Source organism: Lycorma delicatula, chromosome 5, assembly GCF_047948215.1.
Source record: "Lycorma delicatula isolate Av1 chromosome 5, ASM4794821v1, whole genome shotgun sequence".
NCBI classification, from domain to species: Eukaryota; Metazoa; Arthropoda; class Insecta; order Hemiptera; family Fulgoridae; genus Lycorma; species Lycorma delicatula.
In genome coordinates, this window is record NC_134459.1 from 53,761,322 (window position 1) to 54,034,995 (window position 273,674).

Sequence of the window (273,674 nt, forward strand, 5' to 3'; positions counted from 1 at the left end):
GTCCATGTATAATTGGATTGTAAATAGAGTTTTTCTGAACCAGTCTCAGTACTTTATTTACAGATCTTGTAAATTTAATGTACGTGTTTAAATATTACTAAAATTAGCGCATGCACACTTAGCCAGACCTTAGAGGAGACTCGAGATGACCTTAGGGGGCTTACTTCGGGGTGCTCTTATAATATCTCCGCCAGAAATCGTCTGATTTTCATTATTTAAATTGTGAACGTAATAGTTTGTTGAAGGTTAACTGTTACAAACAAATATAATTAATTATTTTGTCTGCAATAGCGACTCGTAAAAATTATTCCGAAATACGTTATTAATCCCAAAATACGTTGCATATTATTAAATACGTAATAAAAAAAAAGAAAAATAAATATATACTCCAAAATACACTGTGTATGCAGTGACATACACAATGAAACAAATTTAGTACTTTAGAATCAGATTCAAATTTTCAGATAAAATCACAAATATCTCTAAAACAGTTGATACCAGAGCGCTCTGAAAGAACTTTTAGAATTCTTAGCGAAAGGGTATCAGATCTCATCACATACCATCAACTGGTAATATCAAATTACCCCTAAGGAACTTATTTGTGGAGGGGGTTCAGCGGTATGCTGTTGTGATATATCTGCAACAAGATATTTGTTACTAGGTTGAGGGAGGGTTAACGTTTACATGCAACAGGTACACTCCATCAACCCACCGGGTTGGTCTACTGTTGAACGTGTCTTCGCAAATCAGCTGATCTGGAAGTCAAGAGTTCCAGTGTTCAAGTCCTAATAAAGGCAGTTACTTTTATACGGAGTTGAATACTAGATCGTGGATACCAGTGTCCTATGGTGGTTGGGATTCAATTAACTATACATCTCAGGAATGGTCGACCTGAGACTGTAAAAGACTAAACTTTATTTACACTCACGCATATCATACTCATTCATCCTCTAAAGTAATACCTGAACAGTAATTCCCGGAGGATAAACAAGGAAAAAGGAAGAAAGATGGTCACCGTATCCTGGCAGCTTAACAACTTTCATAAGTGACAGCTGTCATGCCTTAAATTTGGTAGTAGGTAGCAGAAGCACAGACACAAGAACTGGGTTATAAAACCTCAAAGAAAAAATTACATTGGTTTATATTGAATGATAATCTTAACAGGGCAAACAAGCTCTATTGTTGGTTTCATGTCGACCAATCCAATATTTAGGGAAAAGTCATTCAATCAATCCTAAACAGAGTTATGCCGATGCACTATTTTATTCGAAAATAAAATTCTCTGATCCATCTTGCCATTGAGGAAAGAGCCATGTATGATGTATCAAATCCTTATAAACAATTCCTTTTGCGCTTGCTTAAACAAAAAAGTACAGCCTGTAAACATGTTGTTGGAATATTGTACAGAAACTTTAATTTTGGGAAATCCTTTTCTAATTTTAAGTGTTTATTGGGATTTTCTGAGCCCTAGATACAGATATTAAACGTGTTAATTTTTTCACTAAGATAAAATGTTGACTTATCAGTAAACAACACATTATGATCAAGAAAGATGTATGCTACAACATTTCGATTGTGAAAGTGTAGTCAGCAGGCTTCAAAGCAACTATAATTGGTATGGACATACACGGTGATTCAGGAGGATAGGGCAATACTTTGACAACTCATTAAATTCTCTACAATTTATGTTTAAAAAATGTATGATTTATTGCCAATTTAACAACATTATTGTACATCAAACGTAAAAAAATGTGTTTTTGATCCTATTTTTGGCGTTTTACATGGGATATCTTAGAAACTAAGAGAGATACATTTCTGGGACATATTTTTTTCGATTTCCCAGCTCAAAAACCATAAGAAACAATTGAATTTGCCCCTTAATTGACCTTCCCAGAATTTCAGAAAGCCTTAATTTACCCGGAGGAATTGAAACCCGGGCGAAATCTTTCACTCTGTATAACTCTCTAACAAAGCGTTTCCGGATCTATGTTTATATGAACTTTTTTCTTATTTTTAGCCTCTAGAATGAGTTGTCAAAGTTTTGCCCTATCCTTCTGAATCACGTGTATACGTAAGCATTTCAATAAACATTTCACACTGTCATCACCATCATTACAAGATCACGGCCGATTTTCCTAAAGAAGTTTTAGGACTAGTCAGGAGAGACTCCATGACATTCAAAATTTTCTTTAGACACCTTCCATCATCACATACAAACATCCAATCATTTCAAACTGGTTATGCCATCGACAAATGTAATTGTCGACTAAGAGGATCTCCATTAAACTTAGTGAACACACATACACTGTAACTACTGATTCAAATTTAGTTAAAATGCTAAACAAAGAATGCTTTCTATTAAGGAGTCACAATCTTTGCTAATGGCACTCTCAAGTGGAAAGGTAGGAAATAAATCTGTGGTCAAGCACCCCAACTAAAACTGTCCTTTTTGCTCTTTAATTTTATCCTTAAATTCACATTATACACCTCATCCATGAAATATTATAACAAATAAAAACCTCTTCTTTTTACCCCCATTACTTTGATACACAACTGTTTCCTTTCCATTCGACTTCTGTACAATTAATATAACAATTTTTTTCATCGTGCTTATTTGTTGTGTAAAAACATATAAAATATGTACTTTTTGTGTTATTACACAGTACTTGATAAGATTTAGATTGCAGCTGTCATAATGTATGTACCTGTTGAAAGGATAAATTAATATCCTTTTTTGTATAGATTTAAAGATATTCTGCCAAAAAAGTGAATACTATATTTCACTGATCGTAAAATAGCCAAAATGAAGTTTAATTAAAGGTAAAGTATTGAAATTCTGATATATATTTTTATAAAATGAATGGTTCTTTTAATCATGAGATATTATTAAACTGTACAAGTTGAACACAGTTCAGCTGTGTGTCCAATCTGGCGGTATATGCAACAACGTTGAACATCTACAAATTCATTTACCTTACACAAAGAGAAGTCAGTAAACTACCTGCCCTAACATTGGACACCTTAAAATAGAACACAACAACCTGGCTGACAGTGATCTCCTGGTGGTCGACGGAGGCTCGTGGGCGGAATTTGAATTCCAAGCCACTGAAGTCATGATGCAGGATACACGAGCTAAAGGGTCATGCGGAGAGTGGGCGTAAGTCCTCATAGGGACAATTGTAAGGGGGATCACTTTTTCTAATTTTTCTGACTTCCTGTTCGTCCCTGACCAAAACCACCCCGGAACTCCACCGACCCGGACCTCTGCTATCTCCTAACCCTGATACCAAAAAACCTCAAAAATTACTCCCCCCCAAACAATCTTCACCAGGCCAAATCTTTCCGTTTCTAGGCGTTTCACTTTTTATTTTGGATAGGGTATTTCGGGTCAGGTGTTGGATTGATCAGAAAAAGCGTGAAACGTTTACAAACGGAAGGATATCACGTAGCGAAATTTTTTTGGGGGAGGGGTATTTTTGGGGATTTTAGAATTTTAAACGGACTGTTGAACAAAGAACCTTGGGAGATGGTCAAAGTGGCCAGCTACGGTATAGAGAGCAGGGAATTCCCAGGGTGCTGGAAGGAGGCTTGAGTGGTATTCCTACACTAAGGTAACAACCCAAGAGGAAAGTATTGAGTACAAGCCATTACGCCTTATAAATAACATGGGAAGACTAGTTGAGAAGATCTTAGCAGCACATATTATTGAGGAATTAAACAACAGCACTGGCATTATTTGCAAGTGCAGATACGTTACAGATAAGTGCAGTTACTTAGCTTCACTTGTCTATACTGTGTGTTGTATTTGACTCTGTGTATAGTAGTGTTCTCCTGCATTTTCATCAAATCTTTTTAATACAAAGATTTTTTTCTCGTATTTTTTGCTACAACATGGCTGAGGCAAACATTTGTTGCTGTTATACCTTCACCGGTCCAAACGGATGATGAAAAGTTTTTATACTTACATGCACATAATATCTTAGTTAAGAAGTATGAAGTAGTGCTTAATTGAAACAATATTCAGTATTCTGAGGAGAAAGGTTATTAGGAGTATAACTAATAAGAAATGATTATTAAAAACAAAATTTATTTAAAATTCATATTATAGTATATGTACATAAACACAGCAAAATTAAATATTATACAACTATAATTCTATAACATTACAACTATAGGTGTTTCATAAATCAATAAAAATAACCCTATCTCTTTTTCTAAGCAGCTCTAAATTCTAATTTTTCCACTAATGTATCATACTTATAAAATTTATTTTACACTTACATTATTTTGAATGAACTAAAGATGTGCGAATAACATCTAGTATACAATGGCTATCAATAAATAAAATTCTATTACAATAAAACCATAGTAGTAATTTTTTTTTAATATTATAATAAATAAGTGTACCACCAACTTTTATAAGATTGCTGATAAGATGAATAGATCAATTATGTTTGAGTGGATATTTAAAAAAACAATATAGATGAATGATGAATTTATAGTACAGCCAGGTTTCACTTATATTATTTCCATACAAAAATGTTATGTAAATTTTATATAACTGTTTTTAGATTTAAATCCTGTCACTTGTTAGTAAATGAACAAACCACATGTTTTAATTTCAAAATTTGTATTAGGCACAACCATTATTTATACATATTTATTGGAGGCCAGGCTGAACTATAAATTCATCAATTAAATGCCACAAATTTCCATGAATGGTCCAGGTTTTCCTTTAGGTACCTTGAACGTGTGTACACAGGTAACTACTTAATTCCATTTTAGAAACTACCTAATAATCTCTTTATCTTCATAAAGGAATTATTGTTACGGCATTTATTTAAACTGGACTGTTTAAAATTTTTGACGAGTTACGTGCTGTTCTAATTTACATAAAAGTGTTCTGATCTCATGAAGACTGAGGGAAGCTTAAGCTTTTCTCTGGGTAGGATTGATTATCTTATATTACAATTCCCTTATGGATAGATCGGGCTTTCTCACTACATACATATTTTCCTAATTCGTAATTCCTTCTACCTCTGATCTGGTTCTATAAGTGTAAATTAAACTATAACTATAACTATAGTTAAAATATAACTTAGAAATATGATTGAACAAGTTCTTTCTGGTTTGTATTGGTTACGGGAAGTGTCTGTGAAACAATCCAGGACTCTTTATACCCCCACAATAAGGCTAATGGTTGAAGTGCATATAATATAGATGAAGTTTTTTAAATCCACTCGAGTTGACAACATCATCGTGAGTTAACATGCTGGTTTTTGAACCGTGATTTTCATTAGTATGTGTGGTTTCTTGGTTTAATTTTCTAGTTACTACTTTGAGACATGTTGGGGAACATTCAAGTATATTAAGATAAAATTTTATGATTTTCGGTTGCGGACTTATAACATTTTTTTCATTTACAACTGAATTTCAAGCTGGAGTGAACATTATAATTAAAGTAAAACAAGTTCAGTGAAGGTTTTTTGAGGTTCTGACTATTGTCAGAGCTTCTGCAACAAATAAGAAGTCTCTTCAGACGGTTCTACTGACATAAGACAGAGGTACATGTTATATATTAACATTTTTTAGTCAGGTTATACTTATAAAAATATCCTAAGTAAAACTCACAGTCAAATACTGGCCAGGGACATATTAGTTAAAAGTAGTAAACAAGGACTTTGAAATTCATTCATAGTCGAGCAGAAATTTTTTTTGTCTTCAGTCATTTGACTGGTTTCATGCAGGTCTCCAAGATTCCCTATCTAGTGGCAGTCGTTTCATTTCAGTATACTCCCTACATCCAACATCCCTAAAAATTTGTTTTACATATTCCAAACATTGCCTGCCTGTACAATTTTCCCCTTCTTCCTGTCACTCCAATATGAAAGCGACTATTCCAGGATGCCTTAATATGTGGCTTATAAGTCTGTCTCTTCTTTTAACGATATTTCTCGAAATGCTTCTTTCTTCATCAATTTGCCACAACACCCTTATTTATCACTTTATCCACCCATCTGATTTTTAACATCCTCCTATAGCATCGCATTTCAAAAGCTATTATCTTTTCATCTCGAGTAATCCAATCATACAACTTTCACTTACATGTAAAGCTACACTCCAAACATATATAAATTGATAAGAGTTACTCTCTGACCTTATGATTGGTTAAAAAACAAAGAATACGATTGGTTGGAATTTTTTTCATGATGATCATAAAAATTATTCTCCCCTTGGGATTGGGTAAAAAAAAACAATACGATTGGGTGGAATTATGTGCGTGAAAATGATAAGAATTACTCTCACCTTATGATCGGTTAAAAACAAAGAATACGATTGGTTGGAATTTTGTGCCCGATATGGTATGAATTATTCTCACCTTATGATTGGTTAAAAACAAAGTATACGATTGGGTAGAATTTTGTGGTGATAATGATAAGAATTACTCTCACATTATGATTGGGTAAAAACAAAGAATACGATTGGTTGGAATTATGTGCCCGATATGATAAGAATTATTCTCCTCTTAGGATTGGGTAAAAAACAAAGCGATTTGTTGAAATTTTGTGCCCGAAAATGATAACCATCCACCTTATTATTGGATGACCCTTTAGCTCGTGTATCCTGCATGCTTGAGCGGCTTGGAATTCAAACTCTCTCCACTATCCTCCCTCGTCCAGCAGTAGAGCATCGTCAGCGTAAGCCACGATGTGACACCTGCTGAGCAACCTCAGCCTCAGACGTGAATCAAACATTACCAATCATAATTGTGTAGGCAATGTTGACGGTTATAATACGTTGTATAAGGAAGGTGTTGCAGTTAAGTCCAAATGTAGGTTTTTTATTACCTGGAGGACCAATAAGGAAAACAATCAAGAAGGCGTTGCATTATATTTTGTGAAATAAAATAGAGCCTCCAGAGGTGATGATTCAGCAATTAGAGAATCAAACAAGACAAGTTAGATCAGGCCAGATACCCATACAAAATGCAACACCACATGTTGAAGAAAGTAGGACTCTGATACTTAAAGAAGCAGTCTTATGCCCATTTGGGGAATATAATAAAATCGGCATATATATTCCTCATCACTTGATGAGGAACACTGATGCTTCAGGTTAGGGCAAGGACACAAGAGGTTTTAGCCCAGGGGACTAGACTGTTCGGATTTATATTACAACTGTAGTGGCAAAGGCCACAAGATCGAAACGTGTCAAGAACGAAAACATTATCTAAATTTTAGTAACAAGGATCACCACCACACAAGGGGCCAGATGTGTGGACAAACAGACAATGCTTAAAGTAGTACTTGCTAACGTTAATCAAAGTACTCTATCACATTACCTGGTGGAGGAGGTTCTCATGGAAAAAGGGCCTGATATGCTTAGTGCCACAAGGCCCATCATATATGTAACGGCCAGATCTGGGTGGTGTATTGACACAGAAGGTGACATTGCGATCTTGGATGTGACTGGTAAGATTGCCTGGCAAGTCAAGAGCAGAAGTAAGGGTTTTAGAGCAATAGGGATGGACACAGCCTTGCATAAATGACAGCATTCCAAAATATGTTGCAAAGGGACATGTTTTCAGTCTTCGACTTAACCATACTGGATAACAGTGGAAATGGTATGATCTTTCAGATGACATAATGAGTGACCTTATGATTGCAAACTTAGAGATTAATGAACCAATTTTTAGAGCTGTATCAAGAAGTCAACCATTGCAACCAACGATTCATCAGGTAGATGTAGTTGTTGATTGAGGGGTAGGTAGAATTATTAATGGGCAGAACCTTACATCTGAAGCACTTCAAAGTGATTCAACAAGAAATGGAGAAGGAGATCAACAGAAATGAATGTAAACATAAGGTCTACTGATGGACCGCAAACAACGCAACGTTGAGAAGACAGCTTCAAGCTAATCAGTGGAAAAAATAAAGATCGAGAAGAGTAGAAGGAGAAACATAAAAGGAAATAGTTAATAATTACATGCACAGGAGGAGAATGTTGAACAATGAAATAAATAATTCCAAAAAGAACACTGGAAATTTCTATGTGAAGATTTCAACAACAACCCATAGGGTAAAACATATAAAATAAATACAAAGCGATTTGGAAGACGTTTGACTCTTCTAACAAAAGAGCAAGTACAGAACCAAGCAATGATTCTCTGACCTTGTAACGAAGAGGAACAAAAGGACATTGATAAATGTGAGATCAGGATGTTCACACTTAACGAAGTGCAGACAGTAGTCAGCTAATTGGGCAAAGCGAAGTCCTGACCCAGACACTATACCAGCTGCGATTTTAAAGGAACTGTTGAACAAATCACCTTCTGAGATGGTCAAAGTGGCCAGCTACGGTATAGAGAGCAGGGAATGATCAAGGTGCCGCAAGGAGGCCTGACTGGTATTCCTATACTAAGGTAACAATCCAACAGGAAAGTATTGAGTACCAGCCATTACGCCTTATAAATAACATGGGAAGACTAGTTGAGAAGATCTTAGCAGCACATATTATTGAGGAATTAAACAACAGCACTGGCATTATCTGCAAGTGCAGATACGTTACAGATAAGTGCAGTTACTTAGCTTCACTTGTCTATACTGTGTGTTGTATTTGGCTCTGTGTATAGTAGTGTTTTCCTGCATTTTCATCAAATCTTTTTAATACAAAAATGATTTTTCTCGTATTTTTTGCTACAACATGGCTTAGGCAAACATTTGTGGCTGTTATACCTTCACCGGTCCAAACAAATGATGAAAAGTTTTTATACTTACATGCACATAATATTTTAGTTAAGAAGTATGAAGTAGTGCTTATTTGAAACAATATTCAGTATTCTGAGGAGAAAGGTTATTAGGAGTATAACTAATAAGAAATGATTATTAAAAACAAAATTTATTTAAAATTCATATTATATTATATGTACATAAACACAGCAAAATTAAATATTATACAAGTATAATTCTATAACAATACAAATACAGGTGTTCCATAAATTAATTAAAATAATCCTACCTCTTTTTCTAAGCAGCTCTAAATTCTAATTTTTCTACTAAAGTATCATAGTTCTAAAATATATTTTACAATACATAATGAAGAGTAGAAGGAGAAACATATATTTCCATATATGTTTCTAATTACAGTTGCAGTTGATAATTACATGCACAAGAGGAGAATGTTGAACAATGAAATTAATAAGTCCAAAAAAATATTTGAAGCTTGTATGTAAAATTTTAAACAATGACCCATGGGGTAAGGCTTATAAAATAATTAAAAAAAGATTTGGAAGACGTTTGCCTGTTCTATCAAAATAGCAAGTACAGAAATAAGCAATGATTCTCTTTCCTTATCACGAATAGGGGCAATTGTTGTGGCTGATAGATTACAACAGGGTTCTGAGGCTACAACAACCTGAAGAAGTTGAGTTAACAGCTTACGCTGATGATCATGGCATCATGGTGAGGTCGTGATGAAGAAGAGGTGGAACAAAGAGGAAGCCAATCCTTAATGATGGTTAGTGATTAGAGGTTAGAAGAGTTAGTTAGTTAGTGGATGAGAGGACATGGCCGTTGTCTTGCACAACAAAAGCGAAATTATATAGGAATTACATAATGGAGAGACATATGCCCCATAAACTTGACTGTGGATGGACAAAGGGTTCAAAAGTTGAACATATTGAAATACTGGGAGGGCTGGCATGCTCCAGTGTGTCAGTTTTGATGATCAGCTGGGGACTCCAAGGTAGCAGTTAGGGTTTAAATGAATATTGAAAAAACCTGATGCCGTATCTGGCGCAATTGTGTCTGTGTATGGCATCAAATTGGCAAAATGATAACGGATCTGATCGATAAGCTGACTTGCCATGCCAGATGTACAGCTGGCAAGTGGAGAGGCTCATCAAAAAAATAAATAGAAAGTTTAAGTTATACCTGCAAGTCGGACTGAACCAGAGGGACCTAGTGAAAAAAGTAAAAAAACATTTAAATCCAGCCTCCAATTCACCAGCCTCCATGGTAGACGTCTCGACCTTTCATCCAGAGGTCCCAGGTTCTAATCCTGGTTCCTAAAACCAGGAAAAAAATCCTGGGTAAAAGAAAAAAAATCTCCTTCTAATCCACCAGGTTAGTCTAATGATGAACTCATCATCCCAAATCAACTGATTTCGAAGTCGAGTTCTACAGTTCAAATCTTAGTAAAGGCAGTTTACTTTTATAGGGATTTAAATACTAGTTGGTGGATACTGGTGTTCCTTAGTGGTTGGATTTCAATTAACCACGCATCTCAGGAATGGTCGAACTGAGACTGTACAAGACTACATTTCATTTACATTCATATATATCATCCTCATTCATCCTCTGAAGTAATACCTTACGGTGGTTCCAGAAGCTAAACAGAAAAGAAAGGTCCTATAAATCCAAATATAATACATAAGAACACATAATACTGTAACAACCAAACAAAAAATTTTTTAATGTGCGAATTTAAAAAAAGGATGGTTTTAGTTACTAAAATCTGTATATAATATTCATCTGTATCAGTATATGCATCAGTCAAAGGCATATTTATTTAGATTAACCGATTTTTTTTAACCAAAAATTGTATTACCAATAATAGTTCATGGCAAGTAAATATCTAAAGCTTTAAATATATTATTTTTCATTAATTTTCTGAAAATTTCTTACAGGTGCAAATAACGAATAAAAAATATCTCCATAAACATTAATTCATTAAAATTTTATAAACCATTATTGAGAAGTTCCATTTACAAATTATGTTATTTAATCCTATGAGTGATAATTAAAATTTCTAGAACAGTACCTTGCTTTTTTGGTTTTTTGTAGACAAAGTCTAAAGGAAAGCTTTATAAACTTGTAATCTCTAAAAATTAACCACTGATTTTCTGAAAGTATATACGAGTCTTGTTTATTTTTCACAAATCCAAAAAACAAATTGTTTATAATATAGTTGACTCTTGATAATTCAAATCTCAAGGGAACAAGAAATTACTTAGTTACAGAGGTTAATTTTTTTAGTTACAAAAGAAGTTATACATTATTTCAAGATTCAGAGATTTAAATAACCAACCTGAGAGACAGAGGTAAAACTTTTGTGCTGTACTGTATTTTCTTATAGCAACAACAAATCTCCAAGTACTGTATTGTAATTAAATGATTATAAAAAACTAAGTACTTAACAAATATTACTTGCGAAAATTAATATATCTAAAAGTATGGTTAGGTAAATTAAAATGTAGACAAGTATTAGATGCAATATTAAACTCAGCAACAATTTTCTTTATTACCATTCCACTACATTCACTACGTTTTTTTTTTTTTACCCTCTGGGACTAGCATTAGGTATTGCTTCGCGTTAACCACTAGACCAACCTGATGGGTTTTGTTGGGAAGACTGTACTTTCCTATCATTCAGACCTTTTTCTAATTAGTTATCTCTTCTTCCTATTATCAGTTCTGTGAACTGATAATCCTTTCTGAACCTATATCAGTTCGGAAGGAAAAAAATACAGACATCAAAAACTATATAAAAACTGGACATTATATGATGATGTTCAACACAACTTTTCTAATTGCCTACTATAATAATAAATAAAAAACCCTATTGCATACCTGATCCCCAGTGTTCTAATCAAAAACAATATCTGCCAGTTGTAGTCGTCTGTGCGATCCACCAAAGAGAAATAAAAATCACCTGATCTATGTGGCATAACACATGAACTGATCAGGAATGTACCTAATTTAAAATACGTAAAGAAATCGTCATACTCTAGAGAAAAAAACAAACATGTACACTTATGGATAGTAATAGTATACAAGGGGCACTAGGAGTTTTGAAATGACAGAAAGGATAATCACAGGCTACACGTAAGCACTTGTTAAGAGAAGTCCTAACCTATACTATAACTGCCCTAGTCATTGTCTCAGTACCATTTGCTTTTTAGCTGTGTTAATTAAATGAAGTAGTGATATTATCATGATCAAAAACTGAATACCAGGCAATTTTGCATGTGGTTTAATTGTTGATCAGTGTTTAGAGGAAATGTCTTGTGAGCTTGAAGAGGATTGTCCTTCTTGTATAACAATATTTAGATAGTATCGCAACTTTGAAAGAAGAAATATTGGCAGTGAGGATGCACTCTAAGTCAGGTTGCCCATCTTGATTTCTGACTAATAGAAACATTGCTGTAGAATGAAAATTGTTTAAAATAAACAGATGTGTGACCTACCACTAAATAGAGGTCCTTGGGCATCAATGCATCAGCAGTTCATACTATTTTGCAAGATCACATTCAAGATTGAAAGTTTTGTACTTTTTGGGTGATGCAAAACACCAACCATTAGATGGCATATTATTTTTCATAGTGCCATGAAATGCTGAAAATGGGAACTGTCTCTATGTGAACAGTATTCTAGTGAAAAAACTTAGTTTTACTATTATGATGTTCCAACCAAGGCTCAGAACAAAGTATGGATGTTTGAAAATGAGAAGACCTCATGGCTGTTTGAAAATTCAAACCAGTGAAGAAGAGAATGAAAACCATAATTAAAGGAAAGGGAATTTTAGACTGAGCTGTGTTGAAAACTCAAAAGACAGTTCCAAGGAAGTGGTTTACTGAGGAATGCCTTTGTAAAGTTATCAAATCCCTCCAAGAAGCTGTGCCCAAATCAAGAATGAGCATATGGTTTCTTCACCATGATAACCTCCCAGCACACCAGTCCAGTTTGCTCCAAGAATTTGGCCACCACTGCAAAAAAAAACTGTTAAAGCACCCACCCTACAGTCCTGACCTTGTTCTATGTGCCTTCACACTGTTCCCCTGTGGAAAACAGATTGAAAGGGAGGCATTTACAAGTGATTATGATCTCTGAGAGGCTTGTGACGATTAATGTGCCCAGATCTATCACAAAACATGACAGTTTTTTTGAGGACTGGTTTTGAAGTATGGAGAAACCCATGTGTGGTGAAAATTTTGAAAAATTATAATAATAAACTAGTCTTGCGAAATTTTCCTACTGCCCTTTATATCCATGTAAACTTATGGATAGCCAGTAAAACTTTCTTAATTAGGCAGCTGCATGTTGTTCATATAAGCAAAATGTTCTTGACAACCTTTTACACCTATGCTAACTCAGGACATTATATTTATTAACCTCAAAAACAGAACAGGGACCTGATAAAGTACGTAAGAGCTGTTAACGTAATAATACAACTGTTTCAGCCAGACCTCAAACTATCAAATTCTTCCTACAAGGGAAATCTAATGCTAACTATTTGTTTAACGTAATAAAAAAATTACATTTCATTTTAATGTGAAATGCCTTGACTGATAATTACAAACCAATAACCAATTGGGTAAAACAATTTAAAATAAAAGAAAATTTATTCAAAGAAAAGTATGAAAGTAGCCAGCAAATATTAAAAAGAAAATTCAGTTAAAATTTTAATGATTTTTTTTTTACAAATATTTAGCTTTGAATTCTTATACACTGGCAGTCACAGCTATTACACAAAAATAGGTAGCTTTTGGTATATTTTGTTTTGACAATGGTTGTAAAATATTTTATTGGGTAACAATGTAAATAAGTAAAATATATATAGTACAATATACCAATTACATTGCTAATTATTATCCTTGTTTATGTTATAATTATTTACATATTTGTACTTCTGCTTCTTGTAACAGCACCCTTTGAAACCTAAAGAAAAAAAGAAAAACAAACAAAAGAAAATTAATGATATGTGATAAAATTATAAATCTATCTTTAAATTTTAAAAATTAGTAAAAAAGGGATATAGGAAATAAACCATAATCATCACAAGGAAATATTTAATTATTAACCAAATATAAATTGAAAACTAGTTTGTGATAATTGTGGAATTAGATATTACAAAGCACTGTGCTAGTTTATAACATTTTAGCTCTGATTTTAAAAAGAAATTATTGAATATAAGCAGTGTTGTAAATAATAATTTAGCAGAAAATTGTGACAAAGAAAGTAGATATGGGCACCACATGACTTCCTTGACCACCTGTTAAATTACATATACACATTTTTTATTTAAATGAAAAGTACATAAAATTTTATTTCATTAATAACTTCTGATATTTTTTCATATATTTTATTTTATTATTATTGAATTATTTATTGGAAATTTTTTTTTACAATCAAAGGTTAACAATTATTAATAAATTAATATATTTAAATTGAAAAAAAAAAACGTAAAAACAAAAGGAGATGAAGTCTGATTCAAACTGATGTGCCTTCCTCTTCTAAGATCCAGATATTTTTTTTATTTAGAATTTTTGTACCTATGTATTAACAACACCGCATTTTTTAAAAACAAAGTAGTCAATCGGATTTTAGTGGAAAATGGGCCGATATAGAGTTTAACATAGATTCAAAACAGTCTCTATTAATTTTAGTAAATGGTTATTTATATTTATTTATTTTATAAATATAATTTAACCAAACTTAACCTACGCTCGCTAACCTTGACTAATTAACAGGAGTGTTTTGATTATTTAAATAATAAATAATTGCAATAATTACTGAATTTATTAAAAGAATACTCAACAAATTACGGTGTTAATTTGTCAAGGTTAGCAAGCGAAGCGAGCGTAGGTTAAATTATATTTATAAAATAAATAAAAATAAATAACCATTTATTAAAATTAATAAAGAAACTGTTCATTTTCCACCGAAATCCGATTGACTACTTTGTTTTTAAATAAATCTGTAGCTGTGGTGGCGTTAATACGTAAGTACCGAAATTTTATTTGGCTATAACTCTGGAACCAATGAAAATAAGTACCACTAATGAATGATATATATTTGAAAAGATCATAATGAGGGCTTATTACTGCTGTTAAGAAAAAGTCCAAAATCCAATTTTTGTTTGGATTTTGGGCTTTTTTGGACACTTTGTTCAGTCGATTGCAATTAAAAAGGGAGGTGCACAACTAGATGTTACAATAGTCCTAACACCAAAATTTCAATATCCTATGGCTAATTGTTTCTGAGTTATGTGAGATACATATGTACATACATACATACAGATGTCACATCAAAACTAGTCAAAATGTATATTTCTGTTGAAATCTGAAAACCAAAATTTTTGGCGATCACAATACTTCCTTTACTTTGTACAAGAAAGTAAAATATAACTGTTTCTCCACATTTTTTCCACCTTCACTTGGAATAGCAACAGGTTTTGTTACCCCTCATTGAAGAACATAACTAACCAATGTAGAGTACCAAGCCAGTTAGCAATATCATTTATCAGATCCTTAATGATTCCAAAGTGTGGGAAAGCCAATCAAATCTTCATCCTGGTTGATGATTTACTCCAAGTGCTTACTGTAAGGAAAATCATAAAAAATTTCCTTCCAACTTTAACTGCTTACATAATGCACAAGAAAATACTTCTTCACAAACATTTTTTTTTTCAACTGACTTCTAAAACATATTTAATGAATTCATTGGTCACAAATGAGTAAAACCCTTTCCCAAAACTGCGAAGCGCAGCTGGGCTCCTTCTCAAATCTGTCATAGTAACTGTCATTCTTAACAATATTAATACAAACATTGATTGACCTTGGTAAATTATGATTTACTTTTTAAAATACTGTGTTGTCATGGCAGTTTATTTACAACCAATTAGAAGTATATTTTAGATTACCTCTAACATTTATATGAGATTATCAAAATTTAATTAAGTATTCTCGCACTTTAGTGAGTAATATAAATATTTTTTTGGTAGACTACAGATATAGTCTACCAAATATTTACATATATAGTCTTAAATATTTACATTTACATTTAATAATAACTGAAGGAATTTAATTTAGAAAAATTTGAAAATGAAAAAATATATAATTATTATGTTTTGAAGATTAAACTGTAAAATTATTAATTTAATTTTTTTTCTAGAAAAAAATATTTTCCTTACTTTGTTCCTTAATGATGTAGGGGATAGAAGCAATGAAAATATAAAATCTTTATTACTCCTGTTTTGCTGCATTAGTATCTAAAATCCAATGAACTACTCATTGGTGACAGATTTTTATTCTATTGCGATACAATATTTCATCAGCATAAAAATAATCTCAAGACACTGCAGAAATTTCAGAGCACTGACAAGTCATAACATTTATTCATTTTGGTTAATTAGAAGCCTAACTAATTAATTACAAAGTCGCTTAATTAAATTACTTATTAAATAATTTCATAAAAGATAAATTTTCAATCTGGGAACACTGTATGCTTTATGTTAAGCACATAAAAAAAATGATCAGTATGTTGTGTAGATAGTATCACAATAGAACTAGGTAATTAAGATCATATATTAAATTCACTCCCGTATCCCAAATTCCATAAATCATGTTCCAAGTCTTTGGATAGCTTTTTATTTATTTAAATGTGATTCCGCTGAGTCTTTTCGAAATTTTTAACGTGTATGAAACATACGAGTAAGTTCACCATTATATGCCGAAGACCAAACAGTGGGTAGGAACAGGTGAAAGTATACCAAACAGCGAAAACAGTATCACAGCAGGAAAAAATCATGGGTACGTTTTTATGGAATTCTTATAGTACAGTGCTCGCTCGTACACTATCTGGAAAAAGGTAGAACCATCATCGCTTCACTACTGAATTGACTGAAGAGTGCTATTCAGACTCAAGACTCAACATCCAGATCTGGGCAAAAATAAAATTCTCTTTCACCATGATAATGCATTTGCACACATGTTGTTTCTGCAAAACTCTATGACCTACATTTTGAAGTGCTTGCATATGTAATGCATTCCTTTGACTTGACTCCCAACGATTACTGCCTTTTCCAAAACCTGAAAATATAGCTCCCAGGACGAATACTCATTTCAAATGAGTTTAAAGCTAATTTTGCAGAGCTGGACAAATTGGATTAAACAGAAGATATTACAAAGTTGGAAAATCACTGAGATTCAATATATCAAAAATTACTATATTAAAAAAAATACTTGTTTCCTTAGTCAAGCCAAGGTAATCATTGGGAATGCAGGGAATAATCATTCAGAAATTCCTGAATGTAGGAAAGAATAAATTACATCAACAATACTTCATTTTTGTTGCGGAAAAAAAAACAATCACCACTAATAGCACAAATTGAAAAATGTGACAACTAATTTTCAGTATCTTGGGCAAACGCTTATTTATCTTCATTAAGATTATGTGAAATATTATTGCCAAGCTTAATTCTTTCTTAAATCTTAAAAAGAATGAATTTTTTTATGCACAACTTGTTTTTCAGAAACAGATATATTTAAATCAGAAACATAAATTATATTTTACTTAGATGTAATTGTACTAATTTTTGAATTTTGAAATTTATATCAGTTGTGCATAATATATATGTATGAATAAAAAATATTTAAGATTACCTATACTCCAAATTATATAAATTGAATGAAAATGTACAGAATTTATTTTCATTTGTAACAAAAAAATAAAAAGCATAAATTACATAAAATATGATTTGGCCATGATAATTGTTTCTAATCGTCATAAAAAGAAACATATAGACATTAACTAATGTCAATTCACACATTCTTTTCTAGCATATCACTGAAGTTAGACAACTACCCCTCTCGGACATACAACTCTTTCAGATAGTGCAATTCTGATTCGTCCAGTAAAATGAGATTATACGGTTCTCAAAAAGTCAAAATACCACATCTTCACACCAGTTACTATTATGAATATATTTGACCAATTGTAAAACAGCATGTTTACACCAGTCAACAGCAAGAAAGAATTTTTGGTACGTACGTATTAACGCCACCGCAGCTACAGCTTTATTTAAAAACAAAGTAGTCAATCGGATTTCGGTGGATTAACATTAAGCACCGATTTCGGTGCTATAACGTTAAGGTTATACTATTAATAAGTTGTATATATTATGCATATTTAATGTTAATTATAAGAGGTTAGCGAGCGTAGGTTATATTTATTTGGGTTATTTTGATATACGTACGATTTGTCAGTACACGAAGTCAACATAACCTAAACAGCAGCTGTAGCTGCGGTGGCGTTAATACCTAAGTACCAAATTTTTTTACCTATTTTGGTTGACAAACATTAAAAAGTGGTTGGATAAGTTCTCACAGGAGCTAGATTCTCACAGGATTCACTTTACCATAGAGTAACTATAAACAGCAACATGATTTGTATGTAAAATTGAAATGCTGATGCAATAATTGCTGTGTATTCACAACCAAATAACTATTTTTAAATATGTCTCCACTATTAATCATTAATGTACAATGTACAACACTTTACTACTACATTGTAACTGAAATGGCATTTGCAATGTAAGGTCATAGTCATTTTGACTCCTGTCAACACATCAGGGTTGCCAACTTATTTTGGTTTAAAAATTGTCAGATTCTTGTGACTCATCCTAGAGTGCCTCTCAGCTACAAATCTGGTGGATTTTAATTTATAAAAAATTATGGTATGGTGATCCAAAAATGAAAAAAGCTATATGTGTATTTACTTCATGAACCAAGGATGATAAAAACCGCTGACCAGTTCAAATTCAACAATGATTTCTGAAGACTTGACAGAATATCATAAAAGCTGGTAAAGTATTACATGACTTTCCCTGATGTACCTGTCATTTTTAACTAGATACTTTATAAAATAAAGTATAACTTTTAAATAGTCTGGTTTGTTTATTGATGAAAAAAAATATCAGTTAGTTACAACTTATTGTACAAAAAAAACCCAAAATGGTGGCCTAGAAATCTTGAAATGTAAATGACTTGAAATCTTGATTTGATAGTTTTAAATGCATATCAATTAACTGGTAATAATTTAAAATTACACACAAACTTAATCATATTACTGTCAAAATTTATCTTTTCACAATCTTGTAATAAGATTTCTCTTTGAAAGAACACATACATGCAATTACGATCACAGGTAATTTTAAATAAATATAAAACAAGTGTAAACATTCAATATAAATGATAAATTGTAAAAAACAGAAAAAATGTAATTTCTTTTTTATTTGACAACATACATATTACAACAAACACATTAAATATAATGCCAACTGATTTCATAAATCTGTTATATCAACATTCTTAAATATAACAATAATAATAATCTAAACAAATAGGTGTCCTGTATTAAAAAAAAAATTTCAACACATAAAATTACCTTTTGTTTTTATTCACCAACTATTTCTACAATTCTACTATTTATTAGTATATAAAATAGATTTCATTATGTATATTTTTAATCATAGTTAAACGAGTTATATAAAAATATTAATCATTATATTCATTAAGAAAAATAAAGTTTTGGAAGAGTGACATTGTATTTATTTTTTTCAACAACCATCACAGAAATATTTCTTACAAATTTATTTGAAATACATAAAAATATGTCTCGTACATATAATGTATAAAATATTACCTATAATATAAACATTTTTAATTATCAAATTTCAATTTTGGGATAAAATTTAAACCTACCGGTAAAAAATTTAGAAATATACTTTTATATAATTTTTTAATAGTTCAAAAATTACTCAGGTGAACTGTTATTAAAACCTGAAAAACAGTCAATGATTATCATTGTCCATTGCATAATACTATAGGATGTGGCTCAAAGTTTGTTTATAAATCATTATAACTGGATAATAAAACCTAAAAATCAATAAAAATACAAAATAAAAAGAAAGAGTGTAATCAGGAAGCCCAAATTGGTTTGTATATTCTATTTTCAGGAATCGATTAACTCATGTACATCTACGTACCTGTAGTAAAACCGTTTTTAATAAAGTTATAAAATTTTGTCTAAATTAGTCTGAAATTACTATATTCTCTGACCAATTTAGATAAAAACATTATCTTTATTTTATGATTAAATCAAAAACAAAGTCGAAAAATTATCTTTGACTTATTTTTTTAAACTGTAAAATAAAACTATCTTTGATAATGTCTTAAATTAATTTAAATTTAGTCTATTCCGCTACTATAAGACAAAATTTACAGCCAAAAACTTTTTATTTGTTCGATAATTTTCACATATTTCATCCTACACTAAGCATTGGGAAAATAAATTTGACTACACCTATTAGCACACATTTCCCAGAATATTACGATTTGCTTAGCATAGGTATGTTTCATATTTTAATAAAAAAAAATAAAAAACCAATTTATAGAAAAAAAATTTATATTAATAAAGTATCTTTTATTTATATAAATATAGTAAAACCCTGTTCATCCAGACTAAATGGAACGAGACACGGTCTGGATGAAAGTAATTCTGGATATTTCTGAAATATAACTTAACGTGTAATGATTACAAGTAAAACAGAATAATTTATTTGAAATGTTTTTTAATATATGTATTAATAATAATTTATAACTTATGTTAAAATTTAAACTTGTTTTTTCCCTCTAAAATTAATACAGTAAATTCAATCTGATACTTGAAATAAGACAGACCAAAATAAAAAAAAAGAAGAGATTCGGAAGTTTCATAAAAAAAATAAATAATGAATTTATTTAAAATAATGCGATTGATTCATATAAAATGGATTTTACAGTAATTATTTTAATGTCAATAAAAAATTTGTATAATTTTCTATGCACGATTATGGAAAATTTTTATATTTATTTGACTTTATTTGTTACTTCTATGAGATAGTAATGTTTAAATTCTTACTAAGTAAAGAAAACAAGGACCAGTAATTTGTAAAATTAGTAAAAAATATTAAAAAAATAGTGTTCGGTTATTTTCTGAACAGACCTGTTATGTTTTTTTTATCCCCCCTGAAGCCAGACCCAAAACCAAGCATGAACACAGCTCCAGGGGTGCCATCGCCTCAAACTCCCTAGCCGAGAACTGACGTTCCCCCCAGGCAGCCGGGACTTTGTCTTTAATTAATCGCTATGCCTCTAATGAGGGGACCTCATAGAGATCCCCCCACCGGGAATCCGGTCTTGACACCACACCTAAAATGAGAAACCCCAAAGGGATCCCTCACCAAGATAACAATCTTAATTTGACCCCTCATCAAATTTCCATCGGAACTAAGGTAGTTCCTACCCGATCACCGGCAGCGGGACACCTAAGCGGCCCACCCCTCCTGGAAGACCTTGTAATGTTAAAAGTTCTATACTTAACCATAACGATTGTATGCAATCTGAAATGAGTCACAACCAAAAGCATAACTATTCTCATAAAACAACAAGCATATTATGCCAGGTTCACAAGGAAAATGAGGGATTAAGAGATATCATATTATCTTCTTTACTAAGTCAAATGTATCTGGTTATATAATAAAACAACATTATTGTTAGAAAAAGCAACTCTATACCTTAGGTGCTTTATTTGTTACCGCCATATGAGTGAAGTCATACAGAAGTATTAAACATACTTGGTTGTAACAAACTTATATAGTAAGGGGTTTTACTGTATATGAAAATAAATACTTTTTTTAATTACAGAAAAAAAATATATAATATATACATCTAACATTTGTATATTATGTACATACAAATAAACAAATAAATAAGAAAAAAAAATTAGCCTTATTTTTATAAATACAAAAGTTGACGTAAAACAATATACATTTATTGCATGCATCACACAATACATAAATCTGAATTTATTCACGTTTTAAACTACATAATTAAGTTGTCACTTTTCCAAAACTTAAAAACTCTTTTTTTCAAATTATTGTAACTAAACACAAAATAAAAGTAAAGATAAATTATACTTTATTGTTATTACTTTTTTAATTTTTTCATGAGATACAAAATGTGAAAATACATATCAAATGAAATTTTGCCATAAAACATTCAATATATTTTTTTCTAGTACGATCGATATAAAACTTTATATTTAAAAACAAACCAAAGTAAATTTAATTAACAATTTTTTTTTATTTTCATATTAATTTTGTCATTAAAAATTAATAATTTTGTTAAAATTTTCAATGAACTTTTAAAATGTTTTCTCTCTCTCAATAAAAATAACTTATAACTGCTTCACTATAACAGTATTGTTATTCTTATTTTTATAAGCACATTTATAATATAAGAAAGCAATGTTTTTTTATTTTTCTTTAATTTAAGATAATTAAAAAATTAAATATAAATTTAATATAATCCGTTGTAATTTTAATGGTAATTGAACTATCAAAGTGTTTTATAATGGTTACATGAAAAAATCTGCAAAAAGATACCAGAGTTGTGGTGAGACAACCATGGTTCTTTCACCACGACAATGCACCCGCACATTCAGCTTTGCCAATTCATCAGTTTTGTGCCAAAAATCAGATAATTGTTCTCCCTCAGTCGCTCTACTCACCAGACCTAGATCCTTGTGATTTTTTTCTTATTTCCAAAATTAAAATCAGTGATGAAAGCTGATTTGAGACTATTGATGACACTAAAGCAAATTCGTCACAGACCTTAAAGGCCATTTCAAATGAAACTATCCTGGACTGCTTCACAAAATGGAAATACTGCTGGGAAAAATGTGTGAATAGTGGAGGGGAATACTTTGAAGGGGGACCAATAATCTGTAAAATTAATAAAGGGTAAAAAAAGTTCAATTATTCTCTGAACAGACCTCATACACAGTTTAATTGGCAGGGTTATTGGGATTTGAAGACTATATTAGTGGGCCTTAAAGTTGGGTAAACAGATATTGCTGTTCTTTTTATGTTTATGGTACAGCAGAGCAACACACAGCATTCTGTTTAAATAAAAAACAAAATAAATAAAAGCTAAGAGGGGATAAACGCTTCAAACATTTAAAAGACCTTTTTCACAATTAAGTAAAGCCAAACTTAAAGAGGGTGTATTTACTGGATCTGACATAAATAACCGATTCAAGACCTAGCTTTTGAAGGAACACTAAACTACAAGGAGTTAACAACATGGAAATTGTTTGTGAAAATGGTAAAAGAATTTTTAGGTAATAAAAAAGAAAAAAAAACACAGAAACAATTGTTATGTTGTAATAAGTCACAGGATATCAGTTTTACTAAAAAATGCATTTTCTACATTTGTATACAGATTTCTTTTCAAGAAATTTTGGTACAGTTAGCAGTGAACATGGAGAGACATTTCATAAGAACATTATGAACTAAATACTGGGCAGAAGGGATTCAGTATTATAGCTGACTACTGCTGGTTTGTAAAACAAAGATTTGATTCCACATTAAAGGAAAACATAAGAAAATGTTAACACATTTAATTATGACTGTTATTTTTTATGATTATTATGCTGTTATTTATTATGCATTTAATTATGATTTAAAACTGTTATTTTCTTTTTATAAAGCCCAATACAGGCTTACGTTGTTGTTTAAAATGATATTTCATGAAAAAAACATTCTTAATAACACCAAAGTTCATTTATTGGTTTTATTCATTCTTCATAACATATAATATTGTTCAAAATGAAAATGAACTACACAGTTTTTTACAATTATTTTTTTAAATTTTCAGCTGTAAAATCAATTACAACTTCATTGTTGCAAAAAAAATATTTTTTTTAATACATCAGTAGTTATTTGCGCAAATTCCTATTATACAAACTAGTGTTATTTGTTGTAATTCCTAAATTATTTCTTTAAATAAATTTCAACTCTCAAGGTTAATACATAAAAGACAAAGTTTAATATAATATATGAGGAAAAAGGTGGGCCTAAGACCTGCCATGGAAATGATTTATTACAATTGATTTTGTTAAATATTTTTTCCAATTGCAACTAAATAACATTCATTAATTTAGCGTACTAACAACAACAAAAACTTTTGTAACAAAAAGCTTTAAAATCCTGAACATTTTTAGCCGTTTCTTGACTTGTGATTTTTTAACATAGCTCTAACACAAGTGTTTTTGTTTTTTATCCCCAAAACACAAATATAATTTTAGATAAATCGTTTGAATGAATGAATCGTTCGAGCCACCTGGTGCACTACCATTGGTCCACTCTGCACAAATAGAAGCTAAAATAAAAATGTAAGCATATACAACAAACAAACCCACGCAAAATCCTTTTTTACAGGGACTGAAAATTGAATTTTTAACTCTTCAAAGAAAAGATTTTTCTTTTGCGATGAGTTAATGAATTATTTACAAAACCATTATCGTATTACTTAAATTATGGTAGCGAATCGTGTATTTTGTTGTTTAGAGATGGGGATAGAATTTGAAATCTAAGAATTAAATCCATATAACTTAAATTCAAAAATTACAGATTAAAAATGAATTATAAACAACATATGGCTAAAAAAAATAATAATTTGTTTAGTTGGGAAACAGAATAATATCAACCAAAATGACAGAGGAGTGCGAGAAAACTTAAGATGCTGAAACGAGCTAAAATCACAAATTTTATAGTATTCTGATATTTTTCATCCATAAAGCAAATTAAACAATATCTAATTACTCTTTTTAATTACATACATTAATTAGTAATGATTACTATACAATACATGTACAAAAATAACACACATACCTATCATTGTAAACAAACACAAAAAATGCGTATTATATAAAAAATTAAAAAAAAAAAAAAATGTAACATAGATTTTACAAACTAGTTTACAGAAAGCAACACATACATAATATTACATATAAGAACACAAATATGAATACAACAACACAAGGACAAACACATCAACAGAGAAATTCAGTCAATTTCCCTTGGCAGCATTCAAAACATTATCTATCGATCTACAGATCATTACAAACATATTAATTACAATAAACTTTGATAAAAAAAAAGTCTGTACTTTTATAAAGAAGTTAATGAACTGAGATATTCTTTTACAATTAAAAAATAAAAACTTTAAAATTAAAACATCAAATTATATCTGTCGATCTACGTGGCAGATTGGTAGCACCTCGACCTTCCATCAAGAGGTCCTGAGTTAAAATCCTGGTCAGGAATGGCATTTTTTATACACTACAAAAAACTCCAGTTCCCACGCACAATCTTCAAACTTATATGGTGAAATCATACAAAAAAAAACTATATATATAAAAAATAGTATAAGCATAATTAAATACATCCCCCTCCCTGAATAAAATGTAATGTAAAATCAAAAGTTTGTTTAAACAAACATAATGCATTTATGGTTACATGGTAATTTTTAGAGGTGTTTTTATAAAAAATATTAAAATTATGAAAAAAAAAACACTTGACAACAGTAAAAAATCACATATTTCGGGTGATTTTTATTAAATTATATCAACAAATCCATGAAAATAATAAATTCACTATGAAATAAGAGAAGAAAATAATATAATTTCGAACAATATCTATACCGATTATGAAAAAAATATTTAATTTCTTAAAACTGGTTCATATAAGGTCCCCCTTTTATTTCTTATTTATATTAACGACGTAAAAAAAAGAAACACAGGAGTGTTGTTAACATATATATATACACGACATTAAGATGAAAGTAAACATTCCCTTACTAAATACTGTAAAAGATTTATAATCGCTTCATGAATATCTAAATCAAAGAAAATTAATACTTTAATGAATTTCAGGTAATTATATTCAAGAATTAGATAAACATAACCTTCAAATAGTGAGATTAAATAATCGTATAAAGTTAAACAAATTATCAGTTACACTGTGTGTTTCAAAATGAATTTTGAAAGGTTTTAAGGTTTTTTTTTTTTGTCTTCAGTCATTTGACTGGTTTGATGCAGCTCTCCAAGATTCCCTATCTAGTGCTAGTAGTTTCATTTCAGTATACCCTCTACATCCTACATCCCCAACAATTTGTTTTACATACTCCAAACGTGGCCTGCCTACACAATTTTTCCCTTCCAATATTAAAGCGACTATTCCAGGATGCCTTAGTATGTGGCCTATAAGTCTGTCTCTTCTTTTAACTATATTTTCCAAATGCTTCTTTCTTCATCTATTTGCCGCAATACCTCTTCATTTGTCACTTTATCCACCCATCTGATTTTTAACATTCTCCTATAGCACCACATTTCAAAAGCTTCTAATCTTTTCTTCTCAGATACTCCGATCGTCCAAGTTTCACTTCCATATAAAGCGACACTCCAAACATACACTTTCAAAAATCTTTTCCTGACATTTAAATTAATTTTTGATGTAAACAACTTATATTTCTTACTGAAGGCTCGTTTAGCTTGTGCTATTCGGCATTTTATATCGCTCCTGCTTCGTCCATCTTTAGTAATTCTACTTCCCAAATAACAAAATTCTTCTACCTCCATAATCTTTTCTCCTCCTATTTTCACATTCAGTGGTCCATCTTTGTTATTTCTACTACATTTCATTACTTTTGTTTTGTTCTTGTTTATTTTCATGCGATAGTTCTTGCGTAGGACTTCATCTATGCCGTTCATTGTTTCCTCTAAATCCTTTTTATTCTCGGCTAGAATTACTATATCATCAGCAAATCGTAGCATCTTTATCTTTTCACCTTGTACTGTTACTCCGAATCTAAATTGTTCTTTAACATCATTAACTGCTAGTTCCATGTAAAGATTAAAAAGTAACGGAGATAGGGAACATCCTTGTCGGACTCCCTTTCTTATTAGGGCTTCTTTCTTATGTTCTTCAATTGTTATTGTTGCTGTTTGGTTCCTGTACATGTTAGCAATTGTTCTTCTATCTCTGTATTTGAACCCTAATTTTTTTAAAATGTTAAACATTTTATTCCAGTCTACGTTATCGAAAGCCTTTTCTAGGTCTATAAACGCCAAGTATGTTGGTTTGTTTTTCTGTTTTAAAGTTATGTATTATTAATTAAGTTTTACTTACTTTGATAAATTATACATGAAATGAAAGAGCACTCAAAGGTTTTTCCTATAAATTTTCAATGTAAGCACAATTCATCAGATAGCACACATCCAGACAACAGAATTCATCCCATACTTTAATCAGCAAGTCTGAAGTAATTGATGTGAGACAGCTGCTTCAATTCTGTGTCTCAAGTCAGGTAGGTCAGCTAGTAACACGGTGACATGGCACATAAAGTTGATCCTTTATAAAAACCCAAGAATAAAATTGCACAGAGTCGGATTGGGCAAACGTGAAGGCCACGGCAAACAATGCCATCTGGTCCCTTGTGACCACTCCAGCAGTCAGGGAAAATTTCATTCAACCAATCACGTAAGTTATGCTAGCGAGATTTGTACCATCTTGACAAATAAAATTCTGCAGTTCTGCAGTTCATACTGCAGTTGTAGAAAGAGAAAAGTTTGTGAAAAATTAAGATAGATTCCAGACAACTTGCTTCCTCAAAAAACAATGGCCCATAAACTTCCTGTCGGGATACAGCATTAAAAACATTCAATTTTGTTTACAAATACAGGATTGTAGCCACACTCAGGAGAATCACAACGGAACTTCACATGGAAACATGTTGAACAGTAATTATAGATTCACACTTTACAAACTGCAAAACACAGAACACTATCTGTTGGGGTTGCAATCTTTGCTACTAGCACTTTCAAGCAGAAGGTACAAGAAAACGTTTATGGGTTGCTTTTTCATTTCAAGTATAATTAATCAACATATGTGAAACTTAACAGATTATTACATTGCTTTAAAATACCGATATTCATTTGAAACACACAGTATTTTAAATTTAATTTAAATAGTTACTTAAGAAACTAATTAACATAAAATGTTTAGTATTGAAATTGATAACTTAAACAGTATGATATTAAAACCAACAAATGTCCGTCTAGTTTGTTAACAGACATTTGTTGAAAATTCTTTTCAAATCACTTTTGCACTTGCAAACAATCTCCTGTTTTAAAGTTACTTTTTTCTGCTTGACTATAATGCAAACAGTTTAATTTATGCCGATCAGATAGTTTAGATAAAAAATGGAAATAAACATTTTTCTAACAATATTGTTACGTTTTCACCCCCTCTTACCGTTGGGTGCTGAAAACTAGTGGTGGCTAGGGTGCCAATGGCAAACTACGGTCACCAGACTATCACACCACAAGCTGCTCTCTCGAGCACTGTACATAGCGTCTTCTATCAGTCTGCACTCATACCTGACCCAAGGCGGTCACATCTGGATGGACTCTCTCAATTCTTGTTCATTACTTTAAGTTTTATTTAATTTATGTTTGCTATCTTTAACGTTAAGTTATAAATTACAAGTGTTATGTTACAAAATTATTTTAAACCGCCAAGACGGTGTACAGTTAAACAATCCTTCAGAAATCAACAAGGTGTTGTCTTCATTCATCACCTACAAACACATACAGTCCACTCTCACTCAAATCTACCATAACAAAGTTGTCCCAAAGGTCAACGTCACAACACATTTTTTGGTCCTTCTATTATGTTAAATAATCATAATATATATATGTTACATTATTGGAACATTCTTTAACTGTAGCCGTGGGCACCCATAATATATATGTTACATTATTGGAAAATTCTTTAACTATTGCCGTGGGCACCCTAGCCACCGCTACGTTTCAGCAAACCTTGACTGATGTCAAGAGGGGGTGAAAACATAACAATTATATTACATAAATAACATGAATCAAAACGCAATATACTTACATTCCACATATATATTCTATGATTTAATAAAAGATCTTATGTTCAAATAAATAATAAAATTTTAATTTTTTTAATATACTGCAAAAAGTACAAACAATTTTTTTTTCTTAGTAAAAGAAGTCGATTTAATGTAACAATAACATAATGCAACACCAAATAATTACAGTTTTATTTTTAATACACATGTAGGTAACTATGTACACATAAATTATATACAAATGGCAACTCTATATCGTGTCATATTTATGCATATACATATATATATATATATATATATATATATAACTTAACTATATTATAAATGGTGTTTAAATTCCCATCAATGGTAAATGGTAATAACATATACATGTTATTACAATTTACCATTACCATATTACCATTTTTGTAATAGTATAACTACTATACAGTAGTTATTTTATAAAAAAATTTCAGTAAAATTACTAAATCAAAGTTCCTTAATTAAAATAACAATAAAAAATACATTTTTGAATACTAATCACGATTAAACAAAAAATAAAACAATACAAAATAACATTAACTACTAAATATTTTGTTTGGAAAAAAATATACTTAGCTAATGTTAAATAATCATAACAAAATTGGTGGCTAATAAAATGAAATAAATATATATATATATATATATATATATATATATATATATATATGGGACGAAATGATTCCGGAACCGATTTAAACTTTCTCCATACTTAAAATCTCAATTAAGAAAATCGGTTTGCGCCTCCACGTTGGTTCGTCTGGATAACCAGTTAGAAACGTGGAGATTTCTACTGGTGAACTAAATCGGAATCACCTCTCTGGATCACATCCAGAGTTGTAACTCGGGAATTTATTCCCACCCAAGGCTGACTTGCCTTTGAAAGTCAAACATGGTAGGTCTTTTAAGAAAAAATCCACCGTCTGGTAAATACCAGAGAAGGCTGCACTCGGATCCGGTGGGCAGCTGCTTAAAAGATAACAATGAATCGGAGCATTTGGAAACACCCAAAAACAACACAACTTCAAAATTGAGGATAAGACACAAGCAAATAAACTACATTGCCACTCACAACATTAATTCTCTAACTCAACCCGGCAAACTAAAAACTCTAACAGACATAATGGACAAACAAAATATCCTAATCGCAGGACTTCAAGAAATGAGAAACACCGACCGAGAGCCGTTTGAATCTCAGGGTTACAGAATTTACAAAGGAATCCCCGGGAAACATGTGATGAAGAATTGCACACAGTTCGGAACAGGATTTGCAATCAATCTAAAATAATTGACTCAGTCGTAGAATTTAAGTCTTACTCCCCCAGGATTTCAACCTTAACCCTAAAATCAGCCAATAAATTCTACACCATAATAAATGTCCATGCTCCCACCAATGACAAAAACAATCTTAAAAAAGATAGAGAAGAGATGGACAAATTCTGGGAACTTCTTGACCAAACTGCAAACAACATAAATAAGACCCACACCAAGATTTTAATAGGGGACTTTAATGCCCAACTTGGTAAAGAATGAAGATATCGTGATATTATCGGAAAATGACCTGCCCAAAAGAAAACTAACAAGAACGGCCAAAGACTTGTAGAATTTTGCAGAAACCATAATATGATCTCAAAATCCACCTATTTTATGAGAAAACCAAACAAATTGAAGACTTGGAAACACCCAGATTGGAAAAAAGGGGAATGGCAACTCGATCATGTTTGCATGGACCGGAATTATCACAAGGAGATTTATAATGTAAAAGTCTTGAGAGGAACAGATACTGGATCGGACCATTACTTAATTAAAATTAAAATAAAATTCACCCCGCATAAAAAGAAAAAATCCCAACCTAAAAACAAAAGAGCTTATGATCCACATAAATTAATAAACAATGCCATCTTTGAAGAAACAAAAAAAAAAATCAAATTAACTAATAATTTAAAAGAACTGACATCCCAACTGAAAGAAATAGCTGAAGAACTAGCCCTTATAAACCCAAGAAAAAAACACCAATGGTGGAATGAAGAATGTGACAAAGCAGTCAAAGACCGACACCGGGCTTGGATCAACCACCAAACCCAGAAAACTGAAGAATCTAAACATGAATTCACCAAACAAAGGAAAATAACTCAGAAAATTATAAGAGGAACCAAACGACAAGCCCAAAAAAACTTGATTCAGCAAATAGAAGAAAGTTCCAAGAAAACTAACTTCCGAGACTATTATAAAATTTTTGGTCAGGCTCTTCAAAGATATGAACCACCCACCCTTATGTTGAGAGGAAAAAAAGGAAATATGGCCCACACCAATAAAGAAAATGCTGAAATTTTGGCAGAAACCTTCAATAGACTCCTCAACTGTGACGACCCCCCAGAGCTTTTTGAGATTGACACTGAAACTCCAGTTAAAACTTCACCGGTAAATATCAACCCGCCAACAATTCAAGAAGTTCTCGCAGCCTTAAATGAAATAAAAAACTACAAAGCAAGCGGAGAAGACCAGCTTTTCGCAGAACTCTGGAAACACTCATCAGTTTATTCAGTCAAAACTTCCCTACATCTATGCCTCGTGAAAATATGGAACGAAGAAAAACTTCCAGAACACTGGACCACAGCCCTCATCCATCCATTACATAAAAAAGGGGATAAAACTAATCCGGAAAACTACAGAGGCATATCTCTCCTGGATTGCACATACAAAATCCTGTCGAGAATCATATACAACCGATGCAAAGACCAACTTGAACTGGAACTTGGGGAATACCAAGGGGGATTTAGGCCATGGAGAGGTTGCCCGGAACAAATAATATCCCTAAAATTTATGATGGACTTATATAAAAGACGGAAAAAACAACTAATAATCACCTTCGTCGACTTTAAAAGGGCCTATGATTGTATACACCGACCATCCATGCTGAATATTCTGAGAAACCTGGGCCTTCACCCTAAACTCGTAAACATGATAAAATTAACTTTAACCAATACCCAGTCCAGAGTGAAATTCAGAGGTGAACTCTCTCAACCCTTCTACATAAAAACTGGATTGAGGCAAGGAGACGGCCTCTCACCACTCCTTTTTAACTGCGCCCTCGAATTTGTCATGAGAAAATGGTATGAAATAAATCCCAAAAATATAAAAATGGGTACTAAGAAAAACTCCATCACACTAAATTGCCTAGGATTTTCAGATGACCTCGCTCTTTTAGCAAATAATATTCAAGAAGCCAAAACACAAATCATGAGCCTTCAAAACCTAGCACAAAAGATAGGGCTTCATATCTATTTCGAAAAAACTGAACTAATGGCCATAGATCCTCTGGTAATAGAGCACATTACGGTAAACAATCAGAAAATTAAAATAGTAAAACAATTTAAATATCTAGGGGAAATAATAACTTATAATTTAAATGAAAAAGTGACATGGCAAAACAGGACAAATAAAATGATTAAATCCCAAAAATTAACTTGGTCAACATATAACAAAAAATGCCTTTCTGCTAAAACAAAACTTAAACATTATACAACTGTAGTACAGCCAGAAGTCACCTACGGAAGCGAGACCCTTTTCAAAATCACTCAGAAAAACCGAATTGAAAAAATTCTGAAAATAGAGAGGAGAATTGTCAGAACGTGTATCAATAAAAAACACCAAAAAGAAGGCCAATGGTGGATTGTGCCAAATGAGGTGGTATATCGAGAAATAGAGCCTGTTACTGATACTATGTGGAAAAAAAGAATCTCTTTCTTTGGTCATCTCATAAGGACACCGGAAACAAGACTGTCAAGAAATATCATTGAAAAGCTCTGGTTCCAAAAGCTAGAAGTAGGATGGATCAAAGAAATTAGAGAAGATATGAAAGAATTGGGAATTTCCCTGACTGACCTACAGAATAAAACTGGAAAAATTACAAAGCTAAAAGATAAAAGCATTAGATTTAAACAAAAGACAGACAAACGACAAAATACAACGAAGAGGGTGTTTACGGATGAAGAAAAGAAAGCAAGATCTGAACGGATGAAGAAATACTGGGCAGCTCGGAAGAGTAAAATAACACGCTTTTCTCAGAAAAGATCCAACTAAAATTGACTTAAGTGGTTCCATGTTGGCCGTAAAAGCATAATAATAATAATAATATATATATATGGAACATTCTTTAACTGTAGAAATTAACTGACACTTCCAAGTAGTCAGATGAACTATCATGGGTCATTGCAGAAAGATTTTGAGATAAATAAGCTAATCAAGCACTGTACACGAAATTTTTATTATATAATTTTGTAACAAATGTTAGATTATTTATCTATAATCTGGACGTAACATTGGAGCACAGTTCCTGTTGTATCCAAGAAACCTACTGTATGTAATCTATAATAAAAATCATATTCCTATCTAGGAATTTGTCCTAGTTAAGTTACATTAAGTACAGAAAACTTGGCTCATTACCAGATACACACCTTGTAGTCATAGGAAAGAAAGAATAGATATAGTTCGAGATCAGCAAAACCATTAATAAGAATTCCAATTAGGACGAAACTAGCCCTAAATATCGGTTAAAAAAAAATAATCCATTCTTTTACACAGTACTACAGAGTGATTATGTATATACTATTACAGCAGATGAAGTTGAAAAAATTACAACTTGAAAAAGAAAAGAGCCTGTTGGATGATTCAATGGGTGATCAACCAAGGTAAAATTCCAAAGCCCAGATCTCCCAGCAAACAAACCGTCATGTAATTCAGTGAAAACCTCTCTTAATGTGTTTCGTCTCTAAATTGTGACATCATGAATGCTCCTGAGCCACTCAGCAATGATGCTGGTGAATTTGAATTTTTCATTAGCACTGTACATAGCATACATATTTACACTAGCCTTTCTGTTAATGTACTTATCAGCAAACTCAACATGTTTCTTTACCTCAATATGAGTACAGTCTAATGCCACTACTACAATTAGTATCTGAAAACGGTTATGCCATAAAACCTTAACCTGATTTAAATATGTCCCTTATTGTGCTAGAGAAGTAGATCCACTTGTTTAATTTTTCAAATGAATTCTGACTGATGATTTTTCATATGATCAACTACACAACACACAGTGAAGCAATGAACTCCAATGTCTTCAAATATACAGCAATGGAACCATGGATCACCAACAAAATGTAGAAACAACACCATTTTTTCTTACTGACAAGCCCTATCTCTTGTATATAATTTTCTGGCTAACAACCCCCTCCCCCCTACTCAAAAATTGATATTTCCAATCTCTCTCTCAAAAAAACAAAAACAAAACAATTCTTTATACTTTTTTTTTTACATGACAGGCATAGACTACTTTGGTCATTTTGCCCTATGAGAATGGAAATTTATACCATATGATGAATGCCATGCCTGACCAGAATTTGAACCCTATTTAAAGTTCTTTTTATAACTTTCTTTCACAAACATGAACCATGATTATAAATGATATAACCATGATTATAAATAAGCACAATGCAAGCACGTTACCATAAAGATTTTTAAAAAAATTGTACTTAGCTTTTCAAAATTACTCATCTCTATTCAAACAAAACCTAAGTATTTATTTGTGATTCTGGATAACACATTTACATATTAAGGAAAATAACTACTTGCTATTTTATTCACTCTGATTTCCTCTAATCAAATCATCCATTTCCAATACAAAAATTTAAAAAAATATAAAAATAATTAAATACTGGTAAATTTTTTCTAAGATATTGTAAGGCTAAAATATTAAAAGAATAAATATAAATACATTTCTTTTACCTGCATAGCTGGAGATATTTCTTCCTCTTTCAGAACCTCAGATTGTGTTTTCTTGGGAGCAAATCCTAATGAATCATCATCACTTTCTTCAAGAGGTATATGTCTCAATCTTGCTAAATAATTTTCAAATATCATTTCTGTTGATAAAACATCTTCACTGAACCAAACCATACCACAACGAGAAACTGTTGCCAAAGTTGCATACTTCAGATCTTGTACCTACAACAATCATTCAAATGAATTCTTTCAAAACTAGGAAAACAATAATGTTGGAGGCATATTTAGGAAGAGATCAATGAGATTAACAACTCTTTATCAGCAGCATTTTTTTTCTTCATATTATTTAATCATCATAATATATATATAAATTTAACACAAAGAAAACAATGTCACATCATGGCAATGTCACTAATAATATCAATGTAAACATTACTACAATTTACAATAAAGAAATATTTAAACCAGCACACAAACCTAACAACCACAACAAAATATTTAAAATAACAAAAATAATAATAGAATAAACAATCTGTGTGGAATTTAAAAAATTTAATGTAAAGATTGTGATAGTATTTATATAGAAAAAATAAATAGATCATTTAAAACTAGATTTCTTGAACATTACAGAAAAATTCAGAAATAATAAATCTGATATAGCAGACATAAACAAAAACAATCTATTTCTGATCTTAACAAATTTAGAAACATTAGAAATTTATAAAGATGACATAAAATTAAATATATTCAAAAAATAACAATAATCTATACTAGGTGGTTTATATTAACAGAATTTAAAATATAATTAAACAGTACAGAGGAATAATATGCATCTTAAAAGGATTAAGTACAGTAAAATAAATAAATAAACAAACAAATATATATATGACTTAAGTCAATAAGTACAATAGATTTGCCTACTGTTAATTTTTATAGTTTGAAATTAATTTTGAAAAACCTTGTAAAATAACCTTTTTATCCATTATCAAAAGTTAAGTTTATTATTGCTTGTTTTCTACTAAACAGTTTAGTATAACAGTATTTTAGAGTTCATATTTACTTTATTAAAAAAATTCACCTTGTTACACTAATTACATTATTTCATTAACAGCATTAGATTCTGTGACCTCTATGGTCAATCACAATATTGCATGATTGCAGAAAGAAGAAATGTTTAATCATGCAAAAAAACTGTAGCAACCTGGAGAACAATATTCATCCTAGTAATAATGATACAATATTAATTATCAACTAAAGCAATTTTAATGAAATTTAGTATTAAACAGTGATAAAATTGTATTTTATGCAAGTTTCAGCATGAACTGCATACGTTAATACAGATCTGATCCTGTCACCTTCTGCAAAAAATAACTACTGGAGGTGGCTCAGAAGCCATATGTGCAAAACTTAATTTTTTTTATTTATTACTTTTTTAAATGGAATTGAGTATCTATAATAATAACAGAAAATAATTTCATGTTACATCTTTTTTTTACTTCACTGCTATAGTCAGTATTAAATGACATCAGCTAGAGAAGATAAACAGGAAGTATGTTAAATCATGGTGGGGCAAGGATGAGAAAAAAATTTAACAATCATAATTAAATGCCTAAAATAAAAATCATAAGGAAATATCATAAAAGTAAAATAGAAGATAGATAAACACAAAAATACAATATAATCTTAAAAGAAAATTCAATTTACCTCAAACATAAGCCTGACATTTGGTGGTAGAGAAAGACGTTCACCGTTTGGCAATCTTAACAGTTTGTTATCATCCAGTACCGAATTAAGATTTTCAACCCATTCTGGATCGACATCTCCATCAAAAATAATCCACTGGCATTTATTGATTTCACCTCTGACATTGTCTATTATTTTCCTGCAATCATAAGAAAAGTACTTACATTTTGTTACAAAAAAAAATTACAAATATTGATAATAATATAATAAAAAAAACTTTAAGAGAAAACACTTTTATTCTGTTTATCATGAGACTGAATATATAGTGAGTGTCTTTACATTCTGACAAATTAAAATAAGCATACATCAATGAATGTAAGTACGACCGAGAAAGACAGTTTATAGTAATAAATTAATGTGTTAGAATAGCGCAGATGAGCAATCCGATCCAGGAGGTCAGTAACTCCCCAGTCAAAAAACCAATTATATTTTAATTTTAATGGTTTCTTAGAAATGTTCTCAGCTACCACTTTGTATAAGATTCTAATTAATAACATCCCTGGCTCAAACTGGTGATAGATATATGTAAAAAGTAACAAATTTAATGTACACAATGAATGAAACTGCCTCAATGGGTACTGCATGTAGAGAATCTGTACTAGACAGAGAGAAATCTATCAAAGAAATCAATTCCTTTTCTGTGAGTAACAATGAATTATAAAAAGGAATTTATCAAGGAAAATTGCTTTCATAATAATTTATAATCGTTGACTGGTTCTCCGAATACATTTATCAGCGGTGAAGTAATATTAAATGTATGAAACTATACAGTATAAAACAGATGAATGGCATTATATTAAATAGTTACATTATAGTACTATTATTTACAATAAGATTTTTTGACAAATAAATTTAATATGAACCCAACATTAAAACATTACTGTAATATTTTCTTCAACAGAATAGCAACTTTCAACAATCCTCTATAATTCCCCAAAATTATATGACAATGAAGTGAGTAATCAAGTCAAGCTGGTTTTGTATAAACTGTGTAATGCTTTTCTGCTAAAATTTGGTATTAAAATCAAAATGCAACCAACTTGTCGTACATATAAAATCAAAGGAATCATTACTCAAATAATAATGCATACAATCATGAAGAAACAAACATTAAATTATAATGCAACAATTTAAGATAGTAATACACAGCATTTAAACTTAGCCTAGTTATTTTGTTCCCGATACTCAAGACTTCAATAAATTAACAATTAATGTAATCCACCTTACCACCACATTGATATGTACTCTAGATGTTTCAGCTTACTTGGACTCCATCATCTGGAGTAAAGATCAATACATTTTTAAAAAATTCAAAATTTAAAAAAAATCATAAATTGTCCTGGTCCTACTAGTATACTCAGTATACTAGTAGTATACTCAGTTTAGTTCAGAATGAGTAGGCCAGTAAAACGATAAAAAAGTATCATGTTGAAAATGATCATTTCAATACACTTTTTAATGTGGCATTTTATTTTTAATTAGTCACTGTCAATGTCTGTAGAAGAGTTACGGGTAGTCTTCACGTCGCTCTGCCAAAGGTGACATCTTCATTACCATCAAGTTCATTAGAAATTCCGCATTTTTTAAAACTTACCTATACTAATTCCGTGGAAATACCTTCACAAGCATCTTTTATCCAAACACAAATCTGGTTAAAATCTGGGAGTTCGATTCTTCCTGTAGGTGTGAGAAAAAAATTTTCATCAGTCATCCATATACTGTACAGTTGTTATAATGCAGATTTGAACAGTTTATTAATGTAGAAATCTAGTGGTTGTAATAGAGATGTCAATTCGCCTGGAATTATTACTTGCTTTGTCATACCCTTTTTTAAAATTTCTTTCACTTTCTCAGTCGTATGCCCCCGATAACTGTCCATTACTAGCATACCGGTATTTTTTTTACTAAGTAAATTTCCTGATCAATTTTACCATATACACCTGATCCAATCTAAAACTAAGAATCCAACCTGATTCCTGTGCTCTGATAATACCTCCATTTACCTATACGGTAGGAGGAGTTTTTCTTTTAAAAACAATGTAAAGAGGTAATTTTGATCCATCAGAAGTAATGCAAAGCATTACACTACACCTTTGTTTTTCATTATCACCAGTGTGAATCGTGACACTTTTTTCACCTTTTTTGTCAAATGGCATTTCAAAATATACGGGGGTTTGGTCACCGTTTCCTATTTGAGAAGGTAAATACCCTTTATCTTTTCTAAGATTTATTATGTATTTGTGAAAATGTAATATTTTTTGTTCATAAGCGCCTGGAAGTCGTTGAGAAATGGTCGTTTTTCTTCTTACTGACAAATCATTTCGTGCAAAAAAACATGTTATCCATCCACGGCTTGCTTTAAAATCAACTTTATTCAATGATTTAGCGATTTCACGAGCATATGATTGAAACATTTCTGTCGTGAAAGCATACACGCATTTCCTTTTTTCCATAAGTCATACAATTTTTTTTTGTATGTCTGTGTATTTTGGTTTTAAACCACAAAAAGCCCTTTTATTACCAGTGCCAAATTTTCTTCCTGCCCCGCGATTTCCAAGTTTATCAGCCTCTTCTATAACGCGCAGTTTTTCATTTACTGTAAAAGATCGTTGACACAGACCTTATGTACTCTTTTTAATGCTAAATCACTGTATTAAACTTTATAAGATAAACTAAACAGATAAAATGCACTTAACCGTGCACATATACAAACAGTACAATGACTATGGCGAATAGACTGTTGCTGTAACTGTAGTGTCATTAGAACCTAATGCAGCCTATACTGAATCAATCAGTTTTTAAAAAATACTGTAACTTCGTTCATATCGAAAATATGAACAGGATGTTAATAATTAAGGATGTATTCTATATAAGCAGCATCCAGTATTGATAAACGAAAGCCTTATGTGATAAGCCTATGTGAAAGCCTAATACTTATGTGATTGCATTTAGGTACATCTAAGAAAACGTTTTCTTTACACATATAATCCTGGCTAAAGGCTATGTTTCAAGTAAGCCCTGCACCCTTATTTTTTCTCTCCAATTCCAAGAAAAAAAGTGTGGGGGTACTCGAATAAATATGGTAATTCAAGATTTCATTTAAAATCTTTATCTAATAAAGCTAAAATCAAAAATTAGAAATAAATAATAATAATTACTATGTATAATTCTGTAATTACTTAAATACTGAATTCAAATAATTTTTAAATTTTTTAACTTATATTTTTGTAAAAATGCGGGTGTGTGAATCACTTTGTAAGTCCCAAGCTCACAAACTGTGTAAAAATTAAGTCTAAATTGCATTTTAATTTTAAAAAGTATATCAGTTTAAATTTTCCCTTCAAAAATACCAGAAAAAGATGTTTGATAACATGACTACAATACAGATAATTATAGTTGGACTTTTTAAATTACTCTAATTTTTATTAGGTATGATGAAAATTTACTTTACTTCTTTGTTTTTAAATTTCTTGTCTAGACAAGTTTCTTGACTAATCCAAGATAGGTATAGATATAAAATTATAGATGGGTCCTATGCAAAGTAGTAAATTATAAACTATCCTGATCAGCATCAGTTGATCTGATTTCTTCTTCTTCTATCCTTATCATTTACTCCTTCTTCCTTAGATAAGGGGAATTGAATCAGTCATCATCCCGGTTCCATCTGTGACATCTCCTAGTAGCTGTTATAGCAGTCGTTTCTTTATTTTATCTCAGCGGGGTAGCAATTCAGTGTTTGGAGAGCTGTCTCAGGTACCTCCTACCCAGGATTGCACAACAAGCCAAACAGGATTCCTATTTTTTTTTTTATAAAATCTAATCTAAATCTATTGCATTCTAAACTTAAAAGAGTATTACAATCTGTAACAGAATATAAAGAGAATTATATTAATATAATTACCTTAAAACATGTGTAAAAAGTCCATCGGTCCATTCACGTGTATTAGGATCAAGTACACCGTAAAGTGCTTCTTTAGATATAGCTTTTGGATCAATTACGTGAGCAACACCTTCAACACCTTCAAAACGTTCAAGTGCTTTTAACAGAACATGCCATGCAGTTGATTTACCAGAACCGCTGGGTCCAACCATCATTAAACCATGATTTAAATTACAAATCTGAGATCAATAAAATATGTAAAAAATTAATACAAAATGTATAGCAAAGCTATACACATACAGATCATCTACTATGTATGTGTATACTATAAGTGTAATAAAACGCAGTTAAAAAAAATGTCTATTTCCATTTAGTATGTAACTATCCATAAATCTATTTGATACTAAAGAGTATATTTTTTACAAACTAATTATTCTTATTTTAATAAAAATAATAGTTGCACTACATTATTTAATATCTCTCTAATACTTCTAGACTGTACCTTCAATAACCAAATGAAAAATAAACAAACTTTTTAAAAAAAAACAAAATAAAAAATTTATATAACAGAACCTAAAAGGTAAAAAAAGATCAAGCAATACATGCACATTGTTCCAAAATACTAGCAATGAAATAAATAGAAATTGTTTTACTATAAATAAACAATTAATAATAGTTACAATAAAATATTTTACCCTTTAGTAAAATATTGGTCCAGGCATGAACCACATAATTTATTATACAGATTAGTTGTCAGTCACTACTTGACATTGTGCTTAATCATAGTTAATTTTCAGACAAGTTCTTTCAAAATGGAAATTACGGAAAAAATATATCAATTCTATGAGTGTAATAATTGGAAGTTTAAGAATATGAAAAGAATCAGAAAGAGATGATGAACTATACAAACAAGATGGGCAGAAAATCAGCGGATTATGAAGAGATTAGAGCATTCCTCCACAAACACAATAATCAAAAATATGACAAAATTAGGCATTTTTTGTGGTTTGAGAACTGTGAATTCACCAAAAAAATTTCTGATATCATCAATGAGTAATTTGGACATTTTTCTTAAGACTTAAGACTATGGAACTAGTGCAACTGCTACTTCATGTCAATTCACCCAACTTCACAAGTTTTTCATCAGAACAAAATGATTGTTGATTCATACATTTATAATTGGTGAATCTAGCAATATTTTCCTTCTCCTCAAGATAAAGTTCACACTGAAAGATTGCTGTTTCGAGATGAGTGAGTAAAGGAGTATGAGATGTAGAAGCTAGATATACTTAAAAGCAGAAGTCTTTCTCAGGGCATATCTACAGTGGGAAAAGCCCTGAGAACATTGAATCATTGTACAAAGGGACCACTTTGAAGTTTTTTCTGTACATCTAAAATTAGAATTTTTTGATTGTATCTCATACATAACTCCTAGAACCAGAGACTTGAATTAATTATATGTGAAGATTTTACAAAAAAAAATTAAATACTCTTCTGTTAAATTAAAAAGAAAAACTGGTATAAAACTTTCAAAATGATGAAATAAATTAGGACAAGAAAATCATTCAATATGACTGAAAACAGTTATGTATTCTTCAACCTTCAGCAGTTCTCTGATCATGTTTACCAACTGTAATATAGAAGTACATCACTTCATGTAGTAAGTTATTAAACTGTAATGTAAACCTTGTTAGATACATTCAATATTGAAAAATGATAGGTGACTATACCAAAAGTAGTGAATGCACCCTTTACTAATAGCAGGCATGCAATACTGATGGTACTTGATCATTTTAAAATGTCACTGAGCACCCACGCCATGCACCCATGGTGAATGTGTTTGCAAACATGTTAATTAAATATTAATAATTTCTCAAATAATAAAAGACCAGCACATCTATCCTTGGGTCTAATATGACTGGAAAGACTAAAAACATAATTTACCAATTATAATACCATAAAATTTGTAAATAAAAAATAATCTAATTCAGTCCAATAGGCAATCTTGTCCAATCATTTCTGAGACAAGATCACCAATCACCGAAGTACACCAGCAACAGTGTGTTCAAATCAAACTGAAAGTTATTACTCCGATCTCTGTGAAGGGAGTGGTAGCATCTTGGCCTTTCACCCAGAGGATTTTTTCATACTTTTTTCATACACTACAAATTTTCACTGGGCTAAATTACATAGCAGATGATGCCCTCAAAATGAAGTAATAAATAACATGATTTTAAAAAAATTTAGTGATACTACAATTATTAACTAAAAACAGATCATTAAAATAAGAACAACAATATGGCGAGTTCCAGTTCTACTACATGTATCCCTTCCACATCCTTCAATGTATTCCTCTAAGGTCCTGTAAAATGTTAAAAACCATATGTACTGTTATTATGTATTAGATAACTAAATATTATGTATTCAAGTTATTTATTTATTATATTTGGATATTTATTCTCAATTTTATTTTTTATGTTAATGAATAGTATTATTAAATTAAAAGCATATTAATAAGCAAACAAATTTAAATGTGTTAATAGAAGATAATTGTTTTTATTTTTATTTTAAATTCTATTTATTATTTCTATCAAACAGTACTTCAGTTTTACTACAGAAAAATGAAAAAAATATTGTTCAATTAAAATAAAAAATAGTATATGCTTAAAATAAATCTAGTTTATCCTGTCTGTTTAAATGTAGGCAAAGTGATAAAACACTTCCTACATGCACAGCATTATGTTTTTCACATAATTTTTAAGACATTTAACCTAAGTAACCTAATTTCAAGACATCTTTAACAGTTACAGTGAGTAAAATTATTTATCACTTTTCAAACTCATACTCATTCAATATGGCTGTATTGTTGTTTCTACATAAATTTATCAAAAATTGTTGTACAATTTTATCTTGCAAATCTTCTCTTATAAATTTTTGTAGTTTTTCTTTTGTAATTTTTCAGAATGTTTGATACATTTCTTCCATCCTCTATTATCACTCATTTTAAAGCACCTTCAAAAAATTCCAGTTTTATTACAAAAAGTATTACTTTTTTATGCTACCTCTCCCTATGATAGAGAAGTAACCTTACTACTTTGTGTCCCATTTATGCTGCGATTTCTTCCAGCTCATGTACTCAGTAATTCTTCCACTGCTAATCAATGATTCTTATCTGCTGTGGAATTGTACGACAAGAAAAATACTGTATTTTATGTTTATTTAACCATACTATGATGTCTTTTTTATTCCATATAAGAACCTTCTCCAGAAGTACAGAGAAGCGTGTAATCAGCATTATCCATAACTATTGCCAGTTAAAACTGCACAACTAATTTATAAACGAAAAAAATACAAAAAAATAAACTCTCTAAATACTTTACTGGTGACCTCTTGTTGGTAATTTCCTTTATGCTGAAAGATTAACTCATAACTTTATATAAACTCATGCTTGATCTGGCACAGCTGAGAATTAATTAATCACAATCCTTTTCCAATCTGGAACACTACTGCTGCTTGTCCTATTTTGCCATATATAATTTCTGGAATGATTTCGAATCACCCAACTTCAAATAAACTATGGGTCAATGATATATTTCTCTTCTTATTGAATGTACTTTTCTTAAAAATTTAATTTGTACAGCAATGTCAGTCATTTCTTTCTAACAGAAATTTCTTATTATCTAAATCTTCAGTCTTTAAACCCAAGATTCTTTAAAGATTGCAAACATGGTCTTTGAGCAACCTAAGTCTATTTTACAGTAAAACCTCTTTTATTTTTGTTATGCCAAACAATATATTTATCAAAATTATCTAAATAGGGAATTTTTTTTCCAAGGAGAATCAAATAATACACCAGTCAAGTTAACATTAGTGACAACATTATGATTTTCTTTGTGCAATGACAAAGAACATGTGAACACAGCAACTTCTTAGGTAGATCTAAAAGCTTATTTTGATTGTTGCACCTCATTTAGAGAAAATAACATTTTTAAGAAAGCATTGTGCATTAAAAAGTTTTTTAAGAAGCTAATTGTGACTGAACTGGTTTGCAAAATCAAACTCAATTTATGGAAAACTATGAATAAATATTGAATGAAATAATGCACAGGCACAATTAACTTTTACATAAATTAAGTGGTGCTACTTTAATACACAATTTACAATCTTCATGAGATCTAACATGGCATTGCCCCATCTACTTGGTTAGTGACCCACCTAATTTATTTTAAACAGTAAACTAGTATTTTAAATTATATACAAATTGTATATTATTTGTATATTTAATATTAACTAGACAAGGTTAGCGAGCGAAGCAAGCGTTAGGTTAAGTATGGTACAGTAACATCGTTTTCATATAACTTGATACAATATCAATATACCTAACCAAACTTAACCGAATGCTTGCTTTACTTGCTCATCAAATTATCATTAAATACACAAATTGCATGCACAATGGTATGGTAGATCTCATATTAAAGTAGCACCAATTATTAATGGTGTTAAATAAATTAGATAATCAGAATAATAATACTCTCAAGAATTAAAAAAAAAATTAAAAACTGTTCAACAATCATCATTAGTAGTTATAATAGAATAAAAAATAATTATAAATACAGAATAACATACATTTGGAGTGATTCTCAAATGTTTAACAGTCTTTCATATATATAATCATCATTATGGCCAATTCAAATAATTAAAAGTTTACAGTAGAGCTTAAATACTATATCCAACTTAAGATAATATTTTATATCAAGGACGACAATAGATTAAAAAATTCTTATAAAAACAATTGTTTAATCTGTGCAACATAAGATGGCAGCTTTCAGTATGAATGTTTTCAGGGAAAACTGGAATGTTCTTGATTTGGAATCTTATTACTAATTGTAAATAATCAAAGATATAGATGAGTTGATATCGCATGAAAATAAACAAGAACAAAACAAAAGTAATGAAATGTAGTAGAAATAACAAAGATGGACCACTGAATGTGAAAATAGGAGGAGAAAAGATTATGGAGGTAGAAGAATTTTGTTATTTGGGAAGTAGAATTACTAAAGATGGACGAAGCAGGAGCGATATAAAATGCCGAATAGCACAAGCTAAACGAGCCTTCAGTAAGAAATATAAGTTGTTTACATCAAAAATTAATTTAAATGTCAGGAAAAGATTTTTGAAAGTGTATGTTTGGAGTGTCGCTTTATATGGAAGTGAAACTTGGACAATTGGAGTATCTGAGAAGAAAAGGTTAGAAGCTTTCGAAATGTGGTGCTATAGGAGAATGTTAAAAATCAGATGGGTGGATAAAGTGACAAATGAGGAGGTATTGCGGCAAATAGATGAAGAAAGAAGCATTTGGAAAAATACAGTTAAAAGAAGAGACAGACTTATAGGCCACATACTAAGGCATCCTGGAATAGTCGCTTTAATTTTGGAAGGACAGGTAGAAGGGAAAAATTGTGTAGGCAGGCCACGTTTGGAATATGTAAAACAAATTGTTAGGGATGTAGGATGTAGAGGGTATACTGAAATGAAACGACTAGCACTAGATAGGGAATCTTGGAGAGCTGCATCAAACCAGTCAAATGACTGAAGACAAAAAAAAAAAAAAAAAAAAAGATGAGTTGAATGGTTTTACTAAAGAAATGACTGACAGTGCACAAAAACTCGACAAAGAACTTTCTTTTATTTTAAAAAACAATTTTAATTCCAATAAACAGAGCAAATAAAATATAAAAAAAAGATTTCACATTGTCTTCCAGATTACCACAGGGTAAAAAATTAAATTCAAATGCATAACTTTACTATAGCTGTATCTAAGAGACTTCTGTTCTTAGAAACAAAACCAAACTATTAAGAGAGCACATGTATCCAAAAATGTATCAGTTATGAAAATAATTCTAATTTACTATACATAAAGAAACTAAAAAAAATTGAAATTAGAAAAAAAAGGGAAATCTGGCTCATTTTAAATACCTTACACCCAAGAAATCAGCCATCAGATCAATTATATGACAACTAATTCATGTTGATTGTTAACCGGTCATAAAAAAAATATATATATTAGAAACAAAGAGTTTAAAAATGTCCCTAATTATCAGAAATTACTTAACTAAGAGACTTCCTTTCTTAAAAATGATAAGAAGTATATTATTTTACCATAACCTATTATGGTAAAATAAATTATTAAAATTTTGTACCCTAGTATAAAATTTTAATAACATAAAAGGATTACAAAAATACTGCAAAAATTAATGTGACTCATATGAACTTTGAGCATTTATTTTAATTTTTACAAAAAAAAATATTTGTTTCTCATAAAAATAAAACAAAATTGGTATTGGCCATACCAGTCTTCCTTGAAATAATACTTAATTAATAAAAATAATGACTTAATTAATAAAAAGGGAGTAATACAGGAAGTTTGTGTTCACTCTAGAATGAGTGTTCAATGTTTTAAGCAACACTATAGCTTTCTGTTTCTGACTGCTGAAAGTGAAGTTATATCATTACTTAAATGTTCATACTTCTTTTTTATATCATTTATAAATATAGCAAGAATTTTTGTACAGTTTTATTATTAGCATTTTTCTTTTCATTACTTCATTAAAGCTAACGATTACATTTATTTAAATATAAAATAATTAAATGTATTATCAAAACCTCCAAATTCAGTCAAAAAATAGTAAGATTAATAATTACAATATACAGGTGAGTAAAATTTAAATATGAAATATTTAAACCAGACACACACAAAAAATACTTCTCTAACAGGAGCACTTTCAAAGATAAATTACTTCATCTTCAACAGTTAAAATAACAAGATTATACAAAAAAATATAAACTAAACATGTTTTGTAATTAAAGTTAAATAAATCCTCTTTCATATATGACGATATAAAGAATAATTTATTTACTTAATTACATTAATTAATTTATTTATTTATTTATTTAACTTCGAAAGCGCTGCTGTTAGGTAAGTGTTCTTAAATTTTTTTAACTGTATTTGGTGGTTTTGATATTATATTTAATTATTTTATATTACTCAATGTAGTGGACATTTGTTGAAAAATTATTTAAGTGGAATGTGTATTGTTTAATTTTCTACTTTATTTAAATTGTCCTTGAATATACAATTTCTAATATTAATTAATCACAGGCCATTTTGTATAGCTGTGACAGGATTTAGAAAAAACATTTAAATTTTCTAAAAACCATCTCAACTTTTTATATTAATTTTAAATAATTATCATCCAATGGATTTTTAAACACTTTTTTCATGCCTTAAACCAATTTCTTCCATTTTTCACGTTTTTATTTCCACAATGGATGGAAATCCAGACATAAACCTAATGAAATACGATAGAAAAAAATGATAAAAATATTCATGGTTACAAATTTTAACTGATGATCATGCAAAATGCTTCTTAAATTTAATGATACCACCGGGACCAATGTACTGCTAGCGGCTGGAATTACTAGCTAAAACAATTTTCAAAATTATTTTATTTAATTAAACCAAGCATGAAAAGCAACGAACTTGAATTACAAAGGCTCAATCGTAAACAATTTAGAGCTTAACTGATGGTTTGTTTATATTTCAGAAGAATCATTTACACCAAACAGCAAAAAATTAAAAATGGGGGAAAAATAAGTGAAATGTACAAACAATAATAGGAGAAACAAAGAAAAATATGACAAAATAAGAAAGAAAAAACCAGAACAACTTCTAGTTAATCACTCGTACCTTTTCTATCCAAGTTTCTCCCATGAAACACTGTTATGATGATGTGCCAGGCGTGCATTAACACAAGATAAAATAATGTGTCATTATCTAATAATACACTAATTAATTACCATCTACCACACTTACTTTTATTAAATTTACAATCAAACAAAAAAAAAAAAAAAAAAAATGAAAATAACAACAAACATTGCAACACGATCACAATTAATAAAGCACTGCAAAACTTATTAAAAAATAAGTAAATTCAAATAGCACATAATACATTACAAAGCATGCTTCTTCATCATTTATAATACTGAATTTTAATCCATAAGACATTGTAGCACTGTGAAATAACTTAAAGATGATTATTATATGAAGTGAGTGAAGGATGCTCTATGATTTTATTTTCATACAAATTTCACGGTAATCATACAATCATAACATATTTGACAAACGATTACAACATCCTGATTAATGTAATATTATGTAAGTAGGAACTAATTTCAGAAACTGAATGAAGTATATCATGTTTTATTATTACATTCAAAATGTAATGTGCCATAACATTTTAATTTTATCTAAAATCAATTTTTTATTTTAAAAATCAACTCTTTTTATGTTAATCTTGTTGAGTTCAAAAATCAAATACTAAAGTTTACTCCAGATATTCCAAATCAAGCTGACAACAAATCAACATTACGTAAAATGTTGACCACATCATCCATATTCACAAATGATTGGAAAAAGTTGATTTGTATTTTTATAAAATATCACTTTAAATGAGATTCCGTAAGTAATTTAATCTCTAAACACTTCTAATGATGCATGTTTATTTTTTTAAATTCTTCATATATGTCTTAATCTGTTTAGAGAAATTTAAATTTTAATCCTTCTTAATCTGTTCCTTATGTTAGGCCACTCGTTCACAAAGTGGGTGATAATGTCCCCTTGTGGGCGCTGGTGACTTAGGAAGGGGTGCGGTAGAAGGCCCACACAAAATTGGAGAAAAGGCACATTGAAATCATCCTTCAGGCACATCGATATCATACTTCACATTAATGTAAGTGTAATTTTTCAAGTGAAAGCTTTGTTTTAGTTATTGTATTGTTATATTGAATATGCTATCACTATTGTTATATAACTATATAAATACAATTGTAATTTTTTTTAAAATCAATTTTAATAAAAATACATCCAATATTATTAAATATGCGTTTTAATTGCTCTCATTTAAAATGAAAGTTTCAACTCAGAAACAGGGCACCACGATTAAAAACAATTGCAATTGCTGTTTTTAAGATTGCATCATAAAAATAGCAATTGCAATTATTATTTTTAACAGATAGTAAATTTAAAAATTTTGGGGCGCTAGAAAATTTTTGATTCTCAATGTGGGCGGTGGGTGAAAAAGTTTGAGAATCAATGGTTTAGTCCATTATTTTTTAAACTTTAGCTCTAAACAAAAATACAACCAATATTTTGCAGCTGTATTCAGCACAAAAAAAATCTGTGTATGAAGGAAACATTCATAATCTTGTAGCCTCATGACTATAACCTATCTTGTGGTTTCTGTAAAATAAGAAGCCAAATAGTTTTGAAGAAAATGAAAATTTTGTTTGTTTTTTTTTTGAGAAGTGACTGAAGGACTTTCTTCAAATTTTTGAATATTCTAATAAAATAATGGTTAAGCTATATTAAATGTATATTTTTAAATCTCTAACAATCAATAAATTTAAATAAGAATAAATGTAGAGTTTATGGCAATAAAAATGGACATTAAAAAAAAATGTACCAGTTTACATCAGGAAAAATTCAAGGAAACTGATAATAATTATAGGCGCATCTCGATCTCAGAGTTTTTTAAAAAAAATATATATTAGTTTTATAGAAACAGCAGTAAAAAAATAATATATATATTCACATTATATATTATATGATGCAGGATCGTGCGAAAATAGATTCTTGGAATTAATATGGTTAGTTTAACTTATCTTATCTGTTTACTGAGTTTTGGTCGGTTTGTATTTCATTTAAAATTAAATAAACAGAGCAGAACAATTTGATATTTTAAGAACTTACAATAAAAAAAAATTTACTTAAGTAAAAAACTTTACTAGAATTGTTTCAATTAAAGGAAACTTTCTGAAATCAAAAGAAAAAAGAAAATTCACCATGTATCATTATATTGCAATAAATCCAAACAATAAGATTAACAATTAATATCATTCAAAAACATAGCACTTTTATTAAATAAAACCCAGCTCATTTTAATGTGTTACAATACTCCACATCCAGTTCCATCTGGTCATTTACAAGCCATCTCAGTATACAACAAAACAAACAGAAGATTTTCACATGAACTTGGGTTATCAGTAGCTTATTAATATTATTTTTTTTTATAAATTGTACATATTATTGTAGTAATCCATGATATATGAATTTATCAATTATATAAAAATATAATAAATACTTGAGAAATATACTAGTAACAAATCAATTAATTTAAAATACCTAGTGTAGAAACATTAATAAGACTGCCTTCCGACTACTTGCTAATTCATTAAATATTCCTCTTTTACATATGATTGAACTTACATTCAAGTTTAAATTTATTATTCTTGCAGTCTCATTAAGCTGATTACAGAGTATAAGCTTTAAATTAACTAATAAGTTATCATATTAATTGGTAAAATGATATACAATAACTAAATTATACATAAATAATTAAGAAAATAAGCTACTGTTGATGCAGCATCACATGAAAATATTCCAACAATAACGGGAAAAAAAAGATTTTTTAATTCTGTTCTCAGATAGTTGTAAATGATTTACTACAAACAAATATTTCTATGTACAAAGGATTTTCATATGTATAAAAAAAAAAAATTATAAATTCATTACACAGAAATAGACAAAACAGATTGTTTTAAAAATTCATCATAAAACTTGTACACTGCCGTTATGTTGCATATAAGTACTTTTTCTTTTTTTTTTTTTACCTGTGTACAAATTGAATTAGACATTAATCACACTAATACACTAATCAGTGCTTTTACAATTGAAATTACTTTCTAAAATTCACTTTATATAAAAATTAAAAAAATTTCCTTTCATTTCTTCTCTTGACAAAAAAATTAACAGAAATCAGAAATAAACATTTCCCTCAAATGAAACAAAATCAAAAATTCATTATATAAATAAACTAACTAATCTCTTTATAAATAAAAAACACACAAAAAAAATCAAATAATGTAATACACAAACAAAAAAGTATCAAATAATATATTACAAATACCTTCTCCATCCAAGGGCCACCTTGTTCATCCCCCTCTCCACAAACTAAATACTCTTCCTGACATACTTTTCTAATCTGCTCCTTCAGCCCTTTAATTAATTAAAAAAGGTTTAGATTATTCATAAAAATACACAAAATTTAGAATAAAAAGTTTTTTTTAAATCAACTGCAATTACAATGAAACTTTCTTAACTCAAACTTGGAATAATTTCAATTTTTCTTAACTACTACTGAATACTGTTGCACTGGTAATATAAATCTGGCGGAAGGGGATTAACTGGAAGCACATCTTGTTAATTCTATGTTTCTTATACATTCAAAAAATATTCGCTTAATAAAAAATTAAAGCAATTCAATGCTTTTTTGTTATACTATACACAGTTTTTGTACTATAACATACTTCTAGGTTGGAAAATACTGTCACCTATAATTAGTGCAGCATTATTGAAATAACCTCTCCTGCTCAATATCATTGTCTTTCTGTCTTTTTATCACTAATTTAATACTGATGTACATCAGTCTTAATTATTATTATTATTTTTTTTTTTGTTTACTCAGCCAAAAGATCATTTGTCGACCCATCTATCAATTCTATTGAATTTTAATTCTTGGAGTATTATCTACTGAAATACATCTAACTTTGCTGTCATGAGATATCACTGTTTATTACAACAAACCATCGGTTTTTCTCATTTATGCTAGTCACTTATAATATTGGTTTTTGTTTTCATCATTGTCAAGTAACTAATTTCAATGTTATTCATAAAGAATGCAGAATTAAATTTTTTTTTAATGAGAAAAAATTTTTAGTTTCTGATAGAATGGGCTACCAATTTTGGTTTTGTTAACAGTTTTCCAGTTAGTTAATATTTTAGTTTTTAGAGCAATTTTTTTTAATTTTTAGTTTTATTGAGATGTTGGTATCCAAACAAAGAACCTAAATTTAAGCAAAAAAGGATGCAAATACTCTCTGCCATACAAAAGAATAAAAACAAAATATATATATATAAAAGAATTAGTCATTTACACCTGTAAACTACCTACTTATATGAAAAACAATTTTTTTAAAAATTGAATAAGCAGCAAAAGATGAGAGAAAAGATGTAACAAGGGTTGTAAGATCATCAAAAAGCATCTGAACTTGTTTACACAAGCTCCTAACAAAAACAAGTTAATTAAAATTACAGCCAACTTTGACAAATTTACTGCTTGACCAGGAAGAACTAGTTTCAATTGAACTATGAATGGTTAATGTTTTTAATCCTTAGCATTAACTGTTGCATAACTGCCCCAAAGTCTGTTTTTTTTCTTTCATTACTGTGAAGGTGTCGCACATCACCACCTTTAACTCTTGTAGTTAGCCGCAGTGAGAGACCCTATATCTGTTCTGTATATATACACAAATTCATTTATTTTTAAGATTTATATTATTCCTCTGTACTGTTTATTATATTTAAATTCTATTAAATAAACCACCTAATAAAGAATATTGAGATAAGACATATCTTACTTTAATTTTTCATGAAAGAACTTTTGCGGGATCACACATCCTCGATTATGTTTGAAATTTTTCTGTTATTGCATAATGAATATCCAATATGTGGTTATAAGTTTGCAAGCTAGTTTAAATATTTCTTTATTATAAGTTGTAAGAAATGTTTTTAATGATATTATTAGTGTATATTTTTTCACTCACTTATTTATTGTGTATTGTTTGTACGGTAGTTATTTTGTTATTGTTTTACAAATATTATTAAAGTAATATCATATCCATTTTCAATCGCTACATGTTTTATGATGTTTATTTCATCATTAAACTTTTTGTTGATATTATGTATGTGTTTGATTGCTCTATTAATCACATTTAAGAGTTAATTTTATGAGACCAAAGGTGATTTAATTTTTTAAGGACTGTTATATTATTAGATGTAAACTTCAATTTCCTAAACCATCAGGCAGTATTTGAGGGAGATGTTCTTATAAAAACTGCAACAGATAGCAGCACTCAAGTAAATTAATACACAATTATCATCATTTCAATATTTTTATTTTTATATTTTTATTATCTAATAATGGAATTATTTCAATCGTGACTGAAGATGCGGGATCCCACAAAAGTACTTTCATGAAAAATTAATATTATGTTTTATCTCAATATTCTAGAACTAAGTGGTTTATTTAATATATATATATATATATATATATATATATATATATATATATATACTTATTAAGCTACATTTGCCTTATAACATCTCATTTATAAGTAGTTATAGATCATATTCCTATTTCTCATAAATGAAATAAAGGTAAAATTACAAAATATTTTTATGTTGCTATAATCCAAAACACTGGGTGATTCAAAAAGGACTTCACAACTTTAAAAGCATATACAAATTAGTGAGATAACTTACAAATTCAGTTGAGGTTTCATTTCATAGAAAAACAAAATCAAATTTGTCACCCAACATTTACTTTGATTCGATATGGATTCCATTAATAATCCAACATACATACCACCTGAAGTCAATTTCAATTACACAAGCATTTCTCAACCTTTCAGTATTTGCGACCCAATTTTCGATCATAATTTTCATCGTGCCCCCCTCTCTCACATAATAACAATGTATACAATAATAATGTATTTTGAAGCTAAAGCTACACTATGACCTTAATTACAAACCTTAAAAATTGCCAAGAATAAGTAAATTTATTAATATTTGGCAACACCAACCTGCTGCAAAGAACCCGCTGTAGAGAGAATCGCTGTCTCTCTATTGCTCTCTGTCTTGTGTCTACCATATTGGACATTCTCATGGTTTCGCGAGAAGTTACGATTTGTCTCAAACATTCTGGACCATCTGTACAAATGTGTATAAATCCTGCACTTCATTCAATTCCAGCCAGTCTCAGTCAAGTCGATCCTTCTATTGTGTATGTTGTAATTTGCGTGTTAGTTGCATGTTAATTACAATTCACAAAATTAAATATTACGGCAGTAGGTTTATACAGAATCATGGATAAATATTTAAGTGGGTGTAAGCGAGCATTAGACAATAGTGAAACATCAACAAGTGCACAGACAAGCATGGTTCCAAAAATAAAATCAAGAAAATATTCTCAACAATACTTAAATTTTGGGTTTACCAGAACTGAAGAAGAAAGGTCTCTGTGGGTCATTTGCTCAAAAATTTTGGCAGCAGACAGCATGAAACCTAATAAACTTAAACGACATTTGGAAACGCTTTATAATGAGTACGTTAACAAACCCTAACAACTCTTCGAATTAAAATTAAAATTATATGAAAAGCAAACACCATTTTTAAAAAACCTTTGCCTGCAAATGAAACAGCTTTACTTGCCTGCTATAAAGTTTCATATAAAATAACCAGATGTAGAAGCTTCACACCATTGGTGAAGAGCTTATTTTGCCAGTTACAATTGAGATTGTAGAAACTATGTTTGCAGATAATTTTGTCAAACAATTGCATTCCATACCTCTATCAAATGATAATGTTGCCTGTCAAATTGGTGATATGGCTGAAGATGTACAGCATCAGCTTTTACGGAAGTTGCGTGACAAATTGTTTTCAATTCAACTTAATGAGGCGACAGGTAACAATAAAGATGCTCATTTCATTTCCTATGTTCAATTTTGTGATGGTATGTCAGCAATAGAAGAACTACTTTTCTGCAAACCAACAGAACTCAAAGCAACAGCACTCACATTATTTGCTATCTTAAATGATTTTATAAACCTCTATAATCAAGAATCTTTTCTGTACTTTGTAAAGACATGGATGCATCATATTTGGCGTTATTACTTTATTGCGAGGCAAGATGGTTATCACATGGGAAATTTTTGCAATATGTTTATGAATTAAGAGATGAAATTGCCATTTTTCTAGAAGAGGAAAAACAACCGGAAGCACAGAAGTTTTGAGATGGTTTATTTGTGATGGAAATGAGCTACTTGGTCAATATATTATTAAAATTAAGTACCTTGAATCTTCAACTCCAAGAAGCAAATACACATTTGTTGGATATGAGGGAAATTAAACATTAAGCTTTTTTCTACAAAATGTTTAATGCTTTTTGTAGAAAACTAGAATTGTGGAGCAGAAATTTAAAGCAAAAAAAACCTACAAATGTGTTAAAACTTACAAGGCTGAAGAACAACATGTGAAAGTTGTTTTTATAACCATTGAATATCATTTAGCCTTATTGGCAAACAATTTTAAAAAGTATTTTCTTGCTGATGACAACTTGGTAGAATTGAATAGGGGTGGATGATGAATTTTCTGCACAGAAAAAAGAGAATATGAAATACTATACCATTTATTAGCATATTACCATTTCTATTATACCATTACCTTTGCGAAACTGGATTTTCTGTGGTGGCTGCTTTGAAGACAAAATATAGATTTCAGCTAAAAATAGAAAAAAGAACTCAAGAGTGTCTATTTCTAATATCAAACCTTTCTTTGAAGAACTTTGCTCTGCAAGACAGGCCCAAGGGAGTCACTAATAATAATTAAACTTGCTTTTAATTTAGTATTGATAAATTAATTATTAATAAATACATTGTGCAGAACTGACACAAACCTCTTTAGAAGTGTATTATATTAGTATAAATGTGTATTTTATTATTTATTATGTCAGAATGTATTCTGTTTTGCTTTCCTTTAAGTAAATAAATTATTTTAATAATACTTTCTTTTCAATATGCTCACACCCCTCATTTAGTGTTATCATAGCCCCTAGGAGGGGGCACCGCACAGGTTGAAAAACACTGATTTTGACTATATTTAGCAAGTCAGGAGTTACCTCTGCAGCTGTGGTGTTAATTTGAAGTCAGCTCAACAAGATGAGTAAGCAAAGGTGGTACACATAAACCTGATCTTTAATGAAACCCCACAATAAAAAATTTGGCAGAGTCAAATCTGGGAACAAGGTGGCCACGCATTGGATCATCATGAATACTCCACAGATCTGGGAATCGAGTATCTAGAAAATCTTGGAATTCTAGGCAGTAGCGTGGTGGTGCCTCATCTTGTTAATAGTAATGGCTTTCATCTTGGTCATCATCTAACTGAAGCATGTCCAGAAAAACATTACCATTTACGGTTGCCTCTGGGAAGAATGGGCCTTACAATCTTTGTTTACAAAAAAACCACTGACCTTAGGATACAAATATGCTGCAAAGTTTCATGAGGGTTTTTGCTACCTCATAATTGGCTGTTATACCTTGCCACTAATGTGAAACACTGACTCATCACTAAAAATTACATTGTCTAAAGATGTATTGTTGTCTGCAATTCTATCCATCATTTCCACACAAAACTGTAGCCAGGTAACTTTGTCATCATCTGTAATGTGTTGAAACATGGTTAGTTTGTTTGGCTTCAAGTGCTATCATTTGTATGATATGTACCAAACATTTGTTTCTGGAATGCCAGTCTCATGTGATGCATGTCAAGGTGATTTTTTTGGATAATGTGCAAAGCTTTCTCTGAGTTATATAGCAGCTTCAGGGACATATGAGCATCCTGATGATTTTGTATGTTTAACAGAACAACCAAGAAAGGTTTAGTGCCAAGAGTAAACTATATGCCTACTAGGAGGCTCCCTATCATACTTTCTATGAAAATTATGCTGAACTGTAGTTGCCGAGTGCAAATCGTGAAACAAAAACACACAGCAACAACCACATTCTGCACCAGTAAATGTAGCCATTTTTAACAACACTAGTGACAGTGCTGGTGGCCAGATTCAGTACTAATGAACTACATGAATCAAAACTTGTTAAATTTTGCTATGAAATGAGACCTCACCCGAATCTGTAAGTTTATCTAAATAAATTTTTATATGCTTTTAAATTTGTTAAGTCCTTCCTGAATCACTGATATTATGATTAAAATACTAAAAATTGTAAAATACATAAGATCTAAAACTGAGGAAAACTTTATAAAATAGTAAATGAGAAAAACATAACAAACATCTCATAAGTATTATAAGACATATAAACTTAAGCAGTACAGAAAGAAAGAATTATATACCTAATCAACATGTTGATATAACGATGGATGTAAAAGAAATTCAACTATAACAATGATGGGAGAAAAACTTGAGGCTGTGTTAAAAAAATTTGGATGTCTTACAAACCTATTTTTAGACAGAAGTACCATTTTCTTCACTGAAAATTAAAATGATGTATAACAATTTCATTAAAACCTCACCTTAAATTTTTGTTGATGTCTATCATAACTCAGGTGATTTTAGGGGTACAGAATTTTTCTTGGATGAAATCAAGGAATAAATCAAAGGAAAATTAAATTTCAGTACATTTTTTATTGTAAGTCACTAACTTACAATTTGACAAATTTTTTGATGATCTGATGTTCTTATGTGGTCCTTACCAAGTTCTAATTATCCAAGTTTCACAGTAATTAATTTCTGGATTAATACATCGACTTAATTGTTCAAGATTTTTTCTAAATGTATTCATCAATGTATACATGATGTTAGCTGACACCTCGGTGTAAATATATAACTATAAAAACTGAAATAAATAATTTTATTGTTATTTTATGTTGTTGTATAGGAAACATATATCTCTTGATCTAGACGATTAACCCAAATATGAAGATTTGAATATTGTCTCAATGACAAATCATCAACAGCATGCTGTATTTTACTAAGTATATCAGCTAACGTGTTAGCTGAATATGGACAAGTTTCTAGTGAACGAACATCAACATCCAACTGTTCCTCTACAACAACAAGATCTTCAACCTTCTCTTGAAAACTAAAAACTTGTTCTGCTAATCTCTGGACATACTGATCTAACTTGTAACTCTCTCAAACAAGCTGAATTCCCTGTTTTACAAAAATCAAAATTACGATTACATATAATAAACATTTCAATAGAATCTCATAATTATACAATAATAACAAAAAAATTCTTTCTATTACTTTATGTTATACAAGGTGTAATTCAGCATCTTCAGATTTTTAACATTTAGTGTGAAATGACATAATCAATTCTAAAATAAACAACAATAATGAATAAATATCAACAATGATTTTTCATATTACAAATTATGAATGCAAACCACTCAAGTGACAACTCTCACAAATAATTACAATGTTTGGTAGATGAAATAATGAAAAATAATTTAATTCTACCTAGTTAGCCTAATGTTCTCGGAGCGGAAATTTTCACATTTTGTCTGAGACTTTATTTCCTACATATGCATCATACAAAAACCATTGCAAACCAATCAATGTTTCTTAATTTCAAAGGATAATAGTAATCTTAATTTTAAACAGATAAACTGATGAAAAGAAAATTAACTATTAAATAACATTTTTCTTTAAACATAAACATTAAATTAAAAAAAAATATTAATCAAACAGTAAAATAGAGACATAAAAAAAAAGTTGTATTAAATAGTAAAAAATATATTATTTCTGTAACAGAACTCACAAACTATTTATTTATGTATACCAGGTTACAGAGTAATAGCACAGTGACATGATTTAACAGTAATTTCCAGAGATGTCAAGGCATCTGTGTGCAATCTGGCATGCAAGTGTAAATGTACCAGTAAATGTATAGTCTTGAACAGATTCAGGCTGAATACTCCTGACATGTGTGGTAAATTGAAACCCAACCATCAAAGAATACTAGTATCTACGATCTAGTATTCAAATCAAAATAAAAGTAACTAGTTTTATTAGGGTAGAAAGACCTTTCTTAGAACTCTCAACTTTGAAAATCAGCTGATTTTCCAATGATGAGTTTAACACTACACTAACCCGGCAGGTTATTATTACGGAGTAATGATAATTATTTTAAAGGTTCAAATAACACTTACTTTTTGTGAATAGATTACAATTTTTTATTAAGATTTCATAATACACACTGTGAATTTATAAACACCATGATATCTCCCACTACATGAAAGTCAGTGAATTCTGATATTAAGTCATGCATAACTTGAAAGCTTCCATATTTTGAACATATACTTATTGGCAATGTTTTAAAATAGTTACAAAAACATATAAATAATGTGAATGTTTCTTTCCTCAATTTTATAATTTTAATAATTTAAATTCATTAATATTTTTTTAATTAATTTGACAAACTTACTGAACATGTTCAATAAAAAAATAAAATTCAGTAAAATATTTCTTACCTCGGCAATTAATCCTTGAACTTCTCTTCTTATTCCAGCAACAAGTGGTATAATGCTAGCTTTATCTTCCATCTATTAACAAATTTTTAATAAAATATAAGTAAAAATATTAGAATGCAATTTTATAATTATTTTTATTTTAATTTAAACTCAGATATTACTCAAGTTTATTTTATAATATATATTTAACATAAAGCATAAAAGTTATGGTTCTGACCAGTACAAAATAAAAAGATAAAAATAATTAAAATTTTGTATGTTATAAATTACTTTCAATTCATCATTTAACAATATATTAACTGAATTTAACACATTTAAAAATAAAATTAAACATACCACATCACTTTTTTAAGTATCAGTTAAGCATTTAAAAAAATTAATATTAGAGAATCCATACCTATACAAAAAAAAATGCTTACATATCTCCCTTATGCAAATTATTTAAACAAACCTGTTCTCCAATTATTTCCCTGTGTCCAACTGATTAATACTAGAAAAATTAAAAGTACAAAGATTTTTAAAGTAAATAGACTAAATCATGTCAACACCACTAATCAGTTGCTCTTTTTAAATGATTTAATACTTATTAATCTTTAACGTGATATAACAATGGTTATCATTAATATGATACATTCATAACCAAAATTGTGGTGCACACATTAGTTATTCCAAAACTGTACTAAAAAGTAAATACTATCAAAGAAATAATTTTTTTTAAATATTATAAGGTAACTTCTCAATAAATTTTAAATAAGTTTTCATGAACTAATAACAGAATTTTTTTTTAAGCACTATACTACCAAAAATTTACAAAATATCCAAACATAATTTTTCAGTATAAAATTAAAAGTTCTTTCCTTTCTTTCATTCTGTTATTGCTATAAGTAATTCCATCAATCTTTACAATGAGTAACAGGATCTTTTGTCTTTCATCTCTGAACAACATATGCATTTTTCAATCACCAAAAAATTCATCTCTTAAATATTTATAATTTGGTATTAGCCTGCAGTTGTTTAAAAGAAAATTAATTAATAAATAGCTGTAATGAGTATGGCTAACCTAATGAAGACAAAACACAATAAATTTATCAACAGTCAAATATAAATACTATTGCACCTCACAGTCAAGAACATTGAAATACTAGAAAAATTCAGCTGCACAAGTGATATATTTCAACACATAGATTGTTTTACCATGAACATCAATCATTAATCTTAGAAAAAAGTCTTTAACTGATACTACACATAAAATCAAACTACAGATAATCATTAAAATATTGGATCAATAATACAGTGCAATAAGTTACTATCAGTTTAGGGTAGTATAATTTATTACTATCTAATCAATAAAAGGTTATCTGATCAGAACTGCCAGTACTTCATTTTAATGGTTTTATTTAAAAGAAAAAAAAATTAAACTTACCTCTTACTTTTATTTATTTTTTAATATGATACATCATCAGCAAACAACAATCATAAAGCTGAAGAGAAGAGAACAGGACGACTTTAAATTAAAAATATTTATCAGACAACTTTTAATAACATGCCACATGAAAAGCACATTTCTGATCGTGAAATATATGAACAATATCAGTGCAGTTATATTTTTTAAAATACGGCCTGATCGTGGGGTTAAAATCCTAAACTGCATAACTAGATAAACAAACAAAATTTCAAGACAGATCGATGAAGCAAGGTAAGTCTACATTTTTTTTATTTTACATGCCAATAGTTATTTTAATAGATGAGCACCACTGCCAAAACAAGAAACTTCATATTTTTATGCACTATAAAAACTATAGTACATACTGATAAATATAGGAAAAAAATGTGTTCTGGATTAACAGAAACTGTACTCATAATTTATTATTTCACAATACCTAAAACAACTCGGGAAGTAGTAATCTGAAAATTGAAAGATGTAAAGGGTAAGATAAAATAATCACCAGAGACCGGTTTAATGAACTAGTTGCAGTAGTTCACTAACATTAAGAATGCTGGATGCAGTTCACTACATGCTGTAAAAAGTTAAATGAAAATTTCAATAACAGGAACTGTTTTTTTGTCAAAAATGAATCACAAATATGACATCATAAAAATTTTAAGTGAATAGATTACAGTAAATTGATAAAAAATTTAATTTTTTATCAATTAAGAGAATTGGGAGAATTATCAGATCCTTTTGCCATCAAAAATGGCATAAGACAGGGAGATAGATTTTCTCCACTACTTTTTTACTGTGCTAATGAAAAGGTAGGTAGAGAATGGAACAAAAATTTAGATCAAAAATAATGAAATAAGAGTGGGAACTAAAGAACTAAAGATTAGCTTTCGCTGATGATATGACATTATTAGCTAAAAACTGAAATGAAGCTAAACAACATACTAAAAAAATAGAAAAACAAGCTGCTAAAATAGAACTAAAAATCACATTTGGGAAAACAAAAATTTTGACTAATGATAAAAACTGCCCAAATTTCCTTAGTATAAATAATTAAAAAAATAAAGAAAGTATACAATTTCAAATATCTCGGAGCATGGATCAGTCAGAATTATTTAGATAAAAAAGCGTTAACTATTAACGCTAATAAAATGGAATTAGCTTTCTAGCAAACGAAAACCACATATAAGTCTTTATGGAACTCAAAATTTCAACACTATAAAAATGTGATAAAGCTGGAAGCACTCTATGCAGCAGAAACCCTAAGACTGTACAACTAAGGTCTACTAGAAAATCTACAAGAAAAAAGAAACGAAAATAATAACAAAAAATTTAGTCTTAAATTCAAAATAATCAGGTAAAATTAATTCAAATAAAAAATGTTATACTAAAATTGAAAAAATGTCAGATTATTAGGAAAAGACAGATTCCATTTTACTCCTATTTATTTTGAATGAATAATAGTATATCGACTAAACAAATTTTTGATTTCTTCCAAAGTAAAAAAACTACGGACAAATGGTTCACACAATTCCAAGAAGACCTAAAAGAATTGAAGACAACTGCAGAAATTATAAGAGAAAAATAAATTTTAAAGAGAATAATAAAAGATGAAAATAAAAGGTTCCAAGAAGCGCCAAAACCCATGAACAGCAATGAACTTTCTGAAGAACAAAGTAAAGAGATATCAGAGAGAATGAAGAGGTACTGGGCAGATAGAAAAACAGAAAAAAAGAAACAACTGCAAATAAATAAATGATCTGTGTTCCAAGGTGAACTATTCAGGGGAAAAAATAGTTTAAGAAAAATGGAATATGGTTACAAAAAAAAATTATAACATAAATGCCCCAAATTAAATAACAGTTTTACTAAAAATACACAAAAACAATATTCATATTTATAAAATGATAATGAAATTTTTTTAAGAACAAAAATGATTATCAAATTAGAAAAAAATAATTTATCTAAAAAATACTGAAAATATATGTTTGGTTAAGAATTAAGATGAACTTTTACTATTTCATTAAATAAAATTAATAAATTAAAATACAAACGATAATTAACAGCAATAAAGAAGAAACATAAAACAACAATTTAACCTTTAAAAAATAACTTAATTTTTCTTTTTTTAAATAAATTATGAGACATTCAACATATAAACAAATGCATAAAACTCTTATTATTAAATTTATTAAAATATTATCACAATTATTACACAATTACATGCAAATAGTAAAATGTGATAACATTTATATGTCATTTTTAAAGAAAAGGTGTAGATTAAAAAAGAAAAGTTTAATTAATTAACATAACAGTAACATATTACACACACAAAAAAGGTTTAGTTAAATTTCATTAAATCTTTATACCTTTTAAGAATAATATAACCTGAACTCAAGCCAACATACACACAAAATAATCAGTAACAAAGAATTATTTCATTAATAAAATATATATTAAAGTTAACATAACAACATAAATGAAATACAACACAAATTTATGCAATATAAAACATAATAATCTTACATACACGTATAAAATTAGAAACAAAACAAAACACCTAAACCCTGAAAATAATAAAATATACTTACAACAATAAAATAACTAATCAACAATTAGAGCTACAAAATGTAATTCACTACAACATTAGTATTTACAACAAATCTTTAAATTAAAAAAATTTAATTTATCGCATTTAAACAATTTTTTAATTTAAATTAATTCTTTTACTCTTGTGATTTACTTTGAAATATTACATGCAAACCATTTCTATACAAATGGGGTACAGAAATTTATTGTAAATGCAAATTCTGAGATTAATTCATGCATTTATTTCAAAGCGTATAAGATGCACTTTTTATTAACAGTTAATTATATATATATATATATATATATATATATTTTTTAAATGAACTCTTAAGCCATTAACTAAATGTATCCCAAATAGAAGTGGAATGAACTATGTTTAGGTAAAAAAATGAGTGGGAGGGGATTAAATATCCTTCAAAAATTTATAGGATCTGTAAGGAAATTGAAATGGAAGTGGGCTAGTCATTTAACAAGATTTAATGACAAGCAATTATCAGAATGAACACTTTTACCAAGAAAAAGGAATACAGGAAAGCAAATGAGTTGATGTATGGATGAGTTGAAGGCAAAAACCATTTAATTTTGATGGACCAACGCAAGATAGAATGTAATAGGACAAATTCTTCCTTTTGTATATACTGTATTACACATAAATATATTGTACTTAATATACACTAAAAGTTATAGATTTAAACAAGTATTTAATAATTTTTTTTTATAACAATTTATATTACTATTTCCCACATTATTTCCCAATTAAAATACTGCTGATTTTACCACATTTTTAGATATAATGATAGTTTAACTAGCAAAGAATCTCAACTAATCACAGTTTTTATAAGACATAAATGAAAGTTGTGAGCTTAAATGTAGCATGAAAGTTACACAGTATTAAATTTTGGATGGTTATTCATTATATTAACATGACTTCAAATATATTTTCTATTTGAAAGTAAAATTATTTGACAGTTTTTGCTGTCAATGTAGAGAAATATGGAATTTCTTTTTATGAATAAAACAAATATTAATGGCTTTCTAAACTTACCAGAAATAACAACATAATGAAGTAAACAAAAATCATCAATGGATGAATGTTTCTTTACAAATATTTTAACTGTTTAGTACTGACATGTTTTCAGAAAGTCCATTCATCGTGTGGTAAGTTTCAATAAAATTAAATGAATTTGCTTAAATATATGTGCCTTTCCTGCAGTTTTTATCAAACATATTTGAAAAAATTCGTAATTTGACAGTATTTATAGAAGTCTGAAAAAGGAATATTCTAAAACTGAAATTGGTTAATTACTGCTCTTGGCTCAAGCAAATAAACTAAAATATCACAACTAATTTATTAATAGAAGATTACATACTTTGTACATATTTTAAAATGAAAACATTTCCCAAAAGTTTACTTTTAAATTTCATGTTATATATGTACAAGAAAGCACTTCAGTGAGTAACTTAGTATGACTGAAATAAAATTCAGATAAATATTAGCCGATTTATGAGAAATTTAAGTAAATAAAAAATGTATAGTCAATTTTTGGTTATGTAGCATGTATATTTAGAATTACAGTTTAAGGGATAACATTATTTTTGGAAACAAATAAATGACATACAGAGGAATTCAAATTAATTTTATGTGCAAGATACAACAATTTAACTTCTGAAATGCACCTGTAAAAAACAACCTGAGACTAATATTTACAGCAGTCACCTTCAAAGTACTCCCACTGTGTAGTTCTTCACTGGTTATGACGGTATTTCTATTTCTTGAAAGAGACCTGGAATGAATTTTTTTTCCAAAATAATAAGTTCCTTGATGACATGCAATGGGTAACTCAGAAAATCTTTGTCCTGTGAAAAGAATTCATTGAATCTGGGAAAAGCCAGAAATCACAGAAAACTAAGTCATATGACTAAGAAGAATACTTAGTATTCAATTTTATTAACAGAAATTCACACAATGAATCCACCACATAGTGGACCATGGTTGTAATGTATGATCCATTAATCAATCCACAACACAGGTCTTTTCCTCTAAGAAAATCTTGTAATCTTTCTAGCAGAGTATTTTTAAATAGCATTGTCGGCTGACTATTTGTCCCTGTTCAATAATACTGGTGGTCCTCTTGAATTGAATAATACTGAATCCACTTCTGATTGGAGAAACACATCGACTACTTGAAATAAAAAAGATATACTTTTTTTTGGGCATAGTGAACTCACTCAAGAATTTCCACTATGTTCTACCATTAATTTTTCAAAGCATGCGAACTAAATGCTACTTCCAACATTTTAATAACAGTTTCACAAATTTTCATACAAAATTTTATTTATGTCTGCTGCTCTAAATTTTGATCACTCATTTTTAAGAAACATCTTTATTTTTTTCAATCGCTAGCAAACAACCGGCTTTATCAAATTAAGGTTTATCCATACCTTCAGTAAAACACGTAATAACACAATTACTAACACTATTATGAAATAATCACCTGAGTGACAGGAAGCAGCCATTCCAGGAATTAAATTGTTACATCTTGTGATTACCAAATTGTTTTACAAAATAAAAACATGTACAAAATTAATTCAATTCTATTTTATTTTGTTTAGATTAACATTAATTATGATAAGAAAAGCATACTTAAAGCTACAGATATTTCTAATTAACGAAAATAGATTGGTTTATTTTTTACGAGAAATTCATGATAACAAAAAACAAACTTACTCTGAACAATGCAATATACAGTACTATAATATATATTATACAGTAATGCTTTTGATAGATGTATAAATACAATTACAGTGGTTGCCACAAAAGATGGAGCTCGTTTTTAAACTAATGTATCTCGGTTAAAAAAAAATCCCACAATAAAAATGAAGGTATCATTGGAAACTACAATTATTTTTATGCTAACTGGATTGGGCCAATATTAATTTCCATCCTTTGCTTAAAATTAGAGACATGAAAAGCGGAAAAATCACGATTTTTTTCACTTTTTTTGACATCAACTTTGAATTACTATAAAATCAAAACCGATCAACATAAAAATGTTCTACTTTTGGAGGTAGACTAAACAATTGTTTTTCAATAATGATAATTAAAATTTAGCCCAAAACTACAATTATTTAAGCGTGCAGAGCGTTTTTTACAAGACAACCTTATCTTTAGTTTCAATCAATATTTTACAGGAAAAAACACATCGTTGTAATCATTGAAGCAATTTGAATAAGATGACTGTACTTTGAAAACAAAGTATTTAATATCAAGCTTTTAATTGAGGTGGGAAAGGTATGAAATAATCATTAAAAAAGCAGTTGCAACTAGTAGTTCAGCATGCACCCTATTTGTTCCTATACAGACCAGTGACATGCAGGCATGGTTTAATATTAAATTCACACAGTTTCATCAGTTTACTTTATACTTCGTTAATATTATAAATTATAATATTTGTAAATACTATTACAAATGTAAATTCTATTTTATTATTATTATTATTATTACTGTTGGTGTTATTTCCATATATTTTTATTTTTACTACTCAAAATATTTCTATCAAAGACTCATTTGTATAAAAAGAATAACAGAATACAAAACGCCATTAAAATCATATCAGTAAACATTACACAATTTATTATAACAATATCCTACTATAACATTACCTGGTATTGCACAACAAGCTCTTATCTGTGAATAGGGGCATACATTTAATTCTATTAGGACTTCAACAGTATTTGAATAATAATAATTAAATATGAAAACAACGGTTAAAAACAACTGTATTTTTAACAATTTCATTATTTTTATTAGTTATTTATCATTTTATTACTTGTTCCATAAACCTAAAGTAAGGTCCTTTTTATTTCATGCATGACTTGAAATGAACACAATTGTAATAATATAATTAAAATAAATACCGATTAACACATGTAGTGATGTAAAGGATTCATGAATAAAACACAAACAGAATATATTACACAGTTGTTGAAACTGTACCGCTCACTCGGATGGCTTCTTCAGTTCATCATATATTGCCATATTTTTAAATAGATTTTTATGATCCTGTAAATAATCCTCACCGTAAAACGCGAATGTTTATGAATTCAGATACTACAAATATGAATTCTACAAAATTATGCCTGATTATGCAGAAATTTATTTTTTCTACACCAATGTTACCCAAAACGTGATGAATTTACTTGAAACCTGTACAATAAATAATAATAGTTTTGGGCTAAATCTTAATGATAATTATCGAGAAACAATCATGTGTTGCTACAAATGTTGTACATCCCTAATTCTCAAATGAATGATGGTAACTAAAATCAGCCGGGCAGTTAACACAAAAATAATTGCAATTTCCAATGATACCTTAATTTTTATTGTGTAATTTTGTTTTAACCAACATAGAATAGTTTAAACACAAACTTCATCTTTCATGGCGACCACTATAAACAATTGTATTTACACAAGCACTGCAAAAGAACAAATATTTAATTCTTTCCTAAGTTATAAATAAACAAACATTAAATTAAATAAAATAGTTTGGAAAAAAAGGAAAACATTTGAAGGACTTAAGAAAAATAAACTTTATTTATAAAAAACACATCTCTGTCAAAACAACAATGCGTTTATAAGGCAAGAAACTTATGTTGCATATATAAGAATCAGGGTGAGACAGACACATTATTAAAAGAGATAAAAATTATACGCCTGTATATGTATATAAATCAAAATTTATTGCAGTATGGTTATAATGACACCCATCTGAAGATATTTAAAATATAAAGATAATATTATTATGATTGAAATATGTATTCTTCATTTCACAAAGAAAAATAATAAATTTGTCAAGAATTAGTCTATAACTTTCCCATACAAAAATTTTAAATTTTAATGAAAAAACAGCTTATTTATAAATTGTTTATTTGCAGCTTTTAATAATTAAAAATAAAATAATAATATTTTGGACCTAATATAATCAATCATTGATGTTAAGAGTCTACAAATATTATAATAAAAACAGAAAACTACTAACTTTTTTTTACCATTATTTACACCATTACTATTATCATAACATAGATTTGCTTACAACTAAAATATTATCATGACACATTGCATTTTTTTATGGAAAAATTCTGAGCAACTTGCATATTAGATAAAAAATGTCAACATGCAGTGCACTAATCAAATGATTAATTACAAAGTGTTTAATAATAATACAAAACACATTAATAACTAAACTTAAAGAACATAAAATTAGATCTTTTCTATCAATATATATTAGGCAAAAAGCCTGTTACATCTTTGTAAATCTACCAACCCAAACTTCAATTATAAAATATCCTAACTGGGTTTGCTTTGTGTAGGCATTTCTTACAGCTAGAAAGCTTTAAGATGACTAAGTAAGGATCAATCAGAAATAATGCTGTTAAAAATGCATTAACTACCAACATCTTAAAGTTTTATAATATTGATAACATAACCATTCACTTTTTCACATAAAAATAGCAAACCCACACAAATTTCACATCACCACCAAAATCTTTACATATAGATAAACATATGACTATACTTATACACACATGCAAATACAACGTATAAACTATCACAGAAAATATTACAATTAGTATACATAAAAATTATTAGAAAATTTACAAAACAAATAAAAGGTACACAATTCAAAATATATATAACGGGTTGTTATAACATGGTTTAAACTAAAAGGTAATATTTTGCACACAAGAAAAACATCCTTTTATTCATCAAAGTTTAGAAAGCTAAGTTGACGCGCTGGCTGGAGATGGATTGTTGGATCAGTGGATAGATACAAGGAATGCCAACAAAAATGCACATTACATGCACATGAGACCACTGTAAGGTTTTTTTATTTTAATTTAGCCTCTCACTCCTATCTATGTCAATATCATTGTCACTGACAACTGACTGACTGGTGCTACCATCATTGTTTTCACTATCATAAATCTTTTAGTTTTGTATGTCAACAACTCTGTCAATCTCGTAATAATTCTGTTCTATTTCTAAGTTATGTTGTCACAGGACTGCTTCCAATAACCAGTTAACAATTCACAAAAAAATTTCTCAGTCATTTCTTTTATTATATTTTGCCAATGTGACACATTTTCTTCCATGATAATTTGGTTGAATCAGCTCAATTTGGTTGAGTTCTGGATGGTGCAATAGGAATCTTAACAAATAGTGACCAAGATCCTTCAATATTTTGTCTGTATACTATTTACAGCAAAGCTTATTCAACTACACTATTTCATTAAATATCTGCTGAGCACAAAATATTTTTTCTTTATACTCTTAACAGTTCTTGTTTTCTGCATCTTGTATAATTTAACATTATGATTGTGATTGTTGTTAATTACCAAAAATGAATAATATAGAAGAATTGATATTAACTGTTATTTCTTTGTTTCCTATAATTTTTTTGCAGTTCTCAGGCATTCATATTCTAGCAATCTCCTTGATTGTGGCCTAGTTTAAAAATCAAATCTCTTGCAACACTGCCAATGTACACCAATACAATATAAGCAATATTATTGTATTGATATTGTACAATATCAATACAATATTCCTGGATATGGATTTTTGTAGCCATTAATAGATCCATCATCCAACCATAATTTTTTTCATACACTGAATGAATGTATGACTCCTCTAAAATAATAATTGTTCTTTCCTCTATACGTAAATTTTCTTTTGCTATAAATAATTTATTCATTTGAAATTTACACCATTGTATTCTACCAAAATTTTCCATTATTTTCATTGTTTTTCCATCTGAAACCAATTCTCCTTGGAATTTTCCATGAACTTTTGTGCGTGTAATTTATCTGCAGATCTGTTTTCTTTAGTTTTAAAAATATTGCTAATAATGTCTTTTATGGCATCAATGTTTTATACATAAGTGAAAACTGCTATATTTTTTGAAATTGTATATATTGTTCTAAAAGTTATTTTTCTTCATTTTTAGAAAATTTTCTGAGGAGGTATTGAAATCTTTAATTGTTTCTCCCAGTTTATTTTGTTATAAATGTTCAGTGTTATATATTTGATTTTACTTTTTAATTTCACTCCTCAATCTTAATCTGCCATTAGATTTTGGCTGGAGCATTGCAAAGACAAGAATGAATTAAAAGACAGGATAAAATAAACAAAAAAAGCAATTGGTATTGAAGAATACTGTATATAAAAAATGGAAATGAAGAATGAAAAATTAACAATACAAGTCCAACAAAGCAACAGATTTCTTCCTACATATAATGCCTTAACAGAACACTATCCCCTCCACTGTACTATTAGCGATGCCAACATCACTTCAAACACCCAGGTAGAACTACTGCAAATCTATATGGTTCCACTTTCTAAACTTTGAATTTTTTTTAACATAAAATACAAATTAAAATTTATAATATAAAATTATCTTGTTTGAAACAAAATTGAAAATATGGACTTCAATAATCATGATGAACAAGGAAATTAAAAGTGAAGATTCAGAGAAATCAATGAAAACTGGCTAGCTAAATGAAAAAACAAAGGTGGACTTAGAGGAAAGTCTACATAAATACAAATTGAAATACACTTATGTACACGGAAAAGCCTGGAACGCTGCTATTATTAAAAATCTTCATAGTTAATTAGATAAAGGTACAAGTTCTAATCCATTTCCAACTAAGCCTACATTTCATGCAAGAAATGTAAAAATTACCAAATGTAAAGGAATATGAATAAAAAACACCTATACTCTTCAGTTTTAGAAGTGAATACTGTGCTAAATTTTAACTCACTCTAAATAAACCTCAAAGATATAAATACAATCTCCAAAAACAGCCTCTTATTACTACACCTTAAAATATTCAAAAATCTAACATTTTTAAAATTTGAAAAGAGGATCTATTAATAATACTACTTGATTAACTTATTACTTTTTAAAGTTTTCTAAATAATGTAAAACAAAAAAATTAAATAAATTAAATAGCATATTAACAAATAGTTTTCCTTAATTTTTTATTGCTTAATAACTTATTTATTGAAAAATCTACATTAAGCAAAATTTGATAAAATAATAATTTTAAAATACAGTAAATTAAGCTAATTTAAGACCACAAGTAGGCAAGACTGAATAGTATAAATAAACTCTTTAAAAAAGTGACAACTGCATAATAAGTTCAAAAAGATTATAATAAAAGCTATATTTAAGTACTCTGAAATTTCAACATATCAAAGTTCAACTATTAATACACTTACCAACCCACTACCTCTTATGATGTGAAATGGAAATTAAAAACATAACTTTTAGGCAAACATATCTTTATCCTTGGAGAAATAATTCACCAAACATAGGAAATTAATACCCTACAAAAAGATTAAAAAGCTTGTGGGTTGTAATATCGGTAAATAGCTCAAAATGGTTTGTGATTAGAAGATCTTAAAATACACATTAGTTTTATAAAGCACTTTTTACGATGAAAAAATAAAATATATATATATATATATATATATATATGTATATATACACACACGCATAGAAGAAGAAACACATACTTCTTTAGTAGAAGTAACACAGGCTATAAATTCAATGAAAAATGGGTAAGCTTCAGGAACAGATAATATTGCTGCTGAGATGCTGAAAGCTGGTGGCAAAATGTCGCACTCAGCACTTGCAAAACTAAACTCAAAGTGCCTCAAAAACCAAACGATCTCAAATGCGTAGACAAAGTGATTCTTTTACACAAGAAAGAATTCAGGAAGACCTGAAAATTATTGTCCAATAAGTATCCACTCAGTTATATGCAAGGTTTTCACCAAGATAGCAATTTTGGCACAATGGATCACATCCAGGTTGTTCAGCAAGTCATGAAGAAACACAAGTATACCATGCCATTATATGGCTTTTATTGACTGAAAAAGCATTTGATTCAGTAACAATGTAAGTTATAATAACTGCATTACATAACCAGGGGGTAAACACAGTCTACATAAACTTGCTACAATAGATAAACGAAAAAGCATAAACTACAATGTCAATGAACATACGGCAGAGATAAATATACAAAAAGGTGTACAACACGGCAACACTGCATCACCCATGCTCTACTCAGCCTGCATCAAGGAGGTATTTAGAAAGCTGATATGGGAAGAGGAGGGCATATTAATAAGTGGCACACATCTAAACCACCTGAAATTCACAGATGAAATAGTTCTCTCAAGAACCAGAAGAACTATAAAGAAACGTACAGTAACTGGAAATGGCAGCAAATCATATGTTCTACAGATAAACTTACATAAACTTTAAAAAGAGCCAGTCATTTTCTACAAGTTTGCCAAGGAACAAAGATCTTTGTCTCTGAGAAAGACCTTGAACAGGTAGATCAATACATACATCTTGGCCAACAGATGTCAACTGAGGGTGACACAATCAAAAGAGGTTGAATGATAAGTTGAGCTTGGGTGGCAGGCATTCGGGAGACCTAACACTGTTTTCAAGAAAAAACTCCCCTTTTGCCTTAAAAAGAAAGTTTTCGATACACCATGCCAGTCCTTACATACGCAAGTGAAGCTTGGGCATTAACTGTTCAATCATTACAAAAGAAATATTACACAAAAAAATGTGGAACGATATATGCTTGAAGTTATCAGACGGGATAGGAAGACCTGTACATGGATCAGAGAACGAAAGTACACGATATTATCGTGAAAGTTGAATAATTAAAATGGCGGGTAACAGATGTATAAAAGTAGAATGGTTAGCACTGATAAATGTAGTGAATAGATACCACTAGATGTTAAACACTCACAAAAAACCAAAGGCTTGTTGGATTGATTATATTATCAAGTTCATTAGACTGAATTATCAGAAGATCACACTAGATCGTATTAGATGGAAACACACTGAAGATGGCTTCATCCTGCAGTGGATTGATAATGGCTGAAATGATGAAAAAATATATATGTTTTTCTAGGAGGAATACCATAAGAATTATTGTTCAAACACAAAGGGAATGCTGCATTAGGTTTTAGCTAAAAGAATAGTAAAGTTTGTAAAAATTCTATTAAATTATTTAAAGGCACCTTGTATTAGAAGCAAAGGTATAAAATCCCAAAAAATAAAAAACACAAAGAAAATATACAGAGATCCCATTAAAACAAAAACAAAAAACCATGTTGAATATAAAAAATCTCATCACACAGAAAAATCTTAGGTACTTTTCTAGATGCCCACAACCGATTTGTAGTTAGTCAGTTGTCATTGTAGTTAGTTAGTTAGTTAGATGGCCCCAATGAAAGAAGAAAATAAATAAATAGTACATTTTTTTTTTTCTTTTTTAATACAAACATTGAACTGTGATAACATTAAAATAATACAATAACTGTATAATAAATTTATTTAAATAACTAAATAAAATATATATATTTAAATTTATATAATAAATTAACATAAAGTATAAATATAATCAAACCAAACTTAACCTACACTCGCTAATCAAGGTTAGCAGGCATAGGTTAAGTTTAGTTAGATTATATTTATTTATTATATAAAGTTAATTATATACAATTTTATTTATTTATTTTCTCCTTTCAGTGGCACCATCTAACAACTATAATGACAACTGACTAACTACACATCAGCTGCGGGCATCTTCTTGTAAAGTACCAAATCTTAAGTATACACAAAAAAAACACAAACATACTTAAAATAATCAAGCCATAGTGCCATTTATAAAGTGAAAGTAATCCAGATTAAAGTGTAAAGTTTTCCAACCCAAATAAAAAAATTATCTAAAAATTCTGATAAATGATTAGCAGAAGAACTTTGACAGTTTGTCAATTTCAGCCACACTGTTATTAATGTGGATTATGGATGACGGTTTACATTTTATATTGTAATTACATAACATTCACATACATAGGTTCAATGCGATAACCGTATTAGTAGTTATAGATGACCGCTTTGGGCACAACAGCCAGTCAGAGAGCAGCACATGACTTAGGGCATGCCCACTTTATTCTGGAGAAAAGTCACGTATTATGCAGTCTTTTACAGGCAAAATTCACATATCTCGCAGTCTTTTGCGAGCATCATTTTCAGGTTAAATGATTCTTTTATGTATTTTCTTCGACATCCATAAATATCTTGAAAAGGGCATTTTTATCAAGGGCATTAATATCTTAGGGCATTTTTGACTGAAAAATAGTGCTATATACTATAACAACCCAACACAGATATGAACCATATAAGCCAAATTTTGTTTAGTCAGAAAATTACCCACACTTTGCACAGGCTCTTCTTCAATTTCCAGTGTAGGTATCAATTACATGTAGCTAATCATTCTTAATGTAACAGTTTTGTTCACTCAAATTCAAGTGAGCTAAATATTTCATTTAAAGCAACAAAATACAATAAATTTATAAGATTAGTTTTGCATCATTTATTGTAGTTTGTTATTTTAATGTACTTTATTATAACATACTATAGCCTGTCGATGACATCACAGTATTCTCCACTGCAACAGCTGTTAATCATCCATTCTAAATAAAGGATTTGAAATCGTTTATTTAGAATGGCAATTTTGAAATCAATATTGCCAATTTTTATAGATTCATCTTGCCGAGAATAATCAATCATGCATAATGGATAACTGTTTTTATAATTTGAAAATGTGTACAGCAACCTGACACTTTCATACGATTTTTGAAAATCTGTAAACATTTTAACATCAACATCTATCTCCCCTGTAAATCTAAGTAAGGAAGTGGGGTTGAATTTATCATCACTTCAACATTGTTCACTTTACAAGAACCAAATTTAGATGTATCTTTAACTGCGTTATCTTTCCTATTAGTTTGAAAACCTACAATAGCATAATGCAATTTGTCTAAGTGCGATGATGTTTTTACATTCCATTTATAGATTTTTTTTGCAGACTGTTGGATATTCGTGAAGTTTCCATTTTCTGAATTCCATTTACAACTCTTTATTTTTAGGTTTCAATTTAGACAATTCCAATTTATATACAGACGCCGCTCTTAAATATAGTACACTCCATACAACGTCTATTATTTCTAATTTAGATTTATGATCTGAAACTGTAGCAACTACTGCATTTTCATTGTTAACATTTTGTTTCAACACTAATTTTTGTCTGTTGCTTATGATTATTTTTTTTATAATCTTCAGCAAAACCCATCAACACTGATAAAAGTATGCATAAACTAAAAAACATACAATCATCATCTATATAAATTTTATTATTATCTTTTACCCAACCGGCACCTTCGGTCATCGAAATGGAAGACGAAATCATTGAAATCACGTTTTTCATAATAGTCATTACACGCACATTGCTAGAGCTGGCTACTTCTACTTGGTTTATAATATACAATCTCGTTAAATAGAAACACCCACAAAATCCGATGATTTTTTCCTGTTTTCACCTAAAACTTTCCCACTAATATATCGCAGGAACAGTATATACATTCATTTGATTTACATTGATTAAAACTGTCGCACCCTGTTTGAATTTACTTACATCCAGAGAATGTTCATAGTATGCTTTATACGTTAACGATTCACCTCAAAGTTTATTTTTTTCAACACTTAAATGATTCATTATAGAATCTATAAAGCAAGAATTAATTTTCAATTTCAATAATGTATTAATTTTAGCCACGGACAGATTTTAATTTTCCTCGAATGATTTCAAGCCCTAGAGGTTCTAACTTTTTAATGCTTTCTTCACTCAATACTGATACCTTCAACCTGATAACTGCCCATCAGTACAGTTATGTAATGTTTTTTAGTTAGCACATACTTATTGTTTTCATGTTTTTTCACATTTTCATCAAACGTGAAACATAATTGATTGTTTTTATTTTCTTTGACATTTGCAATACTGTTGCCTGTCATCAACCATTGAAAACTGATTTTATATTGTCCTTTTGAAAGATCGATTGGCAGGAAATGTGTATCTTTAATCACCAAACTAGTACCATTAATCGATAATAGCGCAAAAAATAAAACAAATATGAATATTTTATTCGCTTTCGGTAAAGCAATCTAACATAAAAATACCTCTAAAATGTAGAATTTTCAACTGTTTTGCATATTCAACCAATTAGTAATCATATAAAGTGCGTTACAGTATTGAATATATTACTTTTTTTTTACTTTCATTAGCAGCTTTTTTCTTAGCAGTACCGCCGCCTTTCTTTATTTTAATCTGCTATTCCTTTTTAGTTTCAATTTACTGCCAAATTTAAATTTTAGTTTCATCACGTTACTTACAGCATAAGCTGCCGCTCTTTCAGTTAAACTACTATCCGGGGTGATCACATGTTCCCAAGCTCTTTTGGCTAGTGCTTTATCGGCTACAGATTCAGTTTTATTATCTGAATATTTTGAATAAGTTATATCGTGTAGTTTACAACCCTCATCCAATTTATTGATACTTATGTCGCCGCGCTTCACTCTCTTATCTAATTTCGTACCCAGACCACAATAATCACAACCTGAAATATGGACCTCAAATAGTTTATCTACAACCTTACTGACTACAGAACCGATAATATCACGACCTTTTTTCGTATTTTTCATCTTCGAACTTATATATTAAAAAAAATTTATTTTCATTCCAATACATTATTGGTGTAAAAGTCAGGATATTCTTTAGTCGGCTCAGATCCAAACCAACAAAATATTTCATATAAAGTAATTTTTACAATAAATAACAAGCCTTAATGACAACATTTACAGGATTATTGATTCTTAATGTATCTAAATTAGGTGGTGGGAATTCCCACCCCAAATTAATTTCATACAAAGCAAAACAACACAATAAAATTATAAATGAAAAAGATTATTTTGCAGGTAATTATACTAAACCAGTCAAGCCAAAACTGTGACAATTACGTTCAGTTTCATTGAGTTTTTAACTTTCAATCCACGATATACGTTTGTATTTTGAAATTACCATTTTCATGATTCTCATACCCCTTTGTACCATAAAATCTTTATTGCCCAAATTAATAAGGATGACTTTAATTTCACTGCAATAAGCGGTGCAATTTAGCAATTTAGCCGTCAAACTTAATCTGGGTCTTATTTGCGCTTTGAAATTTTTTGGTAAAGATATAGCGATAACAGTTGGGTTGAGTTATTTCGCCGACTTTTAAAAGTTTATCAATTGCTGAAATTAATTCTAAACCTGCGGTTTGTTCAGTAGCATATTTGGGAAAATCAACAAAATTACTCAGTTTCTTAATTTTAACTTCCATTTCAAACATTTTTTTAAATATCTATATTAAAAAGTTAATAACGCAAAACTAATACTTTATAAATATTATTTTGATGAATGATATTTTTATTTTTATTTTGTTATTTCGTTTTTGCGAATCATTTCTGCGATAATCAATTTAATCTCTTGCACTTTATTTTCTACTTATGTCGCAATGGTAGCTTTCATGAGATCTTCAGTAACCCAGTTACTTATCTCATCATCTACAAAGTTTTCAATTTTTCTTTTAAGTGGTGCGATTGCACCTTTCATAAACTTTATAGTCTCTTTAGCCAACTTCAGTTTTTCAGCCTCTATGTGCTTTTTATTGAACTCATCGTAGTCATTCAATCTTGCCAAACCGACAAACTCTTCACTGACATGGTTGTGTATTCGTTACAACATATTTATAATGTAGTACCTTTAATTAATGCAGTGCAGTCTACTGTTAAGTGTCAGCCACTCATTGTAAAAAAATGCCTCTAAACAACTGGTATCAGAATGAATTACACACTCCATAAAGTTTAACTGAAAGCAAGTTTCCAACAACTATAAGTTACATTTCATTCCTTTTTTACTACATGCTTCAAAAGTAGTACACATATACAATAACCCAATGTAAAATTTATCATCATTTATCAAATATTAACTACCAGAACCATGTGAGACAGCATTTGAATTTAAAATATCTTAAAAAATTGCAGAATTATGAGTTTAAGAAAAACCTGAAGATAGAAACTACAAATATTAAATACTTAAATACAGATTTCATTGCAATATATAATAAACTTAATGCAGTATCACTCCATACAAACACTTTCATTAATAAATTCATATAGAAATTAAAAATTAAAAAATTATACAAATTGTAACCTGGTTACTAAATATTATTTTAATAAAATTAAAACATATTTCTAAAAGAAAAAACAAGTAAAAAGGAGAAAGTAATAATACATAACACAGTAAAAAAATACAGAAGAATGGGAAAATAGAAATATATATAAATAGAATAATATTATAGTGAAGATAACAGACATTGACAAGCGAAGCATTAAGAAACCAGCCGTATATCATCAGCAACAGTAAAAGAGAAAGAAGGAAAGAGACAGCAGCGAGCAAGCGAGCAAATGAGCAAGCTTGCAAAAAACGAGCAGGCGACATTAAAACAGGTTAGGGACAATAGGTTAGAAAAATAAAGGCACGAGCGATACAATTACTGCAGCGATTTCTACCTTGAATGAAGGGCTAGGAGGAGAACTCCTGTTTGTAAGCTGTTTATAAAAAAAAAACAAAACAATAATATAATAATTCTTAATTATTATAGTATACAGTGAAACCCTATTTATTTAAATCAAATAAGTATTTAAACATCAAAACTATTATTTACATAAAATGTACTATTAGTTTATAAAGTAAAAATATCTATAACATGTTGCAAATCAGTGCCACAATTTATTATCTCAAAAATTGGTAACAATCAGGTATGAAGTTGTTTTTTGGGTCATTCATTTGTGTGGAAGGTCTGCAATATATAATTAAGATCTCAGGGCTCTTTTAGCACACTAACAACTATATCGATCTTTTCTATAGAAATAACTGAATTGTTAGGAAAAGTGGTAATATTTCTCTGACTTAAACAAATGCTACAAGCAGCTCTACTTCCATTACATATGAAGCAGTTTCAAATTTTTATTGTTACTCTTTTCAATTTATTATATCACTGATATACAATGTACTTCAAGGTATAAATGATACAAATGTTTCTCAAGACAAGTGATGAAAATCGAAAACTGCAAACCGTAAATGAAAAATTTTGAAGGAAAAGATTTATTTAATTCAAACATACCTTTGTTTACTAATCAAAATCGTGGAGTAAAAAAATCTAATTTACTTCACCTATACTAATTCATTTATAATGAAATGTATGTAGGTTAATAAAAAAAGTTAGAAAATAACAATTACTTAATAAAAATTTTGTTTTCCTACATTACACCAACTTACAGATACGACCTATCCTGCTAGTGGCACTTTGAAGTTGGATTTTTCAGAATTCTGACAAGGCTTTTTGCAATTATTCTAAGTCTTTTTTAAAAAATTTACTTAATTTTCACTCCACAAGCACCAATGATGTGTTTATGCTCGTGGCAATTTTTTGACTAATAGAAAATACAGTTTTTTTTGAAAAGCGATACATTTATGAGAAATTTTGATTCAAATTGTTTAGACACTTAAAGAAACTCTGAAAATGTAACAAGACACTTATGAGGAAGTATGTTTGAGTCATACATAGTGTTATGATTGTTATCAGCATTTAAAATCAAGCACGTCAAAACCTCTCAAACATGAGATGATGATGTTAGTCATCTTTTGTGATTGGAACAGTGTTATTCATTATGAGTGCATTCTATGTGGTCAAAACATCATTAAAGGATTTTGTTTCAAAGTAATGTGAAATTAGAGAAAATAAGTGAAAAAGAAGAGGCCTAAAGCATAGAGAAACAAAGCATAGATGTTGAAAAATAAAAATGTTATTGTGCACTAACTGTTCTTTAGTTTGGAGTTTTTGGCAAACCATAACAGAACTGTCACATCTTACTGCCTTGTATTTGCCTGATTTACCACCTGCAGACATCTTTCCATTCCCAAAAATGAAAACCATCATGAAAGGATGCCATTTCCAGATCATGGAATAAAATTAAAAATATCTGCTACAGAATGTGCAGGCTATTCCATACAACTAGAATGCATGAAGAATGGAAAAATGCTGGGAGTAGTCCATTAAAAATGGAATGTACTAATTTGAAAGAGATAAATTTGATTACCTTGTATACATAAGTGAAATAATTTTGAAAAAGTTTATTTTGTAAGCCAAGCCTATCATGGATGAACTTTAGTTACTACATTAAAATCACAAATAATTAAAGAATTTTATTAAAACCAAATTAATCAAAGATTATCCCAACAAAATAAAACACAACAAAGAATTATAAACCAAAAATTGATTCATAAATACTATTAAGGTTTCACTGTATTTACACTACCGTAACTAATTTACAAGTAATTTAATTTTATACAAAAGTAGATATTTATAAATAATAGTATATTTTATATTTTGATTGATATCAGCTTTTCAAATAATGTAGGCCAAAGTGAGTGAGTAAATGAGTGAATGTGGTGTGTGTGTGTATGTGTGTGTGTGTGTGTGTATGTGTGCGGGCACGTGCCTGTATTCGCACACATATGTATCTGTATGTGTATGTAAAATTCAAATTTCATCAACTCAAACCTCGATTATTCAATCTATTTTACTTCTCTCTCTTCTCTTTATAAAGTAAAACTTCCTGATGTATAAATATAATAAACAGCTAACTCAAATTTTTTTGGAACTAAAACTTAATATTTAATTCCATCTAAGTGTTTAGTAAGATACAAATATTATCAATAAACTTCTGAAATGAATACACAGTTAATTTTACTATGAAAAAATTTTGATTTCCTTGTATCATTAATTGCTGGGATTTGTGTACTTGGGGAGCTGCTTCTTTGGAGAAGTTGGCAATGAAAAAAATATGCATGTATAGTCTGGCTTGTTTCTTGCTCTAATGAAGTTTAACAAACATTTTTTTTAAATTTATGTATTTGTTTTTCAATACAAGATATCATCATAGGCAGAGTATAACAAAAAATGACTGCACATAGTTCAGTTCCATTAATTTGTTTACCTGATACAAATCATTTAAAGCTGAGTCTCTTCATAGTCACTGTATTTGTTATGGAATACAATATAACTTACAACATTTTTTCTTTTGTGTTTTTCTGTGTTACTGTATTTTACATGTATACAAGAAATCTATTGACTGCCCAACAAAGACGAGAACAGTAAAGTTTTAGTATACAAAATTTTCACTTGTATAGTACTCTATATAAAGTTTCTCATTACAAATTAGACCTGTGGAACAATACTGTATCACTGGGCAATATTATGGAACAATACTGTATCACTGGGCAATATTATAAAACTTTACAAAAAAAAACTTTAGCAGTATTATAAAAAATTGAAATTTTATTAACTTAAATGTTTTTATTTAACTTTTGAGTTACAAAAGTTTAACTAAATATAATTTTAATTAAAATCAAAATATTAATAGAAAATTTTACTCACTGATATAATAATAAACTAATCAATCATAATAATTATAAAAGTTATAAATAATATCAGAACATTACTTGAAAAAAGTAAGCAAAGCTTCAGATACAACACTTGATCATAAAGTTATATAATCAGACATCATCTATAAAAATTCTCAGATGATTTCTATTATGTAGATATTAAAACTCAAATTCTTCTTGTAAAGAAACCCGATCTAAATCATCTCCAAAAACAAAGAATCAGTTAAAGAGATGCACAGCAATATTAAGTTTACGTCAACACAATCTCTAAATACATCTTTTATCCCTACTTACATAATCATAAAACTCAATCAAATTCTAACCAACACAGATTCGTAACAACCAAGAAAGGCGTACATTCAAATTTTACATAGAGAAAAAAAGGTAGGCTTCTTTGAATATGTCCTAAATCCTTTATAAAAAAAAGTTTGAAACAAAATTATTAAGAGTATGGTTCAACATCAATTTTTATCTATTAAAAAAGTACAAGCAGCAACTTTTCAATCAATAATAATTAACATCACAATATTTTCTAACCTACTAATTTTTTTCTTTGTAGTCTTGTTTCCTACAAGGTAAACCACATAAAATTTTGACAAAACTGTCTCATAATTGTGAATATGACCTTATGATGTTAGCCCTGATGGGCTTTATTTGTGAATATGACCTACCAATAATCATACTATTATTATCTGTATAGATTATATAACTAAGTCTATGCTGTGTAAAATAATTAACATGAGAAGAAAATGAAGCCAATTACAACTAACCATAAAAATTGGTATATAGAGCTCTTTGTTGTGAAGATACAACTGATAAAGTATGAATGATACAAATGTGAAGTTACAAATCTCAAATATAAATTCAAACATGCATTCTCCAACAATATTTAGATAATCAACAATTCATCTGATAACATTATTTGATAAAATAATTTTTGGATTAAAAAAGTTGAATTCATAAATAATAGTTTTATATATAAATGCATTAGTTTCAATTTTTTAAATTAATTTTTTTTTAAAATTTAATAGCTGCTATTTTGGAATTTTCAAAGGTAAAATTTTTAAATGTATATATTTTGCAGAAAATTTGTGTTGAGTTCACAAATACCAAATTTCATTAAAATATTTTCATCCATTCCAAAGATATAAATTTTTATTGAAAAAACAAATTTGCAAGTAGAGGAAAAATAGAGCTAGATTAAGGGTTTTGTCCAAACGAACATTTCTGTTTACTGTTGATTTTCTGAATCAGCCCCTTAATTTGGCCTTTCAGAACAGCCTGTAGGGAGGAAAAATATAGCAAGAAAAATATATGGGTAATAAGATGACTCTTGTCTGATGGGGTCAAAATCTGGCCAAAACTGGGATATATACGGCTACATATAACCCAAAACTTAGTGAAAATTTCAATTTCTTTAGTCAACAAATTTTTTAGATATGAGGTGAAAATTGTTAAGAAATAATGTTGGATACTCCCCAACCCCTATTTCAACTGATTTAAAATTTTGGAATTTAAATAACTTAAGTAGTACTTTCATCAGAAGCTCAATTTTCTAGGATCACTATACAGTCAAAAATTTTAATGGTAAAAACAAACTATCCCTCTCTTACTGATTCCTATACTTAATAAACGCTAGACACACACACATGCAGTTTCACTGAATGTTCTGACAATTATTTCTTTTTAAATTAGCATTTATTTATTTAGCACATTTATTATTCCATTAATTTATCTAACAATGTTATTTTTCATTTCTACGTTTTTCTTCACTAGAAATTTAGATTACATCTAACAATATCTGTCTATGTTAATGTTATCATCAGTGCAAAAATTAAAATAAACTAATACTAATGAAAGGATGACTTTATTAAACAGAAGAAAAATTGAACATATCCTGTTTTCTTTCCGAATGAATTAAAAACCAGCATAGAGTACTGGAGTATTAATTAATAAAAAATTTTACAAATATTGCAAAAAAAAAATTGAATACATCATCATAGAGACAGTTTAATAAAATACAATAAATTTAACTAAAAATTTAATGGAACAGTTTATGGATTTATTTCACAAAAATCCAAGTCAAAGAATACATGAGACAACAAAATGTTTTAAGTACTGTAAAGCAATTCAAAGATTTGAATTAAGACAAATAGGAAGAAAGAAAGAGTGATAAGTACTATAATTCTGGGAGAAGAAGTATAATGGTTATAGAAAAATCAATCAAAATGAAAATACCAAAAATCACTGCCATGAGATGAAAAAAACTGGTTACAAGAAACAGAAACTAACTTTTCATTTTGATAAAAAACTGAAAAAGAATGTATTGAAACACAATAAAGTAACTGCTAATCAGAACAGGGTATGACTCTCTGGAAAGTTTGAAAACTTTTTTCCAACTAATTTTCTTGAATATCCACTTAAAAAAATACTTTAAATGTTACAATGACATTAAGATATTTATCATAATGCTCTAATTATCAAAATAATGAAACTATGAAAAAGTGAAAACAATACCTCCTACATAAAATAAAAAAGAACCTCATAACTCAATCCATTTGCTCCAGAAAAATTCTTATTTAGATAAAAGGTGAACATATTCATAAAGTCTTTTCAATTAAAGTAGCAAATGACCTGAGCATTATCACAACACCCTTGGTTACATACTCATAAGAGACTTCAGTACTACACAATAATAATGTAATGCAACTGCATTCATTAACTAATATCAATCTTAACTAGGTTCAAATCATATTTAAAATTTTTGAACATATCATACCAGATTACAGTAACACAGATAGCAGCATTTAAGATTACATTTAAGACTATATTTTCTTACCTCAGTATTCACAAACTTCCTTAAAACATTTTTAATGAATAACAGATAAATAATTCATTTAATTTATAAATCAACATATAAATAAAACTGATTTATGACTGAAAATACAATCAAAAGTAATATTGACAAACACACACACACACACACAAATTTAGAAAAATACTACTGAAATAACAAGTAGAATACAAAGAGATTAGTACAAAAAAGTCAAATAAAAGATTATTTTAATCAAAAACAAAGTACATCACATTCACGAAAATCTCAATAAAAAAAAATATTGTCACAGTCCTTTTTTTAAATCATTCAATTTTAAAATTCTAAACTATAGTTACTTAAAAAGAACAGTCAAACACATACAAGTTAAACAAACTTTGAAAAAACAATCATGGTAATTATGTAAATTCATGAATAAAAACATATGCAAAATAATTCTATATAATTTCTAATTATGCAAAATAACTCTGTAAAAAAAAAAAAATATTTAAAAAATTAACCAAAATAAATCGCTAATCACAAAAATAAACCACACATACCTTTTCTAGAGTTCGTTCATAAGTTCGTACACTTTCTATCAATGAAATAGCAAATGGATACAACTGATTAGCCTGGTGAGCCTTGTTAACAATAGCAAGTGGAACACAGAATCCAAGATTTTTTAAATTACGAACTTCTTTTGATAGTGTAATTATTTCTGGTAGAAAGTTTACCTAAAATTAGAAATTAAATATATAAACAAATAATACTAATAATAATAATAAAGTCATATTTCTAAATATTGGCACCACAGTGCTATAATCACGATTCTAGGCATGTGTGCTGAGTCGACTGATATGTTAGAAGATGATTGATACCATTCTTTATTCAGCTGTCTAGCCCCTGTAAGTTTCTTAGTATACATTTAGGTCACATTCGATCTCTGATCAATTTTAAACGCAAGGAACATTAAACTGATTGTGGCATTTATGGAAAAGATGTAATGAGTGCAATGGGTATGATTGTTAAATGAAGGATGAGATAACACACACAAAGTTGAATGGAGCAGGCGATCATCTTTGATTTCTGACTATTTGATGCGCGCAATTAATAAAACAAAGAGAACAGATTAACCTCTCATCTCTTCCATGAATTTTTCTGAAATTGCACATTCATGTTCATACAAAATATTGAATTATTGAAAAATATATGCCTGCTGGGCTGTACTGAGTCACATAATCACTGGGTATCTAAGATGCTTATGATAACAGATGGGCAACACATTGGAATTTTTGACTAGGTACAGAGAACAAGATGACTTGTTGAGTCGTATAGTCACTAATGGTGATGTATATAATATCTAAAAGAAAAACCACAATCTTTGGAATAAGAACTTCATTGTGCAGAAAGACCAAATGCCAGAATTTTATTGTACAAAAAGACAAAATGCCAGCCTGGAAGATCACTTTGTCACAATGACAAAAAAAGTTTTACTTGTCAACTCCTTGCCGCAAGGCTTTATAATCAGTAAAGATGTCTGTAGTGAAACACTGAAAAGACTGTCATGCAATCCAGAACAATTACTGTGGATTGCTTACTCAGGATATTATGTTGATTCACAACAATGCTTGCCCATATGCTACCACCACAACACATCTCCTCACAATCTTTAGCTGGAAACAGTTTGATTATCCCCCTCTACAGCCCAGACCTTGCACTAAATGACTGTCCTGTGTTTGTGTCTTAAAACCTTCCTTGCTGGCCAACAGTTCCAAAATGATTTTAGTAATTTTTAACCTATTTAAGAAAATACACAATGGGTATTAAAGACTAATTCTGAGTAATCTATCCATGTTAATATGTAAATGTAAGTAATTACAGATAAATATATTTACAATGTTTTATGTTATTTTTACAATTAATAAGCAATGGTGAATACTATAGTATTTTAATATATAAATTTAGAATCCATCGTAAAAAAAAAAAATTGAAGGTATAACTTACTCTGAGTTTTAATACATTTCCTCTGCCAGTACGTGAACGAGTAATTTCAATTGCAAATATGCGACCAGAAACTCCTAGATTCCTTTGCTGAACTTTACGAGCACAATCTTCAAATATATCTAGTGTATTTCATTTTAGCCTAAAGCTGTCACCATCTGCTTTTAATTTTTGACCTTCTATGTGGTTTTGCCAACCTTTTCCTGTTAACAATAAAAAAATTTAAAACAATTATCATTGGATGATATATATATATATATATATATATATATATATAAACCAACATACATATCTACACTGTTACACTTCAGACAGTAATTCTATAGAGTCTAATTATTCACTTCAGGTGCTTTTCATACTAACAGTTTATGTTAATTACATCAGTAATATATTTCAGCAGTTTTGTGCATTACTAAGAAATAATACTCAAAATATTTTAAATAAAGTGTAACATCTATCCATTGGTACCATATTGCCACTTTTAACAATAATACATTATACTAACTAATAAATTCAATCGTTGGCACATGAAAGTTTTATTGTTACTAATGTAACATTTTACGTTGAATTCAAAAATGCAATTGGAATTTCTAGATTTGTGTGATAAAACATTTTTTAAGAATTACTTTTGCAGAAACTACTTATTTTTTTTAGGAATAACTTATATACATGAAAAAATACTTTAAATAATTTCTAACAAAACATGGGGTATAAATATAACATTATGAAGGCAATATGCATGACGATTCATTAATTGTAGGTATCGACATGCCAGCACAGAGCAGTTTTCTGAATCATATAATTAAGATGTAAGTATTTTGTATTTATATAAGTATTTTTTTAAACATTTGCTATGTATGCACTCTAGTGTGGCCTCATTCTGTTTTGTGATAGTGTCAAGAGCGTTGTTAGCGAATGAATATGCCAAGAAAGTGCATAAATAATCTGGACAATTTTTTCTGTTATATGTGTATCGATTTGGCGTTTAAAGAATAATGACAAATTTTGAAGACACTAGTTAAAAAATGTTATGAACTTTATTTTGGCTATAAAGCTGAGGGATCAAAATAAGGGCTGGACGCCTCACACCTGCTTTCAAGCTGTGTGAAATGTTTGATAGACTGGACTAGGGATAATCAGCACATGAGTTTTTCATATTGATGGTGTAGTGTCAACCACAAGATCATTTTTCAGACTGTAAATTCTGCATTACAAAGCTAAAAGGAGTATGTAGTAAACCCAAACACACAGTACAGTACCCAAAATATGTCGTCTGCTATAAGGCTAGTCCCTTATGGTAAGGACTTATCTGTACCACATCCTCTAACACTTCTAAATTTAGAAGATGAATCGGAATATGACGTAGACACTGTAATTCAAGCTGAGGAGCAAAATGATCGTACTTTTAAAGCGGATTTCTCTTCCATGAACTTCATCATCTGATAACTCAAGATGAATTAAATGATATTTGGAATTTGAACTTGTCAGAGAAACGAACCAAGCTTTTGGGGTAGGCTGAAAGGCTAAAATCTTTTCCAAGCTGACACTAGTGTGTTTCTTTTGTTAATTGTGGAAATTTCATGATTTATATTGTAAAGAAAATAGGTTTGAGTACTGTATTTATGTGTGCTGTCATCGATGCACTTCAATAAGAACATAACTCTACAAAATGAAGACTGTTCACATATTTTTTTTAAAAACTAGTTTAAAGGATGTTCTTGCATATGGCATCCTTCTGAACTGTTAGGTTATGTAAGTAACAAAAGAAAAAAATATGAGCAATGTGAAAATTCTGTTAAAAAAAATATTCAGTGTAACAAGTATCATTTAAATATATGTTGTGACTTATAAGTTATTGCATTACTAATGGATAACCATTAATATAATAAAAGAAAAGATAAAGCCAATGTTACACAAACTCTGGTCAAATTTATACAACTACAAGAACTGTTTTATTTACAGAAATGAAACATATTTCGTAAAAAAATATGAGGTATGTTCAAAACATTTCCTGGAATCTGTCTTTTTTTTTAAATTGTTTACATGGAAAAGTTTTACAGCACATTTCCTTCAAAGCAGTTTCTTTCAGTAGCTACATCACTTTTCAAAAGTCTATAAATTTGTTAGAAACATTCCTGGCACCCAATTTGAGATCAGCTGCCCACAAATGAAGAAGAATATCGACATACATTTTCTTGTTCACTGTCTGCCTATCAGGAATGAACTTGTACAGAATAATGCCCAGCAAATCAAAAAAAAACTTCCAACTGAACTTTCTCTTTGTCTCTTAACTAAACAAAATTTCTGTGACCATAAAGGTAATGTTGATTTCCACTCTAACAACTGAAGCTGGATCATAGAAAATACACAATGACACATCTCCATGATACAAAACTAACAGCTCTCCAATATTGTTGTATGTGAAACAGGGAAAATGCAGTTAATTGTGATCTAATCACAATTAACTCATCACTAATCATGATGCAGATAACTCATATTATGAATGCTGCCAAAATAAAACCAAAATTTTTTTTTATAATTACTGTTTTAAACTTTATAAGGTAATTCCGGGAAATGTTTGAATCTTGTATACATTTCAAAGCTCATATTTTCATCCAAATAATATACTTATAGTACATTATTAGATAGTTTTTTAATTATTTAAAAAAGTAAAAGATCAAAATACTTCTTACTAGAATACCGTATGCTTAGAAATGTTGACTACATAATTTGCAACTTACCAATACTATGACTAAAGTAACATTTCATTATATACTCTGCAATGAGCTGTGCAACATAAAGCTGGTGGCTATGCTAATACATGGTAAACATCCCAGAACACAGAACTCAGTCTCATGCAATATTTACAAACTATTTTTCATGAATTAAACAAACTTATATTCATAAAATGATGAATATTTTTAAATTTATTTTTCTGATAAAATGGTCCATATTTAATAGCAATCTAGGTCATCAAATTGGGAAATGGAGATGGAATTTTTCACATCATAAAATTAATTCTCATTCTTACCAAGAACATCTTCAACTCGACGAAGATAAGCAGTTAATTATCTGTCAATCTGTGTTGCCCAAATAATAGAACCGGCCACAGGTGGTAAATCCCGAACAAAACTCATTCTCGAGCTCTTACTTTGTGGATATTGGACCTGTTTAAACAGAATGTAGCGTTAATAACAATAATGTAGGTTATTAACAATACAATAACCTACAAAATGAAACTCTTAGAAGTAGATACAGTAGATATCTACTGTAGTATCTACTGTAGAACAGTTTTCAATAATAAACAAAATTCAATTAATGTTAGTATAACAATAAAATACAAATAATGTTAATTTAATGAACTGAAAATGTTTAAAAGTTTTGAGTGCATCTATTGTACCGTTGTTATTAAAAAATAAGTATACTTAAAAGAAAAGATAAGAAAGCTGAACCATTTGGCTACTATAAATACACGGTATCCAGGCTAAAGGTATCTAAAAGTAACAGCTTATATTAAGAAAACCAGATAATATAATTTAATAATTTTTTTTAATAAACACAGCAACTAAGAAAGTTATAATGTAGGTAGTCAAGTTCAATGTGTACACCTTTTGTAGCTCAACAGACATCTAGATGATAATCTAACTCTTGCCAGGTATTTAGGAGCATCTGCCGTGTTATTAGACAAACAGCTTCAACAATTCTCTGTTTTAAATTATCCAAATCTCTAACTTTTCTTTGGTACACACAACTTTTAATAAATCCCCAAGCAAAGAAGTTCAAAGGAATGATATCTGGAGATCTACATAGCCATGCAGTTTGATCCTCCTCGTCTGATTCAACATCCAGGGAAAGACACGAAAACACCTAGGTAAAAATATGGTGTAGGACCATCTTGTTGGAACTAAATCCTAAAGAAATTTGAGGAACAACAAAATTCTCAAGCATGTCACGCTACGTGCGTCCTGTTACTGTGGGCTCCATGAAGAAAAAAAACAGACCGATAGCACCATTTATGAGCAGTCCAAACCAGACATTGATTTCAGTGTGTCCCTTTCATTTTTGATTACTGTATGGGAGTTTTCAGTACCACAAATTTGACAATTGCATCTGTTAACTTTCCCACAAGTAAAAAATATTTCCTTATCACTAAATAACAACATAAATTAGAATTGTTTTCAAAAAGGGGCATACCTCTGCAGCAAAGTGATAACGTAAGCAAGGATTATTTGGTTTAACATGATGAAAGAATTGTAACTACGCCTGCAAATTGGGCCACTTATGAATGATGCTGTAAACAGTGGAACGAGCACTTTGCAGTTTATAACTAGCCACCTAATTGACTTTCCAGGACTGTTGGTGAACACATAGCATTCACAATCCACAGTCTTGTTACCAACAAACATTTTCATGATTTCCAGGTTGTGAAACCAAGCTTCCAGTCCTCTTTAAGTCACATCCCATTGATGAATAAACTTGATACTTGAATAGGAGGACTGATACTCCATTCATACATGCTGTTGAACACATGTAAGTGATTGAAACTCCACTAACCAAAGCATGCACTGAACCTTCTGTTAGGGGGGTCCACATCTCAACTGACTACAATTGCATTATGAGTCAACTTGCCTGTGTATATATATATCCGCTAAACTTAACAGTATGCAGAACAAATCTTGGTTTGTTAATTGTTAAAACAATTTATTTAAGTAAATCACCAGCAGGATATTCAGATGCGGGCGTGTAATTAAGTAAAAATATAGTAAGCATTTATTGGTTAAAAATAAATAAAATACAGTGATTGCGTTATTGTGTATGGGTTTTTTTATTACTTATACAGAACTTTCCTGCAATGTAAGTCACATTGCCTTCATCATTGAAATATATCCTCATTAAGCCATCCTCCAGATTCAAATGCAGCACGAGTTAGTTGTTTATATTTTGTACAGTCATCAGCAATCTTTAAACAAAACACAACCACATCATCATGCAAAAAAACATTATATACTAAAACTAAAATCGATCTACATTGCAAACCTCTGTCATCCCTCATCCCAGGATGTTCTTCATTCTCCAACTAAATTTTAGTTTCTTCAATGTTAAAACATGACCAATCAATTAAAAAAGGACAATATAGAGTAAACAGCATAAAGTGCCAACAGAAAAAGATGTAACCCAATAATTTTGGTATACATTTTACAATCTATGATTTAATGGATACTGTTTGTTCATAATAGCTAAGGTGCATTAGTCAGTGCCATTAGAAATAATACAATACTCAAAATGTATGTTATAAATTTTTCAGTTACAAATTTTAAGATGAAACTGCTTGACTGAACCTTGAGGAAATTAAATAAAGGACTTTAAGGATTAAAACAAGAAAAAGGTTCTGATAAAAAGAAATCAAAACTACAGAAAAATTTAAGAAAATTAATTCAGTCTGATTATTTAATGTGGATGGATAAAAACATGCCAGTAAATAAGAAATGCATTAAAATAACAGTTTCACAAAAGGATTTAACCAAAATAATAAATAAGAAACACTCAAGAGCATTATGACAACTGTGTAAAATCAAAAGTACAAAGTGACCAAATAATTTATATAAATTTACCTTGAATTTCTCATGAAGTGCTTCAATGTCATCTTTCACACGCTGTATAAGTTGTGTCTGATATTCTCGAATAGCACCTCTAATATGAGGTCTAACAAACAATGCATTAAATCTGCTAAATATTCTAAACATTTCATTTGCATTCTTTGCTGTACCAAGTTGATCACGTAAATGAGCTGTAATACGAGCTTCAACACTGTCAATTCATTCTTCATATCGTGATACAGCTGCCTCCCAAGCTTCTGCACCTTCATGAGACATATCCAAGCAATCCACTTCTTTTACATTCTCATAAGCAAGATTTACTTCCTGCAAAATTAAAAAAAAAAATTAGTTTTCCCTCCAAAAAGTATATATATAAATATTACTTACTCTCATGTTTCTACTCCTAAAACAATTAAATACTATAACAGTTGCCCATTTTCTTTCACATAACTCTTCTTTAAAACTTGAAAAAATAGATTTACTTTCAAAAAAAAACTATTGTGGACAACACATGACTTCCTTGAACACCTATAAATTACATATACACTTTTTTTTAAATGAAAGGTACATAAAATTTTATTTCATTAAAATCTTCTGATATTTTTTCAGTTTTTTTTTTTTTTAATTATTATACATCATAATTTTTTTTTCAGTGAGAGGTTATAATTATTAATAAATCAATACATTAAAAAAAAATGTTAAAAAAGGGAAAAATTTCCTTATAAAATTTTATTTAGCTGTAACTCTGGAACCAATAATAAGTACCACTTAATATCATTGAAAAGCTCTCAATAAGGGCTTATTACTGCAATTAAGAAAAAGTCCAAAATCCAATTTTGTTTAGATTTTGGGCTTTTTTGGACACTTTTGGTTCAGTTGATTGCAATCAAAAGGGGATGCGCATAACTAGATGTTACAACAGTTCTAAATCCAAAATTTCAACATCCTACAGCGAATCGTTTTTGAGTTGTGTGATATACATGTACATACGTACATACAAACATATGTACAGACATCACGCCGAAACTAGCCAAAATGGATTCAGGGATGGTCAAAATGGATATTTCCGTTTATATCTGGAAACCAAAATTATAGGAAATGCAAGATTGCTAATTCAGAGCAAAAAAGTTAACATAGAAGGTGAAATAAGCACAGAACAGAATTTACCCCAAAATTTTACAATTTATATTTAAAAAATGTGACTACTTCTTTAAATCCAACATTTACTCAAAATTGCATTGTAGTCAACTGTTTAAAAAATGTAAATTGGCAACAAGTTAATTTTTTGCACTCCTTAAACAATTAACTACCGGAATTCCTCTAATTCTTCAGACCCTAGTAACAAGGATAGATTTTTTTTTAATGTTAATATTACATTTTGATTGATCAGCAAGGCTGAAGCCAGTACCCAAACTTCTCACATTCAGAAAAGTTCCAATGTACAGAAAATTATTCCAAGCAATAAAAAAGAATGAAAGTTCTAAGAGATGAAGGCAATAATAAGAATATTGATAATATTGTGATAATAAGAATGGTGATAATATTGTACGGAACTTCTATAAATAAAGTGATTGTTTACACCATTGCGTAAAGTTGCGTTATTTCCTATTAATTCAAAGCTAGGGTTGGGTCTCGTTGTTTGTTGCAAGCTTGGTAAATTTATTACTATGTTTCGTATTGGACTTGTCATATTTGTATCTGTTTGTTTATATTTGTTTGAGACCTGGCGTCAGTCTGATGGGCGATTCTGTCATCTTAGTGACCGCGTGTTTCATATCTTGTATTATTTATTGCTGCCCTCATACACTCCCTTTTTGTTTCGTTCCCATACTAATACATGCACACATCTCTTGTTTTTTACACACACTCTCTCCTGTCCACTGCCTAGGTTTGGTTTTCCCCTCTTTTCATTCACGCCATCTTTTCGGCAGTGTAGATCAGACATTCACCATGTACAGTTGACTGTGACTTTCTCTCTCAAACTTTGTGATAATTACTTTCATCGTATTCTTACTTATAAACGTCGTGGTCATTCTCTCTTGCTCTTCTCGTCAGCTTTAGTGAATTTCTTAGATTTCTATGTTTTCATCTAGCCTCGTTTCTTCAACAAGTTCATTTTCAAATCCAGTATTTCACGTCTCTGCTGAAAGTGCTTCATCTACTACAAACCAGCCAATTCCATCGACTCCGAATCTTCTCCAGCTGCTTATTACAATTTTATCGATGCAGAATTTCTCCAACCTCATTGCTACAAATCTGAGACGCCACATCCTGCTCAACCTCTAAACCACGTTTCACCCATGTATTCCTGATACACCATTGCAGACAGACTACGCCTAGGATTACTGTATGTATTCATATGTACTTGCTTTCACGAGTTCATCTCTTGCTAATATTTGTGTGTGATACAGGCAAGTGTAAATTATTCATTATTATTCATATTAAACGTTTATGTTATAATTGTTCATGTGTAGCCCATTTTATGGGTTATTAAATGCAAACTATCGTTCTTATCAAATCTACTTTTAATTTAAACACTACTTCAGAATTATAAAACTTATGTGCAATATATTTCATATATTACTATTGATAACTATTATTATATTTTGTGTTGTTCATCAAAAGTTTGTGTTCAAACGTCAGTTACTCAAAGTAAATTACCTTTACTTGAAATGTTTATTGCAATTAACTCTATCATTTAATCTAATTTAACTTGTTAATCGCCGAGATTAATTATTATCTACTCATGAACTATATTCATATTACTTCTTATATTAATCTAAAGAAAATTACTCCTGATGTGAAGTTACGTTTTTGGACTTCTTTGTAATTTTATATTTTCAAGAAAGCTTACTACTAATATGAACTCTATATTATTACTTATTTTAACGTTATTATATTGTAATTAACTCTTTTTTATACTGGAATTATTGTAATTTATATTTCTAAGTTAATGAAATTTTTTCATTGCTAATTTTTCAATATTGCAGCACATTTCAGTAATGCAATAGTCTTCTAGTCATACTATGTTTATTGATGTTTCGTTTTTCTAAGTATATAATTGTAAATAACGTGTTTTATGTTCTCTTGTTTTCAGGCGTTGTTAAATTGTAGATTTTCAAAATGTATAATTGAAAAATGTATATTCATGTATTTTCTCATTTAATATCATTGTTCATATGTTGATTCAGCTGATATTTATTAAGTATCATTAAGTTATGTTAATTTCATAATTTATTTTTATTTTTTAAGGTTAGGATTTAACTTATGTTCATTTGTTTTCTTTCTAATTAAAGTCCAATTTCTTTTGGCAAATACAAGCTGTGTGTTCTTTTATTTTTTGTTAACTTTACCCAACAGTGATTGTATACCAAACACAAAGATTACTGAGCAGGGCAAAGTCTTACAGATTAAAATTATCGCTATCTTTCTATCAGATTGGGATACTAAGCTTGAAATAAAAATTAAAACTTCGAAACTGACTAGAAACATCCTATGTTATGGAAAAAAACCATTCTCAACAAATCTACACTCAATAAAATTACGAATAAATTTTTAAGAATACATATCTATTTAAAATACATACTTCAATAGCACTAGCATCAGCTGCTTCTAATGATAAAGGGTCTGGTGTTCGAGCCAGTTCATCAGGTGCAATACCATCCTGTCCTACCATAACATGCATCGTCGTACTGGGTCGCAATACACGCACTATAACTGTTCTAAGTTGTTCATGCTGATGTCTAAACCTTCTCATGTGTTCCATACGAACTTGTAATCTTTTATGTGATGGTGAAACTCTCCAAACCATTTTCATTTGTTCATCTCGTTTCTTCTTAACAATATCCCTAAAACAATACAAAAACTATTATAAAACACAAATGTGAGGATTCATGCCTGGCGGTTCACACCCATTTTTGTGTTCAAAAGGTACATGAAACCTATCTCCTGAATAACAAGCTGTCTTTTAATATTTAATAAATTTACAGTATAGAAAATTAGTTGTCAGATGTAACATGTAACAATAAACATTAACAAAAAACTATAACAGTTTGTCAACAACTCAGCCAGATCATCTCTAAAATGTGTTACCATTTGTATAAGTTGTACGGTTTAAAAATTTCTTTGGTAATAAATTCATTCCAAACAGCTCTACTATGTAATTGAATAAATTAAATTTCCACTTACCAACAATCTAAAAGTGTAAATCCTAGTACTTTCAGAGCTGTTACTCCATCTTCAGGGATTTTCTAAAAGATGTTAATTTAAATTCAAATTAATAATAGTTTTTAAATTAAACTGTTACGTTCATAATAGTCGGTCGTCAAGAATAAAATTAATTCGTACATCAATAAGACAGTAATGTCATGTTTGTAAGAAAGATGTTTGTGACTATTAACATGCCACATCAATTGTACATAAATATAATTATATATGCTGGCTTTTGAGATGTTTCCATAATTAACTGATTTAAGCCTTTAAAGTCCTCAATTTTTTTTCACTATGTTTTCTTTTCGTGTATAAAAAATTCATATAAATCCAACAATTATGATAAATCTTCATTAGGTATATTGTTAAGCATTCACTTTCCTCTACTATTTCCACTTTTTTTATCTTATGAAATGTTTATAGCTTCGTATCTATCATTTTATAAAATTTGGTAAGAACTCTTATGGTTAAAAACCATATTTTTGACTGCACATATTCTATGTTTTATTGACCATAATACACAAGGATATTGTAAAATTTATAAATATTTAACAATATGAGGTATTTCCCTATTACCAAATTACAATATATTGTTTATGAATGGTGAGAGATATACCCTTAACAACTAAATGTAAATAAAAATACTCTCTATGCAGGTGTTGTCCCAAAAAGTGAGCACTAATAGTTAAATTTAATACAGTTTATTACTTACCACATTTTACACAGTATAATTACATTAATACAACGTATAAATAAATGTAATGCTTGACTTACTATATTATAAATATAAATAAAAATTAAAAAAACTTTAAATAAGGAGGTCCAAATTTATCAGTTGATCAATATTGTATTTGGCTGGCAACATGCATGTTACCCAATTGACTCCATATTTTAATCTTTTAATTTTTAATTTCAATCTTTTTAATATTTTTTATGTTTAATATGTAATTATACAAAAAGTTTTTTTTTACATACAACTGATGATGTGGGATCCCGTGAAAGTACTCTTGTAGAAAAATACGGTAAAATATTTCTTAATTCTGTACTTGATGGATCAAGTTGATTTACATATATTATATATATAAATTTATATTTAATAGATCAACCCAAGTACAGAATAATTGAAATAGGATGACTTACCTTATTTCATTAAATAAGCAGAAATGCTTTCATGAACTTAATTCGCATCATCAGCTGCATTATATTTATATTTCAAAAAACATCACAAACTTGCAATACATAATATCATATCACTTACTCATTTATATTAAAAACTTTTTAAACTAATTAAATTTTATTAAAAACTTTGATAAATAAATTTAACTTTAATTTAAAAGCTTATACAAAAATTAAAAAAACTTTTATTTAAATTAAAAATTATAATCAAAACAAGATTTTTATATCTTGGGTTGATCTATTAAATATGAATTAATTTCTATTGGTACAGAGCAGTATGGTTATTAAAAGAATTGATTTAAAAAAAAGTGAAACAATAAATGAAAAACACCAAACAATTTTAGCACTTTTAGCGCCATGTGTATCAATCTGATACATTTTTACCAATGTCAAAACGGCCACGTGTATAATTTTGATGCATACGTAATGGTCTAAATAAATAAATAAAAAATGTCAGTTTTACTGATTTAGGCGTGGCGCTAAGAGTGTTAAGATATTGCTATTAATATTTTACTTTTCAGTAAATAGTTAATTTCAGTAAATACTTCTTTTCAGCAAATTTTTTTTCAAGATATCTTTGCCATTTCATCCTCTGATGAAATATACCATTTCTCAAACTAAGTTTTTGTATATAATTCTACCACCTATTAAAATTTTTCTACAATTTTAAGTCTATATCAATCAATTTTTTTGTTGAACATGAATCTGTCTGCTTTAGACTCTCATACTCGCACAAACGTTCAAATAAAATCTACATATGGGTTTCTGAAATATATACGAGACCTTATATAAAGCACTTATAAATAAGAACCTTATACTATATATTATTTCTATTTCTATATATATATATGTGTGTTTTTTTTTTATTAATATAACAGATATACAATTTAAAACCAACTGAAGATGTGGAATACCGCAATAACCGGTAATTGGAGATTATTAACTAAGCTAATTACTGTATTTTGGTGGTTTATTAAATTTCATCTAATTAAATCTGAATATTAATGAATTATTTGAATATTCAAAAAATATTATATATATATATATATATATATATATATATAGTTTTAAAATTAAACATAAATCCTTCCTTAATATTTTTATTTAAGTAAATAAATGAATAACCTAAGAAGGCCCTGCAATTTATCATATTCATCATCCCATGTTGCAAATACAATGAAGCACTGTGTCATAACCTTTTCAAATTCATCAAATGGAATATGCATTAAACGTCTAGTGCCAAATACCTGAAAAAATGTAAAAAAAAAAAATCACAATAACAGAAATGCATACATATATTTTTATCAATTTATTCATTCATAACAGTACATTACAGATTTTTTTAAATAAAAATCAATTTTTATAAGGTATACTAAAAAAAAGTAAATATATGTAAATTAACAAAAACCTAAAAATAGTAATTTTGAGATATTTTAGGACTTTTAAAATAAAAATAAAAAGGTTTTCAAAATAAAAAGGTGAAGAATCACAATATTCTTACCACTAACAGGCACCTAATAGTCTATTAAAACAGTTTGATCAACATATTCATGAAACTTAGGTTACAAAGATTATTGACTGATCAAAAAGCAAGAATACAGAAAATGCATACTGAAATTTTAGATGTCGTTCTAGATGACAAACTATTCATATTTAACCTGATGGTACAGTGGAAAACCTCAGCTGTTATACACCTTGAGTGAACCAATTAAAAACAAATCTTGACATCATAATATTTAAGAAATGATATTTCACATAAAAAATGTTAAATTTCTGAAGACATTCTCAACATCATTTCAAAGCAAGTTGGTTTTTTAAAGTCAAAAAGTGTAGAATATTCATTGCCCCAATGTTAAGCAACTGTATACAATAATGGCCAATTAAAAATTTGCAATAATTATATCTGATTTTCTAAAAATAATTGGATAACAATGACACAAACAAGAAAAAAGTTCATATACCATAAATTTTGTTTTTTTCCATCAAGTTTTGTTTTTTGTGACACTATAAGTTATCCAAAAATTTTGGTTTATTTTTTCCAAAATAAAAAAAATATTTATTTGAATATTACAGCTGAATTCTTAATTCCAAACCATATAAGCTGATTTATTCTCTACTAAGCAAATTTTATTAAAAAAAAAAATTAATTTTTCCAAAATATGTTCAGTTGTCTTTGAATCATCTCAAGTGATTGGTCCTAACATTCTTACCCTTGCATCAGCATTCACAGTGTAATGTGTGAAGATATCAACAAGCAACACGACTTTCCAGTCCCAGAAGACAGTTGGGAGGACACTTTACTAGCTGATAAATGCATTTTCACCTTTATACTGCAATATTTTCCACAACTATGCCAGTCCATATTTGCAGATTTCGATTTGGGAGTATAATGAAGGAACCATGTTTCATTACATGTTACTATTTGAAACAAAATATTATTTCCCTCATGTAAAATTTGTGATTATGGAATGATCACTTCTAGAGCAATTCATCCTCTGTAAGGTGTTTGTCATCATCATTTGTCCTTGAGCATAGAGTATACAACATCATATCATCATATCCCCAAACCGTGCACAGTGTAAACAAAATTGAATAGGGTTGAAATCCTCATTCATGAAAAGTTTCACACAATACTTTGCACACGTGATCATGGAACCTCTTGAATGACATGGTTCTACTGACCACAGAGACACATTTGGGAAAAAACTAAACAGCTGTCCGAAATTCTTGAAAAACTAAAGAATTTCTCTCAAATTTGAGAAAAATTTATAGAATTTCTTACAAAACTACAAAAAAAATAAAGAATTTTGTCAAAAATTTGAAAAACTTAAGAATTTGGCAGAAATTTGAAAATAATCATACAAACTGTCAGAAATTTGAGAAAAATCAAGAAAAACTATAGTATTTCTCTAAAATTTTAGAAAAAACCAAATTTTTTTACATTGAGAAAAACCTAACAAATTTGTTAGAAATTTGAGAAAAACTACAGAATTTCTCACAAATTTGGAATAACTACAGGATTTCTGGCAAATTTGAGGAAAACTAAAGAATTGGTCGAAAATTTGAGAAAAACTAAGGAACTTCTTGAAAATTTGTGAAAAACTACAGATTTTGTCTGAAAGTTGACAAAAAACTAAAGAATTTTTCATTAATTAAAAAAAAAAAAACTAAAAATGTTGGGAATTTGAGAAAAACTAAAAAAATTCTCCCAAATTTGCAAAAACCTTTAGAACTTTTTGCAAATTTGAGTCCATAAGAATTTGTTGGATATTTAAGTATGAATAGTCAGATACATTGTCAGATAGTAGAGATCTGACTGAATAGTTTATAGTTCACTTTCATATGCCACATAATTCCAGTGATAGGCAAGGCTGTTGCTTTAATAATCCTGTACCTGTTCTTGATCAGCTGTTTAATTCCTGAAGGAAAAGTAATTTCTACTGCAGCATATATATTTAAACTAATCAAAGTAAAATCAACGATTAGTTATATATAGCTCTCATATGGAAAAAATTCACTAATCTCAAAAAGGATTGTGAATAGGACAAGAAAGCTTAAGCCTAGAGAAGGACTTAGGCTTTCTTGCAGGTGGAGATTTCCTAAACTACATTTTCTCCAACAGTAATCTTTCTTTATTCCTTCCCCTTCTTTCCAATTATTTTCAGTTCTGTGGGTTTACATCTACTTCTACTAAACCCTCCATGTTAAAAATTTTAAAACCTCTACAGTCTGTACAACCTAAGTTATAAGGGGTCTGTCTAACAACCAATACTTATCGGGTAAAGCCAGGACTCTGACTGAACCTCCTTCCTCAAATTCACATGCACAAACAGATCTAAATAAATAAATAAATAAATAAAAAGCTCAGTGAAAATCAAACATATAAATTTTAAAACTGTACTTCTTAAAATGATAAAATACCAATACTGATGCAAATATTCCAACTTATCACAATACTAAATGCTTAAATATATAATATTTTAATAATTTTTACCTTTAGTAGCTGAGCAGAAAGATCGCGAGATATAGCTTCAACCAATCTTAATGCACGTTGCATAGGATACTTCGTATTACGTATTTTACGTAAGTGATTAAATATTAGCTGTTCAGCAGTACGAATGCGGTCCAGTTCAGTAGCCGACAGTAAATCATTTATTGGGAAATCTTTCATCAATGGATTATAATCATTAACTGTTGCAAGTGCTTGTTTTAAACCTTTAAAAAAATTAACAAAAGATTTTTTACTTCTTTTTAACTTTTTAACTTTTCATAATTGAAAAACACTTTTTTTATAATATAAATTTCTTATTATTTTAGCGGTAATAAATATATATCGGTATAAATATATTTCTGTCCATAGATGGATTTGCATAAAAACCCAACTAAATAAAAGAAAGGATCACTATCACAAGAAAGAACAGTTACATCTTTTCCTAACATGTCTACTTCTACTTTCATAACAAATGCAGTATTTTACTACTACTAAAACATAAAATAATATTACACCTAAAATGTTTACTTCTTTTTCTTTTTAACTTCCTTAACTTTGCCAGAAAAAAAAGAAATTACTGTTTAGGTATTGCTCTAACCCTTCAACTTTATATCACCAATTTTAATTTCATTACACTTCAGTTTAATTTTATTTCAAAACTAAAATACGTATAAACTTGTTATGATACACCAAAGTACCTTATTATTTTACTCATGGCAGGGATCTAATTTTAAAATCTGATATCAAATTATATAATATATTATAACAGATAAATGGAAATCCAAGCTGTAACAATATCTCTGTTGTTCCAAAGTTTATTTCATAACAAAATTTTTGAAAAATAAAAATAATGTGGGAAATGCATCCTATACTAATAAATAAACGACCATCACATTATAAAAAATTGGGAAATTAAAAAAAATATATATACTCAAATAATCAACATTCTTCAGTAAAATTCAAAAATTTGTATAAAAATAATTATACAGATAAAAAATCTACACTATAATAAAGGATAGACTAGTCTGAAAGCTATACTGTAATGACATGTATTTAAAACTTTCCCTAACCTTCTAGAATAAAAAAAATAATTCCCAAGATTGCCGAACTGCAGGGAAGGAAAGCACGAAAGATTCATGTTACCCACAGAACTGTGATCATATCAATAAACATGTTAAAACACCCATATACAACAGAAAATAATGTAAAACTTTCATACAAATGTCCTAAAATGCTTCATTTTCAATTTACAGCTAGTGAAAGATTTCACTTGAATTTCAGCTACAATAGTGAAATGAGCTCATATTGAAATTTTTAGGACATTAATTAAGGGACAGAATTAATGATTTCTTATGATTTTTGACCTGAAAAACCAATAAAATAGGTCCCCAAATCATATCTGAAGTAGTTTTTGAGAAATCTGGGGGTAAAAACCAATAAATTAGGGTAAAAAACCGCTTCTGATGAACAATATGTTTGTTAAATGGGTAATAAACACATAAATCATTTAAATACTTTTAGAGAATTTAATTCTAAGCAAAATGGTATAAGATGTGATGAATAAATCACAGAAAAGTTAGAAAAATTTCTATTTTATTTAGAAACAGTACATTATTACAGTTGTCAGAAAAATAATGTTAAGTACAAGTACTCAACAAAAACCAAATTCTTTTTTGGTGATGTGAAAAATTTGTAAGAAAAATTGACTGTTAAAAAATAAAAAATGGAAATTACACAAGTGTAAAATAAAAATAAAATAAAATTACTTAGAAAATCATTTTCTTAATAATGACAGAAATACAATAAATTAATTGAAAAATTATTATTTCAAAGTTGCCAATAAAATAAAATCAACTTATCAACAATGCGCAATACTGTAGTGTTTAAATTACTTTTTAAGGAACAGTAAGTATATTGGATACTGTGAATTAGCGAAGGTTTTCTGTGAATTTTTGTTTGAACATGATCAGTTTGCCATACTTATTTATTTACAACAGAACAATATGTTGATATGGTATACATTTTGGGTGAGTGTATTGGTAATGCTATAGCTGCTGCAGTAGAATATGAAATATATTTTCCGAATCGCAGAATTCCAGATCGCAAAACAATTAGCATGAATTTTCACAATATTTGGAAAAAAGATTCACTACCTAGTATTCACACCAGCTACGAACACTCTGTTCAACAGAATGCTGTTATTGATGAAATATCAACGATGCAGTTCAGCACAGTCCAGGCATCAATCAGTACAAGATGTCTTTATAAGCATATCAGTTTCACATTCGATGGTTTACAGGACACTTAAACATAAGTTTTATCCTAACCATAAACAGCCAGTTCATCTACACCCAGGAAATGATCCGCTTCAATTTGAGTTCTGCAAATGGTAAAATGGCATAGCCTTCTTCACACCAGCTGTTTGGACTGTTCACATTACCTGGGTGTTTAAATTCTGAGGTCTACTTGCACTCTCTTCAAGAAGAATGGCCAAAGCTGCTTGAAGATATTCCTCTTGCATTGAAAAGGAAATTATACTTCCAGCAAGATGACATATCTCCCCATTTCTCTTGTGCCATTTCCACTCACTTACATCTTCGCTTAATCAATTATTAGATAATAAACTCATAAAGAATCTGAAAGGTCACACAAATTAATGGTGGACTCAGCCACGTGAATTTGAACCAATATTTGTTTCAGTTCCGCCTGGCAGCTGATGAGCTGTGCGTTTGTGGGGAAGTCCAGTCAAACGAACATATTATTGTCGACTGCCCAGCTCTTGGGGGGGCCAGAACTCAGGCCATCCTGGAACTTAAAAGTCAAGGAGAAAACTGGCCACTAATAAGCAGCAAGTCAATGTGACGTGAGCCGCATTGTCGGACCATGTGGGTGTTCCTTGATGCCGTTGCTTTGTTCAACCAGCATCAGATCAATCAATCACTTACATATTCATTTCCCTGAGAAATGGTTCAGTCATGGATGTCCACATTCCTAGCCACCAAAATCGCCTGATCTAACACCTTTACATTTTTGCATTTGGGGATGGATGAAAAACAATGTATATAAAACAAAAATACATTCTTGTGAGGAATTAATTGTCCACATTATGGATGCGGTTGAGCAACTTAAGGACAGCCCTGAATAACTAAAAAGAGCAACAAAAGCAATAAAGAAGCATGCCAAGAAATATGTTGAAAATAGAGGACTCATTTTTGAACACTTATTATAAACTGGTTTATATAACCCACTATGGTCTAGTGTATTGTCTCTGAATAAAATTTGACTTTTTCTAAATTTGTTTGGTTTTATTCAACTAATCTTACACCATTCTGCTAAGAATTAAATTTTCCACAAGTTTTGTTTAAATGTTTTATGTGTTTATTACCCATTAAACAAAGTTATGCACACTAAACATAAAAAACAGGTTTTTAACCCCTATTTATTGGTTTTCACCCCAGATTTCTCAACAAATACGGCAGGTATGGTTCTGGGACCTATTCTATTCCGCATTCTTCACATCAAAAACCAAAAGAATCAGTAATTCCTGCCCTTAATTAACACCCTAAAAATTTCAGTACGTCCTCATTTCACTGAGGTAAGTGAAACCCAAGTGAAATCTTTCGCTGTAACTCGCAAACTAAGCATTTTAGAATGTATGTTTTACATAAACTTTTTCCATTATTCTCATGAATAGAATAGGTTATGAAAATCCTGGGAAAGCTTTGTGATACATGCTGTATATTCAATTAACAAAATATGATTTAAATAGCACAGAAAAATTTTTTTTTAATAATCAATAAAATTTGAATACTTAAACTGACTCTACCTGTATCAGTGTCAAAACTAACAGTAGCATGAAAACGTTTGCCATGTTTTAATATATCAAGTGTCAATGCTACATCCAAACTTTCTCTCTTTTCCTGAATGCGATACAAAGCACGTTCCAGATTTAACCAAAAGCTTATCTCTTGCAAAGCAGTACCTGAAGAAGGATCTCTATCCAGTTTTGTAACCTAAACAACACAAAATAAGAACAACTTAAAATCGATCAGTGATTAAAACTTTTTATCTTTTAAAATAAGAAAAAAATACTCATAATGCTACACATATAATTTAACTGTTTTTGTTTGAAAACTTTAAAATATATATGTATAATTATGTTAGGTGCCATAAACAAAATAACAAGCATATAAGACAAGTTTGAATATAGACTATTGTATCAATATTAAGAATTACATTACGAGGGTAAGTCAATTATTATCTGCAATTTAGTTATATTTGTGTTTATGTTGGTAGTACTGTCGTGTTTCGTACATGACACATGCGTGATTTAATTGTTATGTCTGTGCAGGTTTGATGCTGCTAGGTTAGTTCCATTATCACTGCCCTGCCGTTAACCATGGCTGCTCCGCTTTCTGTTTGCACCAAAAAAGAGCAACGGTCAGTGATCTGGTTTTTGTGGTCGGAAGGTGTATCAGGGACTGAAATTTATCGAAGACTTTCGGTACAGTATGGGAACAGTGTCTTGCCGCAACAGAGTGTCTACGAATAGATTGAAAGATTCAATAATGGTCGCACAAGTGTTACGCACGATGAAGGAGCCAGACGCCCATTTACCGCCACAAAAGGAAGAATTGAGCGTGCACGTGACATGGTTTTCTTTAGACAGACAAGTGATGAAGTGGCACATCGTCTGCAAATTAGTCATGGTTCTGCCTACAAAATCATCCACAACAGACTTGGGTTTCATAATGTCTGTGCAAGATGGGTCCCAAAACAACTCACACAGTTGCATAAACAAACACGCTTGGACATCTGCCAAAAACATTTGGATCTCTATGGAAGCGAACAGGACATCTTCTTAGACAGAATCATCACTGGTGACAAAACATGGATCCATCATTACGAGCCGGAGAGTAAACGGCAGAATATGGAATGAAAACATCCAAATTCGCCCTGCAAAAAAAAGTTCAAGACCCAACCGTCCACAGGAAAACTGTTACGATTTTTTGGGACTCACAAGGCCCAGTACTGGAACATTATGAGGAAAGGGGCACGAAAATAAAAAGTGCACGTTACAGTGAGATGCTTACTCCCAAGCTGAAGCCTGCAATTTGAAGTAAACGCCGAGGACTGCTGTCGAAAGGTGTTGTGTTGTTACACAACAATGCCCGTCCATATACTGCTGCCCAGACTGCTGAAACGCTCCAGAAACTCAACTTTGAAGTTCTGGCTCAACCTCTGCATAGTCCTGATCTTGTCCCTTCTGACTACCACTTGTTTGGTCCACTCAAAGAGGCATTACGCCGTCAATTTACCTCAGACGAAACAGTAAAAGAAGCAGTGCATTCCTGGCTCACAGCTTAACCTAAAACCTTCTTTTATGAGGGCATCAGGAAGCTTGTGCAACGATGGACCAAGTGCATTGAAATGCAAGGGGACCATGTTGAAAAATGATGTACATGTAAATGTAGTTTTGCAAACTTTAATCTTATTCTAATTTAGTGAAAGAAAATTAAGCTTTTTGAGAGTTGTTAGTTTTTTTCTTATTATATAAATCACAAATAAGGGCCTTCACATATCTCAATCAAGTAGAATTTTGCAAATCAAATTTTTTTTTAATTTTGCGTTTAAAAAATAAAATATTTAAAAATTTTGCGTTTTAGGATAATGAAATATCCAATTTGAAACATTACATCTTGAATTGTGCTTAGAAACAACAATATAAGCAACTAAATAAAAAACAATAAACATAAAAAACTGTTCTAAAAGAATAATTGTATTAGAAAAGCATCAGCACAATATCTTTAAATATTAATTGCAACTTGCAATCACATATTTTACCAAATACCACGTGTCCAAAAAGAACTCTATGATTTTAAGAATAAATATAGAGATTAATTTGAGCACTCATTCCAAAGTGTTTTATGTGTATACCTTGAACCAACAACAACCAAGTTTTATTTCACACATTCTCAGTCAGATAGCAGCTGCAACACTTTTGCACAGGCAAGCTGTTATGAGCCCATTATTCAGTACCATGGCATCGCCACAAAAGAAAGCACTATGTGTATACTGCAGAAATAAAATCAGAGATTGTCATAGAAAGAAAATAAATGTAAGTTTATTGTAGAAATTTTTCACATGACAAAAAAGTACATAAGTGTTGTGATCAGGTTTTGAAAACCAGAAGAACATTCTGAAAGAACTCTCACCGAGTAGACCTAAATAAGAGCCAAGACAATAGAAAAGATTTGACTTTCTTTCCAACAAAGTTCAAAACATTCAGTTCATATTAAGTTATAAACATTCCTAAATGCACTATTCATGATGTTCATAAGTAACTGAAACTGCATGCTTTGCTTACAAACTGCAGCTACTCCATGAAATTAAACCTAAAGATAAGACACAAAGATTTCAGTTTGTAACAAACTGTTAAGACTTAATTTCTACTGATGAAAACTACCTGCAGCACAATTTATTTTCTAATGAAGCAACATTTCATATTCATGGAATCGTGAATCACCATAACTGTTGAGTATGGGGGTCAGAAAATCAACACAAATCCATGGAATTCATCCACAAATATCCAAAATAGAATGTCTGGTGTGGTATCATCCATAACAAAATTTTTGGGCCATTTTTTTCCATAAGCATACTATAACAGGCATAGAGAATTCAGACATGTTAGGGAACTTTGTTTCTACAGACTGAAAATTTGGAGTGCCTAATTTTCCAACAAGATGGAGTCCCTCCACATTATGCTGAAGTTACACTCAACTTCAGGTTTGAAGCTGATTGAACTATGCTCAACAATGTTTCCAAAAAAACGGGCAGGCCAAGAAGCTCCCATTGTTTGCCACCATTAAGTCCTGATTTGATGCCAATGGATTTCTTCTTCTGCGACTATGTAAAGGACATCATATACAAATAAAAAATCCAGTCACTCAACAACATGCTACAAAGAATAACAGTGGCTGTAAAAACGATTTCTAATAAATTTTCTTCATGTGGGAGACATGCTTGTCATAAAATGAAATGAGCTAGTTATTAGTTTGACACCCACAGGGTTGTAAATGGTGCTCATATTGAGTTAGATTAAGAGGCAAAAGAAATTTAGGCTTTGTTTTTTCATGTAATAAAACACATACATTTGTAATTCAAATTGTAATAAAGTAAATTTTTATAAACTACAGAGTTCCTTTTCGGATTCCTGGTAATGTTGACTATAACGGGCTTTGGTTTCACCAGGATACAACTTTATTAAATAACTTTGAATTTGAAATGTTTTTAATCTTATTTTACTTAAATTATAAATGGATATTCAACTTTTTTAATTCTATACTTGAATCTTAGGTACTTAATTGGATACAGTCATGTTAATGGCCAGTCTAATCTGTATTACTTATTTTATTATCTTTCTTTTGATGTTACTATGATGAGCTAGTTAACAACGTCTTCTTCCTAGAAGGAAATCACATTTTTTAGAAGTAAAATTTATATCATGAATCTGGATAATTAATTAATGTACATGCTACCTATGATAATTTTAGAATGAAATTCTAATATTTCTTGGATACTAAAAATGGACATTTTACTTGTTTTGATGCTCAACAATTTTCTTTTAAATGTTTTAAAAGGTTAGATTGTTATTGCTGTCTTAGGTTGAAATTATATAACATAAATAATTTATAACGTGAAGAGTAATTTTACTATGCTGCACAGTCATCTTTTTATCTTCGTTTTGTCTAAGACTTATCTGATTTACTATAGCATTTGATAACATATTTTTGTTTAAGTAATTCGCAGACTTGACTTGTTTTCTAAATTTCTTTCATTACTTTTTTGAGTTTGAACCAAAGTTTAACTGTTTAAATGTATATTTAACAAATTAAAACATAAACAAACATTTTTCATGATAAATATTCTATTCTTTAATTCATGTTTTTAACCACCAAAAATGTTTATCTTGTTCATTATTTTTATTTTGCAATGTATTGAAAATAATATAATTAGTTTTATTTTAATTAATTTTAAATTAGTAATGTAAAATTATTTCACCAATGTGTTTATAACATTAACCAGCACTTCTATTTCATTGCTATTTTTACTGGAGGTAATTTTTTTATTGGCACCACTTGTAAACAATAAATATAGAACTTTATTTATTTACTTATTCAACAAAACAGATACCATAGTTTTTTATGAGAAATAAATTTCTACATGAAAAATACCAATTCTATCAACAATTCGAACCTGGTATTTCCAGATGAGAGGTAGACAGATATTACTATGCTGCCACAGAGATAGGTGGTAAATAAAACTTCTCTGTAGGATACCAAATTTCTGCTCCTCTATAATGATTTCAATATGTACATTTTACCCTCTTATATAATACTGAATTTCAAAATTCCTACTGCCTAGATATAATTCTAACTATTTTATCTTTTGTTATCTTATACTTTTAATCAAAAATTTCTGTTCACTGTATCAAAGAACTATAATAAATCTAGGAAACATCTTGTAATGCTCTTTTCAGTGCCCATCTTATCTATTACAGATACCATTAATTTTACCACTGTTTTTTTTTTTTTATCAAAACCAAATTGAGAATTATTTTAAGAAATCTTTTAAAAAAAAATGGGTATTTTGATCGAAAATCGTATTTTATCTTTTTTAAATAAGCAATGAAGATAAAATGTATATTTAATAATTTATTTATTGATTCTTTTTTCTGAATACTGTGAGCTACAACTATATTAGTGACTGCAATTATTATTGTTTCTACATTGCTCTTTTACAATGTTTGCTGAATATTTTTAAAATGTAATTCATTTTTAAAGTAACTATTTTCATGTGTAAATGTTTTAATAAAACAAAACAGAAAGTTATTAAATTCATTTTAAGTAAAAGGTCACTAAGTTACTTACCTTTTGTATTTCCTTAATCCACCTGTTAACACCATTCTGTAAAGTATTTAAAAATGTTGAATCCTCGACTTTTGCTCCAAAATCAGCAACTTTTGGTTTACGCCCCTCTTCCGCAGCACGTTTTATAACAGCAGCTACAGCTGGATGAACAGGTAATGTTATTTCAGGTATATCAATATTCTGTTGTAAATGTAATAAACCCATTTCTAATTCAGCCATTTTCTTTTCAACTGATGGTGCCATTTTATCTCCATCCCTACAAATAAAGTAAAATAAAAATTCTAAAAAGCCATAAAATGCGAACACTCAAAAAAAAAACAAATAGTCCAATTTAATTAATGTAAAATCACTCACACTTTATAGCAGGACTAATGTGGTATTAATGATAAAAATGTACTTTTAACGTTTTAGTATTTATGACTTGCACCAAATTGAATTTTTGTTTATCTGATGCCAGTCATCTTTCATAACAATCCTGTTGGCCAGTACACTAACTGGGTTAGCAATTTCTTTTAGGAAGATTTCATAAGAAAGCTAAGCTACCTATTGTAATGGGTATCATCATTCAACTTCCAGAAAAGTTTTACACATCTTCGCATTTCACATCCCTGAGATCCTAAAACCACCATCAGTTCAAAGGTTTACATATATATATTTAATTCACTTTTTGTGGACACAATAACTGCCATAATTTTGCGCCGATCCCTTTCAAATTGATAAATGGAATATAATGACCCAAAATCTCGGTAGTGGGGGGGGGGGGCTTTTTTGAAAAAACAAAATATCGCTATAGCTTTCTTATTAAGTAAAATATCGAATTTCTTATTAAGTAAAATATGAATAAGAGCCTAAAACTTATCTAAGTAAAGGTTTTTGATATCGCCAACCATTGGCCAAAAGGGTGGAAAAAATAGGGTTTTGAAGGAAAAAAAAATTATACCTCTCTTAATAGGTACAGTATTGAATTGGTTTAAAGTGATCCTCTAAACATTACCTAAAACTTTTGTCTGAAACAATTTTTGATATGACACAGCGGCCAGTATTCAGGCTGTTGATCACCACTCTTATTCTTCGAGAGGAAATCCACCCTGGCCTCCTTCTAACAAGTTGGGAATATCTTCCTTTCCATTCCATAATTTGCTTGCTATGTCTACTATTTGCCACGGTACCTTAGCTATTAGACCCTTGAAGACAGCTGCAGGGACTCCGTCCAATCCTGGACTCTTTTTATTTTTTTAATTTTAATATTGCCTCTGTAACCTCCTCCAGAGTGTATCTTCTGGTATCATATTCGATAACCTCAGTAACTTCCTGTTCCTGGCAGGGGAAAAGCTTATCAATCTGTCATGTTACTTGCTCCTTCTTGAGGATAAACAGACATCATCCAAAGCACCTCATGGCTATCTGATACCCCCGCCCTCACAGGTCCTCGTCTAAGTCCTGGCACAAATCACATCACTTTTTTTTTGCACATTTTATTTCGTAATACAACAGTCTTCTGCTTGCCAGGTAAGCTTGTTCAGCTACCTCATACGCAACCCCCACCAATCGACTGTAACCTTTGTTTTCTATGCTTATTCTTTTGAAAAACCCATCTGAGATTGGCAATTTTGTCAGACCACCAGTAAGCTGGACTGAAATTCCTGTGCCGTGGTGGTATCTTTGAGATTTCGCTAACAATTAATGTCTGTAACATTTCAGGCAACGATTGAGGTTTGTCAGCAATCTTACTCGAAACATTTGCCACATATACATCAATCTGCCACTGTGTTAACCTCAAAAAAGACATTAGTCCAATTGTAAAAAACACCAGATTGTCAATTGTCAGAAAAGACGCGAAATGATCACTCACAGTCTCATCGCCCAAGACCCTCTACGAGCATAAATAATGATTCCAGTGACCATCTAGTATGGTGAGATCCAGCACAGAAGAATGCTCTCTTGCCTCAAATGTCGGGGTATCATCATTAAGGCAATATAAACCGATCGACTGAATGAAATCAGACAGTATTTCACCTCTACAGTTAGTATAGGAATTGCCCGTTAAAATGACTTGCTGTTAAAATCACCCATTATTATAATTTTTTTAGACCTGGTTACAACTTCATGAAGCCTACCAATAAACTCATATACTATTAGGTCACACAGTTCAGCGTTATGTGCATCCTACCACTGCTTCAGTAATCTTGTTTGACTTCCAAATTAACATTTACTCAGAAGAATGTATTTAAGTAAGAAAAGATCTGAGAGATAATAGGCAGCCATTAATTTTCATCAAAGACACTCTTACACTTACCTAACCTCCTGCAATAGTAAATTTGAAAATCTAGCCTCTCTTGAATGTAAATACTCCTATTTAAAATGGAGGAAAATTAACTGATGAAACAAACTCAACCAATTTGAACACATAATTTTCACACATTACATTTCAAAAAACTGAAAAGTAAACAGTAAGATTAAATTCTGTGGTTTATCAGACACATCCAATTTTTACATTTCATAGATAACTTTTTTATCTTTATTAGCAAGAAAAATGTTACAATAGTTTTATTGTGTAAAAATAATTTTATATTTTAACTATTTCTGGATAACTAAACTGTCATTGGTTAATAAGGCTCTGGTAGAATTTTTTTTTTTATTACTTAAAGAAAAGATTTCTTAGTAAAAAATTAAGTAAATAAAGAACTGTGCTAACCTGTAACCAGCTAAGTTCAAGTAGTCAGAATGTGAAAGAATTTTTATAAATAATGTAAACATATAAAATTAAAACATTTTTATTGAAAAAAATATAATTTTTTTTTTTAATATTTAATTTTTTTAATTATTATTATTAACAGATCTCATAGTTAATTGTATACAAACAGAGCTAATTTAAAACAATATTTGGCTTACCTATCAGCACGACCAGATTCTTTGACATAGCTTTTAAAATATGGAGCAATTGATTTACTAACAAATGAATGTAATGTCTCATAAGGTGAACCTTCACTAAAATTCATAACTCTCAGCTGAGACTGCATACTTTTATCAGCTTCTACAACACTACCTCTCTTAACAAAGACAACACTGCAAAAATAAAAACATGAATTTACATTAAAAAAAAGTATGAAACATAAACTAGGTATAATAATTTTCACAATTACTTTATTTTAATTTCAACAATAATTCAATACCCAACAAATTAGAAGTTGACATATATATATTTTTTTAAATTTATTTTCTTCAGCCCAAAATGTTACATACAATGCAGTTTTGCTGTGTTTATTCTTTTGTTTTCAATAACTTTATGCAGTATAACAATGTCCAGCAACAAGATACAGCACAAGCACAATTAATTTTTATCAAAATTTCTGAAGAAAGACATTGATAATCCTCTACATTAATGATCTGGTTACCTTTTGGTAACCTTTGGTTATCTTTTGAAACCAATACCATTGTCATAAGCTTCCCTTACTACTTTCAGTACTTAAAATATTAAAAATTAGAATTTAAATTTAATAGCTTAAAAAGATATCCTGCTCCTTTTTTTCACTAATGCCCAATATCATGACCTATCCAAAAAATAACAAATTCAATATTAAGATCCATGAGAACAAGCTTATTAATTTATTGCAGCAAATATTTCAACAGATAATTCAATACAAAAATCATTTATCAGTAATGTGCTGCTCCATGTGTTGTACTTTATAATAATTTTTTGTTACAATATTTTAAATCAGGTTCTATTATAGATGATTTCCTCAAATGACGTTTATGACATTTGTTTTGGATTTACTTTACCAAAATCGAGAAATTCAATCAGTAAATATCAGAAATCTTATACCAGATATCTTTTTACTATTGCATATTTTCTGTCATCAGACAATGGATGTAACCTTTTATAAAAAGTATTATCATCTTATTCTACATAAAAAATTTATTTGAACACAATGCACACCTTACCTTTTTTCATATAAACAAACATGAACTTTATGGGTGCACATGATACATGATACAAAGGGATTTCCAAGAGACTTATATCTGTACTGTACTATCATTGGTATAGTACAATAAACTTGTTTAAATAAACTGTCTAGAGCCGTAGACAATTTGTTTTGATTTCAAATCAGTCACAAAATTATGAATTCTATTATTATTATTATTATTACTGAAACTGGCTGCTCGCTCTGTCATTCTGTGAGTAACTATACAATGTTAGTCAATGTTTATTGACTAACATTACACAGTTACTCGTATTATGAGGTGTGATAAAAATTCATTGTTTCCAACATATGCAGACTCAGCAGAACACCATATTCGTTCCAGTTTAGTTTTGTAAACACTGAATGAATTTTCAAAGACTGCACACAAACAATGAAGGAACTTCAAATACCAAATGAAAATTGTAAAGCAGATAGAAAGAAGATGGCTATGTTATTTCAAGAATACGCGTGGACTATCCACAAGAAAACATGTATATTTTTCAATATTTGCTAGATGCTTATGGGGAAAAATTACTGACCTTTTAGTCACAAAATTTAATTACAAGAAAATAATTTTTTTAAAGAAGCATATAGGAAATGCCAATCAAACCTCGATTTATTTTGTCATATTTATAAGGGCTATTTTTTAAATAAGGTTCAATTGGCTGTAGCTATTAAATTTTGCATGGCTGTCGAAACTTGCATGCACCTTGGCTCCAGGATGTCTTGCACAAATTCAGACACCATTTGCAGTCGTAGCATCACTGTGAACAGTTTATATTGTGAATTTGAAATGTTTCAAATAACTGGGTGGTTTCAATTTTTGTGTCCATTGTGAAATAGTCTGCGATTTGATTTTTGGCCAAGATACATGTCAGCAGTGAACATTTATCACCAGATATGTGAGGTTTATAGCCTTAATTCAATGAGTGACAGAAGTGCATAAATGGGTAAGTCTGTTCAAGGACAGGAAGGATAATGTCCACAATAAACCACAATTGGGCCTACCTTATGTAATCACAGATGATTTGGTGAGTCGAGTAGATGAAAAAATTCTTGAAGATTAGCGATTTTATGCCCGAAGGGACAACAATAAACTCAGCTGCATACTGTGAGACATGGATGAAGCTTTGGCATGCCATACAGAAGTAATGTGAGCTACTGTCATCTAGAGTTTTGAGGCTGCATAACAATGGACGACCTCAATCTGCTGCTCAAACAGTAGAGCTAATCAGATCTTTTGGATGAGAGCAAATGGATCACCTACTGTACAGCCCAGACCTTGCACCGAGCTATTAACACTTGTTCTTCTACCTCTGAAGGAGTTTCTCGGCGGTCAGTAGTTTGATACTGATGCAGAAGTGAAAACAACCGTTGAAGACTGGTTGTCTTCTACGGATGGGCATAAACAATTCAGTAAAATGCTATGATAAATGTTTAAACAAACACGGTAAGACTTTTCTACAAGGTATGTAGAAAAGTAGCATAAAGTATAAAAAGTAAAATAAAAAATGTTTTTGACAAAATTTTTGCTAGTTTTGTTTGAATAAAAAAACTCACTAACTTAAAAAATAGCCCTCTTATTTTTATTTATGTTTATTTTTCCCCAGACAGTCAGGGATAAAACTGTTCACGTACGCACTTGTAGTTATCAGAGAGAGCAATGTACTCAATCTGACATTTCCTGCAGATGCCAAAAACTAATGCCAATTTTTGTTTTTCATCTTTTATGATCGCATAGGATAACTTGAATCAGTCCGTTATTCAAGTCTCTTTTAAGGGCTTGTTCAGGCCTTGCAGTACTTCAGACCCAGTGCTTTTTCATATGTTTTGATTTCCATGCACTTAGTAATGTTGAAAATGTTTGTATTGTGAATTTTTTTCTTGTGAGTGTGAAGTGAGTGTTTTTGTACCTGATTTGTTCTTTTAATTTTATCTTGTTTATGTTGTCTTCTGGTATAAGGCCAATTTCCTTCAGCTCCTCTCTTATTTCTCTGATTCATCTGCATCCTGCCTTGATATTTTTCAAGTTGAGATTGTACTGTACCAGGTGTTTCAGAAGTCCCAAATCTTGCATCCTCAATGATGTATCCAAAGAATCCTAGTCTCTTCTTACGCATGATATCAGTGATGGGTCCTAACTCTTTGTGCATGACTTTGTTGGGCACGATCCACCATTGCCCATCTTTTTGATACTTTTTTGTTTATGCAGGTTCTTCCAATTCTTCTTTCTATCAATCTTTGATTGTTCATTCAGGTGAAAAAGTGTTTTTGCTGCATATGTGGCTTCTGGTTTTATAACTGTGCTATAGTGCCTTATTTTTGCATTTAAGGATAGACATTTTTTTACTGTAGATGTAGTAGGTTAATTTTCATGTTTTAGCTAGTTTGTTTGTTCTTGTTTGGATTTAGGTTTTTTCGTTTAGGTTGTTTGTTATTATTTCTCCAAGGTATTTAAATTAAGTTACTATTTTGACTTTTATTACCATTTACGTTTACTTCTTTTAATTGTGTTAGTTTTTGGGGCATAATTTCTATCTTTTTAAATATTTTGAGGCCAATTTTATTTTTAATATTTTAAAGTTCTAATATCTGTGTTTTAGCTTTGTCGATGTCGTTTGTTAGCAGTGCCAAGTCATCGGCAAAAGGCACTTTGTTTTTATTTTTGAGGAGCATTTTTTGAGCCATTCCCTCATTGCCATTTCTAGAGCACAGTTGAATAATAGTGGTGAGAGTCCATCGCTTTGGTGCAGTCCTGTTTTGGATGTCAAATGGTTCTGAGAGTTTGCTACTGAATTTCACTTTTGTGTTTCTGTTTGTGAAGATCACTTTTATCATGTAATTAATTTGGGATGTAATCCAAGGTGTCTTAGAATTTTTTATAGGGATTCTCTGTGAACGCAATTGTATCCTTTCTTGAAGTCTACAAACATTATCACAATGTATCTGCAACTTTTTCTGTTGTAATCCATTATTAGTTTGAGACTCATGTTCTGATCTGGACAGCTCCTCCAGGGTCTGAAACCTTCCTGGTATTCTAGTTATTTCTCAAGTTGTAAATCAATCATATTGAGGATAATTATTGAAAGAATATGGTATGTTGTGTTTAGGAGTGGGATTCCTTTTGTAGTTGTCAGGGTCTGTTTTGTCCACTTTTATGTATCGGGTGGATGAGGGCTCTTGTCCAGTGTTCTGGTAGTTGAACAAAATAATTGGTATCATTCTCCTAAATGTATTTCTGAGTGTTTTGAATTTGAATTTTTATAGATAAGACAAGCACTATATATGTAATCGTCTGCAAAATAATTAATTATTATAATACATTATTATTAATTACAACTTGCTAAATAATTCAGTCAACATAATTTTCTGGGTACTTTTTCGTTTTATGCTACCCAAAATTTTTTTTTCATTTTATGCCACCCAAAAACTCTTCCCCAAATCAACTCAAAATTTTTTAAGCATTATTGTTATAATTATAGATATAAATTAAAAAAACTTAACTTACACTCACTAACCTCAACTAATTAACAGTAATGATTTGATTATTTAAATAATAAATAATAGCAAAATTATTGAATTTATTAAAACACTGAAAACATTACTATGTTAAGTAGTCAAGGTTAGCTCACTTCGCTCGCTAATTAACACAGTAATATTATATATAAGTTATTTGGTAATTAAACAGTATATTTTATTACAGATATATGTAAATGGTTATATTGAATGAGTACAACTAATGAAATTGAATTTAAATGGACGTGATAGGTGGCTATGCTAAAAACAAACTTGTCGATCAGAAATTTGTTTACGCAATAATACATCATTACAAGATACACAATCATTTAATACTATTATTGTTTTTTACTGCTGGCCAAAGGAATTTACAAAAAAATAATTATTATATTCCCTTTATTTAATACCCAAAAAATATATTAAAGAATTTTTTGACAAAAAAAACTTTTTCAAAAAAATTTTTTTTAATTTTTTCTCACCTAAAAGTTGTTTTTTTCAATATAATAATTATTTTTGAGTGATTCTGAGTTGATTTGGGCAAGAATTTTTGGGTGGCATAAACCAAAAAAGTACCATTTTCTGAATTTATTGTACATACACAAGGAAGTTTTTCATTGGAAGCAAAATAACAGAGATTAACAAAAAAATATATACATGTCAATTTTATCTCAAAAAATTAGGCTAGTTTCATAGTTTTTTGAAAAAAAATCCCATAACTTCTTTGGGTGTAATCTAAAAGCATTCATATTCATTTTTACTAAATGATAACACTAAAATTAAGTCAAAGCTTTATGTATTAAAATAATGGAACAAAGATAATATATACCATATCTAATTAGAATCAGTTGATTACTAACTATACTCACTCAATTTAAAAACAAAAAGTCTAATTATGAAAAATAGCTCAGAAAGCAAATTAACTATAAGAATATAACAACAGAAAAAACCTACTGCTTTTACTCACCTTGTCATCTTTGGATTAGTGAAATGGACTTCATTAGATATATAAAAAACTGACAAATCCTTATCATCATCGCTTTCACTTCCCTCTCCTTCATCTTCTAACAGAAATAAGTAGATTATTGGTCAACAACAATAAAAGTTAAAAATTAACATTTTGTTCATTTTCAAAAGCAGCAAGGAACTCCATTTTTGCGACCATTCTCTATGATTGGCAGCACCAATCATAGAAAATGGTCGTAAAAATGACCAAAAACGTTTTGAAATAAGTTTATTAACAATATTTTATCACACAATTTAGTTCAGGTTGTAAATACAAACACTAAAATTCTTGAATATATAGTACTGACTTTCAAGAAAAAGAACATAGTATAACTAAAATTTATTTAAGTTAAGAAAGAAAATTCATTTTTTGCAAAATTACAACTAAAAATTTGTTTGTTGTATTCTAATAAATTAGTAAATGTTATAGCTTATAGATTTAAATAAAACTAGCAAAAGCAGGTCTATGAAGATTGCAATCCCTATTGTCTATAGTTTATGATAAGTGCACATAAATATTACGAAAACCTGTCTAATATTAGATACTAACAGATTCCTTTATTGTATAAACATTTTCTTTACATAGTCTCTTTTGATTGCTTATCTACTTAATCCATATCTTGTAAGATTCTCAACTTCTGGTAAATATATTAATATTTAGTTCTCTACTACCTTCCTTTCTGTCATATTCCACTGTCTGTTTTAATCTTATTTATTTTCAAAATGAAGTGTTTACCCAGCAACAAATTCAAGTCATTCAGAAATTTTTTTAATTCACGTGTTTTTCATGCCAAAAGGAAAATGTCACCAGTGAATCTTGATGTTTTTACTTTTTTCCCCTAGATAATTAATCCATGCAAATTTTTCTTTTAATTATTGTTTATAGACTTATTTATTAATAACTGTATTATTTTTGTATGCAATTTGAAAATGTAATGGTGATAAGATGCAACCTCATCATATTCCTTTATTAATCAGAGGTTTTCTTTTTTCATCACCGACTCTTTTAAAACCATTTGATTCTTGTTATCGATTGTAAAGTTTTCTTTCTTATATTTTATTCCATTTTCCTTAAAATTTTAAAATACTAGGTATACAGAAAGAATGTTTGTGTTTTAATTTCTTTTATCTCTGGGATGTGGTGTACAGTGTTGGTTGAAGGCTAAAATCAAAACAGTTTTATTTTTGTACATGAACATAGGCTGATTCCTTATCTTTCCACTTAACAGCACCACTAACAAAGATGGCAACTCGTGAACAGAAAACTTTGTTTTACAATTTGCTAAATGTGAATCTCTAGTTACATTTCAACGTGTGTTCCATAGGAAGTTTAATTGTCATTCTACAAGAAGGAAGAATATAGAACAACAACCACTGGGGTCTGAAGAAAATGTTGACCGTGTCAGAGAACGTTTCCAGCACAATCCTAAGAAAATTTGTTGGGAAGTCTGACCATGAACAAGCCATGCCAGTGATCAAAGAATGGAATGTTTTAAAGAAACTCTTACAGATGCAGTCCAAACTGTTTACAGTTAGTTACCAGTTTTGAAGCCTACACACTATGCTTTGCAATCAAAATGTTGCAGCATGATGAACTGAGCTTGATAGAATTGTGTTTAGTGCTGAGTCAATATTTCATCTTATTGGAAAGGTTACACATAATATCCGTATGTGGAGGGGTCAGAAAATACTCATGAACACTTACAATGCAATGTTCATTTTTGCTGAAGCCAGCATAGCTGGAGTTGCTTATGCTGCATACATGGCTCTTTCTTCAACTGCAAGATGAACCAGAGAATTTTATTTGGCAACAAGATGGTGCACCACCTCACTAGCAAGACTACACAGAACTGGTTTAATGCCACTGGATCAATCGGCATGGACCCAATAACAGAGTTTGTTTACAGTGGCTTCCTCGGACATCAACCAATCTGGACTCATGTAATTTTTTTCGTTTGGGGTTTTATAGAGGAACTTGTGTTTGTGCCTCCACTACCTCTGAGCTACCCAATTTGAAGAACAGAATTAAACTAGCTGTCCTCTTCATTACTCCATTACTTTCATTAGCATGCTAATCAAAGTATGGGATAAACTTTCCTATGAGTGGATATGTCACATTGAACACTAATAGGGAAAAAATGTAAGTTATGCTTTCATTTTATTTGTGATTCATTATTGTAAATCAAAGTTAAGAGATATTAAATAGCTTTAAAACTCTGATATTCTTTTCTGTGCACCTGTATTTTTCCCATCTTACATTGTCTGATATGCCTTCTACAAATTTACAATGTAAATTTGAAAAATGTAAAAAACACATTAGTGTTTTTATTTTTCTCACGCCTCCTTCTACAAATAATCTCAGGGCCAGAATAGTTTTCCTTGGGCCCATGCTCTTATATGGTTTTCTTCTGGCACCTTTCATTACACATTAAATTGACCTGTAAATTAGCCAAGTGAACATTTTAATGAAAGAGATGTTTAACTGATAATGTGACAGTTCTCACACCCCGCCTACTTAGTATGATTACAACTACACTATTTTTTCCAAAATCTCTAGGGTACATCTCCATTCTCATGAACACTACATATTAATCTATACAGTCTATTTATTCCTGCTTCTTCTAAACAAGGTAATAATTTTGAATTTTCCTCTTGTTTGGAACTGTTACTGTGCAAAATTTCATTACGATCGAAGTAAACTGCATATCTGTATAAAACAGACACACAAACATTCTTCTTTATATATACAGAAGAAACAGATCTACCACATGTGCCAAATCACATGGTTATAATAGTGACAAAAAAAATCTGGATCAAGGTTACCTACTTTGCAGAATAAATACCGATATGATGAACTGCCATTCAGAAATACCAGCTGTTACGGAATGAAAAAATGAAATAATTGCACATGTCCAACTTAATTCATTTCTACTTTCACTGTTCTTGTTCAATTTACAACTTAATTAATTTCTAATTTCACTATTCTTGTTCAATTTAATGCCTTTTCTATAACTATCAACAATCTTAAATAAAAATAAACTTTTACACTTGCTAACTTGTTTATCAATTAAATAAGCAGAACAACTTGTAATTGGTACAAATAAGACGTGTTCTTAATTTGTTACAGTTTGTAAACTCAAATTGGGCAAGAGCAAAAAACTTACATATAACTTTTTTATTCAAATGCAATTCTACACAACTTTGTGTAAATTCAGTTAATAAGGAGAAATTTATTCTTTTAAGATGTAGAGTTTTACACTTTTAAGGTGTAAAAAATATTACCAACAGAAGTTTTATAAGAGCATTTTAGGGATAACACATACATGAAATAATTATTTTAACTTCTAAACATTCACATTTAGAAAATTAACCCGTAATGATTTTATAAACAAGCATATATTGAAAACAAGCAGGCCTATCTGTACCGATACAGAAAAATAAATCTAGCGTTTAAAAATCAATACTACCATAAAATGGAAAACACAAAATTAATTACATCAGTAGTGATTAAACCAATAAAATTACATTAGAAAACTGTGTTTTTAACAGATATCTCGAGTGTAATATATCGACCTAGACTATAAAACACGAACTAACTTGACCAAAAACGTATTTGGTTAAATTCAATTACATTACTTTATAAAATTACAAAAACTTATTATTAATAAATATATATTTCAACTCTGACATAAGACATAAGTTGTATGCAAAGTATTTTATCAAGCAAGGAAAATAAGGTTACATAAATGTTAGATTAAACACAGAGATCATTAGAACACAAAAATTTTAACGTACCTTTAGAAGAACTACGCTGAATAAAATAGGGCAGAAACCTGTGAATCGCTAAGAAATTTTTTAATACAATCCTGATTATTTTTATCATCTAACGCGGAATTCAAAGCAAAAGTAATGTTACTATCTTACGTATATAATTGGAAAATTATTAATAGCAATTATTTTAAATGTTTCATATAGTACATATATGTTTCAAGTAGCATAACTGTACATAACATTTCGAGCCAAAAAAAAAAAATAATGCTATGCAAAATCAGCTAAATATGCATCGTGATAATAATTATTCATTCATTCTTTTGAAAAACAATTTTTGTTTGAAGACAAGATGAATTTATTTATCCTCATTATTTGTTAACAACTGTTTTAAAGAATAAAACTTAAAAACTGAAGGGTAAACAGTTTTAAAAGATTAAAAAATTATTAATAAGGGGTTATATTAAAACATCTTTACCAAGAAATAAATAATTGCATTTTCAGTATAGTTTGAACAATTCTGTTAGATGAAAATTACATTTTCACTACTAAATTAATTTATGTATGTTCCTAGGCAAAACGGTAACTACTTTGATATCCCAAAGGATGAATGATCCTCTTACGGGTTCTTCCAATACTATTACATTCTTTGGACTTCTTTTTTTCTGGATTGTTAATCATGGAAAATTAATCAGTTGCTACAACATTAACACTCATCTTTCTTGACCCTAACTAAGATAGTAATCTACTTTTACCTCAACCAGATCCTTCATCTAATCATCCATTTCCTTCTTATCCTACATCCTTTTTCTTTCATAAAGATACTATAAAAATTGCTTCCAATCATTATTGATGAGGAAGATGCTTCTTTATTGAAGTTAAATATAGTCATGACTCCAACTGTGGAATTGATCAGAAACTAGTTTTTCCTATTTGAAGATATCAGAGAAAGCCAAAATAGTAATAGAGTAGCTATTGGATTATATAAGGTCAAATTTAGGGAGTTTAACAACTTAAACTCCAATAATAACTTATGGTACTCCAATAAGGGAATCTGTAATTTTTAAAGTCTACATCACATAAAACTAGGTCACGCCCTCTGATTCTGTAATATTATAAACAAATATAAAGCGTTTATTCATTCTAACTGGACAGCCAGTTGACTATTTGGCACATGTTAATTAAAAAATAAATAAAAATAGAATTAATGCACACTTTTTCTAATATAATAGTTATTTTAGTAGAGGATAGAAATACACTAAAAAAAAAGATAAAACAATGAAAATGTAAAAATGAGAAATAAATCCAACAAAATACAAATTATATCATGCTGTAAAAACAACACTTTAAAATAGTCATAAACATAATCTATAACATCATAAAAGAAAATTTGATAAAGCACACATGATATTACAACTTTTCCAAAAAGTTTTATATATATATTTTTTTTAAAACTAACCAAAGAAGTGAGCTAATAATTTATACACATCTAGCAACATTGAAAAAAGATCGATATTTAATTTTTAAAACGCATTTCATAATTTATTTTTGTTAATTATTGTGATAATTTTATTATTTTTTTTAATTATAAAATAATATAACAATATATCATAAATAGATTTAATGATCATAATTGGTAATATAAATATATAAGTAGGCCTTACTTAACAATAGGTAAACGAATATTTAACATTAATTATTATATAATTAATAACAATAATTTATTCAATAACAAATAACACAGATTACATTTAACATAAATATACAATTAATTCTTAATTACTCCATTACAGTAGTACAATTCTTAATTACATAAAATAATGCTGTTAAAATAATAAACTACCAATAGAAATATAGACTTGTACTGAATAAAGTAACTGAATACAAAAAAAAACCTTTAGTTGTGCTTTAGTGATTTGAATACTATACTGTATTTATTAAAGTATTTATTTGAATAAGGATTTATGATAATTAAGCTAAATTAACCCACTGGGTTCTATAATAATTAGTTTTTTCAGGTTTCAAACAAACCAATATGCCATCAGACAAAATCATGAAGTAGTAATTCATGGAGAATTACTACAGAGCTTAATCGGATGAGGCTAAACAAAGTAGGCTTTTCCAGAGCTCTTGGTTGGAAAAGCATGGATTGGAGCACACGACCGCCAAGACAGAGATGGTATGGTTAACAAGAAAGGAGATTGACACAATCATCCGCATGAAGGTACAAGACGAAGAAATTCAGAAGAAATGATCAGTTAAATACCTAAGAGTGATGTTGGACAGGAGGCTCACATTTTGAAACCATCTTAGGCTGGTGGACAGAGCATCGATGAGGGTGGTGGGTCTAAGCTTAATCATGCCGACTGTCAGGGGACCTAGTCCTGCCAAGCAAAGGTTTCTTATATTGACTGCCCAGTCCATCAACCTATATGGGGCAGAGACATGGGGAGATATGATGGACATCAGAAAAAACGTAAAAAGTATAACCCAAGTTCAAAGAAAAGGAGCACTAAGGATTGCCTATGCATACTGCACAGTCACTGAAACTGCAATACTTGTGATATCTAGGGCAATCCCAATTGACCTCCTAGCAAAGAAAAGAAGGCTGAAACATCTCACCGAGCAGGAAACCGGAGAGAATGAGGCTAAAACGGAAGCCTAGAAAATAACCTGAGTATTTTGGCAGCAGAGGTGGAAAAAGGACGAAAGGAGCAGATGGACTGTCAACTGATAAAGAAGGTGAAGCAATGGGTTGAGCGACAGCATGGAAAGGTGAACTTCTACCTTATCCAATTTCTGTCAAAAAATAATAATAGGCTACTGTGTAAATAAAAAAAAATAATTTCTGTGTAAATAGGCTACTTCCACGCCTATTTACACAGAATGATAACAGACGATATACAACACTCATTCTTTGTGTGCAGTCAGTGGCAGAACAAGACGAGATCTTAAAGACATGATAGGCAGCTTCAGTCCTGATGGCGTTATCGAGAAGATGCTGCATTACAGAGAAAATTGGATGGCAGTTGTAAGCTATATATACACTGTTCTTCAAACAAAGAAGAGGAATGGATGCTTGGAAGACTGTTAGGAGAAAGGCTAATTCCCCATAACACACGACGTAGGAAGAGAGGATTAAGGAGACAGATAGAAGGAGGCCTCCATCAAAAGACTAAGTCACAGTGACCCCAGCTTGAGGTTTCTATGTGAGAGCAGATACAAAGTCAAGTGTTCCTGGAATTAAGTCTTGCCAGTTTGGTACAGTAGTACAGCCCGTATTACTGCAGAAAGGTTATGCTGTTTATCAACGAAAGGTACTAAATTACCCCATCATTTTTTTTCTGTTTAGTCTTCATAACCACCATAAGATATTACTTCTGAGGATGATATGTATGAATGTAAATGAAGTTAGTCTTGTACAATCTAAGATCAACCATTCCTGATTTGTATGGTTAACTGAAACCCAACCACCAAAGAACACTGATAGCCATGACCTAGTATTCAAATCCTTATAAAAGTAACCTGCCTTTACTAGGATTTGAACCTTAGAACGCTCAACTTCAAAATCAGCTGATTTGCGATGAAGAGTTCACCTGCTAGACCAACCCAGTGGGTCACTAAATTACCCCCTATGTAGTTTTTATTGTTTAAGAATCTAAAATCTATTAAGTAGTAACTCAAAGTAAAAGTTCTGTATATGTCCCAAAGTTTCTATTATTTTTGTTCAACAACCTAATACAGCCATTCTTAGAAATGGCTATATATCTAATTAACAGCTTTACAAAGGAGAATGAAATGAAGACAGGTGTTTTCCACACAGCGACTGATCACTTTGTTTATCGATAAACGTTGGCTGTGTAGTAAAATTACTCTCAGAGAAATCAACTTGATGAGGATCTCGGTTTTTTCGTGCATCAAAACCATACAAAATCAGCGTATACTGATTATTATTAAAATGAAATTTATATCTCCATGTTTTATTCAGTACAAAACTATTGTAATTAAATAAATTTTAAACTGCTCATCAGTAACAATGAAAATTAAAAAAAAAAAATCATTTAATTATCAATAACTTGTAAACATTAAGTACTTAATTCATTCATACATATATGTGTACACATGTAAATATATATATATCTATATAAAATCTTGGGTGCAATCTATTAATTTTAATATTTTTTTTATAATCATAAACTAATTATTAAAACAATAAATTAATATTTATTACAATTTTTGACATGAACACTTAAATACTATCTCAGTGTTATCTATAATAATAAGATAACCTGCAGTATACATTATGTGTGTATGCTAAAAACAAATAACCAGTAAAACCTTTGTATAATATGTTTGGTGCATGCATACAGAAATTTATGATAATTCATTTACATAATTATTTTTTCACACCTTAATGAATCTGTACTGATTACATGATAATTTAGAAATTATCTTTTCATATGTACAAGATGAACAAAAATCTCTTTGTATACAATGATATGATTTCGGACTGGAATATTAAATAATCAAACTAATTCTTATTTTTTTATAAATATGAAAAACTACCACATATTATAGTATACATAAATCACTTAAAATTTTTCATAAAAACATCAATACGGTATAACAAAAATACAATCACATAACAGCAAAATTTACATGTTTACACACATAAAAATTATCTATCGTGCTCAATTAAAAATGAATGGTTAACATAAAATAAATACAGCAACATGGGATTAAAAAAGGTTAAAATTTGATAAAATTAACTACATAACTAACTACAATAATGACTTTTTAAAGATGGAGACATTAGATATTGATTAAAAAAAATTAAGATACTAGAAAGGAACTGAATTCAGGATAAATCACAATGGATAAATTATCTTATTTTAATTAATTAACAAGAAATTTTAATAATTTACTAGGCAATGGCATCCCCTAACTAATGCATCACAGTAAATAAATATAGCCTTACAGTAAATAAGTAATAATAGGTATGGAAACATGATGATTCATCATGACCAGTACATAACAGGAAATCGTCATGATGAATGATAAATAATAAAAATTCTGCCTTTACAAAGAATTACTGAAATCTAATTAATAGAAATCGGAGTAGAAAACTTTATAGGAAGAATAAAAAGATACATGACCCCCAATAAAAAAAAAAAACTCTGACAATCAATTGCATACAACTGTCGATAAAGTTATGCAATTAATGTTTTGAAAAACTTTAAACAAATTTTTTTCCAAAAACCCCTTTCTGGCAAACGAAAATTTTCAATCATTTTAAGCTATGTGGGGATTGTTCATGCATCAGAGGTCTTTTTTTAATGATTAAAATATTCTGACGCGATTTCTTTCCAGCCATGGCGGTTTCAGGGACAGACTGCAGAAATTCGGTCTGATTGATTCTGGGATCTGTCCTCAATGTGGACAACTGGTTGATGCTAACCTTGTCCTTTACAAATGTTCGAAGTACGCAGAGGTTAAGCTATTTACCTATTGTTAAATTAACAATTATATGAATATTTGCTTAAGGTAAACTGATAGTCCAGTAGAGTTGTATTGATAGAGTGTAGGAAAAAATTAACTAATTTTATTTTCATCATATAAATCAACATGAAATATATACAGAAATGAAAGATATATGGGAAAACCCACAAAAAAGTGATTAAAATTCCCATCCATTTCAGATTTATTCCAAATTTTTCAAGAATTTTGTAAGATGAAAAAAACGACTCCATTACTACAAAATATTTATACTTCTTTTTCATATTTGTGTTCAAGAGTTGTAAATAAAATTCCTTGTATAATATTATCATGCATAAATCAAGATTTTAAAATTAAAGTTTTATAAATTTTGCTGTATGAACTAGAGAATTCTGCTCCCAAAAAAATAATGTTTTGACAGAAAAGAGAAGACGGTGTAAGTAGATTAACAAACAGAAAATTTTAAATTCAAAAAAATACTGAAAAATTTCTAATTTCAGATAAAGATTTAAAGAACTTTTGTGAATAGAATTCACAAAAGTTGATCTACAATCGCTAATGAATAAGATGAAATGAATGCCTATAACTAAATTAATGATGATCATGAAAATGTACAATTCTCAAAACCAAAAATCAGTTGTTAAAGTAGAATCAATTTTATAATAACACTTAACATATGATATTACTTTATATAATGTGAAAACCCCATTTATTTTTGGAATGAAAATATGGTAAGATTTTTTTCGATAAAGTGGTTTTTTTAATCAGATTTATTTCACAATGCATATTACAATAACTACTAAAATTAAAATAGCAGGAAATTATATACTGATTATATGCAAAAAAAAACCAATACTTTTCAATGAACTAACATTATTTTCTGTCTACTCTACATTGAGGCCTGAAATAAACATGTATGTGTGTGGTACACGTAAATACACAACACAAATACATATAACAACTTTAACCAGTTGATAACAACCTTACGCAGTTATAAATGTTAGGTCTACAGCAATGTAATCAATGCACTATTACTGAAAAATTTATACTACTTTCAGTTTCCTAATTTTATAATATTCATATTATTTTCTACTTGAGGCCTAGAGCAAATTAACGTTCTGTGTGTAAGTGCAAGTATTAGAATTACAATTTGGTACATATCATGTATGATGTTACATAAACAGAAGTAGTACTTCATAGCTACTTATAGTTTTATGACACTGTTTTAAAAACAATTACTCGGTCTTGTGAAACTTCATTGTTATTTTAACTGTGGTGTTGTTAACTGCTCATGATAGAAGTTACTACGAATAAGGTTGTTTTTGTAATTAATTTGGTTTAAACGAGTATCAATAAATTTTGTGAAAAATACCCTATTTTAAAAAATGAACTAGTAGAAGTGCTTACATCTGAATTCACAGCTGTATCTATTTCAAGTATCAAGAGGTTGTGAGCTGAAGAGAAAAAATATGGGGTAGTATTTCTCCAAAAAAAAGAAAATATTCAAAACCCGTTTTAGGGCAACTTGACAATTACAATAACAATACTATCAAATCTAAAGTCCACAGTTTTGTTTTTTTTTTAAATGAATTGTCCACACTCAATAAAGTACATTCAACTGTCAAACATAATTCGGATTTACTGAAAATTAAGTCAGGCTAGTTTACATAAACTTCTTTTATAGAAGAGTTTAAAATTTGCAAGAAAACTAGAAATAGTTTTATCGTTGATAGAGATGACATAAAGATTTGGTAAAGGAAATATTTGAAAAACAAATTTTATTTAAATGGGAGAAAAGATTTTTTTATCTGGATGAAACTTGGGTGAATGAAGGTCATTCAGTCAATAAAGTTTGGTGTGACACTTCTGTTGCAACATCTAAGCAGGGTTTTCTGTCTGGTTTACGTATAAAATTAGCAAGTATCAAAGGAAAACAGTTGATTGTAGGAAAGAAGATGGATATGTTAGTGCATTATTAGTTTTCGAATCCAATAAAAAGTGAAATTACCACAAATATATATTAAAGATAATTTTTTTAAAACTGGTTTATTACGATTATGAAATTAATTCTGCCGAATAGTATTACTGTTATGAATAATGCACCACACCATAGTGTAAAATTAGAAAAAATCTCGAATACATCAAGGCTAAAAGCAGATATAGTATCGTGGCTGAGAAAAACAAATCTCATTTGATTCTACATTTTTAAAGGTTAAACTCCTGGAAGAAGTTTAAAAAAAAAAGAAAAATTTAACAAGTATGTAATCGATGATATGGCTGAAGCAAACGGACATACAGTATTACAGCTTCCACCATACCACTGCCATATGATTCCAAGTAAAATAATTTGTAGCGCGGAATAACAAACCTTATAATTAGTGGTGTAGAAGTTTTATTTGAAAATGGTATCACTAAGGTAACGGCAGATAAGTGTATTAAACATGATTAAACACAAGAAGAAAAACTGTAGAAGATTTGTTGATATCAACGTAGATAAACTCATTATTAATTTCAAAAATGATTCCTCTGAATCTAATCTTAGTGAAGATGACGATGAGGTGTTGAGTGGATGTGATTATTTATAGAGTGATTCACCGTAAGAAATCGAGAAAAACCAACAAAGAATTCTAATAAATCATAAAATATTTTTTAATTTATTTTATGCAAGTAAACAGTATAAAGCTCTTAAAAAATGAATTAACTTCGTTTATCATTTCATTAAACCATTATTATTTTGTATAGCTATTAACTGCATATGATGATTATGCTTTAAAAATGTATGATAAAAGAAAATTGCCATCGAAAATAACATGAGTATATTTAACAAGCATTAAATGTTTTACAGCTAAGCGCACACTGATAAAAATCTACATATAAATCTACTATAAAATCTACATTCCGAAAACAAAAACAAGTTGCTTTTTTATATTATATAAAATAAAGTAATATATTACGCATTATTATAGATTGGTTCAAGTTTTTATTCTCATTCATCGTTTAAAAAACTAACCAATTGTTGTTTTTGAGAATCATACAAACTAAAATTTCATTTTCACTAAAAAAAAAAAAATAAACAAAATTAACAGAAAAATATAATGTGATATATCCAATGAATGCTGAAAAGCAAACGGTGACAATTATCACTCAAATGTTGTCAACCAGAGCAGCAAAAAAAGCCTTTCTGCTGTCATGTCACTTATTGCTTGAACTTAAATTATAACTTGATCTGACAGTCATATAGCAAATTGTATCGAGTATATGGAAGGCCTAAGGAAGAACAAAAAATCTCTGGAAATTCAATTAGTCACTGGGACCACAGTTAGTTATTACTTCAGAGGATGAAATGGCAATTTTGTAGCATGTGAAAATGCCATGCATGACCGGGATTCAAACCTGGGACCTCAGGATGAATGGCAGGCCAAGACGCTACTACTTGCACCATGGAGGCTGGCAAAAAAATGCTGATACTAGTAATAAAAGGGAACAGTGAAATGTAATTAGTAAATGAGGAAAATGTACAGACATTTAATTTGACAAAAGATGCAATTAGTACCCTCAGAACTCGCATAACTTATGCAGGATTAAGAATTCGATCAGAGGTTATGCTCAAATATAAAACTATGTGAACACAAATTTATAATATCTAAAAACTATATCCATATACTATTATAAAAAAAAATTATATAGATATTTCAGCTAGAAATACATATATTAATTTATATGTTTGAATACAAATGGATAATCTGTAGGTACAAATTTAGGTGAGAAAATAGTTCACACTAAAGCTGAAAATAATTCACTGTCAAACTATAATTCACTAATCACACTATATCAGTAAAATTTAAATATTACAAGTTATTTTTTTATTAAAAAAAATATATATATACATATATAATAAAAGCTTAATCGTTTATTATTACTTAAACAGCAAAAAAGTCTCTTATTGGAGAGCATGATGAAACATGAAAACACTTTAAAATTAAACGACTTTCAAATTATTATTTTTCCAAAGACTCTACAGAGTTAATTTATTGACGTCATCTGTGGAATACCTAGTAACAATGTTGTCAATAATGAGTCACTTTAGCAAAGATAACAAACCCCACTAAGTATTTGATTGAATTATCCATTCAGTCTATCTTGAATTTTGTTATTTTATCTTGTTTTTATGTTTATAAATTTAATACTGTTTAAACATGATGTAAATTTCTTTCTTGAATACTTTCTATGTTGGTTGATATATGTTAAGACTATGTATTTTCTGTCAGTAGATGCATTATAGATTTTATTATATAAATGTGTAACCATTAAATTTGTGATACTGTAAAAGAATAGCTGTTTTTACTTAACTTTTTCTAATAATTTCTGAGAATTACCTTGGATATTTAATATAATAACAAACAGTTATTCCCAGTTTAACTATTTTAACAGTTTAACTATTTTTCAATTCCAACAAAATAATTAAAAACAAAATGATTTTTAACCGAAAAATCTTAAATTTTTAGATTAAAATATATTTAAAATATAAATTGTTTAAAACAAAAAAGTTAGGTAATAAAAAAAATTTTGGCCTAAGTGAAGTTATGCAAAAATCATGATTGCATTGGCAGTGTTATATACAAAATTTCTGAATTAAAAAAAAAAATAATAAAAAATTAATAAATTACAATTTAATGAAATTACTAAAGTCTAATTCCCTACTGATGTTAGATTACCGTACAATAATTATATTAGTATAACAATTTCTTTTTAATTCAAGTACTGTCTATCAATTCACTTAATTCGTTGATAAAATGTATAAGAAAAATACAATACATATATTCAAAGAGTGAGAAAAGTCTTTTTTCAACTATTTTACATATTTAACGGTTATTTTTTTATAATCAAGATAAAATAAAAAAAATATTTAATTTACAATCACGGTTTTTAATAAACAATAATTTTATTGATGGCAACATCAATATAATAAATAATCAAACAGTAAAATCAATGTTAAAACTAGAAATGCAATATATGCAGTAACACTGCATGAGCAATTTGAAAAAAGAAAACTGTAGAGAATTACAAGAGAAATAGTAGCAATAGTAAATAATTTGACAAATTCCATTTAAAGGCACTCACTCACATACTTACATCTTTTTAATGTATTCAAAATATGTCACATACATTCATTAATTTGATATGATTGGTGTATTAAATATTTATTCTTCTTTATAATATAAATATAACAAGTTTCTATACAATATAAAAGATTCAAGAATTATGCAACTTTCATAAAATCATAAAGATTACTTTATTTAATAAAACAATAAATAAAACTTTATCAAAATTAAATATGTAATATATAAAAATATACATTTAGGTAGTAACAAAAATAGAAAAGGTTAAAGTTAAAAACCTTTAATAGGCAAGAAAAGGCAAATATTTTAACAAAAAATATACTACCGATTTAGGAACTTTAAAACAGCAATAAAAAAAAGAAAACATGCACACGTAAATTTTCGAAACGGCTTAACAGTGCTGTAAAGGGCAAACTTTTTTTCACTGTAACTTTTAATTTCGTGATAGGTTGATTTTTTTTTTTAATTTTTCTACGAAAACATAGTAAATCGTGGTACTGTTGTGCTAACGGGGAAGAGACTTTTTAGTACCGTTAATTATTGTGTTTAGTTTACTGATGTTAAGAAGCTGTATGCAATTTATAAATTAAACAAGTTCAGTGAGCGTAGGTTATGTTTGGTTAGAAAGTCGACTCTGTGTACTGACGAATCCTATGTACAATATAACTAAATCCTTTTCCATATTAGCTATTAATTATTTCTCATTAAGGTTTAATAAATTAATTATTATTAATATTATTGTCTTTAGTTTTTATATCTTTTTCTACAGTATCTGATAAAAATAAATTTGTAACTTAACTTTTTTTAATAAATTCAGTAACAATTATCTCTCTAAATTCATCCACGATTGCGCAGGACAATAAAACGAACTAACGCGGGGACGTTTTTATTTTTTACACTGATCTCTATATAACTAGAGAAGGGACATATTAAAATTGGTAGTTTGATGCATAAACTAGCGCCACTAAATGAGTGGTAGAACTAAGTAAAATGAAACAGTGCATGCGCAGAGGTAAGCGCAAGCGTACAATAGTTTTATTTAGTTCCCAGCATCTCATTCTGTGGCGCTGAAGAATGCTTCAATTAGAACACTTATTGTATTTTACACCAAAAGTTCCTAAGTTCCTCTATCCAGTTTTATATATATATATATATAAAACCATATAACACTATATATATAGTGTTTTTTATCACTTCTTTGGTAATACTAAGACTTGTAAATTCTAATTTGCTTTTAAATGAACAATTAACACTAAAACAATTAACCCTTATTAAACTTATAAATGTGAGATGTGCTTCATATCTTAAGTACTGCCCGTACTTACTGTTAAATTTATTATTTTTTTTTTTTAACCTCCAGGTCGAAAGTTAGGTATTGCTTTAGAGGATGAGATGAATGACAATTTTTGTAGCGTGTGAAAATGTTATGCCTGACCGGAATTTAAACCCGGGACCTTTAGATGAAAGGCCAAGATGCTACCAACTGCGCCATGGAAGCATCAAATTTATTATATTACTGATACATATGTATACTCAGACGGTTGATTCTATGCAAATATCTTAAGACTCTGACAAAAATCGGGGTGATATGTGATTATAAGTACTTAACAAAGGAGTCCTTTTTAGCCTCTGTTATCTCAATTCTTCAACTTCCAACATACTGGAGGTGTCTCTGTTAAGCCGAGCATCTCAGTAAAAGGTGTGGTACCCAATTCCGGCAGAAAACTGAGTCGGTGAGGAGATAGGATCTGGAGGTCAGTGAAAGGCAACAAGAAAAAACTACTAGTAATTTTCCCTTGGCAACCTCATAGCTTTGCTCAGTTCCAGTTGTACAGAGCTTCTAGTTCCCCATTTGAATCTCATAGGGGGAGGGAGAGAGGAAGACAGGATTGAGACAAGCCAATATATCATCACAGTTAAAAACATTCTTATGCAGAATAAGAAAAATTGAAATATGGAACCTTCGCAGTCTCCTGCAGTTCTGTAAACTGGCAATCATGGAGAGGGAGATTCGTTAAATTGCCTTGGATTTTTTTTGGAATGAGCAAGATTCATTGGAAAGGATGTATGACCCATAATATACTTCTGCCTGTTTCTGAAGATGAAACTGCAACCTAAGAGGCAATGTTTTGAGCCCATTTAAGAGCCACAGACCTATTTGCATGAGGTAATGAATGACTTCATTGTCATGAGAAAATTCGCAGAGTGTTTCCAATCACAGGAAAGATAGTGTGATTGAGTTATACATGTAGAAGGAGACTACTTTAAAGATGGTGCTCAATAATTTTTATAAGTTGCTTGGGAACTTCTGGGTCCCACCTGTGATAAACTTAATAACTTTTCTATACAATGAAAAGTTTGCTACATTTAAAAAAATAGTTTAAAATTTATATAATCAATTCCCTTACTATTAAACCATTTTATGCTTTTCATATTATTAAACCTCAATGATATACTTTTCCTTAATCTGAACTGGTTTGTTTTTAGACTGAATTACTAGTACTCAGCTGATAACTATCTAAATAATAAAGGAACTAATCATTAATTCTAGGCCTAATACACCACTTCAATGTTATCTAAGATTTATGTAACAGCAAACAAAAGCATAACTTTTGCCTGTACAGTTTACAAAACTAATTTTAATTATTATATCATATATACAACTGATGGAAGAAAAAATTGAGTTTTATAAATATTAAAACCTTTTTCTACTTTATGTTTTAATTTGGAATTTATGAGGTGTGACTGGTAAGTTTTAAGACAGGTGCGGCCACTACTCAATAGGAGGAGGTAGGTTTGCCCACGAGTATAGAAGGGAAGCTTGTTTTGTCCTTGAAATGTCTTGAAAAGATCAACATGATAACTTTGCTCAGTATAGAATGCATCCTAGTAAATTCTTGTCTTCAGTTCTTAGATGATTGATTTCACAAAATGGATGAAAAACAGAACAAGTTTATGTAAAATTTTGTTTAAAAACTGGAAAAAAGCTTCAGAGATTGATGAACTCTTAAAAACAGTTTTCTAGAATAAATGTTTGAGCTGGTCAAGTGTTTTTATCTGGTTCAACAGATTCAAAGATGTCCTTGATACAGTAAAAAATGACCCACAGGACTGGCCGTTCACTTAAACCACTAAAACATTCTGAAAGTTTGCAATTCAGTGCGCTCTGACCATAGACTTAGGGAGATAGCTGGATGAATTGACTCTAAGTTTCCACGTACTTTTTCAATTTTAACAGAAGATTTAAAGATGGGTCAAGTGTCTGAAATTTATTCCGAAATTGTTGTCAAACCAGCAGAAACAACACTGACTTGAAGTGTCTCAAGAACCGATTAATAGAACTGAAAATGACCCAAATTTGCTGAATAGGGTAATTACAGGCAAACATGGGTTTATGGGTATGACCCAGAAACAAAGACAAAACCATCATAGTGAAAGAGTCAAACTTCACCACAACCAAAAAACATGACAAAGTTAGTTGAATATTAAGACAATGTTAGTGGTTTTCTTTAATTCTTCAAGTATCATGTAACATGAATTTGCACCTAGGGGGCAGACAGTCAACCAGGAATACTATGAAAGTATCCTTCAGTGTTTGCGTAAAAATTTGCAGAAGAAAAGGCCTGTACTCTGGCGAGACAAGTACTGGGTCCTCCACCACAACAATGCACTGGCTCATCATGTATTCTCAATTGCGAAATTTTTTGTCAAATTCCAGTACTTCTGCAATCCACCTATTCCCCTGATTTAGCCCCTGCTAATTTCTGCCTGTTTCAGAAAGGGTAATTGTATGACTCGATTGAAAACATCTGACCAAATATGGAGAGGGTTCTTAACAACCTTAAGAAAGAACATTTCCAGGAATGCTTTTCAAAAGTGGAAACAAGTTGGAGTCAATGTGTTCAGTCAGAAAGGGACTATTTTGAAGAAGATTCATCACAATAGCCTACATCTACTGCCATTTTGAAATTACAAGCCCGGTCTTAAAACTTTCCAATCACACCTGATATTTAAAGGAAACTTACACAAATTCTGTAAAATTATTTATAAAATGTACCCGACTTTTTATATTGTTTCCAATGGTCAATGTTTTATTGAAAAACTATTGCAATATGATTTCATTTAGATATATAACAGGGGTGGAATCAGCTGCCTCCCCTGGATAACATTAAACTGATCGTGGTCACCTTACTAGCCCAGAAACAAACTCAATAGCGACTGAGCCACTGAAAGTGTTCTAACTCAAGCCTACACAACTTAACTGAGACCCATTACGGAGTATGGAAGTGAACTTATCTCAACATCGTCTAGTACCAACTTGGAAAAATTAAATAGGATCCAGAATCAAGCTCTGCAACTCTTGACTCGGTCCTCTCTGTTGCCGGTCCTCTCCAATAGGTACAATGGAACTCCAAACCCAGTGAACACCCAGTAGTACCCACTGGAAATTAAAAGAAACATTGAAGCCATAAAGTTCAGTGAACAAATAAGCTACCTCGGCATAGACTATTGGGAAAATTATAAGCCATCTCACCAAAAACTGAAGACCCAAATGTCCCTGTTGGTAAAGATAAAAGAGTTAACCAGGACATATGAATTGGATATAGAAGACAGGAAAGTTTTTCCAGCATGGCTATTAGACAATATTACCTTACCTAGAGCTGCAGGGAGGTTGTACCAGGTCCAATCTGTGGGCAAGAGTAAGATGCTGCCAACAAAATTAAAAGCTATTGTCCTGGAAACGATTAATAAGTGGCACCCTGCTGTAGACTGGTTCTAAATTTACACTGATGGATCTGCTAGTGGCACATGTGATAATGGTGACGCCGAAGTTTTCTCTCAAAAATTTTAGATATCGGAACCGGTGGGAATGATTGCATCATAATTTGATAGTGAATTTCGCGCTATCATGCTGGTCTTAAAACAGCTAAGGTTTGCCTCTGGAAATAGAGCAGTTATTTTTGTTGATTCGCAAGCGGCGGTGTGGGCATTTACTTCTTTAGAGGCAAGTATATCTGTCGACGTCTGGCAAGGAAGAGAAATGATGGCAGAGCTGCTACACACCGGTTGGACCATGATGCTGCAATGGAATCCCAGTCACAGTGGTGTCTGGAGTAATGAGAGGGCGGATAGATTGGCAAAAGAAGGTTCCAAGAAACTGCAACCACAGGCCCCTCTTGAATTCAGTATGGTAATTCAGTATTATTACAGAACAAGGTGAAGGTAAAGGCAAACAAAAAACGTGCGACCAGTGCTAATGCCAAGCAATGGTCTTCATTATTGCTGCCTAATGCGAGAATTCCCCACAACCTTCTGCGAAGTGTCACTGTAGCCTGTTTCAGGATCATTTCTGGACATGACTGCTAGAGTACTCCCCTATATAGAATTGGATAAACCTATATAGAAGTGGCAGACATCCCTGCGTGTGGGTTATGCAGCTCAGAAGATCTTATGAATGGTGTCCATCTCAATACATGTGAAGCACTGACTGAAGTTTGACGATTGCCACAAAGGCAGGAAACATTATCATACCCTATGACAAGTAATCTTTATCGGACTGCTCAATGTAGAATGATGTTAAATCATTAAATATAAAACGTCGTAAACATCTTACGAATGTGACGTTACAGTCTTATTGGTGTAAAAATGTTTATTTCTTGACGACCGACTATTATGAACATAACAATTTTTAATTTAAATATAATTATACATTTGAATTCTGAATTAACATCTTACAAGAAATCCCTGATGATGGAGTAACACCTCCGAAAATAATTGGAAATATATTTTGAAACTTGTTGGTAAGTGGAACTTTAATTTATACAATTGTATTAATGGTGCCAATGGTGGCAAATGCTTAGTAAATTAGATCTAAATATAAGAGGCATTGTTAAAAAAAAGAAAAAAAAAGATAATTTATAAAAACAATAGTGTCCTAGTATAAAGAAATAAAATTCACCTGTTTACATTTTTTTTCTGATTATCAGTTTCAAAGCAGTCATTTTTTTAAATCACTAATCCAATTCTTGGTAATAATAAGAACTTTTTTTTGCTAAAGATTATTAAAGTACTTACATAGTTTCAAAAATTTTAAACAAGAGTTTATATCGAAACTGTTAGGAATTTTAATTGTCTGAAAGAAAAAAATACAGTTTTGCTTCATTATGTTAACAGTGAAATAGCAAATATTGAAAGTACCAAGTCTAAATTGTGTTCTACCTTTACACCAAATACTATTTTTTTTTTACACAATCTAGAATGATATCACAGAATGTAAAACTATTAAGAAAGCAGATGAAAAATAGGACACCATTTGTGTACAATTTTTTTTAAAATCGTCTTTAAATAAATTGGAACTATAATAATAATAATAATATCACAGAAAATAATAAGTTTTAATAAAGTATAAAGCTCAATTTTTATCATTAGGTGTTTTTGAAAATTAGAACCCTTCAAAGACAAGCTTTTCTTTTCATGGTAACCTCAATATTAGAAATATTATTAGAGTAATTACAGTCTAATGCTCAGTAATAATTATTCTGGTTGTAACTATGAATCATGTTGTGGAACATGAGATGAATTTTATTCTGTATAAAAATGTGAAATCTGTCTGGATTTGAACCCTGCACTTTATGGTTGAAGAGGAAGGATGCCGATCATTCCAGCATGGAAGTTCATATTAGATATGTAGTCCAATCAAGATAATAGCAAAATTAGAAATTATTTTATACACTATTATCTTATAATTTCTCTATTATAATAAATGTAAGTTGCATAAATTATGAATCAATTATAAAATAATTTATAGATTAAATACAGTATAAACCTGTTAATCTGGACTTTTCAGTCTAGACTTCTGGTTAATGCAGACTGTTCACAGCCTCTCAAATTAATTTTCTAAAGAAAATATAGAAGAAGAAAAAGCAAACAGAACAATAAAATTAACATTTTATGTGAAATCTGCAATTAATTCTTAAAAGCTAATATGTTTTGGTAATAACACGTTATTAGGAAATGTTTTCAAAAAGTAATTCATTTACTTCCCAATAAAGAGATTGTACAACCTTGTGTGGATATTCCTTGAATGAATGAGTTTCATTTAGCTTTAAGTTATACTATCAAAGCCACTTGTTACTTCTTAAGCTTAATTACATCACCAAAATTACCTACCTACTGTTGAGTTTAATTATCTGTAACCCACACCAGTAGTAACTGAATCTGATGATGAATGTGATGTTTGCTGTTACCTTGGTAGATTACGAGTTAATTCTTCTGTTACCCAAATATATCTTTAAGGAACAGAACAGAAGGATAGCGGAACTTTATTATCTCCCTACTAATCGCAGAGCCTGGATGAATGTCCCTTGCTGCTGGGTCTTTCGTTTATCGAACGGGTCATTATTTATTTAGTGGCGATTATAGATTTTTGTTTTTTATTTATGGACGGAGTTGTTATTTGCGTTTCAGTTCTTTAGACCAAAAAGAAATAATTGAACGGGGCTGAATGTGGGAGTTCAGGTGCATATGAACTTTGTACTCCTGGCGTGATTCCCCTTCAGTCCATCCCCTGAAGCCCTTTCAGTTCTAGTGCCTTTTGGCCTAACAGGAATATGCCTTCCAGGGCCCTAGTGTTTGGAGGAAGCAATGTGCTCCTCTTTCCGGAGGGAGTTGCATGTGCTTAAATATCTTTAAATTGTAGAACATATTTTAGTACTATTTATTGACCAGTATTTTCAGTCTTCAATCAAAGTTTGGACTGCCTGAGGGACATGCGAATAAACTGACCACCTCCTGTTTCCATAGGGATGCCAAGAACAATAGATTTTCATCAGGAATGCACCAATTACATTTCACCCAACTGACTTGGTGCACAAGGTAGAACCATTTACTGATTCTTAGAGAATTGCTACATACTGAAGCCCCATGTGGGATCATAGGTAGAGGCATAAGATGAAGTGTAGTCTTAAACAGTTTCAGTTCAACCATTCCTAAGATGTGTGGTTGATTGAAACCCAACCACCAAAAAACACCGGTATCCATGATCTAGTATTCAAATCTGTGTAAAAATTTAACAACCTAAAAAATTTTAAATCAACGCTTTTAAATAACATCAAGAAGTTCTTGTAGAACTTGAAAAGTTCCACAACATTCTTGACTAGGGATCAGCTAATTCTTACTTGGCTCTTTCTTCTTTCTTAATTAAAAAAATTATACAAGGTTGTGCCAATCAATCATTACTATTAAAAAATTTTAAGAAAATCTACAAAAACTAACTCCAGCAATGTTTGCATAAGTTTTATAAATGTTGCGAAAAGTTTGTTGCTTATAATTAAAACAACTTCATAGAATATAAAATACAGATATTTTTAATATATGTAGTGCTTTCTGTATATATATATATATATATAACACATAATATCCCATTTTTGTTTTTTTCCTATACATTATTTTAACTGTTAGATTGTCATTTTTTATAATTTTACTATTATAATTATTAGATTCATTTATTGCAATTACATAAAAATTGATATAACTTCTGATTAATGCAGATTTTCACTAGTAAGAATTCAAGTTCAGACTACCAGGTTTCTACTGTGTTATAGTAAATTTTAAATGTAAATAAACTATTTTTATAATATAAATATATATATTAAATAAGTATATATTATTTATACAAAAAAAAATATTAATCTTATTATCAAATTACCAGTAGGCCCAATTCTGATTGAAGAGAATTACTGTAATTACACAATATAAGACAATTATTTCTCATTTAAATGATAAATACTACAAGATTTTTTAACATATATTAAAAAAAGTAACTTTAAAAAGACTAGTGTAAAAATATTTAAATAAAATTATAATGATATACATTAATATAAGAAGTAATGTCTTTAATTTTATTTAATACTACTGCAGCTTGTAAAGTTGATTAGTAAACTTAAAACACCCCAAAAAACATAATTTCTTTTTTTGTAATTAGTGAGAAATACTGATATATATATATACAACAAAGTTCTTATCTTATAAAAAAAAAAAAATATGATGTCTATCCCAAAATTAACTTACAATTAGATATTGAAAATAAACCGGTTGCCATAGCAACAACACAATGAATATAAAGTAGCCATTATCATTATTTTCTCTTTTTTTCTGTTTAGCCTGTGGAACCACCATTAGATATTACTTCAGAGGATATAAATGTAGTTTTGTACAATCTCAGGTCGACCAATCCTTAGATGTGTGGTTAATTGAAACCCAACCATCAAAGAACACTGGTATCCACAATCTAGTATTCAAATCAGTTTAAAAGTAACTGCCTTTACTAGAGCTATTATCATTCTATCATTTTTTTACAACCCATCACAGCCTACCATTCTGTTCAAAGCTAATAAAAGAGCGGATGATAAAACATGAATGTTTTGTTTTTTTTACAAATGTAAGGGTACATTACCACTGAATAGTAATAATATTGTGTGACAAAACTGATGAGAAATTAAAAAAGAGCCACTTAGATTTTCATGAAAAAGTAAGTAAAGAACACAACACTTAGTGATAACGTTCTTAAATAGTTCAATATATCACAGATCAAAATATTTAATGATTTCAGAACTCTCAAGTGACTCACAAATATTATTACCAAATCGTCACATGAGAATAATGAAAAGCAGATTGTATTTCTATAACTTAAGTAAGATTGATAAAATTTACAGATAAAACTCAAAGGATTGTCATTTTTTATTATTTTATTCTATTCATGACAATCATTCAGTCTTACAACAACAAGGGATGAATATATTAACAGAATTATGTCTGGTGATGAGACATGATTAAAGTTTCTTGAACAAACAGCCTAAGACAGTATAAGCGGTGGAATCACACTCGTTTAGTTAACAAATTACAAAAAATCAAGCAGGCCCTATTGATTAAGAAAATATTGGGTATAATATTTTGAACCACAATGTAATTTTTTCTGAGAGAATTTATAGAATCTGATACTATAATAATAACGTTTAATAATAATGTTTTCGGCAGTCATGTTTTCATTCCTTACTAAATCATAGCTAATCTTTCTTTTTCTTAATGAATCATAACAAAGGTTGATAATCATATTGTTATTTTTATCTTACTTATAACTCTAAATAATTAAATCATTCTCTAAGGTTGAGCAGCTATGATATTCACCATCATATATATCTCGCTTTCCGTCAATCTTTCTTTGTGTAATCAATTGCAGAAGTCTATAACAGTGTCCTATTATCAATTGACCAAACAAATTGGATGTTTTTATAATTTATCTTTTTGTTGAAAGATTGTAACAAATTCAATCTAGACAGTGTTAACAGGATTAAATTTTTACTAATTTTATGGTTGAACAAATAATAATAAAATATTTTTATTTAAAGAAATCTTTTTCTTTATTTCTTTTTTGATAAGAAAATAGGAAAATAGTTAAAATTTCATTACTGTTAAATTGTTAAAACTAATTTTAAGCTCTATAGCTTAAAATTATCGGAAATGTTTAACAATACTGTTGTCAGTTACTTACAAAGTCATTTGGTAAAACCAATAAAAATTTGTTATAATGCAAATATGTTAATACAGATTAATTGTTTTCCAGCAGAAAATAAATTATTTTATTTACCTAACTTAAATATTAAAAAATGATAATAAAAGTAACTGTCATTTAGATCAATTCATGTCAAAGGCAATTTATATAACTGATGATTAGACTTAATGTGTATTTTTTTGTTTTTCTTAATATTAAGAATAATACAAAACTATTAATATTTAGATAAAATTACAAGTTATTTGTAAGCCCTTAATTAACAGGATTAAAAATAATTATAATGAAATTATTTGGTATGATAATAAAATCATATAAATTTGATCTAATAAAATTTATTAATAATAGGTTTATTATTACTAATTTAATATAATTAATTTGCTCATATTTATTTTTTAATAATTATTTGAATAAATTCAATACTAAATTTTTTTAAAAATAGTAATCATTTTTAGACTATTTTTATTTTATTTTTTAATTTTAATTTTAGTTGCTAGAGTGTTTATTAGCTCCTTCACTACTGACCATTTCAGAGCTGCCACTTGAAGATAATGTTGTATTGCTGCCGTATGGGTCTAATGAACTTTGGACAGACATTGATCGGCCCTGAGCTGATCGTCTTACTCGGTTGGGGGAGAGCTTCCCGGGGTCGACACTTGTTGGGTCTGCCTGCAAAAACAAATCACTGACAAAAATCGTTTAAAAGAGAAAAATATACGTAAAATAAAAGACTATTTAATACTAGAGTTGTCCCAAAAGTAATGCATTGTATGCATGCACGTTCAAACGAAGACATGTAACAACACACTGCAATCGACAGTATATAGTCTAAAGCATCACAAAGTAGACTATATAAGTTGTTCAGGGTTTACTGCGAGCATAACAACGTCAGAGCAGTCTGAAGATGATGGAGGAAAACACTCAGGTTATACAGAATGATATTTTAGTCCTGTTACCCAATATTAAATGTAATTTAAGAAAGGAAAATTTAGGTGGAATAAAAAATGTATTTGTTACTTACAGAAGAGATTTAATAAAAATCTATTACTTACATAATTGTTAAAGAACATGCTCAAAATGCCCACCCCTTGCGATTATACACGCACGGACTCTTTTCAGCATATTAGCAGAAACCTTTTTAAGAGTTGCATTCTAAATATTCGTGATTAAGTCTGTAATATTGACTTTAAGTTCATCAACAGTGTGAGGATTGTTTTTGAAGGCCTCGGACTTAATATAGCCCCACAAAAAGTAGTCAGGAGATGTGAGGTCAGAGGACCTTGGAGGCCATAAGCCCTTACTTATTATTCGATCATCAAATTATCATCGATTTTCTTGCAGAAAATCCATGGTTTCTCGAGATTGTGGCATGTAGCGCCGTCTTGCTGAAACCAGCAATACCGTTCTTGAGGTTCCAGGAGGGACACAAATTGGCGCACAATATTCCTGTATACTTCACCATCTATTGTCTGTTTGAAGAATACGGGTCCGACTATAGGATGACGAGATATCGCACACAACACACCAATTTTTTCAGGATGCAAAGATTTGTCTTGTAAAGCATTAGGATTTTCAACCGCCCAGATTCGACAGTTTTGACTGTTTACATAACCATCGAGATGGATCCAAGCTTCATCACTAAAGAACACTGTTTAAAAAATTTGATTCCATTATCGTTTACGAGAGACCTAAATGAACAGCAATATTGCAATCGCTTGTTTTAATCTGGAGGCTGAAGCTCTTGGACTAATCGTACGCGATACGGATACAATTTCAATTTTTTAGCAGCTTTCTGAACACTCGAATATGACAAACCGACTTGTGTGGAAAGTTTTCATAAACATTTCCGTGAAGAATTGAGCAATCTTGTTTTCACATTCTTTAAAACATCATCTGTCAAGCGAGCTGGTCGACCACTACGTTTTCTGTCGCAAACACTACCTGTCTCTCAAAATCGGTTTGCTAGCCTAGAAATTGAATTTTTTCTGGCGAAGGACCAACAAATTTAATTTGAAATGATTCTTTTACACTAGCGTACGATTTCGTAGCAAAATATTGTTCAAGAATGAAAACTCATTGTTCTATGGTAAAAGACATTCTGTTCATAACACAACCGAAAATGGCACAAAAGTTTACACAGATCAACGAGAATCAACTCACACTGCCGTATCTATACCGGTTGAGTAGTATTACCAACTTCGTGTCACTAAAACAAAATTTCCCTTTCTTAGAAAAAATATGACCAGACATTAACAATTGGGTAACAGGACTAAAAAATCACTTGTATAAAAGAATTCAAGCAATTGCATATTAAAAATCGAAACTTTAAGACACAATACTGTGCCAACAATTTACAAATTGTTACAGGAAGGATGTTGTGATGATACTGTAGATTGCAGCACAATATACCATTATATAAAAAGTTTAAGTTGAAAAGAAGAAATATACCAGATGAGCCATGCTTTGGCTGATCGTCTACTTATATAAACAACACAAGAATCGCTAATGTTACCACAATGATCGACGAAGACCATCACACGACAAGAGAAATCAAAAATCAAACCAGAATACCATAAAATATTATATTAAAATAGTATTCACCACATTTTAACAGAACATTAGCACAAAAAAAAATTCAGAGCACGTGGGTACCACACAAGACTAATGAAGACACCAAAAGGAATGTATCCTTGAAACTGCACAAGAACTGTTTACACATTATGTAAGGGAAGGCAAGCAGTTTTTTAATAGAATAATTACTCCTGATGAAACATAGATACGTCATTTCAAACCTGAACTGAATTCATAAAGCATTTGAAAAAGTCAACATTCTCAGAGACCAAAGAAATTTCATTACATGCAGTCAAAAGTGAAACAAATAATGATTTTCATTTACAATAAAGAGTATATTACTGTTGGGGACAAGGTGCCAAATAGTGTTAGTGTGACGAGTGCTTACTAGAGAAACTCCATTTGGAAGGTTTTGAAACCAGAACTACATGCAGAAAAATATGATAGTGTTGTTTCAATTATGCCTACATATTGCGAGTTCTTTCGGTAATATTTTTATCAATTATGCTTGGGAAACGATCGGTGTACTATAATCAAGGGCTGTTAACTTGATTTGGTGTACAAATAAATTTTCTTTGAATCCTGAAGAATGGTGCATTATTTTTAGGGACAACCCTAGTAAGTAAATATAATTAAAATGATAACTAGTTATTAATTAACAATTAATTTTCTACAGATTTCAGAATAAAAATAAAATTAAGAATAACTGAAAAAGCATTATAATTATCATATCTTTTTTTAATGAAAATTTTATTTTTTTATATTTTTAGTTAAAATATGAGTGGATCAATCTTTATATTTAGCCTCTGAAACTACCATAAGGTATTACTTCAGAGGATGAATGAGAATGATATGTGTAAATGTAAATAACGTGTTATCTTACACAGTCTCAGGTTGACCATTCCTGAGATGTTTGGTTAACTGAAACCCAACCACCATGAACACCAGTATTCAAATTTGTATAAAACTGCCTTTGCTAGGATTTCAAACTTCGAAATCAGCTGATTTGTGATAAAGAGGTGCCCTCTATAACAATCCAGTTGGTTAATATGAGTGGATTAATAGAAAAACACTATTGGTATGACTTAAAGGCCATTCACAAGAAACAAAAAAAGTGAGAAATCTTTATAAAAATATAAAAAAAGACATGCAGAGCAATGACATTAAGTGATTACTGCTGTGTGTGAACAAAGTCTGAAATTTGGGAAAATTATTTATAACCACTAACAGAAGGAGGAGGTCCTCAATTCTATCTGTAATTATATTTTTATATGCATTCAAGGCTTACTCTTCATCAAATGGATTAATTATTTTTTATTTCATAGATAAACTTCTTCTCCTATTATAAGTTTTTCTATATAACTTAAGTGGAAGGCTTTTTTAAACAAAAAATAAATCATCTACCATAAACAATTAGATGAAACTTTTAATTTTTAACTTCCCCGCTGTACAATAATAATGTACAACTATAATATGCACTACATATTATGTAAGAGAAAGTATGCTAATCAGGTCAAATTTTGAAACTTGGGGTTTTTGTAGATCTTGGCATTTCATGACCACATCTAACAAAAAAAAAAATATTAGCACTGAAAAATTCCAGAAGGATGTCTATATTCGTATGTGTATACATACGCGCAAGGGTAAATCAATCGGTTAGAGATGAAAATGCAAGATTTAGAAAACGTTTTTCATATTTTTCAACATAATCTCCTTTTAGGAGGATACACTTTTCCCAACGTTACCATTTTTTTAGACCCTCTAAAATATAAGATTTGTCAAACTCTTCAAAATAGGCTTCTGTCTCAACAGTGACCTCTTCGTTTGAGTCAATTTTTTTGCTGCATGCCAAGTTTTCATGTTGGGGAACAGAAAGAAGTTGCAGGGAGCCAGGTCGAGCGAATGCAGTGGATGCAGCAGCAATCCATTTAATTTTGCCGTGAAGATTCCGGATGAGTGAACTGGTGCATTTTCATGATGAAACAGCGCTTCTTTCTTTGCCAAATGGGACCGTGTCTGTTTCAATTTCTCATTAAATCTGTCCACTAATTCACTGCAGTACTGCCCCATGATTGTGCTTCCTTTTTCCAGAAGATCTATTAGTATTATTCCCTTCGCATTCCCAAAAATCATAGCCATAACCTTTCTGGCCAATGGGACCACCTTGGTCTTCTTTGATTGGAAAAACAGGCTGATTTGCCTGGAAAAACCCATTGTTTTGATTGTCGTTTGGTCTCTGGTGTATAGTAATGGATCCAGGTTTCATCAACCGTGATGACTTGATGTAAAAATTCCTGCGGATTTCGCTTAAAGAAATCCAACCACACTGCTTCAAAGTTGACAACCTCTGCTTGTTGTCCAAAGTGAGCAATTGTGGCACACATTGAGCCAACATCTTTCTGATTCTTAACTTATCATGCAAAATGTTTATTGCTGTTCGATATGACACACCTACAGCTTCTGCTACTTCGTGCACTTTCATTTGGCGATCAGCAAGAATCATGTCACGGATCTTTTCAATGGTTTTCTCAGTAATCACATCCACTGGCGACCTGGGCGCTCCTCATCAAAAACAGATGTACAGGCACATTTAAATTTATTAAATCAATATCTCAGAGTTGTCATAGATGGTGAAGAGGTTCTATAGGCAGAATACAACTATGCTTTTATTTCTTCGCACATTTTTCCATCCAAAAATAAAAAGCGAATTACAGATCGATATTGTTTTTTCCTATTGTATCGAAAAACACCAAACATATTTAATACAAATGGCTGTCAAATAAAAACTAACCTATGAATCAGTCTGAAATTTTGTACAGGTCGTTTGACAGATGATACTGTAGTAATTCCTCAACAACACCACGTATCTTCAAATAGGATACTTATTGATCAACCCTCATATGTTGGCCTGTTTTTTGCTTGATATCTTCAGAATGGATATAATTTGGCACAATGATTTCTATATAAAAGATATTGATATCGTTTAATTTTGGACAGAAGTGGCCAAAGAAGCACGATGATATGGACATCATGGGAAATGTATCTCAAAGTTTTATTCAAACCATAGGCAAAATTTTTCACATAATTTAATAACCCTTTGATAGCTTAGATAATTTCTAATGATTGTCTAATTTCCATTTCCTTAGGTACAAAATTTAAAAAAAGACCAACCTTTTAGAATCTCTTTTTTGATTGATCTATATACTTTACCATTGTAGCTATATATGCTATACCACCATATTGCTATAAGTGGGAAAATAAAAATTCTGAATCCAACCACAGGCAAAAATAAAAACAGACAACATAAAACTGTGCTGAAGTGAATGAAACATACTGGTAAGATTACAAATGATTGTACATATTATGATTATAATCAACATCTTAGTAAAGTTCCAAACACATAGTTGAAAAAAAATATTAACATAAACGTAAAAAATGTAATAATAATAATATTAAAGAATGATTAACCTGATATGCAAGGGCATTCATAATAATGCTATAAGGTACAAGGCCAAGAGGGTGAACTTCTCTCATTAACACGTTGGCTGGTATTTTGTGAAATTGGATATATTCAAGAAAATTACCAATAACATCTTTTAATACCATATTCTGATTACTGTCACAATACTTTTTGCTCTACATTAATGCTGCCTGCAACAAAAATATCATTATATAATTAAAAAAATTAATAAAAATCTTACATACAATTTTTTGAGCAACTGAAGAAAATAATCTAATAAATCAGAGATAATACAAACAACTAACTCTTATTTTGTCATCAAAATAAGAACAGTTTAAAACTGTAAAAAAAATTAAGTATTACTTTCCAATTTTTAGTGTAATTATTTATAATCAGTTTTATTTTTATTTTTTTTTTTAAGTTTACACGTGCACAAATAAATAGAACTTTAATTTGATTGTACATAAAAATACATTACACAGAACATAACATTATACGATTAATTACAAACAGAAAAACAAATTTTAAGACAAAAAATTGATGATTTTGAAATGCACTTAAATTTTTTAATACACACACACATGAAATAATATTATGGTAAGAAATATATAAATGTAAAAAATTATTACAAAATAATTTACTGTTCAGATGTTCAAACTATTTTGAGCAAATAGTATGTACACGCTGAACAGTATACAGATAAATAGTTTTATTTTAAATAAACTAGTGGGAGGATTTTTTTAAAGATTTGGCAACTTATTAAATATTGCAACAGTCGTGACCTGTCAAAATAGTCCAAGACTAAATAGCCTTGAAAAAATAGGCTATTCTAAAATAGCCTGACTAAATAAACCAGACAAAAAAGTTGGAAGATCCATACTAGGTTTTCATCGACAATGAAAAAAAATTGATTGACGATTAAAAATTTTATTATAGTTGAAGATACAAAACTACATATTTCAGGGTTGTCTTCAATATCCTTTTCGGTCACCGGTGTAAATGCTGTACCCACTGAAGCAGCAACCATTCCATATAGGCTTTGTATAACTACAACATCATCGTTATCCAATTCCAGTTTTGTAGAGTAATACGGGTACGTGATATTTTTCTTTTCATTTGAATGAACAAAACCTAATGTGTGACCTATTTCGTGGAACTGTAATCCCACTGTTCTTCAGAGTCTATATGGATTTCAACTAAGGAATTATTTCTCACAGAGTAAACCGCATGAGCTAGTAATAAACCTTCACCATCGAATTTTACTAGAGATAGTGATGGTTTCCGCCTATCATTATTGTGACTACCTTGTTTGTTTAATATCAGTACACCAGGATTATTTCAGTTGTGGTAAAATGACAGTCCTAAGGGAACACACCACATCTCAAAACGCTCTCTCAGCGATATCTAAAAGACTTTGCTTTACCAACATATAATGCCAAGACAGTCTCAACTTTCTCTATATTATAGAACGGGTCTATAAAAGTTTGAAAAATCCTGCTCGCCGCAACAAGGTGTCTTTGTTAATTGCCGGGTTTCGTTGTTCAGTTCACCATCTATCAGCAACTTATGGTTTCTTGAAACAGCATTACGGCTTCTTTAATAAGTTTTTAGTCTTTGATTTTATTATCATTCTCTAAATAGCCAAACGTAGCCAGGTAATCTACCACAGAACTGTTATGGTCTTCTATTTTGTAACCATTCATCAAAACCAACAGTACAGTATATGTCATAAACATTTTCATAGTTGAATATATAAAGTGTTGTAATTCATTTATTGTATCCACATTATAAAAAGATTAACATCTCCAGCTTCTATTTCATTAAGTACTACTTGATCTGATATATAAAATACTAATACCTCTACAGATATCGCACAGTATTCGTCCCCATTATAACGTGGGGATGTGATCTAGTTCTGTGACAAAATGTGTTACAAAAGCTCAATAACATTTACCTCTATACTAATGAACTGCTGCTGTTAGCTCTGAACTAAACATATGTAGTATGGTATTAATTGATTAGTATCAATTCATGTGCATACAGATGTAGATCAACCGGTAAATATATACACAATAGCATCGGCTGGAACTCCAGCTGTTGAAAGGTATCATTCTCTTGTGAACAACATTTTCTTGTGGTATGTTTTATTTTTACTTAATTTGCCTCAAACATTATGAGGCATTTACTCACTAGTAGCTTACTTAAATGCAGAACAAGGCGCAGGGTTCCTGCTTCTGCGAACTCAGTTAGCTAGTTCAGATGGCAACGAAGTAGGACAATCAAGATGTTCAAAAGAATCCTACAGTGAAGGCTAAGACGAGTCAAAATTCACTGATGTAAATGTCTACAAAAATGTTTACATCGGTAGCATCCCAATGAGGCCTGCCTAATTACTTTGAGATGTAATCAGTTACAGGGTCAAAAGACGACCTCTGTTAAGCCCATCAGGGCTGCGAACGGGGGCGTGGGTGTGGAGAGTGGCAACCAGAATCATCACAAGTCTTCCCCGATGGGGGTTGGGATGATGAAAGGTATCGTATATTCATTGCAATTTACCACTCGCTATAAAATGCTTCATTTCGATCTTTCACTTTTATTGTGGTGCCAATAATTATTAGTATGGCGTCATAGCTGATGATATACAGGTGACATCATGGGTTACATAGGTTAGTTGTGACACCCATGATCTTCAGTAAATGAAAGTTTGATAAAACATTAAAAAATTGAACATCACAAAATTTAACCTTTGTTTTTCTCCTCATCCCTCCTTTTCCCTTTTCTCCTTTTCCCCTCATCCCTTATTCCTTTTTCCATCTTGCCTTTTACGCAAAAATATTTCTTTTATGTAAATAATAGATATTCTGAATAGGAGCCAAATTGGACCATAAATACAATTTTTTTGAAATATCTTGACCCCTGTGCCACCTAGCGAGTCCAAACTAATTTAGAAACCTTCAAAGGCATGCACACAACTACTCATGAAAGTTTTGTTGCAATCAGATGAATGTATAGGAACACATATGGGTCAAACAAACAAACAAACAAACAAACAAACATATATATATATATATACACACACACACACACACACATATAATATATATATATATATATATATATAAGATCACACTTATTATTATCTTTAAAGTATGTAATTTTATTATAAGACAAATTTGATTAAAATCCAACTTAAAATAAAACAAAATCTACCTGAAACTTTGTAAATTCATCAACTCTCAATTCTTCTCTCGCTAAAATTAAACGAACAACATGCTGTGGTAATAAAGTAAATGAACCAAGGTTTGAAACCTCATTACCATGTTCGTCAACAAACTCAAGAACCTGAAAGTTGTGAATAAAATACAAGTAAGTAAATAAATAATTAAAACAAAAGATAATCTGATAATTATAAACAATTAAGAACTTTCCTCAGCTATTTAGTCCAAAAATAATATATAGCGCTTAATTCTTAATTACAAAATTTTTGGTTTCGATTCTGTGTAATTTACGAAGGGTGTAACTTGAATGAAAGGTGTTTCCAATGAATAATTTCAATTTTAACAAACAACTTAGATCCTAAATAAGATATATGAAAAATTTTATTTAAATCAGAGGTGAGTTCCTAATTTTACATAATTACAGAAAATTTGTATGGCAAAAATTAGAAAATCATTTTTAATTTTATACTACACCAGTAATTACAAGATTATAATAAACTTTATAATTACCGACAAAAACCATCATAAATAAACCAAAATTAATAGGAAGCTAAATGTAAACTTACAAATTTACATAAGTATTTTCAAATCCAATGAATCATCAATTATTTTAGGTAATGTATTACCTTTGTCATAGGTAAAACTGATAGTTAATATGATCAGTTGAATTAAAACTGGATTTCAACTAAGCTAGCTATCAATTCAAGTGTGGCAATTTAAATAATTCATCATTTTTAATATTCAACTATTTATTTATGAATGTTCATTTATGTTTATATTTCTAGACCCGTTGGATTGGTCTAGGACAGATTCCCAAACTGTGTGCCATGATGCTCCAGGGAGCCGCAGCCTCTTCACAGGGGTGCCGCAAAATATTCTAAAAGCTTCATAATTAATTGAACCAAGACATTTATAATTATTAATTTAATGTTAATAAAGTAAAATGATAATGAAGACACATGAGTTTTATTTATTTTTATCTGTTACTTACTAGTAGTCATACATTTACTTAGAGGAGGGCGCCATGGAAAAATTTGAATTGAAAAAGTGTGCTGCAACTTGGAAATGGTGCTGCGACTCAGAAAAGTTTGAGAACCACTGGTCTAGATATCACCATAGTTCTTTAACAGGTGATTTTCTAACCCAAAGGTTCAAATCCTAGTAAAAAAATTTTACTAGGATTTTTCTTTCTTAGAAAAAAATTACCAGACATTAACAATTGGATAACAGGACTAAAAAAATCACCCTGTACAATAATATTTTAAGTTCATAAAATAAAAAAATACTAACAATTTTAATATAAAAAGTCAATAATTATTTTACAAATTTTTTATGTTTATTTTTTATTTTTTAGATTCTTACATTTAAGATTTATCAAAAGTTGTAATTTTCGGAAGCAAGAATCTTTTTTTTAAATTCTCTTTCCATTTATGTAACTTAAAAGTAAACGACTTAATAAATAATTTATTAATTTACAGTTTAAATGTAGTATTTTTAATGAATTTGCATTAAAACAAAATTGGTCCATTGTTTTTAAGTTTTTATGTAACCTCTCTCCTCCTTTTGGTAATATTCACTTTTGTCTATTAAAAAAAAATTCTGGTAAAAATTCATTCTACCATACATATTTGCCACAAATGTAAAAAAAAAAAGGAAAATATTACCGATTTTTTATTTTAAAGTCGAGATATTTTTTAGTAAAACAATTTTTTAAAAGTTATGTTGTGTAAATAATATTTTAAAAACTCACCTTTTGTACGAGTGACTTTGTGCACTTATATTGAATATATCGTTCAGCCGATGCTAACAACGCGCAGACAGTGTCAACATTAATACAGCACTGTACAAATCCTGCGCAAGCTCGTCTTAATTCATCTAAACCGTAATAATCAGCTGCATTCTTAACACCTACAAAAATAAATTAATAAATTAAAATTATTAGGTATGCATTCAGATATTCATATTAACAGAACCAAAACATTACTGTCACCATGGAGAAAGGGATCAAATTCAAATGAAATAAATAAATGGAAAAAGATAAATTTACCCACAGAGAGACAGTGAAATATTATATACAAATCCGATCCAAAGAACGTGCTTTGAAACTTCCTCCAAATTATGGGTATCCATTTTACCCATAATTCAGTGAGATATGAGATATGTTTATCCCAAATAAAAGTATGTAATACGTAATATTAGAATGAATGCACATGATTAAAATATGCTGTCAAGTTCTGAATTATGTTCGCTAACATTACATATACAATAAATGAGATAAATAATATTGTTATTGAAAGCTGATCTCCATGGCAAAATGGTAGCATCTTGTCCTTGCATCAAGGGGTCCTGAATTCATATCCCTTAGTCAGGTATGCTATTTTTCACTACAAAGTTCCATTTCAATACTCCCACATACAAGCTTTTCAAAGCTCCTATAGTGAATTAATTCATCAAGAAAAAAAATAGGAAACCTACTTTTCATCCATTATTTTAATTTTTTGCGCATCAGTACTCCAATAAAATAAAAATTCGTAGTTAAACCCAATAAGAAAGCAATTGCCCCATTATATCTTTAATGGCAACAAGATAAAACTAGCAAAATTATTGATACTATTCCCACAATTAATAAATAACAAAGAAACAATCAAGAATATGGAAAAAAAGAGGTATGACCATATCAAATGAGGACATTACAGATTGAGAATATATAGATCCATTCAGAAAGTTCACAAAGAGATGGTGTAAGTATATCTAATGATTACTATATTTGTTTAAGTTTTAGTCTATAGATTGTGTTCTGCAAAATTTTTAGATACATGTATTTACAAAGATGACCGGCAAAGCCAGGATCTCAAGAAGTGGAAAGATAGAAATAAGTCATATCTTGGGCAATCAATTGGGAAATTTTAGTAACACCACTGGCAGTTTTTAGCTTTTAAACATCTCCCCCCTTTTTTTTCTTTTTCCTGTTTAGCCACCGATAACTACCGTTTAGATAATACTTCAGAGGATGAATGAGGATGATATGTATGAGTGTAAATGAAGTGTAGTCTTGTACATTCTCAGTTCGACCATTCCTGAGATGTGTGGTTAATTGAAACCCAACCACCAAAGAACATCGGTATTCACGATCTAGTATTCAAATCCGTGTAAAAATAACTGGCTTTACTAGGACTTGAACGCTGGAACACTTGACTTCCAAATCAACTGATTTGGGAAGACGCATTCACCACTAGACCAACCTGGTGGGTTAAACATTTCCCCCTGGAAAAACCTAAAAATCAACATACATACATACATGAGAGAGAGATAGAATGGAAGGTGGAAGGGAGGGAGTGAGAGAGATAGGTGGGGAAGAGTAATTCATACAGCATATAATACAGTAGCATACAGTTTTCTTGTCAAATTCAATCATTTTTTTGAGTTCTTTTCACAATTATGCATTATGTTTTTTTTTTTTTTTTTAAATACAATTGCGAAATAAAAATACATAAGTATAAAAATTTCATAACCATCTAAATAAATCTATGAAAAATAAAATCAGCAAAGACATATATGGTAAGGTATGACTAAATAATTAAATACAAATAACTAAAAAATGATTTCCTACTTGTTACCAGAAAAACAGTATATTTATAACACCAACAGTTCAAAACTGTTATGACAAAATTAAAAAATATAATTAACTACCCAATAATGTACGAGGCTGAAGAGTAACACAGCCAGTATGTATGTATTCAATCAACTGTCTAAATACGTCTGGTTCAAATTCTTCAATAATTAATGTAAAATGCTGATTTGAAGCAGGCTAAATAACAAATAATAAAAACAATATGTAAATAAATAACATTATTAATAAATAATACTAAGATAATTTTAATATTAAAGGTGAGGCTACATCAGATGCTGACTTGATTAGAGTAAATCCACTTGAGTGCGGCTTCCAGGCCAAATATGAGTTTACTTTGTTGTAAAACCTTGCTAAAGAAGTATATATCCATTCTACTCACACTCTGAGATTTGTACTAACAAACTCCAGATTATGAATTTGAATTTTTGGTGCACAGTGAAAAGAAAACAAAAATGTATGAATAAATATGTAAAGAAAAAAGATAAAAATATGGAAATTTCCACTCATTAATTTGTAAATTTTATTTTCAGTTTTGTTTATTATAGTATTCTCCCATATTAAATCTGTCAATTTTCTTTTTTCTATTTTATTAGTAAACTGAAATGGTTATTAAACTGTACTCTGTAACAAACAAAATGTGTACACCAAATATTAAGGAGAAAACACAAATCAGTGTTCTCAAAACTATTTCGAAGAGGTAGGGGAACTTGATAAGTATCAACCCAAGAGCACTACACAATTTTATCTGTGAAGTCAAGTCTAATCAGGAAATAATTTAATTGTCCTCATTAGAAAATGAACGATTGGATTTTCTAACATAATCGCAGTCTAGTCAGGTAGAGTCAAGTAAGAGTCAGTGTAGTTTCACTTAAATAATAACAAATATAATAAAATATATCATATACTAATGAATTGCTTATTACAGATAAACCCAAGAAATCAAATTTTATTTATTGAACAGCATTACAAAACATAGAAACACTTTAAACAATTAAATATTAAATAACTTACTCTCAAAATACTAATTTTTTTTTTAGAGCTAATTATAAGCACATTATTCAAGAGAGTTACTAGTAGTAACACAACTGTTAATGTCACCTATTTTAAAATATTAAAAACCCGTTCAAATATGTACTTGAATAATATAATTAATCTATATTGCGTTAATTCTTTTAATATGATATTTTTTGAATAATTTTGTGCAATAGTGAAATTTTGCGCAGAATTGTGGATAAATTTGGTGTCATTTTTTTGCACAATTTCTACACAAATTTTGTGCAATTGCGAATCTTATATTGTTCAAAAATACTGAGATATCATACACACAAAATTTATATGTTGTGTTTAAATGTCTTTATATGAGTCTGTTCTGTTTCTGAGACGATTTGCAATAATCCTAAAGTCTAATCTGTATAATAATAGGTTGCTGTATTTATTATAGTATTTTTTTTTATTGTTTTCTATAATCTGTTTGTCAATTTGAAAGAAGCACCATATTCCTTTATTATTAAACATTTTCAGGGATTGTTTAAAGATCAGCAAAAGGCTCTTCTCCGAGAATGTTAGCCATTTTACGTAATTGTTGGTTAATATATGTTAGTTGTTTTTTGTTGTGAAGCAGATGAGGTTCAGTCAGAAAGTTCTCAGCCTTAAACAGAGATGGCAGAAATATGTCAACGATTTTTATAAAGTATGATCTTTTAGATAGTGTGTTGCAAAATTCCAGATGAATGAGTTCAGTTGCTTATTTCTGATAATAAAGTAAAGCAAACAGGGTTCGATATTTTCTGAAAATTGGATAAAATTGGGTTCAAGCTATTATAAAGTATTTTGCTTTAAAAGGTTTACAAACCCATATGGATATAGAAAAAAGAGTTAGATTCCATTTTATAGGAATTTTCCCCCTTTGTTTTCAATAGTAAAAAATTTATCTGCTTAATTTAAACATGGTCACACATAAATTCAAGATGATAAACACCTAAAAACTAACAAAACCATCATAAAAATCTACAGTTTTGTACTAAATTATCACCAACTGAAGGTAAGCGAGCTTACTGATATGACAAACATCTCGACAGACTGTCCCACTACATTTTACATAATCTTTTAGGTATGAAAAAGCTTTCTACTTGATGAATGCTGCATTTGTTAACAATCAACCAAAAATGCATTCAATTGAACACTTCTAAAGGGTGTTTGGAATTATTTAAATGTGATTTCACTGAGTTTCTTCAACATTTTATAACAGTAGATGAAATATGGACTCACTATTATATATCAGACATGAAATAGCAGTCCAAACAGTGGGTAGGAGCAAGTGAAAGTGCATTAAAGAAACCGAAAATGGTTGCATCTACAGAAAAAGCCGTAGCTGCGGTTCTTTGGATTCACATGGTGTGGTACTCATAGAATATCTGGAAAAAGGCAGGACCATCACTGCGAATATTAAGTTTCATTACTGATATTATTGAAATGTGCTATTAAATTGTCTACATTTGGCCAAAAGGACTCTTTCACCACAGTAACACGCCTGGGGATTGCACATACATCTCAGGTTGCATCCTGGCTGAAAAACTCCATGACCGCCAGTGATTCCCAGACTTTTCTAAGTCAAAGCACCCTTTCCAAGTCCCAGATTTTCAATTAAAATTTTTCCATGGCGCCCTACCCTAAGTAAAAGTATGACTACCTGTAAGTAAGTGATAAAAATAAATAAAAATCGTGTATCTTCATTTTTTTTTACTTTAACATTAAATTAATAATTATAAATGTCTTGTTTTAATTAATTATGAAGCTTTTACAATATTTTAAAGCACCCCTGTGAAGAGATCGTGGCTCCCCGGGGTGCCATGGCGCACAGTTTGGGAAACACTGACCTATGCTTTAACTTGCTTCCACATGACTGTATTCACCAAATTTGGCTCTCAGCAATTGCTTTTTCTTTCTAAACCTGAAGAGGTAGCTCATTAGATGAAGATTCACTTCAAATGATGTGGTCAAATCTGAGACAAGCATTTATTTTGAATTCGACAAGTCACATTATACTGAAGGTATTAAAAAAATGGAAAGTTACTGGTCTAAATCTATCTAACTGCAAGATGATTATGTTGAAAATAAAAATTTCTGAAAAATCTTTTATTTCCTCTGTCAGATATAGAACTTTGAAACAGCCCTCATACAGGTAGTATGCTTCAAGAGAAAACAAAAAACATACCTTAACCAACAATTTTTTTTTTTTTGAGTTCTAATTAACTTTGAAAGATCCGATGGGAAAAATTGTTCCAGTGTTTTGAAAATAAATCAATAAATATTTAATAATTCTATTAGCTGGTTTTCCAATGATACTTTTAATAACTAATCATAGTTTTATAATACGTATAAATTTAAATGACTTGCCATTAATTGAATAATTTCAAAACATTTTTTGATTGTATTATACAAATTCTGCATTGTTTTTGCCAAAACAAATGTTATGATTTAAAAGTAAGATTTTTATATTTAACATAGTATTTTTATACTGAACAGTGTTTTTTCTAAACTGCATATTTAACCATAACTACATATAAATTCTCTTCCTTCTGTTAAAATACGGTAATATATTTTTTTTCAAAAAATATTCAGTGAAAAAAGAATTAAAATAATAATACATAAATAAGTTATTCAAAAACTAAACTCCTTTCTGGTTATTGAAAATAAACCAGTTACCACAGCAACATGATGCATGTACAACAGCTACTAACATTTATAATTCTGTTACACACTCATCTGTCATAAAGAAAATCTAAGCAAACAATATGGAACCAAGAAGTGGATGGAATACAACCGTTTTTAAACTGAAAAAGATTTCTCAACTGAATCAATGGAACATGCACCACAATAAAATTATAATTTCATTACAAATCTTTAAAGATATAAAATATTTTATAATAGATAAGTTATTAATAATTACAGATAGGCATTCACGTAAATTTATTAGAAATTTAAAAGATGATATTAAATTAAGAAGGAAATGAAGAAAAAATTGTCTAACGAACATAAATTGAAAAATATTTAATACACTTTTGTCAATTTTCCCTTTTTCCTAAAAAAAAAAAACACCCAAAAAGAAAAATCAAATTATCTGCTATTCAAAATCTTAAAACCTGATATTTTACAGCAAAAAAAAATTATCAAAATATTAAGAAATAAATAAAGGATAAATTAAGCAATGAAATAAGAGAAAAGAATATTTACTTGATAAAAAATTTAATATCTTTCTTATCTGACTAATGAAAATAAAAATTTCTTATTTTTTGACAAGACAATAAATAAAAAATATTTATCATAATGCATTAATTAATTCTTATGCATTCAAAGTTTGATTCTTTGTAGTTTCTTTATTTATACTTTCTCAGTGAATACAGCTAGAATAGCTAAATTAAAGAGAAAAGTATTACGATCATGTCAAAAATGGGGTAATGAGTTTTATTCGAAATATTTCCGTTTTACGATCCAACTAATTGTAAATAAAAAACGTACTTAAATAAAAAATAAAGAATGTTCCCTATCACCATTACTTTTTAATCTTTACATAGAACTAGCAGTTAATGATGTTAAAGAACAATTTAGATTTGGAGTAATAGTACAAGCTGAAAAGATAAAGATGGTACGATTTTCTGATGATACAGTAATTCTGTGTTGGGGATGTAGGATGTAGAGGGTATACTGAAATGAAACGACTAGCACTAGATAGGGAATCTTGGAGAGCTGCATCAAACCAGTCAAATGACTGAAGACAAAAAAAAAAAAAAAAAAAAAAAAAAAAACAGTAATTCTAGCTGAGAGTAAAAAGGATTTAGAAAGAACAATGAACGGCATGGATGAAGTCCTATGCAAGAACTACCACATGAAAATAAACAAGAACAAAACGAAAGTAATGAAATGTAGAAATAATGAAGATGGACCACTGAATGTGAAAATAGCAAGAGAAAAGATTATGGAAGTAGACAAATTTTGTTATTTGGGAAGTAGAATTACTAAAGATGGACGAAGCAGGAGCGATATAAAATGCCGAATAGCACAGGCGAAACGAGCCTTCAGTCAGAAATATATTTGTTTACATCAAAAATTAATTTAAACGTGAGGAAAACAGTTTTGAAAGTATATGTTTGGAGTGTCGCTTTATATGGAAGTGAAACTTGGACAATCGGAGTACCTGAGAAGAAAAGATTAGAAGCTTTTGAAATGTGGTGCTATAGGAGAATGTTAAAAATCAGATGGGTGGATAAAGTGACAAAAAAAGAGGAGGAGAATGTTAAAAATCAGATGGGTGGATAAAGTGACAAAAAAAGAGGTGTTGTCGCAAATAGATGAAGAAATAAGCGTTTGGAAAAATATAGTTAAAAGTAGAGACAGACTTATAGGCCACATATTAAGGCATCCTGGAATAGTCGCTTTAATATTGGAGGGACAGATAGGAAGGAAAAAATTATGCAGGCAGGCAACGTTTGGAATACGTAAAACAAATTGTTAGGGATGTAGGATGTAAGGGGTATACCGAAATGAAACGACTAACACTAGATAGGGAATCTTGGAGAGCTGCACCAAACCAGTCAAATGACTGAAGAAAAAAAAATTTAATGTGACTATAAATAAGAATATAAAAAAGAAAAAATTTAACAACTGAAAAGTTTTTTATCAGGCAAAAATAAAGCATTTATGCTTTAAATTAAGAAAGCATTGTTACTAGACATTTTTTATTCATTTTAAAGCAAATTCATAAGTAAAAACTTAGTCATAAAAAACCTAAGGGAACTTTTCACAAAAAAAAAACTGTTAACAAATAGGTTCCTTTTATTAATTTTATTGTTTTATTTTTTAGCAATAAAAAGATAATTGAATTTATTTTTTGGATATTGAATTATTCATTTTATTTCCATTCACTTGTAATATGTAAGTAGTCTAGATAATGTATAAGAATCTACAATACAAAAATTTATTTAATACATTAACTAGTTCTGGTACAAAACAATTATGCATCTTTGATTGAATATCTATAAGCTTAATATACAAATTTATTTTAAAATTAACTTTTTAATTACAAATCAAATCAAGTTTATTTAAATATAACTTTTCTAAATCCATGTCATAACGTTTAAATATGCATTTGTAGAAATTTTTAACAAATAATGATTCTAAGAAAAAACCCACTATAATATATGTAGATATAATCTACATGAATACACAAACAAACAAGTATATACTAATTAACAAACAGAATTCATATTTTATTCTTTTTTACCACATTTTAAATATTTTGTTAAAAAAACTATCTGACTAAAAATATTGATGATATTTTGAAAACAAAATATTTATTAAATTTTATTTGATTTTTTTGCAAAATGTTGAATATTTAAAATAATATTCGTCAATTTTATAGAAAAAAATCAATCTCAATCACCCTATCACCTCACTTCCTCCTGAAATTCTCGCACTTCATATATAAACATTAAAAATAATTATTATAAAATTTGTTCTAAATTATTATAAGCTTTATTGTTCAAAAAAAGGTTATGATAACATTCATTTCAACTCTTATTAAGTTTCAGTAAAAAAAAATTGACACAAAGATGCATTCACATTCTCTGGGGAGGGGGGGTGATTGGATGTGACCCTGGTAAAACTGGTATTGTACAATTCAACACAGTTTTTGAACATTTAATAACACATAATTGTCTTCTTTTTACAAATAATAATATACTATAATCTTATACTATTAATAGAAGAAAGAAATAATACGGAAAGTAATGAGTGCAAATTGTGAATAAAATAAAAAAATAAAGCAATGTAAAAACGAAGAAACATTAAACAAATACAAATAATATTATTGTAACATTATTTATTAATGTTTCCATTATAGAGGACTTCAAATATAATTTAGGAATACAAACAATAATAATTTTATAAATAAACTGAACATCCTCTCCCCACCAAAAAATAATTTAAAACTGATATATTAAAATATATTTCTTAACATTAATGTATTATTTTCAAAGCATACATTTTTTTAAGGAATATTCAAGTTATTACAAAAAATATATGACTATAATTTTCAAAAGAAATTGATTATTTAAAAATAATTTCATAAAATCTTCAAACAAACACAAAAAAAACCTTAGAATTTAGCAATATTAACGTAAAAATCTATGAGTAAGGTTGGATAAACATAATCGTAACTACTCATAGTAATACATTTTATATATCGTTATAAAAAAATAATACATTGCCTAAGTAGTATTATAACATCCTGACCCCTCTAGGGAAAGACATCCGCCTTGTGGCGATCCTGGTTGCTATACCATCCCCTAGCCCTGATGGGCTTTACCAGAGGTCATCTTTTAGACCCTCTAAATTTGATATCAAAACACAGTCATCAATTTGGCTTCTGTCAAGATGCCACCGATGCAAATACCTCAGCAGATGAAATTTCAATCAGTGTATTTACAGAACTTACTATCGCCTGCGTATGGCCTCTTCCAACCATGACCACCTACCGTATCTTACAACCCTCAACTATCAAATTAACCGATTCTTGAAAGCACAATCCCTGTGCTTTTCTCTAACATCGAAGGTTTCACACAAAAACTCTTCCTATATATAACTTCAATTAGACTATACACTCAGATCATTACTTGACCGAGTCATAAAACATCAGAAATTCTATCCTCATACCAAAAAAACAAGTGTTGATCGCAATAACGACAATTTTGTCTTACTATTCAATTTACTTAAAGTAAAAAATTTAATTAGCCACAAATTTAATTAGCCTCTAATGAAAACATCCCTCTGCTCTGATCCACTTTTGGGAGCAAGGTCTCCCACACTGGAGCTCTACCGCAGAGTTCTTCACATATCCATTCTCATCCTAACAGTGAATATCTAAGTTATCCAGGGCTCGATGCCAAAATGTCTATCTTGGCAAAGTAAGCACAAAGATGGGCCCCTAGCGACCCAGATTTACTATTCTATCTATACATTTGTAACAAATTCAGCCTCTCTCAGCCATCCTTTGCAGGGCTAAGAATCTAAGGAAGCCAGCAACTATGTTTCATTCCCTTTCGATTTTCCTATTAACTTGCAGATCAAACTTACAATTGACCCTCGCAAGCTTGAGTGGTGAAAAACGGTTGGCTATATGCATCTTTAGCAGTGGAATCTGCAAGTTCATTACCCAGGATTCTCACATGGCTAGGGATCTAGCAGAAACTTACTTGTGTGTTGTGACAGTTCAACTCAACAAATGCATCATGAATTTCTGATAGGATGTCTAGAATACAAACCTTCTAAAGCAGTGTTCCTCAACCTTATTTTTAGGGCGGACCCATAAAAAAAATTATAGAAAAATAAATATACAGGAACCGGCAGACCCTCCACTCATATTTTTATTTTATTAGTAATTAAATTATCATATGCATAATATTAATTAATATCATTTCTATCTATAAACAACAAAACAATATATAAATGAAAATCAGAAAATAAATAACCAAAATTAAATGTAGGTTGTTTTATTTTATAATAGGAACTAAGAACAAATCATATTACAAACTAATCGTAAATAATGAAAGTTAGTGAGAAATTTGTTGTTGCTCATTTTGCACAATTTTTTCAATGTCGGATTGTAAATTACTTAAACCTAATACAAAGAAATGGATTTATTGATGAACGATTTCTTGTTTTATTTTTAATAAGGGTCATAGATGAGACTTCACACAAATATGTGGTAGCAAAAAGAAGTAGAATTTTCATGGTTTTGTTATATAAATTTGGATATGCATTTTTTATTGCAGTCCAAATTTAATTAAATTTGTCGTTAAAAATTTGTTTTTTAATGTTATCTGAACTCAGTTCCAAGAGATGTTCTTGTCTTCGTTAATTAAATTTTTATTATTGCAATTATTCCCAGTAAAAGTTATCCATAAATTCATCTCCTGCAAATATATGTTTATAGGGAAATATTTTTCAAATCCATCATACAATGACTTTAAATGTTGACTTATTACTACATTCAGATTATCAATATTCTTTTTGTATAGTAATAAAATATTAATAAGAATTAAATACATCAGGATTATTTTCTTCAATTTTTTTAAAGTGCATCAATTTTGTTAAAAAAATTATATGCAATTGTTATACTTCCCTGCAAACCTAAATTTAATTTGTTTATGTAAGAAAATATGTCACTTAAATATGCCAGTTTTGCAATCCAATACATATTGGAAAAACATTTTGATAACAGAAGCTGTTTTCTACCAAAAATATCTCCATTTCTGTCCTTAATTCATGAAGTCCTGTAAGCACTTTTCCTCGCAAGAGCCATCTCCATGAAATAAGAGAGTCATCTCTTACTTCTCCATGAAGTAAGAGAGCTGGTGTTCTGCTCCTAATTCTTGACAAAGAATGGTGAATAATCTAGAGTTAAGATAGCTTTTCTTCACACAATTAACAATTTTTGTCGATTCCAAGAGAATATCATTTAATTCAGGTGACATATTCTGGCTGCTAAATGCTGGCAATGTATTATGCAATGTGTTAATAATATGTCAGGAGGAGCAATTTCTTGATTCCTTTTTGTTACTCTGCAATGTTTCCCAGTCATATTTGCTGCTCCACCAGTACATAGACTGATATAATTTTCCCAGTTTAAGGAATAGTTATTAAACACGAATTTAATTAATCAAAAATTTCAGAACTTGTCATGTGGGAATCTAAATTTTTGTAAAATAATAATTCTTCTTTAATTTCTTCCGAAGAATAGTCTATGTACCTTACGTAACAGAGCAAAATAGCTTTTTTTAAGGATATAACATGATTCATCGATCTGGATGTCAAACATTGGTGATTTTTTTTGTTTTGGCTATACGTAGTGCAACTAAATATGAATATTTCAATTGTGATTTATTTTGAATAAAAGTTTCTTTACATTTTTTATTTTGGAGATTAAATTCTTGTTTTTATCGTTTAAAATATTCCAATTGTTTCTTTTCTCATTTGGGATGTCTTGATTTTAAATTTCGCAACATTTTGGACAGTTTCATCGTATCATTATTCTTAACTTCCTTTACATATTATGTATATTATCTTCTGTAGAATCTGCCCAAAGTATAAAACCATATTTTAAATACTCATTATTATAGCATCTTGTGAAAGCAGATTTATTTTTCTTATTTTGTGGACATTCACTTCCTGTTTCAGTTGATTTTATCCCAGAGTAGAACTTGTCTTTTTTTACTCATTTTAAGAAGAATAAAAATTTGTGTTTTTGCAATAATTAAAAGTAAACCACTTGACTATAACACTACTACTCAACTGTGTAAAGTAAATAATGTAATTGTAAATGTAGTGTTGCAGTTAGCTGCAATTGTACGTGCACATAGCTGTCATAAAACAAAAGTAGCACCAAAGTTGTACTATTTAGGGCGGCGTTGTTTTGATATCTTCCACTCCTACACTTCATACGTCGCAGGATAGTTTCTTGTTGCCAACTGTGCAAAGAATATAATGTATTTAATAAATTAAACATGCACCACTATTCACCAATGTATATGTACAGAGCATTATTAAATAATTACACAACAGTGTATAAATTCTATATTATCGTTATATGAAATTTTTCTCATACTTTTTAATTTTTTTTTTTTTATGTGGACAATCTGTTCAGGAGTGGCATTATCTCACGGACCAGTGGTTGAGAAACACTGTTCTAAAGCTTGGAGTGCACTACACGAATTGCTACAAATAAGATGTGACGGTATTTTGGATTAAAGGTACTCAAAATCTTATTGGTGGCGTACAGATCAGCATTATATACACTTGTAATACCAAGTAGACCAAACATCTAGATTTTGTCATTTACTACAAAAGCACATCCAATGGTATCATTCTGTTTCGACCCATCTGTCTAGACTAATGTCTACTTAGGCTTACTTTGGTAGGTTAATCTTCTAGATAACATAAAAAAATAATCAATTAATTAATTAATGATGATGTTCATTTAAATAGCCTTTCTTTTCTTCTTCTTCTTTTTAGTTATATTTATTTATACAGCTGTCAATTTTCTCTGCTGAGTGGTAACAAGCATGTAGTTTCACAACAGTGTATATTAATCTGTTTTATACACCATTTATTCCATTCCTTAAATGATGTAATAAATGCACTCTAGCTACTTTGGTATTTTTACCTTCATACCTGAGACAGACATAGTGCACATCATAAATGGCCCTACACTCCGGACATAAGCCTGAATTAATCAGACCGTACCTGGGCAACTTATCTCGAAAAGCACAATATCCAGAAAAAACTGTGTAATATTAATCTACCTAACTACCTGCATACTTCTCACATCAGGAAAAATTCTATGCATGTAATGGCCATCAGGTGATTCAGTCCACCTAACCTGCCATAAATGGAAACCCTGGCTGTCTAGTTCTTTTATGCACCGAGAAGTAAATTGGCTCACCTTCTTAATATCATAACGTAATTGGGGCTCAGGCGTAAGGATATCAATAGGCTTAATTCCAGAAATAATAAGGATAACCTTTCTGTAGACAAAAATATTTCTAAAAAAAATTATAAAAACAATGTAAAGAGACTGCTACAAAAAAAAAATTAGAAAAAATAAAGGAGTGAGTACATTAACAAGAATATGGGAGAAATATGTATTACTTTTTACCCTGTTTTTTTTTAAAAGTGTAATTTTTTTTACATTTTAAAAAGTCCTCTTAAGGATAGAACAAAGAACTAAGAACCAATATGAATAAATATGATGAAACATATTTGTTACGGTGTAGTCAACTGGATATATGCCACAAATTAGTTTTAAAAACCCATAAGCTTTTAAAGAATAATAAATATCCATTACCTTCTTACAAAGAAAAATGAACTGGTGGTGGTTTTGCATTGCTTTTGTCAATGAACTGAACATATTTCATATTAGATTGCCAAACTTGGCAAACTGCAGTTGATATTCAACCTTAAAAACATAACTTTCAATTTGTCCATCTCATAGATCACCAGTAAAATCAATATCTTTACTCTCAGAGAAAGCAACCCCGATTGGTGTCTACTGTATCTCAAACAGTCTGCAAACATCACAGCCATAAGAAACAGTGGGATAAATGGTGTAAAAAAAAATTAATATACACAGTTGTGAAACTACAAGCTTGTTATCAATTGGCAGGGAAAATTGACAGCTGTATAAAGATATATATAACTAAAAGAAGAAGAAAAAGAAGAGCTGTTTAAAATCTACGTTATCAGTAAAATCAATTAACTGATTATTTTTTTATAATATTCTAAAAGATTAAATATAATGTGCGACTTAGTTAAATCAAAGATATCTGCATTTCTGTTTATCTCTGCTGAACACAAAGTCAAGATGATTTGTTAACTACGATTTAATAATGAAATGATAGCTAGTAGCTAATATTGAAAAGCCAACAGCATTAAAATATAACTGGTCATAGCTGACTTTAACTATCGACCCTCCACATGGTAAGGCAAGCTCTATCACTACATCACATTGATACACATTAATAAAATGAAATATTTTATAAAGAAATAAATAATAATGAAATCCTCTAAAATGTAAATATTAATACTAAAACGTCAATATTTACATGTTGTAATTTAATGAATATAACATATCTGAAATATAAAAAAAAAACAAATATTTGTTTTCTCAGGTAGAACCTCTAATTGAGGTTTTTAACATTCTTTCATTATTAACCAGGAACAATTGTCAAATACAATCTACTCATTTATTTATTTTTAATCACAACATAAATAAATGAATATATGGAATATTTATTTGTAGCGTATGAAAAGTTTCAAACATAACCAAAAATTTAAATGCAGAAAATCAATGATGAAGCTGAAGATGCTACCCCTCTATGATAAAAATCGAGTTACAAATTTCTGCAGGATATTTTCTAAACTACTTCAAACAATATTCAAAACACAGCAAGTAAAAGATTTGCATTTTTAAAATATTCTATGAGTAAATATTATATGAAAAATCTAATATATCACCAATGTTTACCTTTTAGAGTGCTTATTACCTTAGCTATAAATCCCATAAAAACAGAACATATAAATATATATATGTAAGACGTAAATCAATCTCGAAAATGAAACAACCACTTTCAGGGATAACAAAATCCCCACGCCAAGTTTGAGCAGAATAAACTGTTACATCTAATTTAAGTCCACTAAAATTTAGGTGCTTTTTTTACTCCAACAAATGACACTTCAATCTTCACCAAGATGACTAGCAGTATATTAAACATCATTTCTCTCAGAGAAAGCAATTCAGTATTTCTTGATACTTATATTCTTTTTAGACATATTGCAACCAAAAGTAAGGGGATGGACAAATCATATAAATAAAAATAAAAAATTATGTTTTAATGTTAATAAATCAATATTAAAATAAAAAAAAGAGTTAAAAAGAAAGGAGATGAAGTCAGATTTGAACCAATGTGCCTTCCCCTTGTAAGATCCAAATATTTCATTAACTAAAATTTTATTTGGCTATAACTCTGGAATCAATGAAAATAAATACAACTTATGATATATTTTTGAAAAGCTCTTAATGAGAGCTTATTACTACAGTTAAGAAAAATTTTAAATCCAATTTTTTTTTGATTTTGAGCTTTTTTGGACACTTTTGGTCCAGTCAATTGCAGTCAAAAGGGGAGGTCAGATTTCCATTGAAATCTGAAAACCAAAGAAGTAAAAAAGTACTTTTCTTACAACCTGATAGTTTAGCAACACAAGGAAAATACATCAAGGAGTAGCATCCTACAAATTACAAATAGTTAAATACGATAATATGCTTTAATTAAGTAATACTTTAAATTAATTAATACTTTAAGTATTAATACAATTAAGTAATACTTTAAATAAATCAGTTTTTTGAAAGTAACTAAGTTAAACCACACTGGATGCAGTTTCACTATATACTGCTGACACTTATTAAGAGGTTTTATCATGACAGTTGATGTCACACAAAAAATATATATATTTATTAATTTCCAATATGATTAATCGTTTGATTTATTTTTCAGAGATGTTACATTCATAACATTTGTAAAGAAAAAATGTTACAACAAATAACAGTTATATGTTACCACGATTTTGATAGTTCATAAATATAAAAAAAAAACCTTGCTCTAAATAAAGAAAGGAAAGTCAGTACATAGATAAAAAATTATAATTTTTTATGTGATGTATAAAAACAAACATTACATAGAATTTACTTCTACAAACTAAAAATCTGGAATATAAAGTGCTAAAAATATGGTTATGATAATAACAAAAAAGTGAGACTATTATTTCTCTTTAATTTTTAAAAAGAATGAGATTTAAATATTTTTTTTTTTAAAGGAATGTATTCTGTTACCTCTTGTATAGGGGCAAGCTGTTGAGTAAAGCCTCCCTTCTGTCAACAAACAGAGAAAAACAATACACAAACATACACAACAGTTAATTGTATTTAATGCATACAACATTAATCAACATAAAAACAAACAAAAATATTAATAAAAATTGAATATAAAATCCACATACACACACATGTATATATAGTAATTTCTCTTTACATCTGTATAATGGGACAGCGATTTCAAGAGTTATAGTTTAAACTTAGTGATTACAGGAATCAAAAATAGAAAAAACTTACATAATCACTTCCTTTTCCTTCTGTCAATAATTTATATAGTTTTCAATTGAAATTAATAAGTAAATAAATATTTTATTCAAATCAGGGTCTAATTATACAAGGGATGGCTGAAATGTAATCCACATTAAAATTTAACAGGAGAATAGAAAGTCATACGAAGGGACAGGTTCAGCCATGTTGTAATTTCATTCCCTTACTACTAATATCTAAAATTCATTTTCTGTTAGTCACCAATGTTGAGGAGTCGAGTATGCCTGCTATGTCAATACATCTTAAACAATATGTAGTGGTTGAATTTTTAACCGTTGTCTAACAGCTGTTTATGGTGATAAATTGTTGATCGAAGTACTTCACAATATTTCAATCATACCTACATGAATAGGCAAGCAATAAAATTTTGTGTATAAGAAGCTGGTAAAACAAATATTGAGGATAAGCCTCACAGTGGTCAACTGGATTCCATGACTGATGAGAATCATTAAGAGGAGTTAAATGAACTTATTCAAAATTACCATCAACTGCACTCTGAAAATGGTAATGAGGGGATGGCTCAAAAAATAAAAATAGGTCAAAAAATCAAAACAAAGTGCCTTGATTTTGTCAACAACTTGGTATTGTTAGCAAACGATTACAACACAGAAATTATGTGCCAAAAACTAACACAATTAAAGAAATAAACATAAACGGAAACAAAGTCAAAATAGTAACCCAATTTAAATACCTCGGAGAAATAATAACAAACAACCTAAACAAAAAAAACCTCAATCCAAACAAGAACAAACAAACTAGCTTAGGCACAAAAATTAACCTGGTACACCTGCAGTAAAAAATATCTATCCATAAATGCAAAAATAAGACACTACAACACAGTTATAAAACCGGAAACCACAAATGCAGCAGAAACACTCTTCCATCTGAACGAACAATCAAAGACGACAGACTCCAGAAAATCGAAAGAAAAACTGCAAGAACCTGCATCAACAGAAAGTACCAGAAAGACAGGTAGAAATAAAAGAGGATCTGAAAGAAACTGGCCTTACACTAGAAGATACTATACACAAGATAAATTTAAATAAAAAAATCAAGGATAAAAACACTCGCTTCATACTCACAAGAAAGAAACTCATAACATGAACATTTTCAACACCAGAAATGACACAGAGATTAGAACATATGTAAAAGTATTGGGAGGACTGTGCAAAGCCCAAAAAGTCCCTTCAAAGAGACTTTGATAATAGACTGACTAAAGTGATCATATGCAGTTATATAAGATGGAAAAAAAAGAAAATCTTTTAATTGTCTTTTAAATCAATTGGCGAGACAATTTTTTTAAATAGTTCAGTAATTTATAAAAATAGCAACGGAACCGTAACTTTTATCCTCTGTCTGAAGTCATAGCAGGCGTTCCCCCAATACAATTAAGAGCAGACCAACTGGTGAGAAAATAAGAAGGTATGAAAAAAGCAGAGGCCCGTAGAGGAACTACAAAAAGGTGGCAAGAGCTGTGAGATGCTACCGGGACAGGGTTGTGGATCCAAAAGTTAATTCCTAGGATAGATGTTTGGGTTGGAAGAAAATTGGGAAGGTAAATTATTACCTAACCCAGTTCCTTACAGGGCATGGGGAATTCTCCTCTTATCTCCATAGGTTTGGGATGGCTGAATCCTGAAAATACTGTAAGATAAATGCTGGAAGATCCTAATCAGTGGGAAGCAATGAACAGACTGGTGACTGCGATACTCAAACAGAAAGAAGAGGAGAGCAGAGCATGGGGAGTGGACTGAGAAGGTCAACAATTGAAGAAAAAAAGAAGACTAGTTCGAGCAAGTGGCAGAGGTGCTGATGTCAGATATTGAAAAATCCTCTTTTGTGGTGAAGGGCTGGGCGGAGGGGAGGGCGAAGGGGAGGAGGACAGCTCCCAATGAGGCTGTCATTGGTCTGCGCTTGTGTGGATCAGCAACGGTGATGAGGTACAGAGACTCTAAATCCCTTGAGCCCAATGGCACCTCCCAGAGCTGAGTTGAGAAGAATAGAGGGTCCAGCCCCGGACAGGGAGGTACGGTGCTTCGAAGCTTGTGCATGAGAAATATGAAATGGAAATTTTGTAGCATATAAAATGGGGGGAGGTCCCCTGGGACCCCCAGATGAAAGGCCGAGGCACTACCATTCCACCATGGAGATTGGCTATTTACTTTCAATTCTAATTTCTACCTTAGTAATAAGTCGATGCAATTCGGAATATCTTAATTAAATATTTCAAATCTATGATACTTCTTTTTAATACTTTTATTAAAAATAGTGCCATTTACATATTTTTTAAAGTTGCCCACAAAATTCACATTAAACGTTTTGTTTAGTCACACCTATAAACAATAAATAAAGAGCATTTAAATGTTAAAATGTGCATTTATTCAATATTTTTATAAAAATGTTTTCCTTTTTACATAAAAAAAAATAAAATAAAACTTTTAATTAGACATACAAAAACCTTTGCATGTTTTTGTAATATTGTTAACAGAGAAAATCAGATCTGTATGAATTCTCCAATATCAGAAAACACATAAAAAAACATCAATGTAAAATCTAAACACATTTTAAGTATTTTTTTTTGAATTTATAAAAATTATGAATAATTCATTTAGAGTTACATGCAACATAAAACATAAACACATTTAAAAATTATGCACACAAAAACTAAACAAACAAAAATAAAAAAATAAAATAATTATGATGTACATTTTTTTCTTATTAAAAAATTTTTCTTTATTTAAAAACAATGAAAGTATTTTATAGAAGAATATAAAAGTTCATTTTGTTAATAAATCTAAAAATACACTAATATAAAAATCGCACTACCATATCTATGATTTTGCTTTTGGGCAATCTTTAATTTTTTATATGTACATGTCTGCACAAGCATCACTCGCACCAAGTAGCAGACCGCGCAGCTTTCCCACCAAAACGGCACTGCGGCCCCACCACTCATAGGCACCAATAAAAGAGTGAATTTTTTATTTGTCGTCGACCACCTCCTGGAGAAAGAAGATGGAGGAAGAAAGAGGTTCCCTAGCCAACTCAACGTGGGACCTCCCAGCAGATGCCAACATCTGGGAGGATGCTATCTTCCACCCCAGTTTGCTGGGCTTCAATTGCCCTGGCCAGCAGGCCCAGTGTGGGATCGCTTGGGGAGAACCACCTCAGCTGCATCGGCGGAATACAACCGATGCCAATCCTACCCTGCGGGGATCTGGGGGCCACCAGTGCCAAGCTGTACTGGGGACCCAATTGCTGAGGGGAAGTTTGGTCTGATTTCAATGGACGAGCAGCAAATCCCCGACTACAGTCAAGCCAACAACACCGGAGACCAGCTTTTGGACCAAACAGTTCTTCTCAGAGCTACCTAACAAAATGCACAAACGATTAGATTGCACTATAGCAGAGCTATAATTCTAGAAGAAAAAGTATTAATCGGTCCAATTTGGGCATATGCAGTTTTCACTGGATCTGGATCTTTTTGACATCTAAGGGACTCAAAAAATTAGGTAGAAATTTTCCAGATGTTAATGTTCATACGTACATGTGTGTGTGTGTGTGTGTGTGTTTGGCTTTTGGCCTCTAAATCACCTTATATCTCTAGAACTACTGGAATGATTTTGACCAAACTTGGTAAAATTACTTCTATATATGGAACACTGATGCCATTAAATTTTCAACTTAAAAGGTCAAGGGAGTGAAGCTGTAGAGCAAGATCACCCTCAGTATCTCAAGATTTTGCCTTAATTATAAGTAATATTTTTCTTAAGCACATTTGTTAACAATTAAAAAATAACAATATTTGCAAAATTGCACCTGCACCCCAAAAAATACAGTTGTAAGTTAGTCGTCTGCTATGTTGTGACATCACAGGTGAGTGCGGTAGAATTAAATAAATGAATAATATATAAAGTGTAAAAAAAAAGTAACTCAGTCTGGCTGGGTCTCAAATTCGATCACCTGGTTGACTTAGTACCTGGTGTGTTAAGCCTCAAAGATACACCAGTCTACTGACCGTACAACCAAAATTTGTTCTATATAAGTTGTGAAATTACATTAGTTTAGTTAGTGCCGACCGTTGCTGTTAGTACTGCCACACTCATGCGAATTAAATGCAATATGCACATGCACTTTAGTTAGAATCACTGAATTAAATAAACAAAAAAATATTATATTTAAATAAAATTATAAATATTTTAAATTGTGTGTGTATGTGTATATAAGTCATAAATCAGAAACAACCTACAGTTGTAGGACTTACCTAGAACGTGACTTTAGCTGCGTGACAGGAAATTCCTACAACTGTGTTGTCAGTTTTTTTTTTACATAATTCAATATTTTTTTAGGAGGCTTATACATTTTTATTAAAAAATAAAATGAGCAGTATATATAAGTCCTACATATATTTATAAAAAGACTAACAGTTTATTTATAATGGTATATAAAGGCTGGTGAAATTATTAAAGCTAAGCATTTATTCATAATTTTCTTCTTAAGTATTAGTCTGCTGTGAGTGAAACCTCCAATAGACATGCCAATAGACTTTTTTTTAATTAATTAAAAAGAGATTTTTCAATAGTGAAAATAATAAAAATCAGTACATAATAATTATTTTTTTATTTATAAACAACAAAAAACACAATTAAAATAAACACATGCAGTTGTAAAGTATTGTAATAAAAAATATTTAAAATGATATTTATAAATAATTTAAAAAATATATATACATTGTTTACGCCATTCTGGCATAAAGTTTTCCGTTATTTTCTACGAATTCCAAGCTAGGGTGGGTCCCGTTGTTTTGTTACAAGGAATGTTTAAATCTCACTTTGTTTCGTATTTCTGTGTTTGTCAAATCCACCTGCTTCGACCCTCCCACCGTCATCCTTAGTGACCGCGTCCATTCTTCTATCGAATTATTTTAACTACCCTTTTCATACACCCGTTATTCTTTCGTCCCCTTACTAATACATGCAACATTTCTTGTATTTTACACACACTCTCTCCTGTCCACTACCTGGATCTGGTTTCCCCCTTTTTCTTTCGCCATCTTTTCGGCAGAGTAGATCCAACATCTCACCAGTGCAGTCGCCTATGGCCATACTCTCCTGCAAACTTTGTGGTAATATTCTCATTCAAGCAGAATCTCCAAACTCGTCACTACACATCTGAGATTCTACGCATCATTCTACCACCTCACACTTCTGTATTCCTGATACACCCGTGCGGACTACGCCCAGGATTACATATGTATTCATCGGTACTTGCTTTTACGAGTTCATCTCTGGCTAATATTTGTGTGTGATACAGGCAAGTGTAAATTATTCATTATTATTCATATTAAACGTTTATGTTATCCTTATTCTAGTGTAGCCCATTTTATGGGTTATTAAATGCAAACTATCGTTCTCATCAAATCTACTTTTAATTTAAACACTACTTCAGAATCATAAAACTTATGTGCGATATATTTCATATATTATTATTGATAACAATTATTACATTTCGTGTTGTTCATCAAAAGTTCGTGTTCAAACGTCAGTTACTCAGAGCAAATTACCTTTACTTGAAAGGTTTATTGCAATCAACTCTCTCATTTAATCTAATTTAACTTGTTAATCGCTGAGATTAATTCTTACCTATTCATGCACTGAATTCATATTCTCTTAAATTAATCTAAAGAGAATTACTCCGGATATGAAGTTATGTTTTTGTGCTTCTTTGTAACTTAATACTTTCAAGAAAACTTACTATTAGAATAAATTCTATTTATATTATTATTTATTTTAATGTGTTTATATTGTGATTTAACGCCTTCTATACTGAAATTATTGTAAACAACTCTCTTATTTTTCGACTCTGTTACACTGTGTATTTATAAAGGTTTATTCATGTATTTTTGTATTTAACAGCATTATTCATTTGTTAATTCAGCTGATATATTAAGTAGTATTAAGTATGCTAATTTCATAATTTCCTGTTATGTTTTAAGATTATAATTATAACATAAATTCATTTGGTTTCAATAAAGTCCAATTTCTTTTGGCAAATACTAGCTGTGTGTTTTTTGTTAACTTTGCCCAACATACATTAAAAAATTCTTTGTAAACTTACATAACGACAGATTAAAAAATAAATAAATAAAAAAATAAATGTTAATTTTTTTGTATAAAACACAAAAAAATAAATAACTTAAATACATATATATATAAATATATTGATGTTGTATAATGTGTAATAACATTATTAGTTAAAACTAACAGTTATGATAACATACAAAATAAAAACATAGATTCCATTGACAACGCTTATATAAATACTCACTCGTTTAATATTATATTAAATAACTATTTCAAAATTTATAATTAAATGAATATAAAATGTACACTAATTAGGCACCCTTAGTAAAATATTCACATAAAATTCATCCATTACAAAACGCAAAAAAAAGTTTTTTATTTTTACAGCACAATAGATATATTGTTCTATGCGGTATGATTAATCAAATTTATTTACACAGAAAACTTATTTTTTATATGATATCTAAACAAATATCATTTCAAATGGCACTGCAGAATTAGGGTGCAAGTAAAGCGTTCCAAGACAAATTTTTGTATAGGAAAATATAAGATGTGTATAAAATTGAACATTGAATTCATAAAATAGTTTAAGTAAATTTCATTATACAGGGAAGTGTTGTCATCTCTTTATAATTAATTCAGATGATATATGAAAGGAAATGAAGGAAAATTAGCAATGGAATAAGGAATCCATTGTAATTTAGTGATGACATATTTGATCTGAAAATGATAAACGTAGAAAACAAAACTAGAAATATAAAGGAACTGGATTAACAATAATGATATATCTAATTGAAATAAACAACAACAATTTTATCTATATTTCAATCAAGTTTTTTCTTTTTTTAAATTAAAATTACAGAATTTTTTAATTCTATTACTTAATTATCGTTGGATGGATATACAAAACTAAGAAAATTATTTACAAAAAAATTGTTTCGCATTATTTTCATAAAGTTTTCTTTGGTTGTCAAACACTTTTGCCAACTTTAATAAAAATTCCTAATTTCAACTTTAAAATAATGATTTCAAAATAATGAAATTGTTGTTGTTATATCATTTTCCATTCACAATAAATCTCAGCAAGAAAAATGTAAAAAAAAATAATAACTGAAGCAAATTTGGAAGGTACAAGGGATATCATAATTTTGCTATACAAAATACTTTTTGTTCATCAAAAGATCAGTGTGTTGATGTGTTGTTACTATGAAAAAATTATTCGACTTTATTTTCAGTTTTACAAAATATTTCTTTGTAATTGTACTACTTAGATGACAAGGGTACTGATATTCTTTTTTCCCCTTTGTTACTGTTGACTATCTGGAAAAATCTCATGATGGGTAATATTTGGTAAATTAAAAAAAATCTTCCAGTTTTTCCATGTTCTTATTCAAAGAACACCTCTGAGTCTGATACGATGACTTTGGTTTCCACTCAAATGATTGAGATTTTTTCTGCAAATGTATAAAATAAAAACAAAACAATCCAATTCCTCTTTACTTCACTTTTCAGAGAGTTTCTATTTCTATCAGTCATAATGATGGCATCTCCTGTTATTGTCATTTGCTTTCCTTTTTATATACAAACAACAACTGGAATAATTTTTTTCACAAACCATATTTCCATCATTATGGTACCATACAATGATTAAGTTCAATTGAAACTTCAACTTCTGATGCTACCCTTTTGTCATTTGTCATAATAAATGGAAACAAGGTGTGGCTATTAAATAACGAGATTAATGCTGTAAAATATTTTATTTTAAATTGATACATATTTAGTTTCTATCGCCTTCTATATACACCTCTACTCAATTCCTACAATACTCCATGTGAATTTTCCATTGTTCAAAACAGTGCTGGAAGTCTTCTTCTGTAAGCTCTTTCATGATGTGTGCCGCTTTTTCTTTCACAGCTTCAACGGTCTGAAATCTTGCTCCTTTTAATGCAGATTTGACCTTGGGGAACAAATAAAAGTCACATGGTGCCAGGTCAAGTGAATAAGGCGGATGGTTTAACACTGGGATGTTATACTTTGCTAGAAACGTCTTGACAGACAATGCAGTGTGAGCCGATGCGTTGACCTGCTGAAGAACCCATGACATGTTTGTTCTTCCACAACTCAGGTCGTTTTTCTTATTTTTTCATGGAGTTAAGCAAGGATCTTGAATAAAGACAAGAATAGTTAACCATCAGATTACCAATGTTTTCAATATTTTTATTCGTTTTTGACGTGAAAGGGCAACCTAGGCGTACATCATCTTCAACGTCTTTTCGGCCATCTTGGAAACGCTTAAACCACGCAAAATCCGTTCATGTGATAAGCATTCATTTCCATATACTTTTTTTAATAAAAGATAAGTTTTGGTACCAGTTTTTCCAAGTTTCATATTAAATTTCACGATAATTCTTTGCTCTAATAAAACACTTACAATTTTTTTGCCAAAACAAAAAAACAGATGTTATCCAAACAACAGCCACAGTCAGACTAATATGTCTACAGAAACTGGAATGACAGCAATCAAAAGAGAAGACTACACAACTATCGATTGTATGAATTTGACGCATGCACAGTTCTTCTGTAGCAGTACCAGTCTTGTTATTTAATAGCCATACCTCATATATGCTACCATTATCAGCAATAATAATAACTCAATCCTCCTTACCAGTCATAAACTTACATATTTTTTTTTTATTACAGTTTCACTATATGCTTTTCCAAGCAACATTAATGTCTGTCAGCAAATTTTAAAACTAAAAGTAAAATTTAACATTTTTATTCAGTTTAATGAAGATAATTTCCAACTGTAAAAATATCACAAGCATTTTCTATTGGAGAGGAACAAAAATGTGATGCTGTATTGCATTATAATGAGTGTCAATAATTTTATGAAATTACAAGGCACAGTTCAAAAGTAAGGGCTGATCGGTAATAAAAAGAAAATGGTTGAAAAATTTATTATTTTCAAATACTTTTCTACATAATAACTATTTTGTTCCAAACACATTTGATATAATGAAACAAGCTTCTTCTAACCCACTGCATAAAATTCCAACGCCTGGATCATAGCCACTTATGCACCAAGATTTTCAACTTTTTACGTTCCTCGAAATTTAGGACGCAAGCCAGTCTTTGAGGTGTAAAAGGGAGGAGTAGTGAACAAAAAGATGATAGTCCCTGGGCGTGAGATCAAGACTATAAGATGGATAATTAAAAATCTACCATCCAAATTTTTCAATTGTTTCTGTTGTGCATCACACGTTATGAAAAAAAAACTCCTGATCCCAGCAGTCCGTAAGCTTTAAATGCACAACACAGTTTAGAAAGTGTTTCACAACAGACTTCTGATATGATGGATGTGGCTGGTTCCATGAAAACCACCAAAAAATCAAAAGCACACTTTTTGGTCCCAGAATAGAGTTGCCAAGATTTTCCTTTGAGATTGGTCTTGATTGAATTTTTTCGGTTTAGGTGAATTGAAATGACACTACATGGATTGTTATTTCATTTCATTATTGATGTAAAAAATCTAAATTTCATCACCAGTGATAATATGGGAAAAAATGTGTCTCCTCGTGTCTAAAGCAGCCGACAAGAACATGAGCAGATGTCATTCTGTGATCTTTATAATATTTTCAACATTCTAGGCACCCATCGTGCATACAGTTTACAATAGCCTAGAGTGTCTGTCATTATTTTAAACAATGTTGTCTTTAAAACTTCTGGAAATCTAAAGAAATATTGCTAATTGTAAAACAACAATTTTCTCTCACTTTTGCATACACACGTTCAACGAGATCATCATCTCTGTTTGTCATAAACATTTGAATGGCCTTCCGTACACTTATGATTCCATTGTTTCATTTTTCTATCACTTAATGCGGTAGGCCTGTGTTTCACACAATTGACTGTAAATCTCAGCAGCATTATGTCCTTTTGCGTTTAAAAATCTAATCATTGATCGAACTTCATAACTGGCAGTTTTTGTTACTACCACACTCATTTTAACACACTGTCTTGCAAAGATAAATAACAATGAACTGAGGGCAATGTGACGGTTACATTACATGCCTAATAGAACTACTTAAAGCTACTCTACATATGCAAACCAATCAGTGTTGCAAATCGTTATTTATAACTCATCGGCCCTTACTTTTGAATCATACCTCATATAATACGTTTCAAATAGATGTTTCTGAGAATGTTTTGGAACTAACTTATAAATACACACTGGTACACACAAGAAAATGATGTTATAAAAAAATATTAATTTAGGTTAAACATGACACAAAGGAAATAAATCATTTTTTCAAATAATTTTACTATTTCATTTTAATCCATTAATATTTTTAGACCACTTAATATAATAAAAATTTAGCAAGTGTACATATATTTATACATAAAACACACACAACAGAAATGAAATCTTATTCCTTACAGTTGAAATCAAATCAAATTTATCATTATTAAAAACTAACTTCAAATAAAAACAATAAACAGACACTTTTTATTATAAGATCAACTATTAGGGAAAAAAGAACAAATATTTAGCAACAACTTTATCAAAATTCTTGTATAATATGCGATTCATGTTTGTAACAATAACACAAATAAATAAAGCATCAAATTTTCATAATTTCAAGCCTGAGAACCAGTTTCAAAAAATAAGACGACATTTTGATTTCTCTTCAATATATTTTTTTTAAAACAGTAGCACACCCACACAAATATTTTGCAAGAATACTAATACCAAATAAATGACTTTTACACACTGGAAAAATTATGTAATTTTTAGTTTTAAATTCAACAACGTAAGAAATACAGTTTACTCTCTTATCTAGAGAACCTAAGTTACAGTTATTTTTTTCAAAAATAACAGCAGAAAACAATTTCTGACATTTTGTAAGCATTGATGTTCTATTTTATTTATTTTTTGTACTTTTTTTTATTAATCTAAGTATATACAAGCTCTGTTCAAAAAATAACAAATAAATAAGTGACGTACGGTTAGCAGCATTGTGTTTTACATAACCTCCTCTGTAACCACATGTTCTTGAATTTTTGTTTAGTTTTCATATTATTGTTATGAGTGCAATGTGTTTAAGTGTTAGCAGCGATTTTTGTAATGTGTGTTTTTCAGGAGCAACAATACAACATAAAATTTTGCGCAAAACTAGGGAAAACTTTCACAGAAACTTTTAAAGTTTTGAAACAAGCTTACAAAGATGATACTCCAGGTCATACGCAATGTTGCAGATGGTTTTCATGATTTAAAAGTGGTTGTCAGTCAATTGAAGATGACCCTCGACCAAAAAGGCCTTTGACTTCAACTAATGGCACACGCTCAGAAAATTAACATCTGGTGCGTGCAAATCACCAATTGACTGTTAGAGAACTTCCAGAAAGGGTTAGAATCTCGATTGGATCATGGTGTGACATTAAAAATTGAACATGTATCAAGCTGCAGCAAAGTTTGTTCCTCATTTGATGACCGAACAGCAGAAAGAACATCGAGTGGACAATTGCCAGCAACTCCTTGAACAAGCTGATGAAGAAACATTCATGCAAAGGATCGTAACAGGAGACAAAAGCTGGGTTTATGGTTACGACATTGAAACAAAAGTCCAGTCATCAAAAAATCACACATTACAAAAATTGCTACTAACCAAACATGTTGTACTAAAAAAACACAAAAACTAAACGAGATATCAACAATCCATGAACATGTGGTTACAGAGGAATGCAATGCTGCCAACCATATGTCACTAAATATCTCCACTTGCGTGTAATTAAAAAAGTTCAGTTATTTTTTGAACAAACCTCGTAGTTTTTATAAAAAATGATTATCAAGAATGTAACAAACTTTTCAGCCGGATATCTTCTTCTGATGAAAATACAGAAGAAAGTTCATAAAAACATAGGTGCAGAAACACTTTGTTAGCAAGTGACACCTGGCAAAAGTTTTGCCTGATTTCTGTGCACTTCTCTAAATGTTTTGTTTAAAACTTTTAAATCTTTACCTATTTAACAAAGTTATTTTATACCAACCAAACAAAAAATAGTGCTTTTCACCTCAACCTTTTGTCTTTTGCCCCAGATTTATCAAAAACTACTAAAAATACAGTTCTGGGACTTATTCTTTTTCTTAACTTTGCATGTCAGATTTCACACAAAACGACTAAATTTACCCTTTAATTTGAATCCCAAGAATTATAATCTGCCTTAATTTTACTGAAGGTGCAAAAATCAGGGCGAAATCTCACCAGCCGACACTCAACCAAGAATTTTCAAACCTGTTTATATGAACTTTTTTTCTTTATTTTCACCAGTAGAAGTTCCAAAATTTTGTTACATTTTTCATGAATCACCTTACATTCATTTATTTTTATTCTTGATATACCCGTTGATGATTACTGTTTAACAATTAGATGTAAAACTAATCTTGATTTTTATTTTTACTATTTATTTATTGTTCCACTGAGGCTTACACTCAGTAATATTTACCCTACATATTTTTTTTTAATGATAAATGGATTTTTTGTGTCATGTGAATAAAATGCAAACCTTACTGGGAATCAAAACCGCCATAACCTGGCAAAGATAGGTACCAAGATGATACCAATCTACCAGGGATTGCGAATAGATTTTGAATATTTCTCTTTAGTAGTTAATTTCACACACTATTTACTATAACTCATTATTTACAACAGAAAATAATAACAAATATGTTTATTTTTAAGACACTGAACATTTTCTAAACAAGCAACTGTGCATAAGCAAAGTATTAGAAAAAAGAAACTACATGGTTTCAGCCATCTTTTTAAACTGTAGCTGGTTCTTAGGCTCAAATTAGTGCAAACTAGTTGACTTAATCAGATTATTGCATTATATAAAAAAATAATAGTGTTTGTTATTTTATTCCCTTAAATTTTATTTTTCCTGCAAAATGTATACTATTAATTATAACAGTTAAAATGCATAAAGCACCGTTTATAAATATAACTCCTATAATGGACCAAAAATTAAACAAAAAACAAACAAAGCATTAAAAATCTACAAAAAAAAATCATAAATTAATTTTTTATAAACAGTAAATTTCACCACTACAATTAATATTAAAATTAATAACTACAAGTACATTAGACATATAAATAAATAAACAGACCTGCTGAGCAGCATTTTGTAGGTTCAAAAGAGGTTCACTGCTTCTTTTAAGAAATAATCTTAATTTATTCTCTTTGGGTGGAGGCTCTTTTTTACGTTGTGGACTTGGTGCTTGGTACAACATCTTATGAAACACTCTGTAAAATAACATATTTTTAATTAAAATATAAATAACTAAAATGCAACCTTAAGCAGAATTTAAAAGCTATTATTACTGTATGATAGGCACAACCATTGTGTTTTTTAAATTATTTTTTTAAATCAGTTAATATAACTTAAATTAAAACAAATATATTATCGATTAGTCATTCTCGAAGTACTAGGAAATATGTTTCCATAACTGGATAAAATTATTTGAAGTGTCCCAAAAAAACATAAGCTGATTGCTTGACAAATTAAAAAAAAAATTGAAACTTACCCACTTGTTTCCTATATGTTTCAGGACCTTAAAATTATTATTTTTATTTAAGTAGTTTACCTGTAACGGCCATTTTTGTTATGGTGTGCACACCTACTTTTGTGGTAGTAAGAGTTTATAGAAAAAAAATCATAACTAAAAAACCATTGGTCCTGGATCACTGGTTCTTATTAAAGAAAATTTTTATCAGTATTATTCTCATGAGCAATGAACACAGTAGGAGTCCAGGTGGCAAAGCCCCGTGCAAGACAAGCATAGCAAGTGAAACAAGCTCTGACCAGCTAATAATAAATAACAGATTTGTTTATGTACTATAATTAAAAAAAAAAAATGAATTACTTTTTTCTTCATTTGGTATACGTATAAGATTATGTAAAGTATTCCTGGCAAATGGGATAGCTTTCAAATTTGATGATTTAACTGGCCATAAAACATTATCTGGAAATTTTGAGCATATTGGTCATCAAAAGCAGCAGTAGTCTGTGCTCCAGTTTTGTTTGTTGGCGATATTTTTTAATAGCTTTGTTATTAGGACTTTGTTCTGAAGTAAGTGTTTCAATGTTTTCAACCTTACTGTCACTGTCCAAATCATAATTATTATCACTTCTGTAGCCAACATTCTATTCATTATTATTATTATCACAATCTTCATCACCTCTTTTGTTTTCTAAAATTTTCCTTACATTTTAGTCGGACATTACTCTCCTCACATTTAGTCATCTTTTCAATCAAAAGATTTCAAGGATTTCATTTTCTCTTGGGGGCACAACATGTTATCAGCACCCAGACACAAAATTACTATAGTAAATGATTAAAAATTAAAACACCTATGATCTTAAGTGCGAAATAAAAATAATATTAAAAATCTAACATGAAACAACAAAATTGTTGTTTCAAAACAACAATTTTGTTGTTTAAAACAACTATTAACGTAAGTCAAAAGCCAAAAACAAAATATTTGAATCCAGATGCACAGCCTTAAGAAATCGTAAGATGTTAGGTACATTGTTGCCTAAGATATTTCAGATGTTAGCCCCCAGTTTAAAATTCTGATGTAATGCCGCTTAACAGGCACAGTCTACAAGGTGTGATATACCTTGAAATAAAGAACAAACTGAAGTTGAAAAAAGTGTAATATTAGGAATGTTATTAGTACATAAGGTTTCATATATATATGGTTTTAATGAGGCATGTTGGTTGGTACATGATGTACAATAGCACCACTGTATGTGTTAATAGTGTTCAAGCTTTAACACTTCACTAAATGGACCAGTTTTAATGATTTTTATTTTCTAGAAATAATTCCTATGTTGGTTCCATTGTAAGTTTTCCCTTACAATTAAGTCAAAATTTTTTTTTTAAATGAAATATTACATTGTCTAAATAAACAATTTGAAGATAATTAGTTTTTTAAATTCTTTGTTTTTTATTTATTTGTCATTCAATTATTTCATTCATTTTTTTAAGTATGATTAAGAATTAAAATAATAAGAATAATTATTTTTGTACATAAAATTTATGTATTTCTGTTAGTTGATGTTTTTTATGTATATAATTTGTAGTCAATGAAATAAATTATTAGATGAAATGATTCTCTCTAGTCATTAAAATATTAGCACAGCTCCCTTGTGCATGTCATCAGAATCCACAGAGCCCCCAAGGGAAGATAAATACATTAGATAAGGGAAAAAATAACAGTTAGAAAAGGATGATAATCTACAACACAATTTTGAAATAAGACAAACGAATGTTCCCAAAGGAGTAGAACTAAATTAGTTGACTTGCTATTCAAGAACAAATAATGTCTTGTTATTCACAAGGGACATGTTTTAAGTATTAAACAAAAACAGTAATAACATGAAAAGCAAGACTTTAGTATTGTGGAAGTTAAGGAATTATGTTACTTAATAATATAGTAGCATGAATTTATAATGGTTTTTTTCAAACATGATAGTTAAACATACAGAATGTATCACGAAGTTCTCCCGGGACTTTCATAGCCTATTCTACTCATGAAAATAACAAAAAAAGTTCACATAAACATACATCCTAAAATGTTTCCTCTGCAAACTATGGCTAATGAAAGATTTCACTCAGATTTCAGTTACTGCGGTAAAATGAGGTCGTACTGAAATTTTAGGAAGATAATTAAGGAGCAGAATTACTGATTTCTTATGGATTTTGAACTGAAAAATCAAATAAAATAGGTCCCAGAACCGTACCTGCAACAGTTATTGAGAAATATAGGGTGAAAACCAATAAATTGGGGGAAAGCCCCTGTTTTTTATATTTGACATATAATAAGTTTGCCCAATGGGTAATGACACATAAAAAAAAAAAAAAAAAACTTGTAGAGAATTTATTTCAGAATAAAATGGGGTAAAATAAGTTGAATAAAACAAAGAAAAATTGAAAATATTCAAAATTTATTTAGAAACAGTACACTAGACCAAAGCGTATTATACATACCAGTTTATATTAATTGTTCAAAAATGACACTGCCATTTTTACACATCTTGGCACGATTCTGTACTGCAGAAGTGTTTTTTTTTTAAATTCTTCAGGGATGTCCTTAAGTTTCTCAGTCGCATCCATAATGCAGACAATTAATCATGAGAATGTATTTTTGTTATTTATATAATATTTTTCATCATCCCAGATGGAAAAGTCAGGCAATCTTGGAGGCCAGGTATGTGGACCTTCTTGACTGATTCACCAATTTATTGGTTTTCACCCCTATTTCTCAAAAACTATTGCAGATGTGGTTCTGGGACCTATTCGATTTTTCAGGTCAAAAACCATAAGAAATCAATAATTCTTCAAATAACATCCTAAAAATTTCAGTATTATCTAATTTCACCTGGATAGCTAAAATCTGAGTGAAATCTTTCATTAGCCATAACAAGCAAACTAACTGTTTTAGGACGTAAGTTTAGGTGAACGTTTTCTCATTATGACCGTTTGCAAATATTGCTGTCAAAATAAACAAATGGGTAAGGTAAATAGGAATAAGTCAATTCTTGCTTAAAAAAAAATTTCATAACAGAAACCAATAATTAGTACAACAAATTTATGGCTAAATTACATTTCAGGTAAGCCAGTTTATGATACTATATATGTGTATTTCTATTAGTAGTAATGTTGGATTAGATCTAATGCATTGTAATGATAGTATTAAAAACAGTTCTAAAGCAAAAATATTAATACCTACTTTCCAAATCAGAATGATTGGATGAATTTATGACCGATAACATATCAGAAATCGGTTTTGTAATTGCTGTATTATAAATAACATCATTTAAAAAGCGCACACAACTAATACAATAAAATATACTAATAAATGAAACTTTTACATAAGATAATAGTCTCATAAGCAGACCAAACTTTAGACGCAAACTTTAAACGACATACATAACCTGAATTAACACGTATTTTGTTTTCAAAAAATATCCAGTAGAATGCGGTAAAAAATTACCGCGATTTATAATAACCGAGCATACGATTTATAATAAGGGGCATATGACGTTTAAAATAACTAAGTAATAATGAATATTAAGAATAATGATATAATAAGTAATAATGAATATTAAGTAATAATGAAATACTTAATTATTTTTACAATAATGGAATATTGAAACTGTACAACATCCTATGTAATCATGATTGTTTTAAGAAAATCTGACTACATCCCATCGTTGTAGATCACATTACATAATTTTGTTATCTTCTGAAATCCTATTTAATTCTTAAGTAGTTCTGTTAATGCTGATAAAACTTCCAATTTTGGTTTTGCTGGTCTTACTTCAAGTTTTAATTTTATTCCAGCCTTTATAAGATCATTTGGCTTCCTTTTGAGGAATGTTGTTACTTTATACACTTATTCCACCTTTCAAATATCTTTCCCTCTTCCTATAACACTTTACCATTTTTACTGGCAATTTCTTTAGTGTGTGTACCATTCCTATGCTTATCTCATGTTACTGTTTTTACGTTTTATCACATTAGTTCATACCAAAATGTTCTTTTCTGAATTTTTCACACATGGTGAGACAGGGTGTACAATGATAAACATTGGAGTCACGTTTGAAGCAAATTTGAGACCAATGTTGGACACATTGTAAGGCAGTGCCTTGATCATGACATGGATTCTAAATCTCAGAGCTATATACAATCACAATTTGTATACAGAGGGGTTGTTATAAAAGTATACTAACGTATATTCCCTTTTAAAAATTGACCCCTCCTTCTATTGAAGCCTAGACATCTGTAAATGAATAATGAAATAAATTTCAAAATAAATCCAAAATCTCTTGCATTATCAACATGGGTTAGATCATTGTTATTAGTCGTACAGCTATGGTAAGGAGGATCCCTTTTACTGATTGAAGAAGAGAATAATTCTCTTCTTCAAAAAAAAAAATAATTATTACATTTTCCCTTATTCATATCTAGATCACTTTAAATTCACCAATTAAATACACAATCTGCATGTTCTCAAAACATAATGTAGTCATTCAGTTCAAAAATGTATATATCATTCACAAACATTAAAAACTTTAATTTTTGATAACTGATGACAATTATTTGCAATTAATAAAAACAATGGAGTAATAATTTACTGTGATGTATTATTTTCAATCAGGTAACTATGACAGAATCTCTTGGTGCATAATTTATACACAAAGATTTTGATTTATCTTCAATTAATGATATGGTAGCTGTACTAGCTGGAATCCTATTCTAAATTGATTTATTTTGTCTGTGTCATATTAACAAAATTATGAGGTGGCAGTGTACATATCTCATGAGCAAAGTCAGGATCCTAAATTTTCTTGAATGAATCCTACCACTTTTTTTATCTTCAGTTCCCTACCTCGACAAATTATCAGTTACCATCAGAAATATTTAAAATGATAGTACTCAGTGCAATCTGACACCTTTATTTACTCTTAACCTCTTGGTCAAATTTCCTGGGTGAATGACTTGAGATTTATATTTCTCTTTAGCAATGTTTATTATGTTTGTTGGTAAATTATATTTTTCATGGTTTTCCAGATATTAAAATTTTCTTAAATTAAATATTTAACCAAGATTTTTCTTCTACCTTCACATTCATAAAGCCTATTCTAAATCTCACATCAGCCAACTCTGACTTTCTCACCCACTACATCCAACTTTTTATCTCAATTACTGAAAATTATAATTGTACTGAAAAATGAAGAGATAATAATAAGATTTTACAAGATAGAAGCTTAATCAGAAAAAAAAGAAAGCTAACTGGCTGGGATACATTCTGAAAGAAAAAAAAATTGGTTAAAACAGCATTTTATGTTCTTGGATGTCTGTAGCTGGAATAAGCAAATGATTTGAAAGGCCTTGAATACCTTCCTATGATTCCAAAATATATTTTTTTTTAGTAGGAGACATAAATATTAATTAAAGAATAAACAGTATTTGTAAGCATTATCTAAAAATATTTGGTATGAATGAGTACAACTCCTTAGTTAATATTGATAATAGAGGTACTGATGAAGATAGGCCATCCTGTATTGATCACGTTTTCTATAAATCAATTTTATATAAACACAACGTTTCTAGTGCTGTCATTCTGGTACATTTTAAGGATCATAGGGCTTTTGCTATAGTTATTTCTAAGGATGGAGCTCAAAGTAATTCATAAAGGATTTTAAAGAGGTTAGGATTAAGGTAAATTAAGATCATATTTACATGAACATGACTGGAGGGAAATTCTTGATGACGATGCTAATTTTCAGTTTAATAACTTTTTACATATTATATTAGGGTATATTAATCAATCAAAATCTGTTATTTTAAAATAAACCTGTTTATTTATTTTAAGCCATGGATAAAATCGGGCTGTGCACTACAATTTCTCAGAGAGAGAGATGGATAGTATAAAATATGGCATAAAAATTCTCACAACCACAAAATTAAGACTGAATCATTAAGTTTAAGAACAAGATAGATGTATGGATTATGGAAGCTAAAAAATAACATTTTAAAAATATGAGGGAATTACCTGCAAAGAATCACTGAATTAAAAAACCATTGTACTTCTATGCCTGTCATTAAATATAAAATATATATAAATGTTGTTTCTGATACGGTAAAATTGCTAATATTTTTAATGAATATGGTTCTTGGATCTACTCTATAATTTCTATTAATGTCCTACTTTTGCATAAGTTTTATAGTAAAGCTACATCTTTTTCAGATGATACTGCTCTACTTAACCTATCTTGATAGTTTGCAAACCATAATGCACAGTGATTTGAATAATTTTGGCTTATAGTTTTGTCAATAAATTAGCTTATAATGCTTTAAAAATCAAATATATAATTTTTATTTTAGCATCTGCTTCCAGCGTATTAGTTTCATTAATATATTAGAATGGTGACTGTGGTTGTATACAGGGCAAATGTTAAGTCATATACCAGATGAATTTTATTAAATACTTGGCTTGATGGTAATGACAAATTTATGGGATTTACATATACAGAGTTTGAAGAAATATTTATTTATATGAATTAAAACAATTTTATCATATAAGGAAGTTTTTTCCACTAGATGTTCTTTGCCAGATCTACTTTGTTTTTAGTTCATTCAAAATTCAATTATAGATTGCACTGCTAGGGATTGGCCTAAGAAAAAATAAATGTGTGGATTATGGCAGTTAAAAAACAATATTCTAAAAATGAGGGAATTACCTGCCAAAAGACAGTGGAGAATTATAAACCATTACATGTGTTCTGATCTGATATGTAATTTTTTTTTTTTTTTCAGTTATTTGACTGGTTTGACACAGCTCTCCAAGATTCCCCATCTAGTGCTAGTAGTTTCATTTCGGTATACCCCCTACATCCTAGATCCCTAAAATTTGTTTTACATATTCCAAACGTGGCCTGCCTGCACAATTTTTTCCTTCTACCTGTCCCTCTAATATTAAAGCGACTATTCTGTGATGCCTTAATATGTGGCCTATAAGTCTGTCTCTTCTTTTAACTATATTTTTGAAATGCTTCTTTCTTCATCGATTTGTAGCAACACCTCTTCATTGGTCACTTTATCCACCCATCTGATTTTTAACATTATCCTACAGCACCACATTTCAAAAGCTTCTAATCTTTTCTTCTCAGGTACTCCGATCGTCCAAGCTTTACTTCCATATAAAACGACGCTCCAAACAGATACTCAAAAATCGTTTCTTGACATTTAAATTAATTTTTGATGTAAACAGATTATATTTCTGACTGAGAGCTAGTTTCATCTGTGCTATTCGGCATTTTATATCGCTCCTGCTTCGTTCATCTTTAGTAGTTCTACTTCCAAAATAATAAAATTCTTCCACCTCTGTAATCTTTTCTCACCCTATTTCAACGTTCAGTGGTCCATCTTCATTATTTCTACTACATTTCATTACTTTCGTTTTTAAATTGCTAGAAAAAGCAATTAAAAAAAGTTGGTTAGTTTTCTATCCAAAAATAATTTTTTTACTCGTGTCAATTTGGTTTTCAGGAGGGTGAATACTGAATTTTCAATGCACCTTTCTGTATTATTTCTTGATTAAATATTAAATGTTTGATATAGTTAATCAGCAAAATTCCCTTTAATTTAAAATGTACATACTGAAATTAGAGGTCTAGCTTTAAAATGGTTTGCGTATTATCTGGAAGGCAGAAATAAGTGCATAATTATGGGCGACTGAGTGAGCAATAACCTTCAGGTGAATTGTTTGGATTATATGGATGCATTGCTGGGCATCAACTTATTGGCTACCTTCATCTGATAATTTTGGAAAATGCTATTGTAAATGAATTTAGCAAACTATTGTAATGTAATGTGTGGTGCAAGTAGGGAAAGCCTTTCCCTTTTTTTTCAGTAAATATCTGTATTTTCATTAGATCTCTTTGTTTATAAGGTCTTCTAATCTTTTAAAAATGAAGTGGTAACATCAGGGTGATGATAGGTAAGGATGAAAGCTATTACTAAAGAGATTTTTTACACAAAATGTTATTGTTCCAGGCCTTATTGTACATTGTTTCAAAAACCTTTCTTTTTTTAGACCTAAGTTCTTTAACTGTCAGCTGGGTGTGCAAGAAGTACTTACAATATTAATTTAAATTTAATTTTTAGAGTGGAATTTCTACTTTACAATTGAAAATGATTTAATCTACATGAAAGAGTAGTCAACTTTAAATTTAAATGTTATCAAAAAACAGTTAACAGTGCAATCCTCTGATTTTTAGCACTGTTGAAGCTCAACAGTTGAACTGATTTATATATGTGCCCACTATCTGCCTTCAAAAAACTACACAATATGTAAGGAAAGTTCATATATTGACTAATGAATCTTGTGCTCTAAAGAGAACAAAGGAATCAGTCAACAGGAACTCTGAGGTCTGTAGCGATAGAAACAAACCTGCAAATCTACTTAATATTTTACATTAATCATGTTTCCAATTTGACATTTATGCTTAACAATAAACCTGAAGAATAAGTGTTCTAGCCATTTTCAATAGAACTACAAATATCAAAGTAATGATCTTTTTTGATGAACAATTGTAATATAAATTCTAAAAATGCTGGACTACTTAGTAAGCGGTATACTATGATTTATTTTATAATGTTGTAAATCTACTCCAAGGATAAATTTTCATCAAAGAATTAACTGTTACAATAGGCAGAAAATAACTGGAATCAAAAGATACGAGTGTGCAAGAGGAGTTTAGTTCTATGAGATCAAATTATCATTAGAGCTGAATTTTAAAAAATTCTTTTACATCATGTATGCCACTTTGATAATGGTTTTATTGATGATCACTTGCATGCCCGTTCAATTTATAATTAGTACAAGTAACTTTGAACCACCAGCATGGGGGTATAAATAATGTCATATTAGAATATTTTTGGAAATTTATGTAAACTTTTATAATTATGTTAATATAACAATAGAAACAAACCTGCAATTCCACTTACAATAAATATTGTACTCATACGTCCAGTTTTCCTTTGTAATTAGATACTTCTGCTTAACTGTACACCTGAATAATACGTATGTTGCTGCTTTTCGAGGTCACAAATCAAATATTAAATGTAATCTTACAACAATCCTTCCCTTAAACCTACTGATGGACAGTTAGACCATGAATTTGTGTAGACTACACTAGTGATCATATACTACCAAATTGTAGAATTAACAAGTTTTGTAATGCATTCTGATATTAGTTTTATTGTTGATGATGATGATGATTGATGATCGCTGAACAATGACTGATCTGTGACCCAATCGGTACCCATTGAATGTGATCTGTGATCTAATCGGTGCTCACTGAACAGGGATCAACTGTGCAATGAACGGTGATTTATGACCTGATCGGTGCTCAATGAATAATGGTGATCGTGATCTGATCCATGTCAATGACAGCTGATTTATGATGGTGGTGAATACTTATTATTATATTTCTGTTATGTAATGCACAAATCAAACTACTCTAGTTTTATTTTGACACCTTAGGAACCCAAAAAACCAGATGCAAATATTCCATATGTACATGTATGTGTGTTCGGTATTCACTGCCCACCCTGTAGCACCTCAACATGAGGTTTCTCTCGTCGGGGTCCCCCAAGCATCCTCGAAGGAGGCCCACTACCTATCCTGGAAGCCAGCAACCTCCTCTGCTAGAGGGCTACCCTTCCCGGCCCTAACCTAATGGATCCAGGCATGCATTTCGCATGCCCTTCACACACCTCAAGGGTCCCTGATACCATCATCGGGAAATCCCGGGGTATAGTGACTTGTTAGTACCCACTGTCACCCCAAGGAGCACTAGTGTAGCACTGATGTACAGCTGTTGTAGTTGTTTTGGTATGTTGTAACATTATAATTAAATAAATGAATATTTAAAGTGGCCGCTAGTACCCAACACCCACATGAATGAAATACAGTATGTGCGCGCGCTTTAGTTGGAATCATTGAATTAAATAAACAAAAAATATTATATTTAAATGATAAATATTTTAAATCGTTGCATGTGTAAGCTGTGCATCAGAAAAAAAGCAGTATCTTTTTGGTTGGCTGATTTTTCAAATCTTGGGAGTGTAATTTGTTTTAAGGGTGCCTGTTTTGAGTTGGAACACAGTAAATTAGAGGAAATTGTTTTAATAGTGTATACAGTTACTACAGCTACTACCCTTTATAGAGACATCAGAGAATCCCATGTATTTCAATAGAAACAATTCTACTACCAATGTTGGATTTCATGAAATGACCTATTTTAATGGATTTAATCAAATGCTACTCTTTAAAACCATTAGCATGAACGTTTGGTAGCTTATCTGAGGAATTATTCCATAGAACTCCTAAAGTACATAAGTTCTTTTTTTGATTTAAAGGAAAGGAAGCATTGTTTTCAAAAGAAGAAATGACATTATTGTTTGAAAACCATTTATGGAGTGGAAAACCATATTGTTGTATAATTTAGAAATATCAATTTTTAACTGAATAACTTCTTCAAAGTTGTCTGAACCTGTTATTAGATCATCAACATAAAAATCTTTTTGAATGGACTTGCATACAAGTGGAGATTCATTTTAATTAAATACCGTGTGGCCAAATATGAAGCTCAAGTGGTTCCATACTGTTACCACACATAATGAGAAGTGTTTTATCTCCTGATCTGGAGAATCACGCCAAAGTATACATTGTAAATTGGAATCTCTAGATTTAACTAATATCTGACGATACATTTTAGCTATGTTAGAAGTAATGATGTACTTATTGATTTTGAATCTAAGCAATATGGAAATTAAGTTTTATTGAACTACAGGTCTAACTAAGAGAGTATCGTTGAGGGATAAACTGTTAGTGGTTTTCGCTGAACTGCCAAAGACAACTCAAATTTTAGTAGTTGAGCTTTATGAAAGCGGAACAGTCTTATTTAAGGTTGGAATTGTTGTTTAGTGTTCTTTCCAAAGATAAAAATCTATTTTTAGCGTTGACAAAGGAATCACCTAGTTGAATGTTATTAGCCTTGCATGGTAATGACACAACAAATTTGCTGTAATTATTTCGAATAGTATTGGTTTGAAAATGTTTTTAACATGTTGAGGTTTCATTTCCTGAAGTGAAGCATCAGTATTAATTTCTTCCCATAAAGTAAAGTAAAGTTCACAGAAATTCTTGAGTATAGTAGATCATCAACATAAATTTTTTATGAGTGTTATGTACAAGAAAAGATGCAACATTATTGTTGCCCACACTGTTATTAGGAAGACGACCATTAATTATATATCCTAATTTAGTTTCCTGTATAATAGGATATCTGAAATTACAAATGAATTTCCCAGGAAGAATAAGACTCAAGTAGAATTCATTTCCAATTAATACGTCAATGTTATTCGGTATTTTGAAATTGGGATCAGCCAGAAATATATTATGAGGTAATTTGAAGTGAGAAATGTCAAATGCATATGAAGGGAGGCTGTCAGTAATATCTGGTAAAACAACGCATTTTACTTGAACAAAATGTTTCTATAATGTGAGTGTAACACTGTATTTGGATTGAACTAATAAATTATTTATGCCTGAAATGAGTAATTATTTTTATTAAGTTTAAGATCTAATTTGCGGGCAAAGCTAAATGAAAAAAATTTGCTTGCGAACCAGAATCTAACAGTAATCTACATGAAAATGTATTACCACGTATATCAGTAGTATTACATACAGCTGTTGACAGAATTACATTTTCATTTGACTGATTTTTAAACAAACAATAAGTTATACTTTCAAGTTTATTGCCATCAATCTTAGAATGTTAATTTTATCCATAAGAAAAAGTGTATTGTGTTTCTTATCACAAATCTTACAGACTCTTTGAACAACATTGATTAATACAATGACCTTTACATAAACAATTAAACAGCAATTATTTGCCAAAAACTTTTTACAATTATCTATGAACAAATTTAAAAATTCTTTACATTGATATAAGTAATGATTTGATTAACAAAATGAACATCGATACAAATTGGATTTTACATAATAACTAACATTATGAATTTTGTATTGTTCATTAGGATTTAAATTAAAACATTTGGTTAAAGATCTGATTGTATTTTATGACGTTGTATTCACTTGCGTGTTTGAAATGGATAAATTAATATTTTCTAAAAGTTATCATCTAGAATAAAGAAATTCAATGAAGTCTGTAAAGGTGGGGAAACCTTTACAGACTTCTCATTTGACAACCTTTCTTTCCATAATCTTGAGGTGTTATGATCCAATTTAGATGTTAAAAACTGAACCACGATAAATTAATATGTATTAATAGGAAGTTTCATCGCTTTAAGTGAGTTCACGTTTGCGGATATTTCATTAATAAAATCGGAGAAAGTATCTACAGATTCTTTTTTTACAGAACCTGATTTTAAAATGCGTTCAGCATTATGAAAACCTACTACATATTTATTGTCAAACTGCACCTTTAATAATTCTAGAGCAAATATTTTAAAGAATGTAAATAGTGTCATTTTTTATTGTTAGTTAAATCATGTCTATTATGTATTAAATTAATAAATACAAGATATATTAATATAATACTGCCATTCTAAGACATTACCTTTAAATATTGCTATATTTATAGGTTGTAATTGAGTTTGTTTAAATGATGTATTTGTACTAACTTCTTGATTAGATGGTTTTTGATTAATATTATTCATTAAATGTTGCAATTTGCATTCTATATAGTACACTAGTTTTCTTTGACCTGTTCATGATGCAATGATAAAATATCATTGTCATAATCTAATTCAAGTTTTCATTGAATGAGGCCATATTTGCATTGTAAATAAAGAAGATTCCTTAATTTAATTTACAAGGCATGACTATCACCTTGTGATGGATCAAATTTGTCAGTAAATGTGGCAATTCTAGTTAGAGGCTTTTATTGATCCTCCTTGTTTAATTAATTGTTCCTTTTCTATAATAGTGATTTAAATTAATATAAATTATCGATAATGTAAATTAAATATGAAATAAATTAAGAAAGATCGTACATAAATGATGTTGTAAAATTAAGACACCGTGAATCGTAGATTTTTGAACTGAAGATTCTTGAATAACATTTCTTCAAATTGTAGATTTATATATACCCGCAGTTGGAGGACCAATAAAAATGTAAATCGAAAAGTGGAGATGTTTGTTTTAATAAAATTATTCTTGAGTTTTTGTAATTATAATTATTTTATTGTAATTGGAAATATAATTCATATGTATAACATTAATAACTTATAAATCTTTATGTAAGTTTATTGTATTAATAAATGTAATCAGTGAGAGAAGACTAGATGAGTCCTTAGAGACTTGTTCAGGTGCCACGTGCAACCGAAAGAAGACAAAGTTCTTTAAATTTTAAGTCCTCATGAATAAAACCTTACTCTATAACCCGTTTTCAACATTACTATGAGTCAAATTTTCTTCTTAATTTTGAAACTTCTGTTTTTTATTTAGAACAAAAGAATATTCCATAATAATTTTACTTTAAGATGAAAGAGAATAATGAAAATACAAGATATAATGTAATTCCAATAAGTGATGTTAGAAATTGGTTTAACCAGGAATTGTGATTTACTGTTTACATAAATTTATACAGAATGTTTATAAAATCGTGAGCTGGCTATACTTTTGGATTCTACTTTAAAAACTAAACAAAAAATACCCATAGGAAAAATTGCAATTTCTTCTTTGTTCTTCCCCATCTGTCATTTTGTTACTTTTATAAAAAAAATTATATCTCAAGTTGAGATAGAAGAATCACATCATTATTTGGTATAAAAAGTCTTGGTAATAAAAGTTTTAAAATTAGCAAAAAATCAGGACTTAAAATACCTTAACAAATTACAAAATGTTACAAAATCAAAAAATGTTAATTTTTTGATCCGTTATATAAATATAAGGTTTTATCAAAATGTATGTTATTAAGCCTTTTATTATTTTTAAATCGGTTAAAAAATAGCCGAGTTATGGCAGATAATTGAAGTTGTAATTTTGTGTCTGTTTTCATGTCCTCCACTTTATGTTCAATTCAATTAAATATTAATTGTTTTTATATATTGTTAATTCTAGTATTGTAAATTAGTATCAAATTAAATAATAATTTTACGATAGACCTGTTATCTTTTCACGAGCACGGTATAAGTATATCATACGCATTATAATACAGGCAATATTTATTTAGACGTGCTACAAATGTACGTTTACCCGGAAATCGACCGAATCGAACAACAAAGTAACGTTGCTGTAATGTTTCAACAAGATGATGCGCTCTCGCACTTTACCTAGGCGTTCGACGGGGCCTTTCGATGAAAGATTTCCTAATCGTTGAGTCGGTCGAGCCGGTCTTATGCTTTGGCCTGCGAGAAACCCGTATTTGACACTCCTAGACTTTTTTCTACGGGGATACGTTAAAAACAATCGTCTTTTTTGGGGTGGGGTTGCGATTTTGCAATTATTGTTATTTTTTAATCGTTAACAAATGCGCCTAAGAAAAATATGGCAAAATTCCCTATAAAGTGACGAAATCGCCTGTGATTAGACAGAATCTGGAGATATTGAGGGCAACCTTGTTCTACAGACTCATCCCGCTGACCTTTTACGCTGAAAATGTAATGACATCAATGCTCCATATATAAAAGTAATCTGACCACGTTTGGTCAAAATCGGTTCAGTAGTTCTTGATATAAAGTGATTTAGAGGCCAACCCCAAACACACACACACACACACACACACACACACACACACACACACACACACACACACACACACACACAGAGAGAGAGAGAGAGAGAGAGAGAGAGAGAGAGAGAGAGAGAGAGAGAGAGAGAGTGAGAGAGAGAGAGAGAGAGAGAGAGAGAGAGAGAGAGAGAGAGAGAGAGAGAGAGAGAGAGAGAGTGAGAGAGAGAGAGAGAGAGAGAGAGAGAGAGAGAGAGTGTGTGTGTGTGTGTGACACAGAGAGAGAGAGAACCTTAACCTTAACATCCGAAAAATTTTCAGGGTGTCAAAACGTCAAGATCCGGTGAAAACCACATATGCCCAAATTGGACCGATACAATACTTTCCCTTCTATACCTATAGCGCTATCTAGACGGGAAAGTAAAAATGGAGATATATCTGATTTATTGGATATCTTTCTTTGAAGAAATGATATCACGCTGATTTTCCTGATGGTAGGTAGCAAGACTGCCTTTTAACCAGAGATTTCGAGTTTTAATTATAGATACTAAATTTTTTAACAGTGTTCGTCAGTCAGATCTTGCGATAACGACCTCAGAAGCGGTGTAAACGATTCCTGTTGGCGCGTTAAAATATCGACTTTTTGAAATATAAATTTTCTTTTGTTATTTATTAATTAGCTTTTATCTCAATTAATTTTTAATTATTATTCTTGCATTTTATATGAGAATAAAGTTAACGCGTCAAATTAAAACAGATATCACGCAAGGCTAACCCTAGCGATTTTGCCGCCGTAGGCAAACCCCAAAAATCCCGCCACCGCCAAGCTTTAAAAAAAGTTTAAAATTAAAAAAAAAAAAAAACAGAATTATAAAAGAACTATGTTAACCAGAAAAATGACATATAATTGAATTAAGACAATAATACTAATACAGATTTACGGAAAATTGTTTTATTGAAAAAAAAATTACATTTTTAACGAGTTAACAACTAAAACAAGTACCTACTATGTTCAGAGATGATTTAAATATACTTTAAAAAAAAATAAACAAAACTACTAATAAATAGTAAATAATATTATTTTCTACATAGAAGTAATCGAAATATATTTTTGCGGGTAGTTATTTTTTTTGCGATCTAATTCAGGCGGCTTTGTCGCTACTATATTTTGCCGCCGTAGGCATCGCCTACCTTGCCTACCGCCAAGGGCCGGCCCTGAAACGTGAAAAAATATTAATTTTACCGTTTATCGAAGAACAGAATGAATTTTTCCAAACGTAGTTTACAGAAGTATACTTACAAAAAACAACTTTTTTTTAGAACTTTGAAAGTTTGCTTAGTGATATTACAGATATTACTATAGAAAATAACTCTCACTGTTTGAAAACCTACTTAAATATACGCCGTCACAAATTTGAGTATACAATTAAATTGTAGTATGTTCTACATTTCACTGTATCAAGCAAGTTGGACATGTTCGACAAACAAAAACAACACAAAACAGAATAAACCTTTGTAAACCATCTCGTGGAAACTGAATTCTTACATAAAGTTACCGACACGCCGTGCAAATCCTAACTTTTTTAAATACGGATAAAGTTTGCGTGATCCACTTCTCAGTAAGAAATATATAAATATAAATGTCAAAAATAGTAAAATTTCTGTTATACATAATGTAAAATGTTTGGACCGTCTAATTAGATAATAAATTTTCATTAGATAATAACCCGATTTCATTTACAGTGGGTCAAATCACACTGTGTCGCTTTGAAATATTTTATTAAACGCTAATCTTTCTTTTGATAGGGTATACGTAAACGTAAACGTAATTTATCATTACGTTTATGTATACCCTATCTAAAATATAATACTATGTTTTGTGATTACTTGAAAAAGTAAAAAAAATATATATACTAAAATAGACTATCAGAACTTCGTTTTGTACCGGTAAATGTGATTCGTGTAAATTATTTCGTAAATTAAAAATTCTGATGTTTCCGTGCATTTATATTTATGAATGTATAACATTTGCTAAGAAGTAAATGTTATTTATTATTTTAATAAAAATTAAAAAGCGAAAATTGTAATTATCCGGTAACAGATTAACAAGCTATTTTCCCTTTGCAAGCTTGCATTTACGTGTGAATTCTTGTATTACTGATGAACCTATGTTGTACACATGTAGTTCTATCAAGACGGAACATCAGATTTGATTAAATTAAATAAAAATATCAACCCCTCGTGTACCGTCGGTATATTAATTTAATCTAGTTTTGAAGGTACAGTTTTATTTAATTTATTGTAAATACATCGATTGCGATATATTATTAAAATCCATTTAAAAAAATCCAGATTGCGATTAAAACAAAATGTTTATAAATAAATGTAATAAAATATTTTTTTTATACTAATAAATAAAATAAAATAATAGTTCAATAGCCGATGACAAATATAATTTGTAAAATTCTATCGGTCATAGCTCATAGAGGACTATTTTACTAAGACGAATTTTAGAGATAATTATTTTTTTGTTTGATTTTTTGATGACGCGCCAAAAGAAAAGAATTGTCAGTCGGTTACTAATGCCAGGGTGGAGTGATACAGTGAGGGGAATCACCCCCCTCACTGACCCGCTGCGCCTCTGTCCCACTGTTAATCACGAACAACAGAAAAGCCAGCTGTCTTCCTTCGCGTCTGATTGGCTACCGTCGGACAGTACTGATCACGCCATGGTACAATTCAAATACAACCGCTAACGTAACGGTCATCACTTCTAAACGAGTAACAAAGTTAATAACAGCATCACTATTTCTTATATAGATGTTCGATATAATTAAATTAAATCAAGATTAGTCCATTATTTTATATCGATTACATTTTATTTAAAATAATATTAATAATTTCCTTTAATTTTAATAAATACATTAAAAATATTACGATAAACTATATTCGTTTTGTAAAGTAAAAAAAATTAACAATAAATTATAACAGATCAAATTTCTCCTGTTTTATTTACAATACGACCTCGTAATATCCTACACGTGTAGTTTAACGAGCGAGGAATAATAGAATCAAACCCGAGCCCAGCTTTTTTAGAAGCTAACAACTATATCGTCTGAACGGCCAGTTTTTAATATGATTGTTATAAACTTACTTTAAAATAAAGCATTAAAGGATAAAAAAAAAAATAATCAGTAAAACTTATAATTAAATCGATTATTTATGTTTCTAATAAATAACGTAAAAGACGGCCAGATAAATACAATGTTGCGTTACACGCTATAAACAATCTACATTCCTACATTTATGCAATTCTTTAATGTTTATAAGAACATAAAATATAATGTTATTTAATAGATCAACAAACATCAACTAAACCGTTTGCCGACCGACCTCCAAAGTAAGAAGCTTCGTCCAGAGGTCCCGGGTTCGAACTTAGACACGGTTGGAATTTTTAATTTAATTTATATTATTGACTCGTTTAATTATTTATCAAAATATGAATTTATGTTACAGAATATAAGGTATATGTTTAGTGAAGGCTGTTTGTTCAGTTTTTAGTCAAGGTCGCAGACACAACGTTGTTCGAAAAAAAACAACGGTTTTTCCGATTTCGCATTAAACGGACTAGGTTTTGTCAACAAATCAGTGAATGGTGTTATAAACAACATAACCCAAGCTTGTTTATTATTACAATTCTGACCTGTGTGCGATGCCGTTACCAGCTGTCGCCAGTCTGCTCTCTGTGTGCGTTGGGTGTGTTAGTGGGCGCGATGAAAATTATGATTGAAAATCGGGTCGCAAATACTGAAAGATTGATAAACACAGAGTATAACAGATTATTTTTTATTTTATAAAAAGCATTAAAAATATATATATTATTGTAAGTGCTAAAAATAAAGTTATAAACAAATGCATTTTTCATCGACGTAACAGGATGTTTTGACGCGTGCAATAAATCAGATGACTATTGCGGTACGAATCGGATAGAAAGAAAGAGATAATGAGTGAGAAAGAATTTACATTAAACGAAAGACATTAAACGAGCCGATTACAACAGCTAGCAGGCAAATAATGCACATAAAGCAATTACACGACATATACTTTTTTCTCCCTTTGTCTTAAAACAACGTCGTAATCGCACACAAAGTTATCTCGCACTGTTCGCTATCGTTGTTTAAAATACATTTTTATTTTGTTTAGTGTCGTTTTTTTTTTACTTCTATATTAATGTTGAATTATTTGGTTTAAATTTTTGAGTAAAAAGTTCTTTATAATTTTATAAAGAAGGCAAGTTCTCGTGCCAGGCTTACAAGGAAAAGTGAAGACAGGAGATAACGATTTTCCTTTCACTTATTTACCGAACCGAATATACGATTGCAAATCGACATACGAAGCCCACCAAAATACAGATAATATTCAGCCTTGTAAGAGTTTCGTATAATAAATATTATTACTCTCGGAGAAAGCAATTCTGACCCTTACCTCTAGTATCTGAGATATTTCAGATACATTATAACTACAATAAAGTCTGGGGCGGATAGAATATAACAGCAAATTAATGCGGCCGTTGTAAAACAAGATGTTAACTTGCTGTTTTAAACCGATTTTACCTATTTACATAAAACATACTCTCCACGCTAGGATATTTTGTTAACGGAACTCGACAACAGAATAATGCTGGAGACGTTTTCAGGACCACCGACGATAAAATGTAACCGATTCAGTAAAATAACACATTTTACATTCGCGTATACATTTCCGTAGCACGTAGTATATAAATCTGCAGTAAAAAAAATAAATGAAATTCATAGTTGTAATGCTGTTGTTTAAATTTTCTCATTCCTTTGAGTACTGTTGTATTAATACGCTCTCTCTCAGTGATTTTATTAATCCTACTCTCAACTATTCGGACTTCCAAGGTTTCATCTATCTGTAAAATACGCATAGTTTTATTGTACGATTCAATCGTTCGTTAGTTTCTTTGTCAGTGCATAGAGATATTACTGTTAATCCTGATGAAGTTTTAGATATATTGCGAGAAAGAAAAATCGACGAGTACCTTTATAATATTGATAACTTTTATTGGAGTGTAAATGTGTGAGTGTGAAGGATAAATGTGGATTATGAAAAAATGATATACTAACATTATGATTCTTATTTTCGTAGTAAATGATGTATTAAATCTAAGCGTATGTTTTGTATTTTTCAAGTGCAGTAAAGTATAAAAAACCGTTTCAATATAAAATGATTTTCATTATTATTACTATTATCTCATCATCATCATCATCATCAGCCCTCTTAGCCTCCCCCGAAAAAACTCCTAGCTACGTGCCTCTCTGTCTGTGTGTGTGTGTAAAATCTCTCAGTCACTCTCTCTCTCGCTGTGTGTGCGTGTGTGTGTGTGATCGTTATTTTTCTCATCACGGTCTGTCCTTTCAAACAGAAAGAAAAGAAAATTCGGTAACCTAACTTGTGTATATTAAGACAAAAATAAAGCAAATTTTTTAATTAATTTAAATGGGTTAATTGAGTATTTGTCTAACGCGAAAGATAGTAACAATTTTTTTTCAAAAAAAAAAAAAAATTAAAATGAGACACGATAATATTTAGTTGCATGCCACTTAATGAACACTAACATTTTAGCCGAGCGGTAGCGTCTCGGTCTTTCCTACGAAGGTCCCGGGTTCGAATCCCGGTCAGGCATGGCATTTTCAGTCTACAAAATTCAAATTTGTATCATTTTATTCTATCCTCTGAAGCAATACCTAATGTTAGTCTCAGAGGCTAAAAAAAATCTGATGAGGACATCACTGTCTTCATTTTTTACGCCTATTAAATTACATATACGCATTTTTTTTTTTTTTTTTTTTAATGAAAAGTACATAAAATTTTATTTCATTAACTTCTGATATTTTTTCATTTAAAAAATGTTTTTTTATTGTTATTGAATTATAATTTATTGTAATTTTTTTTTTAAACAGATGTTAATAATTATTAATAAATCAATATATTTAAATTAAAAAAAAAGAGATGAAGTCTGATTCGAACCCAGGTGCCTTCCTCTTGTAAGATCCAAATAATTCATTAATTAAAATTTTATTTGGCTATAACTCTGGAACCGATGAAAATAATTATCACTTATATCGTTGAAAAACTCTCAATGAGGATTTATTACTGCGATTAAGAAAAAGTCCAGGATCCAAATTTTTTTGGATTTTGGGCTGTTTTGGACACTTTTAGCCCGGTCGATTGCAATCAAAAGGGAGGTGCAAAACTAGATGTTATAACAGTCTTAAATCCAAAATTTCAACATGCTACGGCTAATCGTTATTAAGTTATGAGAGATATATACGTACGTAAAGACGTCATGCCGAAACTATTCAAAATGGATTCAACGGTCAAGATGGATATTTCCGTTGAAATCTGAAAAACGTAATTTTTCGCGATCACAATACTTACTTTACTTCGTACAATTAAGTTTAAAAAAAAAAAAATTAAATTTGTTGTGCTATATGACAGCTAATTGGTATATAAGAAAAAAGTTTAACTTAAAATGTCTAAACGAAGGTAGATTAGTTCACACATTACTTAATCTTAGTATTATTAATAAATAAATAGATCTCATCTCTCTCTCACTCTGCGTGTGTGTGTTTGGGCGCGTGCGTATTAAGATTTAGTAAGCAAAGCACGTTTTCTGTGGCACTGAAGCGGCAACATTACATTTTTTATTGTTAATTATATTTACCAAAAAAAAAAGTATAAAAGCAAGCACGCGAATGTGCTTTTGTATACGTGCAATCATTATGTGTACGTGCGCGGTTGTAATTATATATAATAAATTGAATATTAGATAAAATTAAATAATTGAAAGCCTCATAATTACCCGTTTATGTACCGTTAGCTATGTTTTTTAGCTAACACATACAGGCGAATTTTAAAAGTCGTTTTCATTTATTATGTTGTACAATTTGTAAGTTATCACGGTGAAAAAAAAGTCAGAACAAAAATTTTGGCTAAATTTTGTCGAATAAAAAAATTAATAATAAATCTGACCGTCTAACGTAAAAACCGACCGTTTCGATCTGCAGAACACATCAATATAAATTTCAAGAAAAGTGTGAAAATATTTGTAGAGTATTTCACGGTGACAATAAAAGGAAATTTACCTTCCTAAAATAGATAGCTAAATTATTAATCACCAAATGCAGACACAGGTAAAACAATTTGTTAACAGAAACGTAAATTTTTTTAAACAAAAAACAGAACTTCAATAAAATATTGATATCCGAAATAATAAGTAGCAATTATTAGAGCACATTTAAATAAAAATAAATTTAGTATACAAAAAAATGAGCAACCCCTTTTCTAGTGTAACGGTACTTACTTGAAAGCAAATTATTTTTATAAAGTAATCTACGTATATAAATTTTATTTAATTTAAATTAAAATAACAAGAATAAAAATATATTTCGCTAAGCTAAAAATAATCATTTTTGCCAAACAAAATTTGCAAATGATGAAACGTTCATTAAATTCCCATAATTCCTGCTAATGAGTTAACCTTTTGTAATTAATCACATTATTTGTGTACTATTTTGCTTATTACAAAATATTTTATTGAAAGAACTTACCTAATTTACATGTTGAATTCTTCTCTAAATGGTCGTTTAGATTCGTGTAAAACACTACTATATATACTGAAAACAAATAACGTATAAGTAAACAAAATTTGATACGGTTTTAAAAACACCATTAGATCGGAAATAAATAAATATCATTTATTGTACATGACAACGTTAATCGTACGTTAATACTACTTATATTAGATTAATAAGTTATCAGAAAGAAAATATTAGATAATATTACAGTCTAAGTTTTCTTTATTTTTACTACTTCGCTGTATATAATGGAAGCAGATAATAAATAATTTAAAAAATATAATTTTTCATGTACGTAACAAATATTTTGACACACGCAGTTGTTTTGACTAATTGTAGCCGAACCAAGTTGAAGGACGAAATAGTCGGATACAGTCACAGCAATTACGCTTCCTGATCTATTCTATCTGTACACTCCCTCTTACATACACCAACACGTACAAGTTACCGCAGTTAGTAAATTTTTTTCTCCGCTCTATCCGTAGTTCAAAACCCATCTTTTTATTTTATTCTGTTAGATTTTTTTACTATTATTTTCGTATTAATCTGCATAATTAATTTTAATTTTCTAATTAATGTTTTTATATTAAAATACTTTTAAACTTTTTTTTATATATTTAAAAATGTATTTTTTAAATGTAATTAATAATTTTTTCACAAAAAAACAAAAGGATTGTTTTCTAACAGACATTCGATTTGGTTTGCTTTAATTCTTATTTTCAATTAGAATCCCATTATCTTAGGTGAATTTCAATGGTTTTCTGAGAAAAAGAAATTTTGACTATAAAAAAGTAATCGGGTTTATTTAACTATGTTACTTTCCAACCTGTTAACTGTCATCTGTGATCGGAATTAAGTAACGTTTAATGATTTTACAGTCTAGGAACTCTTTATAACCGTATTTAAAAATATATAAAGTTTCATATCATTAGTAAATATCCTCGATGAATCGGGAACTAAATTAGACGGTTCTGAAACCTCTTCAAGGTTTGTTATTTCAAAAACAAAACGTTAAATTTTTCAACAAATAAAACCTATCTATATTTAATTTATTCTGTAGTAAAAAGATTACGTACATATGAGAATCTGCCATCGTTTAAAACACATACATACACGCGCGCACACACACACACACACACACACACACACACACACACACACACACACACACAAGATTTTTAAAACATCCTTATAAAGATGAAGATTAATTTTACTTGTGACCCACCTCTACATTTTGAAAAAGCAGATAAGAAAAATTATTTTATAAAAATGTAGTAAGGCACACTATTAAAAATTAGGGAAAAATCTCATTCAAGCATCATCAGTATAATGATTATGATGCTTTCTGATTATGGAATCTGGCAGAAGTAAATTTGGATAATTATTGATATTTCACTGGATTTCTTTCTGGAAAATTTAACACATTCCTATTGTTAAGTAGTTGCTGATTCACATAAATGTTAAGAGGCTAAGGCACAGTGATTTGAGTATAAATGAAAAAGAGCTGATATTAAGACAAGTGGTCTTTATTTTTTTTCAACATTTGTTACAAAAAGACAACAGTCAACTTGCAGTACTTTTTTTTTTAATGCATCATAAAAATATTTATGTTGGAGTTGCATTCAGGTAATTGGATTTATAAAATAAGGTAAAAATATCACATTTAACATTCACGTCTCTTGTCTGTCCAACAAAACAAAAAAAAAAAACAAAATAAAGTACCAAAAAATAAATAAATAAAAAAAATAATAATTTTTGAAAATCATTACAATCACAGTCTAATTTATCATGCCTTTGATTTTATGTTACTGTAAATGACTTCTGGACTATATTCATGCAGGATCTGTAGGATTTCAGTAATGCTATCTTTTCTACAATTTCCTACATTCTAGTGGAATTTGTAAAAATGATTAATTAAACAAAGAAATTTCTGTTTGTCCATTAACAGGAAAGATGTGTAATTCTATAAGTTTCATTGTTTATACTTTTGCTATAAGATTTATATTTGTAATTTTAGAGTAAAGCTTCATTTTATTTACATACTTCTATTAGCTATTATTTTAAACTAATATAACTTTTTTTTTTTCTAGTGTTCTAGATTGAATCTTTTATTAAATCTGATATATTTAAAAAAAAACCTATGTAATAATTTAGAACAGCTACGTTAATTAATCTTTTAAAAAATTAACATTCCATCTAGTCTCCCCTTTCCTTTCCACTGGAAAACTTTGCTGCACCTGGTCTCTCAAATATACACACTACCCATATTTTTACTGTAGTCAACAGCAACAACAGGTTTTGTGACTATTTTATTAGTTTAGTTGTTGTAGTCATTTCAATACCATGATATGTTGAAGTAACAGATACTATCCATTTGTCATACTATCTAAATAATGAGATTTCATTTAAATGTGTTATTTTACTTTCTGTTACATTGATTCTAACTGCATAAATGCATTTTTTTTTCTTTAGTAGTGTTCAGGGTTTTGTTTTTTGTCAATAATGAAACAAAAGAACATTTAATGAAACTAAAATAAGTTTTTTGTGTTTTGTATTTGTTTTACTAGTATAAATAGGTTAAAAAGTTTTGTTTTGCATTTACTACAATTTTCAGATTTTAATTAACCTTTCAAAAATTTAAAAATATTTATGAATAGATTGTTCTAATAATTTTCCAGACTACTCAAGATACATAATTTAAAAAAGGTAACAATTTACCATACAGAATTTTCTGCTTGGTAATTTTTCAACCATATATTTACTTAATATAATGTTGGCATACATTACTCATTAAAAAAAAAAAAAAAATACTGTTACTAAGCTCACCTTTTTGGCAATATTTGTGACACAAATATTACCATAAATATTTATTTAATGTATTTAAAAAGATTTCTATAGGGTTTTTTCCTGGTAATTATTAAGAAGTGTTGTAGTCCTAAGATTTGTTCCATTGTTTCCATAATCTCTGCCCCATAAATCTGTTAGTTTTCTAGATAACCAAAATTAAACTGTTAATGAAAACATAATAAATAAGAAGTAATGCATTTTTTTTACGAGAAAAATGTCGACCTACAGAAATCTTTTTCTTAAAGTCGTTACTTTTTAGCATATTAGAAGTTTTAATGATTAACATATGTTAGTGCTGTCATAGAATTTTGATTATATATCATTGAGTTATGTTTAAAATATTTTTATAGAATGTCCTATTTTGATTAAAGCAAATTTAGTTTAATTTCTTCATTTTTACACTGGAAAGGTTTTTTTTCATTATGGCCATGCTTGATTGGTTAGAAGTATTAATAACCGATTAAAATAATTGCAAACAACATTTTTTAACATAGTCATAGCTTTGTTTTGATTTTCCAAAAATAAATAGATTATTATAATAAATGTAATTTACCTCAATCATCTAAATGATTCATGTCATTGCATGATTAATAAAATTAAATACTATACTATATATATATATATATAAAACTGTCATCGATTGCATGGTCAAAAGTAAATTGTGCAGAGAAACCACAATTAACTGTTGTTTAACTTAAATGGTTTATGGAGCTGGTTCATTAAATCTGGCTTTGGCCAGTAGTTGATTACCACTTTCAGTTTTTAGCGTTTAACGTGCTTGTAGATTAGAAAACCAAACATTTTTTGCAATATTCAGTTAAAAAGTAGAAAATTCTTTCTTTTTTTGTCCTAGAAAATAATTCCTCTTTTTTAAAAATAGAAAATCAATAAATAATAATTAATAATTTTTTTTAAATAGATCACCTGTCACTTAGATTAATCCTAGTTAGTGAATTAATATATAGTCATCACCGTAGTGAGATAAAACCACAAATAGGTCAACCATCCATAGAACCTCCTCCATCAAAACTGACTGAGTACCACTTCACTGAAAACATTCCGGCATCTGGGAAGAATGTAAAGACTCAAAAAAGATGTATAGTTTATTATAAAAAAGAAAAGAGAAGGGATACAGTATACTGGTGCCCAGACTGTGAGGCAGGACTCTGCTTACAGGAGTGTTTGAAAATCCACCATATTCAACTTAATTTTTGAAAGGTAAAATAAAAAAAATATTATGAATTGCATGCATAATACACATATCCTTTGAGTAATTAATACATTTTATGTGTTACTATAAATTTCTATTATAATAAAATAACAAGATACCTAATTAAATAATTTACTCATCAACTATGCTAAAACTGTGCAGGCGCAGGCTCATGTGTGTGTGTGTGTGTGTGTGTGTCTGTGCGCGCGCGCGCGCACACACACACACACACACACAGTCAAAAAATTATTAAGAGACAAACATTTAAAAAAATTATATTAGTTTATGTCAATAATAGTAGTTAAAAAAATAGTTGCAAATACTACAGTAAGTTAACATCAACAATAACAAAATTAGTTTTTGACTAAAGAACATTTTACTTTTAATAAATTAAATAAACAATAAAAACAAAACAGTAAAAACAAATTTCAAATATAATAGTTAATTTTTAAACAATTTGTAACACAGGTTTATCTCCAGCAATTTTCTTGATCATAATTTCTAAGAAATCTGGCAATTTATTGATTGGATTATTACTGTATATATCACATGATGTGATATTGTGCTACTAAAAGTGAAAGATAAATTCATAATGATAGTTAAAAAAATTCAAAATTTTATTTTGTTAACCGCAAACATCTAAATTTGTTTCTATCAATAAGTCATATTCAATTTGATAATTTGAAGCCATTTCCAGACTTTTTTAACATCTTGTGCAGTAAAAATAAATGTCATATAAAAATCAATAAACATAATCTACAATCATGTTACTGTTTGGAAATAAACAAATATGTAATGCTAATAACAGAATGCAAAAACGTCGAAACTCTTCTTACTAGTATCAAAGTAAATAAAAAGAATTAAAAATAAATCAAGAAAATTTCAAATAGAAAAAATTACTCCCACTTGTACTCAGCATCAGCCATAGCAGCTGGGTCAGACTGTTCAATAGCCTCTTCAAAATATGTCTCTAGAGATGGTAGGAAATCTCTTGCTTTACCTCTGCAAGCTTCTAAACTGTCTGGCAAATGATTCCATAATTTTGTCAATTCAGGGCTATGAAAACATAAAAAAAAGCATTTCCAATTGCAAAAAAAAAAATTCAACACAAAAAGGAATAACATAAAATATGATTAAAATGCTGATACAACAAATAATCAAAATCTGCTTACATTTGCTAATAGTCACATCAAATTTCATAAAAATTGTCATAAAGTTTTGGAAAACAAGATTATACTGCAGAAACCATTACAAAAAATTTTATTTAAAAATAAATCTAAACGATCATTTTGATTGTTAAACAATCATCAGTAGATCCTACAGAAAAAGGGTGTGTATATCGACATACATATTTAAATTCTATTAAACGAACCACTAGTGTAGAATATTGAGATAGCTTACCTTAATTTTTCATGAAAATACTTTTGCTGGATCCCATATCCTCAGCCATGATTGAAATAATTCCATTACTGCATAATAAAAATTTAAAAATAAAAATACTAAAATACTGAAAATTGTGTATTAATTTACACGAATTCTATTTGTTGCAGTTGTTATAATACCATCTCCCTCAAACTTTCTGATGGTTTATAAAATTGAAATTTTGTTTGTATTTATACCTGTAATATTTTTCTAATATTTCATTTTATGTCATCTAATTTCTAATATTTCTAAATTTGTGTTTATTACAAACAGAATATTTATTGTTTGTTAGATGGTCTGCCATATTAATGGGTAGATATTTCTCTAAATCAATTATCAAAACACAATAATAAAATAAATGACTTACAACAAATATATAATAAAACACAGACATACTAAGAAAGAATTTTTTGAAATTCTGAGTTTAAGGGTTAAAACGAAGTATGAAATTTACCATTTTTTTTTAATTTCTCTGAAAGGGGTGAAGGAAAGTAAACAATTCTAAACAATGATTGCAAATTTCTCCTCCATTTCTGACTGTATTAAACGAGATATTCACTTGATTTGAGTTTGCAACTACTCTTCAAATAAATATCTAAAAAACATTTTCAGGTTTTTGAATTTTAATATTTTAAGGAATAAAAAAAAACATTTTCAGGTTTTTGGATTTTAATATTTTAAGGAATAAAAAAAAAAACATTTTTGCCCTTTTATGCTACCGCTATTGAGTCAACCTTTATGAGATTTGGTAAGATTATGATTGTAATTTATTTTTGTAATTCTGATTATGTACAGTATATAGTGTGTGAAGGTATGACAGAAATTCTAAAAACCAATTAATGAGTCCTGTACTGACCAAATTGTTTGTCTGAAGTACAATACACTGATAGTCTTTATAAATTGAACAGGCTTTAATTTTTATTTATCATCATTATTCTCATAAGCATGAATTTAATGAACACAGTAGGTCCAGGGGGCAGAGACCCTGGCTAGATGGGGAGGGCATGTAAAGCAAGTCCTGACTGACTGACTAAAGATCCCCTGATTGCGATGGGAAACGCAAGTAGTCATACAGTGCAGGTGACATTGGAACAAGGATGCTAGTAAATATATATTACACTACCCTTCTCCTTATTCTCAAATAATTTCTCCTATATTTAGGTCCTTAATATCATCTGATTATCTCAGAATGCATTATATAAATTACACTTATAGCGGTTTTTGTATGTTAAATCAGCACATTTAGTTTGTATAAACAGATATAATCATATAGAACTGAATCTCTTATATCAAGATAGTTATCCTACAAATTTTACTACAATTTCTTTGATAATTTTTTAAAAGCAAACTTAAAAATTCACCAAATGGGAGTTAGTAGACAAATATTACCTTACCATGATAATTAAGTACCGATTTTATGCACTATATTTTTATTGTGCTACTACAAATGTTATATACTTAACATACTCACTTTCCCAATATATATTATTTCTGAACAGCAGCGTCCTTCATTATTTGTGCTAACTTTTTACAGGGTCTTTTACTGAATCGCAGATTGATGCCACATTTTTTACCACCTAACATTACACCACCAGTATTAATAGTACCATTAGTGATGTCATCTTCAATATCTAGTGGTGCTGTTTGTTGGCTTTTCACGTGACATCCTTCATTTTTCCAGTTATTCCAGTATTCTTCTCTCTATTAAGTGAAATCAATTCATATCATAAATATGTTACTGTAAATTTATTTTTTATTACACATGTATAGTAGTCATTCAACAGAATGACTATAATTTTATCCATTGAATCATCGAATACATTCATGGAAAGTAATTGACAAATGGTAGTAAATGGTATTTTTACAACACTATTAATCATCAGGTTAAAAATTTATAATCAATGTTTAAATTTTGCTTTTTATTATTAAGCCTTTTAATGCATTACAAAGATTTTGAACTTTCATTTTCAGCCAATTGTTTTTTTAATATTATAATTTTGTTAATTTTTTAAAAAGGTTTATAAATAGTATAATATTATTTATATTAGCATTTTAGTAAATTTCACATAATTTTATTCTTATATTTCAAACGTTAATTAATGGTCTCTGAGTTCATAATGCAAATAAATAAAAAAATTTTAAAATGTAAAAGTATTTGTTTTTTCAAATAAAAAATTGTACACTGCTCTACTAGTAAAGTGTAGCTTTTGATTAATTTTCACTATCTCTCTTATGTTTAAATTCATTATTTTTTTATTTTTTTTTTAATAATAAAAATTTATATTTTTATATCATTCACAAAAACAAAACACTCAGAATATGCACAGTTAAAGCCTTTCCAAATAAAATAAAAAAGTTAGAATTTAAATGTTTGATTTGTATAATATACAACTGAGCTTGTATGAGCAGTATATTTAAGAATAAAAAAATGAAAAATTTGCTGTAACAATGATGTTAATCAGCAGACTTCTGATGTAAAAATGTACGATAGAGAAATGCTGAGGAGTAGGATATTCCAGTATTAATATTTTACAAATGAATTTAATTATGTTAATTCTATTTTTGAGTTCATAAACCTGAGCTTTTCTGTGGAAAAATACTGTAACTTAAAAATATAACTGAACCTTAGCCCATGAAATTTATACATACTTTTATTCTTATATTTCAAACGTTAATTAATGGTCTCTGAGTTCATAATGCAAATAAATAAAAAAATTTAAAAATGTAAAAGTATTTGTTTTTTCAAATAAAAAATTGTACACTGCTCTACTAGTAAAGTGTAGCTTTTGATTAATTTTCACTATCTCTCTTATGTTTAAATTCATTATTTTTTTATTTTTTTTTTAATAATAAAAATTTATATTTTTATATCATTCACAAAAACAAAACACTCAGAATATGCACAGTTAAAGCCTTTCCAAATAAAATAAAAAAGTTAGAATTTAAATGTTTGATTTGTATAATATACAACTGAGCTTGTATGAGCAGTATATTTAAGAATAAAAAAATGAAAAATTTGCTGTAACAATGATGTTAATCAGCAGACTTCTGATGTAAAAATGTACGATAGAGAAATGCTGAGGAGTAGGATATTCCAGTATTAATATTTTACAAATGAATTTAATTATGTTAATTCTATTTTTGAGTTCATAAACCTGAGCTTTTCTGTGGAAAAATACTGTAACTTAAAAATATAACTGAACCTTAGCCCATGAAATTTGAGCATTGTTTGTCACTAAAGCATGATAAAAAAGAAAGTCAAATTTCAGAAAAAAATATAATGCTCAGAGGACCTAAAGGGATTGGAGTGAGAAATAAATTTAATCAGGATTTAAATAACTGTCAGTTCTACAGAAAAGCTGTAAACAACAAACATATAAATTAGTAGTAACAGTATTAACTTATGATAATATAAAAAACAAATAAATGGGTAATATACAGAGTATATCACACAGTTCTAACATGACTTTCATAACCTATTATACTCGTGAAAATAATTGAAAAAGTTCATAATAAACATACGTCCTAAAATGCTTTGTTTACGAGTTATGGCTAGTGAAAGATTAGTACCAGAAAGATTAGACTCATGAAGGTAACACACATTATAGTCAGAAAGCATAGATTAAAAATAGCCAGTGTACCTGTGACTTCCAATCTACCACTTGTGCCAGTGTAATTAGCTGCACAAGTGGTCTCATGATTACCTTGTAATCTGTAATCTATCCGGGCATTCACATTCATTATTTTTACAACGAGGGCCTTTCTGGTTGAAACAGAGGGTTGAAATAGCAAAAATAAAAACATACTTGGCTAAGCTAAAAGTAATCATTTTTTTAAAGCTGTACAAAGTGTGCAAATGATATAATACGTTTAGTTCATCAAATTTTCATTCCTGCTAATAAGTTAACCTTCTTGAAATTAATCACATTATTTGATTGTATACTATTTTTTTTAATATAAGATATTATTCAGAGTACTTACCTAGTTTATATGTACAAGTCTTTTGTAAATTCTTGTTTGTATTCATATAACATAACTAATACTCGTAAAATATTTAGAATAAGCTAAACACAAATAACTATGTAAACCAACTTTGGTACAGTTTTAAAATACGCCACTGTAGGTTGCAAAGAATTACATATTTCTTATTGTATATGACAACGTTAAACAAACACTTAGCGTAATAAGTTATCAGAAAGAAAATATTACATAATATGCAAACTAAGTTTTGTTTATTTTTACATCACTTGTAATGGTATAAACAAATATAATTTTTCATCAACTTGCTGTAACACAGATTTTGACCGACAATTGTTTTGACTAACTGTGGCGCAGTTTTTTTTTTTTTTGTTTTGTCTAACTAGATGTAATATGAGAGAGTCGGATGCCGTCGCAGCAATTACGCTATCTTGTTTCCATTCTCTGAAAACACTCCCTCTCACAATCACCACTACGTACAAAATTGCCGCAGTAATTAAATGTTTTTTCTTCAATTTTGTCGTTTTGTCGACTTCAAGTTTGTCGAAGCCATGTTTTTTTTTTTTTTTACAATAGGTTTTTTTACTATTACTTCCTTATTGATCTGAATTATTTAGTTTTAATTTTCGATTGTATACTTTTAACATTTTCGTAATATATTTAAAAAGGATTTTTTAAATGTAATTAACAATTTTTTCACAAAACAAACACAAAAGGATTTTTAATTACAGTTAGATTATATATGAAGAATGATTATGTATGAAGACCCGGATAATCGACTATTACGCAAATATTATTTTCAAAGTACTTCTTATTTTGATTAAAATATTTAATCATTTTCGTTAAAATACCACTAAATTAAAAAAATTGTTTAAAAGAAATTCTTTCACAGAATATTAGAATCACTGATGAGAAACGTACTTCAATATATACTTGAGGTTACTTTAAATAAAATTTCAAGCTAAACACAAACGCACACAAGATTTTATTAACACCCCTCTTTGTAATTATTAAGTGCAATATTATACTCGAATTCCATCTAATAGTTGTACACAATAAATAAACCCTGTCATTGTAGTTACTAAATCTGTGTATGTCCAAATATTTCAGTTTAACTATTACAATTTTCAGATTTTAAAACACGTGCACTACGATAGATTAATAAATGATAGTGTTGATTCGTGTTTTTACAGAATAAACCGTTTGAAAGTAAGGCATGTTACCAAAGGGTTCTGGCTTCGAATCCCAGCAAGACTCAATATTTTTACACCCTAAAAATGCATTTCATAATTAAAGAGAAAAAAAAATTTTAACATGTTAATTAATAAATTAATTATTTAAGATGAATAGATTATTAATGTTTGTTTCAGTAATGCATGATAAAAACTGTTACATAACAGTTCCGCGCAGCACAATCTGGGTAGCATCTCTTCGCTGAACCCACCGGGTAGTCTAGTGGTGAACACGTCTTCGCAAAATCAGCTGATTTCGATTTCGGGAGTTCTAAAGTTCAAATCCTAGTACAGGCAGTTACTTTTATACGGATTTGAATGCTAGATCGTGAATACCGGTGTTCTTTGGTGGTTGGGTTTCAATTAACCACACATCTCAGAAATGGTCGACCTGAGACTGCACAAGACTACACTTCATTTATATTCATACATATATCCTCATTCATCCTCTGAAGTTCCTCCGGTAGTTCCGGAGGAAACAGTAAACGAAGCATCTCTTTGCTATTCGTGATTGTTTCGTAACCCTTTCTCCCTCCAACCATCTATGAGGGTTCAAGATTAGACAGTCTACCACTTAATGCATCATTTACATGATAGTAGAAATGAGAATATTATTTTATAAAACAATTAAATAAAGTCAAAAATATCAAATAAAAGGTGACACTTTACGCTTTACATTCGCTTTCATTGTCTGATTATTTTTATTTATTTTTGAATCTATTGCGCGCTTAAGTATTACTTTTATGATCAAATTATGAATGGCATATTAAAAAAACCGTTAATTCAAAAAATGAAACCCAGTACCTTAATTTTTTTAATCTGGTTACATTTTAGGTGTCTTAAACCGAAAATCTAACCTAGGATCTGCAGTTTTTTTTAATCTGGTTAAACTATAGGTATGTGAGCTGGTGTCTAAGTTGGGAATTAAACCTGAGACCTTCAGAATATCAATCGATTCTTTTCAAAATTTTAATTACGAACCTATTTACAGATGATTCTTAGTAAAACTGAACAATGTAAAGAATAAATCGATTCCGTATCTAATATTTATATTAATATAAGCGATCTGAGACAGAAGTATTACGCAAGTAATTGTGTGGTGATCATTATCCATAATGATTTTTAAAGATGATATCAGGATAGGCATATTACGTTGCGAACTGTCTCCAAGCAGAAAAATACCTTAAACTGAAGGTCTAAAGGTTTTAACTGCCTTTTTTTAACTGGCAATATCCAGATAAGCTTAAACATATGAGTTAGTGTCCAAGCCAAGAATTGAACTCAAAACCCTCAGTATATCATTCGTTAGTTATATTAAGGAGGTGACAAAATAGATTATAAAAATCCGAGATCCGAAAAAATGTAATTCCTTGTCACTTAATGAACTTTCAATATAATTTTTGAATTAAATTTTTTATCCAGTGACACCCAAGTATTATTTAAGAACAACGAAATATATTTTAAAAGATCTAAATAAAATGAAATAAGGCTTTACAGGTATAATAAAGTGTATTAATAAATAGATGTGTGGATCTATGTATGCGCACAACACCCATTTGATCTGGATACTGTAGACAGGCTGAACTGTTAAATATGGTGGTCGGTTGGATATGATTACTTTTAATTTTAGAAATAATATTGTTACCTCCTTACTTACCGATCATGGTATCTATAATTTATATCATAAAAGATGTGGTTCTGTTACTTTTCACTTTGAGCTCAATTTTCCAGATCGTAACCGGGTATCGAATTCGGAACTTCTAGTCTAACAGGTACGCAGCTACCTCTCTAATAGCGTGGAAGTCATGTTTCATCTAAAAAAAATTAATACTATCTTTTTTTTTTTAATTCCTGATTTGATATTTAAACAAATATAGTAATAATATTGTATGTGCGCGCGGCGTGCGGGTATGTATTTAAATCTACTATATATAGAGCTTGATTACGTATATAAGCTGATTATTAGATGTAATTAAAACGAGTTGTTCTAGCAGTGGTGAAAGCGTCTTCCCAAATCAGCTAATTTGGAAGTCGAGAGTTCCAGCGTTCAGGTCCTAGTAAAAGCAGTTACTTTTATACGAATTTGAATACTAGATCATAGATACCGGTGTTCTTTGGTGGTTGGGTTCCAATTAACCATACATCTGAGAAATGGTCGACTTGTGACGTACAAGACTACGTTTCATTTACACTCAAACATATCATCCTCATTCATCCTCTGAAATAATACCTGAACTGTAATTCCCGGAGGCTAAACAGGAAAAAGAAAGATGTAATTAAAAAATAAGTGAAAATTTCATTATAATCCCTTTGTGTGTGGTTGGCTGTTATATTAAAAATTCCATTTATAGTTAAAGTGAAAATTTATTCTCTTTAATATTTTATGTAAGTATAAGTTCCGCAAGCTTAATAATAAATTTTAAAAATCTGATGGACACTACATGACTTCCTTGTACGCCTATTAAATTACATATACACATTTTTTGCTGCACTTCATTTAATTAATTTCATTTGAAAGTGAGATACGATCCTCCATTTCATTAATAAAGTGGACATCTGCTGAAATATTAGTTTTTATTAACATCAAATATTTATACAATAATTAATTCAACAATTTTACATGAAATATTATGATAGAGTAAAAGTCCTTTTATTTCTCGTATTACTAGATAACTATTATTCGTATCTTTATGAGTTGTTGATTAACAAAGGTTTTAGATTTCTGGAGTGCCGTATAAACAAAAGTTTATAATAATTAAACTATTCCGTTTAGTGAACTCCTGTATGGTTACAAATGTTAATTTCTACCTAACAGTGTAAAATATTCATTTTTTATTATTGGATTATTTGGTGAATAATCAAAAATGAAAATCATACAGGAAAAAGAAAAATAACATGAAGAAATGTATCTCAAAAACTACAAGAAGATGAATATGAAGGGGAAGAAAACGTTAAGACCAAGGAAATAATAAATTAAGAGAGGATGATGAATATAGAGAAAAAATTTGAAAATTAGAGAACGTGTACACAAATTAAGAGTAGAAGAATTATATCAAATGAAAGAACGATTAAATAAATGGCAACAAAAAACAATTAAACGAAATGATGATCAACTCCGACTTAGGGAGAATATTGCCCGACAATATCAGAGGAGTAATGAACTAAAATATAGAAATTTTTTGCAATTTATTAAAGATCGGGTATGTCTCAGTGTATATGTTGTTCTTATAAGTGTCTATTTTCCAATCACTCAGTAGTTAACTTTAATATAGATAAAATTAAACAGAAATTCCACAATAATTAAGTAAAATTAAACAGAAATTAAACTAGAAAATCCAAAAATAATACGATTTTAAATTATAATTTTAGTTAATATTAAATAAGATGTTTCACCAACATCTATTTTCATATACACATATATAATGCCTATTATTACATTTACACATTTTTAAAAGTACATAAAATTTTATTTCGCTAATAATTTTTTTTTATTATCGTTGAATTATTATGTATTGTAAAAATTTTTGTTTACTATCACGGGTTAATAATTATTAAATCAATATATTTAAATTAAAGAAAAGAAAAGAAAAGATGAAAAAAACAAAAGGAGATGAAGCCTTCATTTTAAGATCAAAATATTTCATTAATTAAAATTTTAGTTTTAATTTGCAATCAAAAAGGGATGTGCACAACTGTAGGTTACAACAGTGCTAAATCCAAAATTTCAACATCCTACGGCTAATCGTTTTTGAGTTATGCGACATACACACATACATACTCGTACAGACGTCACGCCGAACTGGTCAAAATGGATTCAGGGATGATCAAAATGGATATTTCCGTTGAAATCTGAAGACTAACATTTTTCGCGATCACAATACTTCCTTTACTTCGTATAAGAAGTAAAAATAACAAAAATAATTTAATATTAGACAGCATATAATGGATGATCTATTGTAAAAGAAATTTGACGGTGAATGAAATAGTTTGCGAACCAAAATTTTAGATGGAATTATTTTTCATGATAACTTTGTTGTTTAGATGTAGTGGTGTTAAAGATGTCTACCGGTGACGATCGTTGTCGTAGTGGGGGTAAAGCAGAAGCAAGTGTAAACAGAGAATAACATACGAAATACAGCTACCAGTCTTGTGTTATAGTTATTGGCGGTAAATTATACATAGATACTCAATAAGCACTACACTTAACGTTTGGAGAGAACGCTGTTGCTTAACGTAACCTAATCCAGTTGTAATGTCTTCCAATTTACATCTTTTTATTTAGATATTCGTTATTAGTGATTAAGGTGAGTTTTATTTACTTTCTTTCAATTTTTGAAATAATAATTTGCAGTTGTTTTATTCTTTGTTTGTGTTATTCAAATAAAATACGAGTAAATTAAACAATCTTTTTAACAGAAATTCTTTCGTAGAAAGATTAGATTACTGAAGAGAAACGTACTTCACTATAATGTAATTGTACTTCAAGATACCGTAAATAAAATTTCACACAAAAGATTTTATTCCCTTTGAGATTATTGAGTGCCATATTACACCCGAAAACCGTCTTTATTACGTTCGTTATTTAAACAATAAACTACCTGTCATTGTATTTACTCGAACATTCCATTTTTAAAATATTTATTACATTAAAAATGTTAGAATCCAATTTACACTCATTTATTTTTACAAAATAAATTAATAATGTATCTAAATAGAGCGAAACATTATCGATAAAATAAACAAATAAAACGAAACAAATTAAATATTTGGTTATTTGACCATTAATTAACAAGGGAAGTAAAATATATTGTATATCAAATTTACTGTACTGATATAAGCAAAGTTTATTTCTGAATAAAAAGAAAGAGTTTTTACACATGGAATTTAAGATATTTCATTTTTGATATATTAACAAGTTTTAATTTGGGTAACGAGAATGAAGCTTACTAAGCAAGGTAAAAATTCGCAGCGGTATCGTTATCAAAAATATACTATTTACTGGAGTTCCTGGGTTCATCTCCCAAATAACTTACCATTTGTTCACCGATCTTAGTTCTTGTCATTAAATATTCATAAATGAATTTATTCTCAGGAATAACAAAAAAAAAAAAAAAAATTTGCTAGGAAAGAAAGCAGCAAATAAAAGCAACATTTTAATAAATTTGTAAAAATATTTTTATTAATTTACTGGCTGTAGTTTTTAACATATATAGTATTTTTTTAACATATATATTTAATAAAAATTAATTGTAAGAGAGGATAAAGCATCGGTAGTTAGTTTGCAGAAGAGCAACCAATACTTTATAATTTACGTAAGGTTCCGAGTTCGACTCCCGGTAAGAGCTTGATATTATCATGTAACATCTGATTACACATACATAATATTTAAAGCACAAATTATTCGAAAACAGTACAATGAGATATATATGACAATAATTAATTATGAGCTTTTATATTTAACATTTTCCATATTTAATTTATCTTTTTTTTAAGTTGAATTAAAAAAAAAAATCATAAAATTGTTGAAAATGTATAGTTGATTATTCTTTTAGAGGAAAATGATTTTTAAGAAAAATTTAATGACCTTCCTTAGATCGATCGGTTGGTAATTTAACAGACTGGATATACCGATAATCCTGGGTTCGAATCCCGGCATCATTCGGGATCTTATCAGTCACAGTTCATCTCATTAACTACACATAAGTAAAAATTTAAACAGAAATTACTCATAAATTACATGAAGATTAATTTTTTCTTTCGGAGAGAGCGTTAAAATATTTAAAATTTTATTCGTAACGTTTAAAAAATATTTACCGATAATTTATAAAAGCGTCGGAAAATATAGTAATATATTTCAATATATATAATTAAAATTGTGCGCGCGTGTGAGTATACAAATAAATAAATAATTTAATTAATGTATTATTTATTAAGAGATAATAAGATTTACTGAAACTGAAAATTATTTCAAAATTATTTAAGACACCGGTTCGCTTCGGTTGATATACAGATAATCTATTCTTAATAGGAAGCTTGTATTCATCATAAAACACAGTTTAAACATTTAGTGACTGACAGGTCCTATGTTGCCATTTAACCTGACTTTTCCTTCACCCTTGGCCCCGTTCCTGCCAAATTTGGCATCATATAATTTGCTGCGTTTCGTTTGACTTATTCAACAATACGTAGAACATCCAAGCTAACCGGTAAGGAAGTGAAAAAAAAAAAATTATTTTTACGGTAAAATTTTTTTTAAAATTTATTAACGAATCAATATATTATAATTTTACTATTATTTATAAAAAACAAAAAAAAAAAAAAAAAATCGTAAAATATTTTAAATCGATGTTATATTCTCCATTTGACAATACGGTTGTACTTACTATTAATGAACTTATATCATATTTGTCGTTTTATGTAGTGTTAAAAACTAAAAAAAAATCATACTTAATAACTTTTTTGTTTATTTTAATTTTTACGTTGTAAAAATACAGTTAGTAAAATAATCACTGATTTTATACAACCGACCTCTCAGTTTCTTATTTTCTTATTCGAATGTATTTCCGTCCAGTGAAAAAGGAAAAACTGACTGGATTACGCTGTTTAACGCATTTTTTTTTTATATTATATAATTTTGTATTTATTTTTTCGTTTAACGCCTACATCTCATGCCCAAACTTATAATTATTGTTTGCTTATTTTTAAATATGACATTGAAGTAGATAAAGATTTTGGTACGTAAAAAATTAACGGGATTCGAATCCAGAACCTTTCGGATATAAGTCAGGCACGTGATACATTTAATCTGATAAGTAAAATGAAATGTACTTTTTTGTCAACCATAACGGTAGTAATAAAAAAATAACGAGAAAATTGTGTTCTGTTGCCATTGTAATATATTACGTGTTGAGCGTATGTATCAATTGACCTTACAATTTCTAATGCAGTAAATTTTCTCTAAAAAAAGTACTCTTCCCGTACAATTTTTGGGTCAATGAAATCAAAAGAATGGATTCGTGTAATACAAAAAATATTTTAAGTTTTGAGTTTGTTGCGTAATTAAAGAACATGGAGGGCGCGCGCAAACACACACACACATACTGTTAGGTAGATTTCATAAGAAAGCTATCTATTGTAATGGGTACCATGATTCGATTTCTGGAAAATTTCGATATATCTTCACGTTTCTCCTCCAGGCTCCAAAACCACCGTCAGTTCAAAAGTTTATATATGCATTTATATCTGTATCTATATATATATATATATATGTATTTAATTTTCTTGTGGATCCTATAACTGTCCTAATTTTGCGCCAATCACTTTCAAATTGATATATAACATATAACAACCAAAAATCTCTGTCCAGTTCATTATTGGAAAAAATCAGACCACGGAGGTGGATATGGGGGCTTTTTTCGAAAAAAATATCGCTATAACTTTCCTATTAAGTAATTTCTTATTCTTTTAAAGTTCCTACTATTCTTTGCATAAGAGGCTAATATTTATGTAAGTAAAGGTTTTTGATATCATCAATCATGCCCCAGGGGGTAGAAAAAATGGGGTTTCGAAAACAAACAAAATCATACCTTCCTTAATAGGCACAGTATCGAATCTGTTTAAAGTAATCGTTAGTCCTCTAAATATTACCTAAAACTTTTTTCTGAAACAATTTTTGATATGATCAACCCTTCCGGTAAGGGATGACCAAAATATGATTGGAATTGTAAGAAGATGGGGCTTGTCGTATGCTAAACATGTGTAATATTTTTCCACATGCTACCATTGTCGTATTGAGTAAATTTGAAGTTTTTCTTAACTTTACGGTGGAAATCTTTTTTATCCCCTACTTAGCACCGATGAAATCTACCTCCGCCTTCCGGCGTGCCGAAAGGGATTTTTTTTTTGTTTAACTGTTACTCGTATATATTGTTAACAGCGAGGGCGAGTTCTATCTGAAGTTCGTCTGTATTCCGTTCTTTTTGTACACTAAATAATTTATATATTTCTATTAATTTTGTACAGTATTACATATTTAGCTTGAATTATTTTAATATATGTATAAAATAAAACATATTAATCTGTTTGCGTTAATAATATTAATTTTATTATAGTAAACAGTATGAAAATAATAATCGCGAAAAGAGAGTAGTGTCGAATAAAATATTCTCGGTTTGACGTCCGGTTATGCTTGTGATATTTAATTTTTTAATATTTAGACTGTTCATTTAATTTTTCTGTTCAGAAATAAATTTAAATTTAATTTTTTAATTTATTTTAATCTTAATAATATAAAATAAAAGCTCATTTTAGCCACATTAATTTAATTTTATTAATTGAACTAAAATTTTACAGTAAAATTATTAAAGTTAAGAGATTATTTTACATTATTTAAAACCCTTTTTTTTAAATTTAATTTACGCAAATTTATTTTTTTTATTTTTTAAACATCCCCATGCAACCGATCCTCGCCATTAAGCAAAACACAGTCACCTCGGAGTGTCGTGGCAGCAGTCTGCCCACCCTAGCTAGCCCCCTTCTGGGGCTTCCCACCTGGGTCTCCCCAACTTCACTAGGATACACCGACGGCTATCCGGACCTCTTCCGGATAGCCGCTTTGTCCTTCCGCTAAGGAGCTACCCATCCTGTCCCTAATCCAACAGTTCCAGATGTACGTTTCGCACATCTTTCACTTCGCGACCCACTCATACCTTAAGGGTTCTTTATGCCATCATCGGGGAGTTCCGACCCCTCCACTCTTGAATGTGGGCGGACCCGAACACTCTAGGCAAAAAGACTACCTCCCTGGCCCTACATGTCGCCACGCTTCGACCCTTTTTATTTTTAATTATAACATTCCGTCACACATACATGAGTGCACCTTATCCTACTTCTCCTGTAAAACAAAGTAATAAAAAAATATATAAATAAATAAATAAAAATCCCCTTGATCACGGCGTAGTCAAGCATCGCGTGGCCGTTACTTCCTCAAAGCAAGAATTCCTCATAAAGTACTGTTCCTAGCCTCGTAGAGCCGCCTCCTAATTATGCAAATTAGTTTATTTAATCGGTTGCTTGAAAATAATATTAAAATTATTTTTAATAATAAAGGTTAATTAGTTTCTTGTAATCTTTTAATATATATTATATTAAGGGGGTATAGTCCATCCTGTTTCTTATTATCCTCTAAGGCTTAGAGGATTATAAGAAGAATAATAATAAGAAAGTTCGCTTAGAGTGTAAGCGAACTTCAGTCATCATCTATGTGCTTCAGCAACACTATTATGTTTTTATTGTGTGTTTTGTTTGAATCGGCGTAAGCTCAAAATCGGTGAATGAAATCAGAAAACAGAATATTGGAATTTATTAAAAAGTATATAATAAAAAGTTTGTATTTTTTACCGCTTTTGTTTCTTTATGTACGATTATTATAAATATGAGATAATTTCAATTTTCATTATTTTAATCGGTGCAGAATAAATTCACTATGTTTTTTTATATTGACAATTATTTTCACGGTGTTTCACGAAAATAGATAGCTTAGGATAATAATAAAAACAGCAAACCAGGATTTGAACTTTAGTTTTAAGAAGGTATCATTATTCAGCTTGTTCGGCGTTGTAGTGGTCTTATTTGCGTTCTTTAGCATTTCTATCCACCGGTGCCAAGTCTATACCTTGATGTTCTGTTAGTTCATAAAAGTGCTGATCGATGACATTTTAATTAAAGAACACGAATCAATCTGGTTGTTATCGAAGGCCACTACCACCACATGGCAATAAAATTAAGTAATTTATACTACTATTATATTTTATTGAATAATAAAATATTATATTTTTATTATTTTGAGAGGGGGTAGGGAGGCTGAGAGAAACATAACGGTATGTCAGTTAACTATAATTTTTTGTATAAGAAGTTTTATAATTGATAAAATAATTAAGTTTTATGTTATTTCTAGGTATCAAATGTCTCAAATTGTATATATATAATCAAAGACAAAAGTATAAAAACAGTTTACCACCAAGTTTAAGTACCGTACTGTATGTGTGGCCAGCCACACAACAAAAAAATTTAATATTTTACATTTTTATGATTACATATTTTTATATCTTTACAATTTTAATGTTTTAAGTTTAATGTGTGATTTTTTAAAAAGAAAAAGTTTTATTAACCGATTATGAAGAAAACCCTCGAAAGCGCTATTATGAAATAACAATAGGGATAAGTTAGAAACATTATTGAATTCTATACTCTTGGTGGTAAACTATTTTTATACTTTTGTCATTGATATAATTAGTACAGAGTGGAATATGAGCAAATACAATAACAAAAGAACTGGTTTTGCTAAGTTAATAAATATGTATCTATAAATTAAATGAAAGAATAAAAATATTTCAGTCTCTACTGAGATTTATCTCAATAAAACTGACGTATGCCGTTATGTTTACAAGTATCTTATTAGTAATATTTACTTAATTAGTTTTTCTTTTTCGTAAAAATTGAACTATAATATTTTAATTAATGATATACATTTTTATTATATTACTAGCCGGCCCTCCGGGCGGGTCGCCTTCGGAATGAGATTATTAGGTGTCCAAAATTGATTACCTCTTTTGTAAAAATTTCTTTTCTTGAATGATGAATATTGATATAACGAAAGTTAGATTAGAAATTTAACTGTAGAAAAAGATACTAACGAATAGGAATTTTCGCGCTAGTGATCGGTACATTCTGGTGCCTACTTTTTGGTTATAGTATATTATTTTACGAAGAAAAACAATCGCATAAATAAAAAAATCTGACATGGGCACCGTATGACTTCCTTGTACGCCTATCTATATATATAAAAATAAATGTATTTCTGTCTGTATGTCTCTTATGGCATCCTAAACCGTTCATCCGATAGCGATGAAACTTTGGGGAATGGTTAGACGCATGCCAGGGAAGGTTTCTGAATTTGTTTGGACCCGCTAGCTGGCGCTGGGGTTGAGATATTTAGAAAAATTATAATTATTGAACGATTTAGTTCATATTCAGAATATGAATATTAGTTACGTGAAAAGAAATATTTTTGCAAAAACTATACCCGCTAGCTGGGGCCGGTGTCGAGATATTTACGAAACAAATATACGAACAGACTTTTTTATCTATATATATAAAAGGCATGTTCGTATGTGTGTGCGCTAAAGACCAAAAAACTAATGGACCGATTTACGCGCGGGCAAACGGGAAAAGGTGGAAAGAGAAAAACGGAAAAGGGTAAAAAGGAAACTGGGAGAGGGGCGAGGGAGAAGGGGAAGGAAAATAAGTGAAAGGTAAAATTTGTGAAGTTCCGTAATGTTCAGTTTTTATTTTTTTTATCAAATTTTCATTTGTGTTCATTTAAACTCTCTCTCTCTCTCTCTCTCTCTCTCTCTATATATATATATATATATATATAGAATGCTTCGCTATTGCCAGATTTGAGTGTATATATATATATACACTCATCACTATATATATATTGCTATATATATATCACTATATATATATATATATATACACTCATCACTATATATATATATATATACACTCAAATCTGGCAATAGCGAAGCATTGGCGGGTCTGCTAGTTAAAGACTCAAATATATATCTGAAATCGGGAACAAACGAAAAAGACGTCAATATATATAGAATTGAGGTTAATTATATTTTTTTGCTGTTATGTATATATTATTCAACAGTAAAGAATTAAAATTTCTTGCTATGTATGTAAAATATTTTCTTGATATTTTACTACAAGTATGTAATTATTTTTTCCTAATCTCGTCCTCACCATGCTAAAGTAACGAATGTAAAAAACTCAACTTTTCACGTACGACGTATTCGCCGAACTCCAGAAACTGATTCAGGACACCAAAATGCGCAAAAAAGTTCATATCGACATAAGTCCTACTTTGTTTTGTTTTCCTTCTGGACACCATTTTGTGATTTTCAACAAAAATAATTATTTCTCTGGAGCGGGTAAACCTACTTTAATTAAATTTAGAAAATATAATTTTTTATTTTACAAAATAAAAAATTTTGAAAACGAAATAAAAAATTTCTTAATTTTTTATACTTCAGTATCTTTGTAATTATTTTATAAATTTTTACTTATTACAAAATTTATTAAGCATTTTATTCTGAACATAATTACACCTCATTTGTAAAATTCCGTTGACAGACAATCGAGTTGTAGCAGACAAATAACCCGGCAGTACGCTTTTGCATCGTAATGCAAGCTGAAAATTTTTTGTCTCTTTCTATTTCCTCTATTAAATGTAATAAAAATTATCAGCTTTTAATATTTTAAAAGCCCTTGTATCCCTTCTACGTTATATGCTTGGAAATGCAAACATTTTAAAAACATTTAATCAGGGACACGTATTCGTATAAATAATGTAGTATTAAAATAATTGTAATAGTTCTTTCCTTTAATTCTGCAGTCTAAACATTTTATTTGCTTTGTCCTGTGGGTGTGCGTGTGTATATATTGAAAGATAATGGACGCACAATTAGATCGCATAGTCAAAAAACCGAAAGGGAAGAATATGAACAGATTTGTTAGTTATTCATAATAAATCGTTTATGTAGCAGAGCGCGCTCTCACTCAGTCTCTCTCTACACAGATATATTAAAACGTCTGACTGTTGTACAAGAGATACGAAATTTCAATCCTTGTGTTTTTATATACTGGACAGCTGTCGCTATTTTGTCTACTGTAATAAGAGATGACTCATTGCTTTTATGTCGACTGATTTATGTCTGATCGGTTCTCTTGCGGTTTCACTTCCTTTTTTTTAACGGTAATGTTTTTTCTACGCTAGTTTGTAGTTGCTTCATAGTACTTAATTCGGTCATATTCTTCCTAGTAAAAATAAAAATACAATTTTCCTTCAAGATATCTTCCATTTGAATTATTAAAAAAAAGCCAACATAATCAATCATTTCTTTAATCTTTTCTCTGTTTTTTCTCTAAAATTTTTTTTTTTTCAGTTCCGGATCATTTCTTATTAGTTATTATTTTAAATAAGTCCTAGAACCGTATCTGCAGCAGGTTTTAAGTAACCTGTGGTGAAAATTAATAAAATGGGTAAAAAACCCTGATTTTATGTTTGATGTACAATAACTTTGTTAAATGGGTAATAAATCGTGTGTGTGTGTGTGTGTGTGTGTATGTCTGTGTGCGTGCGTGTGCAGTTATCTTTTTAACTCAACAACCACTGACGTGATTTGAACAATTCTTTTACCAATATTTTAATTAAACTTTTAGAGAATGTACAAAAGTATAAAGAAAAGTTTATACTGGATTTACTCGTAAAAATAATACGCATTTTTCATGCAATTAAAATGTTTAATTTGTAACTCGCTAGTTCGATTTTTTTTTACAAAACTGTTGATCATTTTATGAAAAAAAATGATTACGATAACTTTTGTTATTAATTTTGTAAAAGTGCTTTTAAGAAACAATAAATTATATCGGTAGAAAACTATCTGATATAGACTTAATTACTATACATTCCACACAAACTGGAGTCTGTGTATAATACATCGTTTCCTGAAGAAAGAATCCATTAATTTCTCGCATTCTTTCTTGCGATTGTGATAAATATAAACCGTCTCTGGTATAGGAGGTACCAATAAGAATTGCTTTCTCGGATAGTAATGATGCTCGGTATATACAGCCTTCGTTGAGGTGAAAGAAGTGAAGGTGTCATTTGTACGACTGAACATCATTTCCGTTTCAGTAGGTTAGCACCTTGTTACGCGACAACATATGTTAGCTAAGTAAAGTATCTAACGGGAAACGGCTTCTTCGTAATTCTTCTTAAAGAATATGCTAGCCGTAACTCGATTACAAACTGTTTTCGGACATATGTTTGTACGAACCCTTCTTCTTAATTTCAAGCTCTAAAATCGGTTCCCAAATTATTTCTCTTTCCTCCTAAATCATCTTGTGTGTGTATACATATATATTTAATTACACAAATTAAAATATTAAATAAAAATACGCAAATATAAAATGTATAGTTTACATTTTATAAAAATTACCTTTTTAAAAACATCATTTATGATAAAATAATTTCTTCACTAAAAGTCTTAATAAAGTTTGTAAATTCGATGCGACGATCAACTTGAACGTTTAAAAAATTTAGACGGGATTACTCTCCTGTTACAGTGAGAAATATAATTTTTGTACTTACGAAATAATTTCATAGAATCGATACACATACATAAAAAAATATGTCAGAGATTCGAATTAAATTTGATTTGGCTATATTTATTCCTTATAATATTTAACAGAACTACGATTTGGCATAAATATCGTGGAGGTTGGAAATTGAAAGCGCCCTGGAGAAGTTAGATCCGATAAGAAATTATTATCCACTATAGTGCATCTTCGGTAAGAAATTAAACGAACCCTTCAAAATTTACGCGCTCACACGCACCCACAGAGAGAATGAGAGAGAGAGAATGTTAGAGAATTTTCGCGCTGTCTGGGACAGAGTGAGGTTTAAGAGACGGTGTGATGATAGTGATTGTGATGTTTTATTACTTTCCAAGAGCGACTCTTATTTTGATAATCGTATTCTCTAAATAAGTATATAATTTCGTACCAAATTCTTACGGTATTTTGTATTTCACTTTTATTCGTTTCTGAAATATTAAATTTCGTATTTTAAAATGCTTGAAATGTATCGGTGATAAATTATAATTTTAAACTTGTATTTACGAGAAAAAAGAGTAAAAACAAAAATAATAGTAATGTAAACATTGGCAAAAGACACCAGAATTGTAGGTAGTACAGGTAGACAGAAAGTTCTATGTTCAAATTTCGGTCAGAATTGGCTTTTTTATACGCTTTATTAAAATTTGAAATAAAAGTAAGTGACGAACTGAATGTGGGTCTATTGCCCATACAAATAAATAAATATAAAAATGTATTAGGTATTAATACGCGTTAGGAATAGTATTAATAAAGATTACGAGGTCGAATTGTAAATAAAACTGGACAAATTTTATCTGTTATTATGTAATATTAGAATCTTTTTTTTTTGTAAATTACTTTACAAAACTGATAAATTTAATCGTAATATTTTTAAAAAAATTATTAAAATTAAGGGAGATTAATTATTATTTGAAATAAAATGTAATAATAGAGATATAAAATGATCGACAAATCTTGATTTAATTTAATTATATGGAACGTCTATATTAACTTTGTTATTCGACCGCAATGCACACACACGTACGCACATTTACGGTTGTATTTGAATTGTTGTACCATCGCGTGACCAGTACTGTCCGAGGGTAGCCAATCAGAGTGAAGTTAGCCACCTGCTGCATTTGTTTCATCTCCCCCTCTCCCCGCACCGTCATCGCAGTAGTCAGGCTGACAAGTTGTTTTTACGTGATGAGTCATCCCAATAAAATTAAACAAAAAAATAATTACCTCTGACAGCGTATGAACGATACAATTTTATAAATTATTGTTTTATTTTTTATCATTGACTATCGAAGTATTGTTTTTCTATTAAAGCATTTATTATTATAAAAAATTTACTTATTACATTTATTTTATTTATATTTAATTTTTTTTTAAACACTTCGCTTTTATTATAATCTGAATTTTTTAAAATCTAGCACAAATTATGTATTACAGTAAATAAATTTGTACCTTCAAAACTAGATTGTATGTTAGTTCAATCTAGTTTTGAAGGTACAAATTTATTTACAAGGGGTTGTTGATGAAGCTTTCTATTATTTAATAAAATCTAATGTTACAGCTGGATAAAACTATATGTGTATATGTCTATGTCTTTATCAGTAATGCAAGAGTTCGCATGCACGCACACCCGCGCGCGCAAAGGGTGTAAATGCGGGGAAACATCAGAATTTTTAATTTACTAAATCACACGAATCATTTACCGGTACAAAACAAAAATTCACATAGAACTATTTAAATTCATATTTTAATTTAAGCACGCTTTTTAAAAAATCGGCCTAAAAGGATTAATATTTGAATAGATGTATAAATAAATATACACTTATACAGACTTTTGAGAAAAATACAAGGTTTTCTGAAGCAGCTTTTTCATTATTGTAATACCGGGTGAGCGACTTAAAAATCGAACCTAATCGGCTCGAAGTGCAGTTATTTTAGCGTCGCGTTTAATACTGCTATTACTAATCGTCTATTTTTGTCGGTTGTAAACTGTTCCAGCTATAGTGCGATATAGTTTCGTTCTTTACGATTATGTTTATTCTAAAATACAGTATTCCATCGAGGAAAGGGCTGCTATCGAGGAAGCTTTGGATCCTTTCAAGAGAAACGTAAAATATTTTCGCTAAGTTTTCGAACGTCAGTATCCCGATAAAGAGTAGTAGTACACGATTCGGTTAAAAAACGGCGCACAACGGAGTCCGTTTCAAACTCAAAAACGAAATAGGCGACCTTTCGTCAGGACTCCGTAGGCCATAGCCCGTATTCAAAAAACAATATCTGCCGGTCCGAAAAAATCTATAGGGTAAATTATCGCACCAAGATCGTGTAAAATACACATCTTGTAAGATTGTTCACGACTTAAATCTCGGAAACCTTATCGTGTAAAAACTAAGCAAAACAGATTAACCGAAACGTCTTAATTTTTAAGGGGGTCATAAAAGGAGTAAACTTGACGGGTTCTTATGATTTTCACCTGAAAAATCGAATAAAGCAGGTCCCAATATTGTATCTCCCATAGATTTTACGATAACCGCCGTAAAACAGAAAAATTCAGTGACGAAAAACACGTTTTTTTAGGTTTGAAGTACAATAACTTTGTTAAACGACTGAAAAATGCGTAAATTTTATTAAGAAAACGTGTAGAGAACTTAATTTTGAGAAAATTAATGAAATGAAGTCTACGAAAAACAAAAAAATATCAACTTTTATTATTAAAAACAAAACGGAACAAAATTTAACAGAAAACAGCGAATGAATTTATGAAAATTAAAAACAACGTTTTAGCGTAATAAATTTAGATCGCAAACAACAAATTGATTTGTAGAATTTAATAATCTTCGTGAGAATAGCACACTTCACAGCACTCGTGTTTCATTTGAACGCCAACCAGTACAAGCCGATGAAAAGAAAAATTTCTTCAAGTAGTACAGTTTAGTTCCAAAACGAGCACGCGAAGAATTTCTACGTTACTCGACATTCTACAAAGTACAGTACGGAGGACATTACTCGCTCAAGGACTGAATCCTTGTCACGTCCAGAAAATAAAACACCTCAAGCTTGGTGATCGTGCCGGACGGGTTTTTTCAGCGCGTTAACATAATTACTTTTAAATCTCGTTCGTACTATTTACGGACGAAGCTACTTGTATCCGTAACGGCGTAAACAACACGTGGAATTCACATCGGTGGTGTGAAGAAAACCACACGCTCCAGTCGGATCAAATTTCCAGCCGTAATTTTCGGTGAACGTTTGATGCGGCACGATCGACAAAAATTAGGCCCTTTCTTACTAAAACGTGTCACGGGGAGAAATTTTTAAACGATGTTTTTTTTTGCTTGAAAATTTGTCATCGTAGAAACAAATCGAAATGTATTATCGACTTGATGGAATACCGACCCGTTTCCCGAATAAAGTAAGACGGTTTTTAGATGAAAAATGTACCGGTATTTACGTAAACTCTACGTCCAACCCTCTACGACTGGACGTAGAGGGCTGGTAAATTGTCCGAGTAGATAGCTGAACCTTAAATCCCTTAGATTATTGTTTACGGGAACGGATGAAATGAGAGGTGTACAAGCAAAGAGTAGACGCACGTGACGAACTGATCGCTTGCATTCTCAGTGCTGTTGCCCCTCATCAAGGAACGCAAGGAAACGAGTTGAAAAGTGCATCGATGTCAACGGTGGAATTTTCCAACGTTTATTTTAAATTTAAAAAAATATAAACCACAGTGAGTATTTTTTTTTTAAAGTGAATTAAAATTATTTTAATTTTTCAAAGGTTACACATATTTTACTAAATAAAAAAAGAAAACGGTTGTTTTTACTTTTACAAATCCTTAAAGTTTTTTTCTCCATACAGTATATTACAACGATTTTCTCAGAATTAAACTCTCTACAAGTTTGTTTAACAAAGTTATTCTACTTCAAACCTAAAAAAACATTTTTCGTTACTGAACTTTTCTGTTCTACGCTGGATATCGTGAAAATAAGGGATGATAGTTCTTGGTTTTTTTATTCTATTTTTCGGGTCAAAAAACATAAGAAACCATCAATTTTACCCCTTATATAACGCCTTAAAAATTTCAGTATGTCTTATTTCACCGGGGAACTGAAATCCGAGCGACATCTATGCTAGTTAACGGTAGCTGATAGTTACCGTTTATTTAATGTTCCATTTCTGACAAATCAGGTGACTTTATTATTAATATAAAAGTACACGTTAAAACAATCGCACGCGTGCGCATAGAAATTTCATATCAAATATCGCTAAATATTTAAAATTAAATAAATAAAATGAATGAAGATTGTAACAACGGAAAAAGAACTGCTCCCCCTGTTACACTAAAAGTCGTGGGTTGAATTGGCGCCTAGTTATGGTAAACGTATAACAAAACAATCAAAACGTAGTTAATAGCTGAACCGACTTAAAAGTGAAAAATAAAATTAATTACTCGATTTCCGTAGCCGAGCGGTAGCGTCTCGGCCGTTCATTCAGAGTACCGGGTTCTAATCTCGGCCAGACACGGTATTCTTCATACGCTAAAAATTCCATTTTCACGTTCTCGCTTTAGAAGTGTCTTTGTAAGCTTCTGCGGTGAATTAATTCATCGATCGAAAAAAATAAATAATAAATGAACGATAAACATCGTATAGATAGATGGTAACAGCGACCGATTCAGTCATCGTGCACGGCTAGCAGGAAGTTGTTATTACGTCTAATGTTTGAGATAGCAGAACTGCGGTTCAAATTCAGTTTCTTTAGAGAGATAGTCAACATTTATAGTGAATCGATATAGATGATGAGGATCATATGATAAAAAATGTCACACCCTTACCGCGAATCAAACCGACTATCGATAAAATAAAAGATACACACCACCGCATTACACTATCAGATTGTTCTGTCGCCTAAAGTTATTCATCTACTCAATCGAGACGTGAAAGTAAAAGATACCTCTATAAATTTTTCTTTTGGAGTTTAATTAAGTTAATAAATAATTTTTTTATTCCGATTAGTGTAGAATAATATAAGTGTATTATATAAGAGTATATAATACTCGGGAACGCGTAAATACGCTATTTCATTAATAAAAAAAAGGAACTGTCCCGGCATTTGTGCGGATGGATCAAGTGAAACCGTGGTAAAAACTTAATCAGATCGGCATGAAAAATTTCACTATCGATTACAAAATAAAATTAGGTTCGATTAAAGTCCATAAATATAAAAACAGATGAAATAATATCGAGATAACTAAATTAAGCGACTAAATATATAATAATTCACAATTCAGAAGGCGTTAATGGAAATTATTTGTATTTGTTTACACGGTGAACAGGATACAGGAAATTGAGGTTTTTTTTTACTTTTTAATCGGTATAATTTAAAAATTTATCGACACAGTAATATTGTTTATGTAGAATGAAATAATTTAATTGTTTTTTAAATAAACAACCGATGTTAAATTTTTTTTTGAAACGGTTCAGTAACGGAAGCATAATGCGGGCGATTTACACATCGTTTGTCTTTTAACCCGTGATTTCTCAGAAACTACTAAAAATACAGTTCTCAAACCAATTTCTTTCGATTTTTCACTTCAGATTTCATAAAGAAAAGAAAACATAGCATTTACTCTTTTATTTAGATCTACAATCTGGCTTAATTTTACCAAGAATTAAGGCAAGAATTAAGGTAAAACTTTTATCAGACAAGAATCGCTAACCAAGAAAATGTAATTTTTAAAACTATTTGAATGTAAGCGTATGTAAATTTTTAATTGAAGAAAATATTTTCTTTTTGAGGGGTTCATGATTGTTTTTTTTTCTTTTTTTATAATTTCAAGTAATCCTCATTATAGCTTTTTTGTAATAGATCTCTATCTACACACACATATATAAATAATTTGATGAAGGGGAGAACGACTAGGAAACAAAATGTTTTACTAAGAAATTTGATTTTTTCCTCGATATAATTTCAATACTGCATAATTTTTATAGTAAAAACGTCATTTGACAAAGGGGTTCAAATCTGACTCGAATTCTATTACTCGATATTTAAAAATATTTCGAGATTGTATTCTAAATATCAATGGCGTATTTGAAATAAAAATCAGTCAAGAGGAAATCTGGGGAAGTTATGCAACCGTTTACTAGTTTTGATTTTACTCAAAAAAAAAAAAAAATTACAAAAATATATAAATAAAATATAACTTTTTATAGAAATAGAATAAAGTAAGTGGACTGTGAATTTTTCATTCTGTAGTCTTCAATTAGCCATTATTTCTAATTCTGATGCACGGCTTACACACACAACTTAATTTAAAATATTTATTATTTTATTTAAGTATATTTATTCGTTTACTTAATTCAATGAGTCAAACTAAAGCGCGCGCGCATACCGTATTTAATTCGCATACCGTCATGTGTGACGGGACTAGCGACAACAGTCGGCATTAACTAATGTAATTTCACAAGTTACACAGAACAAATTTCGCTTACACCGTCGGCAGATTGTTGCAGCTGTGAGGCTTAACGCACCGTCCAGTCCGCATTATTTTTTTACACTTTAAATATTATTCATTTATTTAATTTTACCGCTCACCTGTGACGTCACAATATACTCGTATAACAGTAGTTTAGAGCATTTTTTGGGGTGGAGGTGCGATTTCGCAAATATTTTTATTTTTAAGAAAAATACGACTTTAATTAGGTGAAATTTCGAGATACTGAGGGTGCCCTTGTCCTACAGCCTCGCCCCTTGAGTTTTTAAGTTGAAAATTTAACGCATCAATGCCCCGTATATAGAAGTAATCTGACCGTGTTTGGTCAAAATCGGTCCGGTTGATCTGGTGATATAAGACGATTTAGAGGCTAACACCGAACTCGCACACTCGTACATACGAACATTAACATTCGGAAAATTTCCATCCGGTTTTTTGGGTTCCGTAGAGGCGAAAACCGCGTATGCCCAAATTGGACAGATTACGGATACTTTTTCCTTCTAGAGCTACAGCTGTACTATAGCGTTATTTAGACGGGAAAATAAAAGAACCGCTCAACATTTTTCTGGATGGATCAAGGGAAATCATGATAAAAATGAGTGTCACAAAATATTTAATTAAATGAAAAAAAAAATTAAAATCAGTTAAAAATTGTATTAATACTAAAAAAAAACACAACCACAGGCGATTTACTACAATTTACAACTCGGCATCGAATTGTATTTACTATACATAACCTATCGGAAAAATGTTCCGTTGAATCGCTTAAAACTTTACTTTAAATTTACTGTAGAGGTATCCTTCGTAAGTTAGATCCACGTATGGATGTCTGTTGCGTATGGAAAAATTATGCAAACCATAGAAATATGATTTTACTCTCAAATAAATATACATACAGAGTTTTTATATAAGAACTGTTTGATTTCAAGTACGATTTAAACGGCATTATATTTAAGGTAGTATAACTTACTTACTGTACATTAGTGTCTATCCTTAACAGGTAGATTTTGAAGTTTTTCTTGGTGTACTTCGATATATGTACCGTTCGTTGCCCTGCAAATGTCCAGACGGTAATCCGGCTCTTCCCACGTACTCGTCAGGATGTCGAGTGTAATGTATGCTACCGTCGCACTGCAACAACCCTCTCCTGTAGATGGTTGATGTCGCGTATTTTCTCCGAATAATGATTTTTATATGCCTCCCAAAAAGAAATCTAATGGGGTTTAGGTTCCTTGGTGGCCGTGCGATCAGCCCTCCTCTTCCATTCCGCTTGTTTTGACACCGATGTATAATGCAGCATGGACACGGTTGCTGTAACACGGCGGAGCGCCATCTAGCCGATAGAAAATTATGTATTTGAGCTAAATTTCAACTTTTAGTGGTTAATGGGGGTCACATTAATTCGGCATTAACCAGGTAATGAAAAAAAACTACAAAAAATAAAATTATAAATAAATATTTATTTTCATTATTTTAGGTAAGAATAAGGATGTCAAAAATTAAATTCCACGGAAAACTAAACGAACTGTTCCGGCATTTGCCCTATTGTATCAAGGGAAACCGTGGCAAAACCTTGATAAGAACAGCCTAACAATATTTATGTCTACGATACATTTCACATTACAGGCTTATAACATAGTAAAAAAAAAATTTATACATTACGATAATATTACAATTTTAATTATAATAAATCTTTATGATTTATAAATTTCTTCCACATCTGGTGATATCCATCCTTTTTCCCTGCAAAAAGAAATAAAAATTATATAATAATAACAATCTACAATCTCTTATCAATAAAATGTATCGAAAGGTTTTCACCTGTTACACCCGTCTTCAGGAGAATATAGAAAGAATGGAGTAAAAAAAAACACATCATGTGTTACGGTGGTTCATTAAAAGCACGAGTATATTACTTCAATTCTAACGATCGATTATGAATACATTTTTGATAAAATATTAAAAAAGTCTTATATAATATAAGGAAAATTACAATGAATGTAATCGATATGTGGATTAACAGAATAAAAGTTCTTTGAACAATGAACTCAAACATAGAAATTTACAATTATGTAATCTATTCTGATCGGTTCCAGATAAAAATCTAAACAGCATTTTGATCCTGTGTACTGATATTTGTCATATATATATATATATATATATATATATATATATATATATATATATATATGTATTTCTGAGTTTTGCAACAAAAAAAAAAAAACACATCAATTATTTTCCAGTTATAAATAAATCAAAAAATTATTGTGCTTTAATGAGCAAATATCGTTTACTATGCTTAATTTACAAAATGTATGAACAGAATATTGCCTTTCATAGGAGTGACATAAACAAACAAATCGTTTTCAACTCTAGATGGAGATTAAAATTTAATGAATCAATTTTTATTTTTTAACTAATTTTTCTTCTGCTACCTCTTTAGGCTACCTAATGATGGCATAGAGACCTGCAGTCTGGTCTTTGGAACTGTTGCTAATTGTAATCTTAGTTAGCAGTCAATTTACTGTTAAAGCTAAATATTTAAAACTTATATTTAGGTATAAAATAGATAATAGCGTAGATAGGGCTATTAGTCCCTTAGTCAAATGTATGTAGACTACTCTTGCATCGATTTAAAATACCAAATTTGGCCTTATAATTGGTAAAATAAAATAAAGTTAAACGAAGTCAGGGACGGACTCCCCTTTTATGACTAGACTAATTTACTGTAACAACTCTTCTTTTAGCTGCGCGATTACAATTGCGGTCGATGTCTATACACTGTTATGGTCACAAGCAAGAATTTAGCCATCAAAAGTATCTACCTTCACAAAAAATAGACTTGTTGGCTGTAGTTGAATGAATTGACAGATTCTTGTACATTCAATCCACCAGTATGGATTACGCCATAAGGGCTCACCGTTAATGACAGATCATTTTTCCTCTTGGCTTTGAAGTTTCAAGATGTTACTTTAGCATCCAAGAAAGTTTATTTAAATGAGTTAATTAAATCTTGTATTCTGATGAGTAAATAATAATAATATATTATATACTTTATATACATCGCATCTCTTTTCCGTTAGATTCCAAAATGTGTGTTATAGTTATGATACCGAAGAAAGCAGGAGCAGATAAACGTGAAGAATACAGTAAAATTAGCTTAACTAGTCATGCATCAAAAATCTTAACTAGAATTCTGTGCATAAGAATTGAAAGGATAGTGGAAGCAGTGTTAGCAGAAAACCAGTTTGGTTTCAGGAAAAGTATAGGGACAAGGGAAGCAATTTTAGCATTCAGATTAACAGTGGAAGGAAGATTAAAGAAAAACAAACCTGCATACGTGGCATTTATAGACTTGGAAAACGCATTTGATAACGTAAACTGGAATAAAATGTTCTGCATTTTAAAAAAAATAGGTTTCAATTACAGAGATAGAAGAAAAATTGCTAACATTTATAGGAACCAAACAACAACAGTAATAATTGAAGAACATAAGAAAGAAGCTGTAATAAAAAAGGGAGTTCGACAAGGATGTTCCCTATTCCTGTTACTTTTTAATCTTTACATAGAACTAGCAGTAAATAATATTAAAGAACAATTTAGATCCGGAGTAACAGTACAAGGTGAAAACATAAAGATGCTACGATTTGTTGATGACATGGTAATTATGGCCGAGAGTAAAAAAGATTTAGAAGAAACAATGAACGATTTGGAAGAAGTTTTACACAAGAACTAGCACATGAACATAACAAGAGCAAAACAAAAGTAATGAAATGTAGTAGAAATATTGTAGATGGACCACTGAATATGGAAGAGAAAAGATTATGGACGTAGAACAATTTTGTTATCTGGGAAGTAGAATTACTAAAGATGGGCAAAGCAGGAGCGATATAAAATGCCGAATAGCACAGATGAAATGAGCCTTTATTCAGAAATATAATTTGTTTACATCAAAAATTAATTTCAACGTCAGGAAAAGATTTTTGAAAGTATATGTTTGGAGCACAGCTTTATATGGAAGTGAAACTTGCACAATCGGAGTACCTGAAAAGAAAAGATTAGAAGATTTTGAAATGTTGTGCTATAGGAGAATGTTAAAAATCAGATGGGTGGATAAGTGACAAATGAAAAGGTTTTGCGACAAATTGATGAAGAAAGAAGCATTTGGAAAAATTTAATTAAAAGAAGAGACATATATATATATATATATATAAATATATATAATTTTTTATGACCACATAATAAGAACATTTTGGTCAGCCAATTATCAAAGTCTCTTTGATGGGACTGTTTGAGCCTTGCGTTCCTGCCAGTACTTTTTAATAAGTTCTGTTCTTTGTGCCCTTTCTAGTGTTAAAAATGTTCGTGTTGTATGTTTTTCTGGCGAGTGTGAAGCAGGCGTCTGTTTTTGATTTTCTTGTTTAATTTTATCTTAATGTGGTGTCTTCTGGTGTAAGACAGTTTCCTTAAGATCCTCTCTTATTCCTCCAATCCACCTGCATCCTGTTATGGTGTTTTTCTAGTAGAGATTGTACTATACTAGCTGTCTCAGAAGACTTGAATCTTCTGATTCAAGAAGATTACTACAGTTAAATTTTGGAGTAATAAATTGTAAAGTAATGATACATAAAAAAATTAGCAAAATTTCTCATAACTTTTCATTTTTTAAAAATAAATATTTTGTTAATAGTCTATTAATTATGATTCTGGCCATTTAAAAATATTCTGCTGTTGCTTGCTGTAAGGTATTTCTATGCAATTTATTCAACTTCCACAATAAAAATATATAAATGACATAGAGTATTTATCGTTTTCCATAATTTATTTTAGTGTTCTATTATAATGTTAGTTAATAATAATATACTGAATGTTCAAACATTTGAACGTATTGAGAATTCAAATTATCTATGTCCTGATTTGTTTGATTTATTAACTGTACATAATTTTTTGTTTTTAATTAAACATTAATGTCTTTTTTCTTTTTCCTTTTTTGAAAGTATTATGTATTATTTTTAAATTTATCTATTAGGTTAAATCGATTACATTTATTATCAAATTATTGAATTTGTAACAAAATTATTGAAAATAATGAATTGTATAATAAAAAATAATGTTAATTCCTGAATTTAAAAATTATAAAATTCGTTTACAAACATAAAAAATACCTAATTATTAGTCAGAAGTGATCCATTAGTGAAAAAAAACCTTTTGGCATGCCGAAAGGTGGAGGTAGATTTCACCGGTGCCAAGTAAGGGATAAAAAAGATTTCTACCTTAAAGTTAAGAAAAACTTTAAATTTACTTAATACAACAATGGTTGCATGTGAAATAAAGTTTCACATGTTTAGCCTACAACAAGCCCCATCTTCTTACAATTTCAGCAATGTTTCAGTCATCTCTTGCTGTAAGGGTTGGTCATATCAAACATTGTTTCAGACAAAGGTTTTAAGGTCATGTTTAGAGGACTAACGACCACTTTAAACATATTTGATACTGTGCCTATTGAGGAAGGTATGATTTTTTTTTTTGTCTTCGAAACTTCATTTTTTCCACCCCTTGGACTGATAGATGGTGATATAAAAAATTTTACTTAGATAAGTCTTAGGCCCTTATCCAAAGAATAGTAGGAACTTTAAAGAAATTTGATATTTTACTTACGAAAGTTATAGGGATATTTTGATTTTTGAAAAAATCCCCCCATGGTCTGATTTTGCCCATTAATGAATTCAACCGAGATTTTGGGTTGTTATATTTTATGTATAATTTGAAAGTGATTGGCGAAAAATTATGGCAGTTATCGTGTCCACAAGAAAGTGAAATATATACAGAGAGATATATATATATATCAAAAGATTATATTTAAATAATCTTTTGAGCTGATGGTGGTTTTGGGGTCCTGGGGGACGTGAAACTCAAAGATATGTCAAAATTTTCTAGAAGGCAAATCATGGTACCCATTACAATAGATAACTTTCGTATTAAATCTACCTAAAATTCTATAGAATTTTTAGGTTTCTTAGTTCCAGTATATAAAACTGGAAATGGAACTCTAATGTTACAAAAAATGAAAAAGAGGGGTAATATAAAATATGGAATAAAAGAACTAAAATTTGAAAGGATTCAGAAAAAATTCTTACTCTTTTCCTAAGTGATTATTACACTAATAAATATAATATGCGCAATTGAGTTTACTTGTTTCTTACAACTAATAATGACTTCTAATTAAAATATAAATACTATATTACTTTCATTTTTTTTGTCAGAATTAGGAAAAATCATTTTAATATTTGATTTTTTATTCTGTTAAAATAGTACTGCAAAAGAAACTTCATTAACCCCCACATTACCAAGCAAGGTATTCTAACTAACCCAGGTTGATTTTTTCCTTATAATAATTTTATGTGAAGAGATACATACTTGTGGTTTCATGACTTTGTCCTGAAATAATTGAAATTGTATTCACAATCATGACTGACCCCATTTTTTTTTGTTTTCATAGCTATTATTGACAGGATATATTGGTGGGGTTGTGAGACTTCCCTACTTAGTGTGAAATGCCAAAAATGACAACTGATAATTTTTTCACCGGTTGTCCCTTGGCTGCTGAACTATTAAAACAAAACATGACACTCATTGGTACTCTGTATTCCGATAAGAAAGAGATTCTGAAGGAATATTTGCCCAGAAAGAAGTTCATTCTTCAATGTTTGGTTTCACAAATGACTAGTTTTCCGTGTTCCAAAAAGGGGTAAGTCGGTAATCTTACTCTCTATTGAGCATCACGAGAGGCAAGTGAAGGGTGAAGGAAGTGAATACAAATCTGAAATAATACTCCGTTGCAACAAAACTAAAGGTGCCGTAGATAATGGAGACAAAATGACAAGAGAATACAGCCGTGTTAGAGGAACCAGGGGGTGGCCACTAAGACTTTTCATGGAGATGGTAGATATTTCAGCACTGAATGCATAAATTCTGTACACACAAACATTTCCTGAGTGGCAGGAGAATAATCGGAGCCTATGGAAACTTTTCATGACTGAGCTGGCATTTGTTCTTGGCAAAGGCAACATGGAGGAAAGAGCTAGAAATATCAACAGTCTTAATAAGGAAGTAAAAGACGCACTGAAAGCATGCGGTACTGAAATTCCGACAGCAGTAATCCAACCTGAAAGTTCCAAGTTACCATCACAGTGCTGTCAAGATTGCAAGAGAAATGAAGATAGTAAAACACGATTCTATTGTGTAATGTGCAAGAAACTTGTTTGTAATATATACAAAGAAGAAACTGTTATTGTGAAGCGCATGTTATGCAAAAATGTACCTGAATGAACAGTTCAAAAATGTTATTTTGAGGCAAAGCACTAGTTTACTGCAATGACAGCCAAAACGTATACATTTTTAATTTTACAGGTGTCCATTATTGAATTTCTCTTGTGAATGATATAAAATTTATTGTACTTTGCTTCTACATTCAGTTTTTAATACTTTTAATTATTTGAAAAACTGTATTTCAAAACTAAATAAAGCTATTCGTTGAAAATAACAGAATCTAAAAACAAATATTACACTAAATCACAAAGTAGTACTGGGGTAGTCAAAATACTCTGTTTGGTAAAATAAAGGTGTCGAAAAGCTTGGCAATGGGAGGGTTAATTTAGACCGGGTCTAAGCCATGCCATCAGACAGGTGAAAATAAATTATGGTATGTCATATCAAAAAATCTTCTATTTGAAAAGTTATATTTTACAAACCAGAAATAAATACTAGTTAATTTGAGATACAATACATTATACTTGTTCTTTTGTGCATATTTTTTGTTTCAATTTATTTGAAGTTTGAAGAGATTCTATAGGAATTTTGAAAATTACAAATTCATAATTATTATATAAACATTTAGAGTCGTACATAGCTGGACGATTTCAATTATGATAAAGATGAAAAAGAACTCTAAATCTAACAAGAATTTCCATTAAAACTGATGGCAATCTTGGACATCTCTTCGTAATGCCAGGCAGAAAAAAAGACTTGCACTAATAAGAATATTGTTTTTAGTGTACAACTATTTTACATAAAACATGAAGAGACTACTTACTTATTTTTACGGATCACCAAGATCAAGAAGGGTTTCAAAGAAAGCTTTCTCTTTTGCAATACTATTAAAAAATTTTACTGAAAAATAAAACATTTTTTTTCTACTAAATGTAAGTAATATTGTACTTACTTATGATCGTAGAACGGTGCACTTGTCTCGTACGAGAACATATAAAATATTAAATAATTTAACTGTAATCTGGTGAAAATTTCATTCTCATCGTTTCAAATTCCTCTGTAAAGTTAATGAACAACAAAAGCTGAAATCATGGCAAACATAGCTGTAAATAAAAAAAAAAGAAAAGTATATATTAAACCCCTTAGCATAAGAGCGACAAAAGTTAATCATTTTATATCAGAATAAATTATATCTTAATATTGTGAAATTTAATAATAGATATCGATCACCTTAATTCATTCTTTCTGACTTCGTCAGGAAGATTATTTATTTATTTATTTATTATTTTATTTTGTGATGATTATTTAAACATTACAAAAAAAAGTTGTACATTTGGTTTAAATAAACAGAGAATTATATTTACTCTTCCTCATAAAAAAAAAAACAAATTGCTCTCTTCACTGTAATGTTAAAAAAACATTACCATGAATTCCACTACAGAAAAATGGTTTTAATACCGTTGTTTTTTGTGCAATTCAAATAATTTCTCTCCTAGCACTCAATAAAAGTGTTACAGACTTGATTTTACATCAAATTTACTTTGATGTAAAATTTACATTTTAATAGATACACCCCCCTCTTCTAAGTGGTTATATAAAATAAACAATGAAAAAATTCAAATAAAATTTAAAAAACGCAATAATGTTCAATTTAAACAAAAATTTTAACTTTTTAAACTTTTTAACCAAAATTAAATCGAAGGTCAGGGTATTTAGTAACGCAAATTTAAAGAAAACCTGATTAATGAATTATAAAGCCTAAAGTATCTTACCTAATATCTGTTTTTCTTTAGTTTTCTTATGAATCTTCCTCAGGAACAACTCTTTTCATTCCCCAACAGTAATCGGCAAGCATCTTTAGACCATTTTCCCTGGAAGGATGTTTCCATCTCTGACACATCCTAAGAAAAGTGTTCATTGTGCTTATCAGTTACGTTGCTAAAGTTAAGTGGAAAAAATTTCAAACACCAATGTAAGATATGTAATTTTCTTTAGACATATTTCTATTTGAAGTCCCTTTCTTGATTAAAATTATTTCCTCTGTTAATTTTATTTCTTCATTTTTTGTAATAGTTGTCCTTACATTTGTCCCAATTTTTATTTCATATCATTCTTTTTTCTGGTCTTTATTATCCCATTTTTTCTTTGTTTTCTGTACCTCACCGTACATTTAGACACAACTATATTGTGGTAAGAATCAGTGTCTGTTCCTGGATGTAATTTACATTCCATAATTTAATTTGGAAATCTCTCCTAATAATTATAATAGTCTAGGAGATGGATTTCACAAATATATATAAAACTTCTTTTATAAATTTCAAAAAGAAATCCTCTTGACTGCCAGTTTATACACACAGGGCGGTGTTGGGAGTCTTACACATATCGCCAGTGGCAGCGACCCAATGGCCCCTAACCACCTCCATGCGTAGGCTATCCCTATCCTGCCCACCATGCATGCTTTGGCAGAACACATTATCCACGATAATGTAGCCTCCGTTCACAGTGGAAGTGGAAGAAGTGGAACTTCTTCCTTTCTACATCTATTCACTTGTGAAGCGACCGGTCTAGTAGGGGTCCGGGGTTCGATCTACAGCACCACAATAAGAGGAGGAGGTCGCTGTCTAGATACAATGTCAGCAACACTATAGATCAGGTCATTGTCGGCCCCAATCCGATGGGTTGGAGAGTCCTGCCCACCTTGACAGTAGTGACGACCCCAAGGGAGCCCCCAACCACCTCCTTGTACAGGCTGTCCCCTCACCATCTGTCATATGAAGGCTAGCCCTCGTGCAATAATTCCTGTGCCATCTTGGTTTTGAGGATACCTTCGACCAAGGCAGCCACTTCTCACCATGATATTTCGCCGGTCAACATCGTCTTCAGCAAATTATCTTCGTCAAGCCTACCAACAGCAGCGAAGCACCAGCTTCTCTTGCTATCACCAGTTTATACTTAGTTAAAAATTCTGAACGTGCAGTTCTTTAAGTTTTTAATCTAGCTCATACTATCTTGACTATTTTTCCTTCGCTTTATTATAAAATTAATACATGTAATAAACCTCTGTCAATTGGATAATGTTTAATTTCCCTTCATATGTGAAATCTGATTTATTTAATTCTATTGGTAAGCTGTAATCAAATCTCACTCATGTTTTACAGTGGTATTTCAACGTACATTTGAATGAAGTTTTGCATTTTATTGTACGATCAAATGAAAATTATTCTTTTGATCCATTTTTGTCTAAAAATCAACTCCAAGGTGGTGTTTGATGCCTGCAGGGTAATTAGACAGTTAGATAGAGTCTGAAGGCAAGCTGAGAGCAAGTCTGGTTCTAGCAGAGAATACCAGGTCTGAGGTATTGCTTGGTGATGGGATAGAGATGAATGAGCAGTGTAGTTTTGTCATGGTTATAGATTCCACAAAGGGAGAAGACTGCAAAGCTCGAGTGTTATCGAGCGTTGCTTAAGATTAACGCAGTGACAAAGCTTGACTTGGCAATCAATGCGGTGGGTAAATGCCTTCTCAGAAGGTTTCCAAGTATGTCGCAAGGAGAGCTGATCAGAGGTACTCTTTCCGGCTGGTGGCAGATAGAGCTGCTAAGCAAACAGCTGTGAGTGGAGACAAGGGTAGTGTTCAACAAACGGATATAGTGCAAACCCAAAATAGGACTCTAGTGTGGTTATAGCAGAGGGACATTCTTATGCAGTTTATCTTTACTAATTTTATCTTACTAATTCCATCAAAACATTTTTCTATAATTTGTCTGTCTTCTTGAATAATTTCATTGATCTATGATTTCGCAATTATAACTGAAACTTTGATCGATCATCCATTCCCCCCATGTTAATTATCAAATCAATTTATTTTGAAACATTCAGCCAATTTTAACTTTAAATATTTTTATTAAAATTTTGGCCACTTTTGAACTGTTAAACTCACTTGTAATAATTTTCACTATTAATTACTGTATTAATTACTTAATAAGGTGGTAATAAATTTTAGGTGTTTTTTAACCCTTTAAAACATTAATCTTATCACCGAATTTTTTATTCAAAAATGCACTTTCAAGAAGACTTATTGAATAATTATGATAGTTATATAAACAACAGTATTTATTATTCACAGTTTTAACTGTTTACACAGATGCTCCGAACTAATGATTTTATGATTTTGAAAGTAACACAGATCTATTTTCTTTTTTTCTTTTTGCAATTGTACTGACCGTGGATCAGACCCACTTTTGAAGCATTAGTCAGTCCCCACCCAGTGAGAGGTCGCCACCTATGCAAAACAGCCATACTGACATTATTGGCCACACAATTGCAATTAGTTGCTCAGTGCAATTTCATACACTGAAATAATCTTACACTCCACAATATATGTGAGTGTGTGTGTGTGTGTGTGTGTGTGTGTGCGCGCGCGCGCGCGCGTGTGTGTGTAGACTACTTAACATACTCCTGAAAGTAATTTGTTACATATAAAGACCGAAAATACCCTTTTAGAGAATTGTACATAATATACTAAAAAATACTATGACAAACACATAATATGCAAAAATAAAACAATAAAATTCACAACAATACAACATAAGCCCCGACCTGAGTACTCACCTACATAATACATGAATGAAAACATGACTAATAAAATACACAAAATACATACATAAATACCAAAGATGCAACATCATGCATATACATAAAAATCAATACACTTAATACATACAGAAACTAATCTTGCCCGACTACATATATACAATACTATGAATAATAATGAAATACACAACAACAAAACACAAGCCCCAACCAAAAAAGAGCACTACATCAACTACGACCCATGCAAGGTACTCCTACTCGCTGTCCTGTGCCTCCACACACAATACAACACACAATAGCCTCAACAATGGCAGTTTTACCCCGCCTCGCTACCTCCAAGGCAAGCATCTTAGGGACAACATTCTGACCCTTAACTCCCCAAACTCATCCACTACTGGGTGCGACATCCTAGCATAACATGTTCTGAGGAGTGAACGACCCCACAATACTGGCATAGGGGAGAAGCTCTTTTCCCACTTCATCCCAGTTAAACAGAGGCACTGTACCTTCCAGAGCTACTTGAGATACTTGGGATTGCAGTGAAGCTACTTGAACTTCACTGCAATCCCTACTCAGGTACCCCTCCCATGCACAGTTATAACACTGCTTACGGTGGTCAACCACAACAACAGCAAAGCCCCGCAACGGCCACTGCATAAGAACAACCCTCTGCTCTAACCACTAGAGTCCTACTTTGGGTTGGCACCATATCCACTCATTGAACACTACCTTTGTCTCCACCCATGGCTGTTTGCTTAGCAGCACTATCCGACATCAGCCGGAAAGAGTACCTCCGATTGGCTCTCATTGCGACATACTCGACAACCTTCCGAAGTCACTTACCCATAGCATTACCATTGCCATGTCTAGCTTTGTCACCGTGTTAATCTTAAGCAATGTTCAGTAACACTCAAGCTTTGCGCGAAGTCTTCCCTCTTAGTGGAATCTACTACCACGATGAAACTACGCCGTTCATTCATTTCCATCCTATCACCAAGCAATAACTCAGGCCTGGTATTCTCTGCTAGAACCAGACTTGCTCTCAGCTTACCTTCAGACTCTTAACTGTCTAAGTACCTTGCAGGTACCAAACACCACCTTAGTGTACCCGCTACTATTTCCATTAAGATCCAACACATGGATCCCATCACTCTCCAGAGCACTGGTGGCATTGGGTTCACTCACGCTAGTAAACCGCTCCTCCCGCCAGAATCTCTTGCACAGGAGAACCACTTCCTCCTCGTTGACTCTCTCGATGACCAACACTCTGCTGGAGCTTCAGGACAATGTCTTTAATCTCCTTCTTAGTTTTGGTGTTGTCTTTTACAAACAGGGTCAGTTTCCTGACTTCTTTATCAATCACCCTGACTGCCTTCAACGCCTCAGTGTCAGATCCATACCCCATAAGATCCACCATCTTCTTCCCCAGGCGCTGACTCCCGAATTCAATTGGACCATCCTCCTTAGCAGGTGCCTTAGCAGCCTGCCTACAAATGGAAGACCTAGACAGGCTTATACGTGGCCTAAAGCCGTTATCCTGTAACATTTCACCGCAAAATATCCATTGGTCACATGCGAACAATCATGATCATGTTGAAGAACTGGCCAATATATTCCACCTGACCTCAACTAAGAACACATCTATTTAGATATACTTTTAACTAAAGATGTTTGTCTCTACGTACTGAAAGATTCTTTATTATAATACATTATATTTCTTACTTCTGTTTATAATATTTATACAAAGTGTGATGTCAATAACAAAAAATATTAATGTTTGGGTGTTTCTTCTTAAGTTTTCTTTGTCTACCCCATTCTTTTTTTTCTCATGGAATCATTGTTCTGCAGTCATATATTGCACTTCACAATCAGTAGCATATATTATCAAATTACAAAAGAATTCTTTGATTAGTATAAATAAACTTCATAGAGAAATACTGAATTGATTGTATAAAATATTATAATCCAGTTAATTAAAATTCTGCAAAAAAAAAGAAAAATTTCTTAGTATATTATGAATTTAAAAAAAATAAATTACAGTAATAAACAATCTATGTAGAATTCAAAGTTCATTATTAATTATTATTATTATTATTATTATTATTATTATTATTATTATTATTATTATTATTATTATTATTATTAATCATGCATTTCATTATTATTACTTCATGTATTTTGGGAAAGAGCAAAATACAAAATAATTTTTGTTGTTGCCAAGGGAATCCAACAACCGGGTAGATTTTCCAAGATGGAGGAGTTTACTACAGAGTGGTTATGTCTGAAAGGAGGTAGTGTTTGTCATATTATCTGCTCATACTGACTTACAGTAAAAGTACACAGGTGATTGCAGGTAAAAAAGAAGGAAAAATCCAGTTATTGAAAATGTAATAAGAAGTAAAATAAGATAAATAATGGTAGATTAAGCATTCAATCGACCACAAGGATATGAAGACTAGTACTGGAATGAAAAAATGAACAAGGCTGACAATCGGTTTATGCATGTAATGAAGATTGAGAAGGAGCATAACTGAAAGAATCTGTGTAAGAGGAAATACAAGCCTGAATGAAGATCACAGAGGTGATGGCACAGTAAACCGATAAAGAAAAGGAAGTTAGGGATATTTCAAGAGTATTTAGGAGCAAAGGAACCTTACAAACAAGAGAAGGTTGTTTCCAACAGATAGCTGGATGAAAAGGAAAGAACAATCTGCACTCAACTCACCGGATTGGCGAGTCTTCAAACATTGTTACTCATTAAAATTTAATGAGTAAATTCCGCTCATTAAAATTCAGTTATCTCATGATATGTTGATCTGAGAGTTAATATGATTATCTAATAAATTATAAAATTATTAAAAAAAATTAATTAAAAGATTGTTTACTATGAATATAAATTATCTAATCATTTTGACTTTTATTCTAGTATTTTTACTACTCGGTCTGGTGATCAAAATTCATCATTCTCTGAGGGTTTTCGTGCAAAATGTATCGTTGTTACTGTGTCGTACTGTTTTTAACAGTTTTACAGATTGAAAAATTATTGTTTATCAGCAGCTATACAAGCTGTTGAATAACTATCAGACCTTTGTGTCTACTGTGGATAGGTTGACTCCGTTGAACATACTGTCTTTAACTGCCACCACTGGGAGCAATCGCAGGCAGAATGTTATCAGGCAGTGAGACATCTAGATCCTGATAATGTTGCAGGCTGCATACTCAGGTGCAGGAAGAGTTGGGCTGTGGTAGAGTGCATGGTTACAGACATAATCAAGGGTAAGCTTGAGGGTAGGTACTGGGTGACGGCCAGTCTCCAGGAGTGAGCAGCAACAGCCCACCCAGGTCATCACCTGCCGATGACTCCTGGTGAATGTCACATCCTGCTGCTCAGAAGCGGGCAGTACAAGTATCCCGCACCTATCACACAGGAACCGTGGTCATGCAATGCGGCCAAGTCCAGTTCCTACGGGAAGAAGGGTTAGGTTTTTTAAAAGGTGCGAGCCCACACTACCATCAGATCGCGCCTGATGACAGCTGGAAGAGCTTTTTCTCCCCCTACGGAAAAAAAAACGGTTGAATAAGGTTTTCAACAAATACCTGCACTGCATCTTATGATTTTTTTAAAAAGTGACTGAATTTAATATCCTGGAGAAACATCTGTTTAAATCACTTGATTATCTTGTACTTAGTTAATTTAATTGTTTTTTGTTTGTAGAGAAATATAATTTAATAATCATAAAATTTTATAAAGATTGTACTAACATCATACTAGTGCTATTATTAGTAAAGTTAGTTTCATTTAAGTAAATAATCGCTTTGCCGGCCTCCATGGCGCGAATGGTAGTGTCTTGGTCTTTCATTTGGAGGTCTCTGGTTTGAATCCCGGTCAGGCATGACATTTTCACACGCTACTTGTCATTCATCTCATCCTCTGAAACAGTAATTAATGGTGGTTCTGGAGGTTAAAAAAAAAAACAGAGTAAATAATCGCTTACAGAATGAGTAATACACAAAGTTCTTCTAGAATTATCACTTTATACAAATTCTGTTTTAATCTAAATGAAAATAAAAAAAGTTTAAAATGAAAAATGAAGTTTAAAGTAAAATGAAAATGTAAAAAGTTTAAAAATTATTGCAAATAGTAAAAGCTGGTGTTTTGTTATTTTAATTGCGAAATTGTTTCAAATAAGTTTATTTAACTAAGTTTGAAGATCAGCCCGATTAGTTTTAATAAATATTAAAATATTGATATTAAATATTTTAACATTTACTATTACAGATATCGCACACTTATTCTAACCTATTTTTTAACTGTATTTTTCAGCAACTATAAAGACAGAATTCATCCACTGGATGATATCAAGCTACAAATCTAGTGAACGGTTAGGCTTAAATAGATAGGGGTTTTTTTAAATAGATTATAATTTTTTCAATGTTTATAATTTACTGTTTTTGTTAGTATTCAATTAATGGTGGGTATTCTCTAGGAAACTCAGCCCGAGTCTAACGAAAAACAAATATTAAATGGCTAAAATATAACTGGATTTAGATCATCTTGAGATATAATATAATAAAATTTAATTTAACAGTATTATTTTTCCAATAAACTAGATGGACAAAACCATACAAAACTGAGTATTTAACTTTAATTCTCTTTAAAGTAACAATTTTGGAGCACAGTACTTACTTCATCTGTTTATATTTGAAATAATTTTTTACATTATCGCCTTTCTCCAATTACCCCTCTACTACGTCTGTTGCTTTTCTGTTTTGCTTGAATTATTTAGCTAACTTCCCACATTGCATTTTTTTTAAGATGTCACAGTAGCCTTAGTTTTTCATTACAAATTCTATCCACCATTCTACTTGCACCACAACATTTCCTCATAATTTATAATTTTTATTCTTTATCTTGTTAGTTTTTCCTGTATGCTGTTCTGATATAATATAGCTGGAGTTTCTGATTTTAATGTTTTGTTTCTCTTAGCGCAATTTATGTCTGTAAAAAGAATCAAGTAAAAAAATTTCAAACTTAGTAAACAGGTGGTTATTTGTTTAACTAGAGATCTCCTAAAAAAGAGAAGAACTTTCTACTTGTACAACTAGTATTCTTCCCCAAACTTATTTGTAGGAATATTGAATCGGTGCACTTATTAAAATAAACCGAGTAACTTAATGAAAAGAGATATTAAAAACAGATTTGAAAAAAGGAGAACTAAAATTTTCTTCTTCTCACAATCTGTTGCGCCTAAACTGGCCATACAGAAAAATTGTTGTGATGCTGTTTTCTCTGCATAAAAATCCCTTGTGCAAAATCTTTACAACTATTAAAAAAAAATTAAATTTAAAACTAGTACACTTGATTCACCTTGCGACACATAAAATGTTCCACATAGTAAAAATCTTCACAAGTCTATTATTAACAAATAAGGCTATGTTAATAGGCTAGTTGACTGTTTTTGAGAAACCGGTTTATATTATGCCTCACGGTCTACTTTATTAAAATATAAATGTTATACATAAATGATCATTTACACGACGTATTTTGCATTTTTATAAAGTAATTAAAGTTTTCCACCAAAACTCTCCAAACTGTCATCGCCTCTCCTATGACACCACACCTTATAAAACAATCAGATGTTTAGTGGAGTCTTTAAGATGTTTCAAAAATTACCGAGTCTAAAATGAATTCAAAGTTTTACAAGTACTCTGTAGTGCCTCAGTGTAAAAGTACTACCGTTAAAACTCCAAACAAATTGTTTATTTAACTGTATATATGTTATATGTTAATTTATTTAGTAAGATCCAAATTGTGAACAAAATCCTTCATCTTTGGGCGGCTATAGATTCTAATCTTTAAAGACCGGTGAAGAAATTGTATTAATTTTTTCTGTATGCTAGGTGGATGAAATTTTATCGTCTAGTAACACAGATTGAACTTTTAAAATAGGAGTATCCTGCCCGTGAAGCACAGGTCTTAATAATGTCAATGGTAGATTAATGAACTGAATAGCATCTTTTTTTTAACTATAGATATTTTGCAAACAAAAAATAGAAATTATTTTGTTTTTCACACTATACCATTCGAATACCGATCGGCATAGGTGAATGAATCCCTTTGTATTACTGTACTTTGTATTAAATTTTCTGCACAAGATATACAGAAGAGATGCAAAGCCCGTGGTTTTTTATTTTTTTATTTTGTAAGTTCATTTTAAAATATGCCAATCAAATTTTGCTACACCTCATTACTTTGATTACACCTCAACCACTTATACTGTCTGGTATAAGTTTGTTACACCGTCCAAAGTATTTGCTCAGCCTTCTGTTCAGATTAGCAATTTTTAATGTCATGCAAAGAAAACTCATGTAACAGAATGCAAACCAAGACAGATTACTTATAAGAGGGGATCCAGCGAGTTTGCTAAATAACAGTTAACTTACCATGTTAGCAGTGCTGTTGGTGGAAAGCAGCCCATCTTTAATAGCCTACCGAGGTGGTCTAGCGGTTAACTCATCATCGCAAATCAGCTATTTTGAAGTTAAGAGTTCTAGACTTTTATACAGATTTGAATACTAGATTGTGGATACCGGTGTTCTTTAGCGGTCGGGTCTCAATTAACCACACATCTCCGGAACAGTCGACCTGATGCTGTACAAGACTACACTTCATTCACACTCATACATATCATCCTCATTCATCCCCTGAAGTAATACCTTACGGTGATTCCGAAAGCTAAACAAAAAAAGAGAGAGCCCATCTTTAGTATGACATAAAATAAAACTTGTACTAGACTATGGCAAATGCAGATTCAAGATGCTTACATAATTAATATAATGTTCTATAGTGAATACAGCAACTCTTTTACTACTAAAAATAGGTTAACAACAAATACATCTAAAATATAGTATTGTGGAAAATCTTTACAAATAATTATTGAAAAAATTCAATTTAAAACTAGCGCCATCGATTCATCTTCAGACATATAAAATGTTCCATATAGTAAAAATCTTCACAAGTTTGTGTTATTTATAATAAATAAGACTAATTAATTATACTTGTTTATTTTTACTAAAACTGTTTAAACTCAAATGCAGTAGTCTGTGAAATGTTTTACCATTTACGATGTCAAAAATTAAAATTGTCTTACAAAAAGAAACCCCTTCAGTTATTTTGTAAAATACATCTGATCATGAGGTTTTATATTGTTTTTCTATAATCTAATTAAATTTAAAATTATACTCACTCATGTCATCTAGATGTTGATCGTGTTAATCTTAATCTGATCATCATTTTGACTTTTGAAATTAGTTTTTTCATCATATTTTTTGTTATACATTCATCACATGTACAATTTTCTAAGCGTTACTTTAGTATGTTGTTCCAGCATTAAGTAGTTGAAATATCGCAATTTTCTGTAGCTGAAACAAACTTGAAACAATCTGGAGAAATATTAGTATAAAAATAATAAAATAGATTAACAAGTTATTAATATTTTAATTCTTTTGGAATCCATTTTTCCTTTTTTATTCTTCATCACACCATTTTTTTCAACATCGATTAGTTAAAATATGACATAATCTATACCTGAAACAAATATTCTGAAACAAAATTAGTAAAAATATCAAGGCGGTTGATAAAAATACAGTTTGGTGTACTTGAAATACAAATACATAATAAATAAAACAGTACTTCAGAAAATTCCGACCAGGTTAACATGGCTTAACAACATGTACTTAATCTAATCTTAAATAAATAAAAAAACAATATTAAAATAATACCCCGCTTTATAATCGGGCCTACTGTGGACGGGGTATGGAACGCGAACGCGACTTAACATAATTAATTCTAACTTAAAATATATAATGAACATGTAAAAAAACACAACACATATAACATAATTAAAAAACAATTACAACCTACTGAGGGGCCTACTGGGGAAACGCGATTTTTCCTTAAGTCTAACATGCAAATTTAGTCTAACATGCACATGTTTGTAAAACAAAACAAGAATATATAATTACCTGAAAAAGAAACTTAATTCTACTGGAAAAGGAGCACCAGTTACGAAGTAAGTAGTCCTCCCTTTAATCGTTATTATAAAACTAAATAGTTAAGCCACATTAACGCTGTTCACTCTTAACCTATGTAAGTAATCGTTGTCGTACCTGCAACAAAATATAAAATAAACGATGTTAGTATTATATATGTACCGTTAGTAACAAAAATTTATTTATTCAGTAGCATTAAGAAAATACATACTATCTAATCGATAGCTATTCTATAGCGATGTTATAATTCAATTTTATTATTTAAAAGAGTTATTTTAAAAGAGTGGAAAAGAGCTTGTGTATCTATTTATTGATCTAAGAAAACAAGACCGTTTATCCAAAATACTTAATTAAAAGGAACATTGTTAATCGTTATAATAGAATTAATAGTTAAACTGTAACTTAACGGTTCAAGAAAGTAATTTTAATAAAAAGAAATAAACTACTAGTATTCTTTATCACGTCATTTTATCTTTATTTAATTTTGAATCGAACAGGATAGAATTTTTGTGTTTTAATATTTCATTATGTTTATTAATAACTTTTTATTCATTTTTTGATTAATAATAAATTAAAAAAAAATTTTTCATTACTAAAAGATTAATTAATTAATTTGGTTCTTTATATTCGGAGAACTTTTTTTTATAAATACTTTTAATAATAGCGATAAACGTAGAGTATTTTTATAATTAAAAAAATGTAGCAAATTAATAAATGTTAAAAAATTTATTAAAAAGTAAAAATATTTAATTATTTATTTATATTGATGAATATTATTATTTTAATAATACATTTACAATTATCAGTGGCAGCTTGTAACTAAAATTAGGTGGGGGCGGGGGTGCTGCTCCAGAAATTTTTTTTCTGGGCCTTTTCAAGGTAGGGTTAAAGTTTTCTGTAAAATAAAAAAACAATGATTCGTAGAATAGCTGGAAGCAGGATAATAAACTAATTCTAAATTTTATCGCATTCAAGAATATGATTTGTGCACTTAAAAACCGTATTCGGTTGAACCGAATAAATAATAGAATGTTAATACACATAATATTTTTTAGCATCATTAGATAAAAATTTAATAAAATGTCCGCTTAAAAAGATTATGGTCCAACGGCGCTTAATTTTAATTTCTAGGTACACAGAAACAAATACGTAATTAGGTTTTACTAACTACCTTCTTTTTCACCTTTCCAGCGGGTTTTTGGACATATTTGTCGATCAAAGAGCCCTTGCTTTCCGCCATCTTCTGATCGCTACAGAAAAAACAACTAAACCGCTTTCATATTCCTTCCTCTGACTAAACAAGAAAAGGAAACATGCAATGTTCCAATACACACGTGGAGTAAAAAAAAAACTACCTTCCACCAGACGCCAGGGTCAACACTGCGGCAGCAACAATGTTCTCTCTTCCTCACAGCCTTGTGTGCAGCTTCCTATGTGTGCATGCACACAACAGCCAAAACTATGTTGCTGGAACTGTGAAGCGCACAGTTCCGTACAAAGATTTTTTTTTTTTCATTAACTGTGGGTGGGGGATGGCTACTGACATTAAGCTTAGGATTATATATTGTACAAGTATAAAGAAGGAATTAAAGAAAAAGGAACATTATATTAAATGTTATTAATAATATCAAGTGGAAATAGGGGATGCTGCGGTTCCACAGTGCCTATACGCAAGCCGCCACTGATTTATATTATAATATATTAATATTAAACTTTCTGTTTTGCTTAAAAAAGTATTTTCAATGAGTAAATTAAACGTTTTAAAAACTTGTACACAACATCACATTCATTAGTATACGTTGGATTACATAAGAATGAAAAAATCTATTGATTATACTAACAGTAACAACACCACACCTGTTATGTAAACGGTACATTATAATGGTTAAATATTTAGAATGATTCTTAAATAGGTAACATAAGATTTTTTTTTTAATTTCCTATTAAAAATATTTACATAATGTAACAAAAATTTATAAAACTAATTTAAATATTATAGTTCAATTTTATAAGAAAAAGAAAAATCATAAAAATTTACCTGATGTGGCAAATATTGATCGATATGATGATAATCATGACTTTCAGTACTAATCAAGTTCATATTACGTATAAAATATTTAAAGGGTAGATACGTAAAGCGTAAGTCAGTTTTATTGAATTAAATCTCTGTAGAGATTGAAATATTTTTATTCTTTTACTTAATTTATTTATACATTTGTTATAATAATTTGATCAATAAGATAAAGATATAAAATATAATTATTTTAAAAATCATAAAACTTCTTTTACAAAAAAAAAAATTACGGTTAACTGACATACTATAATATTTCTCAGTCTGTCCCCTCCCACCAAATTATAATAGTAGTGTAACTTACCTTAATTTTATTGCCCTGTGGTGGTAGAGGCCTTCAATTGCAGCCCACGATAACAACCAGGTTGATTCGTCTTCTTTCTTCTAATTCCTCAAACACGATCGACCAGCGCTTTTATGAATCATCCGGATATCAAGTTACAGACTTGTAGGTATCCGCCGGTATAGACTTGGCACCGGTGGATACGAAGCTGAAGAACTGCAAAGAAGGCCACTGTACCGCCGAACTGGATAATGATGCCTTCTTAAAACTAAAAGTTCAAATCAGGGTTTGCTGTTTTTTACGATCATAGGCGATAATCCATTTTCATGAAACAACATGAAAATAATTAGAGGTATAAAAACATAGATTTATTCCGAACATATTAAAATAATTCAAGTTGAAATTATTTCGTAATCGTAATATTCGTATTTAAATATAAGAAAAAATTATAAAAGATTTTATTATATGCTTTAAATAAATATCTGATTTACAGATTTAATTCACCGATTTTGAGCTTGCCCTGATTCAAACAAAACACATAATAAAAACAAAATAATATTGCAGAAGTATGTAGATGATGACTGAAGATCGCTGAGAGGATAAGGGCCAGGGTGGACTATACCCCCCTTAATGAAAAAGTATATAGTAAAAGTTAAAAAGAAATTAAATGATTTTCATTAATTACACTAATTCTAAAATTATTTTCTAGCTACCAATTAAATAAACTAATCTGAAAAATCTAAATTAAAAAAAAGCTTTAAAAAAGCAAACTTTATAATTAATTTTACTGTTAAATTTTAATTCGCTTAATAAAATCAGAGTAATATAACTAAAAATGAGCTTTTATTAAAATAAAAATAAAAATGTTAAATGTAAATTAACTTCTAGTGAAAAGAAAAATTAAATGAACAGTCTAAATATTAAAAAAATTATAATTTTGAAAAAAAGAGTATTCCCCTTGGGCGAATAATCGGGAGGACTGATGCTGAAGCGATGAACTGAAGAAAATGTAGACTGTAGTTCGCTGTATGGGGTAAAGGGCCAAGGTGGAGTATCCCCCCTTTATTGAATAATAATAAGTTTAATTATTTAAATAAATGTAATTATTGTTAAATAAAAATTAATTATTAATCTATGTTTAAAAATCATTATTAAAACAAATAATAAATTACATCCCCTTAATGGAAATAAATTCCTTACATAATAAAATTAGGTTATTTCTTTAAAAAAATATAAAATAAAAAACAATTTAAAATTGTGCATTTAAAAATATTTTTAACTTAAAAAAAAAACTATTAAAGCAGTTATGTATTTTCATTAAAAATCTAAATTAAAAATACTATTAAAACTTGAAAATAAATAAAATTTAAAGAAAAATTATTTTAATATAAAAAGTACAGTTTTGAAAAAAATGGGGTGTTTCTTTTGGGTGGATATTAGGGAGGACTGCTGCTGATGGAACTGCTGTAGTCGGACCTGTAAAGAAACAGCACAAAAATATATATGGGTATTAACGTTAGTAACACCCATCTTATATCCACATTTACGGTTTATGCGTAACCCCGTATCGAAGAAAACGGCCGGTGTCCGACGCGGTTGAACGCGTACGCGTCGCGCACTCACTTATTGAAATATTACAACATATTTATGCTTCTTACATATCAGCTGAAGAAATTAATTATATGCAGATCATGTATAGCAATATCTATAAGACCATAATTGTGTAATATTTCCTACAGATATATACATTTGTATTCTGTAATCAGAGCACACTTGTTTTTGCTGATATGTACTATTCCCTGCAAAGGCAGGAAACATTCAGTTATCCATTGACATTGTACGCTGTACACTGCAAAGCAGAGCACAGATAATGGTACCTGATATATGTTATGTACTCAAGTACCAAACATTTATGCTGGTTACTGTTAATTCAACATTGAATTGTAATCGTATTACTATTCACCCTAACTGGAACATAAGACAAGAACAATATTATCATTTAAGTGGCTTTCACACTGAAAAATGCCGAGTTATAATGAAGTTAATTAAATTTAATGCCGATGTATTTATAAAATTCATTACAATAAAGAGTAGTAGATATTATAATTGTCACAAGTTATATTCTTATGAGTGCCATATTTTCATAGTATATTACACAGAGTTCCTAATCAAAAATAAATTTATGATTTTATGTTTCAACATTTCCAGTCATTCTAGAAGCTTTCACATATTGCTTCATGCTTTGCCACCCAAACAGTTTCAACCTTGTCCTCAAATAACAATCTCTACAATATGTTGTAAGAACAAATGAATTTTTATTGGAATATAATTTATCTATATAATCTAGAATGAGAACACAAATACTTTAAAAATGGAAGAATATTCTCTTCTGAAAATTACTAGGCGAGCAAAGATACAGGGCAATGTAATGTTTCACAAACGGTTAGTTTACTGGGTTAGAACGGTTGTAACTCTATGTTATTATTTAAATATCTAGATAAAACATAAAACCAATACAATCTGTGATAAGAGGGACCAGTAAAATGATAATGTAGTAATAAAATGGCATGAAAAAAAAGATTTAAAAAAAATTATAAAATTTTACTGAATTTACACTCAGAATAATAAACAAATCAACGTGATGTAAACAGGATAAACATTTTTGAAAAATACGTTCCTGAAGATTTGGAATCGATCGATTCCAGAACATAAATACATTAAATTGACCATTAAAAAAGAATAAAAAGTAAAAATTTTGAGCTACAACAATAGGCTGAAGGTGATTCACAGTGAAAAGTAACATAAATTAAAGCACAATTTAATTATGAAGACAAAAAAACAAAGTTTATTAACAGTAGCAAAAACGTTTTTATAATAATATCAATAGAAATAATTTATTCACCTCATCAGAATAGAAGTGAACAAAAGAATATTCTTGCATTGGGGGTTGATAACACCAAAAATACTGAAATATACTGGTAGATTAAACTAGTGAGCGATATAGATATATTTGAAAGAATTACTGGCCTATACGATGTAACTTCAATAATAGGATCTGGGTCAAAATAGATTCAAATATCATTAATTATTCTGAAACAAATACAACCGTTTAATTTGTACAATTATAACTAATAGAATCATAATAAGAGAAGTTCATGGGAAAATTCTCAGAAGAATGTAAAATTAAAATAGGAATAAAGCAAAGGGGTAGTTTATCGCTAATTCTTTTTAACCGTGTCTTAGAAAAATTAAGAGAACGGGAGAAAAAGATGAAAAAAATTGGTACACACCGTGAAATAACAGCGGGTTGGAAGTTGAAAGTTATTTGAATTAATTGCCAAAACTTTCCTAATGACACTGCAATTTTCTCAAAAAATCTCACACAGTAGGAGAACAAGTAAACGGTATAAAAGAAATCGCAGATAAAGTAGGGTTCAAAATTTCCTTCAATAAAGCATTACTGATAACCAATAACAAAAATTCAATTCAAAATGTGGAAAAATAAACAAAGTTAATAAATTTAAATATCTCTGAGAAATTATCCAAGTTAACGGTTTATATAAAGATGTCAGTCTGTTAAGAACAAGATGATGTTCTTGCATTTTATCTTTATTAAAGGATTCTACTGTGAGCAACTTAAAAAAAGAAAAAATATGATCCAAATAAGGGAAAAAAGAAAAATAACTAATTATCTTAACCTCAAACAATCAGATTTTAGTTAATTCTTTGAATACTTTGTCGATCAACAAATAAATTAACCAGCAGTTAAGCTTAAACTTAATGACCTAAATTTAAATATATTATGGCAACATAAGTTTATACTATATGTATAAGTATATATTATAGCAACATATATAATATACATAAAAATCCACCACCAGTTAGTTTGCTTATAAACTACCCAAATTAATTGTTAATGGTTAACAATTAATTGTTAATGGTCAGTAAGTTAGTATATGATTACTAGTTAAGACACAGATTTTTATAAACTACCCAAATTAATTGTTAATGGTTAATAGTTAGAAGTTAGTATATGATTACTAGTTAAGACAGGAGATAGTTAAGACACAGATTTTTTATGTATATATTAATGTCACCATAATTAAACAAAGTAAAATTTTTTTAAACATCAAGAGAAAATATCAATCTGCAACTTTTCTCCAAAGAAATTAAAAATTTAATCTGATTGAGGGGTTAAAATTATAATTATTACTACTGTTATGTGTATATTTTTATATAAACTATAATTTTAACTTATCCCTTTGTTTATTATTATTATTATTGTATGGCCAAATAAAGTAAAAGTTCTTTTTGTTTTTCACGAATGTCCTGATTCTTTTAGTAATCGTTTAATGTTGTATTGTACAATTTATATGTACTTATAAACCCTTCCTGCAAGTTAAAATTTTACAAATTTTAAGTAATTTTTACATATTGGTTAATATTTTTATTTTATTTTTCCACAATTAAATATTAATTGCCTTCTATTTATAATTTTGGTTTGAATCAACATTCTCAGAGTATATAATCAAATATATATATATATATATATATATATATATATATATAAAGGAATATCATGTACATTAAGAACACACCAAAATTGTTGTGGACAAATTTCAAACAAATTAAAAATACGAAGAAATTTAGGTACTCGGGTGAAGTTAACAGACCAAAAGAAATGGACAAAGGAACAAACATTGTCAGTACCAGTAAATTCTAACATACTATGGCCTACCGAAGAACATACAATATGAAACATATCACAAGGACGGGCAAGATCAGTTAATCGGGTAATCCAAACAGGAATTTTATATGGAGCCAAACGCATAGCTCTGAACAAAGGGGAATAGGTAAATTGGAACCTGCTGTAAGACTGATACGAGGAAAATCCTAGGGCCCACAAAAACTAACGATGGTTGGAAATTAAGGAAGAACGAGAAACTTTACTGGGAAATAAATGCGTAAGCACCACATTAAGTTAAGACTGGCATTTTACAGACATCTGTTAAGAATGAATTTAAACAGGCTTACGAAGAGAATTTTTGACAAGTGTAGTGGTGAAAAAATGAGTATGAGTATGATATTAAGTGGTTCAATCAAATTAAAGGGGACCTAAGGATAGCAAACATAAATGTGACGGATTTAAAATACAGAAGGTTGCTTACAAAAAAAATCTTAGAATTGAAAGGGATCCAGAAGGAGAAGAAAGAATACGGTAATCGAAAGCGGTCAAAAGAAAGAAGGAAGTTGGACAGTGAAAGAATGGAGTATTGGAGGGCTAAAAAACTAGCCGGTTAACTAATTTTTGTGATTCTACAGTGACCGGTGTTGAAAAAAATTGTTTAAAGATTTTATAAGAGGTGATGGTTAAAGTTGATTTGTATCATGTGACTTGCAATCTGTTTCTGTTTCAACTTTCTAGAAATATGGAACTGGATGAAAATTAAACATAAATCTTAAATTATCTTTCATTGTAAATAATTAATTAATTATTTAAAATGAGAAATAATTCATTTCATAATGATTAAGATCTCTTGTGATAAATGAATGAATATATCTGTTGATAATTAACATATGTAACAATAAAGCTGTGTAAAATTTTTTAACAGTTTTTTGAAAAAAATTATATTATTTTCAGTCAAACGGTGGGTTTGAGGGGTTGAAATTGAATTTTCTTTACGTTTTGAGGTACGAGAAGTACAAAAATATCAGTCACTTAAAATTTAAGTTCCTTATATACATTAGCATACATCATTTTCATTGAAACTTAGATATGCTGTAGTAGTGTAACTGAAGTTGTGCGTGTGAAAATTTGATGAAGACCGGTTGAGTTATTGAACTTATGTAGTGCATTGTACTGTGAAAATCAGTGCATTTCAGACTGCGAAATAGCGAAGGTCTCATAAATGAAAACTTTGTCAAAACTGTGCGAGAATTCATTCTAATTACAGAAGTTTATTGTTTGAAATGTTTGGAGATGTTGTGTATGTGTAAGTATGATTTTTTTGTTAAGAATGCTAGATATATCACAATCAGATTTTAATTAACTGAAAATTACTTTTAAAAATCATGAAAAAATTATAGAAGTATAGACTAAATAATCACTTTTGTGTATGTAAAAAGCCTAACAACTTATTTATGTCCTATTTGAATTCCATATTACTAAAATAATATTAGATGAAAAATAATCTGTAAACATGTACAAAAGAATACGTGTAAAACACTACCGATGGTAAATAAATGTAATATTACTGCTAATAACAACTGAATTCATTTTGTTATCTAGGATCTACAAGTGATCTCAGAACTAATGAAAGCATAATATTACTGCCAACTTATAGCATAATATTCTACTGGTCTCGTTCCATCATTCTAAGAAACAATATCTAATTTAAAAATTTTAATTAAACAGTTACTTAAAAAATTCCAGTAATAACTGGTTTTAATTTTAAACAGATGCATTTTTGATTAATTTCATTGAATAATTACATTTTTTATTTTTTTTCTTGAGGAAATGAACTAGCCATTACCCAAAAATTTCTTAAGCTATAGATGCAAATTAAAATTTAAAGCAGCAGTTTATTCACAACAGCCTTTATATGAAAGCTGTCTATGTAAACTGGTGCGTTACCTCAACTGAAATAGTCAGTATATGCAATAATCCTTGGTGCATTTTTTTTTATTAATTATTTAAACAATAATTAATCTTTCTGCATATACCTTTGTTTTCAGTATATGTCATAATCCCTAATATGCACTTTTCTATTAATTATTTAAACAATAATTAATCTTTCTGCATATACCTTTGTTTTCAGTATATGTCATAATCCCTAATATGCACTTTTCTATTAATTATTTAAACAATAATTAATCTTTCTGCATATACCTTGTTTTCAGTATATGTCATAATCCCTAATATGCACTTTTCTATTAATTATTTAAACAATAATTATTTTTTTTTGCATATACCTTTGTTTTCAGTATATGTCATAATCCCTAATATGCACTTTTCTATTAATTATTTAAACAATAATTAATTTTTTTGCATATACCTTTGTTTTCAGTATATGTCATAATCCCTAATATGCACTTTTCTATTAATTATTTAAACAATAATTAATCTTTCTGCATATACCTTTGTTTTCAGTATATGTCATAATCCCTAATATGCACTTTTCTATTAATTATTTAAACAATAATTAATCTTTCTGCATATACCTTTGTTTTCAGTATATGTCATAATCCCTAATATGCACTTTTCTATTAATTATTTAAACAATAATTAATTTTTTTGCATACACCTTTGTTTTCAGTATATGTCATAATCCCTAATATGCACTTTTCTATTAATTATTTAAACAATAATTAATCTTTCTGCAATATACCTTTGTTTTCAGTATATGTCATAATCCCTAATATGCACTTTTCTATTAATTATTTAAACAATAATTAATCTTTCTGCATATACCTTTGTTTTCAGTATATGTCATAATCCCTAATATGCACTTTTCTATTAATTATTTAAACAATAATTAATCTTTCTGCATATACCTTGTTTTCAGTATATGTCATAATCCCTAATATGCACTTTTCTATTAATTATTTAAACAATAATTATTTTTTTTTGCATATACCTTTGTTTTCAGTATATGTCATAATCCCTAATATGCACTTTTCTATTAATTATTTAAACAATAATTAATTTTTTTGCATATACCTTTGTTTTCAGTATATGTCATAATCCCTAATATGCACTTTTCTATTAATTATTTAAACAATAATTAATCTTTCTGCATATACCTTTGTTTTCAGTATATGTCATAATCCCTAATATGCACTTTTCTATTAATTATTTAAACAATAATTAATCTTTCTGCATATACCTTTGTTTTCAGTATATGTCATAATCCCTAATATGCACTTTTCTATTAATTATTTAAACAATAATTAATTTTTTTGCATACACCTTTGTTTTCAGTATATGTCATAATCCCTAATATGCACTTTTCTATTAATTATTTAAACAATAATTAATCTTTCTGCAATATACCTTTGTTTTCAGTATATGTCATAATCCCTAATATGCACTTTTCTATTAATTATTTAAACAATAATTAATCTTTCTGCATATACCTTTGTTTTCAGTATATGTCATAATCCCTAATATGCACTTTTCTATTAATTATTTAAACAATAATTAATCTTTCTGCATATACCTTTTTTGTAGTATATGTAACAATCTTTGGCGTACACATTTTTTATTATAAATAATTTAATTAATAAATTGATAAACATTTTACCAATAAATTAATAAATTGTAGAACTATATTTCAATAAACTACATTGCATAATCTTCACCTAATTTAGGCTGTAGCAAATTTCAACTGATTGCATCATCTTTTTTTTTTTAAATTATAAGAATTCATTATATTTTTAAAAATATCAGTCATAGCAAACAGCAGTATATTGAACAAACTACAAATTATTAGAATTTGCAATTTATAAAAACCAAAATGTTGCCATGAAAGCATGGACAAAAGACTACAGCCTTGAAACAATTTTTTATTTAAAAAAATATATCAAATTTTAAAAATGAGAGTCATATTAACATATAAATGTCATAGCAATAAATATTATATTAAATACAATTTAAATGATTTATCTATTTCATAAAAATCAATTTTCTAATTTTTTAACATTACACAGCCTAAAGCACGTGGCTTTATAATAAATCAGTAACCAGTAAAAATTGAATATTAATTTGTATAATTAATTTAAATACTTAAAAACTATTATTCCTCACATAAATATGCTGCTTTTCAATAAGTTTACCCTAATTTTACCTTAAATCCAGGAAAATAACTTTTTAAGCTAATATGATCGACGTGTTCCGTTCTGCTAATCGGCGTAAAATGAACATGTTTTAACAGGTTTGTGGGTTCTACAAAAGATTTGAGTCTGGTAACAATCATCCGCGGTCATCTATTTTTGTTTATTAGATTATTTAAAAAAAATACGTTTATAACTTTTAAATAAATAATTTTTTGTAAATAAAACTAAATGATATATATTAATGCCTTAATTACAATTAGTTAATAGTTTTACTTATTTATACAATTAGGTACTATTTTAAATACCAATCTCTTTATTTAAATTTAAGTTGGCAAAATGAGAGACCGTTGTTTTTTTATCGGTTTTACTTAACGTGTATAATTATTTGTAACATGATTTTTTTTTTTACAATAGAAAATTTAATAAATAAAGTTACAAATATAAATAACAAACAACATTAAATAAAAATATTTTTTTAAATATACATCTTTAGAAGAAATCCCGTAATCAGTTTAGTCTGATAACCTCATATGTTTCGTGATAACCAAATCATATGTTTCGCGATTTCTAATTTACTTAAAGCGTTTTGTCTACCTAACCTACACAAGATAGGTAAACTTATATGAAAAACTACGTTCATAAAGGTATTAAATTCTTATTGTGTTATTTTAAATTGATTAGTTATAGTTAAGCTTATATCAAAAATTAATTAGATTACAAATAATCTTTTTAGTTTTAATGTAGTGAGGTTATATTACTTTTTTCTTCACTTGTGTGTAACTACTCGTGACAATGTTAAAAAAACGGCTGAAAAATTAATTTTATCGTGCGGTTGATACACGCAACCAAAAAATTACGGAATCAGAGATTTATAGGGGGTAAAAATTTATCCACTTTCATGGAATAAATACAGTATGTGGTTTCCAATATGACAGAATTTTAGAAACGTCTTTCATTGAAACTGTTCGGAAATCGACGATTTTTTTAAATCGTTTATCGTAGATTTTTATATTAAAAAAATATCGTTACATCGTGTCTTCTTAATCTTCATTATATATGTTACCGCCCTCAGTAAAAATTTAAATTACTATTTTTTGAATTTATTCGTAAAGTTATTTTGTAATTTTGATCTGCAATACAAGATGTTTCTGTATTTTAGGTTAATATTATGCAACCTAATCTATTTGTCGGCCTCCGTGGCGCGAGTGGTAGCGTCTCGGCCTTTCATCCGGAGGTCCCAGGTTCGAACCCGGTCAGGCATGGCATTTTCACACGCGCAACAAATTGTTCATCTCATCCTTTGAAGCGATAACTTAACTGTGGACCCGAAGGTAAAAAAAAATTAATCTATTTACACGTCTCATTAGTATGTAACCTCTGATGCCATTTTTATAATACATTTAGCTTCAATTATTGTAATATACATATAAAATAAAACAGATCGTTAAATTACGTGTTAATATTAATTTTATTATAGTAAACAGTATGAAAATAATAATTGCGAGAAGATATACTTGTCGGATAAAACGTTATGGGTTCGATTTCGGGTTACGATTGACATTATTATCAGAATTCATAACGTGAAAAAAAAGCAATTTAAAAAAAAAATGCGCGTGATAGTGAGCGTTTAACTCGCGTGGTGCGAGTGATAGCGTCTCGGCCTTTCATCCAGAGGTCGCGAGTTCGAATCCCGGTCAGGCATGATATTTTCACACAATAAAATTGCTATTTCATCTCATTCTGTGAAGCGATACATAACAGTTGGCCCGGAGGAAAAGAAAAAAAAATGCGGATATTCTGGATGTTGTCATTGCGAGAAAAATAAATTTAAAAAACCGATTATAAATGTTCGTTTAATTCATGTCGGATAACTTTATATTATAAATCATCCTACATCGACGGAACTGCTTGCCGACGCACTGTCTACAATTTACTTTGCTATGTGAGTCTGAAAACCTTATCGTTATAGTTTGGGTACCTTGGTTACGTTCATTTGTTAATGTGCACATTGGTTTAAGCGAAAATTTGGTTCAGTTATTATTATGTATAATAATGTCATGAAATCTGTAAACATGAATATTTAAACTGTTGGTGTTGGTCGGTCGGTTGTTATGAGAGAGGGCGTGCTTGTTGCAGTGGTGGGGAGCGACAGTCAAATCACGTGGTGACAGAACGAAGCTTATGGAATACAGCGTTCAGTCTTGGGTTGTTTACACAGTTAGGTTACAAATTAGGTTATCGTTTCTGTGTCCACTCTTGTTTAACAGTTATTGTTACTTCTTGTACATTTTAGATACATGATCTTCATTATTGATCGCGGTAAGTTTTTCTTATATTATTTTAGTACAGCTTAAAATAAGTGTTATTATTTTTGTTTGCCTGTTGTAGGTACTTATGCGGTTTGGTCCACCCTAAACAAAAGTTTAATTGTTATAACGATGCAACAAATGTGCAGACAATGCTTAACGCGCATTAAATTGAAACGGAAAGACCTGATTAACCAACTTTTATTTGAAAATTACAAACGTCAAACAAAACTTTAATTGTAAGGCTATTCCTCTGAAACGTGTTTACAAAAATGAAAAAACAGTTATAAGGATACATTTTACGCCACGCCACATATGACTGCAAAAGTTCTCTGTGGGTACCAAAACGTTGCTTATGCATTTCTTTTGTCTTTTGCCGTGTTAATTCGATATGATTGGTGTATGCACTGGTTTGAGGGTCAACGAAATTTTTACAACGATAGACTAAAGTGGGTGTATCCAAGATCCTTAAAATTTCTGTAAACTAACCTAACCTAACAATAAAAAAAAATATTGGGGTGGAACAAATTGCCCTATTATATACTTATCGTGCAATGCATTTTAGAATATAATTTGCACCCTCTTATTTTTACAAAATAAATTTATAACTATTTCTTCATATAACATCAGAACATTTATAACGCTGTTTTCTATTTTATAATACCAGGGAAATAATATCCCAAAGATAAACAGAAATGAAACAAGTTACACGCACGTTTTTAAATTTTAGGTTAATCGGCCGATATAAATAATTAACTGAAGTAAAATTACTGCACAGTCTGAACGTACTGTACTGAGGTAAGCAGTACATGGTTAATGTGTTAAAAACAACTTTTTTAAACTTCGAATATTCCACACTCCGACTCATAGAATGTTATTTTTTAATTTTCTGGTGACCCCTTTCTTAGTAGTCCCCACCCGGAGATCTGAATGGGGTACTAGCTTAACTCAGGATTATTTTACCAAGGAAGGCGCCTCCATTTTTGTTATATGAAAATGCAGAAAGCAAAAATTTCTTAGAAAAAAGCAGCTGTAGTTTTCCATTGCTTTCAGCTGCGCAGTCCTCAGAGGATTTAGTGATGTTGATTAAGGCCGTTTAAGTTGTCCTGACCTACGCCCTCAACACTACTAAACTACTGAAAGAGCTGCTGCCCTCTTTCAGGAATCATTCCTGAGTCTGGCTCTCAACAGATACCTCTCCAATATGGTTGCACCTTTGTTCCAGCTA

General features: G+C 29.8%; 2 long non-coding RNA genes and 2 pseudogenes across 2 annotated transcripts; all 4 read right to left on the reverse strand.

Moving 5' to 3' along the window:
• Positions 1 to 51,049: 51,049 nt before the first annotated feature.
• On the reverse strand, positions 51,050 to 122,833 carry LOC142325679 (dynein heavy chain, cytoplasmic-like; annotated as a pseudogene).
• A 21,465-nt stretch (positions 122,834 to 144,298) lies between these two features.
• On the reverse strand, positions 144,299 to 188,592 carry LOC142324958 (serine-enriched protein-like; annotated as a pseudogene).
• A 23,231-nt stretch (positions 188,593 to 211,823) lies between these two features.
• Positions 211,824 to 217,464, reverse strand: LOC142324430 (uncharacterized). Its single transcript, XR_012756284.1, has 3 exons — positions 217,067 to 217,464; positions 214,557 to 214,786; positions 211,824 to 212,719 (listed from the first exon to the last, which is right to left on the reverse strand). It is a non-coding gene; the product is annotated as an uncharacterized LOC142324430 (long non-coding RNA).
• A 23,057-nt stretch (positions 217,465 to 240,521) lies between these two features.
• On the reverse strand, positions 240,522 to 248,554 carry LOC142324431 (uncharacterized). Its single transcript, XR_012756286.1, has 3 exons — positions 248,080 to 248,554; positions 247,260 to 247,410; positions 240,522 to 240,781 (listed from the first exon to the last, which is right to left on the reverse strand). It is a non-coding gene; the product is annotated as an uncharacterized LOC142324431 (long non-coding RNA).
• Positions 248,555 to 273,674: the final 25,120 nt, after the last annotated feature.